This window comes from Oncorhynchus mykiss, chromosome 30 (genome assembly GCF_013265735.2).
Source record: "Oncorhynchus mykiss isolate Arlee chromosome 30, USDA_OmykA_1.1, whole genome shotgun sequence".
NCBI lineage: Eukaryota > Metazoa > Chordata > Actinopteri > Salmoniformes > Salmonidae > Oncorhynchus > Oncorhynchus mykiss.
In genome coordinates this window covers 36,835,869-37,124,226 of record NC_050570.1, presented here as the reverse complement: position 1 = coordinate 37,124,226, position 288,358 = coordinate 36,835,869, and the positions used below count along the sequence as shown (strand labels likewise).

The 288,358-nt window shown below is 43.3% G+C and overlaps 4 protein-coding genes across 6 annotated transcripts; 3 read left to right on the top strand and 1 right to left on the bottom strand.

The window, feature by feature from the left end:
- Positions 1-58,372: 58,372 nt before the first annotated feature.
- On the bottom strand, positions 58,373-61,334 carry LOC110521788 (CCN family member 1). Its single transcript, XM_021599654.2, has 5 exons — positions 61,060-61,334; positions 60,609-60,828; positions 59,879-60,223; positions 59,544-59,746; positions 58,373-59,404 (listed from the first exon to the last, which is right to left on the bottom strand). The coding sequence occupies exons 1-5, from the start codon at positions 61,105-61,107 to the stop codon at positions 59,021-59,023; spliced, it is 1,200 nt and encodes a 399-aa protein (XP_021455329.2). The 5' UTR covers positions 61,108-61,334; the 3' UTR covers positions 58,373-59,020.
- A 911-nt stretch (positions 61,335-62,245) lies between these two features.
- On the top strand, positions 62,246-184,694 carry LOC110521789 (N(G),N(G)-dimethylarginine dimethylaminohydrolase 1). Of its 2 annotated transcripts, none has more exons than XM_021599656.2 (6): positions 62,246-62,744; positions 148,993-149,092; positions 149,947-150,020; positions 159,728-159,847; positions 180,823-180,966; positions 183,200-184,694. In XM_021599656.2, the coding sequence occupies exons 1-6, from the start codon at positions 62,667-62,669 to the stop codon at positions 183,314-183,316; spliced, it is 633 nt and encodes a 210-aa protein (XP_021455331.1). In that variant the 5' UTR covers positions 62,246-62,666; the 3' UTR covers positions 183,317-184,694. The 2 variants fall into 2 exon arrangements, with proteins under 2 accessions (XP_021455331.1, XP_021455330.1); XM_021599655.2 differs by lacking the exon at positions 62,246-62,744 and adding an exon at positions 66,153-66,758.
- Positions 184,695-197,176: 12,482 nt separating this feature from the next.
- LOC110521787 (UPF0690 protein C1orf52 homolog) lies at positions 197,177-207,479 on the top strand. Its single transcript, XM_021599652.2, has 3 exons — positions 197,177-197,618; positions 204,716-204,929; positions 206,446-207,479. Exons 1-3 carry the CDS (start codon positions 197,310-197,312, stop codon positions 206,598-206,600), a joined length of 678 nt encoding a protein of 225 aa, XP_021455327.2. The 5' UTR covers positions 197,177-197,309; the 3' UTR covers positions 206,601-207,479.
- Positions 207,480-213,019: 5,540 nt separating this feature from the next.
- Positions 213,020-287,770, top strand: LOC110521786 (rho GTPase-activating protein SYDE2). Of its 2 annotated transcripts, none has more exons than XM_036968810.1 (7): positions 213,020-213,406; positions 241,931-242,671; positions 263,994-265,177; positions 268,102-268,228; positions 273,148-273,329; positions 273,721-273,952; positions 284,998-287,770. In XM_036968810.1, exons 1-7 carry the CDS (start codon positions 213,298-213,300, stop codon positions 285,750-285,752), a joined length of 3,330 nt encoding a protein of 1,109 aa, XP_036824705.1. In that variant the 5' UTR covers positions 213,020-213,297; the 3' UTR covers positions 285,753-287,770. The 2 variants fall into 2 exon arrangements, with proteins under 2 accessions (XP_036824705.1, XP_021455326.2); XM_021599651.2 differs by having other exon boundaries at positions 263,991-265,177.
- Positions 287,771-288,358: the final 588 nt, after the last annotated feature.

The window sequence follows — 288,358 nt, the reverse complement described above, 5'->3', positions numbered from 1 at the left end:
AAGCAAATAAAATATTTTCTCTTCACAGAATATCACATCAAATTTCAAGCCTACTGCCTAACCTAACAGTAGCGCAAAAGCTAAACAGTGATAAAACCATTTTAGGGGGGGGTTTCGGGGGGTTAATTTCATTTGTGGGGGTTTTCAAGTCCATGGGTGGTAGAAATGGGGGACGGTATCGTGGGGGGATATGATGCAGGAAATACTACGATGATGGGGGATTTATCAATAACTGGGGGCCAAACACAAGAGAAGGTTATACGCTAAATAAAAATAAACCACCTGGAAAGGGGGGGTCTGAGCTGGCAACCCTGAGGTACCAAAGTTACAATCTGATGCTGCGTTCAAGACAACTGAGAACTCGGGAAGAAAAAAAAGAAACATTTTGGACGGTCATCCAATTCGGAATGCCAAATCTGGAACTCTGGCCTCTTTCTAGAGCTCCAACTCTCCAACCTGAAGATCATTGACGTCAGGATTTACTTAGTATTTTTCACAGTTGTCTTGAATGCACCATAAGTCAGTCGAGTGAACTATTCCTTGTTATAACATCTTTGGTCTGACAGACACTAACATGATAAACAGAATGCTTTGCATGATGACAACAAACATGGTGCCACACATAGCTGGCAAATAGCTTAGCATTAGCTCATCATAATCAGTACAACATTCAAGTATTTTACACCCATCATATGTGTCCATTACAATCTATGCAATAATCGGAATGCATGATTTGTCACCAGTACCTGTAAACATTTAAGTACATTATGATCCATACATACATATGGTGTGCTACAGCAGAAACGACAACACGATTAACAGACAATAAGTCACTTACTTTGATAGGAATGCACACATGTCAAAAGTCCAATTTGTAAGACAAACAATCATGAAGGCAATGTGGGTGCCAGCCAGAAAATGTGCTGGGGGAAAAACATTTGTGCAAGGCCAGATCTGACTGAGATGCACAATGTCTTCATCCTTGATCTGGGGAAACACATAAGGTTGTGCTTGGGCTCACGTTGAAGAGAGAAGTTTGCCCACTCAGTAAAGGTAAATTGTCCGCAAGAGTGAAATGGGCTACTTCTTATGCGAATTAACAAGGAGGCGGAACAGACCTCAATTAGAACTGTTCTTCGAAAATAAAACTTGTTTGAAAATAATTTGAAATTGACAAGTTGAAACATAGCTTATTGATAATTAGCAGGCAACGTGCCTTGGTTTGAGGATAACTGTCCTGATGCATACAATCACATTTTGGAACATTGAGAACATTCTGACATCACGTGCATGAAAAAAACTTACTCAGGGGTGACGGGTAGAGATATTTGGAACTCTCGTGAAAAGGTTAAAGTAATGATGGACTGTCGTTTCTCTTTACTTATTTGAGCTGTTTTTGCCATAATATGGACATGGTCTTTTACCAAATAGGGCTATTCTGTATACCACCCCTACCTTGTTACAACACAACTGATTAGCTCATGAAGAAGGAAATAAATTCCACAAATGAACGTTTAACAAGGCACGAATGTTAATTGAAATGCATTCCAGGTGACTTCCTCATGAAGCTGTTTGAGAGAATGCCAAGAGTGTGCAAAACTGTCTTCAAGGAAAAGAGTGGCTACTTTGAAGAATCTCAAATATAAAATAGATTTGGATTTGTTTAACACTTTTTTGTTAACTACCTGATTCCATATGTGTAATTTCATAGCTTTGATGTCTTCACTATTATTCTACAATGTAGAAAATAGTAAATATAAAGAAAAACCTTTGAATATTCTAAAACCTTTGGCAAATACTGTATATAAAAAATTATAAAAACATGTTTTCACATTGTCATTATGGGGTATTTTGTGTAAATGGGTGTGAAAAAACTCTATATTTAATCAATTTTGAATTCAGGCTGTAACACAACAAAATGTGAAATAAGTCGAGGGGTATTAATACTTACTGAAGGCACTGTAAATCCATTTCAATCACACTTTGTAACAATGAAATGTGAAGAACTCCAAGGGGGGTGAATACTTATGATATTATTCAATTATACTGTATTATTCAATTATATTGCATCTATCAGCAGGGGGATAAGGCAAACATTATTATGATGGAGAGTCACATTATATATTTAAGCAATAAGGCCTCACGGGGTGTGGTATATGGCCAATATACCGAGGCTAAGGGATGTTCTTACAAACGAGTGCCTGGATACAGCTTTAGCCATGGTATGTTGGCAATATACCACAAACCCCCAAGGTACCTTATTGCTATTTTAAACTGGTTGCCAATGTAATTAGAGCAATAAAAATGTATGTTTTGTCATACCCGTGGTATACTGTACGGTCTGATGTACCGCAGCTTTCAGCAAGTCAGCATTCAGGGCCCGAACCACCCAAATTATACAATTATGCCATTAAAATGGAGTGGCTCAGGTAGGAGCCATAATGCTCTTCATCCCTACACTGACGGTGGACAATGACATGGCATCCCTTTCCATGTGATAGTTGATTTCAAGTCATCCTCACGTTGGTTGGAAAGAAGACTACGAAGTCTGGCATCGCAAGGAATCCCTCCATGTCAGTTATGTGGCATTGCTCTTTCTGGTAACTGGCATGATGGACATCAATTCCATAGAACTGTCTGGATTCTCAATTATATTGAAACACTTTCGTTTATTCAAAGAAGCTGCATTCCATCAATCTCCTCTTAGGTCGTTGGATCATTGCTGGTAAATAGAATACAGACAGAGACACTACGTCACGTTTGGCCCCCCGACACCTCCCAGCTGTGTGCTGCCTGCCTGCCTGCCTTCCCTGGCCTGGCCTGGCCAGTACAATGACACACACTGCTTGGACTAGGCTCACAGCACTGTGACTTAATAAGAGAGGAAGTGAGAGCTTTAACACTCATCCCCACAGTAGGAATGTTTTGAATATGTGACGGGTGAACGACATAATAAACACAATGTTCCATTTTCATTTGACTTCATTTTCGATTGCCGGCTTGACAGAAAAAGGCTAACAAAAGGAAGTGAGAATTCATTTTCAGGTGGACGAAATATAACATCTGTCGTTATTCTCCACAGTCCACAGTGTCCTTTTTTTTATTTGGACGTGACTGACTCGAGAAGAACAGGATTATAATGCAGTAATACAAAATACAATTGCATACTCCCGAGCTCCAGGGACATTATACTACTTCTACTCTCACCTATTTTCCTGTCCCTAATCCTTCATCTTTCAAACACTCTCTTCCATTACTCTCGCTCTCTCACTTCCCCTCACCCCCGTCTTTTTGTTTCAACCCATCTCTCATCCTATTTGATATACAGTCTGCCCTCTAACCTTCCATCCCAGCTCCAGTCATGTCAAGCAGGCTAGAGATCTTTGCTTAGTCTGGCTTGAAGTGGGGAGGTTTTACCTGACCAGGCCTCATTTGTTCCCAGTGTAGACTGTTTACAGCAGGCTCAGACAGCATGGCCTTCACCTGTAACTGAGAGAGGTCCCTCAGACGTTCTTCTAATGGGAGACGGAGTAAACAGTTATCTGTTTCTCTGTCAAAGTGCCAACTAGACCGCGATACAGGCAGCAAAATAAAATAAATTGGCCAATTTGGATAGGGCCAAATAGAAACATTTCAATCAGAAGAAATATAAAAAGCACATGAATGACTATGGTAGCAATTGAAAGAGAACACTTTGGATATTAGACCAAAGGTGAGGACACAACAGTTCACCTGACACAAGACTGATTCCAAACATTAACACTGTTGAGTTATGTGTATTTTACATTCACTGTACTTTTCGCAGCCTTTGTCAGAAAATACTCTGGATACATTCAGAAACATAATAAGAATATTCATGAACATTTTGGGGTAGGTGTAACATAAGAAAAAATTATTTCAAGTGTTTGAGTGAGAGGTCTAACTGGTGTTTTCAAGTGTCCACGCACCTATCCAAACTGCACAGTTCCTAAGTAATTTCAATGCACTTTTATGACTCAAGGAAAGAGCCTTCAAATATGAGGTGCGTTTTTGAGCTTTTAGCTTTGCCGTGACGAACTGAAGCAAGCACACATGTCGTTTTTTTTGTTTGGAACACACCCCTGCGTCCCCACCAACACATAATGAATGTTGTTTACGTAATGCACAAACGTTCCATCATAAATCTGGGTCAGGGTGGCATCATTTGAAAGCTTATTCTATTGCCAACATGACTAACCAAGTTATAAAATAAGCTCTTACAGTGTTACGATTTCACAAGGCTCTTCAAACAAACAGATTGCAATGTTGGTGCGCATAAAATGGAGTCATGAGTACATTCAAGTTCGTGTTCCGCTGCTTATTTTCTTCACAACATGACAAACAGGCTCATTCTGTTCGGGACAACCCAGGGTATGACTCATGTCATCTTTGTTGCTGTACATCAATCATAGTGATCACAAACGTAATATAATACTGTATATTACACCAGTTTTCAAATATGGAAATGCGAAGTGCACATGTTGCACTCACGGGTGTGTGGTTTGCTTGTATGACATTAAAGTGGCATTTATTATCATCCACAACGTCTCCTCTTTCAGAACACATCGACTCCTCGATTTACATCATTCTCCTCACTCAGACTGTAAAGGATAATTTCAATTGAAAGCTCCTTTTTGTTCAGGAGGGAGCTGGGAAGCTAACGTTAAAAGGGATACTTTGGGATTTTGGCAATGAGGCACATTTTATACTTCCGCAGAGTCAGATGAACTCGTGGATACCATTTTTATGTCTCTGCTTGCGGTTTGAAGGACGTTGCTAACTAGCACTAGCGCAATTGCTAACTAGCGTTCCTAACTATGACTTCAAGTGAGCAGATACCCATAGACTTTTGCGCTGACGCTAGTTAACGTTGGCTTGCAAAACAACCTTGGCTTGACTTCATCTGACTCTGGGGAAGTAGATAAAAGGGCCTCATTTCCAAAATCCCAAAGTATCCCTTTAAATGTGCCCAAATTAGATCACAGTTCTCCTATAAACTGTAGTGTCCATTCCATTGATATCCATTCATTGTGTCTTATCTGGTTACAGGATCCAAAATTAACATAGATTGTAATCTCTTCAAAATGGTTGTCAGAATCCTGTCATCAATCAGGCATTCTGTCCGTCCATGTGAACATTCGGATTCCCCCTTTACGCCAGCCTCGCCACTCGTGACAGATTTTTCTGGCATGTATGAAATTGATTGAATTGGTTTATGAACATGACATCACTTGCCTTGTAAATTCTTGCAAAGCTACGTAGTGAGAAAGCAGAGAGGAGAGGGGCCCAGCAGGGAATATTTTCACTCCCCCCGGTTTTGATAGCACCCAGTTGCCTCGCCCAGTGCTTGGCTTTCCGCCATTTCCACTTGGTCATGGAAAGAGAGAAAGTTGATCCTCTTCACTCATAGCCCACCGTGCCCTCCTAATTTGGAGGCACTTGTTCTTCTTTGCAAACAGCATCAGTATGACAGTGAGTCTCCCCATCCCACTCCTGAGATGGTCCTTAGCTAGTGATTCGTATCCCAGGAGACCTTCTTATCTTGCCACAGTCAGACCACTGACTGTTCTTTTTGATACAAAGTAAATAACACACACACTCAGACAGACACACCACCCTGCACGGTACCCTGCCCTGAATTTTAGTTACTGTCACTAGCCGGTCGACCACCCGGTTACTCTACCGTGCACCTTTTACTGAGTTACAGTTCATATAAGGAAATCAGTCATTTGAAATAAATTCATTAAGCCATAATCTATTGATTTCACATGACTGTGCAGGGGTGCAGCCAATCAGAATGAGTTTTTCCCCACAAAAAAAAGTTTTTACAGATAAATAATTATTGATTTGCAACACCTGTCAGGTGTTCGCTAACAGGGATATAAACAAATCTGTGCACAAAATTTGAGAGAAATAAGCTTTTTGTGCATGTGGATGTCTGCACACAATACCTCATAATGACAAAGCGAAAAACACATGTTTATAAATGTTTGCACATTTATAATAAACAAAAACAGAAATACCTTATTTACATAGGTATTCAGACCCTCGAAATTGAGCTCAGGTGCATCCTGTTTCCATTGATCATACTTGAGATCTTTCTACAACTTGATCAGAGTCCACCTGTGATATATTCAATTGATTGGACATGATTTGGAAAGGCACACACCTGTCTATATAAGGTCCCACAGTTGACAGTGCATGTCAGAGCAAAAACCAAGCCATGAGGTCAAATTAATTGTCTGTAGAATTCTGAGACAGGATTGTGTCTAGACACAGATCTGGGTAAAGGTACCAAAAGATTTCTGCAGCATTGAAAGTCCCCAAGAACACAGTGGCCTCCGTCATTCTTAAATGGAAGAAGTTTGGAACCACCAAGACTCTTCCTACAGGTGGCTGCTCGGCAAAACTGAGCAATCGCAGGAGAAGGGCCTTGGTCAGGGAGGTGACCAAGAACCCGATTGTCACTCTGACAGAGTTCCTCTGTGGAGATGGGAGAACCTTCCAGAAGAACAAGCATCTCTGCAGCACTCCACCAATCAGTCCTGTATGGTAGAGTGGTCAGATGGAAGCCACTCCTCAATAAAAGCCACAAGGCAGCTCGCTTGGAATTTGCCAAAAGGCACCTAAAAGACTTGAAGACTATGAGAAACAAGATTCTCTGGTCTGATGAAACCAAGATTGAACTCCTTGTCCTGAATGCCAAGCGTCACGTCTGGAGGAAACCTGGTACCAGCACTACGGTGAAACATGGTGGTGGCAGCATCATGCTGTGGGGTTATGTTTCAAAGGCAGGGACTGGGAGACTAGTCAGGATCAAGGGAAAGATAAACGGACCAAAGTACAGAGATATCCTTGATGAAAACCTGCTCCAGAGCTCCCAGGACCTCATACTGAAGCGAAGGTTAACCTTCCAACAGGACAATGACCCTAAGCACACAGCAAAGACAATGCAGGAGTGGCTTCGGGGGAAAGCCTCTGAATGTCTTGGAGTAGCCCCAGCCAGAGCCCGGACTTGAAACCAAAAATCTCTGGAGAGACCTGAAAATAGCTGTGCAGCAATGCTCACTATCCAAGTTGACAGAGCTTGAGAGTATCTGCAGAAAAGAAAGGGAGAAACTTCCCAAATACAGGTGTGCCAAGCTTGTAGCATCATACCCAAGAAGACTCGATTTTGTAATCGCTGCCAAAGGTGCTTCAACAAAGTACTGAGTAAAGGGTCTGAATTCTTACAGCACAAGTCAAAGGTTTGAACACAGCTACTCATTTAAAGGTTTTTCTTAATTTTTTACTATTTTATGCATTTTAGAATAATATTGAAGACATTAAAGCTATGAAATAACACATATGGAATCATGTAGTAACCAAAAAGGTGTTAAGAAAATCTAACTATTTTATATTTGAGATTCTTCAAAATAGCCACCATTTGCCTACATGACAGCTTTAAACACTCTTGGCATTTTCTCAACCAGTTACATTGACTGGAAGGCATTTCAATTAACAGGTGTGCCTTGTTAAAAGTACATTTGAGTTATTTCTTTCCTTAATGCGTTTGATCAGTTGTGTTGTGACAAGGTAGGGGTGGTATACAGAAGATAGCCCTTGTTAAAAGACCAATCCATATTATGGCAAGAACAGCTCAAATAAGAAAAGAGAAACGACAGTCCATCCTTACTTTAAGACACGAAGGTCAGTCAATACGGAAAATTTCAAGAACATTGAAAGTTTCTTCAAGTGCAGTCGCATAAACCATCAAGCGCTATGATGAAACTGGCTCTCATGAGGACCTCCACAGGAAAGGAAGACCCAGAGTTACCTCTGCTGCAGATAACAAGTTAATTCGAGTTACCAGCCTCAGAAATTGCATCCCAAAATAATGCTTCACAGAGTTCAAGTAACAGACACATCTCAACACCAACTGTTCAGAGGACACCATGTGAATCAGGTCTTCATGGTCGAATTGCTGCAAATAATCCAGTGAAATGCTTACTTTCAAGCCCATAACCAACAATGCAGTTTTAAGAAAAATAAGTCAGCAGCAGTAAAATAACAGTAGCGAGGCTATATACATGGGCTACCGGTACAGATTCAATGTGCGGGGGCACAGGTTAGTCGAGGTATTTGCGGTAATATGTACATGTAGGTAGAGGTAAAGTGACTATGCATAGATAATAAACAGAGAGTAGCCCAGCGCAAAAGAGGGAGTGGGTCGGTGTGGGACATTGCAAATAGTCTGGGTAGCCATTTGATTAGCTGTTCTGGAGTCTCATGGCTTGGGGGAAGAAGCTGTTAAGAAGCCTTTTGGACCTAGACTTGGCACTCAGATACTGCTTGCCGTGCGGTAGCAGAGAGAACCATCTATGGCTGGAGTCTTTGACAATTGATTGGGCCTTCCTCTGTTATACTGGGCCGTACGCACTACCCACTGTAGTTCCTTGTGGTCGGAGGCCGAGCAGTTGCCATACCAGGTAGTGATGCACCAGTCAGGATATTCTCTATTGTGTAGCTGTAGAACTTTTTGAGGATCTGAGGACCAAATCTTTTCATTCTCCTGAGGGTGAAAAGGCGTTGTAGTGCCCTCTTCACAACTGTATTGGTGTGTTCGGACCATGAGAGTTTGTTGGTGATGTAGACACCGAGGAACTTGAAGCTCCCAACCTACTCCACTACAGCCACATCGATGAGAATGGGGGCGTGCTCGGTCCTCCATTTCCTGTAGTCCACAATCATCTCCTTCGTCTTGATCACATTGAGGGAGAGGTTGTTATCCTGGCACCACATGGCCAGTTCTCTGACCTCCTCCCTATAGGCTGTCTCATCATTGCCGGTGATCAGGCCTACCACTGTTGTGTTGTCGGCAAACTTAATGATGGCGTTGGAGTTGTGCCTGGCCATGCAGTCATGAGTGAACAGGGGGTACAGGAGGGGACTGAGCACGCACCCCTGAGGGTACCCCGTGTTGAGGATCATCGTGGCAGATGTGTTGTTACCTACCCTTACCACCTGGGGGCGGCCCGTCAGGAAATCCAGGATCCAGTTGCAGAGGGAGGTGTTTAGTCCCAGGGTCCTTAGCTTAGTGACGAGCTTTGAGGGCACTATGGTGTTGAATGCTGAGCATTAGTCAATGAATAGCATTCTCACATAGGTGTTCATTTTGCCCAGGTGGAATAGGGCAGTGTTGAGTAGAATAGAGCTTGCATCATCTGTGGATCTGCTGGAGTGGTATGCAAATTATAGTGAGTCTAGGATTTCTGGGATAATGGTTTTGATGTGAGCCATGACTAGCCTTTCAAATCACTTCATGGCTACAGACGTGAGTGCTACTTGTTGGTAGTCATTTAGGCAGTTTTCCTTAGCGTTCTTGGAAACAGGGGCTATGGTGGTCTGCTTGAAACATGTTGGTATTACAGACTCAGTCAGCGACAGGTTGAAAATGTCAGTGAAGACACTTGCCAGTTGGTCAGCGCATGCTCGGAGCACACATCCTGGTAATCCATCTTGCCCTGCAGCCTTGTGATTGTTGACCTGTTTAAAGGTCTTACTCACATCAGCTACGGAGAACGTGATCACACAGTCGTCCGGAACAGCTGGTGCTCTCATGCATGCTTCAGTGTTGCTTGCCTAAATGTGAGCATTGAGGTAATTTAGCTCATCCGGTAGGCTCGTGTCACTGGGAAGCTTGCAGCTGTGCTTCCCTTTGTAGTCTGTAGTAGTTTGCAAGCCCTGCCACATCCAACAATCATCAGAGCCGGTGTAGTACAATTCAAATGTAGTCCTGTTTTGATGCTCTGCCTGTTTGATGGTTCGTCTGAGGGCATAGAGGGATTTCTTATAAGTCCCGCTCCTTGAAAGCGGCAGTTCTACCCTTTAGCTCAGTGAGGATGTTGATTGTAATCCATGGCTTCTGGTTGGGGTATGTACGTACGGTCACTGTGGGGACAACGTCCTTGATGCACTTATTGTCGAAGCCAGTGACGGATGTGGTGTACTTCTCAATGCCATGGGAAGAATCCCGGAACATATTCCAGTCTTTGCGAGCAAAACAGTCTTGTAGCTTAGCATCTGCATCATCTGACCCCTTCTTTATTGAGCGAGTCACTGGTGCTTCCTGCTTTAGTTCTTCCTTTTTAAGCAGGAATCAGGAGGATATAATTATGGTCGCCAAATGGAGGGCGAAGGGGAGCTTTGTACATGTCTCTGTGTGTGGAGTAAAGGTGGTCTTGAGTTTTTTCCCTCTGGTTGCACATTTAACATGCAGGATCTTCCTCTTTTTCAATTTTCCCCTAAAATGACATACCAAAATCTTAACTGCCTGTAATTCAAGACCTGAAGCAAGGATATGCATATTCTGGATACCATTTGAAAGGAAACACTTTGAAGTTTGTGGAAATGTGAAATTAATGTAGGAGAATGTAACACATTAGATCTGGCTAAAGATAATACAAAGATAAAAACAACCTTTAAAAAATGTATATTGTACAATCATTTTTGAAATGCAAGAGAAAGGCCGTATTGTATTATTCCAGCCCAGGCACAATTTAGATTTTGGCCACTAGATGGCAGCAGTGTATATGCAAAGTTTTAGACCGATCCAATAAACCATTGCATTTCTGTTCAAAATTGTACATCAAGACTGCCCACATGTGCCTAATTGGTTTATTAATAACTTGTCAAGTTCATAACTGTGCGCTCTCCTTAAACAATAGCCTGGTATTCTTTCACTGTAGCTACTGTAAATTGGACAGTGCAGTTAGATTAACAAGAATTTAAGCTTCCTGACAATATCAGATATGTCTATGTCCTGGGAAATGTTCTTGTTACTTACAAGGTCATGCTAACCACATTAACGCACATTAGCTCAACCATCCCGAGGGTGGGACACCGATCTGTAGAGATCCTTAAGAGGTTTTTAAATCCCTAGTCACTCGGAGCTTCGCCTCTGGATGAACATTTTCCTATTTGCTTATGGCCTTATACAGCTTATTGCGTGTGGTCTTAGTGCCAGCATCGGTTTGTGGTGGTAAATAGAAAAATATAGATGAAAACTAACTTGGTAAATAGTGTGGTCTACAGCTTATCATGAGATACTCTACCTCAGGCATGCAAAACCTTGAGACTTTGCTAATATTAGATTTTGTGCACCAGCTGTTGTTTACAAATAGACACAGACCTCCACCCCCTGTATAACTGGAGTCAGCTGTTCTATCTAGCTGATGCACTGAAAAACCCGCCAGCTGTATGTTATCCATGTCGTCGTTCAGCCACGACTGGGTGAAACATAAGATATTACAGTTTTTAATATCCTGTTGGAACGATATTCGTGATCAAAGCTTGTCCATTTTGTTATCCAATGATTGTACGTTGGCTAATAGGACTGATGGTTGAGGCAGATTACCCATTCCCCGTCGGATCCTTACAAGGCACACCGACCTACGTCCCCGATATCGCTGTCTGTTCTTCATGTGAATGCTGGGATTTAGTCCTTGTCGGTTGTGTCTGAAGAAAATCCTTCGCGTCCGACTCGTTAAAGAAGAAATCTTAATCGAGTACGAGGTGAGTAATCGCTGTCCTGATATCTTTTTGGTCATAATGTTTCTGCCACCCGCTCTTTTGTACAAAATAAGTTTGAAAAAAAACAAACAATAGCACAATTGGTTAGGACCACGTAAAACAGAAGCCATCTCCTCTAGCTCCTCCTCCCCTGAAAAGCATTCCAGGTGAATCTGGTTGAGAAAATGCCAAGAGTGTGCAAACCTGTCATCATGGCAAAGGGCGTCTACTTTGAAGAATCTAAAATATATTTAGATTTGTTTAATATTTTTCCGGTTACATCATGATTCCATACTGTATGTTTTACTTCATAGTTTTGAAGTCTTCATTATTATTCTACAATGTAGAAAATAGTACAAATAGTACAAAAACTCTTGAATGAGTGGGTGTGTCCAAACCTTTGACTGGTACTGTATATAGTACATAGACACACACACGCGCACACACACACACACACACACACACACACACAGTATTTATACTCCAGACTCCAACATTGCTCGTCCTAATATTTATATATTTCTTAATTCCATTAATATTATATATTGTTATGCATTGTTAGATATTATAGCGCTGTTGGTGTCAGCGGAACAGGTGAACCCAAGAGCAGACTCAACGAGAAGACTGGGATGAGGTAACCAAGGTATTTATTGAAACACGGGGGGAGGGGGGGGGGGGGGTTGAGTGCAGGCCAGGGGAAGCTCGGGCGGGCTCCCGGAAACCAGGTGCGGAGGCTGAGGCTGGAGCGAGAGGTGTTGGGACAGGGTAAGCAGGTCCGGAGGGGAATCCAAGGGAGCATAGAGTGGGGAATCCAGGACAGAGTAGCAGGACTGATGAGAAGTCGTACTGGAGACGGACCAGAGTCAGAGCGGGCAGAACTGTAGCGGAGAGGAAAACAGCGTCAGGCAAGGGAAACAGGCACAACAGGAACAAACGGCAAGAAACGTAGACTGACTGAGCAGAGATTACGATCTGCCAGTGTGGAAGTGGCAGGACTGAGTATTTGTAGAGGTCCTGATTATGGAACAGATTGCATCTGGTGGGGGTTTGCTTTGACTCCAGCACACCTGTCTCCACACACACACACACACACACACACACACACACACACACACACACACACACATTGTGTGAGTGGCGGCAGGTCAAGGAGGCACAGGATGAGCACTAGTTTTGTTGCCCGCTAGTCCAGTCAAGACACACTCTTTATTTTCTTCCCAAATGGCACCCTATTCCCTACATAGTGCACTACATTTGACCAGAGCCCTAAATGTCCCAATAGGGTACCATCTGGGACACAATCATCCAACCCCCTGCCCTGACTATTGGGGATAGTCAATCATTAAGACGTCCACAGTCTCACCAACCTACTGCCTGTTAACGACACACACACACAGTCACGTACACACACATGCAGGAAGATGTGGGAGGGAGGAGAGCAGAAAACGGGAAGGGTAAGAGAGGTGACGCAAACTTAAGAAATGTGCTCCTGTCAGCATTATGGTAGACGTCATCTAAGGTGCTTAGTGTGTTAATGAAAGATGTGTAACATTACCCTAGTGGCTAGCCCACCCTGCGACGCAGCACAGCTCTAGCTCAGAGTATAGTAGGGAGGGAAACAATAACAGAGGTGTGACTCTTACTTTCCCTATTAGCTAATCACCACCTCTCTCTCTCTCTCTCTCTCTCTCTGCCTTCCTGTACTATACTTATGCTAAAAACATGTCTCCTGTTCTACTGAGCAACTTACTTTATGTTCATATTCTTATCTTTTATAATTTCATATTGTCGTTGCATTGTCGAGAAGGAACCTGCAAGTAAGCATTTTGAGGGACGGTGTATACCATGTGTATCCTGTACATACGACTAAAGAATCTCCCCCCCCCCCCCCCCCCCCCCCCCCTTGTCAACAACCTAAATGGCCCTTGGTATGGGGCTTTATAATGGCCTCTCATTGCGTGCAGTGTTTTACGTTTTCTAAGTGTTTATAATCAACATTTATATCGTGCTCTTTTATTAGGACAGACATACTCTCTCGTGGCCAAGGTGGAAGGAATTACCTCATAACCTCAGCAAGGTACAGTTACATAACAGGGCCAGGGCTGGAGCAGTGCATAATAGTGAAGAGGGAACAAGCCATACATGTATTAAGGAGAGGGGGCCCAGGCTCCAAACAGGGGTCACATCCAATTGAAGGGCTCCCAAACAGGGGTCAGTGCATCCCAAGCATGACATGGCCTCCCTCCTCTGTGTAGAATAATAGTGATCTTCTGGGGATTCTAGATCCCTCGTATGGAAATTGTGTGATTACATGTTATGAAGTCATTCAGGTTCTGTGTGCTTTACACAAAGACTGGATGAATGCTAGCTGGCTAGTTTTACCTACTGTGTAGCACACGTATAGTACTCCTCCCTTGTTGTTTTGAGGAGAGGGCCCCCTGGGGTTGAAGGACAATGTATTTATTTATTATTGCATTAAAGGCACAATCAGTATTTCATTTTTCACTCGAACAGCAGCCCTGCAACTCTTTTGCTATAATATTTAGAGAAGGGCCTCGAAATGTTAACACTCCAAAATTCATATTTGTAGCTATGGATGCAAGGGAAGGCAGTCCATTAGATCAACAAGTACTGTAAGTATTGCAGATTGCACCTTTAAGTACTTGCAGGTATGCATAGAGCAATGGCTCCCTCCTGTAGGTCGCCTGGGGCCGGAGTTAGGCCTAGGTTTAAATGGATGGGATTTGTCCAGAACAGTACAACTCACAGTTGGCCACAGGGGCCATCCTTATCCTGTGTTGACTTTCTTACCAAATGTCTGCCTGAATATCAAGTATGAATCAAATAAATGGCTCCTCCTGTGCTAAACATAGCTGTGCAAACAGTAAACATCCTCTTACTGGAAGCGAGGTGGCCCGAGCATCAAGAGCCCGATTCACCTAACCCCTCGGATTGGGTGTTTATTTGTTTAATACTTTTTGGATATGTTTATTTATTTCTGATTCATTCCACTCATTTGGATCCAGAGGATTTCCTTCCCTCCTTCCCTCAGTCAGCTTGCTGCAGGGTAGAGTAGAGTAGAGACCCAAGGCCATGAAGCAGCTGGGCTGGCCAGCCTGAATAGGAGAAATTATGTTTAGTTTAAAATCACATACGCGGCGCTCTTAAATACCCTCTTATTGTGTTTCTCTCTGTTTAGCACATGCTTGTATTCAGTCACTTGGAGGTGCCATGGCAAATTCCTTGTATTGTTATTAATACGGCTTAACTAAAGGCCACAACCACAGACCAAACCGCAGTCTGGTAAAGCAGTCACATGCACATACAGTTGAAGTCGGAAGTTTACATACACCTTAGCCAAATACATTTAAACTCAGTTTTTCACAATTCCTGACATTTAATCCTAGTAAAGATTTGCTGTCTACGGTCAGTTAGGATAACCACTTTATTTTAAGAATGTGAAATGAAAGAATAATAGTAGAGAGTACGATTTATTTCTGCTTTTATTTCTTTCATCACATTCCCAGTGGGTCAGAAGTTTACATACACTCAATTAGTATTTGGTAGCATTGCCTTTAAATTGTTTAACTTTGGTCAAACGTTTCGGGTAGCCTTTCACAAGCTTCCCACAATAAGTTTGGTGAATTTTGGCCCATTCATCCTGACAGAGCTGGTGTAACTGAGTCAGGTTTGTAGGCATCCTTGCTAGCACACGCTTTTTCAGTTCTGCCCACAAATGTTCTATGGGATTGATTGTCAACAAGAAATTTGTGGAGTGGTTGAAAAATTATGACTCCAACCTAAGTGTATGTAAACTTCCAACTTTAACTGTAGCTGTGGTGTGCTGCATCCTCACTTCTAACTGTGAAGCTCTCTCCATGATTCATTGTCCATTTTCATCTAGCTTGCATAATAAGATAGCTGTTGTGGTTTTGATCCCATTTTTTTTCTGTCGGCTTACATAAGAATACCTGTTGTGAATGTTCACCTCTATGTGGTTTAGAGCCCCCACACCCTCTATAAATTAGAACAAAGGAATTCTCTCTGAAGTAACCCCTGAGCCTTATATTTGGCTCCGGTCCTGACCATATCTCACTTCTCTCACCCTTCTCCTTGGCCTAATGCTGCAGCTACCTACCCATTCTTCAGTAATAATAGGTAGCTGTTAGGGGAAAACAATGGAAACCCCCAGGAGACAGCATCCGTGTGGTATGGTGTGCTCGGCTCTGCTCTGCTCGTTGAGAAGAACACTATATACAGAACAGATGTGTGTGTGCTTGGCCCAGCCAGCAACCAGCGCTGTATTTCAGCAATGTCAATAGCTTAGTCTCCAGAGAAACCTCACTTTTCTGAGCCCAGGGAGATAGGAGTAGGTCTGCTGTGAGATAGACACTACTGCTTTGTTGGTAAACCACGGGTGGGTGAGCTTTCTTCCGGTGTTGATCGCTTTTAGGGAAACATGCATGTGTGAGAGTGAGTTTACAGATTTGCCAACTCACAGAGAGGAGTCTGAGCTGGAGCTCCTCCTTTGTTTCCTCTCTATTTATCTCTCTCTTTCTCTCTCTCTCTTTCTGTCTGTCTTTCTTTCTTCCTTTTCTTTCTGTTTCTGTCTCTTCCTGGCAGGAAATGCCAGGAGATATTGCTGTTGACTTGTGGGATTGTGTGAGATCCTCTGCCACCCCAGAAAGAGGAAGTTTTAGGAGTTTTTTTTGGAACCAACCTGAGGTACTGTAGTAAAAACCTTTTAAATGTCACGTTGCATCCCAGCACTTGGATTGGTTTGACATGTGGGTATATGTCTCAACCCTTGACTTTTTCCACATTTTGTTGTGTTACAGCCTGAATTTAAAATGGATGAAATTGAGATTTATTTTGTCACTTTGTCTACACACAACACCCCATAATGTCAAAGTGGAATTATGTTTTTTTTTGATTTTTTTTTACAAATTAATTAAAAATGAAAAGCTGAAATGTCTTCAGTCAATAAGTATTCAACCCCTTTGTTATGGCAAGCCTAAATAAGTTCAGGAGTAAACGTTTGCTTAATTAGTCACATAATAACTTGCATGGACTCACTCGTGTGCAATAATAGTGGTTAAGGTGATTTTTGAATGACCACCTCATCTCTGTACACCACACATACAATTATATTATACAATATACCGTCTGACTCTAAAACGCCAGTTGGGTTCTCAGTACATCACGCCGACAGGAACAAGCACCATTGTTATACTATCTTCCAGAATGCATTTAAGGCCCTCCCCCGCCCTCCATTCGGCAAATCGGACCACGAATCCATCTTGCTCCTCCCCTCCTATAGGCAGAAATTCAAGCGGGAAGCACCCATGTTAAGGACTATTCAACGCTGGTCTGACCAATCGGAATCCACGCTTCAAGATTGTTTTGATCACATGTGCTGGGATATGTTCAGAGTAGCTTCAGAAAATAATATCGACACATATGCCGATACGGGGAATGAGTTTATCAGGAAGTGCATAGGAGAAGCACCCACTGTGACTATTAAAACCGACATCAACCAGAAAACTTGGATAGATGGGAGCATTTGCCCAAAATTGAAGTGCGAACCACCACATTTAACCAGGGCAAGAAGACAGGGAATATGGAAAGATACAAACAGTGTAGTTACATCCGCAAGCAAGCAGGCTAAACATCGGTATAGGGACAAAGTTTAGTCCCAGTTCAACGGCTCAGACATGAGACGTATGTGGAAGGGTCTACAGACAATCACGGATTCTAAAATGAATATCAGCCACGTCACGGACACCGACATCTTGCTTCCGGACAGGCTGAACACCTTCTTCACTCGCTTTGAGGATAATACAGTGCCACCAACACGGCCCACTATCAAGGACTGTGGGCTCTCCTTCTCCGTGGCCGACGTAAGTAAGACATTTAAGTATGTTAACCCTCGCAAGGCTGCCGGCCCAGATTGTAACCCTAGCCACGTCCTCAGAGCATGCAGAGACCAGCTGGCTGGTGTGCTAACAGAAATATTCAATCTCTCCCTATCCCAGTATGTTGTCTCCACATCCTTCAAGATGGTCACCATTGTCCCTGTACCTAAGAAAGCAAAGGTAATTGAACTAAATGACTATTGCCCCATAGCACTCACCTTTGTCATCAATAAGTGCTTTGAGAGATTAGTCAAGGATGATATCACCTCCACCTTACCTGCCACCCTAGACCCACTTCAATTTGCTTACTGCCCCAATAGATCCACAGACGATGCAATCGTCACCACAACTAGATCCTGGACTTCCTGACGGGTCGCCCCCAGGTTGTGAAGGTAGGAAAACACACCACCTCTTCTCTGTTCCTCAATACAGCGACTCCACAAGGGTGCATGCTTAGCCCCCTCCTGTACTCCCTGTTCACCCATGACTGCATGGTCAAGCACACCTCCAACGCAATCATCAAGTTTGCTGATGACACAACAGTAGTAGGCTTGACTACCAACAACGATGAGACAGCCTACAGGGAGGAGGTGAGGGCTCTGGGAGTGTGGTGCCAGGAAAATAACCTCTCACTCAACGTCAACAAAGCTAAGGAGATGATCGTGAACTTCAGGAAAGGGCAGAGGGAGCACCCCCCTACCTATATGGGACCGCAGTGGAGCACGTGGAAAGCTTCAAGTTCCTCGGTATACACATCACTGACAAACTGAAATGGTCCATCCACACAGAGAGTGTGGTGAAAAGGCACAACAGGGGGCTAAAGAAATTGGCACCTAAAACCCTCACAAACTTTTACAGATGCACAATTGAGAGCATCCTGTCGGGCCGTATCACCGCCTGGTACAACAACTGCACCACCCACAACTGCAAAGCTCTCCAGAGGGTGGTGCGGTCTTCCCAACGCATTACCTTGAGCCAGCTTCCCGCCCTCCTGGACACCTACAGCACCCGATGTCATAGCAAGTATCATAGCAAATATCATCAAGGACATCAACCACCCGAGCCACTGCCTGTTCAGCTCGCTATCATCCAGAAGGCGAGGTCAGAACAGTTGCATCCAAGCTGGGACCGTGAGACTGAAAACAGCTTCTATCTCAAGGCCATCAGACAGCTAAACAGCCATCACTAGCACGTCAGCTGCCTATAGACATAGATTTGGTTATCACTGGCCACTTTTAGAAATGGATCACTAGGCACTTTAATAATCTTTCCGTATCTAGCATTACTCATCTCATATGTACAGTATAAACTGCACTCCACACTATTCTACGATATCTTAGTCACTTTTAAATTGTGCTTACATATTGCATCACCCATCTCATATGTATATACTGCATTGTATTCTATACTACACCACTGACTGTGAAACAGCCATCTCCAGTACATCAGAGGCTGCTGCCTATAGACATAGATTAGGAATCACTGGCCACTTTAAGGAAATGAAACACTAGCCATGTCTCCGTATCTTTCATTACTCATCTCATATGTGTAAACTGTACTCTATACTATTCTACGATATCTTAGTCACTTTAATTGTATGTAAATATTGCATCACCCTTCTCATATGTATATACTATATTCTATACTATGCCACCCTATCTTAGTCCAATGCCGCTCTAACATATACAGTATATGTTGTGAAACTGTTAGATATTACTTGTTAGATATTTGTCACGACCGTCGTATGAATAATTGGACCAAGGCGCAGCGTGAGTAGAGTTCCACATTTAAATGATAATTTAACTTCCAAAACAACAAAGATATAACGATCGTGAAATATGAAGCGCACATAGGCACTCACACAAAACAATATCCCACATCGCAGGTGGGAAAAAGGACACACTAAGTATGATCCCCAATTACAGGTAACGAAAATCAGCTGCCTCCAATCGGGAACCATACACACACACCAACATAGAAATATAATACCTAGAAACCCCCCTAGTCATGCCCTGACCTAAAACACCATAGAGAACCCCGAGGGCTCTCTATGGTCAGGGCGTGACAATATTCCTGCACTGTCAGATCTAGAATCACAAACATTTCGATACACCCGCAATAACATCTGCTAAGCACGTGTATGTGACCAATATTCGATTTTTGGGGTTTGATTTGATCTCTAGGGTCTCTCAGTGAATTTCGAACACAGATTCAACGACAAAGACCTGGTAGGTTTTCCAATGCCTTGGAAAGAAGGGCACCTATTGGTAGATGGGTAAAAATATTTTAAAAAGCAGACATTGAATATCCCGTTGACCATGGTGAAGTTATTGATTACACTTTGGATGGTGTATCAATACTCCCAGTCACTACGAAGATTAAGGCGCCCTTTCTAACTCAGTTGCCAGAAAGGAGGGAACTCACTTAGGGATTTCACCATGAAGGCCAATGGTGACTTTAAAACAGTTACAGAATTGAATGGCTGTGATAGGAGAAAACTGAGGATGGATCGATATTGTAGTTAGTCCACAATACTAACCTAACTGACAGTGAAACGAAGGAAGCCTGCACAGAATACAAATATTCCAAAACATGCATCCTGTTTGCAACAAAGCACTAAAGTAATTGTGGAAAAAAATGTGACAAAGCCATTAACTTTTTGCACTAAATACAAAGCAAATCCAATACAACACATTACTGAGTACGACTCCATATTTTCAAGTATAGTGGTGGCTGCATTATGTTATGGGTATGCTTGTAATTGTTAAGGACTGGGGAGTTTTTCAGGATAAAAAAATAAACGGAATGGAGATAAGCACAGAATCCTAGAGGTAAACCTGGTTCAGTCTGCTTTCTACCAGGATTAATTCACCTTTTAGGAAATTGAAAATCTATGGCAAGACCAGAAAATGGTTGTCTAGCAATGATCAACAACCGATATGACAGAGCTTGAATACTTTTTTAAACAATAATGTATAAATGTTCCACAATCCAGGTGTGGAAAGCTCTTAGAGATTCAAAGCTGTCATCTCTACCAAACGTGATTTTACAAAGTATCGACTCAGTGGTGTGAATACTTATGTAAATGAGATATTTCTGTATTTAATTGTAAATACATTTGCAAACATTTCTAAAAACGTTTTTTTTATCTTCATCATTATGGTGGTTGAGGGGAAAAAAGTATATTTAATACATTTTGAATTCAGGCTGTAACACAACAAAATGTAGAATAAGTGAAGGGGTATGAATACTTTCTGAATGCACTGTATACATTAGTTATATAATGTACTGTATATGTTGTTGGCGAATACAGAGTAAACTGGATGGGCTTCAAATGGTTGAGCGTCAATGCAAACCATGTCCCTCCTGAGGCCTGTTAACTGTTTAGCATGATGATTTATGACCATCTCTAACACATGACAGGATTACTCAGGCTCTACTGATGTAATCACAAAGAGAGAAAGAAACTAAGTGAGAGAGCGAGAAAGAGAGACTGAGTGAGAGCGAGAGAGAGAGGAGCTTCAAGGGCTACAGCAGTTTTTGTGAGAGATGTTATTGACTTTCTCCATGAGGATGGATGGGGATCAGCACTGTGGGGTTTTACTGTGCCAAGCCATGACTCCTATCCATCAACCCTCCTCCTTGAAAGACAGACCAAGCCACAGCCATGAAGTCATAGAAGGATTCTAGAACTTGAGCACTCTTGAGCAGATGGGATGTGGAGAGAGAATGTCAACAACGAACAGCGGCCATTTTTGTTTCTTTGAATGGGGGGCAGCTGGCTGCTATAGCTTCTGGTAGTGGCTGTGTTGTAAAACATGTTGTTTGTTTGTTTAGGTATCAAGAGCTGGAGGTGGCAAAGACCCCGAAGGACAATTTGAAGTTCAAACTGGTTCTCAAGGACCACTGCCAGGAATACTCACTGAAAGGACCGGGTAATAACAAGCCCACCAACTACACCTACAGTAGGCTGCAAGTAGGCAATCCAGCATCCAATGCATTTCCCTTAGAACAACCTCAAGGGTGTTGTTAATGAGGGATCAGAACTCATCCATCTTAACATTAACATGCCATCCCCAGTTAGTTCCAGGAGTTCCAAGCACCTAATGTCAGATGATGTCCTGGAGTCTCCTGGTGACTCCCCACTGCCCTTATTTCATTATGACAACAGAGGAAATGTGTATGTTCTGTGTAACATCAAACAGACCAACCCCCCAATACGTTCCACCTCTGTTAAACCGTGCAAAAAAAAAGGATCAAAGATGGTTGATGTAGGAACTGCTGCAATTATGGATGGGGGTTAGGGTTAAGGCAGAAAGGGAGAATGGACAGAACTTTGGTCCTCCTACTTAATCTGTTAATCCAAGACCCATTTTACAGTAGGCTTGTAAGCACTGATGCTGGAGAAGAGAAGCAGGTAGAACATTTAATAGGGAACAGACATCAAACAGGACAGAGACAACGTCAGAACCGGATAAGCAAAGACAAACAAACATTAATCCTGATGCAGGGAACAGAGCTTGGGTACAGACAGATATAGGGGAGGTAATGACACAGATGATTGAGTCCAGGTGAGTCCAATAATCGCTGATGCGCGTGACGGGGGAAAGCAGGTGAGAGTACTGATGGTGGCAGGAGTGTGTAATGTTGGGGAGCCTGGCGGGGGGGGGGGGGGGGGGGGGGAGCGGGAGCAGGCGTGACAAGGCTACGTCTTCAAGTACAGACTTCAAGTTGCTGTAGTACATGCCTGGAGATTCCAAAGTCAGGGACAGCGACAAAACAAAAACAAACAGGAAAGTAATTTTAAAAAACAGACCCCGTGGCCTCGATAACCCTATCGGACTATCTGAGACCCAGAACGGATGGAGTGTCTTGCTAAGCTGTTGCGCTGTAACACTACAACTACCACCGATAGTCTCTACAACACTGATAGAAAGGCCTGTAGGAAGTGATAAAGGGTAATCGGGCTGTGGCATTTTATCTGTCTTCGATAAGACCATGTTGCTAAACTGTTGCTCTGTTGTGTTAATCATAGGAACACTATCACTGATAAGTGTTGGAGAGTCATCACACCACTGAGAGAAAGGCCTGTAGGAAGTGATAACACACACACGCACACAAATCAGACCCTGTGGCGGAGTAGCTGATCTGCTGGCTTTAGCACGTCATGGAGGTCCTAACATCCCTCTGGCAGCTTGGTCTGTGGTCAGTGAATGACGGTCAGTCATAGTTCCTTTGCGGTTATGATATGTCCCACTTTAAGGCCAATGAAGACTTGGAGCGTTCTCGTTGTACATGCATTTACTTGGACATTTTGTGCACCGTCCTCAATCTGTGCAACACACAAGTCATCTCAGAGTTTCATCAGAGACACTTGGCCTGGTCTCGTAAGAGACACTTTGACTAATTAGACATGTCATAGACCCAACCTCAGTCAATGATATTTATGATGTATGCATTGGCAATAGTCTTGTGACATGTTCCAATCAATCTTCTGAAAATGTTTGCAGTGAAATGGGATCTTTTGGTGATTCCTGATCTAACACTTTTATGCCCCTGATTCCTCACCCCAAACATACGTCCACCCTACTTTATTGCGTAACTAATGGCCTGGCATACCGCCTCGCTCAACTAAGGCCTGCTAAGCCAAATGATGCCGTCAGCCTAGCCAGACCCTGCCTGTGCTAGTGCGTAAGAGTGTGTGTGCGTGTGTGTGTGTGTGTGTGTGTGTGTGCGTGTGTGCGCGTGCGTGCGTGCGTGCGTGTGCGTGCGTGCGTTTTTGTGTGTGTGTATTGTGCATGGTGAGACTGCATGTTGTGAGGCCGTGTGTGTATGCAGCATGGCAACTTATTCCACTAATTTTCCCACATCCTGTTAACGATTGCCGACCGCCAGCCTTTCGTTTCAGCGAAGGATGTGTCATCCCTTAGCAGTCCCACGAAAGAGGGGGCATGGTGGGGTTACGGCTAGAGGGAGGAGGGGAGAACGGAGGTCTCACAGCCCCAACTGGACTCTCCTGAGACTGACCCACCAAAGGCGAATAGAGACAAGCGAGAACCAGAGGAACTTGAGGTTGGAAACAGTGACGATGAAGATGAAGCTGATAAGACGGTCAAAGAGATTGTTGCCCATGGTGATGATGATAATGGGGATGATAATGGGGATGATGAGATGACAGTTGATGGTTTCCATGGTGACTGCCAGAGTGATGACAACCCAATCGATGGTAATAACCATGTTAAAGCCGATGCGAGTACTTGTATTGGCGATGCATTGATTGCTGCTACTGAAACAGTTGAGGTCAAAATGACTGTGGAGACCCAGAGAGAGGGAGTGAGCCAGAGCCTGCAGTCTGTTAATGTCTTGAGCCATTGCCCAGTCAATAATGATGAGCTCTCTGGTAAGATTCATATTAGTCATTGTGCAAATGATAATGACACTGAGGTTGATAGTCATGTCAATAACTATGACGACGAGCATGTTAAAAATATGACTGAAGAGTTGGAAGCAGAGGGAAAGTGAGTCTGGGAATACTTTATGTTTTCTTTAGATACTAAAATGTGATGCAGTTGGACCTACTAATAAAAACGTCTTTGTTGCATTACGTCCTCATACAGTAGAGGTCATTTCAACAGCCAGTATGATATTCATCTTCGAACAATGTTCATTCGTTTTTTTTTTGTCATCCATTTTTCATTTACAAATCATCTATTGAGATGCTTTCTTAAATAAATAAAAAGTAACATTGCGTTCTTATTGGACTGGGATATCACAGATGCCTTTTTGATTGCATGGTTGCTTCAAAGTCTGTGATGCGTTATAACAACCACTATAGTTGATTAGACTTGACTCCGTACGAGTGCTAGACCGTAACCCTCACCATACATACCCCGTTCAGATTCATCTGTTTCAAAGGAGCTTCTTTAAGTGGTAAACAAGGTTGAGCCTAATTCCAGGGTTTTCCTAGTTGTCTACATGCATCTTCTCCCAACAGAATATTCTTGTTCGTTATAAACACAACTAACTCATGAATGTATTTTCTACAGGAGATGTTAATGGCTATACTACCCTGGTGTTTCCAAATGCTGTGTGTGTGTCTGTGTGTTGTCATAACCTCCCGTTAACCCCTATGGATGGGGTGTCTTTGATGTTGGGGATGTGATGACACATTTTCCACCCCTCACACAGGGAGAGGCTGCAATGATCTCACGGCCCAGTGTGTTTCCCTCTCCCATGGAGCAGTACACAGGTCTCACACTCTATCCCTCTTCTCTCTCTCTCTCTCTCCCCCTCTGCCTCTTTCTCTCTCTCTTTCCTTGTGCTCTGACCTTCAATTCAAGTGGTCAAACTACACTGAACAATAATATTAACGCAACATGTAAAGTGTTGGTCCCGTGTTTCATGAGCTGAAATAAAAGATCCCAGACATTTTTCATACTCACAAAAAGCTTATTTCTCTCATTGTGTGCACAAATTTGTTTACATCCGTTTTAGTGAGCATTCATCCTTTGCTAAGATAATCCATCCACCTGACACGTGTGGCAAATCAAGAAGCTGATTAAACAGCATGATCATTACACAGGTGTACCTTGTGCTGGGGACAGTTTTGTCTCACAACACAATGCCACAGATGTTTTGAGGGAGTGTGCAATTGGCATGCTGACTGCAGGAATGTCCAGAAAATGTCATGTTAATTTCTCTACCATAAGCCTCCTCCAACATTGTTTTGGAGAATTTGGCAGTACTTTGAACTGGCCTCACAACTGCAGACCACATGCATGGCGTTGTGTGGGCCAGTGGTTTGCTGATGTCAACATTGTGAACAGAGTGCCCCATGGTGCCGGTGGGGTTATGGCATGGGCAGGCATAAGCTACGGACAACAAACACAATTGCATTTTATCAATGGCAATTTCAATGCACTGAGGTACCGTGACAAAATCCAGAGGCCCATTATCGTCTCCTTCTTCCACCGTCCTCACTTCATGTTTCAGCATGACAATGCACTGCTCCATGTCACAAGGATCTGTACACAATTCCTGGAAGCTGAAAATGTCTCAATTCGTCCATGGCCTGCATGGCCTGCATACTCACCAGACATGTCACTCATTGAGCATGATGCTCTGTATCGACGTCTACGACATCGTGTTCCAGTTCCCGCCAATATCCTGCAACTTCGCGCAGCCATTGAAGAGGATGGGGACAACATTCCACAGGCGATAATCAACAGCCTCATAAGCTCTATGTAAAGGAGATGTGTCGCGCTGTATGAGGCAAAGGGTGGTCACAACAGAAACAGTGCCTTGCGAAAGTATTCGGCCCCCTTGAACTTTGCGAACTTTTGCCACATTTCAGGCTTCAAACATAAAGATATAAAACTGTATTTTTTTGTGAAGAATCAACAACAAGTGGGACACAATCATGAGGTGGAACGACATTTATTGGATATTTCAAACTTTTTTAACAAATCAAAAACTGAAAAATTGGGCGTGCAAAATTATTCAGCCCCCTTAAGTTAATACTTTGTAGCGCCACCTTTTGCTGCGATTGCAGCTGTAAGTCGCTTGGGGTATGTCTATCAGTTTTGCACATCGAGAGACTGACATTTTTTCCCATTCCTCCTTGCAAAACAGCTCGAGCTCAGTGAGGTTGGATGGAGAGCATTTGTGAACAGCAGTTTTCAGTTCTTTCCACAGATTCTCGATTGGATTCAGGTCTGGACTTTGACTTGGCCATTCTAACACCTGGATATGTTTATTTTTGAACCATTCCATTGTAGATTTTGCTTTATGTTTTGGATCATTGTCTTGTTGGAAGACAAATCTCGGTCCCAGTCTCAGGTCTTTTGCAGACTCCATCAGGTTTTCTTCCAGAGTGGTCCTGTATTTGGCTCCATCCATCTTCCCATCAATTTTAACCATCTTCTCTGTCCCTGCTGAAGAAAAGCAGGCCCAAACCATGATGCTGCCACCACCATGTTTGACAGTGGGGATGGTGTGTTCAGCTGTGTTGCTTTTATGCCAAACATAACGTTTTGCATTGTTGCCAAAAAGTTAAATTTTGGTTTCATCTGACCAGAGCACCTTCTTCCACATGTTTGGTGTGTCTCCCAGGTGGCTTGTGGCAAACTTTAAACAACACTTTTTATGGATATCTTTAAGAAATGGCTTTCTTCTTGCCACTCTTCCATAAAGGCCAGATTTGTGCAATATACGACTGATTGTTGTCCTATGGACAGAGTCTCCCACCTCAGCTGTAGATCTCTGCAGTTCATTAAGAGTGATCATGGGCCTCTTGGCTGCATCTCTGATCAGTCTTCTCCTTGTATGAGCTGAAAGTTTAGAGGGACGGCCAGGTCTTGGTAGATTTGCAGTGGTCTGATACTCCTTCCATTTCAATATTATCGCTTGCACAGTGCTCCTTGGGATGTTTAAAGCTTGGGAAATCTTTTTGTATCCGGCTTTAAACTTCTTCACAACAGTATCTCGGACCTCCCTGGTGTGTTCCTTGTTCTTCATGATGCTCTCTGCGCTTTTAACGGACCTCTGAGACTATCACAGTGCAGGTGCATTTATACGGAGACTTGATTACACACAGGTGGATTGTATTTATCATCATTAGTCATTTAGGTCAACATTGGATCATTCAGAGATCCTCACTGAACTTCTGGAGAGTTTGCTGCACTGAAAGTAAAGGGGCTGAATAATTTTGCACGCCCAATTTTTCAGTTTTTGATTTGTTAAAAAAGTTTGAAATATCCAATAAATGTCGTTCCACTTCATGATTGTGTCCCACTTGTTGTTGATTCTTCACAAAAAAATACAGTTTTATATCTTTATGTTTGAAGCCTGAAATGTGGCAAAAGGTCGCAAAGATTTTGCGAATACTTTCGCAAGGCACTGTACTTACTGGTTTTCTGATCCACACCCCTACCTATATTTTAAGGTCTGTGACCAACATGCAGTCTGCATTCCCAGTCTGGTGAAATCCATAGATGTGGGCCTAATTAACTTATTTCCATTGACACAATTTGCAAATGTGTATGCTTGACGGATATATACAGTAGTAAGGTGGTCCTTTCCTGCAGTTCATTCACATGCAGTTAATTCGGAAAGTATTCAGACCCATTTATTTTTTCCACATTTTGTTACATTACATTACATTTTATAAAATTATTTTTTCATCAATCTACACACAATACCCCATAATGACAAACCAAAAATAGGCTTTTATACATTTTTGCAAATGTATTACATTTACAAACTGAAATTTCAGACACTTTACTTAGTACTTTGTTGAAGCATCTTTTGCAGTGACTACAGCCTATAGTCTTCTTGGGTATGACGCTACAATCTTGGCACACCTGTGTTTGGGGAGTTTCTCCCATTCTTCTCTGCAGATCCTCTCAAGCTCTGTCAGGTCGTATAGGGAGTGTCGCTGCACAGCTATTTTCAGATTTCTCCAGAGATGCTCAATCTGGGTCAAGTCCGGGCTCTGGCTGGACCACTCAAGGACATTCAGAGACTTGTCACGAAGCCACTACTGCATTGTCTTTGCTGTGTGCTTAGGGTTGTTGTCCTGTTGGAAGGTGAACCTTAGCCCCAGTCTGAGGTCCTGAGCACTCTGGAGCAGGTTTTTATCAAGGATCTCTCTGAACTTTGGTCCGTTCATCTTTCTCTCAACCCTGACTAGTCTCCCAGTCCCTATCACTGAAAAACATCACCAGAGCATGATGCCGCCACCAACATGCTTCACGGTAGGGAGGGTGCCAGGTTTCCTCCAGACATGACACTTGGCATTCAGGCCAAAGAGTTAAATATTGGTTTCATCAGACCAGAGAATCTTGTTTCTCATGGTCTGAGAGTCCTTCAGGTGCCTTTTGGCAAACTCCAAGCAGCTTTTATGTGCCTTTTACTGAGGAGTGGATTCCGTCTGACCACTCTATCATAAAGACCTGATTGGTGGAGTGCTGAAGAGATGGTTGTCCTTCTGGAATGTTCTCCCATCTCCACAGAGGAACTTTGGACCTCTGTCAGCGTGACCATCGGGTTCTTGGTCACCTCTCTAACCAAGTCCTTTCTCCCCCGATTGCTTTTTTTTTGCCAGGTGGCCAGATCTAGGAAGAGTCTTGGGGGTTCCAAACTTCTTCCATTTAAGAATGATGGAGGCCACTGTGTTCTTGGGGACCGTCAAAGCTGCAGAAATGTTTTGGTACCTTTACCTAGATCTGTGCCTTAACACAATCCTGTCTCAGACAATTCTTTCGACCTCATGGCCTGGTTTTTGCTCTGATATCCACTTTCAACTGTGGGACCTTATATATACAGGTGTGTGCCTTTACAAATCATGTCTAATCAATTGAATTTACCACAGGAAATCAAGTTGCATACATATCACAAGGATGATCAATGGAAAAAGCATGCACCTGAGCTCAATTTCGAATCTCGTGGCAAAGGGACTGAATACTTATGCAAATAAGGTATTTCTGTTTTTTATTTTTCATACATTTCCAAAAATGCATGAACCTGTTTTCGCTTTTGTCATTGTGGGGTATTGTGTGTAGGTTTATGCGGGTTTAGGATAAGGCTGTAACGTAACAAAATGTGGAAACAGTCAAGCGGTCTGAATAGTTTCCTAAGTTTCCACCAGTTTATTAGCTACACCCATCTAGTGCCGGTCAGACTCCCCTTTGCCTCCAGAACAGCCTGAATTATTTGGGGCATTCTACACGGTGATGGAAACTTTCCACAAGGATGTTGGTCCGTGCTGACACAAATTTCCTCACGCATTTTCTGCAGATTGGAAGCCGGTACATTAATGCTGCGAACAGCCCATTCCATCTCATCCGAAAGATGCTATATTGGGTTGAGGTCTGGGGATTGCGCAGGCCACTCAAGTAAACTGAACTTGCTGTCATGTTCCAGGCAATGTTTTTCCACTCCTCAATTGTCCACTGGAGCCGCTTCTTCTTGTTTTAGCTGATAGAAGTGAAACCTTGTGTGGTCGTCTGCTGCAATAGCCCATCCGTGACAAAGATCGATGAGTTGTGCGTTTCGAGTTTCCGTTCTGCACACCACTGTTGTACTGTGCAATGATGTCTGTTTGTGGCCCGCCTGTTAGATTGCATGATTCTTGCCATTCTCCTTCAACTTCTCTCATCAATGTGTTGTTTTTGCCCACAGGACTGCCGCTGACTGGATGTTTTTTGTTTGTCACACACTGTTGTGCGTGAAAAGCCCAGAAGGGCAGCTGTTTCTGAGATACTGGATCCGGTGTGCCTGGCACCAATGATCATACTATGCTGAAAGTCGCTTAGTTCACTCGTTTTGCCCATTCTTACGTTCAGTCGAACAGTAACTGAATGCCTCGATGCCTGTCTGCCTGCTTGACATAGCAAGCCACGGCCATGTGACTGACTGTCTGTAGGAGTGATCCATTTTCGTGAATGGGGTGGTGTACCTAATTAACCAGTGAGTGTATACACTGAGTATACCAAACATTAGGAACACCTTCCTAATACTAAGTTGCCATCAGAACAGCCTTATTTATTCCGGGCATGGACTCTACAAGGTGTCAAAAGCTGATTTTAAGTGGATTTAATAAGTGACATCAATAAAGGATCATAGCTTTCACCTGGTCAGTCTATTTCATGAAAAGAGCAGGTTCTTCATGTTTGGTATACTCAGTGTATATATAGAACCAAATCACTCAAAAACAAACTCAATAAGCCATTCTCAGCTTAACATTATGCCAAAGTCAATTTTAGGAGCTCTGGCTGTCACACAGCTACACTTATAGCTGTTTGTGTTCATCACATATTATACTTAAGCTTAAGTTGCATCATGTAGTTTTATGTGGTGTCCTGGAAGGGCGAAATGTAGTTTATAGAAACACTGCAGAGGCTAAGGGCCAGAGGCGGTCCAGTCCAGGATTCTGCTGTGTTAGTTAGCTTGAACCTCATTTACCAGCCAGCCATTACCATTAGTATCTGCCACATCAAGAGGTAGATTTTTTAGGGGTTGATCAGCTTTAATATTGCAGATAGATTGTAGCTTCCATCAATGTAATTGTCTGCATCATTTCCAATCACCCATATATATTTTTTAAGCATTGAGACAATTTAGACATTGATTGTGTATGTGTGTCATTGAAAGGGTGAATGGGCAAGACAAAATATTTTTACAAAATTCCAGTCGTATTTTATAAAAATACTAGGGTATCAGGTAAGGTAGAGGTGATATGATCCTTGACTAGTCTCTCAAAGCACTTCATGATGACAGAAGTGAGTGCTATGGGGCCATAGTCATTTAGTTCAGTTACCTTTGCTTTCTTGGGTACAGGAATAATGGTGGCCATCTTGAAGCATGTGGGGACAGCAGACTGGGACAAGGAGAGATTTAATATGTCCGTAAACACACCAGCCAGCTGGTCTGTGCATGCTCTGAGGACGCGGCTAGGGATGCCATCTGTACCGGCAGCCTTGCGAGGGTTAACACGCTTAAATGTCTTACTCACGTCGGCCACGGAGAAGGAGAGCCCACAGTCCTTGGTAGCGGTCCGCGTCGGTGGCACTGTGTTATCCTCAAAGCAGGTGAAGAACGTGTTTAGCTTGAAGCAAGATGCAAGATGTCGGTGTCCGCGACATGGCTCGTTTTCCTTCTGTAGACCGTGATCGTTTGTAGACCCTCCTACATACATCTCATGTCTGAGCCGTTGAATTGCATCTCCACTTTGTCTCTTTACCAACATTTTGCCTGTTTGATTGCCCTGTGGAGGGAATCACTACACTGTTTGTATCCGGCCATATTCCCAGTCATCTTGCCAATGTTTAATGTGGTGTTTTGCACTTTCAGTTTTGTGCGAATGCTGCCAAGTGTGAGATAATCCCATTGAGTTTGCAGAAAAAAGATTTTGGAATAAAAATAGGTATACATTGAAAGAGGTAAGAGAATTTAGGCAGGGTATTCATTTTAACCGAATAAATTCGACCAGCTAATGATAGGGGGTGTAGTGACCATCGTTTAACATTTTTCTCCACCAGAGTAAGGAGAGGAGTAGAATTAGCTTCAAAAGCTTCAAATGTGTCTGTGACATGTACCCCCAAGTATGTACATTTGTTGAGAACTACTCTGAAAGGCAATGTGGGTAATGGGTAATAATAAGTAGTAGTAGTAATAATGCCACATTTAAAGGGAAAAACTCACTCGTTCAGATTTGACTTGTAAACATAGACTAGGCCAAATGCATTAAGAACAGATCGCACAATGGGTAAGAATGCATCTGGGTTTGAGATATAGAGAAGCAAGTCATCAGTATAAAGTGAGACCCTTTGTTCGATGTCACCTCTGAACACTCCCATTTTATGTGGGTTGGATCTAAATGCAATTGCAAAGGGCTCAATGGTGATGGCAAAAATTAAGGGAGACAGTGCACACCCCTGTCTAGTGCCTCTGGAGAGAGGAAAATAGTCTGAGTGGGTGTTATTTGTTCTAACAGATGCATGTGGAGAAGTGTATAGTAACTTGATCCAAGCATTTCATTTTTTGCCAAAGCCACATTTTTCTAAGGTATGAAAAGGGTAGCCCCACTCCACTCTTTCAAAAGTCTTCCCAGCATCTAGCGTAATTAGAATCTCTGGGAACTCTCTCAACAAGCTTCACCTGGAAAGCTTTTCCAGCAGTCTTGAAGGACTTCCCACATATGCTGAGCACTTGTTGTCTACTTTTCCTTCACTCTGCGGTCCAAATCATCCCAATTCATCTCAATATTTTGTTATTGCACTCAACACTGCCCTTTCCCACCTGAACGAAAGGAACACTTATGTGAGAATACTATTAATTGACTACAGCTCAGGGTTCAACACCATAGTGCCCTCAAAACTCGTCACTAAGCTAAAGACCCTGGGACTAAACGCCTCCCTTTGCAACTGGAACCTAGACTTCCTGACGGGCTGCCTACAGGTGGTAAGGGTGGGTAACAACACATCTGCCGTGATGATCCTCAACACGGGAGCCCCTCAGGGCTGCATGCTCAGTCCTCTCTTGTACTCCATGTTCACTCATGACTGCATAGCCAGGCACGACTCCAACACTGTCATCAAGTTTGCAGATGACACAACAGTGGTAGGCCTGATCACCAACAATGATGAGACAGCCTGTTGGGAGGAGGCCAGAGACCGGGCCATGTGGTGCCAGGACAACAACTTCTCCCTCAACGTGATCAAGACAAAGGAGATGATTGTGGAATACAGAAAAGGAGGACCGAGCACGCCCCCATTCTCATTGACGGGGCTGCAGTGGAGCTGGTTGAGAACTTCAAGTTCCTTGGTGTCCACATCACCTACAACCTATCATGGTCCAAACACACTAAGTAAATCGTGAAGAGGGCACAACAAAGCCTATTCCCCCTCAGGAGACTGAAAATATTTGGCATGGGTCCTCAGATCCTCAACGGTTCTAAAGCTGCACCATTGAGAGCATCCTGACTAGTTGCATCACTACCTGGTATGTCAACTGCTCGGCCTCCGACTGGAAGGCACTACAGCGGGTAGGGGCTAAGCTTCCCGCCATCCAGGACCTCTATACCAGGCGGTGTCAGAGGAACTCCCAAAAAATTGTCAAAGACCCCAGCCACCCTAGTCATAGACTGTTCTCTCTGCTACCACACGGAAAGCGGTACCAGAGCGCCAAGTCTAGGTCCAAAAGGCTTCTTAACAGCTTCTTCCCTCAAGCCAAAAACCCCTAAACAACTAATCAAAGGGCTACCCAAACCTCTCTTTTATGCTGCTGCTATGCTCTGTTTATCATCTATGCATGGTCACTTTAACTCTACCTACATGTACATATTACCTCAATTACCTTGACTAACCGGTGCCCAGGACATTGACTCTGTACTGGTCCCCCTTTATATAGCATCGCTATTGTTATTTTTCTGCTGCTGTTGAATTATTTACTCTTATTTTAAATTGTTGTATTTCTTTTTACTTATCTACTTTTTATTTAACACATTTTTCTTCTTAACTTTGTAAAGCATTGTTGGTTAAGGACTTATAAAAGTAAGCATTTCACTTAGGAATGTCCTTGTTTTGAATGAAGAGCACATTTTTTGTCCATTACAATAACATTACATTGATCAGAAATACAGTGTGGACATTGTTAATGTTGTAAATGACTATTTAACTAGTCAGCCTATTCTTGTTCTGAGAAATGAAGGCTATTCCATGCAAGAAATTGCCAAGAAACTGAAGATCTCATACAACGCTGTGTACTACTCCCTTCACAGAACAGAGCAAACGGACTCTAACCAGAATAGAAAGAGGAGTGGGAGGCCCCAGTGCACAACTGAGCAAGAGGACAAGTACATTAGAGTGTCTAGTTTGAGAAACAGATGCCTTACAAGTCCTCAAATGGCAGCTTCATTAAATAGTACCCGCAAAACACCAGTCTTATTGTCAACAGTAAAGAGGTGATTCCGGGATGCTGGCCTTCTAGGCAGAGTTGCAAAGAAAAAGCCATATCTCAAACTGGCCAATAAAAAGAAAATATTAAGATGGGCAAAAGAACACAGAAACTGGACAGAGGAACTCTGCCTAGAAGGCCAGGATCCCGGAGTCGCCTCTTCACTGTTGACGTTGAGACTGGTGTTTTGCGGGTACTATTTAATGAAAATGTGCTTTTCTTTCAAAAACAAGGACATTTATAAGTGACCCCAAACTTTTGAACAGTAGTGTATTATATGAATATTACATGAATAAAGGCTTACTATTTCAGCCAACAATGAGGAAAATCTACATGTATTGCAAATAAAAAACAGGAGGCACTGTAGTAGGCTACATGTGGCGGGCCTTACCTATCAAACATTGCAATGCAGATAGGCTAAATATCCATCATGTTGCTCTGGTCAGTCTCGGGGAGGAGTTTCTTTCAAGTTCTTGTTGATTAAGTAAATTGCAGCGATCGGGTCGTTGAACTTGTGAAGAGCTCCGCTTGGTAGTGTGATCCTGAGCTTGGCTGGGAAGAAGAGGCCAAACTTTACTCCCGGACAGGTGTGCATTTCACTCCATATATTCTAGGTCAGAACCATCCAGAGTAGTGATGCTGGACGGGCAGGCAGGTGCGGGCAGCAATCGGTTGAAGAGCATGCACTTAGTTTTACTTGCATTTAAGAGCAGTTTGAGGGCACGGATGGAGTGTTTTTTGGCATTGAAGCTCGTCTGGAGGTTAGTTAACACAGTGTCCACAGAAGGGCCAGAAGTATACAGAATGGTGTCGTCTGCGTAGAGGTGTATCAGAGAATCACCAGCAGCAAGAGCGACATCATTGATGTATACAGAGAAGAGAGTCGGCCCGAGAATTTAACCCTGTTGCATCCCCATAGAGATTGCCAGAGGTAAAAGAGTAATGGAGCCTCCTTTGGGAGGGTCTCTTTTTTCATACATTTCTGGGATTTGTGGAACAGTGAAGAGTCAGATTATGTTTCGGAAATGAAGCGCAGCAATAGAAGTCAAGTTGTAGACTAGGCTAAGGTTTTAAATAACAGAAATATGACCGTTTGCTCAATTAGCGGCTGTGCTAGTTTGCTGACAAAAATCCGAGGCTTTGCTGCAGCCAACTTTAGCAATCTTCTATTCTGTAATTCACTGCCATTATTACTGTTATTACTGAAGAGCAACAAGACATGAAACTATATCAACAATACTTAGTAAAACGAAATACATTTAAAAAATAAATGAAACTGTGCTCTAAATTAAGTAAATTTGTCACAACTTGGCGGAGCTCCGGGAAATGTGTGTTACGTCATTCATGCCCCCGGAAATTCCCTTTAAAAGCCTTTTCAACGTTTGCTGTGTATACCAGGCTTGTTTTCCCATATTTTTCATAGTGTTCCATTATTTCCTGTACTTGTCTTATATTATTTCCGATGTATCATCTATGTAAAATTAATAATATCCGACAATACCTTTGAAATTCTATGCGCTATACATTTTGCTAGAATTTTTGCATCACAACAATGACATGTAAGGGGCCTTAAATTTTTTAAGTGGACTGGATCTTTATATTATCACATGGGTCTTGTTTCAGTGATAATGAAACCAGACCTTCTTGTTGAGTATCTGAAAATCAAAAATGTTTATAGGAGTGGTTAAAACATGCTAATAACAGTCCTCTTAGTACATTTAAAAAGGTTTGTTATACCTCGACTGGTTTGCCAACCAGCCCTGGAGTTTTCCCAGACTTAAAGGCTTTAATTGCATCAAGAAGTTCCTCCTCTGTAATTTGGCCTTCACATGAGTCTTTCTGTACAGCTGTTAATTTTACATTGTTGATAGAAAAATATCCCTACACTTAACTTTGGTTAGTGGAAATGGAGGAGACTGAATCATGGGTGACTCCATCTTTTATAACAAGTTTCAGTAAAAAAGAAATTGGTAGCATTTATATGTTGAAGATTAAAATATAATTTGGCACATTTTTCCCCATATTCCATCCAGTTAGCTTCATTTTTATAATATATTACTCTTGATCTTTCTTGAATAAGTTAAATTCATTTGAGTTGTTCCTTTAACTTATTCTTTGCCAAGGATTGTTTACTGGCTTCAGATGTGAAATGCTATGCCTATTTCTGCAGGGATACAGAGAGAGACATAAAATATAGCTGAGATTTCCTCAACCTCCAAGTTACCCACCAACAAGAATGTGCCCTCCACAGTTCAACACGGGCATTGTGGGTAACGTAGGAAGAGGCAAATAGATTTATGGGTAAGATGGAGAGCGTGCAGATACTGTTGCCCCCAAACGAGAATGTGTACAGCAGGGGGGGTTGTGGGTACCATTCAGCAGGGGGCATTGTGGTTAAGGTGGTTGATGGGGAGCATGTAGTAGAGGCTCTTATTTGATGAAGCTGCAGAGCCAAATTATTGACAGGATATTAGGAATGTTTGCCAATGCTGCAATTGGTTGGTAATGTTTGTAGAACAAGAGAGGGACTGTGTGCTGAATGTGTTGGTTTGGAAGTTCCAATTCACTTTTATGCCCTTTTGGTGATGTCCCAAATTGAACAGAGAATATCAGTGTTGTAACTGGTTGTCAACATTTTTGTGCCCTGCACACCCGCATAAAGCCGTTTGAGTTTTTAATAACACTTTATTTGAATGGTACCCAGTACATAATGTCTTCATAACACATTCATAATATTCATTCAACAACTGCTATTTTCTTGTGCCCTTCTGGTCTAGAGAAAGATATGATTATATCACAGCACATTCTCCACCAGCATCGCAATAGTGGGTCCCTACCAAACAACCATTGAGAAACTCTAGGAGAGCCATTTAAAAACCTTTAAACACATCTGTTATTCCAGTCCTGCGATAAACTGCCTCCCACTGGGTTATAGCAGCTGTGTCTTAATTTTCTATCTCAATAAAAAATATAAAAAATACACACGAAAGCGCCACTTTTGTTTCTGTTTGCTGTTAAAAGAAAATGTGCCTTTTTTAGTCTGTTGGGAAAGCGAGAGGCATTTGAAATAATTCCTCTGATCCAATTTCACTAAATTACCCCTGATATTTTTGAAGTTGGGTTTTGCAATTAATTAGGCTTGATTTGGTGGTTTGCTTTTAAACGACACTGCGTGCGTAATTGTTTGTTTATGAGAACAGCTTGTAGATCCAGCGACTCTGCTGTGGCATGGTTCCGTTTGGGGGAATGTTAGCAGAAGCACTGTGCATCTGTTGTGGCAGGTACTGAGGCACGCAAAGGCTCAGTGGAGGAGAGCACTGGTTTAGCTCCATAGCAATGTTGCATTGCGAGTGGAGTGTTGCTGCCTGGGTGTTTGAGGGAGACAGCTTGCCTTTAACAATGCTAGTAGGGGTGTAATACTCTTTTTACACTGCCATTCTGACCCCAAATACAGTGCATTCGGACCCCTTGACTTTTTCCACATTTTGTTACATTACAGCCTTATTCTAAAATTGATTAAATCAGTTTTTCCCCTCATCAATCTACACACAATACACCATAATGACAAAGAAAAAACAGGTTTTTAGAAATGCTTGCTAATTGATTAAAAATAAAAAACTGAAATATCACATTTACATAATTTACTCAGTTCTTTGTTGAAGCACCTTTGGCAGCGATTACAGACTCAAGTCTTCTTGGCTATGACGCTACAAGCTTGGCATACCTGTATTTGGGGAGTTTCTCCCATTCTTCTCTGCAGATCTTCTCAAGCTAAGTCAGGTTTGATAGGGGAGCATCGCTGCACAGCTATTTTCAGGCCTCTCCAGAGATGTTCGATCTGGTTCAAGTCTCGGCTCTGGCTGGGCTACTCAAGGACATTCAGTGACTTGTCCCGAAGCCACTCCTGTGTTGTCTTGGCTGTATGCTTAGCTTCGTTGTCCTGTTGTTCACCCCAGTCTGAGGTCCTGAGCGCTCTGGAACATGTTTTCATCAAGGATCTCTCTGTACTTTGCTCTGTTCATCTTTCCCTTGATCCTGACTAGTCTCCCAGTCCTTTCCGCTGAAAAACATCCTCACAACATGATGCTTTCTCCACCATGCTTCACCATAGCGATGGTGCCAGGTTTCCTCCAGATGTGACGCTTGGCATTCAGGCCAAAGAGTTAAATCTTGGTTTCATCAGACCAGAGAATCTTGTTTCTCATGGTCTGAGAGTCTTTAGGTGCTTTTTGGCAAACTCCAAGTGGGCCTTCATGTGCCTTTTACTGAGGAGTGGCTTCCGTCTGGCCAGTCTACCATAAAGGTTTGATTGATGGAGTGCTGCAGAGATGGTTGTCCATCTGAAAGGTTGTCCCATCTCCACAGAGGAACTCTAGAGCTCTGTCAGAGTGACCATCGGGTTCTTGGTCACCATCCTGATCAAGGCCCTTCTCCCCTAATTGCTCAGTTTGGTCGGGCGGCCAGTTCTAGGATGAGTCTTGGTGGTTCCAAACTTCTTCCATTTAAGAATTATGGAGGCCACTGTGTTCTTGGGAACCTTTAATGCAACAGAAATGGTTTTGTACCCTTCCCCAGATCTCTGCCTTTTCACAATCATGCCTCAGAGCTCTACGGACAATCCCTTCTACCTCATGGCTTGGTTTTTGCTCTGACATGCACTGTCAACTGTGGGACTTTTTTTTTTTAAATATATAAATTAGCAAACATTTCTTAAAACCTGTTTTTGCTCTTTCATTATGAGGTAGATTGATGAGGAGTATTTACATGCAATCCGTTTTAGAATACGACTGTAAAAAAATGTGGAAAAAGTCAAAGGGTCTGAATACTTTCAGAATGTATTGTATACTGTTCTATTTTCTTTTCATATGGTCCTTTTCAGTTTATAAAATGTGGTAGATGTACAACCAGACCAGCCTAGTACAGATCTACCCAGACCGGCTCAGCTCAAAAGTGTGAAAGTGCATAACTGAATGACAGCTCTGAACATCCTCATTTCTTTTTTCCTCTCCCCATTGTTTGTCTTCCCTTTGTAGAGTGGGTTGGTCTGTGTGAAGCGGATGTGTTTGGTGTTTGCTGCCTCATCTTTAACTTACAAGGTAAACAGACGTCAATGCCTCAAAACCAAATCAAATCAAACTTGATTTGTCACATGCACCGAATACAACAAGTGTATACTTTACAGTGAAATGTTTACTTACAAGCCCTTGACCAACAGTGCAGTTCAAGAAGAAGAAAACGTTTACCAAGTAGGCTAAAATGAAAAGTAATATGAATTGTTCACCAGAGCAAACACATTAGGGTTTAGTGGTTGTTTCAGTCGCCATGGATGCAGGTCTAAGTTACTGGCAAGGAGGTTTCCTTGGTTACTGGCAGGAAGCGTTTTGTTCCCATACTGTTGGGATGTGCTTGGTTCTGTCTTGTGTTACACTGCGATCTTTGACAGACTGAATTTGAATACACACAGTCTGTTTTCTCACTGTTTGTTCCCCTCCTGTCTGTCTCCACTCCACTCAGTTGCCATGGATAAGTCAGTTATTTTTAGAATAACTTGTGTGAGCTGCAGACCCTGTGAGAGCTGTGTTGACCATGTGTCTTCTCCAGTGTCTCAACCTAAGGAATACTAGTTTGGAACTTGGAAAAATGGATATGTTGCGGCAGACTTTGGCAGAGAGGTTCTGGTGAGCTGGACTAGAAAAACATTTCTTAAATGAAAGCAAATGGAACGAAATGGGGATAAACATACCTGAATATGTCAAATTTAAACTCTCATTTGCAACTGGTGGACTAATGATTACACCATAGATCAGTTAGATGCAGGTAAGAGTGTGCAAGGCAGTATTGAAAAATGTGCTCTTCTTGTGTGCACCTACGTTGTAAACTTTAATTCATAGGGTAGGTTGTAGCAACCACATGATGGGTACAAGGAACATTTGAGTATCATTTAGTAGCCTAAACCTATCGATGTTACATTGAGCTGGGTGAAAGGAATATGAATGACAGTCATCAAATATGATCATAATATTTTTTTTAATCATCCACTGATAACTATGCTTGTAACTCTTAAGGCCTGGGGAGTATTTCAGGATAAAAACTAAACAGAATTGAGTTAAGCACTGGCAAAATCCTAGAAAAAAACCTGGTTCAGTCTTGTTGGAAAAGCATTCCAGGTGAAGCTGGTTAAGAGAATGCCAAGCATGTGCAAAGCTGTCATCAAGGCAAAGGTGGCTACTTTGAAGAATCTCAAATATGAAATATATTTTGATTTGTTTGATACTTTTTGGGGATCTTTTTTTGGTTTCCATATGTGTTATTTCATAGTTTTGATGTCTTCACTATCATTCTACAATGTAGAAAATAGTACAAATAAAGAAAAACCCTTAGGTGTGTCCCAACGTTTGACTGGTGCTATATGTAAATTAGAAAAATACATTTTCTAATATTTCAAAAAACATGTTTTCACTTTGTCATTATGGGGTATTGTGTGTACATGGGTGAGAGGGAAAAAATCTATTTATTCCATTTTGAATTCAGGCCATAACACAACAAAATGTGGAATAGGCCAAGGGGAATTAATACTTTCTGAAGGCACTGCATAAGCGTGGACACGTTCAATGAGGGCACCAACCAGATACCCTGTATGCATAAATCATCAGATACATTTTTACATGATTTGGAAAATAACATAAACTTGGTTTTACCTGCATTAACTATCAGTTTCAGTTTAACAAAGGCTTTCTGCAGGGCTACAAAGGCAGATTGATGGGGGCAAGAGCATACACCACAGTGTCATCTGCATACAGGTAAAATATTTGTATTTTTTACAGATAAACCAATATTGTTAATGTAAATAGTGAAAAGCACGGGACCAAGAATCGATCCCTGTGGGACACCCCCTGTTCTCTCCAGAAAACGTGATGTGTTTTGTCCTTTAAATAACTTTCAAACCATTTACACTCAGCCTGGTCCGGACCAATTGATGAAAGCCTCTGAATAAGTATCAAATCAAGCTTTATTCATACAGCACGTTTCAGACATGGAATGCAACACAATGTGCTTTACAAGAAAAAACAAATCACAAAACAATGAAAATAAAAGTTTAAATATTTACTTCACAACAAACATAAGATGCAAAAACAAAGAATGACAAACTGAACAGCTAAAAAGCATCCTAAGGATGAGTGGTCCACATTGAGTGGTCCACAATGTTGAATGCTTTAGACAGGTCAATAAAAAGGGCTGCACAGTTTCTTCTTACCAAAACAATTAAGAACATCATTTAATACCAAAGAAGTAGCAGAGAAGTAGAAACACTGGTGTACATTTAGAATACATTTCGTAGTTAAAACATTATCTAAGTTTAGTATTTACCAAGGATTCTAGAATTTTTGCTAGGCAAGAGAGTTTAGAAATGGGCCGATCAATATTTAGGTCACACGGGTCACCACCTTTGTGATGGGGGAGTATATGGGCCACCGTCCAGCATGACGAGGCTAACTGGGGTACATATGTACAGCTGCGTTCCATACATGGTCAGAGCCCCGGGATGGAGGAGTTTCCGTTTGTGTGTGTGTGCATGTGCATGTGCGTACATGTGCAAGTGTGTGCGTGCGTGCATGCATTTTGGTGTGTTTTACATGTGTGCGTGCGTGCCTGTGTGTATCTGCATGAGTGTGTGTGTGTTTACTGTATTGCAGTAATCAGGGAGCCAGAGCCAACTGGCTAGCTGTGAGAGCCTGGACCCTGAGGTCACTGTTCCCACTCATTACCCAGCATGGAGAGGGAATGTTTGTTATAGATGGAACCTACGTCACTCTCACCCTCATGAATTCCATAAGGATCTCTTCAGAATTACACAGTTATATCTGTGACTACTGGCTCAGTTTAGGCCCACATTCGAGTTACAAATTCCAGAATCACCTTTTTTACAACCAATGGCATTCACAATTTGTCCCATCTTTGTGTCCAAAGTTTCCTTTTGTTAGATTCAGAATCTCCTGCATTTCAAAGCTGAAGGTGGAGTAAGAACTTGTCTCTCTCTCTGTCCAACATGGGTCAGAGACGCCTATTGGGTTCAGTACACAGACGTCAAAGCTGCCTCTCCCATCAATGCTCAACTTGTTTGAGGAAATAATCACAATCCAGTCCCCAGCATCCCAGTTGGGAGAGGCACAGCTAGAGAGGCCCAGAGTTTAATGTTCCTTAAGCCCTGCTCATCAGTTATTCTTCTGTTTTAAATGCAGTTGGGGGCTCTGATGGTGTGTGTTTTCAGGGGGACTTGCGTCATCACTGACATCTTTAGCCTGCATGCGGGTGGTGTTTGTGCGTGTGTGTGTGTGTGTTTGTGTTTGATACGTGTGTGCTTTCTGTGTGTGTGTGTGTGTGTGTGTGTGTGTGTGTGTGTGTGTGTGTGTGTGTGTGTGTGTGTGTGTGTGTGTGTGTGTGTGTGTGTGTGTGTGTGTGTGTGTGTTACTGTACTGAGTACTGTATGTCTTTCTAATTACTGGTTGTGACTGAGAAAGAGCGTCACTCACCCTCTTAGGATTTGGCACAGGGATGCCCTTGATATCACTGGCTCTACTGCTTGTTAGGGGTGTGGAATGGGATACAACATGGAAACTGTGTACAAGCCCTAGCAAAGATTTTTATAACTAAACCAAGATAGACCACAGCCTGTCATTTCTAATGGGAACACATTATGCTTAGTGTGAAGAACACTCAAGGGGGGGGCAGAGCCAAGCACGAGCTAGCGAGATCCTATTGGCGCGTTCTAGCATCATCAGCATATTTCCGTTCTGGAACGCCTACTCTGTAAAGTGTGCGTGTGCAATATCTAAATTTGCCTTTGCTCTCCTTCTAAACAACACCATGTTTTAAAATGGTTGCAAAGGTTAAAGTGTACAAACCTTAGTCCATTCTGTTCATAACAGATTCTAGTTTTGGGAACAGAAAACTGTATTGAGATCAAATTTTTTCATCGATGAGAAAATGTGCAGAATGTCGGCCAAAACCCATCCCGCTCCATCTTCTCCCACTGCCCGCCGATGGGTTTCCTCTCACTGCCATGTTTGGTAGTGAGTGGAAACGCCAAGCGGATGCTTATCATTTATACATCCAGTGAAATATCTGTCTCATTGTTCTATCTGTGGCATTAGCCTGGGTACCACAGGACTGATCATTTGGTTACTACTTATAGATTAAGCAAATTTTTTGGCATGACAATTACATTGAAATTCCCAGACAGTTTGCATCACCGTGCAATGCACAACACATCAAATGTTATGGCAGACGGCATCCCTAGCCGCGTCCTCAGAGCATGCACAGACCAGCTGGCTGGTGTGTTTACGGACATATTCAATCAATCCCTATCCCAGTCTGCTGTTCCCACATGCTTCAAGATGGCCACCATTGTTCCTGTTCCCAGGAAAGCTACGGTATTGAGATCAAATGTTTCATCGATGAGCAAATCTGCAGAATGTTGGCCAAAATCCATCTCGTTCCATCTTCTCCCACTGCCCGCCAGTGGGCTTCCTCTCATTAACATGTTTGGTAGTGAGTGGAAATGCCAAGCGGATGCTTCGGATGCTTCACATTTATACATCCAGTGAAATATCTGTCTCATTGTTCTATCTGATCATTTGGTTACATTTGGTTATTACAAATGTTTCATAGATGAGAGCATGTGCAGAATGTCGGCCAAAATCCATCTCATTCCATCTTCTCCCACTGCCCGCCAGTGGGCTTCCTCTCATTACCATGTTTGGTGAATGAACTAAATAACCATCGCCCCTGTCATGACGTTGGCTTGAGGGTAGGTTTATGACAGTCATAAATACCTCTTTCCCCCTTTTTCCTCTCTCTACCCTACTGATGTTACATTTGCAAACCCCTTTGGTTAACATAGAGATTCTGGGAACATCAGAAGGTGGGGGGAAATGAACTATATTCTGGTAATCCGACCAATTGAACAAATGCGGTGGTACTTAATGAATATGATGTCAGTTCGGTTGTCATCTGAGACATTCTCATCAATGATAAGATGACATAAACTCTACAGTGGAAAGTCTACACATCAGAGTTATCGGATTCACATGGAATTGTTGTTCAATTTAAATGTTTGAATATGAAATTATTTGTGATGGGATGAAATGTGATTTTCACTTCTAAAATGTGAGATTTGTGTTTTCATAAGGGTAGGGCTCTGCTCAATCAGTAGCCCGCCCCTGTGAAGGGACATGGGCTATAAAACTTTTCAAACACGCCCTCTTCTCCCTTCCTATATAAAGCCTTGACTACAATATAACCTCCTGTTCCAAGGATGTGAGGACGACGGTCCGATGTCAGAATGGTTCAGATAATATCTACAGAACGAAGCCAACATCAGCGTGAGCTTTGGTTGCGAATGGTATGAACTTTGAACTCTTATTCACTACAGAAGTGATACCTCCTAGTCGTTGAGTTAGCAACAGCAGCTGCAAACACAGGTTAGGAAGGTATCCCATCTACCACACAACGACGTTACTACAACGTATCCAATTTACCAACAGAGATATTCTTCAAAGGACTCGGTTGAGCAACCCGGCCTTCCATCTACCACCAACCTACCGAAGCGCAGCTCAGAGTAAATATTTATTGCATTTTCCTTTTCCAAATGGGCGGTAATTTAGAATGCATAACATACTATATTTACGATAGCACAGCTTCGCCCTTTGTTCCTCAGTCTTCCCGCTCTTTCACTCAAACCCAGACCCTTTTCTTTTGTGTAACCAGCTGTCATATCTGTTCCACCCGCTAGGGATGTTTTTCTTTATGACATCATTTGTAATCAAGTTGATTAATTATGTGTATGTGTAACTCTGTGTGATTAGTTAGGTATTTAGTAAATAAATAATTAAACCCAATTTTGTATTGCTGATTCAACTTGTTAGCCAGGGTCCATGCAGATAACCAAGAATTTACAACTTTCAGATGAGACTGGATTAAGGTAACGATTAATATTGACTGCTATTGATGTAAAATATTACTAGGTCTTTAAGAGTTTATTCGGAAGATAACAGCTCTATAAATATTATTTTGTGGTGCGCCAAATCTCTAGTTAATTACATTTACATGATTAGGTCAGTCAGTTAATATTAATTACAGAGAAATTATTTTATAGAATAGCATGTCATATCACTTAATCCGGCATAGCCAAAGACACGACACCCCGTAGCACTCACTTCTGTCATCATGAAGTGCTTTGAGAGACTAGTCAAGGAGCATATCAAATCAAATCAAATCAAATCAAATGTAGCCCTTCGTACATCAGCTGATATCTCAAAGTGCTGTACAGAAACCCAGCCTAAAACCCCAAACAGCAATGCAGGTGTAGAAGCACGGTGGCTAAGAAAAACTCCCTAGAAAGGCCAAAAGCTAGGAAGAAACCTAGAGAGGAACCAGGCTATGTGGGGTGCCCAGTCCTCTTCTGGCTGTGCCGGGTGGAGATTATAACAGAACATGGCCAAGATGTTCAAATGTTCATAAATGACCAGCATGGTCCAATAATAATAAGGCGGAACAGTTGAAACTGGAGCAGCAGCACGGCCAGGTGGACTGGGGACAGCAAGGTGTCATCATGTCAGGTAGTCCTGAGGCATGGTCCTAGGGCTCAGGTCCTCCGAGAGAGAGAAAGAAAGAGAGAATTAGAGAGAGCACACACCCCCGGACAGGGCCAAACAGGATGGATATAACCCCACCCACTTTGCCAAAGCACAGCCCCCACACCACTAGAGGGATATCTTCAACCACCAACTTACCATCCTGAGACAATATCACATCCACCATACCTGTTACCTTAGACCCACTCCAATTTGCTTACCACCCCAGTAGGTCCACAGACGATGCAATCGCCATCACACTGCACACTGCCCTATCCCATCTGGACAAGAGGAATAGGTCCACAGACGATGCAATCGCCATCACACATTCTATGTATGAATGCTGTTCATTGACTACAGCTCAGCATTCCATAACATAATACCCTCCAAACTCATCATTAACTTGAGACCCTGGGTCTCGACCTCGCCCTGTGCAACTGGGTCCTGGACTTCCTGATGGGCCGCCCCCAGGTGGTGAAGCGGGAAACAACATCTCCACTCTGCTGATCCTCAACCCAGGGGCCCAACAAGGGCGCGTTCTCAGCCCTCTCCTGTAATCCCTGTTCACCCACGACTGTGTGGCCATGCACGCCTCCAACTCAATCATCAAGTTTGCAGACGACACTACAGTGGTAGGCTTTATAACCAGCAACGACGAGAGCCTACAGGGAGGAGGTGAGGGTCCTCGGAGTGTGGTGTCAAGATAATTACCTTTCACTCAATGTCAGCAAAACAAAAGAGATGATTGTGGACTTCAGGAAACAGCAATGGGAGAATGACTCTATCCACATCGACGGGACAGCAGTGGAGAAGGTGGAAAGTTTTAAGTTCCTTGGTGTACATATCACCAACAAACTTAAATGGTCCACGCACACAGACAGTGTGGTGAAGAAGACTCCACAGCGCCTCTTCAAACTCAGGAGGCTGAAAAAATGTGGCTTGTCACCGCCTGGTACGTTAACTGCACCGCCCACATCCTCAGGGCTCTCCAGAAGGTGGTGAGGTCTGCACAACGCATCATCAGGGGTAAACTACCTGCCCTCCAGGACACCTACAACACCTGATGTCACAGGAAGGCAAGAATGATCATCAAGGACAATAACCACCCGAGCCGCTGCCTGTTCACCCCGCTTCTATCCAGAAGGCGAGGTCAGTACAGGTGCATCAAAGCTGGGACAGAGAGATTGAAAAAAAGCTTCTATTTCAAGGTCATCAGATTGTTAAACAGCCACCACTAGTACAGAGAGGTGGCTGCCTACCTACAGACTTGATATCATTGGCCACTTTAATAAATGGAACGTTAGTCACTATAATAATGTCACTTTAAGAATAGTTACATATCTCACATTACTCATCTCATATGTATATACTGTATCCTTCACTATCTATTATATACTATGTAATGCATATTAGCCGCTCTGTCACTGCTCATTTATACTTATATATTCTCATCCCATTCCTTTACTAGATTGTGTGTATTAGGTTTTGTTGTGGAATTTGTTAGACATTAGGTTTTGTTGTGGAATTGTTCGATATTAACTGTTAGATACTGCTGCACTGTTGGATCTAGAAGCATAAGCATTTCGCTTCACTCGCAATCTGCTAACCATGTGTATGTGACCAATCATATTTGATTTGATTTGATTTGGCAGTTATGTTTTAAGTTGAGATGACCTGATGAATATTTCATTAAATATCCTTCAATAATGTCCACATCGGGCCAGTGATGTACAGTATGTTTTTTGTACGGGCCAGCGTGAGTCAAGTATTGTGTTAACAATATAATAATAACTTAATATCACTGTAGACCAGTGTGAAGCATCTTGTATGTATGCACCCTGGAAGTCTCAATCGTGCGATCCCCTGACATTACAAAACACTTTACTTGCTTAAATCTCTTCATTCACAATGGGGCATGATGCTACAAAGACCTCCTCCTATAAAAGAGAGATCTTATCTCACTCAGTTCAGTCTGTCTCCATCTTATCCGGCGTCTACACACCTGGGCCCGGTTTCCCATTATTAAGCTCAATGGTTCTAACGATGAACTTAGGAATGGGCTAACGATGAACTTAAGATGCTTTTGGGAAAACCAGCCCAGAGACATTACAGCAGCTCATATTGGCTGAAGCCTCTCTCTCTCTTGTTCTTTCTCTCTACTATTTATTTTCCTCTCTCCCACTTTCTTTCCCTCCTCCCCCCATTACTCTCTCTTTCTGTTTTATTTCATAGCGCTCATTAAATGGCCCCGGGGCCCCATAAACGTTGTGTACATGCAAAAAATACGCCAAAACATGCGTGCGTCAGTTTTCCCGTAAAAAGTTTGCATTTATTAAAACTGAACTTGGGGGATATGATGACACCCTCATTCATAAAAAACATAATAACAAGATGCAGCCATTTGCCATTAGTGAGAAGAGCAAAAATCAATTATTTTTGGAATCTAAAATAATTAGACATAAGAATCTATTTCCTAATTATTTGATTTTCTTAACCATTACAGAATAAATGACTCACTTTTTCTGGCCATGATGGGGTTCATATTCCTGAAGGGCCACAGCACACCACACATGAAGGGCCACACCAGCACCCCACCCCACAGTCCCTCTCCCATTGGTCAACCAAAATCTTCACCACACTACTGACCAAAAGATGTGCCACCTTGGTGAGGAAAAGAAAACATGGAAGAGACAGACCAACGGACATCCCCAAGGCCCCTCTCTGGTCAACCTCTACACAAATGGCTTCCCAGAAACCGTCTCCCGAAAATTAAAATACGCTAATTATATTTGCCTGACAATGCAAGCTCCCAACTTCAACATCCTGGAGCAGACCCTAAACGAGGATACGGAACAACTGGAACAATACTGCAACACATGGTGACTCCAACCAAGCCCATTAAAAACTGTGTCCAGTATATACCACCTCCATAACGGCCAATGAAAAGCTCATCATCATCATAATGAACAACCACATGCTACTGCACCACCTCACCCCCACATCACAGCAAACCAGGCCAAAGACCCCTCAGAGACACCAATACTCCTTAGCCGGCCCACAAGAAGGGAATGGTCTACCGTATCAAAAGCTTTGGCCAAGTCAATAAAAATAGCAGCACAACATTGCTTAGAATCAAGGGCAATGGAGACATCATTTAGGACCTTTAAGGTTGCAGTGACACATCCATAACCTGAGCGGAAACCAGATAGCATACCAGAGAGAATACTATAGACATCAAGAAAGCCAGTCAGTTGATCATTGTCAAGGTTTTCCAATACTTTTGATAAAGAGGTCAAAATAGAACAGTTAGGATCAGCTTGATGTCTCCCTTTAAATAAAGGACGGACCGTGGCTGCCTTCTAAGTAATGGGAACCTCCCCAGAAAGGAGAGACAGGTTAAAAAGGTCAGAGATAGGCTTGGCGATAATAGGGGCAGCAACCATAAAACTTATTCGGGCTAAGGGGCAGTATTCAGAATTTTGGATGAATGAGGTGCCAAAGTAAACTGCCTGTTACTCAGGCCCAGAAACTAGGATATGCATGAAATTGGTAGTATTAGATAGAAAACACTCTAACGTTTCAAAAACAGACATTAAAATAATGTCTGTGAGTATAACAAAACTGATAAGGCAGGCGAAAACCCGAGGACAATCCATCCAGAATTTTTTTTCCCAGCTCACCACTGATTACAATAGCTGGGAATGGGAATATAAAAGGAAGACCTCCCAGATTGCAGTTCCTAGGGCTTCCACTAGATGTCAACCGTCTTTAGAAAGAGTTTCAGGCTTGTTTTTTGAAAAATTAGCTAGAATTTGTAGTTTTTCTAAGTGGCTCCCATTTTGGCTGTGGTGTTTGTAGCACGTTCCGGTGAGTGCGTGTACTTTGTTAGTTATCTCCGGTTATGGTCTTCGGTATTCTCCATCTTAAATTTGATCGTTTATTTACATAATAGAGTACCTGAGGATTGATTAGGAACGTTGTTGGACTTGTTTAGAAGAAGTTATTGGTAACTTACGGGATTCATTTAGTATGCATTTTGAACGAGGGAAACCGGTGGATTACTGAGTCAAGCGCGCCATTGAAATGTACTTTTTTGGGATATAAAGAAGGACTTTATCGAACAAAATGACCATTTGTTATGTAGCTGGGACCCTTGAGATTGCAACCAGATGAAGAAGGTCTTCAAAGGTAAGGGATTTATTTTATTGCTATTTCTGACTTTCATGACGCATCTGCTTGGTTGAAAAATGTATGTGTGCGGGACGCTGTCCTCAGATAATCGCATGGTGTGCTTTCGCTGTAAATCCTTTTTGAAATATGACAAAGCGGCTGGATAAACAAGAAGTTAAGCTTTTAAATGATGTATGACACTTGTATTTTCATGAATGTTTAATATTACGATTTCTGTCATTTGAATTTGGCGCTCTGCAATTTCACAGGATGTTGTCGAGGTGGTTCACTAGAGTCACGTCTAGCCCAAAGAGAAAGGGTCTAAACCATCTGACCCAGATGTTTTTTGAGGGTCAAGTTTCAGGAGCTCCTTTAGCACCTTTGTAGCGGAACAGGGGAAAAATAGGGGAAAGCATTGGGGATAGATGCATTAGAAGGGGTAGGAGATGAGGACGGGCAAGGAGGCATGGCTGAGTCAAATAGGAATCCTGACTTAATTAAGTGGTGATTAAAGAGCTCAGCCATGTGCTTCTTTTCAGTAACAACCACATCATCAACTTTAAGGGACATAGGCAGCGGTGAGGAGGAGGATTTATTCTGTTTAACTGTTTTCCAGAACTTCTTGGGGTTAGACCCACAGAGAGAGAACTGCTACTTAAAGTAACTACCTTTGGCCTTCCGGATAGCCTGAGTGCACTTATGTATCATTTGCCTGAACGAAAGCCAGTCAGCCTGAGTATGTGTGTGCCGAGCCTTTCGCCAAATGCAATACTCGAGGTGGAGTAACTCTGCAAGATCACAGTCGAACCAGGGGCTGAACCTGTTTTAAATTTTCTTTATGGGGGCGTGTTTGTTAACAATACTACTGAAAATGTCAAAAAAGAAGGTCCAAGCGTCTTCGACAGAGGGGATCAAGCTGATTCTATACCATTTTACCAGTTTACCAATTTTACCAGTTCATGAAGCAAGGCTTACTCATAAAAGTATTTTAGCAAGTGTCTATGACAAATCAGGACAGGTTGTTTCACTGAGCAGCCATTACAAACATAGGCTGTAAAACAATGATCAAGAAGGTCATTACAGAAAACAACAGACTGATACCTATCAGGATTATTTGTGAGGATAACATCAAGAAGAGTAGCCTTTTCTGGGTGATTGGAGTCATGCCTTGTGGGATTGGTAATAATCTGAGAAAGATTTAGGGAGTCCTATTGCTTGGTCAGGTGTCCCAGTTTAGGTCAACTAGCAGGGCAAATTCAGACTTGGTATAAGGGGCCAGGAGAGAGCTTAGGGCAGGTAGGGTACAGGCCGGTGCTAATGGAGGACGATAGCACCCAGTAACAGTCAACAAAGAGCTATTTGAAAGTTTAATACTTAAAACCAGCAAATCCAATTGTTTGGGGACAGATTTGGTGGAGACAACCAAGCACTGAAGGTGATCCTTGGTAAAGATTGCCACTGCCAAACCTTTGGAAGATCTGTCTTTGCCGAAAAAGGTTATAACCAGAAAGGTTAACATCAGTATTCAATACACTCATTCTTATCCACGTCTCAGTAACAACCAACACATCTGGATTGGAGCTGTGAACCCACACTTTCAATTGGTCCATTTTAGGTAATACATTTCTAGTGTTAATGTGCAGAAAACCCAGGCTTTTACGGGAGCAGAAATTAGGGAAGCAGATATCAAAGCACATGTCAGAATTGGGGCTAGCAACAGTAGATGGGCCAGGGTGTACATGCACAGATATCATCAACAGTAATACAATCAAGGCACGGCAGAGGACAGGGAGAGCTCTGCAGTGTTGATTTATGACATCTGTATGTGCATAAGATGGCAACAGATCATATTGTACAGCAATTTCATCAGGTAACGTGAATACAAAGCAGGCAAGGTTAGAATGGGAGGCCAAAAATCTGTAACAAATAGAGAGTTCCGAGTGTAGGAACAAACATAGTCTGTCCCACGGTTGGAGAAAGAAAGTTCGTAGTCAACAAAGCGTGCAGGAGTCATGAGGGAAATAGCAAAATAGCTAAATGCACAATAAATGTTTTATATATATAACGACTTGGGGCTAGCCATTGTAAGTTCAGAGTCACTGAACTTTGTTCAGAGGCGTCAACACCTCTCGCTTCACACGTCAGCGCTAATTGAAATTGTATCTCTTTGTCCTTTGTCAATAGCGCCTAATAAATTTAGGGCAGCAATGTTATTGAGAGCAGTAGCAATATATTTGCAGTTCTCCATGGCTAATGTTATATCTTTAAAAAAAACTGCAGTAGAAAGGATTATATAGAATTATCTAGGCATCACAGCGTATTTAAAATCAGAGGCAGGATATAGAAACACAGTTCTCGACTGATCAACCGACTACTGAACAACTAGTCATATTTTGCTTTGAAGTGTGGGCTGTAGCATTTAGCCTACTTTTGAATTGTATATTTAGTTTGAAAAATCACTGCAAAATATCAAAACATTCTGCCCACAGCTCTACGGAAATGTGATCAAATTTGTCATCGCACTTTCTCTTAGAAACTGCTGTAGCCTAATTAGTTCCAAATTACAAACGCACCAAGTCTGGAAGCAACAGAACCCCGAAGAGCTTCTACCCCCAAGTCATAAGACTGCTAAATAGTTCATGAAATAGCTTACCAGACTGTCTCCATTGACCCCCTTTGCACTAACTCTTTTGACTAATCACATACACTGCTACAATTGCTTATTATACAGTTGAAGTCGGAAGTTTACATACACTTAGATTGGAGTCATTAAAACTTTGTTTTTCAACCACACAAATTTCTTGTTAACAAACTCTATGTCACGGCTGGCTAGGTGTGTAGCGAGGAATCAGGCGCAGAGAGCAGAGAGGTCCCGGGGAAAAGTGCACTTTAATATGGCACCAAAATGAAATGCCCAACACGCAGGGCGCAAACACTGACCAACCCAAAACAACGGGTAACAAGGTTCAGAGCACGAACACCACCAACGATACAACGTGAACATCAAAATAATCCTGCACAACAAAGGGGCGGGTTCCATACGCTAAATAGGGAAGAAAATCACGCATACACAAAATAGGAACAGGTGTAACAAATGAGACAAAACTAACCGAAAAGAAAAAGGGATCGGTGGCGGCTAGTAGGCCGGTGACCGGACGACCGCCGAGCACCACCCGAACAGGCGGGGGAGCCAACTTCGGAAGGAGTCGTGACACTATAGTTTTGGCAAGCCGGTTAGGACGTCTACTTTGTGCAGGACACAAGTCATTTTTCCAACAATTGTTTACAGACAAATGATTTTACTCATAATTCACTGTATCACAATTCCAGTGGGTTAGAAGTTTACATACACTAAGTTGACTGTGCCTTTGAACAGCTTGGAAAATTCCAGAAAATGATGTCATGGCTTTAGAAGCTTTTGATAGGCTAATTGATGTCATTTGAGTCAATTGGAGGTGTACCTGTGGATGTATTTTAAGGCCTACCTTCAAACTCAGTGCCTCTTTGCTTGACATCATGGGAAAATCAAAAGAAACCAGCCAAGACCTCAGAAAAATAATTGTAGACCTCCACAAGTCTAGTTAATCCTTGGGAGCAATTTCCAAATACCTGAAGGTACCATGTTCTTCTGTACAAACAATAGTACGCAAGTAAACATCATGGGACCACACAGCAGTCATACCGCTCAGGAATGAGACGCATTCTGTATCCTAGAGATGAACATACTTTGGTACCAAAAGTGCAAATCAATTCCAGAACAACAGCAAAGGACCATGTGAAGAAGCTGGAGGAAACAGGTACAAACGCATCTATATCCACAGTAAAACGAGTCCCATATCGACATAAACTGAAAGGCCGCTCAGCAAGGAGGAAGCCACTGCTCCAAAAACACCATTAAAAAGCCAGACTACGATTTGCAACTGCATGTAGGGACAAAGATCCTAGTTTTTGGAGAAATGTCCTCTGGTCTGATGAAACAAAAATAGAACTGTTTGGCCATAATGACCATCGTTATGTTTGGTGGAAAAAGGGGAAGCTTGCAAGCCAAATAACACCATCCCAACCGTGAAGCACGAGGGTGGCAGCATCATATTGTGGTGTTGCTTTGTGCGGGAGGGACTGGTGCACTTCACAAAATAGATGGCAGGAAAAGTATCTCAAGACATCAGTCAGGAAGTTAAAGCTTGGTTGCAAATGAGTCTTCCCAATGGGCAATGAGCCCAAGCATACTTCCAAAGTTGTGGCAAAATGGCTTAAGGACAACAAAGTCAAGGTATTGGAGTGGCCATCACAAAGCCCTGACCCCAATCCTATAGATAATTTGTGGGCAGAACAGAAAAAGCGTGTGTGAGCAAGGAGACCTAAAAACCTGACTCAGTTACACCAGCTCTGTCAGGAGGAATGGGCCAAAATTCACCCAACTTGTTTTGTGAAGCTTGTGTTTTGTGAAGCATTTGACCCAAGTTAAACAATTTAAGGGCAATGCTGCCAAATACTAATTGAGTGTGTGTAAACTTCTGACCTACTGGGAATGTGATGAAAGAAATAAAAGCTGAAATAAATAATTCTCTCTACTATTATTCTGAAATTTCACATTCTTATAATAAAGTTGTGATCCTAACTGACCTAAGACAGAGACTTTTTGCTCTGATTAAATATCAGGAACTGTGAAAAACTGAGTTTAAATGTACTTGGTTAAGGTGTATGTAAACTTCCGACTTCAACTCTATGTAAATGGGATATTTTAGTTTTTTTATTTAATAAATTAGCTAAAATTTCTAAAACACAGTTTTTGCTTTGTCATTATGGCATATTTTGTGTCGATTTAAGAGGTGAAAAAAAACATTTAATCAATGTTAGAATAAGGCTTTAACCTTAAATCAAGAGGTCTGAATACTTTCCGAAGGCAATGTACAGTGGGGCAAAAAAGTATTTAGTCAGCCACCAATTGTGCAAGTTCTCCCACTTAAAAAGATGAGAGAGGCCTGTAATTTTCATCATAGGTACACTTAAACTATGACAGAAAATCACATTGTAGGATTTTTAATGAATTTATTTGCAAATTATGGTGGAAAATAAATATTTGGTCAATAACAAAAGTTTCTCAATACTTTGCTATATACCCTTTGTTGGCAATGACAGAGGTCAAACGTTTTCTGTAAGTCTTCACAAGGTTTTCACACACTGTTGATGGTATTTTGGCCCATTCCTACATGCAGATCTCCTCTAGAGCAGTGATGTTGTGGGGCTGTTGCTGGGCAACACAGACTTTCAACTCCCTCCAAAGATTTTCTATGGGGTTGCGATCTGGAGACTGGCCTAGCCAGTGGCTGACTAAATACTTTTTTGCCCCACTGTATATATACTGTACTTATCTAGCTCAATTACTTCGTACCCCTGCACATCGACTTGGTACTGGTACCCTGTGAGTACTTTGTGTATTGTGTATTGTGTTATTATCTTTCTATTATTTATTTAAATGTTTCTCTCTGCATTGTTGGGAAGGGCCCATGAGTAAGCACTCTTGGTCTACACCTGTTTACGAAGCATGTGACAAATACGTTATTGTCACCATAAAAGATTCATGTTTGTTAATACTCGCACATTTTTGCCCCTCCCCCAAAAATGATGGGCCTAATAGTACATTTTAACAGTAAACATGTATTACCTATTTGATGTGGCATGAACAAATCACTTAAAAAAGTAAGCTACCTGCACACATTCATCCACGGCAAAACAATTCCAGCATCCAAACAGTGTACTGTGCACCTGCCAGGCCACCATTTGACGACGGGAAGAGACATCTGCTACAAAACACCAAAAAGTCTAAAGACATTTGGTGATTGTCATTAGGGCAAGCCTGAATTAATTGATGTGTCTTGCTGACAAATTAACTTTTTAAAAACTTTTCTTAAACTTAAAAAAAAAAATGAAATGTCGAGACAGCTGAAAAGGTGCTGAAATACAGGACGCAAATTTAGCTGTGTCGGTCCTGAGCTCATCAGCACCATTTATAACGGGAAACATGCGTATGTACTGGCGTGCGCCAAGTTTATTGATCTCATTGTTTTTAGACGTAGGACCTACATATTCTTTTCAGAAGTGACGCACCGGATATTTTGTGTGAAAGTTACGCAGCGATTATAAATAAGGCCCCGGTGCCTCTCCAACTGGTGTCTCCAACTGGTGTGAGAACTTATGCAGGGAGCATTATCACGCTCCTGTGGCAGAGAGACAGAGGCATTTATATTGCTAATAAACCTGGCAACTTGTTAGGATTTTGTGTAACACACTCACTGCCTTGATGCAGTCAGGCATTACTGGTACATTGTCTCTCTCAATGTCAGACATGCCCATTATTGTTTGCCAGTAAAATCTCAGACTCGGACCGGTGCACACAGCATGCTGGTTATGTTCCCGCTATACTGCTACAGGCCACTAGATGGCCCTGTTCTAGAGGAAGTGGGTCTTTTTCTCAATTTGGTCTACTCAAAATGGCTTTTTAAAACTCTCTGTGCCTCTCGCCCTCGGGTTCCCTATAACAGTGGAAATTAACCTGAGGTTATAGACAAGAGGGCCGTAAAAGAGATGACATCAGTGCCTCGGCAGCTTCCAGAATGCTGTAATGCTGTAATGGCCAAGCTTCCCTCTCTCTCTATCCCTCGTTAGCTTCTGGGGCCGCACCACAGTACGTAGTGCCTAACGAAGCCTTCATGTTAATGTCTTTGTCATATAAACACACTTTGTGTTCAGGGGGTGAGGTAGTTAGCGATTGATGTAATTTCAAGTGTGCCTGACATGTGATGTGGTGTGGGGTTTGTGTGTCGGGGTGTAGGAGGATTTTAAGATGTTTTTTTGTGGTCTTTCGGTCACCTTTTCATTCCTGTCTGTCACAACAATGTATTCTCTGGGCCTAGTTTCTTGACACGGTGTTTCGATAAAGCTGACTCACAATGACTGGTGAATGGATGGAACCTCTCTACGGTGGCCGATTGTTGTACATTACTGAGGAATGGTATGGACGACTGAAAAGGACTGCTCACACAGTATTCTGGTGTCATTACTTAACAACCATCTGAGTTGCATTGTGTTAACAAGCATGCGACAACAGTGTGGTTGTTGTGCTCTTTCCAAACAAAACAGGGATTGAAATGATATTATCTTAAATTCAGGAGGGAAAAAATAGGGACGAAGGAGCAAAAAACAAAAACAGACTTCTTTTAAAAAGTGTTTTGACTAAATTAGACTGGGATAAATGGCCAAACACATCCTTTAAATAAGGTAAACCTCAAGATGCCTTGTGTAAAGCAGATATTTATGTAAAACATTCAGCAGCGGGCACAGTGTGTTCGGTATGCAGCCTAACCATAACCAAAGGGGATGTGCCCTGCACCCACTCTGCTCTACCTCCTATTAAAAGCACTTTCCACCAGCCTTGCAGGAAAGTAAAGTTCTGCATAGGTACCCTGCCATGGCGGTTCTGGTTAGATGGGTTTTCTGTGTCATGCATTGATATGATGCACTTTCTGTGGATTTGAGCGGGCACTTAGTGTTTGTTTATTTTTAGGGCTGCCTGCCTGACTTTAAGTGAACATGTTACTACTCTGAATCCAACATATTTTCCAACATCTGCCACCCATCAGGATGTCTGTCTGCTTTCTGATCCTCCGCTGCATTCCTGAGTCGTTCCCTTCCCTCTACCTGGATCAAACCCTCAACTCTGTGTGTGTCTGTATGCGTGTGCACTTGCACATGTGTTTATGTGTGTTCTTACGACCTGAGAACTTGCCCTTAAGCACTGGTCTGCTTACCCCAATTCAAACCATAGGTATTTGGTGACATCTGCAAACATCCACCTTCTCAGCAGCTGCAGAAGAGAGACTAATATTAGCCTCCACAGGTTATAACCTGATGTCTGCTTTCCTAAGGCTGGGAAGCTTTATCCCACCTGGCTTTATCAGACTATTTGCAGCAAGTTAGCAACCCCTTGCAGCTAGCCTAGTGGGGAGGGCCAAAGTTTCTATCCAACCACTACAAATGAGGTATATATTTAGTGTTATTCCCAATAGGATTAAGAGTGTATTCTAAGAGGGTACATTCTTTCTTTTATAGTATACTATGTGTAAAATACATTCATATTCACATAGTGTCCTTTGCATTGCTACTTCTAATCAATGCTCATTGGTACTACAGGCACTTAAGATTCTTGGCATTGCTCCGTGCTCATTGCTATGCTTGGATTGACTTTTTTTTGTTCGAATTAGTCAAGTGCGTGGCTTAGCCTGATCTGGTGAATGCAAGCTACCTTGGCTTACAGAGCTCTACAATGACATTCCAATTCACAAAACCTGGAAACGGTCTGCAAAACTCTGTTATATAAGAACAGATCAGCCCAGAACGATCACTCTGTTGGAGTCATTACAGTGATAATGTCCATGGTATCACTAATGGAGTTCCACCACTGTATATTGTGACTTTGTTTGACCTCTCTCTCTCTGTATAATATGATCCTACATGTATGTACTTGATGTACTGTTGTTCACTCATCCTAATGAAGATGTTCAGCTCAGTAACCTGATAGTTGTTGGTCACCCATCTTCGGTTTGATCAAAAAAGGAAACAAAGATGGTGTTTACATTTCATAAATAAATATGTTTTATTTTTTAACATATAAAATTAAATCATTTTTACAATTTATTCCAGTAAGACACATAATATCCAAATAAAGTAGCTACATTTTTTTGATAAATAATATTAATAACAATAATAAAAACATGAATTCATTTATTTCACGTTTCACTTTGTCTTTCTTGATAACGTTGGGAAGTTCGATAGCTGCCACAAAACATGAACATATATGCCCATGTCAGGAAGGAATGGAACCACAGTAACATGGTGTCTTGGTTCCTTCGGTTACGGGATCATGGTATACTAAATTAAGTTACGTATGTGCATATCCATACAACATCTATATACACACAAGTCAAACATTTTTTGGGGTCATGCCTGGTTGGTATGTATCGGTCGAAAATATAGACAGCGAATTGATTTAAACATACTAACGTTGTCATTTACACATGTTAATTTACATTTTGCTCCATAACGAAGCTACTATGATGCTCCAGTAGTATGAAGCGAATCTTGATTGAGAATGCTGATTTAGTCACAGCAGACAGTGCACTTCATAACGTCCTCATGATGTAAGCCCATAATTCCTTGGGAATCTAGTTACAACAGGAAGTTGATAGTTCATTGGCCGATTAAGTTGGACCCCTGCGTTTAGATGGACTGCCATTGGTCTGTCAATGTTGTTGTTTTGGGATCTCTCAGTGGTCGGTTCTCAGCCCAATCAGATTTGATTTGGTCTCTGAACTTGTGGATGTCGTTGAAGAGTCTGTAGAACGGGTAGGAGGCTTCGTTGGAATGAGAACAGTTGAAGGTGCACTTGCAGGACTCGATAATCATGACATTCTTGTTGAAGGTCTCTCCATCCTCGCAGCGGAACTTGATCCGGATGGTGCGGGTCTGCTGGGGACTGCAGCAGCGGCCGTCCACACAGGATCCACAGTACTTGGATCTGTACTTCTTCAGGCTGGAGCAGCCGGCATAGGTGAACTTCTGAGCTTGGGTAGACTTCTTGGTTCTGCTGCACTTCTTTCCCTTCTGTTAGGGGGAACAAGGGGAAAGAAACAGTCAGTCACGAGGTTCCATAAACAGGCTGAGCAGTGTTATTTAAAAGAAAGAAAAAATGATAGTATGCCATGTTTCAGTATATAGTATAGTCTTAGTGGCTTGCGCTTACCTTAAGACTGGAGTAAGGAGACTGGGTGCATGGTCGCACTTCACAGATGCGAGTCTCTTTGACCAGCTTGCACTCATTGTTGTTGTTGGTGACTCGGGTGGAGATGCCTGTGCCACAGGTCTTGGAGCACTGGGACCAAGGAGTGGTCTGGACAACACACTTCTGGCTCTCAAACATGTGGCTCTCAGGCTGGACTCTGAAAGCTGTAAGGAGAAAGATCAAACAAACATTACAAACTGTTCCGGGAATGGGCTTGAACATTTGAGTCAATGGAAAATGTTATTGTTGAAAGCTGAAATAAAAAAAATGGCTGCTGCTAGAAAGAAGCTGCTTACCAGGTAGAGACTTGAGTCCTCCCTTGACGATGGCGATGAGCTCATTCCTGTTGGTGAGGTCGCTCTCTGACTCGTCAGTCACGCTGTCTTTGCCAAACAGCTTGCCACTGATGTCAGTGTCTTTGCCGTCATCACACACCCACTCCTCGCAGCACTGGCCTGCCACCTTGACCAGCCTTGGGTTGGCACAGCCCAAGTTGGGCAGGGAGAGCTCCTGAGGGCACAGGGGGACGCAGCCCACAGCCCCATCGATGCATGTGCACTGGTGCTTGCAGTTAGGCTGGAAGCTCTCTCCGTTCTGGTAAATCCTGCTGTTGTACTCACAGGGTCTACCCTCTGACTTAGCTGAGGAGAAGAGAGTGGAAATTGCTGTTATTTCTCTGTTCAAAAGGCTATAGACATCACAAATCACAAGCTGGCTGATGCTGGCTGAGGGAGGCTTGGTTTAACTGTAAAAATTCCTCAGAATGTTCTAGGCTAGGGCTGCCTAAGGAGAGGAGCCACTGAGGGGGGGATCACTTTCTACTAGAGCAGGATGTTTGTACTTCTGAGTTTAGACTGAGGCACTGAGTTACATTCCTTAGAGTTGAAATCACATGGTCCTCTTTTTCTCTCACTCTTTCATCTTAACTCTATCCTATTACTTTAACAAGGTTACAAACTTTAAAACTAACATTATTCAGACCTAAGATCAGTTTACTGCATAGTAGGATTTGAATGAGACACCTACCACGGCAGATGCCACGCATAGCTCCGAAGCTGGCCCCAAAGTTGCACTCCAGCCCTTTGGTGTGGTCGCAAGGCTCGGTCAGACTGCAGTCCTCATTGAGTTGTCTCGCGCAGACCTTACAGCACCCGCAGCCATCCGCTACGAGGCTCACACCAGGTGCGCACCTGGTCATCTCCATCGGGCACTCGCATACCGAGGGGCAGGAGGAGGAGGAACTAACCTGCGTGGATAACCGAGCACGTTAATGATAGATACTTTGTAACCAACATCTTAAAAGAGTGACATCGTTAGGTTATATTTACATAGCTTATTTAGTTCGTTATTCAAACAGTGCGGAAATGATTTAGTAAGAGGCAATACGTTTACAAACCAGTGTTCTACAATGTTGTATTTCCCAGACAATAAAGACAAGAAACTTTCAACTGAAATATTTTATAGAAAAATAACTTACCACGTTGAAGGTTCCAATAAACATCACGACGATTGAGCAAATAAACATATTTGCCTTGTTCTCTTGTTCTATTCAATAATAAGATTTGTCTTCTTTTGCTATTCCTTTTCGATATATTGCTTTAAGTCTTTGCAAGTGTCTTTTTATCCTAAGTGTAGCAGTCAGTCGTCTCGTCTGTAGCGGTTTGGTTTGTTTTTTAGTATCTTTGGTTAGAGGCTTAGGAGTTGCTCTAGCTCTGGTTGCAAGTTGCAGTCTGCTGAAGCTAAGTACCCCCTGTCCTTTATACTGTAGTGAAAGCTGACGTCGTTGTTGGCTGACTGCTGAACTGTTCCAAAACTATGCCAGGAATGTTTCTTGGCGCGTTTTCCATCCAAGCTAAGCACCACCCTGTCTAACTTTTTTTTCTTAAATTACATTTTCCCTAGAACTGAACACATTTTCCCCTCGCTGTTTCCCTTCGATACTATCCTCCTTTATTCCTTTTTTATTTTCTTTATTGGTTTTCTCACAGCTTTTAGGTTATGGGCCGTAGGGTTAGGGTACATGTCACTTTTTTTTTTTATAGCAGTTTGGTCTGTTTGTTTCCATTCATTTGACTGCTGTTGTCATTATGGGTAACATGCTTATATACAAATATTATAATGATTTAAAAAATATTATAAAAATTATGATCATGTAACATTGTCGTTTTGATTTATTTTTCATCCTTTTGATGTAGGTGTTTTATTACGTGCTATAGATTTGTTAAATCTGTTATTATATTACAAACTATTTTGCTGTAATTTGTGCAACAGTTGCCAAAAACAGTTGCTATAAAAATATATTGTCATGCTGTCAGTGCTTCTCCTCATACGTTTATGATGAGAATCATTATGTAAGGGAAGGTCTTATTATAGCCCATATATCAATAGACTGCAATATTAAATGAAGGCTACTGTAACTGTACACAGTTTAGGAGAGCGAAGTCCCGGTATTCGGAGTTTCTTTGCGCGTCTGAGAGTGGGAGAAATAAAGTTTATGGTTTCTATTTTTGGCCCGCTCTCCCCTTTATTCCGTAGAACTAAACTATTCCAGATGCGAACCAGACTTCAGACGTAACAATATTGCCATATTTGGTATGGCAGAAGCCTACATTATTAACATATTTCTCCCCTTCTCTAGCCAACCACAAAGCATTCCTGACAGTTTAAAGAGTTTTTAAAATTCTTCATACAGGATATTCTTTAGCATTCCTACTTGGGTTAATTTACTTTTCACGCAATCTGCCCACCACGTTTGAAAACATAATCTACTACAGTGATCCAATTTTCTACATACGATGTTAGTTTGGGGAGAAAATACCCAACTAGTTTCTAGTCCTACTATTCTTCGGGTCTCAAATAAGTTACATTTTATAGAATTTAGAAATTCAACGATTAGAAGTCATTTCAAACCGGATTTGACCAAGAAAGCAAAGATTATAGAATGCTTGAAAAACATGCTTTTTTCCTGCCTAAATAATGTTAATAGACTGTTCACCGAAGGACGACATGACAATCCCCTATTTATAATAACCATAAACACAAGAACGGAAATATTCTTTGAGTAACTTTATACCTTAGACTTAAATGACGAGATACTTTGAGAGCGCTGAACAAATAACTAACGGAGAATGGTTTTCAAGACCACTGAGAAATCTCCCTCCGGTGAGTTTTTCTTACTTTACCTTTACTAATCCGTTTGTTTCAAAATGTATTGTATACGCCATTGCTTTATCACTTTGTTCATACTGTGCAAATATATTGAAGTATCTTAACTGATCCGTCATCCGTTGTAACCTTTCCATTTGATGTTGGAATTTGACAATCATTATTTCTGTACCGATTGATATTTAATAATTTGTATCTTGATGCGCGCTTGCTTTATTTTTTATTTTAATTTGTCCACATTTTCATAATTCCAGTTTAAGACACTAGATGGTGTAATGCTTTGGTTAACTTGCTTGACATTCCCTCTCGGCATAGATGTCAATTCAACGTCTATTCCACGTCGGTTCAGCGTCATTTCATTGAAATTAAGTGCAAACAACATTTATTCAACCAGTGTGTGCCCATTGGGTTGTAAACATTTCCCTCACTGTTGTGACTGTTTTCCTCATTTGTTTGAGTCGTTTTGATGTAGCCGAGGGCTATATAATTTGTCATTCATCTGAAATCTTGTGATTCTTCATCAATTAAACCAGACAAACAACTTTAAAGCTCATGAAATGACACTGGCATTATGTCACAGCTTGACAGTTGGCATCAACAAATGTCTGTTTGTTTTGAGTGTCAGATTCCCAATGGGGCACTGCCATGTGCCCATATGGATTTAGTTTATTTTGGTTGTTGGTGTGTGTGTGTATTGTATCTAGCCCCAAGTAATACTTATGTAATCCAAGTGATGGTGATAATGATGCTTGTTTCCCAAACATAAATGGACCCTTAATGTCAAATGTTTCCCATGCCATCCTGCCATTCCAATATCCATTATGACCTCATCAGTAAGTCTCTGTGTGGTGAGTTTGACCCCATGAGCTCAATAAGATGCTTTTCTGATTATGATTGTTCTGCTCTGCCAGCATATTGTTCTGATTCTTTCCTCTTTCCCTTACAAGGACACAGTGTATGTTATAGGAAACAGTGCTGTACACCATGGAACCATTGAATAACATCCCATAATGATATTAATCTTGTAATTACCCATTCAGGAAACATCGCCAGGGCGACCAGGGCTAGAAATGTGTATCCATGTAGTAATGGCAATGATGATATTTTCCATCCCCCTCTTCCCCGTCCCCCTTATGAATCACTGGATCCCAGTCTATTGTCCTAGAGAGACTAGTGTAAAACGGAACAAGACCAAATAGGATTGGCTGTTTATTGTAAGCCTGTTCAAACAAAGGATAACATGCAGTGGTTGTTGAAGCTTCCTCTCTATGTCAGCTCATAGAACTCTGGGACGGAAGCTCAGTGAGTTATGGGGTGTTCTTATGTACACACACTGTGCTTAGTCACAAGAGAGCCCTCTTCCATAATACTTGGGTCTTTCTATTCCTGGACCTGGTATGTCCTTTGTTTTACCTACAGCCCTAACAGATGTGTGTTATGAAGTCAGCGTGTTGTTGTTGTGTGTCCTAGCCTGCCAAAGGAATGACAGTCAGTGCATCTGAAGTAGGTGGATGGTGGAAGAACTCACTATGGTAGTCCAATCCATAATAGAGTGGAGAATGTCGGCCATTTTAGTATTCTCCTGCCCACTTTTTCTTTTTTTTTACAGGCGGGGCATAACGTTACTCCAAAACAACAGTCAGGCCATCTTGCACAAAAGCTGTCCATTTAAGACAGGGGGCAAGAGTTATAGGTGGGTGACTGCCCCTGTGCCCCATTTATACAAGGTAGGCTAAACACAGCGCTACTGTACTACTGTTGTGTCAAAGCAATGGGTAATTTGCATTAGATTCAGTTGAAAGACTTGCCGCCTTTGCCAGAACCTTATTGTTATTTGCCACTCAAAACGATATATTATCCCTGTGTTAGCAGGACTTTTTATTGATCTAGAGAGAGTAAAGGCTGGTATTGTTATTGAGGTTTAAATCAACCGCAGACCTGGTGTATGGGTTGTCTCTGTTTTCACAATTTTTTATGGTAGATCTCAGAGGCTGCGTCCCAAGTGGTACCTGATTCCCTTTATACCGGACTACTGTTGACCTGGGCCCATAGGGAAAAGGTGCCATTTAGGATAAACACAGATTCTCTGAATGTACCAGGTGTGCCAATGAGAGGTTTCCTTCAGTCTAACCCAAGCACTTAAGCATGGGAGCGAGAGATATTTTTCTAGGGCAGAATGTACCAGACAGAGTCAGACATACACAATGTGTAATGGAGAAAAAAATTGGAGGACTGAGGTTTTTTGACAGAGCAGGTAGTCCATCCAGGAGTGGAAAATGGAATGCGGGACTCCTGGAATGTTTGGACCAGTCAGGATAATTGAGTGTATCTGGAACAAGAAAATACAAACTTTGGTCCAGGGGTGTGGAAGAATGTGCTTTAGGAAGTCTGGAGAAACATTCCATTCAAAGCTGAGCCCAGAGGCTTCCTTAGATGGCACCACAGAGAATAGGAATTGGAATATCTTCCCTGCTTAGTCTGCACACTGAGCACAGTGCAGGATAAATACAATACACTCCTTCATTCAATGGCCATAAGAAGCTGAAGAACTCTTGACTCTCCTTTCCCATGACGCGGAAGACACATTTCAGTTGAACGCATTCAGTTGTACAACTGACTAGGTATCCCCTTTCCCTTTCCTTTCCCTTTCCATGGGTCTCTTATGACTATTACATTAAGAAGACCAATATTAGAGAAATTAAATGTGTGCTTTGTTCATATTTCAGTGGTGATGTGAAATCTGTTATTCCCATATACTTCGACAATAACATGCTGGTGTATGCTGACATTAGAAATGATTCTAAAATATGTGTTTTGTTCACTGTGAATATCTGGTATTCCCATTATTGCCATACACTTTGATTTGCTGGGGGACACTGTAGTCTGAACACAATTGGGCAGGTGTATCGAAGAGTGAATGGCTCAGAATAGCCACTGCACCTCCTTGTCCTTGGACTGTGTCAAAGAAGCGCCCTTTGTTCTGAGCTGGGGTCAGGGGAGAATGGGTTATTGTCAACCAGGGATATGAAATTATGTCAATAGTAGAGCACCGAGCAGAATCTTTCCATTTTTATTTTGCATTGGCATTGGAATCTGCTAAACTGGCAGGTATTGCAGTAACAAGCCAGAGATGACAGCGACCATTGTTCTCGAATCTTCAAAATACACTATGTTTAAGAATGTACAAATTCTAAAATAATTTGTATTTGAATGAAAAGACTGACAAACCCAGGTGGTTGTAAATATTAATAACGGTTTGATTACTGATTGTACACTCGCCTTGATTAACATTATTTTATGTCTAGACACTGTGGTGATTTTGTAACCCATTTGTTCCTCGATGGTAAAACGTTGTTACAAAGTAATAGAAAGTTGTTACAAAGTAACAGCCAGCGCGTCTGTGCTTGCGCTGTTTAAGAGCCACACTGTCACTTGTCCGGCTTTGCTGTGCGCTTCACTGGAAATTGCTACATTGGTACAAGTCGATGATTTGTTAGTGCACGTCATCAGACCGCTTGCTTGCTTGTTGCCTATTTGACCGAAGTGGAGCTGTCAGTTCAGTACATAAAAAAAGAAAGAAAAACAAAGAAAATCAAACAAACAAAGGTTAACCAACAGAAAGAGAACCGGCAGCATTCGCTCTCTCATACGTTTAGCATAGGCTACGGTTCGAGCTGTTTGTTTGAGCAATTTGAGGGTAACAACAGTTAACGGAACATGGCTGGTGTGATGACAGGTTTTGGTAACTTCACTCACGCCGTTGTACGAGCTATCCCCTCATCCCTTGCTAAAGAGGCACTGCGGATGAACGTTTTGGACGTGGACCTGGTGAAAGCTCAGCGGGAGCATGAGGTATATGTTGGGGTTCTGAAGCACAAACTCGGGCTGCAGGTGATAGAACTCCCCGCCGATGAGTCACTCCCGGACTGTGTGTTCGTCGAGGATGTCGCTGTGGTTTGCGGTGACACCGCTCTGATCACCAGACCCGGGGCAGAGAGCAGAAGGAAAGAGGTAAATAAAGTGTGTGTGTGTGTATATATAATATGTATATATTATAGAAAAATCATGTCTCAGTTGACCATTTCTTTATTTGGAGTATGGAGTTATACTGCTGTTGTCATCTTTGGTATTAATGTATCGTATATGTATAACTGTCAACGCCATATCGAGATTACAGCTACATTGTAACAGTAATAGGCTACAAAGGAAGGGATATGTGATTAGCCATCATCAGAACGCCAACGCCCTTGGAAAGATGATCAGATAATATGGTCACAGTCACATGAGGGCTAAGACACCACTGTCCAACTCAAATGTTATTGGTCACATAAGTACACATTTTTAGCAGATGTTATTGCGCGTGTAGCGAAATGCTTGTGTTCCTAGCTCCAACAGTGCAGTAGTATCTAACAATTCACAACAATACACACATATGTAAAAGTTAAAGAAAGGAATTAAGAAATATATACAGTACCAGTCAAAAGTTTGGACACACCTACTCATTCAAGGGTTTTCCTTTATTTGTACTATTCTCTACATTGTAGAATAATAGTGAAGACATCAACACTATGAAATAACACATATGGAACCATGTAGTAGCCAAAAAAGTGTTATATATTGTATATTTGAGTTTCTTCAAAGTAGCCATCCTTTGCCTTGATGATAGCTTTGCACACTCTTGGCATTCGCTCAACTAGCTTCATGAAGAATGCTTTTCCAATTGTCTTGAAGGAGTTCCCACAGATGCTGAGCACTTGTTGGCTGTTTTTCCGTCACTCTGTGGTCATACTCATTCCAAACCATCTCAACCAGGTTGAGGTCAGGTGATTGTGGAGGCCATGTCATCTGATGCAGCACTCCATCACTCTCCTTCTTGGTCAAATTGCCCTTACACAGCCTGGAGGTGTGTTTTGGGTCATTGTCCTGTTAAAAAAAAAATAAGTGATAGTCCCAATAAAGTAGTGAAAATAAAGAAAAACCCTTGAATGAGTACAGTAGGTGTGTCTAAACTTTTGACTGGTACTGTAAATATTAGGAATAGCGATGTCGGAGTGGCATTGATTCAGTAGAATAGAATAGAGTATATACATATGAGATGGGTGAAGCAGTAAAATTTGCCTCCTCATTCCTGGCAGAACTCGACATGAGTAGCCTATGTTAGCAATAACAAGAGTAGATGATGAGCATTGTTCTTTACATTACGTATATTGTCAAATGCAATGCTTTATAAAGACATTTTCTACCATAACCTTTGATTTGGTTAATACTGACAGCTGTCTAGTCAGATGTGAGCTGTCAAAAGATATTACATTGTAAACTGTGATTCCCTGTTTGCACAGAGTACTAGAGCACACACAGTAATGAGAAAGCATCTGCATCTCATCATCTGATCTGTCAAAATAGATGCTTTAATTGAAACAGCCATAATTCCCAGGCAGAGGGCTCTTGCATACAGAAAGAGCAGATTACTGCAATGCATGTCAGTCCATTGAAAGCAAAACATTATTTTTGTGGTATACTGTCCATATTACACCAATAAGTTATACTAACAGCAGGCTATGGACAGGGATATTTCTGCTGCCTGTTTACTTAATAGTGTACCCTAATAAAGGGGTCTGTGTGAATATAAACAGACTAAATGTATGCACATTATTTACAGTAGAAGTCGGAAGTTTGCATACACTTAGGTTGGAGTCATTAAAACTCGTTTTTCAACCACTCCACAAATTTCTTGTTAACAAACTATAGTTTTGGTAAGTCGGTTAGGACATCTACTTTGTGCATGACACAAGTAATGTTTCCAACAATTGTTTACAGACAGACTATTTCACTCTATCACAATTCCAGTGGGTCAGAGGTTGACATACACGAAGTTCACTGTGCCTTTAAACAGTTTGGAAAATTCCAGAAAATTATGTCATGGCTTTAGAAGCTTCTGATAGGCTAATTGACATAATTTGAGTCAATTGGAGGTGTACCTGTGGATGTATTTCAAGGCCTACCTTCAAACTCAGTACCTCTTTGCTTGACATCATGGGAAAATCAAAAGAAATCAGCCAAGACATCAGAAAAAAAGTGTAAACCTCCACACGTCTGGTTCATCCTTGGGAGCAATTTCCAAACGCCTGAAGGTACCACGTTCATCTGTACAAACAATAGTATGCGAGTATAAACACCATGGGACCACGCAGCCGTCATACCGCTCAAGAAGGAGACGCGTTCTGTCTCCTAGAGATGACCGTACTTTGGTACGAAAAGTGCAAATCAATCCCAGAACAACAGCAAAGGACCTTTTGAAGATGCTGGAGGAAACAGGTACAAAAGTATCTATATCCACAGTAAAACGAGTCCTATATTGACATAACCTGAAAGGTCAAACTGACCTGAGACAGGGAATTTTTACTAGGATTAAATGTCAGGAATTGTGAAAAACTGAGTTTAAATGTATTTGGCTAAGGTGTATGTAAACTTCTGACTTCAAATGTATGTGCACCCTGGGCTGTAGACTAAATGTGCTGTTCCCTGTCCTCTGTCTGTTGACTAAGGTTGCACATTTTGGGATATATTCAGAGGTAGAAACTTTTTGTGGGAATTAATGGGAATATATGGGAATGTTTTTTGCATTGGATATATTTACCATGTCATATGGAGGCATAAACGTAAACCTTTTACCTTATCATAAGTAGACATAATTGCAAATGATTAAATCCTTCCAATAGAAAAATAACTATTTAGTTACGAATTGAACTTTAATTAAATGAGTTGACTCTTCACATGGAATGATTTCACTGAACAACAAAAGAAAGGGAATATTGAATGATACCCAATGATCCATTGCATCTCCCAAAAATGTTTTCAACATCTGTAAAATGATAGTCTAGAAACTAGAGCTTTGGTTGTCTTCCTCTCAGGCTTCCATGTCTTCTCCCTGGACCTCCTCAATGTCCACCTCTTGAACATCAGACTCTGAGGCCTTATCTCCACTGTCACTTTCCAACCTTGCTGAGGATGGCTCGTTGTCAGGCTCAAAAAGCCTCAAATTTTGTTGCGTGCTTTGGTGTGTGTGTGTGTTCCCAAACAAGGACCAGTTGTGCTCTGGGCGGCTGATGTTGGTGGGATTTGGAGGACGACGGAGGCAACGGTGGAAAGAGCCTCAGATCCACCAAGTCCCTTCCACCAGGTGGCTGATGAGTTATTTTAGCACGACTGCCATATTGCATCTCCATCCAAAGCCCTTGCTTGGAAGTGTTCTTCGCCAGACTGCCAAGAACCTTGTCCTCATCCAGGCCAAGGTGGTGAGACACGGTAATGATGACACCATAGGACTTGTTGATCTCTGCACCAGACAGGATGCTCTTGCCAGCATACTTGGGGTCCAACATGTACACTGCGGCGTGTATGGGCTTCAGGCAGAAGTCTTCATGCTTTTTGATGTATTTCAGAATTGCAGTTTCCTCTGCTTGGAGCAGCAGTGAAGAGGGCAGGGCAGTACGGATTTCTTCTCTTAGATCTGCAAGCAGAGTCTGAACATCAGACAGGATGGCATTGTCTTCCTCAATCTGGGCAATGGCTACTGCTATAGGTTTCAGGAGTTTCAGGCTGCTTACCACGCTCTCCCAAAATACATAATACAGGATCCTCTTGATGGGGCTGTCCATATCGGCAGACTGTGATATTGCCATTTCTTGGAAAGAATCCTTTCCCTCCAGGAGACTGTCAAACATAATGACAACACCACCCCAACGCGTGTTGCTGGGCAGCTTCAATGTGGTGCTTTTATTCTTCTCACTTTCCTTGGTGAGGAAGATTGTTGCTATAACTTGATGACCCTTGGCTTTCTTATAGAGTGTATCCATTGTTTTCAGTGCCATGATGACCTTGAGGAGCAGATTAAATGCATGAGCAGCACAGCCAATTGGTGTGATGTGAGGGTAGGACTCCTCCACTTTAGACCAAGCAGGCTTCATGTTCGCAGCATTATCTGTCACCAGTGCAAATACCTTCTGTGGTCCAAGGTCATTGATGACTGCCTACAGCTCATCTACAATGTAGAGACCATTGTGTCTGTTGCCCCTTGTGTCTGTGCTCTTGTAGAATACTGGTTGAGGGGTGGAGATGATGTAGTTAATTATTCCTTGCCCACGAACATTCGACCACCCATCAGAGATGATTGCAATACAGTCTGCTTTCTCTATGATTTGCTTGATCTTCACTTGAACTCGGTTGAACTCTGCATCCAGCAAATGAGTAGATAAAGCATGTCTGGTTGGAGGGGTGTATGCTGGGAAAAGAACATTCAGAAATCTCTTCCAATACACATTGCCTGTGAGCATCAGAGGTGAACCAGTTGCATACACAGCTCGAGCAAGACATTCATCAGCATTTCTCTGACTACATACAGTATTTGCAAATGTACACAGCTTTTCCTTCCACATTACTGGAGTGAAATGTATCCATACATCAGATGGTGCCAGTGGCATTTTCCTGTAAAGATCAGATAAAAATGAGTAAAAAATAATAATAATACAATTCCACCTACAGATAGATAGTTAAGCAGTTATATTAAATAACTCCTTTGTAAAAATAAATGTTTTCAAATTAAACATGTATGGAAACAGGTGAATTAAAACTCCTCGGTTAGCAGGCTCAAGCAAGCTAAAACCCACAACTAGCAGAAATTGTTAACAAGTTAGAAATTATTTAAACACACTTTGCTGTAGGCTATTATTTTCTAGTTAACAAAAAATAATGTATGTCACATAAAATATATTCACCCCACCCAGTATTGTAATCAAAACTTACCTGAAAGTATGTAGTCTTTGGCTCAGACAGTGTAGTAGTGGAGCTCAATAGCATCTTATTAGTGTGCAAGATCTTGAGAATCACCTGTACATGTGATGGAAGAGTGCACTGCACATGTGATGGAACAATGCACTGTGCATGCAGAGGGTTGCAATTCCAATGAATTGGGGATAGTTTAACCAAAATATGCCACAAGACCTAGAATTGTCTTATGTGTATCCCACAAGAAAGGTTCACTGTTATAAGAACTTTTTTGGTGAATTTAAGTAAAATTTCCCAAATTCCAGGGCTTAATAACTTCCCATGGAAAATTTTCAGAAAAATCCCGGAGATTTACCGGAAAGTTTCCGACCCTTTGTAACCCTACTGGTGACAGTGTGTTTGAAGTATGGACGAGCTCTCTGAAAGCCCCTGTCATATCGTATCAGACTCACCTTCTGGGTGAGGGCTGCTAATGGACCCCGGCCATACCATTGGGAGAGGATATTGATCTGTAAACCTCCTGGGGTTCATAATGGCTCTCGACATACAGGAAATGTCAGCTGGACTGTTTTGGATCTGACTAAAGTGTGTCCATGCAGTGTAGTGTTTTACTGTATAAAATGGAAGAGGTACGGTTTACTTAGCGTTGTGATCATGTAACATTTAGCTTTCATAAAGCCTTTATGACCATGACATAAAGAGTCGTAATGACCTACCAAGTCTAAAGTATTAGAGTCGGGCAGAAGACCTGGGATCGATACTCGGTTGGTCACATTGGTGGATCAGAGAACTATGCTTGCGTGACGAGACCTGAAGACGGGTGTTAGCTCCCAGAGCTAATTGCTTAGGGTTTAGTTTCGTCTTGCCACCACCAAGACACACCCATCTGTCAGAACCTTGCCAGCAGCTGTTTCCCCCCATTCAATCACAACAAACAAACCTCCTGCAGGTTGAATTCAATAACTATAGGCAGAAATGCAGTAGAAAGCATTGAATAGGTCAGTAGCCTACAGAGTAATATGAGAAGAATGCAATTGCTAAATGTATGTAGATATTCTAAACTAAATGGTTTGATAACTTTAAAATGTAGTAACAGGTCCATGTAGAATTAACAATCCTTTACATTATACCAAAGAAGCAGTGATAAGCTAATATAACAATGTTCACCTTTCACCTTTCGTTGTCATTCCCTGCCGATACAGGTACTGTGCCTATCGGCATTTTGTCTGGTGGTAATGGGTAGAGGTGTGCCGAGTAGTCGGACACAACGAGTATCGTAATGGATATGGACAATTTTCTGGATATGATTATGATCCGAGTAGTTTTAAGTAATTATCTGTGATCTGGGGGGGGGGGGGGGGGGGGGGGGGGGGGGGGGGGGGGGGGGTGAATGTGGTTGCCAGCATGCACGCATCTTTCGCATGTCAGTCAGTCAAGTAAGGTTTTACGTGGTGTAAATCACTCAACTGGCTAGTTTACCAGTCTGTAAAAAGACGGGTGGGCTGTATGTTGATCCTGCTGCTCTGATTGGATAGAGTGAAGCTGTCCACTCGCTTCAGAATTTCACACAATCACCTTCACTTCGCTGTTTTGGTCTGGTCATTCAGACTGCTGCTGCCTACTGTTAGCCTCAATCAATGTGCATATTATCTAACAAGCGGGGTGAGGGTAAGGAAAACAAAACACTGACGCGCATTCTGATTGATAGCAAACTTGTCTGCCCATTGCAAGTTTGAAGACAGACACAGGTCAGACACACACACACCTCAACGGAACCTAATTAGCAGCTTGTTTGGTCTATAAACGTGCAGGGAGATAGGTATTTTGCCAACATCTACTTAGGCACGTTAAAACATTTACGTTTTTTCACGAGTATCATCCAATCCGACTATCAACTGGCTATTTACGGATATGATTTTGAATACAAGTATGGCCATGTTGGCACACCCCTAATCTATCTTGGCAAACATGTCAGAGATACTGGTTGGTCATGCACAAACACATACACACAGTGGGCAATGATTACATTATCAATGGTGGTTATGATTAGCATGGTGGAACCAACCTGATCACTGCTTCTTCACCTGCATTGCTTGCTGTTTGGGGTTTTAGGCTGGGTTTCTGTACAGCACTTTGAGATATCAGCTGATGTACGAAGGGCTATATAAAATAAATTTGATTGATTGATTGATCACTGCGTTCACCTTTCTATTTCACTTTTGTGTGCGTGTGTGTTATACGTTTTTCTTAAAGTTTCCGGGATGTGATGTGCATCACACTTTTATCAGTACACCAAGAAACTTTTGTTAGATCAAATAAACAATTCATGTTTATCTTGACTAAATTTGACACTCTCATTGCCCCCCCCCCCCCCCATACAAAACCTCAGGAGTCTTAACATGCTTCTCTACAGTCTTACATGTGGATTCTCTTCTTCTCTTTCCACTGACAAGCAAACAGGCTGTTTTCTCCATAATTGGCACAGCCGCTGTCTTCTCATCCCAGAGGTAAATGAGTCCAGCATCAGTAAAGAGCTTATATTATAGCCTATCGGTGTGTGTGTGTGTGTGTGTTTGTGTGTGTATGTCACCGTGAGCACAGAATTCAGTCTGGATTAACCATGCTTTATTGGCTGGGACATAGGGAAGAAAGCACAGTCCTCTGATCCCTCTTTGTATCCCAGATCCCAGCCCTCTTAGTTATTTGTGACTGCCACTGCCAATTTACTGGTTAGATGAACCAGGCTTCATATAAACACTGTTTGTGTGTATTGTTGTGAATTGTTTTTAGATACTACTGCACTTATAGATACTACTCCACTGTTGGAGCTAGGAACACAAGCATTTCGCTGCACCCGCAATAACATCTGCTAAATATGGGTATGTGACCAGTAACATTTGATTTGATTCAAACTTTTCACTGAAGCGCTAGTTCGCATTGGCTCACGAAACTACATCTAACGTCCTTCATACTGCACGCAGAGACATAAAAATGATATCCATGGGTCCATCTTAATTGCCAGAATCTATCAGTATCCCTTTAAGTGATCTTGTTTTTGTGACCCTTATAAGGCGCTTGGCTAATGCATTAATAAGTTATTCATAGCTATGGAAGGCAGTGGTAAATTGGAGTAGGCTTTGTTTATGAACAAATTAATCCTGGTCTCATGTAACCCAATGGTGGAAGCTCTAACTATGTTCTTCACTTTGGAGATTAGATATGCAAGATTACACTCGTTGACGGTTGACAGAATTTGTAATCAGGCTCATCCTTGTGAAGTCCAGAGGCTTCTTCCACAAAGAGAATGTAGTTGTTAAAGGGGAACGAAAAACTTGTTGTAAGAGCCCCTTAATATGTGGATAGAAACTATATTAGAAGATATTTTAGTTGTGTTATTGAATAGAAATGGTATATTGTTTATTATGGGAAATACAGTGCCTTGCAAAAGTATTCGGCCCCCTTGAACTTTGCAACCTTTTGCCACATTTCAGGCTTCAAACATAAAGATATAAAACTGTATTTTTTTGTGAAGAATCAACAACAAGTGGGACACAATCATGAAGTGGAACGACATTTATTGGATATTTCAAACTTTTTTAACAAATCAAAAACTGAAAAATTGGGCGTGCAAAATTATTCAGCGCAGCAAACTCTCTCCAGAAGTTCAGTGAGGATCTCTGAATGATCCAATGTTGACCTAAATGACTAATGATGATAAATACAATCCACCTGTGTGTAATCAAGTCTCCGTATAAATGCACCTGCACTGTGATAGTCTCAGAGGTCCAGTAAAAGCGCAGAGAGCATCATGAAGAACAAGGAACACACCAGGCAGGTCTGAGATACTGTTGTGAAGAAGTTTAAAGCCGGATTTGGATACAAAAAGATTTCCCAAGCTTTAAACATCCCAAGGAGCACTGTGCAAGCGATAATATTGAAATGGAAGGAGTATCAGACCACTGCAAATCTACCAAGACCTGGCCGTCCCTCTAAACTTTCAGCTCATACAAGGAGAAGACTGATCAGAGATGCAGCCAAGAGGCCCATGATCACTCTGGATGAACTGCAGAGATCTACAGCTGAGGTGGGAGACTCTGTCCATAGGACAACAATCAGTCGTATATTGCACAAATCTGGCCTTTATGGAAGAGTGGCAAGAAGAAAGCCATTTCTTAAAGATATCCATAAAAAGTGTTGTTTAAAGTTTGCCACAAGCCACCTGGGAGACACACCAAACATGTGGAAGAAGGTGCTCTGGTCAGATGAAACCAAAATTGAACTTTTTGGCAACAATGCAAAATGTTATGTTTGGCGTAAAAGCAACACAGCTCATCGCCCTGAACACACCATCCCCACTGTCAAACATGGTGGTGGCAGCATCATGGTTTGGGCCTGCTTTTCTTCAGCAGGGACAGGGAAGATGGTTAAAATTGATGGGAAGATGGATGGAGCCAAATACAGGACCATTCTAGAAGAAAACCTGTTGGAGTCTGCAAAAGACCTGAGACTGGGATGGAGATTTGTCTTCCAACAAGACAATGATCCAAAACATAAAGCAAAATCTACAATGGAATGGTTCAAAAATAAACATATCCAGGTGTTAGAATGGCCAAGTCAAAGTCCAGACCTGAATCCAATCGAGAATCTGTGGAAAGAACTGAAAACTGCTGTTCACAAATGCTCTCCATCCAACCTCACTGAGCTCGAGCTGTTTTGCAAGGAGGAATGGGAAAAAAATTCAGTCTCTCGATGTGCAAAACTGATAGAGACATACCCCAAGCGACTTACAGCTGTAATCGCAGCAAAAGGTAGCGCTACAAAGTATTAACTTAAGGGGGCTGAATAATTTTTGCACGCCCAATTTTTCAGTTGTTGATTTGTTAAAAAAGTTTGAAATATCCAATAAATGTCGTTCCACTTCATGATTGTGTCCCACTTGTTGATTCTTCACAAAAAAATACAGTTTTATATCTTTATGTTTGAAGCCTGAAATGTGGCAAAAGGTCGCAAAGTTCAAGGGGGCCGAATACTTTCGCAAGGCACTGTATGTATATGGGTCTTTCTTTAAACTAGGGTACCAGTAAAGATGTCCTACACTGGACAACTTGTTACAGCTGTTGATAAAAATCGAACATTTTATTTTATGCCATTACATTAAGATATAAGGGAGATCATAGCTATACTGAACACAAATCTAAACGCAACATGCAACAATTTCAGTGATTTTTAAGGAAATCAGTCAATTTAAATAAATACTTAGGCCCTAATCTATTGATTCCACATGACGGGGCAAGGGCGCAGTCATGGGTGGGCCTGGGAGGGCATAGACCCACTCACTTGGGAGCCAGGTGCACCCACTAGGAAGCCAAGCCCAATCAATCAGAATACGTTTTTCTCCACAAAGGGGCTTTATTACAGACAGAAATACTACTCAGTTTCATCAGGTGGCTGGTCTCAGACGATCCCGCAGGTGAAGAAGCCGGATGTGGAGGTCCTGGGCTGGCATGCTTACACATGGTCTGCGTTTGGGAGGCCAGTTGGTTAAATATAGCCAAATTCTGTAAAACTGGTCAGCAACCTTTTTTTGTGTGGAGTGCCAATTTACAATTTATCCTACCATTTCTAATGAGCTGCGTGCCAGCTATGATTTTCATATCTGCATTACAACTAATTGTGTCTATTGAATGTCTAATTGCCCACAAACTGACTGAAGAATTCCATGGCTCGCTAAACAGAGGTGCTGTCCATTAGCACCACGGAGCTCCACTATAAGCCTGCCTGTATCAGATGAGCTACGCCACACCAAGGCACTGTCCAAGATGTTAAATCCTGTGCGGTTTTTGCACCTTTTGAAATGCATCTATAGAAATGAAGTCGAAAGTTTACATACACTTAGGTTAGAGTCATTGAAACTCGTGTTTCAAACCACTCCACAAATTTCTTGTGAACAAATTATAGTTTTGGCAAGTCGGTTAGGACATCTACTTTGTGCATGACACAAGTAATCTTTCCAACAATTTTTTACAGACAGATTATTTCACTTATAATTCACTGTATCACAATTCCAGTGGGTCAGAGGTTTACATACACTAAGTTGACTTTGCCTTTGAATAGCTTGGAAAATTCCAGAAAATGATGTAATGGCTTTAGAAGCTTCTGGTAGGCTAATTGACATAATTTGAGTCAATTGGAGGTGTACCTGTGGATGTATTTCAAGGCCTACCTTCAAACTCAGTGCCTCTTTGCTTGACATCATGGGAAAATCAAAAGAAATCAGCCAAGACATCAGAAAAATAATTGTAGACCTCCACAAGTCTAGTCATCCTTGGGAGCAATTTCCAAACACCTGAAGGTACCACATTCATCTGTACAAACAATAGTGCGCAAGTATAAACACCATGGGACCACGCAGCCGTCCGGCCGCTCAAGAAGGAGACGCGTTCTGTCTCCTAGAGATGAACGTACTTTGGTGTGAAAAGTGCAAATCAATCCCAGAACAACAGCAAAGGACCTTGTAAAGACGCTGGAGGAAACAGATACAGGAGTATCTATATCCACAGTAAAAGTGAGTCCTATATCAACATAACCTGAAAGACCACTCAGCAAGGAAGAAGCACTGCTCCAAAACCGCCATAAAAATGCCAGACTACGGTTTGCAACTTCACATGGGGACAAAGATCATACTTTTTGGAGAAGTGTCCTCTGGTCTGATGAAACAAAAATAGGACTGTCATAATGACCATTGTTATGTTTGGAGGAAAAAGGGGGAGGCTTGCAAGCCGTAGAACACCATGAAGCACGGGGGGTGGCAGCATCATGTTGTGGGGGTGTTTTGCTGCAGGTTGCAAATGGGTGTTCCAAATGGATAATGACTCCAAGCATACTTACAAAGTTATGGCAAAATGGCTTAAAGGCAACAAAGTCAAGGTATTGGAGTGGCCATCACAAAGCCCTTACCTCAATCCCATATAAAATTTGTGGGCAGAACTAAAAAAGTATGTGCGAGTAAGGAGGCCTACAAACTTGACTCAGTTATACCAGCTCTGTCAGGAGGAATGGGCCAAAATTCACCCAAATTATTGTGGGAATCGTGTAGAAGGCTACCCAAAACGTTTGACCCAAGTTAAACAATTTAAAGGCAATGTTACCAAATACTAATTGAGTTATTGTAAACTTCTGACCTACTGGGAATGTGATTAAAATAAATACAAGCTGAAGTAAATAATTCTCTACTATTATTCTGACATTTCACATTCTTAAAATAAAGTTGTGATCCTGACTGAACTAAGACAGGGATTTTTTACTATGATTACATGTCAGGAATTGTGAATCTGAGTTTAAATGTATTTGGCTGAGGTGTATGTAAACTTCTGACTTCAACTGTAGATCTTTGTATTGTACTTCCTGATTTTCTCCGTTGTTTGTTTGAGTTTGTTTGGCAAGCATCCTTGATGATTGTAAGTAATTCCTTTTGATGTTATTCCTCTTATTCCATTGCATTATGTGTATTTGTCTGACATGCAGTTGTGGTCAGCAGTTTTAATACTATGGTCATTTGAATTTTGATGCCTGTATTTGTAACTTGATGGCCTGTAGTAGTGGCTTTATGTATATTTTTTTTCCGTAAAGCTGTCTAAATGTTGGTTTTTGTTCATGGTTTTGATTTATGGACAATATCCCTTGCATTTTATCAAGAATCAAGATTTCGTTGTGGTGCGACACTTTGCTGTTTTCAATTGCATTTATCAGCCATTTTGATTGTTTATATATGGAAATTTCATTAGAAACTTGAAAATATAATTTATACTTTGTTTATTATAATAATAATAATGTGTATATATTGCTCCTCCAAGTATTTTTGTGGAATAGCCCCATTTCAAAATAGGCTATAGAACTACAAAGGCCATGTCACGCCGTGACCATAGAGAGCCCTTGGGGTTCTCTATGATGCAATAGCGTGACTAGGGGGTGTTCCAGTCTTGAATTTATATGTTGGGGTAAGTTGTTCCCAATTGCAGGCAGCTGATGATCGTTGCCTCTAATTGGTTATCATACTTAGTGTGGTCCTTTTCCCACCTGCGTTTGTGGGATATGGTTTCGTTTTGGTTTAGTGCTATGTGCGCTACGAACTTCACTTTCGTTTATTCTTTGTTGTTTTTTTGAAGGTTCACTTTAATAAATATGTGGAACTCTACCTACGCTGCGCCTTGGTCCGCTCATTATGTATACGATGAACATGACAGGCCAAGTATTACATGTGATTACAAAATGACATTATTTATTGAAAAATACAAGGTTCAATAAAAAGACGACTGTTAGGCATACCAACAGCCCTAAATGTAACTGAACTCTGTATCTCCGTATCTGCTGCTGAGAATCGTAGCCTACTCACCCCCCCCCCCCCCCCCCCCCCCCCCCCCATCTTATTCCAAATCCCCTGCAACACACATACACTCACGTTTATTGGCATGAACATTACAAGGTTGTTTAATTTTGTATTGAAAATCTCTTCTTACCGATTTAGTGCGATCCTTCTCCCTGCCTTCCATTGCTGAGCTGCTTATTATCTGGGCTATATTTGGGGACTTTGAGCTACACACAGGCCTCCGAGTGGTCCGTTGTCAGCCGGCTGCGTGAGGGGCTCAGGATCAACTTCATGTGTAAAAAGATCTGTTCACATAGATACGGGGATCTAAATGCTGAAAGCATTGCACATGCAACCTTCTTCAGACTCTCTCAACAGTGGATAATGGAGGCCCCCTGACCTCTGTCCCTTCCAGGTCTTTGCGCAGCTCCGTGAATTTTGATGACCAAAGGGAGGATGCCTTGAGCTTGATCAGCTGCATTTCAAAGTCCTCGATATCCTTCCACTGAAACACAGACAGATCCATGTCGCTCTCCTCGAAGTTGTCTGGCTTGATCAAAAAATAAGGCCCATGTTGCTTGACAGAGAACTTGGACTTCAGCTCCAGCTTCAGTACCCACTCCCCGACGCACTGCAGGACGCCATCAAAGGGGACGAACCCAGGGATCAGGAGTGGACTGGTCAGGCCAGCTGAGGCACGTGAACTTGTCGAGTCAGCTTGGACGTGGGAACCTGACAGATCAGTTGAGGCAGGGGAGTCTGGCGATCCGGCTGAGGCATGAGAACCTGACCAGCCGGTGGAAGTAGGAGAGCCGGTGGAGGCATGAAAGCCCGACGATCCGGCTGAGACAGGGGTGTAACGGTTCCCGGACCCGACGTCATTACACCAACACTCCCTGATGCTTCCCTTAGGTGAGGTGTTATTCTGTAACGACTGCGCTGAGAGTCAGAAAGCAAGTACAGGGAGTGAGTGTTTTAATAAATAAACGAAACAATAAACACAACACACCGACATGAAAACAGAGTTAATAACACCTGACGAAAGAACCAAGGGGAGTGACAGATATATAGGGAAGATAATCAAGGAGATGATGGAGACCAGGTGAGTGTCATGAGGCGCGGGTGCGCGAGACGATGATGACAGGTGTGCGGGATAATCAGCAGCCTGATGACCTAGAGGCAGGAGAGGGGGTATATGTGACAGGTGACCTGTTATGTCAGTGAGAAACATCATTTTTACATGCCAATCCACATCCTCTAGCTCTTGGTAGTTTTGGCCCTTTTCAGACAGAAATGCTTTAACTGTATCCAAATACTCCACAAACCATTCCAAAACTTTCCTTCCACTTAACCACCTGACACTGCAGTGAAGGGGCAAGTCTTTGTGGATTTGTTCCATCTCTTCCAGCAGTGACCGAAACTGTCTGTGTGTCAAAGACGAGCGAGCAACAAGGAAATTCACGATTTTATCTACAGTAGTCATCACAGTATCCAAATTGGAATTTGAAATCTTGGAACACAGAATCCCTTGGTGAATGATACAGTGCAATTTAACCACGGGGTGGCCAATCTTATCTTCAATCAGCTTTGCCGATCCTTTATGTTTACCCATCATAGTGGGTGCACCGTCAGTTGTAATAGCGAATATGTTTTGAATGTCGACACCTCTCTCCTCAAAAGGATCCTTGAAGGCTTTTGCTACTTCGTCCCCTTTAGTAGTACCGTGCATGGGTTTTAGACAACGCAGCTCCTCGCATACCTACTCTGAGTCACAGTATCTTGCAACAACTGCCAGACGTGGAATGTCATTCACATCCACACTCTAATCAAGAGCCACACTAAACACGGGTTCAGCTTTTAACGCTACTGTTTGCTGCTCCTTTATATTTTCAACCATCTCAGCAAGAGGCCTTTCAACAGATCTGACAGACACAGGGATGTCTTTTATCTTTACGACGAGTGTGCATTCGTTAGGCAATCAATCAAACATAGCCTGTGAACTAATGAGGAAGCCCTTCTTGATATATTCCCCATCAGTAAATGTTTTTCCATGTTTAGCAATGCACTGCGCATCTTTAGCTCCTGATATTTTTGACTGCGTGTAGATTTGAAAACACACAGCTTTACTTTTCATACCTGGACACGGCCCTCTTGATTCCTTCAGCCTTGTCCGGCTCATTCTTGAAGTTTTTCTCATGTCTTGTTTCAAAATTATGCTATACACTTGATGTCCGACAAACAACAGTGAGCGCAAACAGCCCGGCCCTTCAGTAAAACAAATCCTTTGTCCAAGAGGCAATAAATGAGCGGACAGCTGCCATATTTTTCTTTGCCGATTACTTTTTGCGAACTGAGCTTTTTTTAAATAACACAAGAAGGCTTGCTAGCTGCAAGCCATGTGAAAACAAATCTTCAGTGCCGCCTTGGTTTTGAATGTGGCATGAGAGGCGAGGCCGGTTAACTTTTGCGGTTAAATTCCCAGATAAAAAATACAAGCTAAATGGGTTTTCATCGCATTTTCAATTCTACTGATGGTTTTGTATCAAAAAATGTTGCGGCATATAGCGAATGTGCCCACTCTGGTATTGGCATGTGCACTCCTCATTTACAGTGCAGGTATAGCCTACATGACTAGGGCCGGGACAATACCAGAAGCGCCTTTTTTTTCCCATGGCAAAAATAAAAACACGTAGTAGATCAAACTCTTGGGTCCTTTAAAAACCTGCTGTATATAAAATAGTGTTTGCTATACTTGGGAAATAAATACATGGGACACTCCATGATAACATAGTGTTTGTTTCCAACATTAGGGCTGTTTTCCTAAAGAAGTTATATCCTCTTCATGTTTTGCGTCCTTGCCACGCTACTAATGCTTATCGCGATACTGGTATCGTCCCGGCCCTATAGAGGAGATTATTACGAACAAAAGGGCAAGATTATTTTTATTTGTGAAACTTTAGCCAAACGTCGATCATCATGTCACCAGATTAAGACCCTCAATTTATCAGGAAAGGAACATCAAGCTCATCACCGTGCACTTTCACCACCCTGTGAAGTTCATCGTAACTTGTTTTATCTGTAGCCTAAGAAATTGCTTGCTTTCCTGAGTCTTATGGGAGGACCACACATGTCATTAGATTCCAAGTTTACTTCGATATGATGGTTATTATGTCAATATTTGCGCATAAAAACGTTTTTACCGCCATTTTTCGCATAATTGATTTTACAGACACAAAAAGATCCCATAATTCCTAGCGTATTTAGTTTTGACATTTTAAACCAGGCCGGTCATGAATTTTGCTTTATATCGACATGTACTTTATTCGCATCAAAAGGTTGGATGGCAACCTGGTTACAAACGCATAAAAAATGGTTGTGATCATGCAACATTAAGCAATTGGAACAAACCACAGGACATATTTATATTTAGGTCACCAATACCAGACCTCGGTCAAATCAATTTCTTGAAGTATGCTCGATTTAGCTCGGAGCATTTTGAAAGTATTTGACAGATACATTTGTCCTAGCAGGTGAAATAGGTTGGCTGCAGGAGGCTGCACCATACTTCACTCCAATGTTTCCTCTATCATGACACAAGGCGAGACCCAGATGCGGATGGTTGGAGTCTTACAATATGTATTAATCCAATAGGGTAAGGCAAGAGGATGGTCGTGGACAAGCAAAAGGGTCAAAACCAGTTCAGAGTCCAACAGGTACCAAAGGACAGGCGGAATCAAGGTCAGGGCAGGCAGGATGGGAAAGTACTCCAGAGTCAGGCAGGGGTCAAAACCGGGAAGACTATCAAAAAGAGAATAGCAAAAGGAGTACAGGAAAAACATACTGGTTGACTTGACTTGACATACAAGACGAACTGGCACTGAGACCGGAAACACAAGGATAAATACACTGGGGAGAATAAGCGACACCTGGAGGGGGTGGAGACAATCACAGGAACAGGTGAAACAGACCAGGGCGTGACATCCTCTCCCCATGCAGCACTTATCTGTCCATCTTGTCTGGTGCGGTTTCCTAACTGTGGGATTGACCTTAAATTGGTTTTGGCTATTGGTTACGCAATGGGAATAGTGTTTGATATGGATTCCCACTGACTCTTCTCTCACAGGGTTGCGTACCCTTGCGTGTCTGTCTGTGGATAGACCAGCTGACGTGTGTATGACAGGCCAAGGGGTGTGTTGGTTTAATAGAGTCCCCTCTCACAAAGGGTTTCTCTCGTTCTGTGCTCCTTGTGTTCTCAGCCACAGAAACGAAACATCACAAGCATGACAGTGATTCCCTTTAAAGCCTGTGTCATTAGTAAAGTTTGTTATGATTACTATGATGATGTCTGGAAAGTATAGTCCTCCATCAATAACTCAAAGTAAAGTTAGACTGCTATTATGACTACTTTTTCAGAAGGTCAATGTACTATAATCTCCACACAAGTGCACTTATCCTGAATTTGATGCCATGGAGTAAAAAAAGTGCAAAGCTCAACGGGGTGAGTTTGCAATAGTTTGCAATATATTTCATATCATCTGTGAACCACTATTCAATTGATATGAAGTGTCTGCATGGCTGGGCCCTGGCCAACACAGCCTCATTAAGAAGCCTGTCTGGACCATTAGCTCTGGCAATAGCAAATATTGAGATAGATTTTCTTGGTTGGGGACCTTACCGATCTATATTGATGGACGCTCTCAGTTAAGAGTACATCGAGATTGTGTTACTCATGTGGCTTCCAGACCTCAAGAAATAGTGTGAGCTGCATGCGTACTTGTGTGTGTGTGTGTGTGTGTGTGTGTGTGTGTGTGCGCGTGCGCACGACCAGGCAAGCATGCTTGTGTGTGATTGCCTATGTTTGTGTGTGAAGTTGAATCCTTCCGTGACATCAATGGCGTCCGCGTCAAAGGAGACGTCTTCCTTGACTTAAATTATATAAATATGCATATTTGTAAAAACAAATGAAGTGACCGTTCAGGGAGGCCACAATGGTCAGCCAGAGAGAGCAGAAATTAACTATCAGAAGAACGTCTCCACCCGTAATCAAACTCCAATCCATTATCACTATAATAGGCCATACCAAATAGATTAAAAAATGAATGGCGTGTGATGCGGCTGTTGGCAGTGTATCATTCAGAGAAACTCTTATCTCGAGTAGCACTCAGATAACTTCTCAATTTCCTGTCATAATGAGTTTATTGCCTCCTCTTATGAAAAGAAAGAAGACAAAACGAGTACAGACTCAATTACAGACTCAATTATTCAAACTTGGGATAGTTTCGGCTAAGTAGAGTTGCTTGGGTTTAGTTTTATTGTACCTACAGGTAACTCACAAAATAACGGAAACACCAACATAAAACGTCTTAATATTGCGTTGGTCCCCCACGAGCCAGAACCGCTTCAATGCAATCTTGACAACTATTTTAGTGTCTGGAACTCTAATGGAGGGATATGTCACCATTCTTCTTCGAGAAACTCCATAATTTGTTGTTTTGTTGATGGCGGTGGAACACGTTATCTCAGGCGCTGCTCTAGAATATCCCATAATTGTTCATTTGGGCTGAAATATGGTGATTGAGACAGCATTGGCATATGGTTTACATAATTTTCATGCTCATCAAACCATTCAGTGACCACATGTGCCCTGTGGATGGGGGCATTGCCCATTATTTGTATACATGACCCTAAGCATGATGGGACTTTAATGGCTGAATTACAGCACCTACTTTCGATATACTTTGTATCCCTAATTTGTCTTTCCATTGTTTTGGCAGTTACAGTGCCTTCGGGATGTATTCAAACCACTCAACTTTTTCCACATTTTGTTACGTTACAGCCTTATTCTAAAATAGATTAATAAAATCGTAAGCAATCTACATACAATACCCCAAAATGACAAAGAGAGAAAAAAAAACAGAAATACCTTATTTACGTAAGTATTCAGACTCTTTGCTATGAGACTTGAAATTGAGCTCAGGTGCATCCTGTTTCCATTGATCATCCTTGAGATGTTTCTACAACAAGATTGGAGACCACCTATGGTAAATTTAATTGATTGGACATGATTTGGGAAGGCACATACCTTTCCACAGTTGACAGTGCATGTCAGAGCAAAAACCAAGCCATGAGGGCAAAGGAATTGTCCATAGAGCTCCGAGAGGCACAAATCTGGGGAAGGGTACCAAAAAATGTATGCAGCATTGAAGATCCCCAAGAACATAGTGGCTTCCATCATTCTTAAATGGAAGAAGTTTGGAACCACCAAGACTCTTCCTAGAGCTGGCCGCCCGGCCAAACTGAGCAATCGGGGAAGAAGGTCCTTGGTCAAGGAGGTGACCAAGAACCCGATGGTCACTCTGACAGAGCTCCAGAGTTCCTCTGGTGGAGTGCTGCAGAGATGGTTCCACAATCAGGCCTTTATGGTAGAGTGGCCAGATGGAAGCCACTCTTCAGTAAAAGGCACATGACAGCCCGCTTGGAGTTTGCCAAAAGGCACCTAAAGACTCCCAGACTATGAGAAACAAGATTCTCTGATCTGATGAAACCAAGATTGAACTCTTTGGCCTGAATGCCAAGCGGCACGTCTGGAGGAAACTTGGCACCATCGCTATGGTGAAGCATGGTGGTGGCAGCATCATACTGTGGGGATGTTTTTCAGAAGCAGGGACTGGGAGACTAGTCAGGATCAAGGCAAAAATGAACGGAGCAAAGTATAGAGAGGTCCTTGATGAAAACCTGCTCCAGTGCACTCATGACCTCAGACTGGGGGAAGGTTCACCTTCCAACAGGACAACAACCGTAAGCCCACAGCCAAGACCACGCAATTGTGGCTTTGGGACAATTCTCTGAATGCCCTTGAGTGTCCCAGCCAGAGCCTGAACTTGACCCTGATCGAACATCTCTGGAGAGACCTGAAAATAGCTGTGCAATGATGCTCCCATCCAAGCTGACAGAGCTTGAGAGGATCTGCAGAGAACAATGTGAGAATCTCCCTAAATACAGGTGTGCCAAGCTTGTAGCACCATACCCAAGAAGACTCGAAGCTGTAATTGCTGCCAAAGGTGTAAAGCAGGGGTGTCAAAGTCAAATGGACGGAGGGCCAAATAAAAAAATCAGCTACAAGACGAGGGCCGGACTGTTCGAATGTTCATTGAAAAATTTTTAAATGACGCATATAGTCTAGTGAACCTAATTGAACCTACTGAAAACCTAACAAATATATTACAATATGATCAGATAAATAAAGCAATATTTCCTTATGGCTCTGTCAGTAATCTTTAATTTTCAACAGACACAAAAGACAAATTTCCTTTATATAAATATCCCCATAACATGAACATTAAATGAAAGAAACCGGTATTCAAGGCACCATCAGTAGACTATATTTTCTATTTTAGCAAAAGTGGGCTAAATTTACTTCAAAGAAAAAACAATAATAGCAATTTTCTATCATCCACTCAACTGAAATATTTTTAAAATATAATTGGATTGAAATACAAAAAAATAAAGTGCAAAAATCTATTAATCAAAAACAACACTTTGTTTAAGGAGAAGTAACATGCAGTGAAAACAAATATTACATTTTAACTTTTAAACTTGAACTGAGTAAAAACTCTAAATATGTGATTGCACAGTAATGTTCACTTGTTTGATACTTGGTGGTGTCCCATCTTTTCCACAAGTTCATCAATGTTCGGGGTAAGGCTCTGAGCTGAAGAAATCCTCAGAATTGAGTGGAGGTGTTCAGCAGTAAGTCGACTTCTGTGTGATGTTTTGTTCAGGTTCATCAAAGAAAACAGTTGTTCACACAGGTATGTGCTGCCAAACATAGACAACGTTTGAGCAGCCTGGATGCGCAGCTGGGGCATTGTGCCGGGGAGGAAACGGGCGAACTCCGCAGCACCCACTGCCGCATATTTTGCCCTCAGTGCATCATTGCATTGGAGGTCAATCAACTCCATTTGGAGGTTTGGTGGTGAGCTTTCCACGTCAACAGCAAATGGGTTACCGAGCAGTTCCAACCTGCTTTTTTGTGCTTCAAAGTCAGCAAATCGGCGTCGAAAGTCAGCGGCAAGCATACCTATTTTATCAGCCAACTGTGTGCTCGGGAACGCACTGGTAGAGAGCTTCTCTTTCATGGTCTGGCAGCTGGGAAAGTGGCTCAAATTTTCTTTCCGCATCTGCGTCTCCCACAGAGTCAGTTTGGTTTTAAATGCCTTCACTGTACTGTACATATCAGAGATGACACGATCCCGACCCTGCAGCTGCAAGTTTATTGCATTCAGATGACTCGTAATGTCACACAGAAAAGCCATTTCACACAGAAACATTTCGTCTCGGAGTTGTGTTGTGTCTTTCCCTTTGCTGTCCAAGAACAGACAAATCTCCTCACGAAGCTCGAAACATCTTTGAAGCACCTTTCCCTGGCTTAGCCATCGCACCTCTGTGTGATAAGGCAAATCACCATGCTCCGTTTCTAACTCCGTCAGAAATGCCTTGAACTGGCGGTGATTCAAACCTTTGGCTCTGATAAAGTTAACTGTGCGCGTGATGATGCTCATTACATGCTCCATTTTCAAGGCTTTACCGCACAACGCTTCCTGGTGTATGATACAATGATAAGCTGTCAGCTCACCTGTCGCGTTTTCCTCTTGCATCTTTTCCCGTATCTTCGCCACCAGTCCGCTCCTGTGTCCACACATCGCAGGTGCTCCGTCGGTTGTCAAACCCACGAGTTTTTCCCAAGGCAGCTCCATCTCATTTACACATCTTGACACCTCTTCATACAAATCATGCCCCGTAGTTGTGCCATGCATAGGACGTAAAGCCAAAAACTCCTCTGTCACGCTTAGGTTGGAGTCCACTCCGCGGATGAAAATTGACAACTGGGCAATGTCAGAAATGTCGGTGCTCTCATCCACAGCCAAGGAATATGCAATAAAATCTTTTCCCTTTTTCACAAGCTGCTCTTTTAGATTGATGGACAACTGGTCTACTCTCTCGGCAATGGTGTTTCTGCTCAGACTCACATTTAAAAAGAGTTGCCTTTTTTCTGGGCAAACTTCGTCACAAACTTTAATCATGCAGTTTTTGATGAAATCCCCCTCCGTAAATGGCCGGGCTGATTTAGCGATCTCTTCTGCCAAAATAAAACTGGCCTTGACAGCAGCCTGGCCTTGTGATTTGGCTTTTTTGAACAGAGCCTGTCGAGATTTGAGGCCTCGTTTTAATTCCTCTGCCTTTTGTAGCCTTTGTTCCATGTCCATATTCTTGTTTTTGTCCGCGTGTTTCGTTTCATAATGTCGTCTCAGATTATACTCTTTCAGTACCGCCACACTTTCTCCACACAGAAGACACACAGGTTTTCCAGCTACCTTCGTGAACATATACTCCGACTCCCACCTTGTTTGAAACCCCCGGTTCTCAGTATCCACCTTCCGTTTTGCCATTTTTGATGGGTATCTGAAAGTTAATTTTACTGTGATGCTGACGACTGCTGTGCCAATAAATATTGAAATGAAGCAGCCTACTGCTCGGTGCGTCACCTTTGCATTGTGGGAAATGTAGTATTGGTGCGTGTAAAAGATCTGCGGGCTGCCGGCTTGCTGCGGGCCGGTTCTAATAATAAATCAAGATCATCCCAGGGGCCGTAAAAAACCTTCTTGCGGGCCGGATGTGGCCCGCGGGCCTTGACTCTGACATATGTGGTGTAAAGGGTCTGTATGCTTCCTGTGTGTTAATGTGATATTTACATTTGAATTGTTCTCATAAATTTGCAAGAATTAAAAACAAAAAAATGTTCATTGTCATAATGGGGTATTGTGTGTAGATTGATGAGGGGGGAAAAAACAATTGAATCCATTTTAAAATAAGGCTGTAACTTAACAAAATGTAGAGAAAGTCCAGGGGTCTGAATACTTTCCAAATGCACTGTACCTGTATATCCTCCTTAATCTTCTCCCACATTGTCTTTCTCTTGCTTCTGTTATCTCTGTCTACCACTCCCTCTCTCTCTCTTTCCTTCGCTCTCTCTTTCTGCCTCTCTCCCCCTTCAATTATAGCTGTAGCATCAGGTAAATAGACCTCCCTCCCTACAGGCTTCTTAAAGAGTTTATCTGCTCCCCTGATGCGGTCTGTTGAGCCCTAGTCATCAATCACCTCCTCCACCCCAGCCAGAATACTGTGCTCTGATGATTCTGCTGCTGTCGCTCTGACAGTGAGGCCATGGCTAATCACATTAAAGGAGACAGAGGAGTCACCCCGCCTCACCTAGCCTAACCCCCACCTCTTCAATCTTTATCTGCCATTATTCTCATTGAGTCACTGAAGCGATCAGAGTTGATTTAAAATCCTATAAACACACTGCAGAGATGCTCTCTGGTCTGATTATGTGATGGCTGACCTCTCCTAGATGCTTGACTGGTGAAGTTGCTCCATTCATGACTGTTTACCTTTCCTTAATACAGCTCATCACTTAATACAGCTCATCACTTAATATGGCTCATCACTTAATACAGCTAATCATGTGTCATCATGACTCACTCTACTTGTTAGATTCACGGAGTAGTTGTTATGATGGGTTTTCATCTGTGATTAGTTTTAATGTCAAATGCACAAGTAGAGAGATGCCTTTCTTGCAAACGTAAAACCCAACATTGCAATAATCAATAACAATGTATTACTAGAAAAAACACATGAGAAATAAGAATAAATATGAAGAACACAATAAGTAAGTGTAATATATACAGGGTCAGTTCCAATACCATATTTGCAATGTGCAGGAATACTGGAGTGATGGAGGTGGATATGTATAAGGGTAAGGTGGCTAGGCAACAGGATATATAATAAACAGGGTAGCAGCAGCTTGTATGTGAGTGGGTGTGCGTGTGTGTAGAGTCAGTTTAAATGTACGTGCATGTTATATGTGAGTGAGCAGATGATGGAGTGAGTGTACTCACTGTGAGTGAGCAGATGATGGATTGAGTGTATAGGGCACTGTGAGTGAGCAGATGATGGAGTGAGTGCATAGGGCACTGTGAGTGTGCATAGAGAATGAAAAGGTTAATAAAGATACAATGTTAACTCAGATAGTCCATGTAGATTTTATGTTGTTGCTATGAATCAGTCTTAATGCTTGGGGATAGATGCCGTTCAAGAACCTGTTGGTGTCAGAGTTGATACACTGTGCAGAAGTAGAGAACATAGAAGTATGGCTTGAGTAGTTGGAGTCTTTAACGATTTTACTGGCCTTCCTTCCACACCGCCTGATATAGATGTCCTAGATGGCGGGGAGCACGGCCCCAGTGATTTACTGGGCTGTCTGCACCACCCTCTGTAGCAGCATGCAATCAAGGGCGGTGCTATTACCATACCAGGCAGTGATGCAGCTCGTCAAGCTGCTCTCAATGGTACAGCTGTTGCGCCTTCTTCACAACTGTGTGCATGTTTGGATCATAGTGATTTGGACACCGAGGAACTCGAAGCTCTCGGCCTGTTCGTTGCCAGTGCTTTTCATATACACCTAAAGTACCCTTAGCGCAAGGAGTATCTTTCAGATCTCCATCTCATAGTTCATAAATGGACACACCTGTGGGCCAAAACCAGACAGTGACCTTTTTAATAGCAGGTAATGTCCAGTTTAGTATTCAACTAAAAAGACCACAACATCCTCAGTCATAGCACAGTCATAATAACACTTACGTGGTACTTTAGGAACAGGATGGGTAGAGGAAGTCTGCTTTTTCTCCATAGACACAATATTTAGACCTGGTCCTAGAGACCTAATATTTAGGCTCAGGAGCTCTTTATAGTTTATCTATCCCACCCTGTCCTGCATTATTCCTGGCCATCCCTCACAGCACTTTTCACCCCGAGTCAGCCCCAGCTCCAACAGCCCCAGCTCCAGACGGCAGAGAGGCCCCTGTTTTGACTAGACAGGCTGCAGATGCGGATTCCCCGCCGCTCTACAGTTTTATAAGACTTCCTGTACGGAATCGACCTGGTTTCCTTCTGGAGGCCATGACATCCGTGTGTGAAGGGGGGGACGGGGGAGCAGCTTGAACCCAGCAACTACAGTATATATATGGGAGAAGCAGGGTCAAGTTGTCTTGGCTTCCCCAACTGACTGACACATTCCTAATCGTCTACACTGGTTGAGATTGGAGAAGGTCTGTCTGTTTTAGCCTTCTCTATTACTGTCTTTCTCTGCCACATTGTCTTGCTATATCATGTCTATCATCTCTGTCTTCTCTCTCTCTCTCCCCACCCTCTTGCTCTACCTCCCTATCTCCCCCCTCACCCTTCACACTGTCTTTTTTTAAGACCGACAGACAACACAGGGCCCTCTGTGTGTGTGTGTGTGTGTGTGTGTGTGTGTGTGTGTGTGTGTGTGTGTGTGTGTGTGTGATAGCCGTGGTGGTGGTGCACGTGTTGCATGCTTCTGCCAGCCGTGTGTCTGTCTGGGTTATGTAAAGAGTGCTATGTGAACAGACCAATCTCTTCTCAGACCAGCCCCTACTCTTCCCCCTGGGCTGGTAGACAGCTGCGGGACACTTTCGAACAGGAACCCTTCTCAGTCACAGGGTGACCGGGTCATGGTCAACTGTCACCGGGGGTGTGTGAACGTCTGGTCTGGCATGTCGGACTGAGGAGAGACACAGGAAGTCCTGCGGGGCTGGAAGAGGGCCAGGTTGGCAAAGCTGCATTCAAGTCACAGAGGGCCAGAGAGCGAGAGAGTGAGAGTGTGTTTCTGTCTGTGTGTGTGTGTAGGGCTGTGTAGATCTTCCTTCTGTGGTTTCTGTCTGTGCTCACAACTTTTCTCATACCAAATGTAGGCTAGGCCTAACCTTAACTGTCAACTGATGACCTGCCCATTTTTCATGCATGAATATTAATGCAGTTTTGTTTTCCTCTTGAGAGGACAGTACATTAGACACAACAAGGAAATTAATTTTAATGGTGTGCTTTTTGAAGTACATGGCATCCTGGGACACCCAGGCAGGGGCTGCACATGTAACCTCTGCTAACCCCACTCCCCTCCAGCCTGGCCCACTACCACCCTACCTCCCTGCACCCCCCCGAGAAGGAAACTTTGTACGTCTAGGGTAAAGTTGTATTCAATCATTAGCTGTGAGTTTGTATGCTTGCAGCGTGTTCTAACCAATTAAAAGATGACAGAATATAATTGATAGTGTTTGTGTGCAGTACTTATCAACAACTACTGAGGCAGAGATGCCTATACCGTATGCATTGCTAATACTCTTTAACTAAATCATTGTAATGAATTTGTGTTTATTGTGACATGATTGTTGTTGTCATCCATCAATGCTTTATTAGTGAGAATGTATGCTAATTACAACACATTTCTACCAGCTAAGAAGGACGTGTTCTCTCTGTGTCGGTGCTAAATCATTATGCTTTCGCTAAAAGATATGTTTCCAAATACACTAAAGTGCTGAGAGCACTCACTTCTGAATATACTTTCAAATTCCTTGTAAGAAGCGCTGTACTTTTACATGTCAATTTCTGTTGGGTTCTGCCCTTAAGCACTGAACAGCACATCCTCTCTGAGACAGCAGAACATATCATAAACTCTTCACCCCTTCACCCCCATTACTCACAGGGCTGAGTTTGGTGTTTACATGCCAACATTAAGCCAGTGTGAATTAGACCCTGAGGTTAACCCAACTGTGGAGCCCAGCACAGCACCTCCAACATCTGCTTCAGCACAGATCCGAGCTATAAATGGACTAGTTCTGAATGGGCCTCTAACTAAGCCTCCAGTACTATGCTGTGAGGTGCTGTGCCCAACAATGCCAGTCAGTATCACAGTAACCCTGCTAGAAATTTGAACATTCATATTCAAGCATTAGCATGTACATGCGTGTGTTCCTGCCTAAATGACTACCGACCCGTAGCACTCGAGTCTGTAGCCATGAAATGCTTTGAAAGGCTGGTCATGGCTCACAACAACACAATTATCTCAGAAATACTAGACCCCCTCCAATTTGCATACCGCACCAACAGATCCACAAAATATGCAATCTCTATTGCACTCCACACTGCCCTTTCACACCTGGACAAAAGGAACACCTATGTGAGAATGCTATTCATTGACTACAGCTCAGGGTTCAACACCATAGTGCCCTCAAAGCTCATCACTAAGCTAAGGATCCTGGGACTAAACACCTCCCTCTGCAACTGGATCCTGGACTTCCTGATGGGCCGCCCCCAGGTGGTAAGGGTAGGTAACAACACATCCGCCATGCTGTTCCTCAACACGGGGGCCCCTTAGAGGTGCGTGCTCAGTCCCCTCCTGTACTCCCTGTTCACTCATGACTGCACGGCCAGTCAACTCATGTACACCAACATCCTCACATACACACACTAGCAAAAGCTTGAAACCCTTTCCGCAACACAAATTCCAACACCATCATTAAGTTTGCTGATGACACAACAGTGATAGGCCTGATCACCGACAACCTATAGGGAGGAGGTCAGAGACCTGACTGTGTGGTGCAAGGACAACAACCTCTCCCTCAACGTGATCAAGACAAAGGAGATGATTGTGAACTTCGGGAAAAGGAGGACCGAGCACTCCCCCATTCTCATCGACGGGGCTGTAGTGGAGCGGTTGAGAGCTTCAAGTTCCTTGGCATCCACATCACCAACAAACTAACATGGTCCAAGCACACCAAGACAGTCATGAAGAGGGCATGACAAAACCTATTCCCCCTCAGGAGACTGAAAAGATTTGGCATGGGTCCTCAGATCCTCAAAAGGTTTTATAGCTGCACCATCGAGAGCATACTGACGGGTTGCATCACTGCCTGGTATGGCAACTACTCGGCCTCCGACCGCAAGGCACTACAGAGGGTAGTGCGTACGGCCCAGTACCTCACACGGCCTAGCTTCCTGCCATCCAGGACCTCTATTCCAGGCGGTGTCATAGGAAGTTGTCAAAGACTCCAGCCACCCTAGTCATAGACTGTTCCCAAGTGGTACTGTAGCGCCAAGTTTAGGTCCAAGAGGCTACTAAATAGCTTTTACCCCCATGCCATAAGACTCCTGAACAGCTATTTGCATTGCCCCCCCCCCCCCCCCCCCCCCCCCGGAACGCTGCTACTCTGTCATTATCTATGCATAGTCACTTTAATAACTCTACCTAATTGTACATATTACCTCAATTACCTTGACACCGGTACCCCCTGTATATAGCCTCACTATTGTTATTTACTGCTGCTCTTTAATCATTTGTTATTCTTATCTCTTGCTTTCTTTCGGTATTTTCTTAAAACAGCATAGTTGGTTAAGGGCTTGTAAGTAAGAATTTCACTGTAATTTGATTTGATACACACTACAGTGTGTGCTCTTATACACACTTAAACACACACAGACACACTTACGTAACACTTAAATATACTCTAAATTCCTCACGAAGTTACGCACATACACATTGGGTCATGTCACCATCAGTCATATTTTTGGATAGGCGCCTGAGAGGACAAGATAATGCAAGCCTCTGTAATGTAGAACGTTCCAGCTAGGGTTGCAAAGCTGCTGGTAATTTACCAAAGTTGGCAGAATCAAAAGGTGGTATTTAACAGAATCTATGGCAATCTATCCTGACTTTGGAAATGTATACTTGAATCGCTTAAAAACATATTCATTCATATTCATTCATATATAATATTCACTTCTAGTCGATAGAGGAAAAAAAGCATCAAATCAACAATGGCATTATTTTCAATTAACTCTGCAACTCTTCCAACTATTGACTTTTTTCAGAGCCGCCACCAGTTTGACGTCAAAACATTGACAACAAATACATATTTACATATAAAACATATATATTGAAAGGATATGTCATGCTGAAACCCTTATATTAAACACCAATGGTATTCACAAAATTGATGGTTTATATTTAGGATAATGTTTTACAGCTGTCGTTCTACTTTTTATTTTAAAACCATATTTTTCAATTATTTCATATATTTTACATGTGATAAGGCCACACAGAGGGCCACACAGAGGGCCAGAGATTATTACAGACACCTGTGATAATCTAAAGTAACCAAAAGGGCCACTAGATGTCTCAAGTTCAGAAAGTGGGGGGGACATGTCCCCATCCCCAGTGAAAGTTGCGCCCCTGGTTAGGACACACAGTGTCCACGGGACCAGACCCAGCCAATGCAAACCCCTGCCTGCCTGGCACTCGAGATTCAAGGCACCTCGCTAAACTAAGCCAACATTGAATCAAAAGTCTCTTGGCAGGAACAGAACACGAAGTGAATTGGCTCAATGAGCTGAGATGCCGCCTTAAGTTGTACTTCATCATCACTCTTTCTTTTTGTTGTGCCTTGTCTCGTTTGTGATTTATTGTGTATCGCTGTGGTGATTGATAGGCTTTGTAGTGTTAGGGAGTTTATAGTCTAACCAGGGGCCTGCAACCTTTTCTAGCTACTTCAAACATGTCACAAGTTACAATTTATTTTAAGCTTTCAAATAGGCAAATTCTTCCCTTCTCCTCTACCCTGCAACTCTTCCCCTGGTCCTTGGTGTCCAAGAGATGTGTTTTCAATATACCCTGTAAAATAATGGTTAATAAACAACTCTAAAGGGCCCCATTTTTTAAAATTATATTTAGTATTTTCCAGTTTTTTTTTCTTCTCTCAATATTACAATTATTCATAGAGACACAGTGAAAATTGGTGTTCTGAGTCCCATGTTAATGCTTAAATCACATCAGAAGACACATTTTGAGGTCTGGGAAAAAAACGACCTTTCAAAAAAACGTTGTGCATTTAGAAAGGAATGTGTGGTGTAGCTACGCTTCTGTTAGGCCGACCACTGCAGCACATGTCATGCCTTCTCACTGTGTTGGCCAATTTATCAGAGTAATGTAATAAAATGGGCAAAGCAGCATTTTGAAGCAGCAGTGTACTCTAGTTCTGTCATTTTTAAACCCACACAGCTTTAACGACCAGATTTATTTGATAGTTTCTTTCCTGGAATAAATGCACCTACCATGTTGCCTTCCCATTGAACGATAAAATTCTGGAATACACTGTAAGATTAAGGAATACACTGTAGCTCGCTGTTCTGTCCATCTGGTGAACCCTCATGGAAAGCTGAGGAGACAACAGTGGTTGTCAATACGTCTTAGCACTGTGCTCACGGACTTCATTGATTCCAATCTGAAGGTGCTCAGACATTGCTGGTCCGATGATGCTATGTTGTTGTGGCTCCTTGTTATGTCGTTGTTGAATGCTTTAGCAACAGGGTAGATATTTTTCAGTTGTTGTACGCATTTTTGTGTGCCTCGGTGCCGCATGGATTACCATGTGCATTTTCCTGTGTGTGTAGGTTTGCTGTATCTGCTAGATTCTCTGCAGGTCGTAGGATGACTGAGTGTGTCTCGGGCCGGGTGCCAGAATGTGCCCTGGGAGAGGTGCACAGGTGCAGTAGGCCAGGTTGTGGTGGGACAGTAGGGTAGTAGAGGGCCTGCCTGGCTCATAGGCTACATGAACACATACACACACACACACATGCACCCAAACGGGAACACTAGGATGGGTTGTAGAGGGCTGGTCAGTAGGGCAGGGGGTTAGCAAAGGATTCATGTGTCGCCACTGCCCGAGTGTCACAGTCGGGTATAACTTCGACAACTCAGTCTGTTCTCACGCTCGCCAGGGCCGACCATCCCACCAACACCTCTCTTCCTGTCTGCTCTGCTGAACACAAACAAACACAGGCTTCGAGTCGTGAGATCTCCTGTCATACAGTATATTGCATATTATAGAATCATTTTGGCTGGATATGTGTTGCCAGTGTGTCAGTACCACTAAACACAGTGTCAACAGTCAGCAGTGATTACTATCACAGTGACTATGAAGGTGAAGGGTCATGCTATGGTTACTGCGAGGGCTTGAACCACAGGCAGTCATAGGCAGCCCTAGTCGTGTGGTGTGGATGGATCTGGGACAGTATGTAGACACACTGAGGTGTGTCTCAGTTCCAGGTATTTGACTAGGATCATTCCCTAATCCCCCATGATACGATGTTAGTTCAGATGTTAGGAGTTAATGCTGTTATGCCATATGCTGCATAGCAGGGGGGTGTGTTTGGTTTGATGGGGTGATGGGGGGGCAGAGGGCAGAGAGGGGATGTGTTGATAAAAATGTGGGATTTGGAACGTAGCACGGGGTGAGTGCTGACTGTTATGTGACTAAGGATCTTGTGTAGCTGTGTTTATTTAATATTCCAGGGAATCGTTTATTAAAGAGGTGAATCTCTTTTCTAAACTAAATCAGATAAGGGGATGCTTGGGCCTCTGAAGTGCTTCAGATGAAGTGTTTTGTTGGCATGGCTCTTGGAAAAAAATACCTTAATGTTGTTGGGAAAAGTTTTTTGGAGTGAGTGTGTGTGGGGGGCCATGGATTCTCTGGTAGGTTGTGTTATCTTCCCGATAGGGCAGACCCATCCGTTTCACTCTATTTACTCGATAGCGCCGGTTTTGTTTGGTTCGCCTTACTGGAAAATATTAATGCATTTCACTGTTTCACACCGTGGCTGATCAGGCTCTATGTTGTTGATGCTGGGAGACTAACAGCGCTACTGGTGTTCCTTCCATCTGTCCGCAGAGTCAGAGTAGTCATCATCCTGGTTGCATCCCAAATGGCACCTATTCACTATTTAGTGCACTGAATAGGGTGTCATCTGAGCTGTAGACCGTCTCTGGAGGGGATTTGGGGGCCTCCAACCTCTTGTGTTTGGTAATGTGCCTGACCGGAAAGCATGAGGCAACATGAGCCACCTGTCTCCTTCTCCTTTCATCTGGCCCTGGTTAGAGCTGACAGTACCGTGCAGACCTGGGTTCAAATAGTATTTTAAATCATGTAGCTTCATTGAGCTTGCCTGTGGCTTAATGGAACCAATAGAAAAGTCACAAAAGTGCAAACCCAGCCCACATGGCACTATAAGCAGATTATAACAAACACAAAAATTATGTGAAAGATTTCAAATAGTAATTGAACCCAGGTATGGTTATTGCTGCCAGTAACGTGGCCCCTGTCTGTCAGACGGTCAGACTATGGAGCCATGGGGAAATTGGCCCTGAAAGGATGACAGCCTCCTCCGCGTCTTTAGCGCTCAGTGTAAACTAATCTAATTGCTCTGCGGCTCAGACCAACAATAAGAGCTCATCCGCCGGGACTGTTGCCAGGGGTCCAAGCAGCAGGAGACATATGCATGTTTGATAAGTCATCACCACGCCGGCAGTGCAGAATACAGATGTAACAGTATAAATTTAACCGCCCCCCTCGCCCATACCCGGGGGCGAATCAGGGACCTTCTGCACACACCTACGAAGCGTCGTTACCCATCGCTCCACAAAAGCCGCGGCCCTTGCAGAGCAAGGGGAACTACTACTTCAAGGTCTCAGAGCAGGTGACGTCACCGATTGAAACGCTATTTAGCGCACACTGCTAACTAAGCTAGCCATTTCACATCCGTTACACTCACCCCCCTTTTGACCTTCCTCCTTTTTCCACAGCAACCAGTAATCCGGGTCACGGCACCAATGTAACAGTATAAATTTAACCGTCCCCCTCGCCCATACCCGGGGGCGAACCAGGGACCTTCTGCACACACCTACGAAGCGTCATTACCCATCGCTCCACAAAAGCCGCGGCCCTTGCAGAGCAAGGTGAACTACTACTTCAAGGTCTCAGAGCTATTTAGCGCACACTGCTAACTAAGCTAGCCGTTTCACATCTGTTACACTGACACACTTTCACAAACGCACAGAGACACACACTTTTTTTACCTAACACACACACTTACTGTAGCTTACATAACCCACCACACACATTTCACCACACACATTTCCCCTCAGCAGGTGACTGTAGAGGGATGGATCTGTGTCATTAGTGCAGGGCAATCAGACTGTGTAGGGGGGGAAATCACCCACCCTGGGCTAGTCTCTCACTCTCACTGTTATAGCAGACTTGTCGGGGGATCAGGGGACGGCTAGGGTGGGTGTGTGCGATCTATGTCTGTGTGTGTGTGCGAGCTAGTGATGTGCAGTTTGTGAATGATTCGTCCTTTTTGAATGACTATTTTTACTGACTCAAGTCATGATTAGTTTTCGGAGTGACTTGTTCATTTTAGTTGTTCATTTGACCTGCTGGCCACAATGAGTCCTACGGCAGGATTGATACACGCTCAGCGGCTCCAGAGACGTGCTCTGACCAACAACAGTTGGTCATATATGCCCGCAGGAAAACAGATCACGCTGCAGACAGCAGAGAGAAGAGAAATACATGTTTAGAACTGATAATTCATCTCATGGTGCAAGAATGAATGCAATGAATTAATTATTGAATGTTATGCTGGATACAGCCTTATAGGACCTAAATATACACCGCCTTTGCTCAACAAACTCAAACTCGAGAGCGAATCGTTTGGGGGGCTGCAGTTCAAATCATTTTGTGCTTTTCACCATCACGGCAGTCAATCAATCAATCAAAATTATTTATAAAGCTCTTTTTACATCAGAAGATGTCACAAAGTGCTTATACAGAAATGCAGCCTAAAATCCCAAAGAGCAAGCAATGCAGACGTAGAAACATGGTGGCTAGGAAAAACTCCTATACTCATAGTGAGGAACCAGGCTCTGAGGGGTGGCCAGTCATCTTCTGGCTGTGCCAGTGGAGAGAGTACATGGCCATTAAGGCTAGATCAGGGGTCAAATAAAAATCACAGGGGTTATAGAGGGTACAACAGGTCAGCACCTCAAGAGTAAATGTCAGTTGGTTTATCATAGACAAGCATTCAGAGGTCGAGAGAGAGAGGTCGAGAAAAATAGTGCGAGAGAGAGAAGGGGGGCGGGGGTTGTCCAGGATAGGGTAGTACGTCCGGTGAACAGGTCAGGGTTCAATAGCCGCGGGCATAAACTGGATCAGCAGGGGGACAGCCAGGTGTTGTCAGGCCAGGTAGTCCTGAGGCATGGCCCTAGGGCTCAGGTCCTCCGGGAGGGGAGAGAGAGAGATGGGGGAATTAGTGGGAGCAGACTTAAGATCACACAGGACACCAGATAAGACAGGAGAAAAACACCAGATATGACCGATAACGTCAGTGACTCAACCCACTCAAATTGAGTATAGCGGGGGGGAAAGCCTGGCAACGACGTGATGCAGTCAAATGCAAGAGTCGTTCACAATTTAGTCCAGCTGCGCCCACAACTAGTCCTCATTTCAAATGTATCAAGGAATAATCATTTGTATGCCTAGCAATCAACAAAATGTATGTTGTTAAAAGCACCCTTTTACAAGTCTCAGTCACAAACGACAGCTCCAATAAGCCCCCTATGGTGAGCGACATGTGAACGAGAAGCTTGTAGGATCACCTAGCTTCCGGATGTGGGGACCCACATCAGGCGTTATTTTTTACGCTTGCTACTTTAGGCTCATTGTTAGCCGGTAGGGGGTCCTGCGTGCCCCCAATGGTGAACGACTCCGAGATGTGAACGAGAGGCTTGTAGAATCATGACTCTTTCACGTTTTCAGTTCATCGTTCGCCTGTAGGGGGTCCTGAGTCTGGGCATTGCTGACTCAAATGAACTAAATTAATCTAAATATTTGTTCTTTCCACTGAACGAGTCAAAAAGATCTGAGTCAGTAAAAAGATCAAAACGTCCCAGCACTAGTGCGAGCGCGGGGTGTGGGTGTGTGTGTGTGTGTGTGTGTGTGTGTGTGTGTGTGTGTGTGTGTGTGTGCTTGTGTTGGGTTTGTGTGCTTGTGTTGGGTTTGTGTGTGTGAGCACGGGGTGTGTGTGCTTGTGTTGGGTTTGTGTGTGCGCGTGCATGCGCCAGAGTGTGTGTCTGCGTGTTTCTATTTGAGTGTGTTTGTGTGATTGCTCAGGCGTGATTCCTCCTAGGAGAGCAGTGGGTCATATCACACTCTATGGACTCATCGCATTAGTGCTCTAGCGTGTTTACCAATCGCTCCGCAGAGAGTATCAGTCATATCACTCAACTGTACTCCTGTACTCCTGAGCCACAGAGCCAGGACAGATTTACATGACTAAACTGTGACTACGCTCTTCTGGAGACACCAGGGAGTCAGCTCACTGTAATGTGGATGCCTGAGCATGAGGATCAGTAGCTCTGATAGTGATGTTGACAAGCACGTGATAATGCCTCGATCTTCCCGGCGACATCCCCTTTGTGTGGCCATAATGCACCCTAAAAAAATCTTTGAGGCCAGTGGCCGTTATGCCCTTGGGCTGGATATAATAATTATAATTCCCTTTTCCTGTCTGCGTTCTCCAAAGCACCTCTGACTCACATGACTCTCTCAGATATATCAATTCTTGTTAACCAATGGCCGCCATGTGATCGATCGGGTCCTTCTCACAGGCTACAAGTGAAGATGGACACATCTGGGACGCAACTGTACGCGTCCTTATCGAATTCCGAGGCGCATATTGAAGATGTTGGAAGAACTGTACACATTCACTTTTTGTCAGCCAACAAGATGTGTAGGCCTAACAAACAGCAAAATCACTAGTCTATGTCAATCTACTATCCTCCATAGTACAAAAGGTGACATATTCTATTGGTCAACTTGACCTTCTGTGCGAGAAAGAAATACTCCAAACATAGTCTGCGACAGTTGTGGGGTGCGATAGATCCCAAATGAATACAACCACTAGCATAAAAAATAAAGTTTAAAAGCAATAAGTGCAACAATGCGCACACGGCAGTTGGCAATGTGTGCTAATGTTCCAAAATACAATCAATTAGCGCGAAAACACCATTCTCAAAAATAAGATTATGTATGTAATGCTTTTTTTAATATAGGTGCATTTTTAGGGTGAAACTGGTCTTCCCCGAACTTGAAACTCACGCGTTGCTCATGCATGCCAGTTAGGCTCTACGGTTGTAAGGCAGATTAATGTGCTTCATTTAAAGAAACTATTTGGTAACTTTAGTTGTGAGACAAACCTTTTCAAAACATAGGCTTCTATGGGCTAGAATACATGAAGTGTGTGACTATGATTTGAAAAAGTCGCAAAAAAAGGCATGCACTTTTTCTTGTCTTACTGTACACAAGCTGGGTATCATTCACAAGTGATAATATACAATGCATTCATAAAGTATTCAGACCCCTAGACTTTTCCCACATTTTGTTATGAGGATAAAGGTATATAATCAATCTACACACAATACCCCATAATGACAAAGCAAAACACGTTTTTTAGAACTTTTAGCAAATGTATTACAAATATTTAAAAAATACCTTATTTTACTGTACATAAGTATTCAAACCCTTTGCTATGATATTCGAAATTGAGCTCAGGTGCATCCTGTTTCCATTGATCATCCTTGAGATGTATCTACAACTTGATTGGAGTCCACCTGTGGCAAATTCAATTGATTGGCCATGATTTGGAAAGGCACACACCTGTCTATACAAGATCCCACAGTTGACAGTGCATGTCAGAGCAAAAACCAAGCCATGAGGTCGAAGGAATTGTCCATAAAGCTACGAGACAGGATTGTGTCGAGACACAGATCTGGCAAAAGGTACCAAAAAACACAGTGGGTCCCTAAGAAGGTCCACAAAAACACAGTGGACCCATCATTCTTAAATGGAAGAAGTTTGGAACCACCAAGACTATTCATGGAGCTGGGGGAGAAGGGCCTTGGTCAGAGAGGTGACCAAGAACCCCGATGGGTACTCTGACAGAGCTCCAGAGTTCCTCTGTGGAGATGGGAGAACCTTCCATAAGGACAATCATCTCTGCAGCACTCCACCAATCACGCCTTTATGGTAGAGTGGCCAGACATGACAGCCCGCCTGGAGTTTGCCAAAAGGCACCTAAAGGACTCTCAGACCATGAGAAACAAGATTCTCTAGTCTGATGAAACCAAGATTTAACACTTTGGCCTGAATGCCAAGCGTCACAACTGGAGGAAACCTGGCACCATGCCTACGGTGAAGCATGGTCGTGGTAGCATCATGCTGTGGGCATGTTTTTCAGCTGCAGGGACTGTGAGTCTAGTCAGGATCGAGGGAAAGATGAACGGAGCAAAGTACATAGAGATCCTTGATGAAAACCTGCTCCAGAGCGCTCGGGACCTCAGACTGGGGTGAAGGTTCACCTTCCAACAGGTCAACGACCCTAAGCACACAGCCAACAATGCAGGAGTGACTTCGGGACAAGCCTCTGAATGTCCGTGAGAGACCCAGCCAGAGCCCGGACTTAAACCTGATCAAAAATCTCTGGAGAGACCTGAAAATAGCTGCGCAGCGACACTCCTCATCCAACCTGACAGAGCTTGAGAGGATCTGCAGAGAAGAGTGGGAGAAACTCCCCAAATACAGGTGTGCCAAGCTTGTAGCGTCGTAGCCAAGAAAACTTGACGCTGTAATCGCTGCCCAAGGTGTTTCAACAATGTTCAGAGTAAAGGTTTTGAAGAGTTATGTAGATGTGATATTTCATTTTTTAAACATTTGCGTTGATGTCAGAGTGATTATAGGGACAATGGAGTGTTGAGTACCAGGCAGTTAGCACGTTTGGTAGGCTACTAATGACCGTCAGTAGCATCAGAACTTGGAGAATCATAGTTACCATGACTAAACGGTCACTTGGAATTTCACTGGGCTCATAACTTGTGACCGCTGGTGTGCCAGTAATACAGTCACCATAACAGCATAAAGAGTCATGTGAAATCCATAGATTAGGGCCTAATGCATTTATTTCAATTGACTGATTTCCTTATATGAACTGTAACTCAGTAGAAGTCGCATTTTTGTTTAGTATATATAAGAGCTAAGTTTATCAGAATAAGTCATTCTGACAGATGTTATGTCATGGAGCGTCTTGGAAAGTATAAGGCTGACTATCTGACTGTCTATCTCTCTGTCTGTCTCTCACATTGAGACGGGCACTGTCTGGCACTGCCCAAAGCAGAAGTCAGATAATAGTGTAATACAGTAAGTTATTTCTGCACATGCAGACACATGCTCAAGCATGGTGCTTTGCGGTTACAATGCCATGTCATTGTAAACAAGGGGCAGCAGGTAGCCTAGCGGTTAGAGCGTTGGTCACTAGTTCGAATCCCAGATCTGACCATGTAAAAAAAAACTGTTGATGTACCCTTGAGCAAAGCACGCAACCAAAATTGCTCCAGGGTCGCTGGTATATCTTTTTGTGGGGTTATACCTTTTTTGTCATTGTTGTTCTTCCCTCAAGTTGTCTGTTCGTCGTCAAAATCATCACCCCCAACTCCCCACCCTCACCCCGTCCATTGGTTGTGCCTGTTGGTCTGCCCTGTATAGAGCTTATGTAATGAAAATATGGGCAGAAAGACAAATTATACACAAAATGGCCTTTACTGGTTTTATCAACAGACCTATGAGCTTGCTGCCAGCTCTTAACAAACTGTTGGAAAAAAATGTTATTGGCTAAGAGTTGAGGAAAGACTGACTGTATTACTTCTTGTTTATATAAGAAACAATGTGTTGGACATTCCAGATTTTACACACAGCACTGACACACACACTTACCCCACCAGACATGCCACCAGGGGTCTTTTCACAGTCCCCAGGTCCAGAACAAATTCAAGGCAACGTACAGTATTATACAGAGCCATGAGTGCATGGAACTCCCTTCCATCTCATATAGCGCAAGTGAACAGCAAACCTGGTTTAAAAATACAAATGAAGCAGCACCTCACGGCACAACACCTCTCTCCCATGTGAACTGCTTGTTGCGTTTATGTACTGACATGCATGTGTAACTGATGGTCACTCACATACGCACACTACATGTTAATGTTTTTAAATCTATGTAAATTGTAAAGTATTTCTCCTGTAATGTCTTTTTCGTTTTGTGTCGAACCTCCGAAACGTGACAAAATGAAAGATTAACTCAATCCACTCTTTACTCTCTCAATGAATGTTTTTTTTTTTGTTGTTGTTGTCAGGATTAATGACGCTTTAAGAAAAATCCTTCCTCCTTTCATGCTCTGACAAACAGAGCAACACTGCCAACCACGCTTTAGTAGAGCCTGTCATACCCGACTCACGTTTTTCTGGGGGCAAACTAAGGATTAAAAATAGCCTTTACTAGAATAGATGTGTCACTTCCAAAGACTCTAAGCCGCCCGCCTTATTATCTAAAAGTCACAACTCATTATAATCTGATTGACCCGAAGGACAGTAACATCAAACTCACACTCGCTCTGTAAACTTTCGGGATGTGGCTAATGTGTTCATTCATACTCAAGAGTTGTCAAGTGTCTCATAATGATGGAATTAACAACTTTATTACTATACCATACTACAGGATGAGATCGACTTGACCGGGAATGTTCATTACCACCACATGTGCTACGACTCCTACTATGAACACTGACCAGCAAAAGTTTATTTGAGACTCGAGGAAAATAGATAAGGTTAAGCTTTGTGTATTTCCTTGAACTGTTTTCTGCTTTGCTCCCCAGTAGATGCTGATATATTGCCGCAGAGCGAGATTTATGGACGCAGTTCGTTGTGGCTCCTGACACTTTGACGTGTTGTATTAAACAAAGCCAGATACCTGTACAAGACTTCCATTACAGATTCTCAACAACCCTCTCGGCTCCAGGCCTCTGAGGAATGTTCTCTCGTTGTGTCAGGTTCCATTTAATCTACACAAGGACTTTAATTGTGTGTGTGCCGACTTACGGCCGTATTCATGAATACATAATGAACGCTGCCATGCATTGTGGTTCGCTCTATGTGTATAATAGAGGGTTGTAAATGAGCCCCTTATTTACCAAGGACCTAATGGTCCTTAGAGTGAGAGAGAGGAGGCGTAGAGTAGGCATCATCATTGCAGCAGGGCAGGAAATGTCTGGCACTGGCACGGTAATAACTTGGCTAGGCTGCACTTAAAGAGGTGTTACAGAAAACCTATTTGCTTTGTTGTCATAGGGCGTGGTCGTGTCCAAGACGAGATGCTTTTAATGTGCTTTGAGAGTGTGGTAACGATATAAGGCTGCCGTAAACATTGTAGATACCATTTCAAAGAATGTGAAACCTCTGAGACTTGACCTGGAAGTTGACCTCACCGCTGCTGTACTGCAGTAGGGAGCCAGCATTCATACTCCTCTAGGATTGGTGGGATAGCTGGGCGCTTGCGTTACAGAAACACTCCTACAATGCTGACCTTCTGTATAAACTTAGATAGGACCTGTTGCATTATGTCACCCCCTCACACACACATGGCCTGTGTATGGCGTCATACACTGTAAATGGTGCAACTCATGTTCCCGGAGACGTGTGTGTGAGTGTGAGTGTGAGTGTGTGTGTGTGTGTGTGTGTTCCCCTCAGATGTGACCGTATCCCCACCACTCCCCCAAACACTCCCCATTTACCTCCCACCCTGTCTGTGAGAAAGGCATAAAGATGACATCATTGCGTTGAAGCCTGAAACCTACATGCTACTTTGCTTCCCGGTCCAACTGCCTCTGCCATAACTCCCTCCATCAGACATAAACACAGCCAAGACAGGAAAACATAGCTGAACGGAAGACAGGCAGACAATAAAGGCCAGAGAAAGAGAGCTAGAGGGGCAGACAGACACAGGTATACTGAGAAATATAGTGGGACCGACAGATGGACAGATATAGCGTAATGCTGGTCAGAAGCTCCACAGAGTCTCTGTCAGGCCCCCTCTCTGGCAGTGCTGCTGCCCCAGTCAGAGCACTTGCTTTCCCCATCAGCCCTTCTCCGCGGTCCTCTCAGTGTGGAGCTCGCTGTTCCACAGCCCACTGACTTCAAACATGAGCTACTCCAGGAATGATAATGACAGAAACTTGCCTGGAAAAATATATTTATCATCCAAAATACACTGAGAGCATTGTGATTTACGACTGTTCTCTCCTACTGGTTTACCACCGTACCACTCTGATTGGCTGCATTCGGTGGTCACTGGGAGGAAGTGTTAAAATCTTGGTGGGGATTGGCAGGGAATTTTCCATTCCATCCCGCCCTCATGAGCAGAGCACACCTGTCCGAAGCCTGAGCCGAGCCCCGCCAGCCTTTCTCATTTCCCACAGTGCTCCACTACACTCTTACATTCCTGTCCTGTGACAGCATGTCTGGAATTCTAACTTATATTCATATGATGTTATATTTAATTTCCTAATATTTCTCTCTAATTAGTATTTTCAGAATGGTTTATGTGCCTGATACTATTATCCAGTTTTTCAATGGGCCTCAGTAGCTAGTAGCTACATCCCCTTTAAGATATCAACAGTACATCATCAGTAGCTACACATCCCCTTTAAGACATCAACAGTACATCATCAGTAGCTACACATCCCCTTTAAGACATCAACAGTACATCATCATCAGTAGCTACACATCCCCTTTAAGACATCAACAGTACATCATCAGCAGCTACACATCCCCTTTAAGACATCAACAGTACATCATCAGTAGCTACACATCCCCTTTAAGACATCAACAGTACATCATCAGTAGCTACACATCCCCTTTAAGACATCAACAGTACATCATCAGTAGCTACACATCCCCTTTAAGACATCAACAGTACATCATCAGTAGCTACACATCCCCTTTAAGACATCAACAGTACATCATCAGTAGCTACACATCCCCTTTAAGACATCAACAGTACATCATCAGTAGCTACACATCCCCTTTAAGACATCAACAGTACATCATCAGTAGCTACACATTCCCTTTAAGACATCATCATTGATTACTTCTAGCAGTGAGTTTTATAGCGCAATGTAGTTTGATCATGATTGTTTAGCCAGTCAATCAGGATGCTCTAGTTTATTGGTGTTAAAACATCCCAAGGCGCCTCTTGGCCTTTTATCAGCTGACCAGCAGTATGACATCAGTCCATCCCATTCCAGGCCTCACATCATCTTCATAGATGTGCCGCTCCGCACTCCAGAAAGAGACCCACAAACAGTCAGAATGTCACGCACTTCCGAGACAGAATATCGCCGGCATCCCGACCGTCCCAGGAATGTCCCCCCAGACCCCTTAGCCTCCTGCTTGGTCCCAGCTTGGGACATGACTCAACCCCCTACACTCATAACCCTCAAAGGGCACCCCCCCCCCCTTACCATAACACCCACTAGATGGATTGACCATGTGGAAAGGCAGAACAGGGTACCACTACCTGACCATGTAAGGAGTGCAATAACCACCAGAAGGTCTCCATCACTGAAAGATGAGGACATGAGGTGTAGATGATGGTTATTTACTAGTGACCACAAAACCCACAAAGGGCAAACAAAACTAAATCGATTTACGTGGTGAATGGGTGACCCTAGTACAGGTCCATGTAAGGAGAGGAGTGCCACCAAGTCTCCATCCCTGGGAGATGAGGTATAGATGACTGCTCAGATGGTTATTTACTGTTGACCACAAAACCACAACTGGGGTCAACCACTGACCCACATGTATTTTTAATGTGCCTCTTAGTCATGAGACCTGATATAGCGCCCTGTGTCTTGTTGCCATATCTGACCATCCATTACATACTATTCACCATTTGTTAGAATGGTTTGTTCACTATGTTGCATCATAAAAGCTTCATTCCCAACTACTAGTTTGGATGGAGTGTGTGAGAGAGAGTGTGTGAGAGAGAGTGTGTGAGAGTGTGAGAGAGAGAGAGTGTGAGAGAGAGTGTGAGAGTGTGTGTGAGAGAGTGTGTTTGAGTGCATTACATAGGTGCTTGTTTGCTTGAGTTTGTCCTTCCTTGGTAAGGAAAGTGCTATGTTCCCCTCCACAATTTTGAGGACAATGGGAATTGGGCCGTAACATATTCAATGTCTTGAGAGATCGTTTCTGACAGGGGATGGGCATTCTGCTTGCCACTCATTCCTCTTCTCGTCTCCTTTCTATTCAAACCAGTAGTTTCTACATTAATCTCCTATGTCCTATGAAATGGAAATATTTTCGATTATTGTTATGCATTCACGAATTGTGACGCTCAGGTAAGAGTTTTGTAATGGGAAAATGTTTCATTTGGAGAAGCTTTGAATCGTTACATACTCATTTCTGGTGATTCTTCCCTCATCTCTGGCAGAGAAATCCAAATTTTCCTTCAACTAACATTCAGCTCGGTGGTTCTTCCACGAGGGGAGTCGTCCAATCGTGTTCCTATGACATCATTGGGTGATAACAATGAGAGCGTTTACAGGGAAAATTCCTGAATGAAATCAGGCAAAAAAAAACAGAAAGTTAAAAGGGGATTAGAAATAGCTTCGCCATGATGTTTGAGTTGAGGAAGGAGAACCATGCTGTCTGTTTCTCTCCATTCCGTGGCCAGTGAGTGTGTCTACTGGAGAAGCACATTTGGTCCTGGTTTGTAAAGATTACAGCATTAGTGAGGAGAATTGGTCATGCTCTCTCTTCCCTATATGCTGCACTAATTTTGTGCTTAAATAACCACGTTTACGTCATGTGATTCTGGTTTCGGGGTTCTTTTCTCGAGTTTATTATGCAACTCCTCGTACCTTTTTGGTGTCAGTGGAGATGCGGAAAGGATAAGTGGAACAAAACACCCATGGTCATGACCCTTTCTATGATGTCATGGTAGTGGTTGAGAGCGGTTGATGTCAGCTGGTCGATATCTAACAGTCTCTGAGATTTACATCATGATGGTTTATTTTTATTTCACCTTTATTTAACCAGGTAGGCAAGTTGAGAACAAGTTCTCATTTACAATTGCGACCTGGCCAAGATAAAGCAAAGCAGTTCGACATGACCATACGCCCTTAGCATGTGAGCTAAGAATAGTCAGAAAGAACAGGCCATGACCATTGTCATGTAATCTAATCTGTTTGTGCCCGTGCTGTGACCTTTGTTTGGCTAGAGGTGACATCCAAACAAGACATTGGATTCCAAAAGTCCTCACATTGATAGTAAAAGAAGGAAGATTCTGACAAGTTGGGACATTTCGCCAATCGCCAAAAGGAAAAATGCTATTTTAGGCTTAGGTGTTAGGTTTAGGGTTAAGGTTAGGCTTTGTGGTTAAATGGGAATACGTTTTCGTCCAAGTGGGGCCGAAAACGTGTGTGTGGATAGTAAAACCAAGGTGTGTGTGTGTGTGTGTGTGTAACTCAAGATGAAGGAATTATTCTTATCGTTTGCCCCAGAGCTCTTCTACCGTGTGTTGATTAGATGGCCATGAGCCACTCTAGGATGTGCTGTACGGAGAGACCATCTCTTATCTTCGCCTCTTGTGAATGTGTGTGTTGTGTGTTATTTAATGTCAGTAGCAGAAGTGGACCGCTCCACAGAAGTTTCCTTGCCTGACGACTCACCCTGAATTTAATTCCGCTGCTCTATCAATACATACATTGTCTGAAACTGCCATCCTAGAAGTTGTTTGTGTGACTTCAAAATGAGGGGCGTCTTCTCATCGTGGAGAAGAAACGTCCGTTGGCCCGGGGCGATGTGGATGAGTAGCCAGGCAAATAGCTTCCTCTCCCAGTCCCCCTACATGGTAAAAAATAGAGACGATTCAGAGCAAAGGAAATGTCGGCCATTCCATGCTCAAATAGTAAGGCGCTGATTCATGTGACAGGCTTATTCATGTGTCAGTGTGTGTAGTACAAACACAGGTGCTCAGAGTTGAGCTTCCTATCAGGAAGCCGCACAGAGATGACATCACTGGGTTTTCTATAGAGCCATAATGGGTGGGATGGGGGGTGGGGGCAGCCAAAGAGTTCCTTCCTCCTTCAAAAGAACTGGAGCTTTTCTAACTTTTGTCTTTCTTTTTCTCAGCTGTAGATAATATACATTATTTCTCTCCTCGTCTACTCCTCTCCTCTTTACTCAGCATCACTTAACCTGCTGAGCCAGCCAGAGAACATGGCTGCTGAATTGTTGGAACTTGGGATGGTTGAGGAGATTCTAGAACACAAAACACAAACGACATCGGACATCTACCAGAGAGAGAGGTGGCCCTGCACAGGAAGTGAGTCTAATGCTTTAAAGAGCGATTTGAACGTCCCGATTTGGCCTTGTTTTGAAATATGGCCATTAAAAAAGTGCTAGCAGCCATGACTGAAGCCAAATTCTTTTGATTTTTTATTGTATTATTTCACCTTTTTTTAACCAGGTAGGCTGGTTGAGAACAAGTTCTCATTTGCAACTGCGACCTAAAGCATAGCAATTCGACACATACAACAACACAGAGTACACATGGAATAAACAAAACATAGTCAATAATACAGAAGAAAAAGAAAAAAGAAAACAAAAAGTCTATATACAGTGAGTGCAAATGAGGTAAGATAAGGGAGTTAAGGCAATCAATAGGCCATGGTGGCAAAGTAATTACAATATAGCAATTAAAACACTGGAATGGTAGATGTGCAGAAGATGAATGTGCAAGTAGAGATACTGGGGTGCAAAGGAGCAAGATAAATAAATAAATACAGTATGGGAATGAGGTAGGTAGATAGATGGGCTGTTTACAGATAGGCTATGTACAGGTGCAGTGATCTGTGAGCTGCTCTGACAGCTGGTGCTTAAAGCTAGTGAGGGAGAAATGAGTCTCCAGCTTCAGAGATTTTTGCAGTTCGTTCCAGTCATTGGCAGCAGAGAACTGGAAGGAAAGATGACCAAAGGAGGAATTGGCTTTGGGGGTGACCAGTGAGATATACCTGCTGGAGCGCGTGCTACGGGTGGGTGCTGCTATAGTGACCAGTGAGCTGAGATAAGACGGGGCTTTACCTAGCAGAGACCTGTAGATAACCTGTAGCCAGTGGGTTTGGCGACGAGTATGAAGCGAGGGCCAACCAACGAGAGCGTACAGGTCGCAATGGTGGGTTGTTTATGGGGCTTTGGTGACAAAACGGATGGCACTGTGATAGACTGCATCCAGTCATTGCGCAATCATGTGTAAAAACAGAGTTTTGACTGGTCACTATTTAAAAGAGGATCCCAGCTTTCTCATGCTGCTATTCCATGACATAGACTGACCAGTTGAATCCGGGTGAAAGCTATGATCCCTTATTGATGCCACTTGTTAAATCCACTTCAATCATTGTAGATGAAGGGGAGGAGACAGGTTAAAGAATCATTTTAAGCCTTGAAACAATTGAGACATAGATTGTGAATGTGAGCCACTCAGAGGGTGAATGGGCAAGACAAAATATTTAAGTGCCTCTGAACGGAGTATGGTAGTAGGTGCCAGGCTCTCCAGTTTGACTGGAATTATAATCAAGTTGAAGTTTACACGGAGGAAAATGGGGCAGGGCCATGCTTTTCCAATTTCAGCCAGGGGGAGGGTTTAGTCTTTTTTATTTAGTCCAGTGGAGGGTCATGCTTTTCCAATTTCAGCCAGGGGGAGGGTTTAGTCTTTTTTTATTTAGTCCAGTGGAGGGTCATGTAATTTGTTACCGATTTAAATGTCATAATGCTCAGTGTTTGAGAATTAATTACTTATTATATCTCGATGTGTGCCCGATGTTGGGTGAGCAATATCAGTGCACCTAGTGTGGTCTCAGTCAAGTGATCCATAGCCTATACGGCTATACGAAGAGCATGCTCAGAGACGCACCGGGCAAAGTTATATTTCTAAGAAAATGAACTTGAGTTTTTGTGCTACTGGGGTGGTGTATTTAAAACTAGGCTACACTACATTTTTATATTTAACGAGGCAAGTCAGTTAAGAACACATTTGTATTTACAATGACTGCCAGTGTGTTAACTGCCTTGTTCATGGGCAGAACTACAGATTTTTACCTTGTCAGCTCAGGGATGCAAATCAGCAACCTTTCAGTTACTGGCACAAAGCTCTAACCACTAGGCTACCTGCCTCCCCATATGCATTACATACTGCAATGGATAAGCTATCCCAATCATAAGCCCTGTCTATCCAATGGCTGTGCTCTGTACCGGTGGCACTTGAGGAGACAGGTCTAAATATATTAGTAAAATAAAAATATATATCTGTGCGGTGGACTAGGCCTACTGATGTCCTGTTCAATTTGAGAGGGAGAGTGTGAAGATGGGATGGAAGACCGGAGCTAAGCTTGCTACTGCTATAATTGATTTTAATAAAAATGTTTCGTTGTCCATAATGAAGCTATTTATTAGAGTTATTGACCTCACAATAAGTCATATTCAAGTAATTTACAAAATGTACATTACGATAATGTCTAATTAATTTAAACAGTCTTCATTTCAATTTGACTTTGGGCTACAAACAACAGGATGGTCTTTGTCTTAGAGCCTATTTCTTCCTATTCAAGAAATAAGAGGTGGCCTATCTGTTTGACAGATTAAATTATAGTCTACCAGCCATAGAGGTTATCAGCCAATTCCTTCAGTCACCATGCACTCCTTAAATATCTCAGTGTCAGTGAAAGGCTTGGTGTGTTAAATTAAAACCAGGGCTCGAATTGAGGGGGTATGTGAGGGTATTGTGGCTTTTGTTAAAGAAAATGGCTAAAAAACGTAGTTTAAGATTTTGAAAAAAAATGGGGTGGACCTGATTTATTAAAAGCGATCTGTAGCGACCACTGCAATGTTTTACGCTAGTAACAAGCTGTAAAATGCCGGGGAAAGACGTGACTGCGATGCACATGGGATTTATTTTGTTTGTCTCTATGACATTCAGAGGCTGCTCTACAACCTTCTATAGCCGAGGAGACAAACGATGTACTTTGCTTGGGAAGTAATATGTGATTCTGTCACTGTCAATTGACGTTCAACATTTCAACAGGCTGTTAAACAACATACTAACTTTAAATCAGTCATGAGCAAGCCAGGTAGCCTGAGAAGGAACTGAAATGTATTATTTTGGCTATATTTTTATTATTTCAAGGCTATACCTGCCATTTAGGAAATCAATTGTGAAGCATTTGTGACACTACAGGCTGGCAGGAGCGCTGAGCACTTCAACAACGCATGCGACAACAGGACTTCAACAACATTGCCATGTAATGCTTACAAAACGAAGAACAGTTTCCAAAACTGTTCTCTGCTATACACTTTATGTTTTAATTATTATTTGGGGTATTTGGTGGATCGTTCAGGGAGGGTCAGGTAAAAATATTTTACTGACGGGAGAGTCATCCATTTTCATTTCAGAGAGGTCAGATTTTCTCCAGGTATCCCTCATTATAAATTTTACCTTTGTTTAATCAGGAAGGGCTCATTGAGATGAAAATCTCTCTTTAATCCGGCCTAAAATAAAGAGCGGATTTGTTGTGATGGTGTACAATTTATTAGACTAAAATGTAGATGTATCAAAGGTCAGCACATTGACTTGTAGGCTATGCGTGGAAGCATAGCTTCTGAACGTGTTTGTAATATAACGGGCAATTACCATGGGACCGGCAGTTGTTTGCATGACGGTTACCTGCTGACAAATTTTCAGGACCACCACAGCTCTATGAGTGAGTACAGCGAGGTAAGCTAAGCTAGGCTTTGCTATGTTGAGAACAAAGTTGAGGACTTCTCTCCTCCTGACTGACTAGCCATCTTAAGATGGTCAGCTAATTCAGTTGCACATGTAGGCTAAAGCCTGCGCTGACCGTGTTTAGCCAAGCTGACAGCAGCTAAGCATAGCTTGGGGATAGCTGCAGCTGACTAGCCTATCTATCTGATATTTCTCTGTCATATCAGTTACGGCAAGAGCCTGGAATGTGTTTAATAACACACTCATTCTACAACACCTTGCTAAAAAAGTAGCTTGCAACTTAGTTTAAAATGTTCATTATATTTGCTGACAAAGCTCGCAAATGCTAGCTAGCTAGCCTAACTTGTCAATCCAGGTTAGTTATCAATATTTTGTCCAAGTTGAAATTAGTTGGCAAATTATTTATTTTTTTAACTAGGCAATTTAGTTAAGAACAAATTCTTATTTTCAATGACAGCCTAGGAACAGTGGGTTAACTGCCTTGTTCAGGGGCAGAATGGCAGATCTATACCTTGTCAGCTCGGGGATTCGAACTTTGCAACCTTTCAGTTACAAGTCCAATTCTCTAACCACTAGGTTACGCTGCCGCCCCAATGGTACAACACATTGCACATTAGTTTGATGCATTTAGCTAGCTACAGTATCAATAGTGTGCCTACCCTCGCCTCCAGTTGCAGAGGGAGGTGTTTAATCCCAGGGTCCTTAGCTTAATGATGAGTTTGTTGTAATGCATTTGAAGTTTGCAGCAACTTCATGGAAGACTATTTTCACTTCTATTTGCCGAGCGAAATGTGTGTGTTGCACCCATACAGTATGCAGACTTGACAACATTGTCCACAAACTCCACATGGCAGCTGGGGGCGGACCACAGCGTGTTGTCTCTGGGCAATTGGGCATCATTGGCAAAAGTGGGCATGTAAGTATTACATACCCAACTCTCAAGTAAATCGTGACGAACTCGATTACAAAACTCAGTTTTGGATGAGACTGACTTCATGATCAAAATTATCCTATTTACTCTTTACTTAATTTTGACACTAATTTTGACACACTTTGATAATATGATTCTGACTCATATCGATGCCACACAGGCCAATTTCTACGAGATAAATCATTTATTGCCTTCAGTTGCTCTTTAAAGATCTTCAACAACCAGCTGCTCTCTAAGCCACAGAGAGAGGAGTGGGTTTGGACGACTGAGCTCTAGAATTCTAGCAATGTTCCAGAACCCACCTGGAGATTATTTTGTGTGTGTGTGGCTGGATGGAATGGGAGGAAGGATGATGACTGGAATTGGATGCTAGGATGTCTACTGGTGTCTATGGCTTGTTGCCTTCGTCTGGGGTTAAGCCTTTCTAAACCAGTTGTGATTGGAGGGGTACCATTCCTGGAAGATAAAACAGCTTCACCAGCTGGTAAAGGTATGATGCCCGGAATCCACGCAAGTTCACCCCCCAGGCCATTCTCTCAGCCCTTATAAGGTAAAATCACAGGTCTGCCCGAGAGCAAGAGTGAATCTATTTTGCAGCATTGAGACGAACTGAGGTATTCATGGCTGGGAAAAGCTTGAAGTATGTAGAAGATGGTGTTTGTTTTCTCTGATTCCCTGTACATATCCTGGAATTCTGGACTGGCTGCTGGCATTATTCAAAAATACAGAATTGGAGCTATTTTTTTATCCAGTTCGGAGTCTTTGGTAAACGCATCAGCGAAGCCTAGCAAAATGTGTGTTTTCAGAGCTCGGTTATAAGCATAAACAACCCTCCATTTCTTTTGGCCCTCTTGCAGAAATCTGTGCCGATCCTTCCAAAGCTTAGCTGTGTCTGTGGGTGTTCTGGGCTTCTTTTTTGTTGTAATATCTATTTTTGTCCAGTAGGGTTGTGGTCAGTTCCATCTCAACTTCCATCAGTATAAGAATCCTCATTTGAAATAAGTGAGACTTTTCAAATCTGTATCGACTGAATTGAAATGTATTAAAACCCGGTCTGTTGTCCAGTGTTCTCTGCGTTTGTTCTCCTATGCACCATTTGTGTGCTCCCATCTCTGTGTGAGGTGTACGGTGTGTTCTGGAACTTCCCCACCTGGCCTGTCTGTGTGTGTTCTGACTTGGTCTGAAAGTGGGGGTTTCTTCACAGGAGGAATCCATATTTATGAACAGATTCACAACTATTTTTCTTAGGTTCTGCCACAAGAAATTATATAGAACTTTTAGAACACAAGGCTTGAAAAAAATGTGTGAATTTATCTAGGTGTTTATCTATGCCAACAGTGCGCAACAAATCCTCATTTATCATAGCCATATCAGATAACAAATCCTAATTGCTAAATTGCTCCATATATATTCAGTCAATAAAAAAAATGGTGTTATTTAAGGTTGATTTCAATCGGAATATCAACTGGTTATATTATTTTGTTGCAGTGGTGCCTCTTAGTAGAAGCCTATAGTTGTGCAATGGCATACATAGCCTTGTTTTGTTTATTTAGAAGACAAGACACTCTTATTTCCTGAGCCCTTATCACAGTCAAGACACACCTGTTTCATATTAGTTTGCAAACAATGTAAAATATATATAATTGAGTTAATAAAGCCGTATACAAACATGGTCTCTTTTTTGTTTTCTTGAGTAAGGCAGCTCCAAAATACAGGTCGTTCAGCCTAGCTCAGTGCTTTCTGTGGTGGTGGGGCGGGCCAGCAGATAATAGGAGCATTGCGCCTTGACTGGCTCAGTATTCTGTCACTCATGGGGACCTTGCGCACTCACCAAGCGTTCAGTCCTTATAAAGGGTAGACATCCAACATTTCAGCCCCTTGGGTCCTACCATAGAGTTATATTGCAAGTGCCCTTCCAATAAGGCTCAAGGTCATTGGCCACAGAAAGGACATCAAATCACTTTATGTACAGTTGCTTTGATTGGACTAATCATGTCAACATCTCCCTTTTCACAATCTTAGTTAGCAGTCATCATCATGAATCAAGTCTACTGGCAAATCCTTTTTAATCCTTGTCATATGAAGATACATAAAGAAGAGAAAATATAGTAAAACATATCGGTGCTCATTGTCCATTGGATATAAACATTACACAAGTTGGAAATCGCAAATCCAACAATGACTGGTTTGGAAGGAATCAGTGGCTAACTGTGAGTTCAAGACAACTGGGAACTCGGGAAAAACGAGCTACAACTGGTGAAATACGTTTTGAACAGTCATTCAACTCGGATTTTGTAAATCGGGCATCTTTCTCTTTGAGGACAAAACTTTCCTCTCCAAGCACATCACAATAACGCGAGTCCAAGAATGTATTGTGCTGCTTCATAAATTATGTAGGATGCCATAGAGATATGTATACTGTAGCTAAGAAATTAATACTAAGTGTATGTTGTGTAGTAAGCTGTTAGTAGCCCCTGTGCCTCACCCTAATAATTTGGTCTATTTTCACCAATGCGGTATTGTAAACAAATCGTTCGTGGCCGGTGTGTGCTTGTTTGCCTATACCCTGGTTTTAGAGAAATGTAACCATTGAATATTGTAAGAGCTTTCTTTGTCTGTTTATTTGCCCCCTTTATTTATGCTACGGTTCTGTAAGAACGGCCCACGTTCTGAATTATGTCGCTGTACAGTTCAAAAGTGCTGAACAAATAGTTTTATTGACCCTCGTCCGTCGTCGCTCGCTCATTAATGTCTTAATCGAAATTACAGATTGCCTCTTATCTGCTTGTTGTTCCCTTATGCCATAGTTTGTACATCTCAATTATCAGTAGAAACCACATTTATGCAAGTCAGCCATGACAGCTCTGTTTAAAAAAAGAAAAAAAAAGCAGTTAATGAGGCTGAATGAACTGTTTCGCTGCCAGACAAGGCTCTGCTGAAAGCCAGATCTGGCAGTGGTAAGGTGTTGAGACTGCTGTTTGGACTCTGCTGTTGGGACAGCTTTATGTAGGCCCTAACAGTTTGTGGGCACCGTTTGTCACCGTTATAGTGCAATTAATGTGTTGTGTTGTGTAGTGTCTTTGCTGGCATGCATCCCATATTTTATTTTTGTTGCCCCACCAAGATTTACATGGTAAAATGGCCACTGCATACAGACACAGCCTGGCTACATTGTAAACGCGAAGCGGCCATTGTGTGATCACATACGGGGCTCAGCCAGGACAGTTACTTTTGTAAGTGAGTGAAAACATTTGAACAATGTGATTTAACCGATTGATGTTCGGAACATAGATGGCAAAAATGCAGAATGGTGTTAAATGCCTGTAAACAGCTTGTAGAGAAAATGTATTATTATTATTATTACTACATATAATGGTGTAGTATTAGGCCTACTGTCATATGCCTGTGCTCATCGTGGTTCTTACAGGCAAAGGTAAATGACAAAAATGTGCTTGTGGTTCACACAGCTCAAATGATAGGTAACAGCAACCTGAGTGCATCAGGACAACAAATATAAAAAAATGCAGGTGCCTTTTCATTTTAAACGCCAGTGGTACAACTAGTGCTTTCTAACTGTACTGAACCAACACAGTGGTGGACGGGAGGGAAGCAAAACTTTCCTGTGGGCAAAACCATTCATCTTCAGGTGATGGTGGGGGGGGGGGGGGGGGGGGGGTTGCAAAATGCAAACTGTTAATTATTATATAATACATGCAATCCATTTTAATACAGACTAGCTCAAAACATGAATCATTGAAAATGACAAATTACCCAACAGATCGTGATACTTTTCTGGTAAATGTGGTAAGTACTTTTCTGTTTGGAATGTGGGGATGCAGCTGCTCCATTGCTCATGTGTCTATGTGTGGAGTGTGTGTGTGTGTGTGTGTGTGTGTGTGTGTGTGTGTGTGTGTGGCAGTTTGTGTGTGTGTGTGTGTGGCAGTGTGTGTGTGTGTGGCAGTGTGTGTGTGTGTGTGTGTGTGGCAGTGTGTGTGTGTGGCAGTGCATACCTCAGTTCCCTGTTGTGTAGTTAATCATGTCCAGGGATGGCCATTCAACCATTCAATCAACCCCTGGAGGACCCCCCCCCCCCCCCCTCTCTCTCGCTCTCTCTCACTCCAATAAGAAGAATGTAAGCTCTGTCTCTGAGACACGTGCATACACATACACACTGAGTGCTAGATTGGCCGAGCCTAAAGAATGCAATTGCACCATATTCCAGGAACAATCTATAATGCAGATGCCATATAATTGCTTTCTGCAGGACTGTAGGCATTGTGACAAGGGTGTCATCCAATCCTCAGGGTCTCATCCAATCCTCCTTTCCTCTTTCTCTCCTTCCATAATTCAAGTCGTTCTCAGATGTCAATTACGCCTCTGTGTTCTAGCTTTAACTCAATTATGTTTTATATCTCACTCAAAATGACTTAGCTGACCGACTTAGCATTGGCAAATGTTAGTGTTGGGACTACTAGGCTAGTGTGCCTCCACAGTGTGGACTGTTAGTTGTGTCTCTGCACTCTGGCCTGACCCGTACTGTCACTATTAGCCCCAGGCTAATAGTGACAGTCACAGCAGCTCCCTGACAGCTACAGAAGCGCAACACTGAGACTGTGTGTGTGCTTATGTATGTGTGTGTGTGTGTGTGTGTGTGTGTGTTTGGTGGCATGCATCCACACACACACTGGGATGCAAGCAGATGCGCTCAAACACAACACAGGTATGCACAATCGCCCATACACACACACACACGCTTGTATGCAAAAATACACTGAGTATACTAAACATTAAGACATTTCTATAACATAGACTGATCAGCTGAATCCAGGTGAAAGTTGTGATCCCTTATTGATGTCACCTGTTAAATCCACTTCAATCAGTGTAGATGAAGGTGACAGGTTGAATAATTAGTATTAAGCTTTGAGACAATTGAGACATATAATTGTATTGTATATACTGTATATATATTGTATATACAAGCACATGCACATGCATAATATAAGAACTTTTCCATGTTGAATCATAGGCCATATTTTCCTGTTGGCTTCTCTTATCCAATCAAGTCACACCTTTCAGAATTCTGAGAATCCCAGAAATTGGTTAGTTTATGAGCTTCTGAACATCTCTGTGTGTTATCAGATTGAGAACGGGCTTATGGAGAGGGGTGGGAGGGACTTTGAAATCTGATCCACTTTCATACTAGTGAAATGAAGGGAAAGAGCGACACTCTCCTTCTCCCTATAGGTTTTGCAATAAGAAGTCAGCTGGAGTCCCAACCCAAGGTGGGCGTTTTACTCTGAGAACACACTCAGCACAAACCAAGGCTCACCCACATGTACTTTAAGGTGACACTAATCTTTCCACAATGTAAACAATCGGGTTAAAATGGGATAAATGATACAGATTTCACACTTTCAGAGAATTCACACAATTACACTGCTGTTTGTTTTGTTCTAGTTCAAGTTTGAATGTAGATTGATCATTGTCTGATGGCCTCTTGCTGTAGCTAAACCCAACAGCAGTTCATTGTGTACAAAGTAAAAAACAAACAGGCCCACTAGGGTGTGTAACAGTAACAGTTGGTCCTGAGAAGACAGTTTTCTGGTCAGTTACTTATTTAAAATAGATTTAATTTGTTCTCCCACTTCCCTTCACATAAATCAAAGCAGCAAATGTCTGTAGGAGTGGAAACTATCACTCACTTAAAGCTACTATCTGGGATTTGCATTTCAAACCCAACGGCAGCCCCACCATTTAAACTGAGGGATAGGCTGGAGAAACTCGCTGTAAATATCACAGAGTGGGCATTTAAGTGTTTGGTTAACACAGGGTCACACGGGAAGCTAGAGCAGGAGAGGATCAGGGCGTAGTAGTGAGTAGTGGAGGGCAGTGTCAGTGTCATACTGACAACCCTATGTACTGTCAGAGCCAAGCCAGAGTTCCTGAGAGCTCCAGTTCCGGAACAAGAACCTTTAAATAACAACATATGGATTTTTTTTTTTCTAGGTCAGAATGCTGTGGAATGTCTGCCTGCAGTTAACAGAGGAAATATGGAATTACATGCAAGCCTTACATCACATAGCAAATTAGCAGACCCCTACTTTAACCCCCCCCCGTGCCAGTAAAGCACACATAATTAGAGCATGACACAGTCAGTCGCCCTCTTCGCTGCTCTGTTGTTTTTTCCCCTCCTATTCTTTCATCTCTTTTCCTCACTCTCTTTTTTTCATCTGTTCAAAATCCTCAGTATAACTCGAGGCTCTATTGTCTGTAATGTACTGTATGCTAATCGTTATAAAAATCTGCCAAGTTATTTCCTGAAAGAGGAGATGGGCCATTATACGGAGGAGGGCTGGCGAAAGGGGGGAACAGCGAGGCAGAGGAGGGGGACTGTTTTTTTGGATGGAGCTCAGGGTAGGGATGCTTGCTATTCCCTTAAGTGTCTGGAAAGTGTACGTTTCCATTACAGCCTGTCTCGTTTCGCTGCAGTGCATTGCGTTGGTTGTTTTTGCACTGAGGCCAGGGGGCACGATGGCAGAGGCAGGCCTGAGACCCTCTGTGGACAGGGCATGCAGCCCCAGGTAGGGTGAGGAGTGTCCCCCCAGGTGGTGGGCACACATGGGCTACATGTGGAGCTTCAAACGCATATCTGTTGGACGGGTTGGCTCTTCTGGCTGCTATCACAAAGAGACAGGATAAATCAGAAGCAGAGGCTGTGTGGGATTGGTTTGAGGCTGGCTGGCTGTAGAGATGGCTGACTGTAGAGGTGCCTGTTGTGTTATTGTTTAGTTTTTTTAGTCTGTGGCTGGGATGGTTTGTTTTGAGCAGACTGTGTAGTTGTAAGTGACTTTTTCACCTTTATTTAACCAGGTAGGCTAGTTGAGAACAAGTTCTCATTTGCAACTGCGACCTGGCCAAGATAAAGCAAAGCAGTGTGACGCAGACAACAACACAGAGTTACACATGGAGTAAACAATAAACAAGCCAATAACACAATAAACAAGTCAATGACACAGTAGAAAAAAGAAAGTCAATATACAGTGTGTGCAAAAGGCATGAGGAGGTAGGCAATAAATAGGCCATAGGAGCGAATAATTACAATTTAGCAGATTAACACTGGAGTGATAAATGAGCAGATGATGATGTGCAAGTAGAGATACTGGTGTGCAAAAGAGCAGAAAAGTAAATAAAATAAAAACAGTATGGGGATGAGGTAGGTAGATTGGGTGGGCTATTTACAGATGGACTATGTACAGCTGCAGCGATCGGTTAGCTGCTCAGATAGTTGATGTTTAAAGTTGGTGAGGGAAATAAAAGTCTCCAACTTCAGCTATTTTTGCAATTTGTTCCAGTCACTGGCAGCAGAGAACTGGAAGGAAAGTCAGCCAAACAAGGTGTTGGCTTTGGGGATGATCAGTGAAATATACCTGCTGGAACGTGTTCTACGGGTGGGTGTTGTTATCGTGACCAGTGAACTGAGATAAGACAGAGCTTTACCTAGCATAGACTTATAGATGACCTGGAGCCAGTGGGTTTGGCGACGAATATATAGCGAGGGCCAGCTGACTAGAGCTTACAGGTCGCAGTGGTGGGTGGTACAGTATAAGGTGATTTGGTAACAAAATGGCACTGTGATAGACTGCATCCAGACTTCAAGTGTTTACAATATGGTTGTATGTCTTTTCGATTTACTTTTTCAACATTTTCTGAGGATTCATTGCAGTGGGGTTTTAGCCTAGCTGCTTCAGCAGTTGTGACAGTTGTCACAGTTGTGATACACCAAAAGTCCTATAACCCAAGGAGAGGAACGTAACACATCGTTCCATTTCTCTTCAGCATGTATTTTTCTGTAACCACTAATCTACCCTGACATTAGCGCTGGGCCAGAAGATCATGATTTTGGGGACCCTGGCTGTTTCAATGAGTCATGCATGCAAAACACCCACCCAATCAAGATAAAGAACCTGGCCGTAGGTTGGTGAGAGGCCACCACACACACACGTACGCACGTACATATTGGCATATTTAATAGGAAACAACCTCCTCCAGTCCATTTTACAGCAGTATTAACATTACATTCTTAATCTATAAATAGATGGCTCACCGCACAATCCATCTTTTAAATACATATCATTAATCTTGTGTCTATAAACATAAATGTAACAACAAAATGGAACTGGTTTTACCTCATTTCAACCCAAAGATTAAGACTAAATGGGAAAGGATTGAATCCTTATTGGTATTGCCAGAGAGTTTTCTGAGGACAAATGGTGTCCTTGAACCGAGAGACTATTGATTTCGAGGAAGAATGGAGTGAGAATAGTGTCTGTGCACTGTAAAGAGATTTAGGAACTAGCTGACCCTAGTAAAGCCTAAAAACCTATAGTTAATGTCCAGTTCCTTCCAGTGTTTTTCCCTCCTCTCTACCTCCTCTTTTAGGTAGACCCTTACTGGTTTACATCAGCATCTGTCTGATCCCTTGTTTCATATTGCAGGAAAAAAAGAAACGCCTGGGAAAGCCCTTCATTAACATTTATGGGAAACACGGTCCTCTCGCTTTTTTCTATTCTCCCCTCCCTTTAAAATAATAAAAAAGCCCTTACTTTCTTTTAAAGGGTTCAAGCAGCAAATCTGGTGAAACCCTATTGTATTTGTTGACTTTCATTATTAATAAAGCGTCCAAGCCACAAAGGGGCTGGAACCCTATTGTAATTGTTAGGATTATTAGGATCCAAGCCCCCGAAGGGCATGGGTCCTCAGATCCTCAGAAGGTTCTACAGCTGGTTGCATCACTGCCTGGTATGGCAACTGCTCGGCCTCTGAGCCTCCAGCGGTACCGGAGCGCTGAATCTTGGTTCAAGAGGCTTCTAAACAGCGTCTACCCCCAATCCATAAGACTCCTGAACATCTAGTCAAATGGCTACCCAGACTATTTGCATTGCCCCTCCCTTCTCCACACCACTGCCACTCTCTGTTGCCATCTATGCATAGTCACTTTAATTTTTAATTCTACCTACATGTACAGACTACCTCAACTAACTGGTGCCCCCGCACATTGACTCTGTACCGGCACCCCCTGTATATATTATTGTTTTACTGCTGATCTTTAATTACTTGTTACTTTTATCTCTTATTCTTTTCTGTATTTTTTTAAACTGCACTGTTGGTTAGGGGCTCGTAAGTAAGCATTTCACTGTAAGGTAAGGTGTTGAATTCGGCGCATGTGACTAATAAAAGTTTATTAGATTTGAACTCTATAATTCCTAGGATTATTATTATTTTTCCGATCTTTGGAGAGCTATAACTCTTAAATGGTAAGACCTATAGAGACCCAACTTGATAGGCAAATACATTTGATTACACGTGGTACAACTCGGCCAAATGGTGGCCTTATAAACAACATTTTACTTCAAAAGGTCACCCCCGCCTCCTCGTTTGACCTAGATTCTCGGAATTTGGTACAGCGTTTCCTCTCAACCCAAGGAAAACATTTTCCTCTAGAACCTACGATGTCACCATGATGGATCATCTGAAATTTTGAAAATAGTGCATATTTTCCAACATTTTTAACAAGATCTCCTCAGCCACCGCTTAATTAATTCCTCCATTTATAGACCAAGCAGCTGTAAATTGAGTGAGGTTGGGCGTGACAATTCAAGTCTTTCAGACGCTCTTGGTGGAAAAGGAGCCCCCTGCTGGCTATGTATCTCAATACTCTCCAGAGTTTCCTGATGTGTGCACAACCCACATGGATTCAAAGTGTAAAATTGGTGTGAGTACCAGAAAGTAAGTCAAGAATGTAACCCTTTAGATCCACACCACAACTTTCTGAGAACCAGACCAAGGACCAGTGTATCAACACCAGAGCAATTTAGAGGAGAAATTAGGGTTAAGTGCCTTGCTCAAGGGCACATCAACATATTTTTCTTTACCAAGTCAGCTCTGGGATTCAAACCAGCAACCTTTCGTTTACTGTCCTAGCGCTCTAACCGCTAGGCTACCTGCCGCCAGTCTTGCTAATTTCAGGCCAGAGGGACAGTTAAAGCACATTTATTGCTTTTGTAGTCCAATAAAAACTGAATGATTCTGAACACTCCCAAGTCCCAACTTCGGCAGATAAGTTTCAAATTCGCGGAGAAATTTCTATCCACAAGCATAATCTAGCTAGGTAGGGAGGGCTCATGAGGACGACTGACTGAATTGACTGAACCGAATCTGTTTGGGCACCAGGCATGTCCGTAAAGCCTCCCCCTTGCCTTCAGGACCCATAAGGCTCGCCATAATGGATTTTCCGTCATTTTGAATTTTGAGAAAAACACATAAAATGCTACTCCTCTAGCACCGAAATAAATATCTACATGAAACTTGATACACTACATATACAAATGTATGTGGACACCACTTCAACTTAGTGGATTTGGCTATTTCACCCACACCCGTTGCTGACAGGTGTATAAAATCGAGCACACAGCCATGCAATCGCCATAGACAAAACATTGGCAGTAAAATGGCCCTACTGAAGAGTTAATTGACTTTCAACATGGCACCGTCATAGGATGCCACCTTTCCAACAAATAATTTCATCAAATTTCTGCTCTGCTAGCACTGCCCCTGTCAACTGTAAGTGCTGTTATTGTGAAGACAAAGTGGTAAGCCACACAAGCTCACAGAATGGGACTTGAATAAGTGCTGAAGCTCCTAAAAATTGCCTGTCCTTGGTTGCAACGCTCAATACAGAGTTCCAAAATGCCTCTGGTAGCAACTTCAGCGCAAGAACTGTTCGTCGGGAGCTTCATGAAATGGATGTCCACAGCCAAGCAGCCACACACAAGCCTAAGATCATCATGCGCAATGCCAAGCATCGGCTGGAGTGGTGTAAAGCTCGCCGCCATTGGTCTCTGGAGCAGTGGAAATGCATTCTCTGGCGTGAATCATGCTTCACCATCTGACAGTCCGACTGGAGAATGCTACTTGCCCCAATGCATAGTGCCAACTGTAAAGTTTGGTAGAGGAGGAATAATGATCTGGGGCTGTTTTTCATGGTTTGGGCTAAGCCCATTAGTTCCAGTGAAGGTAAATCTTAGCGCTACAGCATACCATGACATTCTAGACGATTCTGTGCTTCAAACTTTGTGGCAACAGTTTGGGACGGCCCTTTCCTGATTCAGCATGGTAATGCCCCAGTGGACAAAGCGATGTCCATACAAAAATGATTTGTCAAGATCGGTGTGGAAGAACTTGACTGGCATGCACAGAGCCCTGACCTCAACCCTATCGAACACCTTCGGGATGAATTGGTACGCCGATTGAGAGAGAGGCCTAATCGCCCAACATCAGTGCCCAACCTCACTAATGCTCTTGTGGCGGAATAGAAGTAAGTCCCTGAAGCAATGTTCCAACATTTAGTGGAATGCCTTCCCAGAAGAGTGGAGGCTGTTATAGAAGTAAAGGGGTGACCAACTCCATTAATGCCCATGATTTTGGAATGAGATGTCCACATTCTTTTGGTCATGTAATTTATATGGCATCTGTGGACCAAGGTTTCTCAAACCAATGCGCTCCAGCCTAGTATGTGAAACAACATGGCCACTACTGACCAATAAACATTCACGTGGGTGTATTCCATAAATGCATATAAATCACACGTATTTTCATTTTGTAACAATTTTGGGACACGTTTCAAACACTGAAGACTCAACATGCAAGCACAATCAGATCGACCACACGGTTGCTCTATAAGGTGCACATGTTTATATATTGTGATCTGTTTGAGTCAGAGTGATGAAATTTGGCACACATGCTCAGTAATATGAGTCTAGCTGACCTGTGGTTCAGTTTAGCCGCATGGTAGGGTTGTTGGACAGGAAACAACATTAATGCAAGCTCATCGGCTCATGGCGGCTATATTGTTTCAGCTAGTCTTGGAAAATATTGCGTTTAACGACATGGGTACAAGATGCTATATACCCAATTTGGTGTCAATCTGTCCAGCAGTTCTGGAGAAGATGTTTAAAGTAGTCAACATCATTGAAAATGGTCCAAAATAGTGTCAGAAGCATATTAAATAATCTGTTTGATTTTGAGTTCTGATATTTGGCAAAATTTGGTAAGGAGTACAGAAGTAGCTCATCCTAGGGGGATGTGTCCAATTCGTCCTGATGGTGGCAGAGTGGGCACACAACTTGAACCCCGGCATTGCTGCTTCTATACCTTATTTTTTAATGCATATGAGCCACTCCCATACGTCTGGGTTTACATGGCTGCCCTATTGCTGTTTTGGGAGATCCCTTCACAATGGGCAGTTAGTTTATACCCTGGCTGGTTGGCAGAAAACTCCCCTTTTTGCCTTTGGGAACGTGTCCATCACATTCTTTGGAAAGTCTGGGTGTTGCTGTGTGGTATGGTGTTCTCTTACTGCACACAGCTCTCTCGCTCTCTCTCGCTCTCTCTCTCGCTCTCTGTCCAAAACCATTTCATTGTTCTGGAGCAGAGAACAAATCGCTGGGAACACCTCAAAAATATAAATTAGTTGGAAAAAGAATGATTATAGAGTCTAGGAATGAGAAGAGTCACTACAATGCATAGATTATGGCCCCCATGTTATTTGATGTTGAATTTGGGATGTTCAGTACTTATGAACAGGATGATGATGGCCCTGCGTTGTCCGGGTTTGGCCGGGGTAGGCTGTCATTATAAATAAAAATGTGTTCTTAACCAACTTGCCTAGTTAATTAAATAAATATTTGGCCTTGTGTTTTAGGTTATTGTCCTGCCGAAAGGTGAATTTGTCTCCCAGCGTCTGTTAAAAAACAGACTGAACCAGGTTTTCCTCTAGGATTTTGCCTGTCTATTCTGTTTCTTTTTATCCCCCAAAAAACTATCTCGTCCTTGCCGATGAAAAGGATACCCATAGCAAGATGCAGCAACCACCATGCTTGAAAATATGAAGAGTGGTACTCAGTGATGTGTTGTGTTGGATTTGCCCCAAACATAACACTTTGTATTCAGGACATGAAGTTCGTTTCTTTGCCAGAGTTTTGCAGATTTACTTTAGTGCGTTATTGTAAACAGGATGCATGCTTTGGAATATTTTTTTCTCCACAGGCTTCCTTCTTTTCACTCTGTCATTGCAGTTAGTATTGTGGAGTAGCAACAATCTTGTTTATCCATCCTCAGTTTTCTCCCGTCACAGCCATTAAACTCTGTAACTGTTTTAATGTCACCATTGGCCTCATGGTGAAATCCCTGAGCGGCTTCCTTCCTCTCCGGGAACTGATTTATGAAGGACGCCTGTATCTTTGTAGTGACTGGGTGTATTAATTCACTATCCAAAGTGTAATTTATAACTTCGCCATGCTCAAAAGGATATTCAATGTCTGCTTTTTAAATGTTGTACCCATCAACCAATAGGTGCCTCTCTTTGTGAGGCATTGGAAAACCTCCCTGGTATTTGTGGTTGAATCTGTGTTTGAAATTCACTGCTCGACTGAGAGACCTTACAATTATCTGTATGTGTGGGGTACAGAGATGAGGTAGTCATTCAAAAATCATGTTAAACACTATTTTGCGTTGTTCGTAACTTGTTTTGTACATAATGCTGATTCAATCAATCCTAATCCCAGTCTGCTGTTCCCACATGGTTCAAGAGGGCCACCATTGTTCCTGTTCCCAAGAAAGCTAAGGTAACTGAGCTAAACGACTACATCATCATGAAGTGCTTTGAGAGACTAGTCAAGGACCATATCAACTCCACTCTACCTGACACCCTAGACCCACTCCAATTTGCTTACCGTCCAAATAGGTCCACAGATGATGCAATCTCAACCACACTGCCCTAACCCATCTGGACAAGAGGAATACCTATGTGAGAATGCTGTTCATCGACTACAGCTCAGCATTTAACACCATAGTACCCTCCAAACTCGTCATCAAGCTCGAGACTCTGGGTCTCGACCCCGCCCTGTGCAACTGGGTACTGGACTTCCTGACGGGCCGCCCCCAGGTGGTGACGGTAGGTAACAACATCTCCACCCCGCTGATCCTCAACACTGGGGCCCCACAAGGGTGCGTTCTGAGCCCTCTCCTGTACTCCCTGTTCACCCATGACTGCGTGGCCATGCACGCCTCCAACTCAACCAACAAGTTTGCGGACGACACTACAGTGGTAGGCTTGATTACCAACAACGACGAGACGGCCTACAGGGAGGAGGTGAGGGCCCTCGGAGTGTGGTGTCGGAAAAATTACCTCACACTCAACGTCAACAAAACTAAGGAGATGATTGTGGACTTCAGGAAACAGCAGAGGGAGCACCCCCCTATCTACATCGATGGGACAGTAGTGGAGAGGGTAGTATGTTTTTTAAGTTCCTCGGCGTACACATCACAGACAAACTGAATTGGTCCACCCACACAGACAGCATCATGAAGAAAGTGCATCAGCGCCTCTTCAACCTCAGGAGGCTGAAGAAATTCGGCTTGTCACCAAAAGCACTCACAGAACACTACAGATGAACAATCGAGAGCATCCTGTCGGGTTGTATCGCCGCCTGGGACGGCTACTGCTCCGCCCACAACGGGAATGCTCTCCAGAGGGTAGTGAGGTCTGCACAAAGCATCACCGGGGACAAACTACCTACCCTCCAGGACATCTACACCACCCGATGTCACAGGAAGGCCATAAAGATCATCAAGGACAACAACCACCCGAGCCACTGCCTGTTTACCCCGCTATCATCCAGAAGGTGAGGTCAGTACAGGTGCATCAAAGCAGGGGCCGAGAGACTGAAAAACAGCTTCTATCTCAAGGCCATCAGACTGTTAAACAGCCACCACTAACATTGAGTGGCTGCTGCCAACACACTGACTCAACTCCAGCCACTTTAATAATGGGAATTGATGGAAATTGATGTAAAATATATCACTAGCCACTTTAAACAATGCTACTTAATATAATGTTTACATACCCTACATTATTCATCTCATATGTATATACTGTACTCTATATCATCTACTGCATCTTGCCTATGCCGTTCTGTACCATCACTCATTAATATCTTTATGTACATATTCTTTATCCCTTTACACTTGTGTGTATAAGGTAGTAGTTCTGGAATTGTTAGGTTAGATTACTCGTTGGTTATTACTGCATTGTCGGAACTAGAAGCACAAGCATTTCGCTACACTCGCATTAACATCTGCTAACCATGTGTATGTGACAAATAACATTTGATTTGATTATTTGATTTGATGCTACCGTCTCTTATGAGAGCTTCTGGACATCAGACATCAGAACTGGGATTGCTCATCTCAAATTGGACAAGGAGTTCTTCCTCTATGAGTCGGACGTGAGGGACATATTGCAGACACCCAAATAGGCCCTGATCCCCGTGATTCACTGGAGAAGGAAACTGAGATTGAGGCAAAGGATCCAGGTGCCTTGCGAGGATCAGGCGACGAGTGGCTAATCTGCCCTTGCCTTCCATTCTGCTAGCTAACGTTTAATCTCTGGAAAATAAATGGGACGAACTGAAAGCACGTATATCCTATCAACCTTGACATTAAAAACTGCAAAAGCTTATGTTTCACAGAGTCGCGGCAGAACGATGACATTAAGAACATACAGCTGGCGGGTTATACACTCTATCGGCAAGACAGTTAAGCAGACTCTGGTAAGACACGGGGCAGGGGCCTATGCATTCATATAAACAACAGCTGGTGCAAGATATCTAAGGAAGTCTCAAAGTTTTGCTCGCCTGAGTTTGAGTATCTCATGATAAGCTGTAGATCACACTATATACCTTCTTTTTTTATGTATTCATTTCAACTTTATTTAACCAGGTAGGCCAGTTGAGAACAAGTCCTCATTTACAACTGCGACCTGGCCAAGATAAAGCAAAGCAGTGCTACAAAAACAACAACACAGAGTTGCACATAAACAACCGTACGTACAGTCAATAACACAATAGAAAAATCTGTGTACAGTGTGTGCAAATGTAGAAGAGTAGGGAGGTAAGGCAATCAATAGGCCATAGAGGTGAAATATTTCAAATTTAGCATTAACACTGGAGTGATAGATGTGCAGATGATGATATGCAAGTAGAAATACTGGGGTGCAAAAGAGCAAGAGGATAAGTAACAATATGGGGATGAGGTAGTTGGGTGTGCTATTTATAGATTGGCTGTGCACAGGTACAGTGATCGGTAAGCTGCTCTGACAGCTGATGCTTAAAGTTAGAGAGGGAGATGTAAGACTCCAGTTTCAGTGATTTTTGCAATTCGTTCCAGTCATTGTCAGCAGAGAAGGAAGTGGAAGGAAAGGCGGCCAAAGGAAGTGTTGACTTTGGGGATGACCAGTGAAATATACATGCTGGAGCGCGTGCTATGGGTGGGTGTTTCTATGGTGACCAGTGAGCTGAGATAAGGCGGGGCTTTACCTAGCAAAGACTTATAGATGATCTGGAGCCAGTGGGTTTGGCGACAAATATGTAGGGCCAGCCAACGAGAGCATACAGGTCGCTGTGGTGGGTAGTAATCGGGCTTTGGTGAAAAAACAGATGGCACTGTGATAGACTACATCCAGTTTGCTGATTAGAGTGTCGGAGGCTATTTTGTAAATGACATTGCCGAAGTTAAGGATCGGTAGGATAGTCAGTTTTACGAGGGTAAGTTTGACAGCATGAGGGAAGGAGGCTTTGTTGCTAAATTAATTTGGGATTGGAGATGCTTAATGTGAGTCTAGAAGGAGAGTTTACAGTCTAACCAGAGACCTAGGTATTTGTAGTTGTCAGAACCGTCCAGAGTAGTGATGCTAGTCGGGCTAGAGGGTGCGGGCAGCAAACGGTTGAAGAGCATGCACTTAGTTTTACTAGCATTTAAAAGCAGTTGGAGGCCACGGAAGGAGTATTTTATGGCATTGAAGCTTGTTTGGAGGTTTGTTAGTGCAGTGTCCATAGAAGGGCCAAATGCATACAGAATGGTGTCGTCTGCATAGAGGTGGATCAGAGAATCACCAGCAGCAAGAGCGACATCATTGAAATATACAGAGAAAAGAGTCGGCCCAAGAATTGAACCCTGTTGCATCCCCATAGAGACTGCGGTCCGGACAACAGGCCCCCCGATTTGACACACTGAACTCTATCTGAGAAGTAGTTGGTGAACCAGGCGAGGCAGTCATTTGAGAAGCAAAGGCTATTGAGTCTGCCGATAAGAATGCCTAGAGAGGTTTCATCTTTGTTTCATAGCTCTCTACATACCACCACAGAACAAAATTGGCACTAAAACCGCACTCAATGAGCTGTATTCCGCCATAAGCAAACAGGAATATGCTCATCCAGAGGCGGCGCTCCTGGTGGCTGTTGACTTTAATGCAGGGCAACTTATATCAGTTTTATTGAATTTCTATCAGCATTTTAAATGTGCAACCAGAGGGGAAAAAAATTGAGACTACGTTTATTCCACATACAGAGACGCGGACAACGCTCTCCCTCGCACTGCATTTGGAAAATCTGACCATAACTCTATCCTCCTGATAGAACCAGTAAAAGCTTACAAGAAAAAATTAAGGCAGTGAGCACTAGTGACTCGGTCTATAAAAAAGTGGTCTGATGAAGCAGATGCTAAACTACCGGACTGTTTTGTTAGCACAGACTGGAATATGTTACGGGATTCTTCCGATGGCATTGAGGAGTACATCACATCAGTCACTGGCTTTATCAATAAGTGCATCGAGGACATCGTCCCCACAGTGACATACCCCAACCAGAAGCCATGGATTACAGGCAACATTCAGAGCTAAAGGGCAGAGCTGCCACTTTTGAGGAGTGGGCCTCTAAACCGGAAGCTTATAAGAAATCTCTCTATGCCTTCTAAACCAACAAACAGGCAAAGCGTCAATACAAGATTGAGATCAAATCGTACCACACCAACTCCGACGCTCGTCGGATGTGGCAGGGCTTGCAAACTATTACAAAGCGAAGCACAACTGAGTGCTGCCCAGTGACACGAGCCTACCAGACGAGCTAAATAACTTATGTGCTCGTTTCGAGGCAAATAACACTGAAACATCAGCTGGTCCCGATGACTGTGTGATCACGCTCTCCGCAGCCGATGTGAGGTCAACATTCACAAGGCCGCTGGGCCAGACGGAATACCAGGACGTGTTCTCCGAGGATGCACTGGCCAACTGACAAGTGTCTTCACTGACATTTTCAACCTCTCCATGTCTGAGTCTGTAATACCAACATGTTTCAAGCAGACCACCATAGTCCCTGTGCCCAAGAACACTAAGGTAACCTGCCTAATTGACTACCGAGCCGAGCCAATCACATCTGTAGCCATGAAGTGCTTTGAAAGGCTGGTCATGGCTCACATCAACACCATTATCCCAGAAACCCTAGACCCACTCCAATTTGCATACCGCACCAACAGATCCACAAATGATGCAATCTCTATTGTACTCCACACTGCCCTTTCCCACTTGGACAAAAGGAACATCTATGTGAGAATGCTATTCATTAACTACAGCTCAGCATTCAACACCGTAGTGCTCTCAAAACCCATCACTAAACTAAGGACCCTGGGACTAAACACCTCCCTCTAACTGGATCCTGGACTTCCTGAAGGGCCGCCCCCAGGTGGTAAGTGTAGTTAACAACACATCCGCCAAGCTGATCCTCAACACGGAGGCCCCTCAGTGGTGCGTGCTCAGTCCCCTCCGGTACTCCCTGTTCACCCATGACTGCACGGCCAGGCACAACTCCAACACCATCATTAAGTTTGCTGATGACACAACAGTGGTAGGCCTGATCACCGACAATGATGAGGCAGCCTATAGGGAGGAGGTCAGAGAGCTGACTGTGTGGTGCAAGGACAACAACCTCTCCCTCAACGTGATCAAGACAAAGGAGATGATTGTGGACTACAGGAAAAGGAAGACCGAGCACGCCACCATTCTCATTGACGGGGCTGTAGTGGAGCAGGTTGAGAGCTTCAAGTTCCTTGGCGTCCACATCACCAACAAACTAACATGGTCCAAGCACAGAAAGACAGCGTTGAAGAGGGCACGACAAAACCTAATCCCCCTCAGGAGACTGAAAAGATTTGGAATGGGTCCTCAGATCCTCAAAAGGTTTTATAGCTGCACCATCAAGAGCATCCTGACGGGTTGCATCACTGCCTGGTATGGCAACTGCTCGGCCTCTGACCGCAAGGCACTACACTACAGAGGGTAGTGCATACGGCCCAGTACATCACCGGGGCCAAGCTTCCTGCCATCTAGGACCTCTATACCAGGCGGTGTCAGAGGAAGGCCCTAAAATTTGTCAAAGACTCCAGCCACACTAGTCATAGACTGTTCTCTTTACTACCCCCCTACGCTGCTGCTACTCTCTGTTATTATCTATTCATAGCCCCTTTAATAGCCCTACCAGCATGTACATAATTACCTCAATTACCTCGACAATGGTGTCCCCGCATATTGACACATTCTCTGAACCGGTACCCCCTGTATATAGCCCGCTATTGTTATTTACTGCTGCTCCTTAATTGTTTGTTTTTCTTATCGCTTACTTATTTTTTGTTGATATTTTCTTAAAACTGCATTGTTGGTTAAAGGCTTGGACCATCTCCTAAAGTTGATTCAGCTGTGGGATCGGGGCACCACAGCTTGCTCAGGAATGGCAGTAGGTAGGTGTGAGTGCATCTGTACGCACAATGAGGCAAAGACTTTTGGAGGATGGCCTGGTGTCAAGAAGGGCAACAAAGAAGCCAATTCTCTCCAGGAAAAATATCAGGGACAGACTGATATTCTGCAAAAGGTATAGGGATTGGACTGCTGAGGACTGGGGTAAAGTCATTTTCTCTGATGAGTCCCCTTTCCGATTGTTTGGGGCATCCGGAAAAAAGCTTGTCCGGAGAAGACAAGGTGAGCGCTACCATCAGTCCTGTGCCATGCCAACAGTAAAGCATCCTGAGACCATTCATGTGTGGGGTTGCTTCTCAGCCAAGGGAGTGGGCTCACTCACAATTTTGCCTAAGAACACAGCCATGAGAAGAATGGTACCAACACATTGTCCAACACAACCATCCAGGAATAGTTTGGTGATGAACAATGCCTTTTCCAGCATGATGGAGCACCTTGCCATAATGCAAAAGTGATAACTAAGTGGCTCGGGGAACAAAACATTGATATTTTGAGTCCATGGCCAGGAAACTCCCCAGACCCTAATCCCATTGAGAACTTGTGGTCAATCCTCAAGTGGCGTGTGGACAAACAAAAACCCACAAATTCTGACTAACTCCAAGCATTGATTATGCAAGAATGGGCTGCCATCAGTCAGGATGTGGCCCAGAAGTTAATTGACAGCATGCCAGGGCAGATTGCAGAGGTCTTGAAAAAGAAGGGTCAACACTGCAAATATTGACTCTGCATAAACTTCATGTAATTGTCAATAAAAGCCTTTCTCCAATTTCGTGGTATCCAATTGTTGTAGTAGCTACTATCTTGTCTCATTGCTACAACTCCCGTACGGGCTCGGGAGAGACGAAGGCTGAATGTCATGCGTCCTCCGATACACAACCCGTACTGCTTCTTAACACAGCGCGCATCCAACCCGGAAGCCAGCCGCACCAATGTGTCGGAGGCTACACCGTGCACCTGGCAACCTTGGCTAGCGCGCACTGCGCCCGGCCCGCCACAGGAGTCGCTGGTGCGCGCTGAGACAAGGAGATCCCTACCGACCAATCCCTCCCTAACCCGGACGACGCTAGGCCAATTGTGCTGGCGCTGTACCCCTTAACCACTGCGCCACCCGGGAGGACAGCCTTTGACACTTATGAAATGCTTGTAATTATACTTCAGTATTCCATAGTAACATCTGACAAAAATATCTAAAGACACTGAAGCAGCAAACTTTGTGAAAATTAATATTTGTGTCATTCTCAACTTTTGGCCATGACTGTACACTGTACAGACATTTCTTCTGAATTACTCATTATCAGTATCCTCTGGAGACCAGTGGTTCTTCTGACCTCCATGGACAGGGTCCCTCTCTTAGAGGCCCAGAGCAGGCTAACCCTGCATGGGCTGACCTCACCCTGTCCAGCCTCCCTCTTCCGGGCATTGGAGGATTAGAGATGAGATGGGGATTCCTTTAGTGATAGCATTAGTATCATCACCTCCTCACTCATGACTCGTCTCTCTCTCTATCTCCTTTCTCTATCTCTCTGCCTATTTTACCGCAGTCTAAACTACCTATCTCGTTTCTTCTGTCTCATCTCTGATTCTCTCAAAGCGTCAAACCAGATTTTTTCCATTACCCCCTCTGGAAGAGTCATCTGGGGTCACGCTCTGGGAGACATTCAGGGAAAGTATTTGCTTGGAGCTCTATGATTCAGTGTGTGTGTGCGTACATGTGTGTGGTGAGTGTTCATGAGCTTCACTGAACAATTTCCCTCTGTTTCCTCTAACTCTCGTCCAGACAAACTCTGCCTAACAGTGTCTTTTAGTTAGTCTAGAAGTCCCTTGCCAAACATTTTACAATCTTGATAGAAGCTTGTGGAGTTGTAGACACACACAACATGCTATATTGGGGGAGGGGGGGTTGGGTTGGAGGGTGAGTGTTTGGGATGGTGGATCCAGTCAGGTCAGTGTTTTAGTTATTCACTGCTCCACTAAAGATGTGGGTGGTCCTGTATACCTGGCCAGGTAGGCCAAAGGTGGTCTGGGAATAGGTTTTTCCCTCTATATTAGCCAGAGAAAGGGAGAGTAAAGTCACTATTCAACAAGTGTGGGAGGTGAGTTAGTGGGGCCACCTCTCGTTAAGCGCCTACACATTCGGGCAACCTATCTTCGTCCAGGCTTTTTACTTTATAGATCAAAGGACCTTCAAAGGCAATCATGTTCGAATTTATGTTCCCCTTTTGAAGTTAACTTCTGGCCTACATTGTTGTCGTTAAACCCATCTGGTCACAGAATGTATCATTGTGTCAGTACGATTTAACAGAGCCCTTGAAAGTGAATGCCAGCCGTTTGTCTTCTCTCTAAGGGCCTGTTGTATGATGGCGTGACTGACCGGCTGGGGGTACAGAGCTGTGTGTGCGTGTGTGCATGCTCCCTCACTGATGAACGGAATGTTATTTCTGATCAGGCAGAGGCGGCCAGGCAAGGGTCCACTGTAATCCTCCTAGGGGGTGTGTTTATTGTTTCACCTCCTGTGTTGGGGTAGAGGGGTGTGTGTGTGGGGGGGGGCAGATATATAGTCCCTGGTGGTCAGGGCAATACGTGGGGGGGATACAGAAGGGCAACCCATACCCCCCACTCTTACACCCACCTTCAACAAACCCTGTTGCCCTCTATATTTGTGGAGCCATCGCAGTGTGAGGTTGTGTGTGTGAGAGACACACAGCTACTACAAAAACATACACACGTATCTTTCTGGCTCTGCTGCTGATATAAGGAGGGAGATTGGAGGTTGGAAGGAGAAGCTTTATTTTCCCTGGAAAATGGAATGCTGGCCCTGGGCCGGCAATGCTGATACCTTTGTTTGTTGTAGTAGAGCTCTGTGTGTGTGGGTGTGTGTGTGTGTGTGGGGGGGGGTCTTGAATGAATTGAGGTGTCTTGAAAGAATTCTCTCTTATTCCACTCATTCCCATTCTCGTCTTTATGTATTTTTCTTGTTTTTCCATGTCCTCTAATCTGTCTCCCTTCCTGAGAGCATGCTGCCTAGAGCTCTGAAGATCATCTAGGGTTCCCCCCTGGCTTGTAGCTAGGCTACATAACAGAGTAGTGTCGGGAGTGAGTTTGTGTGCTGATTACAGTGCTAGATCTATACATCTCTAAAGTTCACATCCTATGAGGCTTCCCTTGTATACTGAAGCACACTAAGAATAAGATGCTGTTTTAAAAGATGCCATTCCACAGTTGCTGTGCCGAAGTTTCTTGAAACTCATCTTTCTAATGGATAGTGATAGTGCTTTTTACTATACAGTGCCTTGCGAAAGTATTCAGCCCCCTTGAACTTTGCGACCTTTTGCCACATTTCAGGCTTTAAACATAAAGATATAAAACTGTATTTTTTTGTGAAGAATCAACAACAAGTGGGACACAATCATGAAGTGGAACGACATTTATTGGATATTTCAAACTTTTTTAACAAATCAAAAACTGAAAAATTGGGCGTGCAAAATTATTCAGCCCCTTTACTTTCAGTGCAGCAAACTCTCTCCAGAAGTTCAGTGAGGATCTCTGAATGATCCAATGTTGACCTAAATGACTAATGATGATAAATACAATCCACCTGTGTGTAATCAAGTCTCTGTATAAATGCACCTGCACTGTGATAGTCTCAGAGGTCCGTTAAAAGCGCAGAGAGCATCATGAAGAACAAGGAACACACCAGACAGGTCCGAGATACTGTTGTGAAGAAGTTTAAAGCCGGATTTGGATACAAAAAGATTTCCCAAGCTTTAAACATCCCAAGGAGCACTGTGCAAGCGATAATATCGAAATGGAAGGAGTATCAGGCCACTGCAAATCTACCAAGACCTGGCCGTCCCTCTAAACTTTCAGCTCATACAAGGAGAAGACTGATCAGAGATGCAGCCAAGAGGCCCATGATCACTCTGGATGAACTGCAGAGATCTACAGCTGAGGTGGGAGACTCTGTCCATAGGACAACAATCAGTCGTATATTGCACAAATCTGGCCTTTATGGAAGAGTGGCAAGAAGAAAGCCATTTCTTAAAGATATCCATAAAAAGTGTAGTTTAAAGTTTGCCACAAGCCACCTGGGAGACACACCAAACATGTGGAAGAAGGTGCTCTGGTCAGATGAAACCAAAATTGAACTTTTTGGCAACAATGCAAGACGTTATGTTTGGCGTAAAAGCAACACAGCCCATCACCCTGAACATACCATCCCCACTGTCAAACATGGTGGTGGCAGCATCATGGTTTGGGCCTGCTTTTCCTCAGCAGGGACAGGGAAGATGGTTAAAATTGATGCGAAGATGGATGGAGCCAAATACAGGACCATTCTGGAAGAAAACCTGATGGAGTCTGCAAAAGACCTGAGACTGGGATGGAGATTTGTCTTCCAACAAGACAATGATCCAAAACATAAAGCAAAATCTACAATGGAATGGTTCAAAAATAAACATATCCAGGTGTTAGAATGGCCAAGTCAAAGTCCAGACCTGAATCCAATCGAGAATCTGTGGAAAGAACTGAAAACTGCTGTTCACAAATGCTCTCCATCCAACCTCACTGAGCTTGAGCTGTTTTGCAAGGAGGAATGGGAAAAAATGTCAGTCTCTCGATGTGCAAAACTGATAGAGACATACCCCAAGCGACTTACAGCTGTAATCGCAGCAAAAGGTGGCGCTACAAAGTATTAACTTAAGGGGGCTGAATAATTTTGCACGCCCAATTTTTCAGTTTTTGATTTGTTAAAAAAGTTTGAAATATCCAATACATGTCGTTCCACTTCATAATTGTGTCCCACTTGTTGTTGATTCTTCACAAAAAAATACAGTTTTATATGTTTATGTTTGAAGCCTGAAATGTGGCAAAAGGTCGCAAAGTTCAAGGGGGCCGAATACTTTCGCAAGGCACTGTAAGTATTTCTTAGTTTGTTAGAGTCAATTCTGACTCGATCCCAGTGTGGAAGGGTAGTTCACTCTTCCCGGAAAGGGAAGGGGTGTGAGTGAAGCACTTTGACAGAAAAAACACAGAAATGGAACATCCTTATTGTGATGACTTTAACAAAGCCAGTCTTCAACATGACACGTGTATCTAATGACAGTGACAGAGAAACAGCCTTTGAATGCCCGAGGTAGATACCTGAGCTGGTATGATTGGTGCCTTGATAAACCTGGAAACAAACTCTCCGTTTGGTATAATAGGTATAGGTCTAATGGTTTCCCCTCTTGCCTAACACCCCAGCGGGTTGGAGGGTTTGGTCCATGGTAACACCAAGGGACGGGACTGAAATGTACCCCCAGCAGGGTGAAGGAGGCTACCTGGGGGCTCACTCTGGCTCGCTAGGGTAACAGGGTGGAGGAACATAGATAGAGAGAGCCCTACCTTGCCAAGTCCCCTAAATGCTCTCTCTCCTCTCTCTCGCTCCCCTTTTTGTATCTCCCTGTAACTCTGAGCGTTTTCTATGTGAGTTTCCTTTTGCACAACAATCCACACTCAGACCATAATATGCCCCCCACCATGCCACACCCTGCTCTGCCATCTCAGCTTCTTAGTGAAGCCATAAATATGTCAGCCTCACAGGCTGTTTGGGGCATTTTTCTGCTCCAGCTCCGAATATCCTGGGAGTCCAAATGAAGTCGTTCTGGCAGCGGTTGGATCTAGTCTCCCTCCTAAAAGGCACCCTGTTCCCTATATAATGCATTACTTTTGAGCCCAAGGCTCTGAAAATTGGATGCTATTTGGGACAAAACCTCAGTCTGGCAGTGGTTGGATATAGGTCTCTGGCTCTAGCTAGCTTCCTCTCCTTTCCTCTGCTGCTGAGACAGGCGGCCACATCTCCCGTGGTTGTTGTTCTGCTCAGCTGTGAGGTTATTGATGATCTACTGTGGCTGCTTTACTTTGACCTACTGATCAAACGTTTATGTAATCCCTAAGCAGATAGTTGTGTGTTATGCAAAATAAAAGAGCGAGAGCGAGAGCGAGAGAGAGAGAGAGAGCGAGAGAGAGAGAGCGAGAAAGATGACTTGGTTACCATAGCCGCAGGTTTTTTCCAACGTATTGCCTTGGGATTTGTTTGGATACCGCCTGCCTGGCCTGGACAAGGCATTGAGAGTTTATTTTCATTAGACTGTTGCATAAATAGCATACTTTTTGTCACATTCCTGCTGTGAACTGGGTTATCGCACTGCCACAACATGTTAACAGAGGAATGGTGAAAAAACAACTCAGTTTTGCAACAACAAAGATAATTGACACAGTACTATGTGTGCATGTGGCGTGTGTGTTTGCAAGCATGTGCACATGCATTTAGGTTGTGTGAGAGAAAGTGAGAAAAAGAGCATCATCTCTCTCAAGGCAGCAGTCAGTCAGTGCCTGCATGCTCAGTGCTTTTCCTTGGCTTCCCGATTTACCTGCAACTTCCATTTTACTGAACTATTCATAAAATACTATTCCTGTTTAGTCATGTTAGGGGACGGTCCAGAGGAGCAGTGTATGTAATGGAGAATTAGAAACACTCTCCCTTATAGTATTTTATTAGGATCCCCATTAGCTGTTGCTAAAGCAGCAGCTACTCTTCCTGGGGTCTGCACAAAACAAAACATGACAAAATACAGAACATTAGACAAGAACAGCTCAAGGACTGAACTACAGTGCCTTGCGAAAGTATTCGGCCCCCTTGAACTTTGCGACCTTTTGCCACATTTCAGGCTTCAAACATAAAGATATAAAACTGTATTTTTTTGTGAAGAATCACCAACAAGTGGGACACAATCATGAAGTGGAACGACATTTATTGGATATTTCAAACTTTTTTAACAAATCAAAAACTGAAATATTGGGCGTGCAAAATTATTCAGCCCCCTTAAGTTAATACTTTGTAGCGCCACCTTTTGCTGCGATTACAGCTGTAAGTCGCTTGGGGTTTGTCTCTATCAGTTTTGCACATCGAGAGACTGACATTTTTTCCCATTCCTCCTTGCAAAACAGCTCGAGCTCAGTGAGGTTGGATGGAGAGCATTTGTGAACAGCAGTTTTCAGTTCTTTCCACAGATTCTCGATTGGATTCAGGTCTGGACTTTGACTTGGCCATTCTAACACCTGGATATGTTGATTTTTGAACCATTCCATTGTAGATTTTGCTTTATGTTTTGGATCATTGTCTTGTTGGAAGACAAATCTCCGTCCCAGTCTCAGGTCTTTTGCAGACTCCATCAGGTTTTCTTCCAGAATGGTCCTGTATTTGGCTCCATCCATCTTCCCATCAATTTGAACCATCTTCCCTGTCCCTGCTGAAGAAAAGCAGGCCCAAACCATGATGCTGCCACCACCATGTTTGACAGTGGGGATGGTGTGTTCAGCTGTGTTGCTTTTACGCCAAACATAACGTTTTGCATTGTTGCCAAAAAGTTCAATTTTGGTTTCATCTGACCAGAGCACCTTCTTCCACATGTTTGGTGTGTCTCCCAGGTGGCTTGTGGCAAACTTTAAACGACACTTTTTATGGATATCTTTAAGAAATGGCTTTCTTCTTGCCACTCTTCCATAAAGGCCAGATTTGTGCAATATACGACTGATTGTTGTCCTATGGACAGAGTCTCCCACCTCAGCTGTAGATCTCTGCAGTTCATCCAGAGTGATCATGGGCCTCTTGGCTGCATCTCTGATCAGTCTTCTCCTTGTATGAGCTGAAAGTTTAGAGGGACGGCCAGGTCTTGGTAGATTTGCAGTGGTCTGATACTCCTTCCATTTCAATATTATCGCTTGCACAGTGCTCCTTGGGATGTTTAAAGCTTGGGAAATCTTTTTGTATCCAAATCCGGCTTTAAACTTCTTCACAACAGTATCTCGGACCTGCCTGGTGTGTTCCTTGTTCTTCATGATGCTCTCTGCGCTTTTAACGGACCTCTGAGACTATCACAGTGCAGGTGCATTTATTCGAAAACTTGATTACACACAGGTGGATTGTATTTATCATCATTAGTCATTTAGGTCAACATTGGATCATTCAGAGATCCTCACTGAACTTCTGGAGAGAGTTTGCTGCACTGAAAGTAAAGGGGCTGAATAATTTTGCACGCCCAATTTTTCAGTTTTTGATTTGTTAAAAAAGTTTGAAATATCCAATAAATGTCGTTCCACTTCATGATTGTGTCCCACTTGTTGTTGATTCTTCACAAAAAAATACAGTTTTATATCTTTATGTTTGAAGCCTGAAATGTGGCAAAAGGTCGCAAAGTTCAAGGGGGCCGAATACTTTCGCAAGGCACTGTATATTCATTTAAAATAAGACTAATATAAAACCTGTGTGTGCGTGTATGCGCACACGTGAGTGGCAGGTTATGAATCTTTCCCTAGAGGTAGCTCCAGCTGGTCACTAGCTGGCATAGGCACAAAGTCATAAAACCCTAACCCATGATTTGAAACCTAACCTTAACCACACTGCTTACCCTAACTGAAGAAAAGGACTAGGGCTAGGACAGGCTTAGCTAGGCTCAGGACGGCCATCATGGTGCATCGGTCAGAATGTGAATCATTACACAGTTGAACACAGTAACGAACAGAGCACATAGGGGGAGGGCGTGGACGGAGGTTAAGAGTCGGGGCTTATAAAGCTTGTGGGTAGGATGTGTTGAGGCTTGTAAAGCCTTGGAGATAGGATATGGGAAACAAGGATGTGCAAGGAGGAAGGCAAAGCTCAACATCCCTCTGATGTTTCTAGACAGTTGGACGGCTTGGGTTTGTTTTGCCAGCCGGAAGGCATGGGGTTGGCATGCTGGCCACCAGGAGGTGTCTTGGAGGTTGCACAATTGCCACAGGAGAGGGACCTGTAGGGCGTGGCATGTTGGTTACTGGAGAGGAAAGTCCCGGAGGTGGCACGCTGACCACTGGAAAGGAAAGGCCCTGGGTTGGAGTTGGACTGGTGCCTCCCTGGATCCGAGCTGGAGGATGAGGCTTGGTAGGGTCTGGTGTGCTGGCCACAGGAGGGGAGCTTGGAGGGGCTGGCACACTGGCCACAAGAGGGGGGTTTGGAAGAACTATCGACGGAGGCTGTATTAGATAGGAGCTTGATGGGGGTGATGCCCGCTGTACCCGCTGCTCCAGCGTTCTCTTGTAGATTACTTTAAATGTCTCTTAGTATGCCTAGGAGGAGCTGGTACTGGAAGGGGGTGAAGATTTCTTTGTGCTTCTGGGTTCGGTGTGTGCGTTTTGAAGGCTTTTGGGGATGACTCCTGCACCTCCTTCTGGTAGGTTGTCTGGTTCCAAGGCAGCAGTCTTACCCGGCTCGAAGGACCATGAAGAAAAGGACTAGGGCGGAACAGTAAGCTAGGTTCCAGACTGTTTCTGCCACAACGGTGCATCGGTCATAACGTGAATCAGGATGTGGTGGTCTGGAAGAGAGATACAAAAATGAAACATTAGGAAAACAAAGAAATTAACATAAAGGTGCAGACATGTCAAGGTAGTGACTATGGGTATAAATAGACTTAACATATAACATCTATAAACTAAGGAGACTGCCAACACATAACTAGAACAAAGGGCCCATAGCATTTAGCATCATTAGAAAACTGAGGGCATGGCTATACAAATAAATAATAGGGCAAGTACTATATATTATTTAGGATTTACATTCTCCAAACAGTATAATAACAAAGGGCACTTACTTCATCATATAATGCAGGAGGAATGCTAGGGCAACCCAGTGGCATCACCAAAAGAATATCCTAGTGTGTAGGAAGGAGCATGCTGCATCAATAAGGAACTGAAAGGGGTGAAAAGGGCAGAGGAGAGATGATTTGGGAGTGTAAACAGGTGTGAAGGAAAGGGGTGTTGCCCAAGGTAATTGGAGACAGTTAGAAGACTGTAGGGGGTGGCATGACCATTCACAACACTAGCTTTAAATTAAGACCAAAAAGCAAATGTTTGTTTTCATGAATTGTTACGATATAGCCAATTTTGACTTTGCAGCTGGTGCATCTAGCGGAAATCGCTCAGTTCTGCCTACAGGGAAAGATTCATGACTATAAACGTCAACCTGCGTGCGAGTGTGTTACCCTCTAGGCCAAGTATGCAAATCCCAAGGTAACCACTCGGTGAGAATCACTGACCATAGCAAACCTCTCAGTCTTTTAAGGCTCCAAGTTACTCCTATCATCACTGAACAAAGACAGTCCAGTCGTCTCTCTAGTCCTTCCATGACGTCAAAGATGTACTAAATACCTGGAAAGATCTGATAACGTTATCCCGCTGGATGTTTTGTATACCTAATGAAGTTCAGTGTGTTTATTGAAATTCCTTCTCTGGGGTGCATAGCTTTGTCATTAGCCTTTTCCATTCTGATTGGCATTCCCATTCCATTCTTTAACTTTTCCTTCTCTGCATTAGTCTTATATGTTCATCCTCATCTATGCTATGGGATGTCCAGCCGAAGCTCCAACGATCATTGAACTTGACTTTTCCAACTCAATTGCCCAATGGCCATGGAATAAAAATGAAGCTATTTATTTCTGTATTCATGCTCCAACTATTAGTAGCCTAGTCCCAGATATGTTTGTGCTATCTTGCTTGACAGTGACCATAGGAGTTGGAAAGACAGCATAAACAGATCTGGGACCAGGGTACCTAGGACAGAACAGTCAAAACTCTGTCGTGAATTTCAAAAGGCCCTTCTCATTCAGGACCGAGTTTGGGAAACCTTGTACTAGCCTATATTTCCCCCTCCACCGCATGTATCTGCACACCCTCTGAGCTTTGTTGGACTTTAGGGAACCCCTCCACCAGTCCACCACCCACACACCTCTAGTCTGTATCTGTCATGCACTGAACACCCCCAATTGTATTTCCAGTCTGGGCTAATTTACTCATCCATGCAATGTAAATATCAAATCCAGAACTGTTTTGGGGGTCCAGGTGGTAAGAACGAGACGGACGGGCCCCAGAACTGTTCTCCACTCTATTTCTCACACACACACACACACACACCAGCGCCTGTCTGTATTCAGGGGTCGGTGCGTTTGACTCCCGGGCCCCTGAGGGCCCCAGTTGGCGTCCCTGGGACAGATCACCTTCTGTGAGGTCACGTCAGAGGAAATGCCTGAGGGGTGAAGTCAAGGGGGTTAGGGTTGTCTGTGTGTGCGTGCGTATCTGTGTGGTGCGTGCGTTTGTACTCCCTGGAGGCTGCAGCTGTGATGGCACAGGCAGAGGCTCCAGTCCTGTCACAGTGTGCCACATCGGGAGGCAGAGGGGAAGGAGAGGGGCAACCACAGTGGTGGAGGCTGGGCGGCTGTGGGGGAATGGTGGAGTAGCCCTGGGAGAAGGGAAGAGTAGTGAGAAGTAGAGGGAAATGGAGATGAAACTGAATAAAGGGGAAATCTTGACTTATTTGATTTGGTTCCTTACGCAATATGAGGCCAAAGACAAGTGGAAAGTAGATCTGAAATCTATTGTGGATCATTCAAAACAACTTGTGTACCCTTAGGGCAATTACTATGCATCTTAATTGGAGTGCTGAAGGTGTTGCACTGATAACCTTCTGAAGGAAAACATTTCTGTTCTAATTTCAATAGATATTTGGTCCAATTAAAACGGCTATTTTCCATGCTGTTTATTAGATAGACATTCAGTCGTGACTTCATAGTATCTACTTATGACCACTAATGAACTAGAGTACGATGTACCTATAGGTGAAAAGGAGACAATGTTCTTGGGAGCTGAAGAAAGAAGAGGGAGGAGAGAGAGAAGAAAGGGGAAAATGTGGATGAGATGCCTTTGGTGCTCTGTGAGATGCTGCAAAAGTGGTTGAGTTTGTGTGGAATGAGGTTGAGCCGTAGCAGATGAGGAACCAGCCGGTACAGCCTGGTCTGTGTGATGATTGTTTACACAGGTGCTGTTGTGTCTGAGAGCCAGAGCCACAAGATCATCCAAAATCACACTTAGAGTCCCTCTACAAAACAAACCCTCGCAGCCTTCCAAAAAAAAACAAAAAAAACATAGAACTTAAAGGGTAAAGGGTCTCATGTTCTACTATGTTTCATTGAGGATCCAAGGGAGGTCTTGGATTTGTGTGTGGATGTGTGTAATGCATAGAAAGTGTATTAATGCGTGTGTGGGAGAGTGAGAAAGAGTAAGTGTTTGTGTTATCTGTGTTGTGCTGTGCCGTGGCCCGCATGGCAGTCTCTACCTGGATGACTTCATGGCTTGGCCCGGGTGTCTGGTGTGAGGAGAAGCAGAAGCCTTCGATTAGCGAACAGCGAGGCTGAGGTCATGGTGAGATAGGGGCCTGTGGAAACACTGATGTTACACTAACATCACATTGGCCCCAGGCCCCGCGGCAGTCACAGCTCCCTGGGGACCCCCAAAACCCGGGACAGTCAAAATCAGAATAGGCGGACCTCAGACCAAGCTATACTGACCAAATCCAGTCCACCACCAAACAGCTGGTCCTCTTCTATGGAGACACACACAGGGGCAGCTGACCCCGAGAACGGGCCAGGAACTTTGACTTGGATGGATTGTTTTTTAATCCGCCAACCTTTTTTAGGTTAGTGTTGGTCTCTTCCTACCCCATTTCCACCACCGTGGCCATATAAAAAGTTTTACATACTTCCTCTGTTATGACATAACCTTGTGGCTCGCAGAGATGATGTCATGATGATCTCTTGGACAGACTGGTTTGGTTTACGTGATTCGGTACTCTACTCAGGAACCTGGCTGATGGTGGATCATGTGCCTTTTCGCTCGTGTTATGTAGAAATCATAATCATGATCATAATACCTTTCTCTGGACGCTGTTTATTAGGCTGTCCCAGGTATTCATTTCCATATATCATTGAGAGCTCTCCTATTGGTGTGTCATATGTGTGTGTACTATATCTCATTGCAATAAACGTCTTTCCAATGAATGCTTTGTGTGTGCATCTGTCCGTGACTGCACGCGCCTAGATATGCATTTGTGTATGTGCCTTAACCCTGTCTGTCTATGTGTGTTTTCTAGACGGAGGCCATGCGGCGAGCTCTGAAGGAGCTGGACCTAAACATCGTTGAGATGTCAGATGAGAACGCCACTCTGGACGGAGGAGACGTCCTCTTTACAGGTACACAACGTTCCACTAATCGCACACCATTAAAACCATGGGCATCACCATCCTCTTAGTTATCACTATGGAAACGGATACAGTATACAGGTATTCAGCAAAGCTAAACATGTATGACCACTTGATCATGCAAATGATATGACCCATCACCACAGGTGGTGAACAAACATTGTTCCCGAATAACTAATTCGGAATAGTCAAGTAGTTGAGGTGACTGAACTGAAATGGCGTACAAATTACAACTGACTGACTGTCATATCTTTCTATGTGACCTCACAAGAGTGTTTTTCCTTACAGCAGTCTGCCCCATTGCATGATTGAAAATGATTAGCTCAGATGGCAGTATTATACCCCCATCTCTCACACACACACACACACCCTATTTCATCACAATAGGAACCTTGTTCCACAACAGTCATCTCACAATGAACTAGCTGAGAGCATACTGTAGGTAGAGTGCTAGTGAGGTGAGGTCTTTATTATGGTCTACTCTGTACATTCTGTAACAGTTGTGCAGCTTTGCCTGTGATTGTTATGTGGGTCATGCTCTACACCATGCAGGGCTTGGAAAAAGCACTAGAACACTTAATTGAGTTTCTAGACGCTGGCTCTCTGTGGTACGTTCCTCCCATCTCCCATCCAGCTGAAATTGGTTTCACTTGGCAGGCAGGGCTAGGAACATTTCCTCTTGGCAACGTCGTCGCTAACGGCTCATTTATAAAAGCTCAACGGCTACGCCCATTCTCTCTGCAATGCTCTTGAGTGGCGACCCAAACAGGCCGTACTTTCTGTCTTTCTGTTCTATCTTTCTCTCCATCCATACTGACCACAGGTTGTTGTCTGTTTCTCCTCAGGTAGAGAGTTTTTTGTGGGGCTTTCCAAACGCACCAATCAGAAAGGAGCAGAGATCCTGGCCGATGTGTTCAAGGTGAGTGAGAACAGACTAGAGCAGTGCACCCTGGGAATATTCAGACTGACTTCCTGTGTCCTCAAGCCACCATTACTGCCCCCCTGAGGTAATCATGGTCTCATTCAGGGGCCTCAAGGGCCTCAAGGCATTTAAATACGCTATTGTCTCGGAAATTGATTAGATGGCAAACATGGTGTCTCAGGAATGTATGGCTAGGAGAAGAGGGTGATTCCAGTGGTTTCGGGAAAGAATGCCTTTTGCTGATTCATGGGGTCATTTCCTGGCGAGTTCAACACCCAACAGGAATTTGACCTTTCCTCGCTGCCCTGTTTCCGCTCCTGTCTGTGTCCAATTTAAATTCCACCATGGTATCTCTCTCAGCCTCTCACTGTTATTCATTATCCTTGATAAGTCAGGTATTGATGATGCGGCTCTTGGAAAACATACAAGGCTTTTTCCCCTCTACAGCTCCCATTGTTTTTCCTCCTTCCTTTATTACATTCAGGATAATTTTACAGCCTGTTCTGTTCAGGCCAGGATTATCCACATATGTGATTGGGGGGTTAAATATGTAAAGGACAGTCTCTTACCCTTGTTGAGTGAAGGACATGCGAGAGGAAGATCAAAGTGCATGGGGAGACATCTCTACCAGGCTATTGTCTTGTCTTCCATTCAAGATCATAACACTTAATACTGTATCTTCAGGCCAAAGGTATGTGGACACCTGCTAATTGAACATCTCATTCCAAAATCATGGGCAGTAATATGAATTAGTCCCCCATTAGTTAGGCTTTCCATTAGATGTTGGAACATTGCTGCAGGGACTTTCTTCTATTCAGCCACAAGAGCATCAGAGAGGTCTGGCACTGATGTTGGGTGATTAGGCCTGGCTCTCAGTCGGTGTGCCAATTCATCCCAAAGGTGTTTGATGGGGTTAAGGTCAGGGCTATGTGCAGCTAGTCAAGTTCTTCCACAAGGATCTCGACAAACCATTTCTTTATGGACCTCGCTTTGTGCTCTAGGGCATTATCATGCTGAAACAGGAAAGGGCCGTCGCAAACTGTTGCCACAAAGTTGGAAACACAGAATCCTCTAGAATGTCATTGTATGTGGTAGCGCTAAGATTTCCCTTCACTGGAACTAATGGGCCTAGCCCGAACCATGAAAAACAGCCTGAGTTAATTATTCCTCCTCCACCAAACTTTACAGTTGGCACTATGCATTGGGGCAGGTAGTGTTCTCCTGGCATCAGCCAAACCCAGATTCAATAGTCGGAATGCCAGATAGTGAACCGTGATTCATCACTACAGAGAACGCGTTTACACCACTCCAGCCGACGCTTGGCATTGTGCATGGTGATCTTAGGCTTGTGTGCAGCTGCTCGGCCATGGAAACCCATTTCATGAATCTCCCAATGAACAGTTCCTGTGTTGACGTTGCTTCCAGAGGCAATTTGGAACTCGGTATAGAGCGTTGCAACCTAGGACAGACAATTGTTACACGCTTCAGCACTTGGCTGTCTCGTTCTGTGAGCTTGTGTGGCCTACCACTTTGCGACTGAGCCGTTGTTGCTCCTAGACGTTTCAACTATAACAGCACTTACAGTTGAATGGGGCAGCGCTAGCAGAGCAGAAATTTGACAAACTGACTTGTTGGAAAGGTGGAATCCTATGACGGTGCCACGTTGAAAATCAATGCCACGTTGATAGTCAATTAACTCTTCAATAAGGCCATTCTACTGCCAATGTTTATCTATGGAGATTGCATTAATGTGTGCTTGATTTTATGCACCTGTCAGCAACGGGTGTGGCTGAAATCGCCGAAATCCACTAATTGACCTGGGGCTAGCGGGTATTTGCCATCTCCCTGTAAATTAATGAACATACAGTGCCTTGCGAAAGTATTCGGCCCCCTTGAACTTTGCGACCTTTTGCCACATTTCAGGCTTCAAACATAAAGATATAAAACTGTATTTTTTTGTGAAGAATCAACAACAAGTGGGACACAATCATGAAGTGTAACGACATTTATTGGTTATTTCAAACTTTTTTAACAAATCAAAAACTGAAAAATTGGGCGTGCAAAATTATTCAGCCCCCTTAAGTTAATACTTTGTAGCGCCACCTTTTGCTGTGATTACAGCTGTAAGTCGCTTGGGGTATGTCTCTATCAGTTTTGCACATCGAGAGACTGACATTTTTTCCCATTCCTCCTTGCAAAACAGCTCAAGCTCAGTGAGGTTGGATGGAGAGCATTTGTGAACAGCAGTTTTCAGTTCTTTCCACAGATTCTCGATTGGATTCAGGTCTGGACTTTGACTTGGCCATTCTAACACCTGGATATGTTTATTTTTGAACCATTCCATTGTAGATTTTGCTTTATGTTTTGGATCATTGTCTTGTTGGAAGACAAATCTCCGTCCCAGTCTCAGGTCTTTTGCAGACTCCATCAGGTTTTCTTCCAGAATGGTCCGGTATTTGGCTCCATCCATCTTCCCATCAATTTTAACCATCTTCCCTGTCCCTGCTGAAGAAAAGCAGGCCCAAACCATGATGCTGCCACCACCATGTTTGACAGTGTGTTCAGGGTGATGAGCTGTGTTGCTTTTACGCCAAACATAACGTTTTGCATTGTTGCCAAAAAGTTCAATTTTGGTTTCATCTGACCAGAGCACCTTCTTCCACATGTTTGGTGTGTCTCCCAGGTGGCTTGTGGCAAACTTTAAACGACACTTTTTATGGATATCATTAAGAAATGGCTTTATTCTTGCCACTCTTCCATAAAGGCCAGATTTGTGCAATATACGACTGATTGTTGTCCTATGGACAGAGTCTCCCACCTCAGCTGTAGATCTCTGCAGTTCATCCAGAGTGATCATGGGCCTCTTGGCTGCATCTCTGATCAGTCTTCTCCTTGTATGAGCTGAAAGTTTAGAGGGACGGCCAGGTCTTGGTAGATTTGCAGTGGTCTGATACTCCTTCCATTTCAATATTATCGCTTGCACAGTGCTCCTTGGGATGTTTAAAGATTGAGAAATCTTTTTGTATCCAAATCCGGCTTTAAACTTCTTCACAACAGTATCTCGGACCTGCCTGGTGTGTTCCTTGTTCTTCATGATGCTCTCTGCGCTTTTAACGGACCTCTGAGACTATCACAGTGCAGGTGCATTTATACGGAGACTTGATTACACACAGGTGGATTGTATTTATCATCATTAGTCATTTAGGTCAACATTGGATCATTCAGAGATCCTCACTGAACTTCTGGAGAGTTTGCTGCACTGAAAGTAAAGGGGCTGAATAATTTTGCACGCCCAATTTTTCAGTTTTTGATTTGTTAAAAATAGTTTGAAATATCCAATAAATGTCGTTCCACTTCATGATCGTGTCCCACTTGTTGTTGATTCTTCACAAAAAAATACAGTTTTATATCTTTATGTTTGAAGCCTGAAATGTGGCAAAAGGTCGCAAAGTTCAAGGGGGCCGAATACTTTCGCAAGGCACTGTATATTACAAGTAGGGCAGTTAACGTTGTAAGGAATCTTCACTCAAAACTTCTCTCTCTGCTGAACACAACTCTAGGATTGTCCATGGGATATGACGGGTTGTTATCTTGTGACTCACGATAAGCTCAGGGGAGGATATTTGCCTGCTGCTATATTTTCTGAGTCACTGTTTGGGCTAAACTGCCGCTTCATAAAGGAATGAGGACTGTATTGAACTGTGCTTATAATGTCAAAATACCCTCAAATGGGAAATATCCATTGCCAACTGGACAGAGGCGCTTTCCATTTCAGCACCACAGAGCTCCGCTATACCTGTCTCAATGAGTGGAGATGCAGGAGAAGCGCTGTCCATTCAGCGGTGCTGAATATGGGCGCGTCCTCATCGCCCTATTAAAACGTATGTGTTGAGTATCCCTTTGTACTTCCGGGTTTCACCATTTGTTTGGTCAAGTTTTCTTTTTTCAATGTTTTTGACTATAGAACCATGGCTGAACTAAACTTGACAAATAATTAATGGTTCCTCTGATATTCCTGTGTGGAAGTTGTAGCTCTATTTGAACTTCTCCCTCAAATGGTCAACTCCTGTGTCCTCTCTCTCACCTCCTTTTGAAAAAGGTCCAAGTTAATCGAGGAGAGTGAACATGGATGGGCGTTTTTCAAAGTATGCACGTTTTTCTCCTCTGACAAAACAAAAGCTGATTCAAAGGAGGTGTGGCAGATTTAAACACACTTCTGCGCTGGGATGCACATGAGTATCCTCGATGAAAAGGTGACTATCGAGGAGGGGAGGACACTCTTCCTTTTGCATACTAACGAATTGATGCACTCCTCTACTACTTATTGGTCTCCGGGCCATGGAGGAGAGAGGACAGTCTTTTGCCCAAACCCTATGATCTCGATCCCCCTCTACCTCTGCTAGCCCGTGGTCATGTTACGCTAGCCCTTTCTTAACCTTAGATAGCCCCTGGTTAAACCGTGCTAGCGCCACCTCAACCCCTAGCCCCAGGTCAAACTAAGCTATCTCTTCAACTGTTAGCCCTAGGTCAAGCTACACTAGCTCCACCTCAACCGCTAGCCCCAGGTCAAGCTACACAAGCTCCACTTCAACCGCTAGCCCCAGGTCAAGCTGTGCTAGCTCCACCTCAACAGCTAGCCCCAGGTCAAGCTGTGCTAGCTACACCTCAGCCAGCCCCAGGTCAAGCTATGCTAGCTCCACCTCAGCTAGCCCCAGGTCATGCTGTGCTAGCTCCACCTCAGCTAGCCCCAGGTCAAGCTACCCTAGCTCCACCTCAACCACTAGCCCCAGATCAAGCTGTGCTAGCTCCACCTCAACAGCTAGCGCCAGGTCAAGCTGTGCTAGCTCCACCTCAGCTAGCCCCAGGTCAAGCTACCCTAGCTCCACTTCAACCACTAGCCCCAGGTCAAGCTGTGCTAGCTCCACCTCAACAGCTAGCGCCAGGTCAAGCTGTGCTAGCTCCACCTCAGCTAGCCCCAGGTCAAGCTATGTTATCTCCACCTCAGCTAGCCCCAGGTCATGCTGTGCTAGCTCCACCTCAGCTAGCCCCAGGTCAAGCTACACTAGCTCCAGCACAATATCCTGATGGTGCCCATCCTTGGTATGCTCCAGGCATGGGGTTTGAGAACATATACCATGTACCCCCTGTCAGTATACCACCAGCTGCCGATGTGGTAAACCTGTTTATAGTTAGCATCAGCCCATGGGATACCAAATCCATCATTGCCAACCTTCAGAAGTGGAAGGAAAAGTGATTTTGCACATTCTGCCTTTCAGAATCTTCCTTTATTTACCTATAAACAATCAAGAAATCTATCAGTCATGTTGGTCAAATCAGAAGGAGCCCTCAGACTTCTAGCCCTCAGACTCCTAGGACCTATGAGATAAATGGCATGTATAATTTGCACTACTAAAGGAGTTAATTATATGTGTTCTTGCAATAAGATCTACACTGTGTACAATGGATGGATGTCCTTTGGGTGGTGGACCATTCAGATTGTTGGGTTAAATGTTGAAGACACATTTCGGTTGTATGCATTCAGTTGTGCAACTGACTAGGTATCCCCATTCCTGTTCCCTTTCTCATTCTTAATACACACGGGAAACTGTTGAGTGTGAAAAACCCATCAGTATTGCAGTTCTTGACACACTCAAACCGGTGCCCCTGGCACCTACTACCATATCCAGTTCAAAGGCACTTAAATATGTTGTCATGCCCATTCACCCTTTGAATGGCACACATGCACAATCCATGTCTCAAGGCTTAAAAGTCCTTCTTTAACCGGTCTCCTCCCCTTCATCTACACTGATTGAAGTGGATTTGATAAGTGACATCAATAAGGGATCATAGCTTTCACCTGGAACCACCTGGTCAGTCTATGTCATGGAAAGAGCAGGTGTTCCTAATGTGTTGTACACTCATTGAATATTGAAAAAACATTCCGCGCCTTAACAGTACACCTTGGAGAACATCAATCCACTATCAGACATCAAAATATCACCTCGCAAGTTGCGAGACATTTTATAGCACAAAGGCACTATAAATGAATGACTTGGTGTGGCGGTCGGAAAAAAGCTTATCCACCATGCAGAGGATATACAATTTTAAATTCCGTATCACCACACGGTTTAAACAAAGAACTAGATTTCACCTCCTTCCTGTAGGCCAAATTTAGACTCATACAAAAACACTGTCCATATCATATTTTGCATATAATTTATGAGTTATCCCCACATATTTATGAACAATCAAATGTCCTTTATGGTTAGCTATCTCATAAACCAGACACCTAAGGCAATTGATTCATGCCTGATACCCCCAGTAGCCCTTTGTGTCTGCTCCCATACCCTAACATTCTTTGTGATTGTTACTTGTCTATAGGTAGACCAGAGAGTCACGGTTATTATAGTAAACTAAAACTAATACGGAAACGAATCGTGAAAAAAAAACAATGAATTAAAAAACCTTCTCGAAAATCTAAAACTATACTGAAACTATTATCTTAGACCCTAAAACTAAATAAACATAAAAAACCCATCATGAATTATGTTCACTTTTAGTTTTTTTCCCTAAACTTTGGGCAGAAATCTAATGGGGTTGTCAATAGGATCGAATGGGGTTGTCAATAGGATCGAATGGGGTTGTCAATAGGATCGAATGGGGTTGTCAATAGGATCGAATGGGGTTGTCAATAGGATCAAATGGGGTTATCAATAGGATCTAATGGAGGAATCAATAGGAGCTAATGGGGTTATCAATAGAATCTAATGGGGTTATCAATAGGATTTTCAAACTTTTTGGGGGTGGGGGTTCAAGCTACTGAATCTGGTGGGTAAATGCAGCCAGGAGATAGCTGTAACGATATTCATAGGTGGAAGAAGGTGAAGAGGACCAAGGTGCAGCGTGGTACGTATTCATGGTAAATTTAATAAAGAAACTGAACACTAGAACAAACAAAAAAACAAAGCGGAAAAAACGAAACTGTTCTGTCTGGTGCAGACACACAAAGACAGAAAACAACTACCCACAACTCAAGGGCGAAAACAGGCTGCCTAAGTATGGTTCTCAATCAGAGACAACAATTGACAGCTGCCTCTGATTGGGAACCATACCAGGCCAAACATATAGAATTACAAACATAGAATGCCCACCCCAACTCACGCCCTTACCAACCTAAAACAGAGACATAAAAAAAGGAACTAAGGTCAGGACGTGACAATAGCGATGTTTCAAGTAGGGCTAGCTTTTGCATCACTATCACTAGCTATCACTAGCTACCAGTGAAAAAAAAATTGGGTAGGTAGCTAACTTGATTATTCTTACATATACTACATTTGTCATTTGAATAACGATTTAGCCTAGTTATTGTCAAAATGACAAAAACAGTAGGCCATTTCAGTCAACTAAATGCCCTTTCTTTTCAGTCATATTTTAGCCACATCACATTTGTATTGCCTCAGTAACCTACAGTAAACATCACTGACTTTCATGTGCACAAAAATACAGGAAACATCAACAAAGTGTCTTAATAGGGCGTTGGGCCAATACGAGCCAGAACAGCTTCAATGGACCTTTGCATAGATTCAGCATAGTGTCTAGAACTCACTTGGAAGGATGTGACACCATTATTTCACAAGAAATTCCATCATTTGGTGTTTTCTTGATGGAAAACTGGAGCAGGTGCCGCTCCAGAATCTCCCATAAGTGTTCAAATCGGGTTGAGATCTGGTGACTGAGACGGCCAAGGCATATGGTTTACATCATTTTCATGCTCATCAAACCATTCAGTGACCCATCGTGCCCTGTGGATGGGGGCATTGCCATCCTATGGGGGAATAGCCATGGTAGCCAAAATAATTGCCTGCCTAGCATTTTTATACATGACCCTAAGCATGATGGAATATTAATTGCTTAATTAACTCAGGAACCACACCTATGTGGAGCATCTGCTTTCAAAATACTTTGTATCACTAATTTACTCAAGCGTTTACATTATTTTAGCAGTTACCTGTACATAGCCTTGTACTACCAACATATTTTTCTGCATAACATCCTATCGCATGATTCTCTTCCGAACAACCAAACTGGCAGAAGAACACATTACACTGTATCAGATTTTTTTTAATAGCACACCCCTTGACAGGGCTCCAGATTAGAGTGAGCAACTTTTTCAGTTGGTGGCACCAGCCCATAATTTGGTCACACTATTTTGTTTTCCCGGTGAGACGCTATATATTTTTTATCATTCACTCTATAAAGTGCTTTAGACTGTATACTAGACTACTGAGATGGTAGGAAACCAAATAAATAAGTTGTTCATCTAACATGTTCAAGCAGGAATGCATTGTTCAAAATATTTTTGTGCAGCCTAATCCAGTGATTGTCATGAATTGTGAGTTGTCAATTGGGTGTTGTTCTATTTTACTGTTAAGATAGGGCTCCAGGAGGACAAGGAAGAGCTGGGAATGAGGAGGAAAGGACAATAGTGGAAGTGCATAAAGATGGCGGCCCCCATGCACTTACCACAAATGCCTCATTTGCTGTACTGTACATTGCTCTCCTTTACCTTGTGTGTAGTCAATAGCACAGTATACATGATCCCAATTCTAGTTCCAAGACGGCGACAATTTGAACCTAAAAAGTACTGATTTATTGGCACGTTGAAACATGTTGCACGTCGTAGTTGGATAGTGGTAAAACAAACATTCCGACTGTCAGGAAATGCTGTTCCTTCAGAGAGGATCGATTTGCTTTGATCTAGGCCTACTGTTAAAGTGGCACACCACTCTCCCTTTTACCTCATTTAACACCTCAATAGGTGGTCCAGGTAAGTCATGACACACTTAATGTGGACCAGGCCAGAGAAACAGGGGCAGATATGATGTGGCAGATATCGGTCGGATGACAAAGCGGAGTGAATTGACACTCCATACAACATGTCCATTCCTGCCTCAGTGAACCTGGGATTCCAACCCATGTCACAACACAACATACTCCAGATGCTAATTAATAGCCCACCAGAACCCCTGTTACCATGGGGTAGATATGGTATGACAGACCAAAGTAGGATGACATCACATCATCAGTCGCTCTCTGAGCAGTAGCAGTAGTCTGGTCTTCCAGAAACAAACCATGGAACAGAGAGCTCTAGACTAGAACTATAGCCATGGGGTAGATGAGACGGAACAGAGCAGGATGACACTCAACATCAACAGTCTCTGTCTGAGCAGCAGCCAGGCAGCCGTATAGGAGTGTCTGGCACGCGAGGCTAGAGAAAGACGCAGCTCCCTGTAAAAAAATAGCCTCTGCCAAGTCCCCAAAAAGTCCTCCTACTCCACATTTACTGAATTGGTTGAACAGTGCGGAAGAGAACCTCCCGACAGCTTCTTCTCGTCGAGACCAGTATATAGGGGATCTAATGTCAAGCGTTTAATTTACGCCTGCTAGTTTAGGTTTTTACAGACTGAGGGGAGGGGCCAGTGGCCTGGGGCTCTGGTGACCTCAGAATCTCAACCAACCAGTGGCCTGGGGCTTTAGGGACCTCATCTCTAAGACTCTCAAACAATGCCGGTTCTGTCTAGTCCAATGATGTTAGGGCTTGCATGTTTGCAGGACTATGCTGTGTAATCCAGTAGGTTTGTTGTGTGTTTGCAAGACTATGTCCACGGTCCCTGTAATGCAGTAGGGTTGTTGTGTGTTTGCAGGACTATGCCGTATCCACTGTCCCTGTCACTGATGGCCTACACCTGAAGAGCTTTTGCAGCATGGGAGGACCAGGCCTCATCGTGATTGGCACCAGCGAACCGGCTCAGAAAGCCCTGAAGGTATCAGTCACCATTGGGTCATGCAAGATAGGTCTATGTTCAGAGGACAGAGTTCTTACTTTCCTTTGCAGCATCTTGTAAATTATGTTTAGATTAATACATGTTTAATAGCGTTTGCAGAAAACATAACTGAAATAACTCCTATCTCATCCCAATAGATTTTCTTCAAGTTCAATTTGTGGTGGTCATTCTCATACAAGCAAAAAATTATTAAAACAGTACCGTGCTTAATTGCTTTCTCTTTTCAAGAGCTATTTCAAGTTACCCATAATCATAAGTCAATGTTTATAAGTCCAGGTAGCAGATAATGGACCCTATCAGCTTATGTAGTTGGTGCTGTATATTAACTAATGGGTTCTGACTTGAAACATTTTTGTCAGTTTACAATTTTACAATGTATGCTCGTCGTATTTCAAAAACACAAAGACCAGGCTCTGTCGTAACCGGCCGCGACCGGGAGCTCCATGGGGCGACACACAATTGGCCTAGCGTCGTCCGGGTTAGGGAGGGTTTGGCCGGTAGGGATATCCTTGTTTCATCGCGCACTAGTGACTTCTGTGGCGGGCTGGGTGCAGTGCACGCTGACCAGGTCGCTAGGTGTACGGTGTTTCCTCCGACACATTGGTGCGGATGGCTTCTGGGTTGGATGCGCGCTGTGTTAAGAAGCAGTGCGGCTTGGTTGGGTTGAGTTTCGGAGGGCGCATGGCTCTCGACCTTCGTCTCTCCCGAGCCCGTAAGGAAGTTGTAGCAATGAGACAAAACAGTAATTACGAACAATTGGATACCATGAAATTGGGGAGATTTATTTATATATTTTTTTATAAAAAAACACAAACACTGCTGGATTATCCCAGATGCCAAGATCAGTGGAGGAACATATTCCCTGTTGCCGACTGTACGTGGTAAACTGTAAGTGGCACTTCACTTTTTAATATGGAACATGGCTGAAATAATTTTTATACAATATTCACAAGACACAATTACAGTCTTTATGGAATAAAAATCTAATTTCAATTATATGTGGAAATCAATGACGTACAGTGACTTCAGAAAGTATTCACACCGCTTGACTTTTTCCACATTTTATTGTTACAGCCTGAATTTAAAATTGTATAAATCGCTGGCCCACATAATGTCAAAGTGGGATTGTGTTTTTTGAAGGAAAAAATCTAATTAAAAATGAAAAGCTGAAATGCCTTGAGTCAATAAGTAGTCAACCCCTTTGTTATGGCAAGCCTAAATAAGTTCAGGAGTAAACATTTGCTTAACAAGTCTCATTATACGTTGCATGGACTCACTCTGTATGCAATAACAGTGTTTAACATGATTTTTTTTTATGACTACCTCATCTATGTACCCCACACATACATACAATTATCTGTAAGGTTCTTTAGTCGAGTAGTGAGTTTTAAATACAGATTCAACCACAAAAACCTGGGAGGTTTTCCAATGCCTCGCACAGAAGGGCACCTAAATCAGATATTGAACATCCATTTGAGCATGGTGAATTTATTAATTATGGTGACATCAAAACAGTTAGAATTTAATGGCTGTGATAAGAGACAAGTGAAAATGGTTCAACAACTTTGTAGTTACTCCACAATACTAACCTAATTGACAGAGTGAAAATAATAAACATATTCCAAAACATGTATCCTGTTTGCAACAAGGCAATATTCAAGTAATACTGCAAAAAAATGTGGAAAAGCAAATAACATTTTGTCCTGAATACAAAGTGTTATGTTTGGGGAAAGCCCAATACAACACATTACTGAGAAATACTCTCCATATTTTCAAGCATAGTGGTGGTTGAATCATGTTATGGGTATGCATGTAATTGTTAAAAATGATTAAAAAAAAGAACAAGGAAAATCCTAGAGGAAAACCTGGTTCAGTCTGCTTTCCACCAGGCACTGGGAGATGAATTCACCTTTCAGCAGGACAATAACCTAAAACACACTTACCAAGAAGACAGTGAATGTTCCTGAGTGGCAGAGTTACAGTTTTGACTTAAATCTACTTGAAAATCTATGGCAAGACCTGAAAAAGGTTGTCTAGTAATGATCAACTACCAGGTGTGAAAAGCTCTTAGACTTACCTTGAAAGACTCGCAGCTGTAATCGCTGCCAAAGGTGCTTTTGCAATGTATTGACTCAGGGGTGTGAATACTTATGTAAATTAGATATTTCTGTAATTCATTTTCAATAAATTTGCAAAAATTTCTAAAAACATGTTTTCACTTTGTCATTATGGGATATTGTGTGTAGATTTTTGAATTCAGGCTGTAACAACAAACTGTGGAATAAGTTAAAGTGTATGAATGCTTTCTGAAGGCATTGTATATAATCCCTGGATAGCCTACGCTATGTCTTGGCCAATAAGAGCCTTTGAAGCCACCGAGCTGCCATTATCCTACTCCTCCTTTGATTAATGGAAGTGGATCAGGGAAAAACGATATCTCCACATTAAAATAGCCAATTTGTCAACAATGCCACAATGTGCGCCAGCCAGCACCAATTCGAGGGATGTGGGAAGACATTTCATATGCAAGTATCTAAAATTTTGTTTTTGGTCTATTTTGAGAGTCAGACTGCTCCTGACAGCTTCTGGTACTGTGTAACCATAGCAACACATGCATGCAAATGTCTGTGCATGCTAGCTAGCGACCCCTTAAAATTAGTGGAGTCGGATATTTCAGCATCACCCGTTGCTGACAGGAGTATGAAATCGAGCAGACAGCCATGCAATCTCCATAGGGAAACATTGGCAGTAGAGTGTCCTTAATGAAGAGCTCAGTGACTTTCAACGTGGCTATAGGATGCAACCTTTCCAACAAGTCAGTTTGTCAAATTTCTGCCCTGCTAGAGCTGTCCCAGGCAACTGTTCGTGCTTTTATTGTGAAGTGGAAACATCCAGGAGCAACAACAGCTCAGCCGCAAAGTGATAGGCCACACAAGCTCACAGAACGGGACCACCGAGGGCTGAAAAAAATGATCTGTCCTCGGGTGCAACACTCACTACCGAGTTCCAAACTGCCTCTGGAAGCAAAGTCCACAAGACCTGTTCGTCGGGAGCTTCATGAAATGGGTTTCCATTGCCGAGTATCCGCACACAAGCCTAAAATCACCATACGCATTGCCGAGTGTTGACTGTAGTGGTGTAAAGCTCACCGCCATTGGACTCATTCTCTGGAGTGATGAATCACTCTTCACCATCTGGCAGTCCGACAGACAAATCTGTTTTCGGCGGATGCCAGGAGAACGCTACCTGCCTGAATTCATAGTGCCAACTGTAAAAGTTTAGTGGAGGAGGAATAATGGTCTGGGGCTGTTTTTCATGGTTTGGGCTAGGCCCCTTAGTTCCGGTGAAGGGAAATCTTAGCGCTACAGCATACAATGAGATTCTAGATGATTCTGTGCTTCCAACTTTGTGGCAACAGTTTGGGGAAGGCCTTTTCCTTTCTCAGCATGACAATGCCCCAGTGCACAAAGCAAGGTCCATACAGAAATTGTTTGTTGAGATCGGTGTGGAAGAACTCGACTGGCATGCAAAGAGCAGTGACCTCAACCCCCCCATCGAACACATATTATAAAACAGCACATTTTTCTCTCTGCACCATGGCAAAATGTGTTGCAATGCAGTAAGTTGGTTGAATTTATAGATTATTTTTAATGCCCCGGGCCCTCAAATGCGGTCGTCTCGTCAAGCAGGTGTGTGTGCTCCATTGTCTGACGTGTCACATTCTGTTTCGTGTCTCTACCTCGTACTGTGTATTGACACAGAGTTGCGTGTCAGGCGTGTGTGTACACTACACGACAGTCTGTGATTTGGAGTGGTGTGTGCATGCCAGTGTCCTGCTTTGATAAACAGGGCCATCTGGCATCATTGAAGCATAAGATAAGAATTCTTCTGGGGACTCCTCAATATGCACAAGGACTTAATTAACTTGATGCTAAACACTTTAGATAATATTATTTGGCATTACACTCAATGGACAGTTTATTAGGTACACCCATCTAGTACTGGGTTGGAACCCCCTTTGCCTCCAGAGCAGTCTGAATTCATCGTGGCCAAATCCTGACTCTGCCATCAGCATGACGCAACAGGAACCAGCAAGGTATTCCACTCCTTAATTGTCCAGTGTTGGTGATCGCGTGCCCACTGGAGCCGCATCTTCTTGTTTTTAGCTGATAGGAGTGGAACCCGGTGTGATCATCTGCTGCAATATCCCATCTGTGACAAGGACTGATGAGTTGTACGTTCCGAGATGCCGTTCTGCACACCACTGTTTTACTGCGCCGCTATCGGCCTGCTTGGGGCCCCAGATAGCATTCTATCTGCATGCTAGCAGAATTGCAGGAAATTTGCTTTAAAACGGCAACATTTTCTCTCAGCCTCATGGCAAAATGTGTAGAATAGCAGAAAATGTGTTTTAAAACTGCTAAATGTTCTCAGCCTTGTGGCATAATGTGAGCCAAAGCATGATTTTTTTTTTTTTTCATGGCAAAAAGTATAGATTTGCAGGATATTTGCTTTTAAAACGGCTTCATTTAATCTTACCTAGCCTCTTGACAAAATGTGTAGAATAGCATTATAATACAGAAAATTATTATCTTTGTACCATGGCAAAATGTGTTGAAATACAGTAAGTTAGCTGACTCATTTTTTTTAAATGCCCCTGGGCCCCAAATGCGGTAGTCCCGCCAAGAAGGTGTATGTTCTCCCGTCTCTCCTGGATTTCAAAACGCGTCACATTCTGTTTGGTGTCTGTACCGTTTTCCCGTTTTTATGACACAGAGTTGCCTGCCAGGCGTGTTCACACTACACTTACCCCAAATCCTGACTCTGCCATCAGCATGACACGACAAGAAGCGACAAGGTTCCTCCACTCAAATCGAATTTTAGTTGTCACATACACATGGTTAGCAGATGTTAATGCGAGCGTAGCGACATGCTTGTGTTTCTGGTTCCGACAGTGCAGTAATGTCTAAAAAGTAATCGAACAAATTCACAACGACTACCTTATACAAACACAATGTAAGGGATGGAATCAAAATATGTACATATTTTTTATTTTTTATTTCACCTTTATTTAACCAGGTAGACTAGTTGAGAACAAGTTCTCATTTACAACTGCGACCTGGCCAAGATAAAAGCATAGCAATTCGACACATACAACGACACAGTTACACTTGGAATAAACAAAACATACAGTCAATAATACAGTAGAACAAAAGAAAACAAAAAGTCTATAATAATAAGGTAAGATAAGGGAGTTAAGGCAATAAATAAGCCATGGTGGCGAAGTAATTACAATATAGCAATTAAACACTGGAATGGTAAATGTGCAGAAGATGAATGTGTAAGTAGAGATGCTGGGGTCCAAAGGAGCAGGTGGCGATGTAACTACAATATAGCAATTAAACACTTGAATGGTAGATGTGCAGAAGATGAATGTGCAAGTAGAGATACTGGGGTCCAAAGGAGCAAGATAAATAAATAAATACTGTATGGGGATGAGGTAGGTAGATAGATGGGCTATGTACAGGTGCAGTGATCTGTGAGCTGCTCTGACAACTAGTGCTTAAAGCTAGTGAGGGAGATATGAGTCTCCAGCTTCAGAGATTTTTGCAGTTCGTTCCAGTCATTGGCAGCAGAGAACTGGAAGGAAAGACGACCAAAGGAGGAATTGGCTTTGGGGGTGACCAGTGAAATATACCTGCTGGAGCACGTGCTACGAGTGGGTACGGCTATGGTGACCAGTGAGCTGAGAGAAGGCAGGGCTTTACCTAGCAGAGACTTGTAGATAACCTGTAGCCAGTTGGTTTGGCGATGCGTATGAAGCGAGGGCCAGCCAATGAGAGCATACAGGTCGCAATGGTGGGTAGTGTATGGGGTTTTGGTGACAAAACGGATGGCACTGTGATAGACTGCATCCAGTTTGTTGAGTAGAGTGTTGTCATCTATAAAATAGCCTCCATCACCAAAGTTGAGGATCGGTAGGATGGTCAGTTTTACAAGGGTATGTTTGGCAGCATGAGTGAAGGATGCTTTGTTGCGATATAGAAAGCCAATTCTAGATTTAATTTTGGATTGGAGATGCTTAATGTGAGTCTGGAAGGAGAGTTTACAGTCTAACCAGACAGCTAGGTATTTGTAGTTGTCCACATATTCTAAGTCAAAGCCGTCCAGAGTAGTGACGCTGGACAGGCGAGCAGGTGCGGCAGTGATCGGTTGAATAGCATGCATTTAGTTTTCCCTGCGCTTAAGAGCAGTTGGAGGCCACGGAAGGAGAGTTGTATGGCATTGAAGCTCGTCTGGAGGTTAGTTAACACAGTGTCCAAAGAGGGGCCAGAAGTATACAGAATGGTGTCGTCTGCGTAGAGGTGTACCAGAGAATCACCAGCAGCAAGAGCAACATCATTGATGTATACAGAGAAGAGAGTTGGCCAGAGGATTGAACCCTGTGGCACCCCCATAGAGACAGCCAGAGGTCCGGACAACAGGCCCTCCGATTTGACAAACTGGACTCTATCAGAGAAGTAGTTAGCAAACCAGGCGAGGCAATCACCACATGCCAATAAGAATGTGGTGATTGACAGAGTCGAAAGCCTTGTCCAGGTCGATGAATACGGCTGCACAGTAATGTCTCTTATCAATGGCGGTTATGATCGTCGTTTAGGACCTTGAGCGTGGCTCATATAAATTGTCCAGTGTTGGTGATCGCGTGCCCACAGGAGACGCTTCATGTTTTTAGCTGATAGGAGTGGAACCCGTTGTGGTTGTCTGCTGCAATAGCCCATCCGTGACAAGGACTGATGAGTTATACGTTCCAAGCCTTTCTGCACACCGCTGTTGTACTACGTCGTTATTTGCATTGTTAGCTTGAGCGATTCTTGCCATTCTCCTTCGACGTCTCATTAACGAGCTGTTTTCGCCCACAGGACTGCCGCTGACTTGATGTATTTTGTTTGCCCCACCACTCTCAGTAAACCAAAGAAACTGTTGTGTGTGAAAAGCCCAGAAGGCCGTCTGTTTCTGAGATACTGGAACCGACAGTCATAGCACGCTCAAAGTCGCGTAGGTCACTCATTTTGCCCATTCTAACGTTCAATCGAACAGTAACCGAATGCCTCAATGCCTGTCTGCCTGCTTTATATAAGCAGGCCACGGCCACGTGACTCTCTGTCTGTAGGAGCGAACCATTTTTGTGAACGGGGTGGTGTACCTTATAAACTGGCCACTGAGTATATATGAACATTCTTCATAGGTGACGAGAATTAACAGATTTTAGCGACTCTCAAACATTGCCAAGCTGGCCGATTCTTTCTCACTCAAAATGTAGATGCCGAGGTTGTCTTCTCGTGGTGGGGCTCAACAAAACCAAAACCTGAAACATTTTGGCCCTTGATGGAACCCTGTCTCTTACAACAAAGAACACAGGCGTTAAAAGGAGGGAGAGGAGTCTGCAGGAGAGGGGAAGGGATGAATTTGGAGAAAGATATAGGCAGGAGGAGAGAGATGGGGGAGAGAGTTGGGATGGAGAGAGAAAGTTAGGTAGAGGCACAACTGCTCTGTGTAGCATGGGGATGGAGTGGGAGACGGGAGAATAGGGGGTGGAGGAGAGCAGGCTGCAGGGGAAGGGATGGAGGTGGAGAGAGGAAGAGGCAGGAGGAGAGATGGAAGGAGATGAGGTGGAGAGAAACACTGGAATATAATACATACTTGTACGTATGTCAAATAGGACCAATGTAAGCACCCACCTAATTATTTGTATTATTATAATATTGTTTCTTCATTTGTCTTCGATATTAATGGATTTGTCAGATGTTTTACTTAATTTTCCAGTTTTTAATAGTTCCACCTGGTAATAAATCACCACAATAAGAATAATGGAACTCCTAAACAATGTGTAAACAGTTCTTAATGAGTTTGCAAGTGAAAACGTTTTATTGATTTGGTCTTTGTATTGAATAGTATTTCAGGTGACACATTTGTTGCTCGAAGTAACTGCAGGCCATCTTGCCCACACCCTTGTACTGGGATCAAACTGGAGATCACATTGCTCTAACGTAACTCATCTGTGTCATGTAGAACAAACAGGGGAGGACACGTCATTGAGAGGAAGGCTTCTTCAGTCTAATGCAGAAACAGTACGATACAGACAGGAAAATGCATGCTTCACTACTTGGTCATTTTCTATCTCACAGGAGCTCCCATATACCCCCAAGCATTAAATCAAATCAAATCAAATGTATTTATATAGCCCGTCTTACATCAGCTGATATATCAAAGTGCTGTACAGAAACCCAGCCTAAAACCCCAAACAGCAAGCAATGCAGGTGTAGAAGCACAGTGGCTGGGATAAACTCCCTAGAAAGGCCAAAACCTAGGAAGAAACCTAGAGAGGAACCAGGCTATGAGGGGTGGCCAGTCCTCTTCTGGCTGTGCCAGGTGGAGATTACAACAGAACATGGCCAAGATTTTCAAATGTTCATAGATGACCAGCATGGTCAAATAATAATAATCACAGTAGTTGTCGAGGGTGCAACAAGTCAGCACCTCAGGAGTAAATGTCAGTTGCCTTTTCATAGCCGATCATTAACAGTATCTCTACCGCTCCTGCTGTCTCTAGAGAGTTGAAAACAGCAGGTCTGGGACAGGTAGCAGGTCCGGTGAACAGGTCAGGATTCCATAGCCGCAGGCAGAACAGTTGAAACTGGAGCAGCAGCATGGCCAGGTGGACTGGGAACAGTAAGGAGTCATCATGCCAGGTAGTCCTGAGGCATGGTCCTAGGGCTCACGTCCTCTGAGAGAGAGAAAGAAAGAGAGAAAGAGAGAATTAGAGAGAGCATACTTAAATTCGCACAGGACACCGGATAAGACAGGAGAAGTACTCCAGATATAACAGACTGACCCTTGCCCCCCGACACATAAACTAATGCAGCGTAAATACTGGAGGCTGAGACAGGAGGGGTCAGGAGACACTGTGGCCCCATCCGATGACAGGGCCAAACAGGCAGGATATAACCCCACCCACTTTGCCAAAGCACAGTGCCCACACCACTAGAGGGATATCTTCAACCACCAACTTACCATCCTGAGACAAGGCCGAGTATAGCCCACAAAGATCTCCGCCACGGCACAACCCGGGGGGGGCGTCAGTGATTCAACTCACTCAATTGACACACCCCTCCTAGAGTTGGCATGGAAGAGCACCAGTAAGCCAGTGGCTCAGCCCCTGTAATAGGGTTAAAGGCAGAAAATCCCAGTGGAGAGAGGGGAACCGGCCAGGCAGAGACAGCAAGGGCGGTTCGTTGCTCCAGAGCCTTTCCGTTCACCTTCACACTCCTCAATAATTTGACCCACTGAAGAGATGAGTCTTCAGTAAAGCCTTAATGGTTGAGACCGAGTCTGTGTCTCTCACATTCCATAGAAATGGAGTTCTATAGGAGAAAGCGCTGCCTCCAGCTGTTTGCTTAGAAATTCTAGGGACAATTAGGAGGCCTGCGTCTTGTGACTGTAGCGTACGTGTAGGTATGTACGGCAGAACCAAATCGGAAAGATAGGTAGGAGCAAGCCCATGTAATGCTGTGTAGGTTAGCAGTAAAACCTTGAAATCAGCCCTTGCCTTAACAGGAAGCCAGTAGGGAGGCTAGCACTGGAGTAATTTGATCAAATTTTGGGGTTCTAGTCAGGATTCTAGCAGCTGTATTTAGCACTAACTGAAGTTTATTTAGTGCTTTATCCGGGTAGCGGGAAAGTAGAGCATTGCAGTAGTCTAACCTAGAAGTAACAAAAGCATGGATTAATTTTTCTGCATCATTTTTGGACAGAAAGTTTCTGATTTTTGCAATGTTACGTTGATTGAAAAAGAGAGATCAGGGTCCAGAGTAACGCTGAGGTCCTTCACAGTTTTATTTGAGACGACTGTACAACCATCAAGATTAATTGTCAGATTCAACAGAAGATCTCTTTGTTTCTTGGGACCTAGAACAAGCATCTCTGTTTTGTCCGAGTTTAAAAATAAAAAGTTTGCAGCCATCCACTTCCTTATGTCTGAAACACAGGCTTCTAGCGAGGGCAATTTTGGGGCTTCACCATGTTTCATTGAAATGTACAGCTGTGTGTCATCCGCATAGCAGTGAAAGTTAACATTATGTTTTCGAATGACATCCCCAAGAGGTAAAATATATAGTGAAAACAATAGTGGTCCTAAAACGGAACCTTGAGGAACACCGATATTTACAGTTGATTTGTCAGAGGACAAAACCATTCACAGACACAAACTGAGATCTAAACCAGGCCAGAACTTGTCCGTGTAGAACAATTTGGGTTTCCAATCTCTCCAAAAGAATGTGGTGATCGATGGTATCAAAAGCAGAACTAAGGTCTATGAGCACAAGGATAGATGCAGAGCCTCGGTCTGGCACCATTAAAAGGTAATTTACCATCATCACAAGTGCAGTCTCAGGGCTATGATGGGGTCTAAAACCAGACTGAAGCATTTCATATACATTGTTTGTCTTCAAGAAGGCACTGAGGAATGGAAGATTCGATGTAGGCCGATAGTTTTTTATATTTTCTGGGTCACGGTTTGGCTTTTTCAAGAGAGGCTTTATTACTGCCACTTTTAGTGAGTTTGGTACACATCCGGTGGATAGAAAGCCGTTTATTATGTTCAACATAGGAGGGCCAAGCACAGGAAGCAGCTCTTTCAGTAGTTTAGTTGGAATAGGGTCCAGTATGCAGCTTGAAGGTTTAGAGGCCATGATTACTTTCATCATTGTGTCAAGAGATATAGTACTAAAACACTTGAGTGTCTCTCTTGATCCTAGGTCCTGGCAGAGTTGTGCAGACTCAGGACAACTGAGCTTTGGAGGAATACGCAGATTTAAAGAGGAGTCCGTAATTTGCTTTCTAATAATCATGATCTTTTCCTCAAAGAAGTTCATGAATTTATTACTGCTGAAGTGAAAGCCATCCTCTCCTGGGGAATGCTGCTTTTTAGTTAGCTTTGCGACAGTATCAAAAATACATTTTGGATTGTTCTTATTTTCCTCAATTAAGTTGGAAAAATAGGATGATACTGCACGGTACTGTCTTTCCAAGCTAGTCAGAAGACTTCCAGTTTGGTGTGGTGCCATTTCCATTCCGATTTTCTGGAAGCTTGCTTCAGAGCTCGGGTATTTTCTGTATACCAGGGAGCTAGTTTCTTATGACAAATGTTTTTTAGTTTTTAGGGGTGCAACTGCATCTAGGGTATTGCGCAAGGTTAAATTGAGTTCCTCAGTTAGGTGGTGAACTGATTTTTGTCCTCTGGCATCCTTGGGTAGGCAGAGGGTGTCTGGAAGGGCATCAAGGAATCTTTGGGTTGTCTGAAAATTTATAGCACGACTTTTGATGCTCCTTGTTTGGGGTCTGAGCAGAGTATTTGTTGCGATTGCAAACGTAATAAAATGGTGGTCCGATAGTCCAGGATTATGAGGAAAAACATTAAGATCCACAACATTTATTCCATGGGACAAAACTAGGTCCAGAGTATGACTGTGACAGTGAGTAGGTCCAGAGACATGTTGGACAAAATTATGGCTCCGTAGACCTTTTGGAGTGGGTCTGTGGACTTTTCCATGTGAATATTAAAATCACCAAAAATGTGAATATGATCTGTTATGACTACAAGGTCTTATAGGAATTCAGGGAACTCATTGAGGAACGCTGTATATGGCCCAGTAGCTATAAAAAGTGATTGAGTAGGCTGCATAGATTTCATGACTAGAAGCTCAAAAGATGAAAACGTAATTTTATTTTTTTTGTAAATTGAAATTTGCTATCATAAATGTTAGCAACACCTCCGCCTTTGCGGAATGCACGGGGGATATGGTCACTAGTGTAACCAGGAGGTAAGGCCTCATTTAACACAGTAAATTCATCAGGCTTAAGCCATGTTTCAGTCAGGCCAATCACATCAAGATTATGATCAGTGATTAGTTCATTGACTATAACTGCCTTTGAAGTGAGGGATCTAACATTAAGTAGCCCTATTCTGAGATGTGAGGTATCACGATCTCTTTCAATAATGGCAGGAATGGAGGAGGTCTTTATTCTAGTGAGATTGCTAAGGCGAACACCGCCATGTTTAGTTTTGCCCAACCTAGGTCGAGGCACAGACACGGTCTCAATGGGGATAGCTGAGCTGACTACACTGACTGTGCTAGTGGCAGACTCCACTAAGCTGGCAGGCTGGCTAACAGCCTGCTGCCTGGCCTGCACCCTATTTCATTGTGGAGCTAGAGGAGTTAGAGCCCTGTCTATGTTGATAGATAAGATGAGAGCACCCCTCCAGCTAGGATGGAGTCCGTCACTCCTCAGCAGGCCAGGCTTGGTCCTGTTTGTGGGTGAGTCCCAGAAAGAGGGCCAATTATCTACAAATTCTATCTTTTGGGAGGGGCAGAAAACAGATTTCAACCAGCGATTGAGTTGTGAGACTCTGCTGTAGAGCTCATCACTCCCCCTAACTGGGAGGGGGCCAGAGACAATTACTCGATGCCGACACATCTTTCTAGCTGATTTACACGCTGAAGCTATGTTGCCCTTGGTGACCTCTGACTGTTTCATCCTAACATCGTTGGTGCCGACGTGGATAACAATATTTCTATACTCTCTACACTCGCCAGTTTTAGCTTTAGCCAGCACCATCTTCAGATTAGCCTTAACGTCAGTAGCCCTGCCCCCTGGTAAACAGTGTATGATCGCTGGATGATTTGTTTTAAGTCTAATACTGCGGGTAGCGGAGTTGCCAATGACTAGGGTTTTCAATTTGTCAGACCTAATGGTGGGAAGCTTCGGCGTCTCAGACCCCGTAAAGGGAGGAGTAGAGACCAGAGAAGGCTCGGCCTCAGACTCCATCTCGCTGCTTAATGGGGAAAACCGGTTGAAAGTTTCTGTCGGGCTGAATGAGCGACACCGGATGAGCATTCCTACAGCATTTCCCTCCAGAAGCCATGAGAACGTTGTCCGGCTGTGGGGACGGTGCGAGGGGAGTCATACTAACGTTACTATCTGTAGTTACTGGTGGCACAGATGCTGTTTCATCCTTTCCTACACTGAAATTACCCTTGCCTAACGATTGCATCTGAAGCTGGGCTTGCAGCACAGCTATCCTCGCCATAAGGCGATCTTTCTCCTGTATATTATGAGTACAGCGACTGCAATTAGAAGGCATCATGTTAATGTTACTACTTAGCTTCGGCTGTTGGAGGTCCTGACGAACCATGTCCAGATAAAGCGTCCGGAGTGAAAAAGTTGAATGAAAAAAAAAGTTGAGTGAGGAAAAAACAAAAAAATATAAACGGTAATTAAAAAGTAAAAACCGTAAAGTTGTCAGGTAGCAAAGTAAGGTTGGCAACAAAACGCACAGCAACACGTTAACAAGTCTGCAAGTTGTGACCGGAAATGACGAACAAGACCCGTTTGTGCAAAACCCCTTCTACATACTTCAACCACAGACAGACTGACAGACAGACAGAATTCCATGTCCGTCTAAGTACTTATTTGTTCATGTGGATCCCCATTAGCTGTTACATTACTTTGGAAGGACCCGAGTTGGACCTATGCGAGGAATGTTTGGATCTTTGGGGATTTGCAGGGTTTTCATTGCCTTTTCCCAGGTATTCCCAACTTTAACTATGATTGGGATTGTAGTCATGAAAACCTAAGAAATCGTATCAAGTTTAAAGAGTGTTTATTTTACATTGACACTATTTATTTTTTTCTCTTTTCATTTTTGGCTCTGTCTCAATATACTGTAACTGTACAGCCCTGTGCTCCCTCCTCCCTCCCTCCCCCCTCTCCTTGCCCCTCTGTCAGGCATTCACAGCGCTGCGTAACACGCAAGACAGGTCATCACACGTGTTGACTCAACCCCCCCCACCTCACACGACAACAGGTCCCCCCTCTCTCTGCGGTATGATGCCTGCCTCTGACTCCAACTTCTACAAGCCTGCAGAAACCACATGTGAATGTGATCTCCCGCTGATAAATGTGTGTTCGTAGTTAATCTATAGTATAATCCATGTTATACACAGCTGAACCTCAATTATACAACTATTGTTTAAATGTTTAAAACGCTCACCACCTCATTACCAAAGACAGGGCTTCTGAATCAATGGGGCTAATCTAATGATAGTCCTTGAATAACCACTATAGGGATGCACACACACCCTGTAGGGAATACAGATCCTCTTCATAAAAGATGTGGAGCAAACACAAACACACTGACAGTGACATATTGCTACCTTTCATGGAGACTGTTGCAATAAATCTCTGCCTGTTCTTTTTTGAGGAACAGACACAAGGAATTCCCCGGCATCAAAGCAGGAGACTGGCATGCACACACCACTCCAAATCACAGACTGTAGGGACGGGGGGACGGGGGGGTTGAGTCACGAGCCTGGCACGCAACTCTGTGTCAATACACAGTACAGACAAGAAAACAGAATGTGATACATTTTGGAACCTCAGAGACAAGTGAGCACACACACCTGCTCGGTCGGACTACAGCACTTGGGGCCCCGGGGCACCAACCTGTTTTTTTTGTTCTTTATTTTGGAATTCTGCAAACCTACTGCATTTCAACCCATTTTGCCATGGTGCAGAGAGAATAATGTGCTGTTTTATAATGCTATTCTACACGTTTTGTCATGAGGTTAAGTAAGAGAAAATGGTGCAGTTTAAAAGGACATTTCCTGCAATTATACACTTTTTTGTCATGGAAGAAGAAGAAAAATGCTGTTTTATAGCTCATTTCATGCTTTTGTTCACACTTTGCCATAAGGCTGAGAGAACATTTTGCAGTTTTAAAGCAAATGTCCTGCAATTCTACACATTGCTATCATATGCTATCTGGAGGTCAGGCGCCCCGGGGCATGTGCCCTGCGAGCCTGTTCAGTATTCTGGCCCTGCACACCTGGGACAGACACACCTGAAAGTTGACAGCCAGGCTTTCTCAGTGGTAGAGTTCTTCCTCATCTGCCTTCTCAGTGAGACGTCACCCCCTACTGGCCCAGGGATGCAAAGTGTTGAAACACTAAATAAGTTGAGAGGAACTATCTACAGATTCTACATACTTCAACCACAGACAGACAGACAAAATTCCATGTCCAATTCCAAGTACTTATTTGTTCATGTGGATCCCCATTAGCTGTTACAATTGCATCAGCGACTCTTCCTGTGGCATACAATTATCCTTATCAATGAGATGTGTAAGGACTGTACATATGTTTATTCTCCAATGTTATCCTTAGCTCACTCAACATACTGAGGCAAACATATCCAAGTATTAGTTATTTACACTGGTAATGAATTATTACATACGGTGCAGGATCTTAATTTGTTCACTCTTTTGTTGCTGAGAATTTTTCCTGCAAATGCAAACTTGTAGTGTACTTGAGTTTTTAAAAGGCTTCTCAAGTTTGTAATTTCTGATTTGATTTGCCCTAATAACAAAAAATGAATGAATAAAAAATTAATTGAAATTAAAAAATATCGACCCTGACAAAAATGTACATTAATTATAATTCACATTTTCTGTTGCTGCAGGATTATCTTCCTGCTGTATAAAACTGGCTCAAATTAAGATCCTACTTCTGTAATAGTGATAGCTAACTAATACAGCACACTTTTAGTTGACACACACTGGAGCCCCATTAAGATTCCATTAGCTATTGTAGAGAAAAGCGAGAAGGGCCATTAGCATGAGTTAATGACATAATTTCTCACAGCATTGTAATTCCTGATTACCCCTCCCCCTTCCTCCAACAAGCAATTAGCTGTAGTTACAAAGGACTTTAATGAACGGCTGAGATCATAAGGTACACCTGATCCAACTTGTCAACTAATCATTAAGTCCTCAATGAGTTGAATCAGAGAGGAAGAGGCGACGTGAGAGGTTTTACTCAGTCCAAAATCTTTCCACGAAAATTAGCCCACAACGTTAGGAATTTGAGGTCAATGAGTGTTGAATTTGCTGCGTGAGGCTTATTAGATCGAATATAAGTTTTGTTATGGTTCGGTTGTGATGAATGCACTGACATAAGTGGACACACATGACATTTCGCCAACTTTGAAAAAATGACTTTATATCGGAGTTGTGCCTGTTGTCATAGAGCTAAACAGAGAACTCATCATGGATATAACTCGTTTTAGCGTGGCCATTGCCATTGAGTGCTTACACCATCTTACACCATTGGGCTCCCAAGTGGCACAGCGGTCTAATGCACTGCGTCTCAGTGCTAGAGGCGTCACTACAGACCAGGGGTGGGCAACTCCAGTCCTCGGGGGCCTGATTGGTGTCACACTTTTTCTCCATCCCTAGCAAACACAGCTGATTAATCAAATTGCATTCTAAACTGAATATCATGATTAGGTGAGTGTGAGTGTGTTAGATAGGGGCTGGGGCAAAACTGTGACACCAATCAGGCCCTATCGAGGACTGGAATTGCCCACCACCGCTACAGACCCAGGTTTGATCCCGGGCTGTATCACAACCGGCCGTGATCAGGAGTCCCATAGGGCGGCGCACAATTGGCCCAGCGTCGTCTGGGTTAGGTTAGAGGAGGATTTGGCCAGGGAAAGGCCGTCATTGTAAAAATGTAAATTTGTTCTTAACGGACTTGCCTAGATAAATGAAATGTTTAAAAAAAATGTAAGTAGTCAACTGGGTGGGGATTCCTGTGAGTTGGGAGCAATCAGCCAATGAAGAGGAAAAAAACAGACTACTTTAAAATTGAGATTTTCTCAATTGTGCTGCCCATGCTGTCGCAGATGCTATAATGGCACCGATACAAAGATGAGTCCTCTATCTCTATGGCCTGTTCACGTGTATCTGCTAGAATGGTCCCACCTGATCTCACCTCCTGCCTGCCTTTCATTTTGCCTTTGAGGACATGTATTTCCATTGTTAAAGCGGTCACTTGACTGTCTTGTCAGTATAATAGGCAATCTTTGGTGGAATCAGGTGAGTTTGTCTGGGGCTGCAACAAAAATGTGTGCTGTTGGGGGTACTTAAGGACTGGAGTTGGGAAATGCTGCTATAATGAACGCAAAAGGGCTTGTTGTGAATGCTATTGTAAAGAATGTAAATGGGTTGCTGTTGCTGTGAATGTAGCTGTAATGCACGTAAAGGGGTTGTTTTTGTGAATGTAGCTCAAATCTAATGATAATATCATTAGATATTATTACATGCCTGCTGGCTGGATTTCCTTGGTGAGCTTTTGTGAACGCACACCTAATTTTGAGTAGTGAAGTAGTGGTATAAGGTTGGCATGTTATTCACAGACCAAACTATGACTTTGTTACTAAAGCAGGCTATGACTGTATTACCATGTTACCATGTCTGGTCTGATACTGAGTCATGGTTCTGATACAGTATAGTTGACGGTACACCAAATGTGGCAGCCAGTGTTTGTGTGTGTGCATCTGTGTGTCCTTGCATGCATGTGTGTGTGTGTGTGTGTGCCTTGCATAGTCTGCAGTCATACTATGTTTAGCCCTCCCAAGTTGAGGACGTGTACCGGATGAATTCCATCATCTGATCGTACTCATAACAATTGTGGCTATCACTGCCAAGCCTCAGCCGTGAAGTCATCTCCACAAAATACTCCCTCTTACTTAAACTGAAGTGCTAATGCTCTCTCACGCACACTCTCCCTTTCCAGTGAACCAGGGTTCCAGGTTGACTTATGCTTAAAGTACTCACTGATTGGCCCATAACTGACCCCAGGCCCAGCTTTCTGCCCCAGCCCTATCCCCAAGCCCATACCCCCAGCCCTATACCCAGACACCAGCTTTATATCCCACACCCCAGCCTCAACCCCAGGCCTATACCCCAGACCCAGCCCTTTACACTACAAAATACTGGGTTGCAGGCATTGCTTCAATTAGTTGGGTTATTTTCTTTAAAAAGATAACTGTTGAGTTGTTGATTCTGGGTTATTGAGGCATGATCAGAAGACTTGGGGCATGGCTTTCAAATAGTTATTTTTGGCCACCTGTGAGAGTAAATGTATTTATGTTAGTCTGTTATGTTGTATTGTTAGCGCTGAACACTGATCGTTTTAAAGCTTTTATGAGGCTTACAGAAATGTGTGTTTCTTAAGACCCTATACAAATCCCAAAGTTGGGATACTTACCACTTCATTACAATATGCAATTAGTAATGTTCATATTATTCATATTTTATAATAATGAAATATGCCAACTTAAGGCACATTCAAAATTGCAGAGTACAATCTTAACATTTGATACAATACAACATATGAACAGGAATGACATTTACCCTTACGGGTGGCCAAAAATATCTATCTGAAAGCCACACCTCTATTAAGCCATGTCTCCTGAAAATAACCTAAGGATTACATTAAAAAGACCCAACTGCTGGGTTAACCCAGCATGAAAGTGAATAAAACCCATGTTTGTGTAATCCCAACCACACAACATGTTGGGTTATTCACACAACCCAACTGGCTGGATCAAGATAACCCAGCGTGTGTTCTGTCCAATATTTACCCAGCACTGGGTTACCAAATAACCCAAAAATTGGGTTGTTTTTAACCCGTAATGTTTTGGTGTACCCAGCCTCAGGTCAGAAGGAGCAGCTAACCCCCCCCATTCACACAGATGCCACCACTTGTGCCCCCGCATTCACCTTCTTGAAGAGACGCTGGCCTAAAGGGACAGGAATAAACATGGACCATAAGCCAATAACAGTCAGTTCTCTGGGAAGAAATGTGTGTCAAGGACCAATCCCAAATAATGACATCAACAGGTAGCCATTACAGTCTAAAAACCATTCCCCTGGTCCATTGGATAGCAACTGGTTTGTGAGTGTGTTTTTGAAAAGAGACATTGTAACAACTTAGTTTAATGGCTACACGGGTCAGGGAAAATTGTGTGAACTGTGAAAATTCCACATATTGTAAGTGTGCTGCAAGAATACTCTGTGTACTGGTGACTTTAGAGGAATGGCATCCCATATCCCTTCATTGACGTGACAGTAGCTTTTGTTATGTGTCTGTTTGTTGCTCGTAGGGTATTCCGTTACCTCCCAGTGAATATTTTGTTTAGCAAGATTGACTCTGCACATTCCGTCACACATTCAGCAGTTTTTCATATTAAACAGTACTTCGGGGGAATGTACATAGTCATTGTGAGAGAGGCACTGCTCACTGTAGAGATCGTTCATTGGTTGTAATCCAGTTCTGTTGTGCCCCATTTGTGTTACGTTAGAGAGCAAGACGCTCATCTGAAGGGGGTTTGTAAGCTTGACTGAGGTAGTAACAATTCCTACAGTATATGGGGAAGAGTTCAGTGAAGGGAAAATTGTGCCCAGGAGGACTGAAATGGGGAGTACTGGTTTAACATCAGTCAGTTGAGATTAGAAAGTAATTGGACAGCTCATCAGACAGTCCTCGTCCTGTTAGTGTAGCATTTCCTATAGACTGCCTTTCAGTGTGTCTCCTCTCCTCTAGCTGTGGTCTGCCATTATGTTCTATCGGCACCCAAAACCAGATCTCACGTGTTTTCTAGCCCGTCTGTCATGAGACTAGTCGTTATACCACATCTCCTCAGGCATTGGCTACTGCTCTGTGCCCTCTGACCCACACGATGGAGTGATGTCATTATGTGATAAAGAAACTGAGGACTTGCCTGAAGTCCAAAAATGATCCCTCATCAATGTCCGACTTGGATTTGAGAGGAGAGAAAATTATAACTATTATAAAACTGAGGGAAATACTGATCTGTTTGGCGTGAGTGTCATATAGTCTCTCACCTCTCTGACTCAGTCTTTCATGCCAGACCGCTAATCCTCCTGTGTGTGAAGAGAGCGCTCGCGGTCACGCACATGGACCGTGTTTCATTTAGGACTGCTGCGGTCACGCAACACGCCATACATAAGCCAAGGTGTTTATGGTCATTTTCTCACCCCGCCAGGCCGGGCGGAGCCGGCAACCGCCTTTCGGGAAGAGCAGATCTGGGAGATACAAACACATACCAGACACATGCACATTTCTCACACACACGCACACCGGCCAACCCCAGGGTAGAGGGGAATGTGTGAACAGGCCAAACCACAAAGCCCATTGTTCACGTCATGATCCACAGAGACAAATGGAGCATCGTGAGGGGTTTTGAGATTTATCATCATGGATCAACACCACAATCTCTCTTCTAACCCAAATTCTCCTCAAACACACACACACACACACACACACACACACACACACACACACACACCAGCTCAGACTCTCTCTCTGCATGATATAAAAAAGAGGTGCAGAGCAAAAGGGGCGAGAGGAAGAAGTCAGGGAAGAGGGGAAGGAGATGACAATTCCTTTTCAATGTTTACTTTTGCTCTCCCTCATCCTTTTCCTCCTCTAAGGTATCCACCGGTGTTCAGGTCGTAAACATTGGACACACACACACACACACACTCTCACACATCTGCTCTTCTCTGCATTCAGGTCATAGTGCTTGAACTAGTGCTGCTCCTTCTCCCCCAAGCCCCGACCCAGCAGATTACATAAATAACATGACATCTGCCATGAAAGAATGTCAGTCAGTCTGTCTGCCCGTCTGTGTTCTCCATTAAGGCCCAGCCACCCAGATAGTGGTTTGGAGGTTAGGACTGGAGCAGGCAAAAACAGCAGGGTCTGGTTCCTTTTTGCCCAGCCACAATATGATCCTTGCCCCTCCTCCTTCGACCATTCCCTTCAATGTTTGCCTGGAAAGGTATAAGCAGTGTAGGGGTAGCGCTCCCACCATATTCGTTACATATCTAGAAACATCAGAGAGCTATGGCCAAGAGGTTTAGGAGAGAATTTGGACTGGGCTTCTTTCCAATCTCACCGTGGCTCTGTGTGCCCCGCTCACAGCTTACCAGACATCTGTCTGTCTGTCTCCCTGTGTGTCTGTAGATCATGCAGCAGATGAGTGACCATCGCTACAACAAGCTGACGGTGCCTGATGACATTGCAGCCAACACCATCTACATGAACCTCCCCAGCAAAGGCCATGTACTGCTACACTGCACCCCAGAGGAGTTCCCAGAGAGTGCCAAAGTGAGCACACACACACACACTGTGCACTAGCACACACACACTGTGCACTAGCACACACATGCCAATCTCTGTGCTCCCCCAGTTATTAGCCACTGAATATTTATATTTGTCGTCTTGTATGCATATGTTTGTCGTAAATATCCCTGCACTTTGTCGTGACCCTTGGATGTCAGCTCGTATGGGAGCAGTGAATGACATGTTATTGTCTCTGTAGCTGTTAGAGACGGCTGAGGATGAGCCATGTCATTTAGACTCCTCATTGTCGCTACGCATTCCTGTGTCACTATGACAACCAACACCCTGCAATCTGCACAGACCTCAAATGTTCTCTGCGGTTAAAACCCAAACTTGAACATTTTATTTTTAGTACGAAGCATTTATTGAAATACGTCTCGTTGGATTTGGAACTGTTGTCCGATTTCCCAAGGCTTAATGTAATATGTGTCTTGAGGATTGGCTAAAGGGGAATTCAACCCGAAACATAAAACCAGAGTGTCTGCGTCAGTGTCCTGTATCAGGCCACTGTAGAGTGTATTCATATGGGTCTTGGATCGAAGCTTGGGGCGCTTTCTGCCTCTCTGCGCACCATCTGTGGGATGAAGAGTCATTAAATGTAGAGGTGTTGGAATCACAATCATCAGGGGTGTCGGAACACAGGGATACATTTCTGCGTGTCAGACTGTCAGACACAGTTCCATGTAATCTCTCGCAACCACCACTCTGGAAGAGCAGATCTGGGAGATACAAAAACAAGCTGTGCGCCCTCTCAGCCTGATTGAACTTAGCACATCTATATAACAGTAATCTAGACAGACAGACACCCCCCCCCCCTTCAGATAGAGAGAGAGGGAGGAAGAGAATGAGAGAGAGATTCGTCAACCCAATCAGACCGAACCCGCTCACTGCCTGCAAAGCCGCTCCGCTTTCTAACAGTATAAACATTAAACATTCTCACCCTAAAAATTCTGTCTCTGGCTATTTTTAGTAGCGTTACATAAAGGGGGGGGGGGGGGGGGGGGGGGGGCTGAGAAGAGAGATTGAAGTCGACTAGACAAAAGGTCTCAGCCATCCCCCACAGTGAAGTTCTCCTACCCCTTGTATAAATTTCAACCACAGTAATAACAACCCAGCTGGAAAGAACAGACTCACTGCCATAAAAACAGAAACACTTGAGTGAAAGAGAGCGAGAGAACAGATTTAGAAGAAAAAAAAGGAGTTAGGCGGAGAGGAGTTTGGATAAAGTGCATCGCCCCCCCCCCCCCCCCCCCCCCCCCCCCCTGACCTCGTGATCCCCCTCCAATGGTTGATGGGGTTTATCCCTGTTCTATGTATTGGTTGTAGGAAGGCCAGAGTAAGACCTGTTGATTCATGGCTGGAGGATTTGATAGGTCAGAGTTGGGTGGGTTGCTTGTTGCTCTTACGGTACTGCAAGCCCAGGCTTTTAGTATGACAGAAGGGGATTTTTTTTTTTTTACTTTTGTGTGTAATGTTTACTGTTAAAGGGCAATTCTGCCAGTCAACCTCATATTCATTGTCTCCAGCACCCAAACCAGTGTCTACATGTATGAAAACAGTATGATTCTATGATCTGTGGTTAAAAAGATAAGAAAGGTCCTAAGAAATGCTTCTGTGTGACATCACAGGGTAAAAAAAAGTGATTTTTAAACCCTGCAATGAGTTTCTAGCCAGAGGGAGGGTATTTCCTAGCTCCCATGTCACCGCAAATTTCATAGTGTTTGAAAATCACTGTTTTTAAAATGTTTAAACTTTTGATGAGGTCATCGTTTAGAACTTTTTTACTTTACATTTTTTTCTACAAAATGTAGAAATGAAAATAGTTTAAAAATGGTGGTGACCTTTTAATTATTTCTAAGTTGTTGTTTTTGGTTGTTGCTTTGGCAATGTTAACATGTGTTTCCCATGGAGAGAGGGAGAGAGAAAATATATATATATATATATTCTGGCTTGGAAGTGTCTTAGGAAAACAGTGGTCTTCTTCTGGAGGGGCTCCACAGGGTGACACATTGCGTTGAGGGTTTCTGGAGATGCTGTAATATTTCTCACTTAGTTTTTCTATCTTCAGAAGACTGAGAACTCGCTATACCTAAAATGGTCATTCTTAGATTTGCATCCCTCGTAAGTGCTTCCAAATCATTGTAAAATGAACAATGCCTGTAAACAATGTTACGGAAGGTGAAGACAGACATATTCCCTCTCTCACTCTCTTCCCTAGGTGTTTGAGAAGCTGAAGGACCACATGTTGATCCCAGTGTCGAACATGGAGAAGGTCAAGGTAGACGGAGCCCTCACCTGTTGCTCCGTTCTCATCAACAAGAAGGCCAAAGTCTGATCTGAGCATGCTCCGTTAGGGGTCTCTCAGGCAGAACTGGGTTCAAATACTATACTTGAAATCTTTCACATACTTTGATGTGCCAGGAGAGCGAGGTTTGCAATTTTGGAACTATACTATTGGGCCATTATTAAGCCAGGCAAGCTTAATCAAGCAGACAATGTATTTAACATGATTCTGAATAGTATTTAAACCCAGGTATGCTCTCAGGGCAGGGTCGGCCCACTACTGCCCCCTTGCCCGAAACAAGTCTGTTTCTGCTGTGTTACCCCTCGATAACAGAATGTTATCCAGGCTACCCACCCCCTCTGAAAGTGCTCATGTGTCAATCATTCCCTGTGCTTACTGGTCAATGTTTACAACCCTTTAAAACAACCACTTACAATAGAACACTGGAGAGGCCAAAAGGATGGTGTTTCATAGAAAAGTATTGTAAAAAAACAACTGTGGAGGATCTATATAATGTTACGGCATAGTGCAGTATGCATAGTGCAGGAGCCGGTTTATGAAGAATAAACTAAAAGCAAATCCGCCAAGATACATTTACAATCATCTGCTGATTGCGCTCTCAGTATTTAATTGTGGATTCAATTCATCATGATTCATAGTCATGCCATGTAACAAGTACAAGTTCTTATTGGGGGGGGGGGAAATGTATGAAATCCACCCAGTTATCTTAATAATCTGGAAATTGGCATAATGAGCTGTTCCTCTCTCTGCCATGGAGACCTGAGTGCTCTTACTACATTATTGTCTGTTCAAAAAGAAACGTATATGATTATTGAACAGGAATGTTGATTGACCCCTAGCTGTGATGATGGTGCTAGTTATTCCATCCAGCTGAACATAGGGTCAATTCCTCTTATTAAACTGTGATTTCTGACATCTAAAGCCAGGGTAGGAAACTAATTACAAAATGCACATGCAATTGTCATCAAAAAAGGCCTTTTAAAAACAGTCATAGGATGTTCATTTCCTACTACCCTGTCTTAACCTAAGCTGTGCCCACTTTATGAAGGACTGAGCACTACTTCCCTGCCGTGTATGACATGTTTGTAGTGACCAATACTTGTAATTTCTCGTTACACTATACATACTTATAACATGTCTCAATTTGCTGTGTGCCTCCATCTTAAGTGGCTTAATAACTACTGCTGTATAGTCTAGTCAAGAAGCCATTATAGGGGTTTCTTCAATGTTTTAAAGCCCTTTATTGTCCCTGTATTGACTACTGTATTCTACGGGTAACTGACAAAAATAAAGAAACACTTAAATGAGGGATACAAAGTATACTGAACACAAATATAAAAACACAACACGTAAAGTGTTGGTCCCATGTTTCATGAGCTGAAATAAAATGTCCCATAAATGTTCCATACTCACAAATTTGTTTATATCCCTGTTAGTGAGCATTTCTCCTTTGCCAAGAGAATTCATCCACCTGACAGGTGTGGTATATCAAGAAGATTAAACAGCATGATCATTACACAGGTGCACCTTGTGTTTATTAAACTGTGGGTTGCTACCATGTTGTTGTCATGTAGTGTTGCTACCATGCTGTGTTGTCATGTGTTGCTGCCATGCTATGTTGTCGTCTTAGGTCTCTCTTTATGTAGTGTTGTGTTGTCTCTCTTGTCGTGATGTGTGTTTTGTCCTATAGTTTTATTACATTTAATTTTTATTACATTTATCCCAACCCCCATCCCCGCAGGAGGCCTTTGGGTAGGCCGTAATTGCAAATAAGAATTTGTTCTTAACTAACTTGCCTAATTAAATAAAGATAAAAAATAAATAAAAGGCTACTCTAAAATGTGCAGTTTTGTCATACAACACAATGCCACATATGTCTTGTTTTGAGGGAGCGTGCAATTGGCATGCTGACTGCAGGAATGTCCACCAGAGCTGTTGCCAGAAAATTGAATATTCATTTCATATTCATAAGCTGCCTCCAACATTGTTTTAGAGAATTTGGCAGTACGTCCAACCGGCCTCACAACTGCAGACCATGTGTAACCATGCCAGCCAAGGACCTCCACATCCGTCTTCTTCACCTGTTGAAATGTCTGAGACCAGGCACCCGGACAGCTGATGAAACTGTGGGTTCGCGCAACTGAAGAATTTCTGCACGCTGTCAGAAATCGTCTCAGGGAAGCTCATCTGCGTGCTCGTCATCCTCGCCAGGGTCTGACTGGTTTTCTGATCCACGCCCCTACTTTTTTTAAAGGTATCTGTGACCAACAAATGCATATCTGTATTCCCAGTCATATGAAATCCATTGATTAGGGCCTAATTAATTTATTTACTTATTTCCTTATATTAACTGTAACTCAGTAAAATCTTTGAAATTGTTGCATTTCTATTTTTGAAAGCAGGTGCTTCTATACATGTGTGGTTCCTGAGTTAATTAAGCAGTTAACATCCCATCATGATTAGGGTCATGGATTAAAATGCCCAGTTGCCCATTATTTTGGCAACCATGGGTAGAAGAAAAGCTCTGACTTTGAAAGAGGGGTCTCAAAAGAGCAAAGGGGGTTTAAAGTGTATGTGTGTGTCTCAGTCACCAGCTCTGAACCCAATTGAAGACTTATGAGAAATTCTGGAGCTGGGCCTGAGACAGCGTTTTCCACCACCATCAATAAAACACCAAATTATGGAATATCTCATGGAAGAATGGTGTCACATCCCTCCAATAGAGTTCCAGACACTTGTCGCATCTATGCCAAGGAGCATTGAAGCTGTTCTGGCAGCTCGTGGTGGCCAAACCCCCTATTAAGACACAATGTTGGTTTTTCCTTTATTTTGGCAGTTACTTGTAAATTCTCTACTACTGGTACTTTTTTTCTTGCCATGCTCTCGCTGTATAAGAGCATGCTGGGTAATGTGAGCTCTGAGAAATCCAATAGGACTTATCGCCAACTGTCCCTCCAGCTGGAGAGATGATAATACACACTTGGGAGTGAATGACACTCCACCATCCACATCTGATCTAGCTATCCTCGGCGTATTTACATTGCATTCGACCTTGGTAGCCATCTGCAGTGGGGAGAACAAGTATTTGATACACTGCCGATTTTGCAGGTTTTCCTACTTACAAAGCATGAGGAGGTCTGTAATTCTTTATCATAGGTACACTTCAACTGTGAGAGACGGAATCTAAAACAAAAATCCAGAAAATCACATTGTATGATTTTTAAGTAATTCATTTGCATTTTATTGCATCTCCCGTTTGGCATCTCTTGTGATACGGTTCACAGTAGCACTGACTGATGTATTGACATGACAACTGCGTCAGAGTTTTGAATGACCCTTCCCCACCCTTTTGTTCCGGGCTGGCTGAAGACCAAGCTAGTCAAACACAGATGAAGGGGAAAGACATAAGTATCTTTGCCATATATGAAGTGTAAACGTTTAATTATATTTGCTGACAACCTACAGTCAAATGTTGGCACCAGTAGAGTAGCTATTTAAACCAAACACGCCTTCTCCAATGTTGGTTACAAGGCGGGCCTTATTTAAATTAGGTAAGAGAGTATCATGTTACCATTGGTGTATTCAAAAGTCACTCGCACATCTGCGCTATCTTTGTTGTAGACGCATGGTAACAATTGAATAAGATGAGAGAAAAAAAAGAAAGAAACCCGCAGACTGCTCTTGCTAGTATCACTGCTCTTTATTAATCTTTATGTATCGGCCTCAAGGCCTTCGTCAGTGTATTACAATTAGAGTTAGGGTGACGTCACTCTATCCCCTTAATAATGCCTCCTCCTCCCAAGTGTGTGACATTTTGGAGGGGGACCAGGAACTTTACATCAATGTCAAAGCAACAGTCATTTTTCATTCTTTGTTCATTTTTACTTTGATCTGCTTTCATCACATGTACCAAAAAACATGACTGACTGTTCGTGACCTTTAACAATCGATCGTACTATAGAGGATGGAAGATTGTGTTTTTGTTTGACTGCAGGGAAAGAATGACGCACCATGTTGAGGATGAATTAAGCCATTTCCTGTTGCCACAGTAAACAGAACCTCAACTATAAAGTCAGGATGGGTTGTGTGGCAGGACGGTTAGCTTGCTCAATTGCAGTCCACGGATGAGGCATGGTTATATGAGGGCTGTAGGTAATACTTTTCTATGGAAAAGTCGTTGTTCTCTATGTGACCAAGTTTTTACTGTAAAGAGTTAATTTCACATGGTCAGGTGTAGGCTTGCGTTCATCGGGAGCGTCTGTTGAACGATCCTATACCTGAATTTTGTTTCTAGTCTAGATTCAAAACTTAGTTTAAGCATTTGCACACATGTTAAACACTGACATATTGGTAACATTCAAGTTGAACCTTTTCTGCAAACTGAAAGCCACAAACTTTCCAAAAAAGGTGTAAAAAATCCAAGGTTGTGCTCAGTGCAACAATGCTTAGTTCATAACCATGATGAATCTAAACTTTTTATAAACCCCAAATTGACAGCCTGCACATTACATTTTGGGATTTTACATCTGGCCTGTACCTCTGTGATTCCACTCAGTACACAGTAACCTAAAGGTGAAAAGACAAATCTTAAGAGAAACTGTTAATAACCGTTCTGCCGATGTCACTCAATAGCACATTAACTCTATGTCAGGCTTCAAGTGAGGCCTACCTTTCTGCAAAGTAGTGGGGGATAGAGCTAAATCATCTGTTGTTCATTAGGGTTGTCTAGAGTTACTGGACAAGAAGTTAAGGTTACAGCTAGGGTTGAGCTGAGAAGGTTAGAGTTAAGGCCTCAACCTTAGAAATATTTATTAGTCGTATGTACAAGGGAGACATTACTTGCAGGTTCCTTCTCGACAATGCAACTTCAATCAAGTACAGTCTTAACGGAATGAACAACAAAAACAAGAAGCAATATGAATCTTTATTAAATAGTTTGGGGTATGGCCTCGTCTCCGAGGGAAGATCCTCTGAGCCAGATGAAGTGATGGCAGGTACCATCGAAACCCCCTCGCTGGGGTAAAGAAGTTCCAATGATGGGCCTTCAGGTTATTATAGCTTGTTGGGAGGTGGATGGTTGTCAAACTGTTGCTGAAAAACATCAAATGAGAGAACTAAGGTAAGTTGACATAAATACATCCCAAGATTTACGCCAATTGGTTGAGAGGGAGGAAGGGGATAATTGCCAAAGTGAGCCCATAGGTGAAATAGCAACCGTAAATCGGTGATGGACATTCCAGGAAAGAAGAGAAGGAACAAGAAGCTTTGCTGTTGATACGTTTGTATTCATTCCTACTAGGAAACAAAAGTCATGCTTACTGAATGAAGTTAAACAAGCATTCAGACCAGATTTCCTGACTGAACTTTCGTGAACTACATTACAATAAAAGATCAGAATACAAACAAAGTAAATGGCTCAGTAGAATAGAAAAACATTTTAGCATAAGTATAAAGGAAGGCACCATTTATAGTACAATATTTACTCAAGTATCAGAAAGGGGGTACTCTCCTGCAATTAAGTGAGTGAGTGAGTGAGTGAGTGAGTGAGTGAGTGCTAAGGAGCGGAGAGTCAGTGCAGGTGGTCAATCCAGTTTGAGTGTTCAGCAGTCTGATGGCTTGAAGATCCAAAGTCTCTGAGCCTGTTGGTATCAGACCTCATGCTCCGATACAGTCTGCCTGACAGTAAGGGAGCGAACAGCTCAGGAATGGGGTGTGTGGGATCCTTGACGCTGCTGTGAGACTTCCTCAGGCTCCGTTTCAAATAGATTTCATGAGATGGGTTGGAACACTGCCCTAGTGATGTACTGGACCGTCTTCACCACACGCTGGAGGGTCTTGTGGTTCTGGATGAGGCAATTCCCATGCCAGGATGTAATGCAAATGGTCTGGACTTTCTAGATCGTGCAGCGGTAGTATTTAGAAAGGACCCGGCATGGCATGCCTCCTTAGGAGGTAGAGGTGCTGTTGCACCCTCTTGAGAAGAGTGGTGGTGTTGTGGATCCATGTCAAGCCCTCGGTGATGTGGACGCTCTACTTTCCTTGTGACTGGGGACTCTAATACTGCAGTCCTCGTGGTGTAGATCGTGGCGTGTTCCCTCCTCTGCTTCCTGAATTCAACAATCAACTCCTTTGCTTTGCTGACGTTGAGGATGAGGTTGTGGTCTTGGCACCACAATACCTGTTCACTTAGCACCTCCTCCCTATAGGCTGACTCATTGTCATTGGTTATCAGGCCTACAACCATGGTGTCATTGGCAAACTTGAATGATGGAGTTGGTGTCAGGCAAACCACGCTGTCAATGGTGAACAAGGAGTACAGCAGAGGACTGAGGGCACACCCCTGGGGGGGGGCCTGTGGTAAGAGTCGGTGTGGAGGAAGTGTTTTTGACCATCCTCACAGCCTGTGGTCTGCCAGTCAGGGTGTCCAGAATCCAATTGCAGATTCAGGGCTCTGAGCTTGGTGTTGTGCTTGGAAGGAACAATGGTGTTGAACTCTGAACTGTAGTCAATGAACAGCATTCTCACATAGGTGTTCCTCTTGTCCAGATATTCCGTGTATCTGTTGGAGTGGTAGGAAAATTGGAGTCTTTCCAGTGTGCTTGGCATGCTGGCCTTGATGTGCGCCACGATCAGCCACTCAAAGCAGTTCATGATAGGGGTGAATGTGACGGAGCGATAGTCATTTGGGCATGTCACCTTGGTTTTCTTGGGCACTGGGACGACGCTGGTCTTCTTGAACCAAGTGGGGACTACAGCCTGGGACAGGTTGAAGATGTCCGAGAAGGCACCCTCCAGTTGCTCAGTGCACACTCCGAGGACACAGCCAGGGATGCAATCTGTGTTAAGCTTGTCTGGGAGGGAGGCTTCAGTCGGCACCAGACAGCTGGATTTGCCTTTGTAGTCTGTGATAGCCTGTAGTCCTTGCCACGTGTCACTATTAATTAAGTCGGCCCACCCCGACTACATTGCAGAAAGGTAGATCTTACTTGAAGCTACCCATCCTTTCACACAACCCATCGTTACCTTACAGGGATGGCCTGTGTTGACACATATTTATGTGTCAATATTCTGTCTGTGGAGGAAGGAGAGAGGGGGAGAAGGAGAAGTGGGGAGAGAGAGAGAGCAGAGAGGGAAAAAGAAAGAGCAGTAAGGAAGAAATAGAAAGCAGAGGGAGAAAGAAGAGATAGGGATAAGGAGGATGGGGGATAGAGACAGGCAAAGAGAAGGAGAGACTGTGAGAGGGGGGAATAGAGTCTGTCTAAGCCCCCCATTTACTGGAAAGTATTGACATAAGCATCAACTCTGTGACGCTCATCTTTTCAAATTGAACACAATGTATTGACATACACGTCAACCCTCCAACACTGATCTCTTCCCATTGACTGCAGTGTATTGACATAAACATCAAGTGGTTGACGCTCATCTTTTCCCATTGGCACCGCAAAGCCTGCTGGGAGTATGGCCAATTGACATAAATATCAGTTGACGAATAACTTCAAGCAAAAACGAGACAGTAGAATACAAATGGACTGCAGTTGTATTCTACTGCTGAACGTTAGAATAATCACCTCATCCCACCAAGGCTTTTGCATGTGATAATCTGAATTTTTGCCAAATATATTCGCCAAAAGACAAATCTATTCAAGGATTCATATTTTTTTCTATCAGTGATGACATTGCTGATAAACGTACGCCCCCCCCCCCTGCAAAATAATGTGCCGTTCCACATGACAACATTTTACACCAAGAGCCTAGATAAACCAAAGCCTTGGTTTCATGCATGTTAACATCAGAAGCCTACTACCTAAGTGTGTTTTATTCACTGCTTTAGCACACTCCGCCAACCATGGTGTTCTAGCCATGTCTGAATCCTGGCTTAGGAAGGCCATCGACATTTCTGAAATTTCCATCCCCAACTACAACATTTTCCGGCAAGATAGAACTGCCAAAGGGGGCAGAGTTGCAATCTACTGCAGAGATAGTCTGCAGACTTCTGTCATGCTATCCAGGTCTGTACCAAAACAGTTCGAGCTTCTACTTTTAAAAATCCACCTTTCCAAAAATAAGTCTCTCACTGTTGCCACATGTGATAGACCCCTCTCAGCCCCCAGCTGTGCCCTGGACACCATATGTGAATTGATTGCCCCCCATTTATCTTCAGAGTTTGGACTGTTAGGTGACTTAAACTGGGATATGCTTAACACCCCGACAGTCCTACAAACTAAGCTAGATGCCCCCAATCTCACACAAATTATCAACAAACCTTCAAGGTACAACCCTAAATCCGTAAACACGGGCACCCTCATAAATATCATCCTGACCAACCTGCCCTCTAAATACACCTCTGCTTCAACCAGGATCTCGGCGATCACTGTCTCATTGCCTACGTCCATAATGGGTCCACAGTCAAACGACCACCCCTCATCACTGTCAAACGCTCCTTAAAACACTTCAGCGAACAGGCCTTTCTAATCGACCTGGCCCGGGTATCCTGGAAGGATATTGACCTCATTCCGTCTGTAGAGGATTACTGGTTATTCTTTAAAAGTGCTTTCCTCACCATCTTAAATAAGCACGCCGCATTAAAAAAAATGGAACTAAGAACAGATATAGCCCTTGGTTCACTCCAGACTTGACTGCCCTTGACCAGCACAAAAACATCCTGTGGCGTACTGCAGTAGCATCGAATAGCCCCCACGATATGCAACTTTTCAGGGAAGTTAGGAACCAATATACACAGGCAGTTAGGAAAGAAAAGGCTAGCTTTTTCAAACAGAAATGTGCATCCTGTAGCACAAACTCCAAAATGTTCTGGGACACTATAATGTCCATGGAGAATAAGAGCACCTCATCCCAGCTGCCCACTGCACTGAGGCAAGGAAACACGGTCACCACCGATAAATCTGCGATAATCGAGAATTTCAATAAGCGTTTTTAAACGGCTGGCTATGCTTTCCACCTGGCTACCTCTGCACCCCCCCCCCCCCCCACAGCAGCTTGCCCAAGCCTCCCCCACTTCTCCTTCACCCAAATCCAGATAGCTGATGTTCTGAAAGAGCTGCAAAATCTGGACACCTACAAATCAGCTGGGCTAGACAATCTGGACCCTCTCTTTCTAAAATTATCCGCCACAATTGTTGCAACCCATATTACTAGCCTGTTCAACCTCTCTTTCGGATTGTCTGAGATCCCTAAAGATTGGAAAGCTGCCGCGGTCATCCCCCTCTTCAAAGGGGGAGACACTCTAGACCCAAACTGTTACAGACCTATATCTATCCTACCCAGCCTTTCTAAAGTCTTTGAAAGCCAAGTCAACAAATAGATCACCGATCATTTCGAATCCCACCGTACATTCTCTGCTATGCAATCTGGTTTCCGAGCTGGTCATAGGTGCATCTCAGCTACGCTCAAGGTCCTAAATGATATCAAAACCACCATCGATAAAAGACAGTACTGTCCAGCCGTCTTCATCGACCTGGCCAAGGCTTTCGACTCTGTCAATCACCGCATTCTAATTCGGCAGACTCAACAGCCTTGGTTTCACAAATGACTGCCTCCCCTGGTTCACCAACTACAATGAGGGCAAAAAAGTATTTGATCCTCTGCTGATTTTGTACATTTGCCCACTGACAAAGAAATTATCAGTCTATAAATTTAAATGGTAGGTTTATTTGAACAGTTAGAGACAGAATAACATTTTTAAAAATCCAGAAAAACACAAATGTTATATATTTATTTGCATTTTAATGAGGTAAATAAGTATTTGACCCCCTCTCAATCTGAAAGGTTACTGTCTCCCAGGTGTCTTTTATACAGGTAATGAGCTGAGATTAGGAGCCATTTTGACACAACTTTGGAAGTATGCTTGGGGTCATTGTCCATTTGGAAGACCCATTTGCGACCAAGCTTTAACTTCCTGACTGATGGGCTGGTGCGTGGGCTGGTGCGTGGAGGTGGCACTGGGTAGACCGGACAGTGCAGGTGCACTGGAGCTCTTGAGCACCGAGCCTGCCCAACCTTACCTGGTGGAATGCTCCCCATAGCCAGGCCAGTGCGGCGAGGTGGAATAGCCCGCACTGGGCTGTGCTGGCGAACCGGGGATACCATGCGTAAGGCTGGTGCCATGTACGCCGGCCCGAGGAGACGCACTGGAGACCAGATGCGTAGAGCCGGCTTCATGGCACCTTGCTCGATGCCCACTCTAGCCCGGCCGATACGAGGAGCTGGAATGTACCGCACTATGCACACGCACTGGGGAAACTGTGTGCTCCACTGCATAACACAGTGCATGCCCGGTCCCTCTCTCTCTCTCCGGTAAGCATGGGAAGTTGGCGCGGGTCTCCTACCTGCCTTCGCCACACTCCCTGTGTGCCCTCCCCAAGACATTTTTGGGGCTGCCTCTCGGGCTTCCAGCCACGCTGCCTCCTCATACCGCCGCCTCTCCGCTGTCGCTGCCTCCAGCTCAGCCTTGGGGCGGCGATATTCTCCAGCCTGTGCCCATGGTCCCTTACCGTCCAGAATCTCCTCCCATGTCCAGGAGTCCTATGTTTTTAGCAGCTGCTGCTGCTGCCGGTTACCACGCTGCTTGGTGCTTGGTTGGTGGGTGTTTCTGTAATGTTTGTCGTCTTCCTCTGATGAGGAGTAAGATAGATCGGACCAATTTGCAGCGTGGTAAGTGTCCATAATGATTTATTACGAAAACAACTGAACACTCGAACAAAACAAAAATAACGTGCATCAACGAAACAGTTCCGTGTGGTGACAAACACTGACTCGGAAAACAAACACCCACAACTCAAAAGTGAAACCCAGGCTACCTAAGTATGATTCTCATTCAGAGACAACTAACGACACCTGCCTCTGATTGAGAAACATACTAGGCTGAACTCAAAACCCCAACATAGAAAAACACACATAGACTGCCCACCCCAACTCACGCCCTGACCATACTAAATAAAGACAAAACAAAGAAAATAAAGGTCAGAACGTGACACATTTGCAACAACACAAATAATTAATCGTAATATTTAAAACTATATCAATATAAATATATATACAACAATAAGACTCATAAATATCAAGACATAAAGACAAATACAAACAAATATTAGTATGTAAATACAAATAAAAATGATAATCAAATTATTACACTATTGCTAACAAAAAACACACCAATAAAACTAAATTGCACAAATCCTATATCACACAAATACACAAATAGAATAACACACTTACAAAAAAGAGAACCTGATTATTACACTATTGTACTTCAAACAAGAAACACCTAAACTAAATTGCACAACTAATTGCATAGTATAGTACAAAGTTAGAGGTGCGCTATTTGATAGATTCCCCCGCTCCCCCTGGGGAGACCTGAGGTCAACCTACCCCCGCCCCCTCCCCATCTCGTACTTCTGAGTGGGAGACCTTCCCAGACTGCCTAGCTCACAATCTAGAATCAGGGTGCCAACTCCGACAAGGTTAATTGACCAGCAGTCCCACACGGTCACATTATATCATTGGCATTACGTGCATATGAGCGAAAGAAAACCGATTGTACAAATGTCACCATTCGGAATATTTAGTTATATATTTTTTTATTGAATACTTTATTTTATTTTTTATTTTTGTGCGGGCGCCCCATGCCACCCTTCGCAAAATGCCGCCCTGGGTGGCTGTCCATGTTGCCTATGCCTAAATCTTCCACTGCATAGAAGGGTAAAGAATTGTCCATGTTTTGATGGGCAACTCCATTCCTCAGGGGCCTGATTGGTGTCACACTTTATCCCCAGCCCCAGCTAACACACCTGACTCCAATAATCAACTAATCATGATCTTCAGTTTAGAATACAATTAGTTTAATCAACTGTTTGCTAGGGATGGTGGAAACATTTGACAATACTCCAGCCCCAAAGGACTGGAGTTGCCCATTTCTGTTTTAGATGTTTGGTTAGAGTGGTAGTCTAGCTCAGCCATAGTACTTTTACACTGCATCTTGATTTGAGCGTTTCATCTACTTTGTACAATAAACTTAACTCAAATTGAACTGTTGACTTCTTAGAGACATATGTACATGATATGGAGGTTGATATAGTAGACAGTGATTGGGCTGTACTAGCAGTCTCTTGCCTCGGTCACACATTCAAAAATAAGTGTTATATTGCTCCCTGGTGGTCGCATATTTGATAATTTAAATCGTTTTACAACTGGATGGCCTTGGAAGATGAACATGAGAACAAATTATTCAGAAAATATTTAGGTGTGTTTATTTTTAAAATCTTTGGGATTATGACCATGTGTTTTGCAAGTGCATGAGGTCTGAACATTTGCATAACATATAAATCACATTTAAATGTTTATTTTCCTAGACCATCATGAAAAGGGGCATGATGGAAGCCCTACAATATTACATTTTGCTAAATAGTGAGAACACTCGGGAGCAGGCAATGTTGAAAAGTAATCTTTTGTACTTTTCTTAAATGTCGTTTTTTGTAATTGACTAAAACGAGCAGACTGGAATATTAGGCTAGCCAAGACCAACAACATAAACAAACTATACAGTAGTGACTGGAGTTACAAACAGACTATGCTAAACCAGCTAAATGTCTTATGTGTGATACAATGTTTTACATACACGTACTGTAGCTCCCTGTAGTCGGCCTCCTTGGACATCGGGTCCTGACATCTCCCACTCTTCCACACCGAATAGCCTGAAGCCGCACAGGGCTCTTCTCTCAGGCTCCATTTCGCTATATTGGAGCATTGTGAACCATAGGTCGGGATTTTTGACCTGGTTACAAGTACATTGAACAACACAGCAGCTTTTCGGCATGTTTTGTTATTTCTGTATAACAAAAAAATCTGCAACTAAGTTGACTCTTTTGCAATGGGAAATCATTTTATTTCACCAATTTGTGGGCGTGGTCGAAAGGGAATGACATCATTTGACGTGAATATCGACTCACCTGAGATAAGAGACAAGTATAAAATGTACTCATTCAATCCATTGTTATGTTCACAATATACAATATAACATAACTATATTTAATAGATGGAGTCCTCTGTGTCAAGGGTCGGCAACAGGCGGCCCGCGGACCAAAACAGGCGGGCCAATGGGTGTCCGGATCTTGTTATGGTATCTCTGTGCATTCAAATTGCCATCAATAAAATGCAATTGTGTTTGTTGTCCTCAGTTTATGCCTGCCCATAGCATAATCCCCGGCCACCGTGGGGCACTCTGTTCACAACGTTGGCATTAGCAAACCGCTTGCCCACAAAACGCCATAATAAACGCCAAGCCGTCTGCCATCTGCCTGTTATAGTTGAAACCGGGATTCATACATGAAGAGCACACTTTCCAACGTGCCAGTGGCCATCGAAGGTGAGCATTTGCCCACTGAAGTCGGTTACGACGGCAAACTGCAGTCAGGTCAAGACCCTGGTGAGGATACTGAGCACTCAGATGAGCTTCCCTGTGACGGTTTCTGACAGTTTGTGCAGAAATTCCACGGTTGTGCAAACCCACAGTTTCATCAGTTGTCCGGGAGGCTGGTCTCAGACGATCCCGAGGGTGACGAAGCCAAATGTGGAGGTCCACAGCTGTCGTGGTTACACGTAGTCTGCGGTTTTGAGGCCGGTTGGACGTACTGCCAAATTCTCTAAAATGACATTGGTGGCGACTTATGGTAGAGAAATTAACATTCAATTATCTGGCAACAGTTCTGGTGGACATTCCTGTAATCGATTGATTATGGTAAATATACAATGTGGTTGTGCATTGAGCTTGAGGAAAATAACTGTTCACAAAGTTATGTTGAGTGTCTTGAAAAAGGGACTACTGCTCCTTTAAGAAAATAGTTTTACGACAACTTTTTAGGGTATTACAAATTTTACGGCAATAGTGATTCAAAATGGAGTAACCAGCAAAATCATCAAGGTTGCTTGCTAATTAGCTAGGGCATTATATTCCTAGCTCTAAAGTTAAATTCAACGTATTACTAGCTAATGTAATCATTTCATCAGTATGGTTGATAAGAAGAAACCAGACTCTTTCCATTACTTCATGAGTTACGATGATCTGAGTGACAGTAGCGATAGTAACAGCAGCGATTCTGATGAACAGGGCCAGAAGAAATCGAGAGGAAAGGGGGAGGACGATGCTACTGGAAGCGGCAACAAATCTCCCCAACACGGGACCAAGCGGGCGGTTAGTGGAGCTCCTCTACCCAAACCCGACGAGCTCTTCAAGTCGGTTGCCAAGCCATCCTTCCTGTACAACCCATTGAATAAACAGATAGATTGGGAGAGCCGCGCCGTGAAGGCTCCCGAAGAGGTACTGTAAAAATACGAAGCTAGCTAGCATTCCGTTGCTATGTAGCCAGCTAATTCCCACAGCGATACAACAATATAGCAGCTACTGCTAGTAGCTAACGTTAGTGTAGTGTTACATTAGCCAGTGAAACACCACTGTACTGTATTCTACCAGCTAGATAACGTTAGTTTTACAAGCAAGCTAAACTACAGTGTTGCCACAGGTTTAGAGAGAAAAAGTAATTATTTTTGTAGACACTCCGCCATGGTTCCTTGGACAAAGGCTGCTATGAGGAAAATGAATGGCGGTTTAGGATAAAAGCAGAAAATGTCTGTGGCAATCACAGGCTTTGATCTTATACGTTTTGTTCTGTGAGATAACCTTCATCAGCGAACGTCATTTTTTGTGATTTAAAAAAAATAATTTGTGGTAATAAAAAACAAATCACAAAAGTTTCATAATTCATAAAGGTCTCGTTAACTGACCTCTATTATCTCATATAACAAAACGTATACGACCTCCTAAGCCTGTATTAAGCTTAGACTTAATTTTCTGCGTTTATTCCCAAACCCTCTTTTTTGCCATAGGGATGTCTGAACAAACCAGAGTTAATTTATTTCCGTGTTTTAGGACTACAAGTTGGAGAGTTCTTCTTTGCTCTATTGGCGATCACACAATTTAATGTGCATTCTGCCACCTACAGTGCGGGATGGAAACAGGATTCCCACAAATGCAATTAAATACCAAAACTATCAAACTAACAGTAAATAAACTAAATCAAACTTTTTCTGTTAATAAAAAAAAACAGATCTCATCCCAACAAAGGCTCAAGGGGAACCTGGGAGGTCTGGTCTTCTGGCGCAAGTAACCCTCGCAAGTCTTCAGATTTAAAATCATTAAGTCCCAAAAACATTTCTTGGCGCTCCGGTACTGCTTGCCATGCGGAAGTAGAGAGAACAGTCTATGACTAGGGTGGCTTGGGTCTTTGACAATTTTTAGGGCTGTACAGTTTGTAACTGTGGCCATGAACGCCACAAAATCCACATTTTTAACACACAGGGTACCTTTTGACTTGCAGCTACGCTGTGGTGCATCACTTGTTTTCTCAATTCTTTTAATCTCCTCTACATAGGAGATTTGATTGACCGCTCTAACATTTGCCACCTCAATCTCCTTCACCCTTACAGGGCACTCCAGGAACTTGGGATCATGATCCCCACCACAATTGCAACACCGTCGTTCTTCTACACACCGTTCTTCAATATACTCTCTCCATCTGCACACACTATCCTTTACAATTCTTACACTGCAATGGTTTGGGGACGAAAGCTCTTACAGCGTATCTTACATAACAAAGCTTCACATGCGTAGGTATTTGCTCTTTATCAAAAAACAACAGGACTGACAGACTTTCTTATTTTTCTCCATTCACCCAGCGGGTCAGACGCCAGGCACCAACCACACCAGGAATTTTCTTCAGGGATTCAACCTGAACATCCGTCTTCACCCCTGAGATGACTCCTCTGACTGGTGCTCTACTCCGAAGTTCAAAACACACCACCTGTTGTCTGGATTCTCACTGCAACCTTCCTCTGTTCTTCGGAAATACAATTAATCCAAATAAGACCACTCCTGGTAACTATGACCGACTACTTTTCCGAGCGCATACTTCACCATTTTCGACACCTCAAACGAGTCTCCCACATATGCTTTCTTACTCAGCAAATGCATCCCAACAAGAAATGATTATCATTATCATTCATACAAGTATCCTCCACTCCAATTTTAGACACTTTCCTTTTTGTTCCAGTTTTTCGATACTACTGTTGTCCATTCAGAACATTCGCCTTCACCAACTTTGCTTGACGTGCTGCTTGATTCAACTCGTCAACTGGCAAGCTCTATTCCAGAGATTTTCAGGCTTTACTTGACTGCCAGCTCATCTGCTATAAAGGCTAGCAGATTGTAACGGCTAATGTGATGCTCCATTAGTGTTACAGGATAGGTGCTGTTTGGCGTAGCAGAGATTTTTCGACCAAGCTGAACTTGACGATACCATCTTTGTTCTCGATTCGGCCAAACATGTATCTTTTCTAATGTCGGTGTCCAGTTGCAGGTGGTTCGTTAGAATTTAGAAAATGCCCCGTTTATTAAAATAAATGTTTTACTCGATGAAGCAATCCAACAATGTGCATGCCTCCATTTGTGGACTAAGTGAAATGCTCTTCCCAACAATGCAAAGAAAAGATTATAGTAGAAAAGTAAAACACGTAATAATAAATACATCAGTACATACAAGGGGTACCAGTACAGAGTAGATGTGCAGGGGTAGGAGGTAATTGAAGTAGATTTGTACATTTAACTAGGAATAAAGTGACAGGTGGTAAATGGTAGTAACAATGTATGTGATGAGTTAAGGTCAAAGAAGATAGTTAAATAGTTAACCAAATAGCTACCCAGACTAACTATTTAGCAGTCTTATGACTTGGGGGTAGAAGCTTTTCAGGGTCTTGTTGGATCCAGTCTTCGCACATCTGTATTGCTTGCTGTGTGGTAGCAGAGAGGACTGTCTATGACTTGGGTGTCTGGAGTCTTTTACAATTGTTAGGGCCTTCCTCTGCCTGGTATAGAGGTATTGGATGGCAGAGGGTTCGACCCAGTGATATATAGGGCAGTATACACTACCCTCTGTACTGCCTTGCGGTCAGATGCCAAGCGGTTGCCATACCAAGTGGTGATGCAGCCAGCCAAGATGCTCTTAATGTTGCAGCTGTAGAACTTTTTGAGGATCTGATGGCCCATGCCAAATCTTTTCTGCTTCCTGAGGAGGGAAAGGTGTTGTCATGCCATTTTCATGACTGTGTTGGTGTGTTTGGACCTTGATAGATCCCTTAGTGATGTGGACACTGAGGAACTTGAAGCTCTTGACCCGCTCCACTACAGCCCCATCGATCTGAATAGATTAAACCACACCTTTGTTTCATCACAATACCGGATGGCAACCTCTGTCCGGTGAAGTCCACAAAGCATATTGCATGGAACAAACAGTTACATAACCTACAGTTACATAACCTGCAAGTAGTTTTTTTTCCTGACATTTTCAGACTACTAAATAACTATTGATTTAGAACCACAGTTAGCGCAAGTCGCAAAGAAAACAGGAGCTACCTCCACTATTCCATCACCATTTCAACTTGTAACATTTCAACATCATTAAATTACCTATGCTTATTAGTCTACAGTGACAACTAAAAGAAACAAAAAAAACAATTTAGTCCAATGAACTTAAGCTAAAGATGAGGTGGCTGTCCATGGTTCTGATTTGTGTGTTTGTGTGCGTTCTTGACTCTGTCATACAGTACAAGCTTTTAGTTTTTGCTTTCCTAAGATTCCTGGCTAAAATGCTTGCTCGCTAGCCTAATTTCCTTTCATGGGCCTGCATTATCTAGTTAACATTAGCCTTCTACATGTTGAATTTCCATCCTTTCAGTCCAGGTGCACAATGTTTGAATTTATGGTTGGAACAGAATTGCCGTTATAATCATTGGCCAGTATGGAGAATTAAGTAAAACCACAAGGCTAATTTAGGAAAGGGTCAATTTTAGCTAGCTAGCAACCGGAGGAACACAACAAGATGCAACAATTCAAGTTCTTTCTGTCAATTGCGTATTTCTCTTAATTCGATGTGATCGGAGTGAAGCCAAATCCAAACTGGCTTCCCTTGACACTTTTTTTGGTGTGCTAGGACTGGCTATTTTATACTGATTGGCTATTGGCTATTTTATACTTTTTATACAAGGGAGGCAAAATGCTCTCTGGCTTCCATTGCATTCAATGCTACGGGCAGCAACAATGTCATACTCTTTATGACCAGATAGCATCAGATAATGGCCTACGGAGACAGAGGGTTGCCGTTTCTCCGGTGAGATACATTCAGCCTCTTGCAAAGTGAAGGAAAATTATGAAAACGCAGACAAAATATATATATATATATATATATATATATATTTATTTATTTATTTATTTATTTATTTATTTTTTCTAGGTCAGTTTTTTGGGGGAAGCTTGGCATCCATGAATATATGCCACTGGAGCGCAATAGAGATTACGTCATCTGTGGATCTGTTAGGGCAAATGGGAGTGGGTCCAGGGTGTCTTGGATGATGGTGTTGATGTGAGCCTTGACCAACCTTTCAAAGCAATTCATGGCTACAGAGGTGAGTGCTACAGGGTTATAGTCATTTAAACAGGTTACTTTGGCGTTCTCAGGCGCAAGATCTTCTCTCATTGATCGAGACACTTTGGGGTGGACCCACCTGTCTCAATCAATGAGAGAAGATTTTAAATAGACAAGATGGCGGCGTACATATTGTTGGATTACTTCATGGAGCAAAACATTTTATTTTTTTAATAAAGGAGCATTTTCTATGTTCAAAAGAACCACCTGCAGCTGGAGCAGATCATTTTGATTTGACACAGACATTTTAGAAGATAAATGTTTGGCCAAGGGATCTTAACCTTTAATCGGTTTTAGATGCTGAAAATATATTTGACCGGTCATACTTTAGTGGGAATTAATTTTCTCGACTGTATTGTCATTAGTCGTCATGTATCTTATTTATCACACGCACAAAGCATACAGAAACTAGTTTGAGGATCGGAATAGCCTTTCACCTAAGAGCAGCTCCTCGAAAAGCTAGTACTAGAGTGAAATGTGTTTTTTATAAACCCAGTCATTGTGCAACAAATTCTAAATGCAGTCGCGTGTTAACCTCTTTTGATGACCACAATTTTAAAAATAGCTATTTTTATTTCTCAGTTTCAACTCGGAATTAAAGCGCGCCCGCCATTCGAGTGCATAAGCTATAGTCAACGGTAGGCAGGCTATCAGTTCGTCACCCACCACATTACCACGGTTGAGGCAGTATCATTCTTTGAAACCTGAACGTTTGACTTCAAATAATGAGGAATGTCTTACCTTGCTTCAAAGTAGCTTTGCAAAAATCCAACCGTAGAAATGTGGATTACTCATGCCAATTACCAGCATTTCTCTCCTATTCGTTTTCATATCAACTTTTTTTTATATCAACAAGCCAATGGCACAATCCTAGTCATATTAGCAGCACATCCTAGTTGTTGCTATTAGATTCAGCCTCTTTTTTTCTAAATTGCTGATAGTAATTTTAATCTCTGTCATATATGAAACCGCTCGTATTAAGTGCACTGTTTAGAACAGTGTTTTCCTGCGAATTGCATTTTGGTAAATGTTTGAAAAAGGAGGTTTGATGAGCTGCTTCATTACAGCAGTTGTGTGTTCAATAATAGGCTTTAGCCTTTTGAGCGTTAGACGATAGGCTTGCTATTGTTGCTTGTTTTCATTCAAATTAATCTCTTAATGAAAATGTCCATTCCTTGTATTACATGGATAGTATTTTCTGTTAGTCATGTCATTTGACAGTTTGGAAAATGTTCTGCTGTTTATTGCCCAGTTACTGAGTGTTGGTTAGTCAATTTGCACCCCTAGGTTGGCCAAATCGAGAACGATGATCGTATCGCCAAAAAGTGTTTTTGATGTTAGTGGTTGTATTAAGTTGGGATCTATCGCATCCCACAACTGTCCCAGACTGTTTGGAATATTTATTCCTCGCACAGAATGGAATAAGTCAACTTTTGTACTATGGATGATAGTAGATTGACAGGCTAGTGCTTTTGCTGTTTGTTAGGCCTACTCATCTTGTTGGCTGACGAAAAGTAAATGTGAACATTTCCAATATCTTCAGCATGCGCCTCGGAATTGGATAAGGTTGCACGCAGTTGCGTCCTCGACATGTGTCTTCACTTGTAGCCTGTGAGAAAGACCCAGTCACGTGATAAAGAGCCATGTGAGTGAGAGATGCTTCTGAATACACAGCACTCGGGAGAAGGGAATTCTAATTATTATATTGAGCCCAAGGGCACAACGGCTACTGGCCACAAAAGGCATGGATTGTTTTAGGGTACGTTATGGCCACACAAAGGGGATGCCACCGGGAAATTCAAGGCAATATCAAGTGCTTGTCAAATTGTGAATGAGAGACTGATGAAGTGTGTACAGCCTGCACAAAAAAAGCAGAGCTCATGCCTTTTCAAGCGACTTTTTTCAAATCATTAGTCGCATCATATAGCCTTACAATATATTAAAAATCAAACACATAGCCCAACATTTGTTGAACAACAAGTTACATTAACAACTCTAAATTAAGCATATAGGAGTACCTATTTCTTTGTTAACTGCTCGACACAGAATAGCCGCATGTGCGCACTCCCTCAAATCGTTTGGAGAAAATATCCTTTCTATTTTATTCAGCTTTGTTCAATTGAATTCTTCATTAAATAAAATAATGCCACGGAATTCTAATCAAATCTTTTCTGCTAATTGAACGAGTGTAGCCTACAGCCAAATGGCATAGCCAGATCAGGACCTAATTTCAGGACAACTCCGAGTATGGTGGTCTGTTCTTCTGAAATAGACAACATTTTCTTAATATCATGTTTATTTAGACCTGTCTAAAATAAATAATGGATGTATTGTGAAGATGTAGTCTATATTACATGGATTTATTAGACTTTTTAAAATGTAGATGTTCCAAAGGTCTCCATCAGTGGCTTGTAGGCCAGGAAGCCAGGAGATGCTAAATATTTGTTTATTAACAATCAATTACCGTGCAACCGGCAATTATTTGCTTGACAATCACCAGCTGATGAGATTTCGTGACCGCCACAGCCCTAGAACCGGCACGTCTGGCACAGATCATACAGCGCTCAGTCGCTTAGGTCACTCGCTTTGTCCATTCTAACATTCAATCAAACAGTAACTGAATGTCTCGATGCCTGTCTACCTGCATTATATAGCAGGCCACGTGATTCACTGTCTGTAGGCGCAAACTATTTTTGTGAATGAGGTTTACCTAATAAACTGGCCACTTAGTGTATATGTTTTGTCACATACACCGGATAGGTGTTGTATTATAACCCCATGCATTGTAAACCGTACCCTTAAGGCACCGATGAATAGGGGAACCCTTTTTGTTTTTTTTTCAGTAAAAGGGGAGTTGATTATGAGTATCTTTTGCCTGCAGCCTGCCAAGGAGTTCAAGATGTGGAAGACAAATGCGGTGCCCCCTCCTCAGAGTTACGCCACAGAAACGGAGAAGCCCAAGAAGGGAGCTCCCCCAGGTATGGACATGGCCATAAAGTGGTCCAACATCTACGAGGATAACGGAGAAGACGCTCCACAGCCTCACATGGGCAACGCTGTCTTCCTGCCCACAGAGGAACAGCTATCAGATTCAGGTAGGGGGAAACAATAACTGTATGACTGGCCTGCTTTAGTATAGGCAAAAATACTGATAACTAACCCAATATTTATCATTGGTGTTCTTTCAAATTGGAGCAAATGAAGAAAAATGGGCAGAAACGAGCAAGAACTAGCAAGATCCTATTGGTGCGTTTTATTATGTATTTGCATATTTCTGTTAGGGAGCGCCTACTGAACGACTACTGAAACACACTCACTCAGCATACCAGGTGATGCACACTCACTCACACAAAAGTCACTCATACGCACTCAAAGCCAATGCTGCTTTCCCATCTCGTAGAGACATTGAACCACTGGTCACTTCCTGTTTGGTCACTGTATCCCCGACCATAGCTTATTCTAATATTTCTACTACTCTAAATTGTATTTGGTTGTTTGGTTTATACACACCATTTATTTATATACTGGATTGTGAGTGTGCAAAGCTGTCATCAAGGCAAAGAAAGGGTGGCTACTTTGAAGATTCTCAAATATAAAATATATTTAGATTTTTCGGTTACTACATGATTCCATGTGTTATTTCATAGTTTTGTCTTCACTATTATTCTTCAATATAGAAAATAGAAAAAATAAAGGGAAAAAAAACTCTTGACTGTCTAGGTGTGTCAACTTTTGACTGGTGCTGTATGCATAATTACGTTTTGATACTGCTACAGTGCTATTTGGGTTGTTAATTGGATTCGTTCCCGCCATTCTTAATCTTGCTTTTTGTTGTATTTTTCGTACAATTGTAATTGTTTGACATCCGACTGCCTTGTTAGGAGCTAGTTAGTTCATTGCACTGCTATTTCACCTGCTAAACTGTGTATGCGACCCAATAAACTTACATTCGCCCTTGCACTCCTAAGCAATGCAATTTTTTTAAAAACTTTTAGAAAGGGTAAAGTAAATATTTAGCGGCAAAGTTCTAAACGGATGCTTCAGATTTATAGCCCCTGTGATTTGTCTGGGTTTCCCCTTTTTGTCTGTGGTATAGTTTCCATCTTATTTAGTACTACCCAAGGTACACTGTACAAGTTCATACAGCTGCTTGAGCCAGGGCCCAATGACTCGCAAACCGACATTACTGCTCGCTTGACAACGTACTAGCCAGTTGACAACGTACTAGCCAGTTGACAACGTACTAGCCAGTTGACAACGTACTAGCCAGTTGACAACGTACTAGCCAGTTGTGCCACTGAGAAGTTAGCAATTCTGTGACGCGAGTGGAGACATTTCAAACTGTGGAGTGAACTTACGCCACGCCACCATCTTTAACTCTGTTGTATCTGCTTATCTGCCTGGGTTCTATATCTATGCCTGCACATCTCTCAATGACTGTCATACAGAAAATAATGACTCTCTCTCCCGCTCTGATAAACAGTAACTTGATATTTATAGCAGGGGGGAAATCGGTGCTGGTTAGGCAAGACTTAAGCACAGTAGGTGGCTATGCAATCTCAGTTCATTTCTGAATTACAATTCTGACGTGCTGTTTTCTCCCTGTTGTAGACGAGGACGGAGACAAGGAATCCGTGTCAGCAAAAAAGAGGAGGGTAGAGAGCTTCCAACAGAAGGAGAAGAGGAAGCGGGATCTGGGCCAGGCCACCTCTGACAAGAGTTTCGTAGAGGAAGAGAAGAGGATTCTCAGGCAGAACGCGGACTGAGGCCTAGATCTGGTTGAAACCTGGGCTTTGATTTGGGTTTTGATCCAAAGTCTGGGTGCACTAACCCTCAGGGACTGTCCTACAGCTTTCCCCCTCAGACACCCTCACACTCCTCTCTCTTCTCCCGTGTCCAGCCCCTGGTTGTGTGAATGGTCCAGTGCTCCGTCTACCCAGTACACATGATATAGATGTTATTGTTATTGAAACATTTGAACTGTTATTTGTAATCCCTTGGTATATCTTTGACGCGCATATTATCCAGACACTAGTGGAAAACGCATTTGTTCCTGAGTTTGTGTGTCATTAAGGTATTGTCCAATGTTTTCGTTGTAAATAGACGACTACCTGACCTACATATGAACTGCTTTGGGGGAAATCAAAAATGGGTTCATTTGGATCATGGGTAGATTTTTTTTTTTTATGTGGCTTTTTATTTTTGAATGGCAAGACATGTGCGGTAAAGACATTGCGTTATTAGTGTGTCTGTTGGCGAGAACATTGATTGCGGTCAAGAAAGACTGCATTTGATAGACTGATTGAAACCAAGTGGATAACTTTTCATTTACATAAAATATCCACCTGATGGCGCCATTGGGCCACATTTGGTACACAACCTTTTCACTGGAGGGAAAGGCTCATTTGCAGTAGTAGTAACTTATGTTGCCGTGTCTTTTACTGCGTCTGTACAATATGTATACAGTTAACCACAGACTGACAGTTTTTAATGTCCGTTTTTTTGTAAATTCCCTTGTCACACACAACTGATGCAATAAAGGGAATGTTAATGACTTGTTGATTAGCTTTCATTCTTTAGCTTGACCAAAGAAGTCTACTGTACATTGACGCGAGCGCTAAATGGTCAATCAAGCATAAGTGTAATGAACAAAGCAAAATGTTGAGTGAGACACCAGGGGGGAGCAAGGTGATGTTCAAGGTGCCATATTGTGAAACGAGTGTGAAAAGAGTCACTTGGAACGTTTTACCACATGCTGTACTGGCAGTGTACTTCAGATAAGTAAAGGATGTTTCACGTGGCTGGAAACACCTGTGAAATGATTCCGTCTGTTCAACATTACTTTAACTCTTGTTCTGTTTTTAATTTTTAATTTCCTTAGCCCTCAAGTGCTTTATAGCTAGTCATTTCCAATTAAACTATATTATGCTGGTATGGACATACTGTTTATGAATAGATGGTTCCTATTATCATACATTGTTCATATTCCGCATTTCATTCTAAGGTTTAACATCACTTGGGTGTATTTTACATTTTGTAACCTGTTTTTTTGAGAATGTGACATGCATGAAATGTGCATTTCCTATTCTGAAATGTACAGTAGTCAATGGAGCAAATATAATGGGTGATTTAGCCCTAAGGGGAAAAAAAGATGTTTCCGCAATTCTTAACTGCAACTGTTCTGTGATCAGAGGAATTCCTGCCATATCGGTCATCGACCGCTAATCTGAAATACTGGTAAATATGCTTTTGATCATATTCCTGTTCCAGGTATGTGCCTGGCCTTCCCTGAAATGTGTACCAGATCCAGCTCTGGAGCAGGAGACTGATAAATCAACCATATTTGCGGTTGCTATAACTCTTCTCCCCTGACTCAGTGGATGATCAGCAAGGTAACATCCATCAAAGTTCAAGATAGTGAATGCCTCACACAAGACGTGGGTTTTGCAATGTAGCGTGGAAATTCACATGTACGACTGGGAGGAAGGAAAGAATGCCTGTCAGCAATGCATAAGCCAAATGCAGCCCATGACCGTCTCACTGGTGGGGAAGGCTAATTTGCTCTAGTGGTACAGTGCCTTCAGAAAGTAAGTATTACCTCTTGACTTATTCAGCAGTGTGAGGCATTGGACAAGTTTCCTGGTCTTCGTGGTTGAATCTGTCTTTGAAATTCACTGCTCAACTGAGGGACATTACAATTAGGGACATTACAGATAATTGAATGTGTGGGGTACAGAGAGGCCATTAAAAAAATTATGTTTAACAGTATTATTGCACACATAGTTAGTCACACAACTTATTATGTGTCTTTGTTAAGCACATTTTTACTCTTGGAACTTGTTTAGGGTTGCCATAACAAAGGGGTTGAATACTTATTGACTCGACATTTCAGCTTTAAATGTTTTATTAATAAGTAAAAATGTCCTAAAACAATTCAGACGCTCTTATCACACCATAGTGCCATCAGACTGTTTATACCAATGCAGGGTGAAAGGTGTCCACAAAATGGTGAACCACTATTAAAAATGGTATAGAAAATGGTATAGAAAATTATTTTGAAAAAACAAATTACAGCTCTTGAAAGTATCTTGTTACAAAATACATTGGAGTGTAGTTCAGCCCAATGTAATTAAATGTACTCCTAAGTAACTGAAATACTGCCAATCGGTCTACATAACATTTTCTTTCCAAATGATATACTGTCTATACACACCACCTACTTATACTCTGGATTCTGACACATGCTCAGCTCACTCTGATATATTTACTCTAGGTTGTTGATTGGACCCATTCTGTCATTTCTTGATTTATTGTTGAGATTTTTGTGATTATTTGTGTTCATATGGTACTTGCTAGACATTTTACTGCATTTTTGACGCTAATAACACAAGTATTTCCTTGCACCTGCTATAACACCTGCAAATCTGTGTATGCGACCTATGACCTTTTTGTTTTTCTTAATTCAGATGAATTCATCCATCACCAGTGAACTACTCCAAGTGTAGATTATTATTTTATTTTTTACAAGCGGGCATGACATGACACAGCATGCAACACGTTTACTGTAAGGTCAAGTATATGTCCCCTGTAAATGTCATGTATAAGTCAAACGTCCCATATTATATGCCTGATAAGTGAACAACTCCCAAGTGTAATGTTGTATCATATGATGACATGACATCCTGTACAGTCTGTTATGTGTCACATATCCAGTAAAGTCAAGCCCTGATGATGATGATGTCCTGGAAAAACAGAGTGCCCTCTGGGACGAGACCTCTTTAATCCACAGCTCTGGGTGTTGCTACCTTGCTCTTAAAAGTCCTTAACTACTCATTTCCAGTGAACCTATACCTTAGTGATATGGACATACTTTGTTAATGAAGACCTTGTTTGAATTCATACTCCTAGTTTTTTTTCCAAGTGCTAGTTGTGGTATCAAACCCAAATGATGATGGTATAATATAATTCCATGGCTCTGGCCACTGCTGTTATCTGCTGCTTTACTGTCCTGTGGTCTACATTTACAAAATGTCCAAAACCTGCAAACCTTGCCCATCTGACAACTCCAGACAGGCTAGCTAGAGCAAGCGCTCAAAGTATTTTGAACGATTTCTAATAGTATTTGAACCCAGGTCCGCTGGATGCTGAGAGGCAGGCCCTGTGTTGTCTCTTCTCACTCCCACTGCCAGCAGGGGCCATGGGCAGATGTTTTCTAGAAGCAAACAGTTGGTTTTAACACCACTGGCTGACCCATTCTGACAAACAGATGTTGCAGAGGAGATAACCCGGGATATCAGCTAGGGACAAATCCTTTCTTTAAATATGTCATTAAATGCTTCATGTAAAGCAACACGTTGATGTCCCAGCTGTACATTAAACACATGTTATCAAGATGTGTGTGTGTGTGTGTGTGAGGTAACAACATAATTATCATAATCATAAAATGTCTAAACACATAGTGGATCAGGGCCCAGGTTCCCAAAAAGCATCTTAAGGCTAAATTCATCGTTAGAACAATTGATTGTTCTAAAGATAATCTTAGCCTTAAGATGCTTTTTGGGAAACTGGGCCCAGGGCATTTTGGTGGTATTATAGAGGAAAGACTCTCTCTAGTGTGTGGACATGCCTGAAATGGAGCCACACCCCAGAGAGGGAGAGGAGAGGTTGTGGATGGATGGTGAACAGTAGCAGGGAGGGAGATAAGGAGACCTCTTGTGATGATAAAAATGTTATTGCCTGTCTGTTGATAAAGCCAAGCAGAGACAAAGGCAGAGCAGGGGGCCAACCCCAACCCACTGAGCCAGAGGGATAGCCTTCCTGGACAGCAGTAGGTTTATGGTTAGAGATGTGTTTCTCTACATCTCTGTCATCGTCATGTTTTGCCTGAAGAGGCTTAAGTGTCCGGAGAAGGTCAAGTAGCAAACACATGCACTGGACTGGAGGCTTAAAGATAACCCTGCCCTGGTCTAGCCTGGGAGGGCCGTGTGTTATCTTGATGCTTAACAGTGTGCACTACTTATACAGCTGTGTCGGGATTTGTAAGATTTCGGGGAAGATGTTGTGATTACAACATTTTGTTTGGCAGTGGTTGAAATACAGATGAATGTCTGTATATCAATGTATAAACAAATTCTAACTATTCACTTTAGGGACAATCAGGGCTGGTCTTAGCCTTTTGGGGTGCTAGGGCCATGGGGTGGGGAGAAAAATGTTGTTTTAAAACAAAGTTCCTGAAATTGTACACATTTTGTCATGACTGTTGCCATGTTAAAATATCTGTGTGAGAGTGACTAACAAAATCAATGGTGGCCCCCTGGAGGTCAGGGCCCCTGGGCACATGCCCTTCATGCCCGGTCGGTAATTCAGCCATGCTAAGCTAGCCAGCACATTTACCAATCTGAAACATTTTAGTGAGTGACATAACAAAAGGCTGAGGTCGTTAAGCGACTGCTTATGTTGCCTATGCCTGGAGCCGGACCTGGGGACAAGACCACAAACTCAGTTTCACTGCTATTTCCCCCAGACATTTTGAAGTTCGAATAGAACATTTAACACTGTGTTCTCAACTGAAAACAGTTTGTTTTGTGTTGTTTTCATGGTTTTCTCATCATTCCAAATGGTGAGAGGATACAGAGGAATGCATGTGAAAGGAATAGTGACTCTCTTGAGCATAAAGGAGGCCCTTTGCAATGCTGCAGCTCTGACAGTGGGATCCAGTCTAATTTATAACCTGAGAAAGGCTGCATGTCATGGCCATACATTTAGTTGCGGTGCGGATTGAAAAATGTGAAGGCCCATAAACCAGGCTGGGGGGAGAGACTGGGAACAATGGCCAGCCATCGGGACGAGAGCCCCAACAGCTGCAAAGCCCTCTGTCCACCACATTCTCTCTCTCACACACACACACACAGCCTACACACAAGCACACAACCACAGGTTTGTCTGAATAGGGTCCAGCCAAGCAGATGTTCTGCCCCTGCCATCCATCACAAAGAGTAAACTGAGTGATTGAAAAAAGAAACCAAACATCCTCTTCTTTTCCTGTTGTATCATGGAGCTTGCAGTGTACATTGCAATGTGCTCTTACATGTATAAGGCACTTGGAACAGGCTAGGATGCTCTCACTACTTGGCAACGTTGGTTGTTGGCCAACTGTAATGTTACTATGAGACTATCATTCTACTAGAGACCTTAAGGAATGTTGCTTTGCCATGTGACTTCACTCACTGTGTTATGCTTAAGGAAATAAAACTAGACTGCCCACGTTTTATAGGCTCATCTATGACAGCCAGGGGCGTCATGCATCCCAACAATCTGGGGGGGGGGGCACAAAGTACATGAGGATGATTGGAGAGGGGCTACTCCAAGTGCTGTCGGATTTGAACACTATAAAGGCTGTTCACTTAAAAAGGATTTCCCAGCAACACTATCTCATAGGTCTTATTCCAGAATAACAAAAAAAAGGGAATCATTTGTGTAATGACATTGTATCAGTGCATGAAGTAACATCAGTTTATCTTATTTTCCAAGAAAGTACAGAAAAAATGAATGCATAAGTAATCAGTAACCTGTTCCATCAACTGGTTTAGCTTAAGGGAGATACATGATAGTAATACTTAGTCTACTCACTCTGTCTACCATCTTTTGTTGTGATTTTATTGTCATGCTCAACTCATTAAAACAAATCTTGAGCATCTTGTAAATCTGTTCTGCAGACATGCACAGAAGTCATCAGGTTCACTGATGCCTTGTACTCCATATCCTCCGGGAAAATACGTGCACTCACAAGTCGGTAAAAACCAAGAAATTATATTGAGATTGACAAACATGTTGGTGATAAACACTTATATATTATAGCTATATGAGTTGTCTAGAGTTTGTGGATTGGCTTGGAAACCACATTTGAAACCGTTATTATATTATTAGTAGTAGTAGTAGTATAATTGTATTATGCACGACCAAGCCTATAGGACTTTGCATGATGCGTTTATTGATTCACTGGAATGTAACCAGTGGTTTACTAATCTGTCACATGTTACCTCTAGGATACAATGTCACACGTTGTGTCGTTTGGATACTATGTAGCCAAATTCACAACATATTCGGTGAAGTTGTGCAATGTAGCAGCCAGCTCAACATTTTGAACCCACTAGTTGCGCACGAGTTTGCGCAATGCGCTCCAATCACCGCCAGTAAAATATTCCAAATATTTTAACTGCAAGCACAGAGATGAGGGGACACAGATAGCGGAGTGCGGAGGGAGTGAAAAGCGAGAGGTGCAAGTGAGCTAACAAGCTAACTAGCTATAGACAGTGAAGGGGGCATATTAGATGTGACAGTGGAGAATGGAGAGGACTCCGTACGCTCGGCGAGTTTTGTCCACAGAAAGGGTACTCAAACTCGGTCTCTACCGACCAGGGGGCGTGTGCTGAAACTGGAGAAACACCGGGTGGAAAGTAAGGAATGGCTGATCCTCTGCGGAGGACTTTACTAGCAAAACTTCGGGGGAAGAAATCCAAGAATGGGACACCGGTTGGTGGATACGGAGCTGCAGCTAATGGGGGCAGAGAAGGTAAAGAAAAAGTTTCTCAAAACCCAAACGGACAAGCTCATCCAGTAGTAATGTTCGCAGAGTTGCATTGTGTGGCAGACAATATCATGAGAGGCAACGAGAGTTATGTGAATGGGATTGTAGAAAACAAGGTTGGATCAGTTTGGGAGCAGAGCACGGTAGGAGTTGTTAAGACTAGTGTGTTTCCCCAGCAGTACGAGGCTCCAGCTACCATGCACATAAACACTAGCCGGGGGCCGGGAGACAATCAGGGCAACGGGGGCTCGGGGTTTAGGGGTCGAGTTAATGAAGAACTATTGGGGGTCTCACTTCAAATAGCAACGCAGTACGGGGGACACGATGGGTACGAGATGGGCAGAATCCCTAACGGCTTCTTCTCGAGACAAGTACAACAAGAACAGATCGGGAAACCGCACGAACAGAGAAAACACTTTGGCCCCATTCTGCGACAGTACGGCGCAGGGGACTCCATAGGGTTCGGTGGCAGTAGTCCTAATTATAACATTATATACCACAGACGGCCTGGTGTTGTAGATCGAGAGGGAGTTAAGCTGACAGGTGGCCACTATCCTGCATCAAAGAGTAATGGGACAAATGTCTGCTTTGACGCATATCTAAAGACTCGAGTCAGCGACGGGCAGGCAGACTCCTGCCATCAAACTGTGTACAACTACAAGGCAGAGAACGCGCAGAGGTCAATCAATTATTTAAAAGGCAAGGCAAAATTGCATCCTGGCCACAACCAAATATTGGAAACAAACGTTACAACTAACTGGATGCAAATGTATCCGCTGGGTGCCCTATGTGGACATCATTCGACCAGTAGTTACACGGAGGAAAACATTGTTATTAGAGACATCGAGCGCTACCGGAGCTCGCCTGAATTTACCGGGGACAACATTAGGGTGACACATTTGCAGAGCCCCACATTCTTCCCCACTGAATTGGAGATATGCGACGTAAACGTGGCTTCCCATTTCATATGCGCTAGAGAGGGAACACTCCGAAACAACTCTATAGATAGCGAGGATGACGATTACTATGATAACGAAATTCTCCCCTTTTACATATCGGAGTCAGTAGGACCAAGTAACAGAAAGGGCTCTAATAAAGTAGGAAGCATAGAGTCGGGAATAGATATTCCAAAAGGACATGTCATCAGTGACAGTGTGCAGGAGACAGACAGACTACACAGCCAGTTGAAAGAGGCATATTACCTGCTTATAAACGCCATGCATGATATTAGTTTTGATGGTCAGGTCAGTGTCAATGGATTTAAAGATCAGAAGAGCATGTGCTCCTGGTCGTCCTTCAAGCACGTGGGCAGTGATGCTTTGTCGTCTGGAGAGTACAGTGCCCAACAGGTGTCTGACATGGACTCGCTCCCATTGTGCCTGCTGAGTGAAAATAATACTAATTTAATTTGCAAAAGCCTTGTAAACCTATCTGCTAGCAGGATTAGGCCCCCCTTACTGCGATCCACTAGTGACGGAACTATCAAACACTCCAGTGGTGTGCACAATGGGCCCTGTATCCAGGGCCTCGGTTCCCAAAGCCCTTTGGTTGTTGGGGCCTGTGAGGATGGGGATGGAGCAAATAGGCCGAAGGCTGTTGGAGCCTCTGATCCATTTGAGAAACAGACTAGCTACGATGGTGGCACGAGCAGCGACGGCCTGCTCCAAGACACCGGTGACAATGGCAAGTTAAATGAGAGTAGAGGCTCGGTCAACAGCCTTACCGGGTCATCCGACAATGCAGAACCCCAGCAGGGTGGTAACAACAATCGGGACAGAGAGATGAGCGGTTGGACTCTGGACCAGGGAGGCTCTGCCAAGGCCCACGGTGTCACCGTCAACAAGATGCAGGAGTGGATGCACAAAGGCCGCCTACTGTCATCTGAGATGAAGCAGCGCATCGCAGGGTCCACGCCCCAACCCCATGGTGCTCATGGTGGCCTGGATAGGGCACCACGGCCCAGACAGGGCCAGGTCAGCTCAGGGCCAGGTGGTTCTAAACCAGAAGCCCTGACGACCAGAGTTGACAGGGCTAAACCAGCCGCAGTGGTCTCATGCCAGGGCCAGGCAACACAGAATTCAGGTAGGAAGGCCTCTCCTGGGGTGGTGGTGGCCCCCCCAGTGGATTCACTCTCCCATCCAGGGAATCTCCCACCTGTTGTCCTCCTCAAACCTCCTTCACCCATATTAAACTACTTCGTCTGGTGGTGGTGGTCTCAATTTCCCCCCTCTGGATGCAAACCAAAGGGACGGAATGAATGCCTGTCTGACCGGCCTCTTTGCTTTCCTTAGTATGATTCTCTAAAGTCTAACTTGTGGCGGGTTCTGGTTCTTCTCCTTCACACACTAATTTACGATACATTTTAACACTGAATATCGCATCACAGGGTTATAGAGGTTCACGCTGTAATAGTAACAATAACCACTAACTCACTCTGTAGTCTCATGCCCTTGATAACGGTGATACTGGTGGTGGTGGTGGATATAGTTGAAGTCGGAAGTTTACATACACTTAGGTTGGAGTCATTAAAACTCATTTTTCAACCACTCCACAAATTTCTTGTTAACAAACTATAGGTTTGGCAAGTCGGTTAGGACATCTACTTTGTGTATGACACAAGTAATTTTTCCAACAATTGTTTACAGACAGATTATGTCACTTATAATTCACTGTATCACAATTCCAGTGGGTCAGAAGTTTACATACACTAAGCCTTTAAACAACTTGGAAAATTCCAGAAAATGTCATGGCTTTAGAAGCTTCTGATAGGCTAATTGACATAATTTGAGTCAATTGGAGGTGTACCTGTGGATATATTTCAAGGCCTACCTTCAAACTCAGTGCCTCTTTGCTTCACATTATGGGAAAATCAAAATAAATCAGCCAAGACATTAGAAAGAAAATTGTAGACCTCCACATGTCTAGTTCATCCTTGGGAGCAATTTCCAAACGCCTGAAGGTACCACGTTCATCTGTACAAACAATAGTATGCAAGTATAAACACCATGGGACCACGCAGCCGGCATACCGCACAGGAAGTAGACGCGTTCTGTCTCCTAGAGATGAACATACTTTGGTACGAAAAGTGCAAATCAATCCCAGAACAACAGCAATGGATCTTGTGAAGATACTGGAGGAAACAGGTACAAAAGTATCTATATCTACAGTAAAACGAGTCCTATATTGACATAACCTGAAAGGCCGCTCATAAAACCGCCATAAAAAAGCCAGACTACGATTTGCAACTGCACGTAGGGACAAATATCCTACTTTTTGGAGAAATGTCCTCAGGTCTGATGAAACAAAAATAAAACTGTTTGGCCATAATGACCATCGTTATGTTTGGTGGAAAAAGGGGGAGGCTTGCAAGCCGAAGAACACCATGCCAACTGTGAAGCACGGGGGTGGCAGAATTATGTTGTGGGGGTGCTTTGCTGCACGTCACAGAATAGATGGCATCATGAGGATGCAAAATGATGTGGATATATTGAAGAAACATCTCAAGACATCAGTTAAAGCTTGGTCGCAAATGGGTCTTCCAAATGGACAATGACCCCAAGCATACTTCCAAAGTTGTGGCAAAATGGCTTAAGGACAACACAGTCAAGGTATTGGAGTGGCCATCACAAAGCACTGATCTCAATACTATAGAAAATTTGTGGGCAGAACTGAAAAAGTGTGTGCAAGCAAGGAGGCCTACAAACCTGACTCTGTTACACCAGCTCTTTCAGGAGGAATGGGCCAAAAGTCACTGGCTACCTGAAACGTTTGACCCAAGTTAAACAATTTAAAAGGCAATGCTATCAAATACTAATTGAATGTATGTAAACTTCTGACCCACTGGGAATGTGATGAAAGATATTAAAGCTGAAATAAATCATTCTCTATGCTATTATTCTGACATTTCACATTCTTAAAATAAAGTGGTGATCCTAACTGACCTAAGACAGGGACATTTTTACTCTGATTATATGTCAGGAATTGTGAAAGACTGAGTTTAAATGTATTTGGCTAAGGTGTATGTAAACATCCGACTTCAACTGTATGTATAAAAAATGGCTCTTGAACAATAAATATAATAATGTGTATTAATGTTTAATGTTGCTTACCAGCAAAAATTGAGATGAAAACATTGTATAATAAACACAAATGGATATCCTGTTTTGATATTACCATGTTAGAAAACCTATCCCTGTCATGTCCGGTTCTTGTTCCATGGTGTGTGTGTGTGTGTGTGTGTGTGTGTGTGTGTGTGTGTGTGTGTGTGTGTGTGTGTGTGTGTGTGCGTGCGTGCGTGCGTGCGTGCGTGCGTGCGTGCGTGCGTGCGTGCGTGCGTGCGTGCGTGCGTGCGTGCGTGCGTGTGTGTGTGTGACTGTGGTGGGTTGAGAGTCTGGTCCAGGGTAAACCAATAGGGCGTTAGGCCACGTGCTGGGTGCTGTTGTTGACTCTCTCTGGTGCAGTGCTAGAAATAGTGTGATCTCCGGACTGCAGCGGAAAGGGCTCTCTGTTTGTCTTTAGAGACACATATTTCCCTCACAGTGTGCAACAGTGTGCGTTCACACGGCAGCAATATTTGTGACCTGTTGCCACAAGAAAAGGGCAACCAGTAAAGAAAAAACACCGTTAGAAAATATGAACCATATATATGTTTGTTTATCTTCCCTTTTCTACTTTTTTTTGTGCACATAATATGACATTTGAAATGTCTTTATTTCACTTTTGTGAGAGGGGGGGGGGGGTGAGAGAGGGGAGGGGTGCTGCTAACCTTCTACTCTCTCTTTTTCTACTCTCTCATGTCTGTATCTCTCCTCATCTTTCTCTCTTTTTTTCCATCTCTGTCACTCTATTCATCTTTTTATACTCTACTCTCTTCTGTCATCGTAGAGAAGTTCAATCACTTCTGAGCTTTTCCACTGTCCAACCATACATGTTGAAGTTGACAAACATGAGAAGAAAGAGAGGGGAGAGAGAGATACAGGCCTCTAGGCTATTTCTGCTGTGTACGAACTGGGATGTATAGAAAAGACTAGCTCAGGAACCTGGGAAGGGAAGGTGTCTCTCAATTCAATTCAAGGGCTTTATTGGCAGGGGAAACAAATGTTAACATTGCCAAAGCAAGTGAAGTAGATAATAAACAAAAGTGAAATAAACAATAAAAATTAACAGGGAACATTACACTCACAGAAGTTCCAAAAGAATCAAGACATTACAAATGTCATATTATGTCTATATACAGTGTTGTAATGATGTCCAAATAGTTCAAGTATAAAAGGGAAAATAAATAAACATAAATATGTATTTACAATGGTGTTTGTTCTTCACTGTTTGCCCTTTTCTTGTGGCAACAGGTCACAAATATTGCTGATGTGATGACACACTTGATGACACACTGTGGAATTTCACCCAGTAGATATGGGAGTTTATCAAAATTGGGTTTGTTTTCAAATTCTTGTGGATCTGTGTAATCTGAGGGAAATATGTGTCTCTAATATGGTCATACATTTGGCAGGAGGTTAGGAAGTGCAGCTCCGTTTCCACCTCATTCCTCCTCTCTCTGTAGGTTGTTGTTGGGGATGGGAAATAAGAAAGTGGGGGGATTGGGCTGTCATGCCCCCCCCCTCCTTACTACATAAGTTTACCCAACCCACATCTCCATGGTAACTTGCATTTTTAAAGGACCTGGGAGTGAATATTTAGAATGCCATTCATGTTGTTTAACATGTTTGCACCCTGTTACTCAATTCCTCAGTATGAATGAACAAAATGGGGAGTGATGAAGTATTTACCAAGGTCAGCCCTAGAGCTTATTCTACCCCTGTGGGTCTCTGTCTCTCTCTCTGTCTCTCTGTCTCTCTGTCTCTCTGTCTCTCTGTCTCTCTGTCTCTCTGTCTCTGTCTCTCTGTCTCTCTGTCTCTCACTCACTCCTTCACTCACTCCCTCCCTCCCTCACTCACTCACTCACTCACTCACTCACTCACTCACTCACTCACTCACTCACTCACTCACTCACTCACTCACTCACTCACTCACTCACTCACTCACTCACTCACTCACTTTAAAAAAGAAATACACAAACCTCTCAAAGCGTGACTCAATTGCTACCACCAAACTGTAAACTCTCCTTTTATAGGCTCTCTCTTAATTTATGTAGATGTTTATATGTGTCTGGGCTGACAGTAACAGCGATCCCTTTTAATCCCCCTCCTGGTTTTTTAAATTGGAAATTAGAATTCACTTTGAAGTCAGGAAAATCATTCATTTGATTTGGAGTGTAAATTATATTTTACTACAGTCGTTTTAAAGTCTAGTGTGAAAATCCTCTGCTGATTCATCACCTACACTGTACTTGCTATTCACAGTGATGTGAGTCTGAGTGTCTAGGGAAGTAGGTTACAATAGACTAGTGAGAAGTTGTCAGATGTCTTATCGTGTGTGTGTGTGTGCGTGCATATGTGCGTGTGTGTGTGTACGTACACGTGTGTGTGCATGCCATGCATGCATGTAAGCATGCGTGTGTGAAGTGAGACCAAGGTTATTGTATTAAACAAAAACTGAAACTAAAATAAAAACTACATCACACAGTAAAAACTACAACCCACACCGACCAACTTGCTGACTCGCGACTGGACCAAGCGAGAGCAGCTTGTGAAGTTGCCGGACCCGTTCGCAACCCACACCGACCAACTTGCTGACTCGCGACTGGACCAAGCGAGAGCAGCTTGTGAAGTTGCCGGACCCGTTCGCAACCCACACCGACCAACTTGCTGACTCGCGACTGGACCAAGCGAGAGCAGCTTGTGAAGTTGCTGGAGCCGTTCGCAACCCACACCGACCAACTTGCTGACTCGCGACTGGACCAAGCGAGAGCAGCTTGTGAAGTTGCCGGACCTGTTCGCAACCCACACCGACCAACTTGCTGACTCGCGACTGGGCCAAGCTAGAGCAGCTTGTGAAGTTGCTGGAGCCGTTCGCAACCCACACCGACCAACTTGCTGACTCGCGACTGGGCCAAGCGAGAGCAGCTTGTGAAGTTGCCGGAGCCGTTCGCAACCCACACCGACCAACTTGCTGACTCGCGACTGGGCCAAGCTAGAGCAGCTTGTGAAGTTGCCGGAGCCGTTCGCAACCCACACCGACCAACTTGCTGACTCGCGACTGGACCAAGCGAGAGTAGCTTGTGAAGTTGCCGGAGCCGTTCGCAACCCACACCGACCAACTTGCTGACTCGCGACTGGGCCAAGCTAGAGCAGCTTGTGAAGTTGCCGGAGCCGTTCGCAATCCACACTGAGCACCTTCAAACTGACAGCCACTTGCTGTCTGACGTAGTGCCATGCATTTTCAACCTTGAGTAACACTTGCAGTCAACCACTTTTGCAAAACAGTTGTCACGTGCTTTGTAAACCCCTGGTGTAGACTAATAGTGAAATGCTTCCTTAGCTTCCCAACAAAGCAGAGAGAAAAATAGAAAAAGAATAGAAAAAAATAACACAAGGAATAAATAAAATGAGTAATGATAACTTGGCCGTATACAGTGCATTCGGAAAGTATTCAGACTAGTGATGTGCCGATACCGATATCTGATATTTTCCTTGCCCCCAAAAATTATACCTATAACTGATATTTAACTTTTTAGCTGCCTTTTAAACGTTTAAGTACAGTTAAATAGTTAACACACACTCATGGACACAGTAGTCTAAGGCATTGCATTTCAGTGCAAGACGTGTCACTACAGTCCCTGGTTTGAATCCAGGCTCTATCACACCCGGCCGTGATTGGGCTCACGTATGGCGGCACACAATTGGCCCAGTGTCGTCCGGGTTTGGCCCGGGGTAGGCTGTCATTGTAAATAAGAATTTATTCTTATCTGACTTGCCTAGTTAAATAAAAGTTACACACACACCACACACTGACCAAAAAGTTATTTTGTTGACATGTACGTGTGTCCCCATTACCAGTAAAACATAATCAAAACCTATTTCTTTCACTTACTTGCTATGCTGTTTCATTGTTCATTTGTTCAGTCGTTTCATTCTCAACCAGCATTTCTATGGAACGCCGTTTGGGTCTTTGCGTGTCAAAAAAAGATACACGTCAAATAACACTATTTGATGTGTAAAATAACACTGTTTGATGAGTGTCAAATAACACTGTTTGAGTGTCAAATAACACTATTTGACGTGTCAAATAACACTGTTTGATGAGTGTCAAATAACACTGTTTGAGTGTCAAATAACACTATTTGATGTGTAAAATAACACTGTTTGATGAGTGTCAAATAACACTGTTTGAGTGTCAAATAACACTATTTGACGTGTCAAATAAGCTTGTTGACCAATCAGGACCCTAACATGACTGCACGTCACATAATAATTTAACACGTTCATATATTTTTTACGTAGTTATTACACATTGATTACACTATCACTCGTATTTCATATGTCACAACGATTCATCGATACGTATGCTATGATTCTGGTGAAGTTGTCTTGCGCACCTACAGTGCTGGTCAATAAAAAAAGCTAGCTAGCTCATGAATGAAAAAATATATATTCCCCAAAAACATAGCAAAACGACATAATCTGTTTCAGTAGCTATATAGTTAGCTAGCCACAATAAAGATTAGCCACAATAGTGGATTTTGCTGTTAGTCTTCAAAATCAAAGTATGTCTTTGACAGTGATGCAAATTAATACAAATAGTAGAATTGTGCCATAATTGAATAGATCATGCTAAACGAGGTCGGAATGTTGTTATATAAAATCAACAAAAGACAATCATTTGTTCACTTGACAAAAATCTGTTGAAATCACACTGAATGTATTATACTTTAGAATTACATTGGGGGCATACTTATTTCACTGTACAGCCTTACCTATGGATTGTGGATCAATGACATGGGGTATCAGTCTACGCAGTGACACCCAGAGAACATTAGCGCCGTAGCTCTTATTGCGGGACTCTGAAACAACTGTGAATTGAGCCACAATTATTGTCAATCTATGTGTATTAAACACTATTCCCGAGGAAAAACAACACTGCAAGGATATTTTGGGGTCTGATAACTCTGAGGAGGATGTTGGGAAAAAATATTTTAGGTATTGAGTAGACTGATACCCCATTGCATTAGGTAAAGCTGTACAGTGCAATAAAATGTCATTACACACAATAGGCTGACTGGGGAGGTGATTTCACACAGTCACAGTCCCGCGATAAGAGCTACAGCGCTAATATTTGCGTAAACTCTTCACAGTTGTGTTCTGTGGGTGACACCGAGTAGACTGATACCCCATTCCATTGCTTCCAATTCCAACCTTGTTTAACATTATCTAGTCTAAATATGGCATGATTCCACTAATTGTAACCTTCTGCATCACTTTCAAATAGGTACTTTTATTTTGAAGGCAAACTGCAAATTCCACTATTGTGCCATATCCTTATTGTTTCTAGCTTCACAACACATAACCTTAGTCCGGTCGAGCCTCACTAGCCAAATGAAGCTAGCTGGCTGCTTATAACGTTAGCTTTAGGCAACAGGGTAAGTAGCTGGCTAGCTATTTATTTTCATGAACTGAAGTTCAATTTCAAGAGGTGAACAACAAGTGGCTACCTAGCTAATACTTACTCACAAAAGGATTCCTAAATCATTGCTAAGAATAATAAAAATGACTGCAGTTTCCACTGGTCATTGTTTTCAGGCTGGTTGTATTGGTGCTAGCTAGGCACATCGGCGTTAAACTAGACATCGGGCTGATACGATGTTGTCATTTTTAGCTAATATTATCCGATTCCGATATGTTCACCAATATATCGTGCCATCCCTAATTCACATGACAGCCCACTTGGAGTTTGCCAAAATACAGTTAAAGGACTCTCAGACCATGAGAAACAAGATTCTCTGGTCTGATGAACTCAATATTGAACTCTTTGGCCGGAATGCTAAGTGTCACGTCTGGTGGGAACCTTGCACCATCCCTATGTTGAAGCATGGTGGTGGTGGGAGCATCATGCTGTGGGGATGTTTTTCAGTGGCAGGGACTGGGAGACTAGTCAGGATCGAGGGAAAGAAGAAAGTGTGCCAAGTACAGAGAGCTCCTTGATGAAAACCTGCTCCAGAGTGCTCAGGACATCAGACTGTGGTGAACGTTCACCTTCCAACAGAACAACAACACTAAGCACACAGCTACAACAATGCAGGAGTGGGTTCGGGACAAGTCTCTGAATGTCCTTGAGTGGCCCAGACAGTGCCTGGACTTGAACCTGATCGAACATCTCTGGAGAGACCTGAAAATAGCTGTGACGCAGCGACGCTCCCCATCCAACCTGACAGCTTGAGAGGATCTGCAGAGAAGAATGGGAGAAACGCCCCAAATACAGTTGTGTCAAGCTTCTAGCATCATACCCAAGAAGACTCGAGGCTGTAATTGCTGCCAAAGGTGATTCAACAAAGGACTGATTAAAGGGTCTGAATGCTTATGTAAATGTGATTTTTTTAAATATATTTTTTTTTAATACATTTGCAAAAATGTCTAAAAAAACGTTTTTGCTTTGTCATTATGCGCTATATTAGTTGTAGATTGATGAGTGGGGAAATAAACAATTTCATCACATTTAGAATAAGGCTGTAACCTAACAAAATGTGGGAAAAGTCAAGCGGTCTGAATACTTTCCTGAATGCACCGTATACCCATGCTAGCCAGCAGGGTAAAACACCCACCTGCTGTTTGAACTTTGAAAATTAGACTTTCTCTGTATCCCTGCCTCTCCTTTTCTCAGTTCCTGTCATGCCTCCGTCTGTGGCTCAGTCTGTTTCCCTCGTAATATTTGTCCGTGGTCACACTATATAACTTATAAGGTCGCAAAGGCTTCATAAACCCTTGACATAGATGTTTCACAAATAATAGATGTTTCACATACTTTATAAAGGTGACATATCTGGTCTTAAGCTGATGAGCTGATGCTTTGCAAAATGGTGGCATAGCCCTTTTGCCATAACACATAACCCAGGGTAAAGTGATCTCCCTTGCTCTTGTTAATCTATTAATGTGGCAATCAAAAAGAAAGGAAATATGTCATCTGATCCTCTTTACCTACTTCCCTCCACTGTTAAGTCATGTTGTTAAGACTGTCGCTCTCAGTGTCTGTATCACGCCAAGTCTTGTTACTGAGCTGCATGGTTTTCTCTCACAAACATACACAGCACCAGTTCCAGGTTACCAGGTACAATGCTTCCTCTTGTCTGCTGTTTGTGTAAGTGGATAGATTTATGGGATGCTGGTGATGCTAATGACAGATCAGGTGATGAATGAGGTAGAGGAGGCACCAGGGTGGCAGAGCCAGACATCTTAATGTAGAAGATGACTCGGCTATGAATCATACGATACTCTCCAAGTCAAAGTCAAGCACCAGCATCTTCATTTTCATCTGATGACTTAGTCAGGAAGCTATCTGTCTGTTGTGGGGTTTTTGTTGTTTAAGATTCCAAAGAAAAGGAAATAGCTGTATGATTGAATAGGCAGGAGAGAATTATTATTTTTTCTTGAATTCTATGTGAACAGGAGGGTGAAACTGTTTCCAATTCTCACACTTGCAACAGGGTGGCAGGGTCATGTGATTGCATGGAAGAGGACTAACTGACACACACACACACACACACACACACACACACACACACACACACACACACACACACACACACACCAGTGTGTTATTTAACCAGGCCATCTGTTACCCCTAAGGTCTTGAATGTTCATTGGGCAGGAAGGACACTCTCCGAGACACAGTGGTACAGCACTCACTCTGCGTGACTTTTAATTGGCCTGCACTGTGTGTCTGTCTGTCTGTTTGTATGTGTGTGTGTGGAGACCATGCTGGACACTGGTGGTGAAGGTCACCAGACTCTCACGCCAAATAGCAGCTCGGGTCGATTGAAGCCTCAGGATAACTACTGTTATCTTGGGGTCGGGTCAGGGTATACACACACACACAGACAGCGCACACACACCGTGCTGACACTCATACTGCGCTCACACGCTGGTGTTTGGGTTGACCCAGTTTAAATGTTTTTCACCATTTATTTAGTTCTCACACAGCTTACTGAGTTGATGGATGATAGGAGTAACTTTTCTAGAACATGCAGAAGTTATTTTTCAGTTGGCTCTTTCCTGCTTGAGTTTCCATGGCAAAGGTGTTGTCCTACAACCAGAGTATTTTTTATTGTATGTTGATACGAAGGGCATATGCGTTTACAGTGTGATGGTACAGTAGATAGTAGCAAAGGGAAGGAGTAGTGTTAGGGGAAGGTGGTGCCGTGCCGTGTGTGATGGAGGTCTAGGAGAAGGCTGTAAATCTAGAGGAGCTGTGGTCTGGAATGTTCTACGTGTTGGCGCACGATCCCTCTCTCTTAATGAAAGACCCCTTAAAGGAGACAGCTCTGCAGTGACCAGCTCAACTCACACTGGGCTGTAAGACTGCTGCCTCTAATTCAACTTGAGCTAAGACTTGGGCTGTTGCGGTTACCGTATTACTGCCACACCGGCAGTCATAACTCATGACCGCAGTCAAATTCTACTTGACCGCTGAGTCACGGTAATCTCCTCCTATTCGCTCTGTACACAAATGGCGCTGATGCGAGGGAAGTACCCAACTCGATAACGACCGCCAGCTCACTAATGGCCTGGTACTCAGCGCTCTTGTCCCTTCATTCTCATGATACAAATCCACTCGAAAATCAAACACTTATCATCAACTTATCGTTGGGCTACATTGTTTGACCTCACTGTGATGGATCAATTTCAAGAAAGAACAACAGCTTAAAACTGAGTGGAAAACGTAGTTGTTGTGGATCTTGTTTCAAAGCCAAGCAACGGAATAGACACCGCTGACACCGTTGAAAGGTGATGATTCATTAAAAGCGCTTAAAACGTCTCATGTAGAACATCTATAAATATATTGGAGCTTATGCATATGCATAGGCCTATATAAACTCAGCAAAAAAAAATAAACGTCCCTTTTTGCAGGACCCTGTCTTTCAAGATCATTTGTAAAAATCCAAATAACTTCACAGATCTTCATTGTAAAGGGTTTAAACACTGTTTCCCAATGCTTGGTCAATGAACCATAAACAATTCATGAACATGCAACCTGTGGAACGGTCGTTAAACACTAACAGCTTACTGACAGTAGGCAATTAAGGTCACAGTTATGAAAACTTAGGACACTAAAGAGGCTCTGAAAAACACCAAAAGAAAGATGCCCAGGGTCCCTGTTCATCTGCGCGAATGTGCCACCAGCCATACTGCTCGTTCTGTGCGTGATTTCCTGCAAGATAGGAATGTCAGTGTTCTGCCATGGCCAGCGAAGAGCCCGGATCTCAATCCATTTGAGCATGTCTGGGACCTGTTGGATCGGAGGGTGAGGGCTAGGGCCATTCCCCCAGAAAGGTCTGGGAACTTGCAGGTGCCTTGGTGGAAGAGTGGGGTAACATCTCACAGTAAAAACTGGCAAATCTGGTGCAGTCCATGAGGAGGAGATCAATCAATCAAATTTATTTTATATAGCCCTTCGTACATCAGCTGATATCTCAAAGTGCTGTACAGAAACCCAGCCTAAAACCCCAAACAGCAAGCAATGCAGGTGAAGAAGCACGGTGGCTAGGAAAAACTCCCTAGAAAGGCCAAAACCTAGGAAGAAACCTAGAGAGGAACCAGGCTATGTGGGGTGGCCAGTCCTCTTCTGGCTGTGCCGGGTGGAGATTATAACAAAACATGGTCAAGATGTTCAAATGTTCATAAATGACCAGCATGGTCGAATAATAATAAGGCAGAATAGTTGAAACTGGAGCAGCAGCACAGTCAGGTGGACTGGGGACAGCAAAGAGTCATCATGTCAGGTATTCCTGGGGCATGGTCCTAGGGCTCAGGTCCTCCGAGAGAGAGAAAGAAAGAGAGAATTAGAGAGAGCATATGTGGGATGGCCAGTCCTCTTCTGGCTGTGCCGGGTGGAGATTATAACAGAACATGGCCAAGATGTTCAAATGTTCATAAATGATCAGCATGGTTGAATAATAATAAGGCAGAACAGTTGAAACTGGAGCAGCAGCACAGCCAGGTGGACTGGGGACAGCAAGGAGTCATCATGTCAGGTAGTCCTGGGGCATGGTCCTAGGGCTCAGGTCCTCCGAGAGAGAGAAAGAGAGAAGGAGAGAATTAGAGAACGCACACTTAGATTCACACAGGACACCGAATAGGACAGGAGAAGTACTCCAGATATAACAAACTGACCCTAGCCCCCCGACACATAAACTACTGCAGCATAAATACTGGAGGCTGAGACAGGAGGGGTCAGGAGACACTGTGGCCCACTCCGAGGACACCCCCGGACAGGGCCAAACAGGAAGGATATAACCCCACCCACTTTGCCAAAGCACAGCCCCCACACCACTAGAGGGATATCTTCAACCACCAACATACCATCCTGAGACAAGGCTGAGTATAGCCCACAAAGACCTCCGCCACGGCACAACTTAAGGGGGGGGGGGGGGGGCGCCAACCCAGACAGGATGACCACATCAGTGACTCAACCCACTCAGGTGACGCACCCCCTCCAGGGACGGCATGAGAGAGCCCCAGTAAAGCCAGTGACTCAGCCCCTGTAATAGGGTTAGAGGCAGAGAATCCCAGTGGAAAGAGGGGAACCGGCCAGGCAGAGACAGCAAGGGTGGTTCGTTGCTCCAGAGCCTTTCCGTTCACCCTCCCACTCCTGGGCCAGACTACACTCAATCATATGACCCACTGAAGAGATGAGTCTTCAGTAGAGACTTAAAGGTTGAGACCGAGTTTGCGTCTCTGACATGGGTAGGCAGACCGTTCCATAAAAATGGAGCTCTATAGGAGAAAGCCCTGCCTCCAGCTGTTTGCTTAAAAATTCTAGGGACAATTAGGAGGCCTGCGTCTTGTGACCGTAGCGTACGTGTAGGTATGTACGGCAGGACCAAATCACAGAGATAGATAGGAGCAAGCCCATGTAATGCTTTGTAGGTTAGCAGTAAAACCTTGAAATCAGCCCTTGCTTTGACAGGAAGCCAGTGTAGAGAGGCTAGCACTGGAGTAATATGATCAAATTTTTTGGTTCTAGTCAGGATTCTAGCAGCCGTATTTAGCACTAACTGAAGTTTATTTAGTGCTTTATCCGGGTAGCCGGAGAGTAGAGCATTGCAGTAGTCTAACCTGAAAGTGACAAAAGCATGGATTAATTTTTCTGCATCATTTTTGGACAGAAAGTTCCTGATTTTTGCAATGTTACGTAGATGGAAAAAAGCTGTCCTTGAAATGGTCTTGATATGTTCTTCAAAAGAGAGATCAGGGTCCAGAGTAACGCCGAGGTCCTTCACAGTTTTATTTGAGACGACTGTACAACCATTAAGATTAATTGTCAGATTCAACAGAAGATCTCTTTGTTTCTTGGGACCTAGAACAAGCATCTCTGTTTTGTCCGAGTTTAAAAGTAGAAAGTTTGCAGCCATCCACTTCCTTATGTCTGAAACACATTCTTATAGCAAGGGCAATTTTGGGGCTTCACCATGTTTAATTGAAATGTACAGCTGTGTGTCATCCGCATAGCAGTGAAAGTTAACATTATGTTTTCGAATAACATCCCCAAGAGGTAAAATATATAGTGAAAACAATAGTGGTCCTAAAACGGAACCTTGAGGAACACCGAAATTTACAGTTGATTTGTCAGAGGACAGACCATTCACAGAGACAAACTGATATCTTTCCGACAGATAAGATCTAAACCAGGCCAGAACTTGTCCGTGTAGACCAATTTGGGTTTCCAATCTCTCCAAAAGAATGTGGTGATCGATGGTATCAAAAGCAGCACTAAGGTCTAGGAGCACGAGGACAGATGCAGAGCCTCGGTCCGATGCCATTAAAATGTCATTTACCACCTTCACAAGTGCCGTCTCAGTGCTATGATGGGGTCTAAAACCAGACTGAAGCATTTCGTATACATTGTTTGTCTTCAGGAAGGCAGTGAGTTGTTGCGCAACAGCCTTTTCTAAAATTTTTGAGAGGAATGGAAGATTCGACATAGGCCGATAGTTTTTTATATTTTCTGGGTCAAGGTTTGGCTTTTTCAAGAGAGGCTTTATTACTGCCACTTTTAGTGAGTTTGGTACACATCCGGTGGATAGAGAGCCGTTTATTATGTTCAACATAGGAGGGCCAAGCACAGGAAGCAGCTCTTTCAGTAGTTTAGTTGGAATAGGGTCCAGTATGCAGCTTGAAGGTTTAGAGGCCATGATTATTTTCATCATTGTGTCAAGAGATATAGTACTAAAACACTTGAGTGTCTCTCTTGATCCTAGGTCCTGGCAGAGTTGTGCAGACTCAGGACAACTGAGCTTTGAAGGAATACGCAGATTTAAGGAAGAGTCCGTAATTTGCTTTCTAATAATCATAATCTTTTCCTCAAAGAAGTTCATGAATTTATCACTGCTAAAGTGAAAGTCATCCTCTCTTGGGGAATGCTGCTTTTTAGTTAGCTTTGCGACAGTATCAAAAAGGAATTTCGGATTGTTCTTATTTTCCTCAATTAAGTTAGAAAAATAGGATGATCGAGCAGCAGTAAGGGCTCTTCGGTACTGCACAGTACTGTCTTTCCAAGCTAGTCGGAAGACTTCCAGTTTGGTGTGTCGCCATTTCCGTTCCAATTTTCTGGAAGCTTGCTTCAGAGCTCGGGTATTTTCTGTGTACCAGGGAGCTAGTTTCTTATGAGAAATGTTTTTAGTTTTTAGGGGTGCAACTGCATCTAGGGTATTGCGCAAGGTTAAGTTGAGTTCCTCAGTTAGGTGGTTAACTGATTTTTGTCCTCTGGCGTCCTTGGGTAGACAGAGGGAATCTGGAAGGACATCAAGGAATCTTTGTGTTGTCTGTGAATTTATAGCACGACTTTTGATGATCCTTGGTTGGGGTCTGAGCAGATTATTTGTTGCAATTGCAAACGTAATAAAATGGTGGTCCGATAGTCCAGGATTATGAGGAAAAACATTAAGATCCACAACATTTATTCCATGGGACAAAACTAGGTCCAGCGTATGACTGTGACAGTGAGTGGGTCCAGAGACATGTTGGACAAAACCCACTGAGTCGATGATGGCTCCGAAAGCCTTTTGGAGTGGGTCTGTGGACTTTTCCATGTGAATATTAAAGTCACCAAAGATTAGAATATTATCCGCTATGACTACAAGGTCCGATAGGAATTCAGGGAACTCAGTGAGGAACGCTGTATATGGCCCAGGAGGCCTGTAAACAGTAGCTATAAAAAGTGATTGAGTAGGCTGCATAGATTTCATGACTAGAAGCTCAAAAGACGAAAACGTCATTTTTTTTTTTGTAAATTGAAATTTGCTATCGTAAATGTTAGCAACACCTCCGCCTTTGCGGGATGCACGGGGGATATGGTCACTAGTGTAGCCAGGAGGTGAGGCCTCATTTAACACAGTAAATTCATCAGGCTTAAGCCATGTTTCAGTCAGGCCAATCACATCAAGATTATGATCAGTGATTAGTTCATTGACTATAATTGCCTTTGAAGTAAGGGATCTAACATTAAGTAGCCCTATTTTGAGATGTGAGGTATCATGATCTCTTTCAATAATGACAGGAATGGAGGTGGTCTTTATCCTAGTGAGATTGCTAAAGCGAACACCGCCATGTTTAGTTTTGCCCAACCTAGGTCGAGGCACAGACACGGTCTCAATGGGGATAGCTGAGCTGACTACACTGACTGTGCTAGTGGCAGACTCCACTATGCTGGCAGGCTGGCTAACAGCCTGCTGCCTGGCCTGCACCCTATTTCATTGTGGAGCTAGAGGAGTTAGAGCCCTGTCTATGTTGGTAGATAAAATGAGAGCACCCCTCCAGCTAGGATGGAGTCCGTCACTCCTCAGCAGGTCAGGCTTGGTCCTGTTTGTGGGTGAGTCCCAGAAAGAGGGCCAATTATCTACAAATTCTATCTTTTGGGAGGGGCAGAAAACAGTTTTCAACCAGCGATTGAGTTGTGAGACTCTGCTGTAGAGCTCATCACTCCCCCTAACTGGGAGGGGGCCAGAGACAATTACTCGATGCCGACACATCTTTCTAGCTGATTTACACGCAGAAGCTATGTTGCGCTTGGTGATCTCTGACTGTTTCATCCTAACATCGTTGGTGCCGACGTGGATAACAATATCTCTATACTCTCTACACTCGCCAGTTTTAGCTTTAGCCAGCACCATCTTCAGATTAGCCTTAACGTCGGTAGCCCTGCCCCCCGGTAAACAGTGTATGATCGCTGGATGATTCTCAAGTCTAATACTGCGGGTAATGGAGTCGCCAATGACTAGAGTTTTCAATTTGTCAGAGCTAATGGTGGGAAGCTTCGGCGTCTCAGACCCCGTAACGGGAGGAGTAGAGACCAGAGAAGACTCGGCCTCTGACTCCGACCCGCTGCTTAATGGGGAAAACCGGTTGAAAGTTTCTGTCGGCTGAATGAGCGACACCGGTTGAGCGTTCCTACAGCATTTCCTTCCAGAAACCGTGAGAAAGTTGTCCGGCTGCGGGGACTGTGCCAGGGGATTTATACTACTATCTGTACTTACTGGTGGCACAGACGCTGTTTCATCCTTTCCTACACTGAAATTACCCTTGCCTAGCGATTGCGTCTGAAGCTGGGCTTGTAGCACAGCTATCCTCGCCGTAAGGCGAGTACAGCGACTGCAATTAGAGGGCATCATGTTAATGTTACTACTTAGCTTCGGCTGTTGGAGGTCCTGACGAACCGTGTCCAGATAAAGCGTCCGGAGTGAAAAAGTTGAGTAGGAAAAAACAAAAATATAAACGGTAATTAAAAAGTAAAAACCGTAAATTTGTCAGGTAGCAAAACAAAAGGTAGCAAAAGGTAGCAAAAAGATGCACTGCAGTACTTAATGCAGCTGGTGGCCACACCAGATACTGCCTTTTGATTCTGACCCCCACCCCCCCCTTTGTTCAGGGACACATTATTACATTTCTGTTAGTCACATGTCTGTGGAACTTGTTCAGTTTGTGTCTCAGTTGTTGAATCTTGTTATGTTCATACAAATATTTACACATTAAGTTTACTGAAAATACACGCAGTTGACAGTGAGAGGAGTTTATGAGCCCAAGCCCCCAAAAAAGCCTGAATTAAAATAATGATTGTGCCATTGTACAATACATAACCTAATAGCCCACCGGATATTAAGCACAGCAACAAAAAAATTATTATGATGTCTTTGGTACAGACAGTGCCTTGCGAAAGTATTCAGCCCCCTTGAACTTTGCGACCTTTTGCCACATTTCAGGCTTCAAACATAAAGATATAAAACTGTATTTTTTTTGTGAAGAATCAACAACAAGTGGGACACAATCATGAAGTGGAACGACATTTATTGGATATTTCAAACTTTTTTAACAAATCAAAAACTGAAAGATTGGGCGTGCAAAATTATTCAGCCCCTTTACTTTCAGTGCAGCAAACTCTCTCCAGAAGTTCAGTGAGGATCTCTGAATGATCCAATGTTGACCTAAATGACTAATGATGATAAATACAATCCACCTGTGTGTAATCAAGTCTCCGTATAAATGCACCTGCACTGTGATAGTCTCAGAGGTCCGTTAAAAGCGCAGAGAGCATCATGAAGAACAAGGAACACACCAGGCAGGTCCGAGATACTGTTGTGAAGAAGTTTAAAGCCGGATTTGGATACAAAAAGATTTCCCAAGCTTTAAACATCCCAAGGAGCACTGTGCAAGCGATAATATTGAAATGGAAGGAGTATCAGACCACTGCAAATCTACCAAGACCTGGCCGTCCCTCTAAACTTTCAGCTCATACAAGGAGAAGACTGATCAGAGATGCAGCCAAGAGGCCCATGATCACTCTGGATGAACTGCAGAGATCTACAGCTGAGGTGGGAGACTCTGTCCATAGGACAACAATCAGTCGTATATTGCACAAATCTGGCCTTTATGGAAGAGTGGCAAAAAGAAAGCCATTTCTTAAAGATATCCATAAAAAGTGTTGTTTAAAGTTTGCCACAAGCCACCTGGGAGACACACCAAACATGTGGAAGAAGGTGCTCTGGTCAGATGAAACCAAAATTGAACTTTTTGGCCACAATGCAAAACGTTATGTTTGGCGTAAAAGCCACACAGCTGAACACACCATCCCCACTGTCAAACATGGTGGTGGCAGCATCATGGTTTGGGCCTGCTTTTCTTCAGCAGGGACAGGGAAGATGGTTAAAATTGATGGGAAGATGGATGGAGCCAAATACAGGACCATTCTGGAAGAAAACCTGATGGAGTCTGCAAAAGACCTGAGACTGGGACGGAGATTTGTCTTCCAACAAGACAATGATCCAAAACATAAAGCAAAATCTACAATGGAATGGTTCAAAAATAAACATATCCAGGTGTTAGAATGGCCAAGTCAAAGTCCAGACCTGAATCCAATCGAGAATCTGTGGAAAGAACTGAAAACTGCTGTTCACAAATGCTCTCCATCCAACCTCACTGAGCTCGAGCTGTTTTGCAAGGAGGAATGGGAAAAAATGTCAGTCTCTCGATGTGCAAAACTGATAGAGACATACCCCAAGTGACTTACAGCTGTAATCGCAGCAAAAGGTGGCGCTACAAAGTATTAACTTAAGGGGGCTGAATAATTTTGCACGCCTAATTTTTCAGTTTTTGATTTGTTAAAAAAGTTTGAAATATCCAATAAATGTCATTCCACTTCATGATTGTGTCCCACTTGTTGTTGATTCTTCACAAAAAAATAGTTTTATATCTTTATGTTTGAAGCCTGAAATGTGGCAAAAGGTCGCAAAGTTCAAGGGGTCCGAATACTTTCGCAAGGCACTGTAATTGCTCTATCCTATAGGCCACTGCAAATTTGGGGGATTTGTTATTATTTATATTTCACCCCATTTTTCTCCCCAATTGGTAGTTACTATGTTGTCTCACCCCTACAAATACCCAACGGTTTCAGGAGAGGCGAAGGTTGAGACTTGCATCCTCCAAATCATGACCTGCCAAGCAGCACTGTGCTGCTTCTTCACACACTGCTCACTTAACCTGGAAGCCAGCCTTGCCAATGTTTCGGAGAAAACACTGTTCGACTGACAACCGAGGTCAGCTTGCAGGCACCCGGCCCACCACAAGGAGTCGCTAGAGCGTGTTGAGCCAAGGAAAGCCACCCAGCCAAGCCCTACCCTAACCTGAACGACACTGGGACAATTGTGCACTGCCCTATGGGGCTCAACGGTCATGGCCGGATCGAACCCCAGGCTGTAGTGGCGCCTCAGTTCTGCGATGCAGTGCCTTAGACCACTGCTCCATTCGGGAGGAAGCTACTGCAAAATTAAGCTAACTCTAGTAATCACCTTTGACTGTGGACTGAATTAATATGCATACTGGATGGACTGGTTACCTTATTCAAACTTTATATCCATGAGCCTGGTCTATTTGAGCCAGCTGTCTATTTCCTTAATGCACACAGCTTTTGTCATTTCAACCCCAAAAATCTATGTGATGACATTTAATCAATGTGGAAAACTAATTGGATTTGCAAAAAGTCATCAACATAAGGGCATTTTAAACCGTCCATAAAGCATGGTGAAATGTTTTGTTGATTTCATGTTGAATTCACTTCAGTTGACAACTCAACCAAATGTAATTCAAAACTAGATGTTGAAATGACGTATTTGCCCAGTGGGATGCTATTCTGTTCTTCTGATATACATTTTCTTCATATCATAACGTTTCTTTAGACCTGCCTAAAATAAATAATGGATTCATTGTGATGGTGTATATAAAATGGATTTACAGTGCCTTGCAAAAGTATTCATCCCCCTTGGCATTTTTCCTGTTTTGTTGCATTACAACCTGTAATTTAAATGTATTTTTATTTGAATTTCATATAATGAACATACACAAACTAGTCCAAATTGGTGAAGTGAAATAAATAAAAAAAACTTATTTCAAAAACACAAACGGAAAAGTGGTGTGTGCATATGTATTCACCCCATTTGCTATGAAGCCCCTAAATAAGATATGGTGCAACCAATTACCTTAAGAAGTCACATAATTAGTTAAATAAAGTCCACCTGTGTGCAATCTAAGTGTCACATGATCTGTCACATGATCTCAGTATTTTTTTTATTTAATTTTTTATATATTTTTTTTATTATTATTATTTTTTTTTACATCTGTTCTGAAAGGCCACAGAGTCTGTAACACCACAAAGCAAAGGGGTGCCACCAAGCAAGTGGCACCATGAAGACCAAGGAGCTCTCCATACAGGTCAGGAACAAAGTTGAGGAGAAGTACACATCAGGGTTGGGTTATAAAAACAATATCTGAAACTTTGGACTTCATTAAATCCATAATTGAAAAAATGGAAAGAATATGGCACCACAACGGCAGTGGTGGAAAAAGTACCCAATTGTCATACTTGAGTAAAAGTATTTGTTTTAATTTATGGACAGCTAGGGGCACACTCCAACACAATTTATAAATGAAGCATTTGTGTTTAGTGAGTCCGATAGATCAGAGGCAATAGGGATGACCAGGGATGTTTTCTTGATAAGTGCATTCATTTGACAATCGTCCTGTCCTGCTAGCCATTCAAAATGTGGATGTATGGATGTAGGGATGTAGTTAAGTCAAAGTTGTCACATAGAAATACCCCCAAAAACAACAAGTAGAACTTTAAAGTATTTGTAATGAAGTACTTTACTCCACTGCCATGCGGTAGCAGAGAGCACAGTCTGTGGGTTGGTTGGGTGGCTGGAGTCTGAGTTATTCTTTAAGTCAAACAGTCGCAAAATGTGACTGTATGGTCGCAGTCTAGAATCCTGTTAATGAGAAAAACCTGTTCTATTTCACCTGATTTTAACATTCTGTCCTAAAGAGTACAACTTAATAAAAAAAAAAATTTTCCTGTCTCAAGGTTCAATTAAACAAAAACTATATTAAGTTCCTTAATAAAGTAACAGGTTGACTGTAACCGTGCCAAAAAAGAAGGGACATGTCTGAATTTTTACACTTTAGCAAGTCTTTATTCATATAAAACATTTAAATATCAGAGACACAAAATGCACTCATTTCGTGGAACTTTAGTCAGCACCTGCTAAATCTAACAGGACATCTCCTTTACTCAGCACCTGCTAAAGCTAACAGGCCAGTCCCTAAACTTAGCACAAGCTAAAGTAAACACACCATCCCTTCCAAGAGGACATGAGCTTAAGCTGAGCTAATACTAACACACTGCTGGCTCGCTCACTGTAAACAGATTCCTGGCGTGCTTCTTGCTTAGTTGTAGTAAATATAATGTGGCGAAGCACTTTCTAAGATTTTTGGTATCCTTGAAGTGTGCAGAGTCAGACTTTTTGAATTGAAGTGGTTCCCTATTTAATGTATGTGTGTTCCCGTATGGAGATAAGAGTGTATTATGAAGTAGGGCTGTCTGTTCATTTGATTGGTCGACATTTTTGGACATGTATTTTTCCATATATTGACACATCCTATGTGTTTTAATCAACTATATTCACTGAGTTTGTCTGATGCTTTAGGCACACATAATTAAGACACACAAATGACTTGAGGGTGTCTGACCAGCAATTGATTTGATTGTGCTGGGCCAGGCACAGACTTGCTGCGCTGTGTTTAAAAAATAAAGATAGCGAGTGACTGTGACTAGCACCCGTTGTCTCACTGCTGCAGCGATCACCACAGAACATCAAAGTGTTTATCAAATTGCTGACGTGGCAGATTCGGATGTGACAAAAATGAGAGATGTGGTGTTTTATGCTCGTGCACATAATTACATTACCCGACCTCCCCCAGAAAAACAAATCCTGTCTGAATAGGGCACAATAGTGCCTGACCTATAGCCAGGGCTGATCTTTGCCATTCTGCCGCCATAGGTGAGACCAAAAAATGTTGCCCCCGCAAAACTAGAATAGTCCCTGTAAGCAAGACGTCTAAAATACGTAATTTCCAGATGTTGAAGTTAGGTCCAGTTTAGCTTCTGGATGAAAGGTGAAATGGTATTTTCCATATGTTTTAAATATATATTGTCCAGGAAGCTGAAAAGGTATATTTTCCGAATGTTGAAAAATACGTATTTCCAGGTGTTGAAATCAGGCTTATTTTTGGTTCTGAATGAAAGTTGAAAAGAAGTCATTTATAGACGTCTATGTTTGGACCAAATCAAGTCTGGTCCAGACTGGACAAAATCTGAACCAAACATAAACATCTATGATGGTTCAGATTTAGTCTGGTCTGGACCAGCCGGACCGGACCAAAAATCCATGTCTGTGGACATTGAAATTAAGGCCTGTCTGGACCGCACCAAATCTGAACCAAACATAGACATTAATGATTAGTTCAGATTTGGTTGGACCAAAAAGTGATGTCTGTGGATGTGGAAATCAAGGCTGGTCCGGAACTGTACCAAAAATGATGTCTAAAAGGCATCGATGTCGGTCCATGCTTACTAAGGTGTAGCCTACGTCATTGCCTGAAGTTGAGTTTTTTTGTATGCGGTAAGCCTACCGTTTGTAAAACACCAAAAAACAACGTGCAGACAGGATAAAAAAAAAGACATCCAAAATAATTCTGCTCGTGCTTACTAGGGTGTAGCCCATCCATGTGGTAGGTCCACCTTTTGTAAAATATGCCATTGCATTGGCTTTGTTAGTCTTGATTCCTGTGACTAATCAATATGGCTATTTAAGCACTGAATATCAGCTACCCAACTTTATCAGGAGTTATTGCAAGCCTATTTGCAATGTGTTTACACAGTGGGAATGACAAAAATATTTTAGTTTGTCCAAAAATGTACGGATAGTTTTCATGTTTTCACTATTATTCTACAATGTAGAAAATAGTAAAAAATAAAGAAATCTGGCAATGAGTAGGTGTCTCCAAACTTTTGACTGATATATAATATATATTTATTTATTTTTTGCTACTGCTCGACTAAAGAAAACTCGGTCAATCAGCAGCCTATTGACCAAACAATCGACCATCGACTAAGTAGGGTCAGCCCTATTATGAAGTGGCTTCTATTCAAACCAGGGATGGGCAACTGTCGGCCCAGGGGCCGACCACCTTTTTTGTAGGCCTCAGTAGGGGGACTGAGAATCATAGGAATATTTTTTTCTCAGGAAGCATGACATTATTCAATAACTCCAAAAAACCATCTGTTTTGGTGAGAGGAACTTTACACTTTAAGGCTCGGTTGAAGGGATTTGGGTAGTGTAGATGGCAGCAATTATTCCAAAGTCAACAGTTGCTTTCTTTTAAGAGTTAATAAAATGCAGTCAGTCGATGTGAGAAGAGGAAACCCAAGCCTAAGTTCAGAGGTTTATTTGTATTTATTTTTAATTCAGGGAAGTTATCCCAGTGGAGCTCGAGTCTCTCACCATGAAGTCCACGCACGCACACAAACATACTCACAAAAGCATCTTAGTCTCAATCTAGAGAACTCAGAATAGCTAGCCAATTTACAGGCCACGTGATATCTGTTTTCTTAAAATCCTGATTGTACTGGTTAAAAAGAAATGGAAAGCAATTTATTCCGACACAGACGTGTCCACACACACACAAACACCCAACCCTGGACTCTACACTACCGTTCAAAAGTTTGGGGTCACTTAGAAATGTCCTTGTTTTTGAAAGGGAAGCAATTTTTTTCTCCACTAACATAACATAACATTGATCAGAAATACAGTGTAGATGTTGTTAATGTTGTAAATTACTATTGTGGCTGGAAATGGCTTTTATTTTTTCATGGAATATTTACATAGGGGTACAGAGGTCCATTATCAGCAACCATCACTCCCGTGTTCCAATGGCACATTGTGTTAGCTAATACAAGTTTTTATAATTGTAAAAGGCTAATTGATCATTAGAAAACCCTTATGCAATTGTTAGTACAGCTAAAAACTGCTGTTCTGATTAAAGAAGCAATAAAGCTGGCCACTAGTTGAGCATCTGGAGCATCAGCATTTGTGAGTTCGATTACAGGCCCAAAATGGCCAGAATCAAGTGACCCAAACTTTTGAACGGTAGTGTATGTCATTTTTGTTTTATACGTGAAATATTCTCGGCAGCCAGTCTGTTATTTGGTGGTTGTAGACTGGCTGACATGAAATCTGTTTCCTTAAGGAAACGAGAACTTGTCATTAGCGTGTCCTGTGAAGAGCTCATCTAGGCTGAGAGAGGAGAAGACTGCCATGCCATGTGCGTAGTAGCAGGATCCAGCCCACTCAGATCCAGCTGGTCGGTTTTTCTCTTTCTCTCCCAGCAGGCAGCATCTGCTCATCAGCCCATGGCTTGTCAACACTCCCAGCAGAAAAACAGGACCTGTCAGACAGACAATCTTTGCATGATTTGCAGGGTTAATTACTTTGTGACTTGTAAGAGTCTTTTTACTATCTGCTAGGTAAACTGTACACACAGAGCTGCAAAGCTGTAGAGACAACCCCTTCTCTTGTTGCATTGAATGGGGGATGTAACTCTCTGAACCCTTTGAGGAATATCAAGCCAGAAGCCACCACATCACCACCTTTTATCAGTTCCTATTTATGTTCGTATTGCCACTGGCTGTACTTACACTGAACAAAAATATAACGCAACATGTAAAGTGTTGGTCCCATGTTTCATGAGCTGAAATAAAGGATCCCAGTATTGTTTCATACACACAAAGCTTATTTCTCTCAAATTTGGTGCACAAACTTGTCTACATCCCTGTTGGTGACCATTTCTCCTTTGCCAAGATAATCCATCCACATGACAGGTGTGGCATATCAAGCGGCTGATTGAACACCTTGTGCTGGGGACAATAAAAGATCCCTCAAATGTTTGTCGCACAATACAATGCCACAGATGTCTCAAGTTTTGAGGAGGCATGCAATTGGCATGCTTACTGCAGGAATGTCCACCAGACCTATTGCCAGATAATTAAATGTTAATTTCTCTACCATAAGCCGCCTCCAAAGTCGTTTTTGAGGATTTGGCAGTACGTCCATCTGGCCTCACAACCGCATCACGTTTATGGTGTCGTGTGGGCAAGCGGTTTGCTGATGTCAACAATGTGAACTGAGTGCCCCATGGTGGCGGTGGGGTTATGGTATTGGCAGGCATAATCTATGAACAATAAACACAATTGTATTTTATTGATGGCAATTTGAATGCACAGAGATACCAAGAAGAGATCCTGAGGCTCATTGTTGTGCCATTCATCCGCTGCCATCACCTCATGTTTTAGCATGATAATGCATGGCCCCATGTCACAAGGATCTGTACACAATTAGTGGAAGTTGAAAATGTCCCAGTTCCTCCATGGCCTGCATACTCACCAGACATGTCACCCATTGAGTGTTTTTGGGTGCTCTGCCAGTTCCTGCCAATATCTAGCAACTTTCACACAGCCATTGACGAGGAGTGGGACATCATTCCACAGGCCACAATCAACAGCTTGATCAACTCTATGCGAAGGAGATGTGTTGTGCTGCATGAGGCAAATGGTGGTCACACCGGTATACTGACTAGTTTTCTGATTCACAACCTTTTCTTTTTTGGGGGGGTATCTGTGACCAACAGATGAACTGTAACTCGGTAAAATCTTAGAAATGGTTGTGTTTTATATAGTTGTTAAGTATATTTCAACTGCCCCAACCATGATTCTCATCCCTCCATCCCCTCCTCCTCTTGATCCCTCTCTCTTCTATTTTCACAGCTGTTTTTTTCGGATTTTCTTTCCGCTCTGTTTGAGCAGTGTAGAGTGTTTTGAGGCGCTCTCACTCTATTCCCGTCTCTCTTTGTAATCGCCTGTTCGGTTTGAGCTCGCACATTCCCCAAGCAGACATTTCCGAGATGGGAAGTCATTGGAGTGAAATGTGCCAGTGCGGTACAGGGCCTGTAGCGTAGTAATTAAAACATTTGTTTGGTCAAAATATACAACAGAAGAGGATATTGACAAAACACCCATTTCATTCTGACTGTCAGAAGTGAAATACAGCCGTGAGGAGAGATGGCGTGTTTGGTTTTCGAATAGTGTGTTTGTGGTTGAGTGTGAAAGAGAAAAGACACAATGTTATCCTCCCAAAGCAAATAGAATCATTTAATCAAATGTTGGGTTTAGGAAACAAGTGGGAGGCTATGATTCAACAGGTGGTGATAAGGGTTATAAAACAGCCTCCACAATTTCCACAGTGATAGTTGCCTGGATATCTCTTTGTGTGTTAGGGCTCCTGTATGAAGAGGCACAGGTAAGCAGATGGTTGCGTGAGATACTAGTGTTAGAATGCGTCCAAAATGGCACTATTTTCTCTACATAGTGCACTACTTTTGACCAGACAATAGGATGCCATTTCAGATGCAGCCTCAGTCTCTCCTGCTCTACAGTCTGACACGTCTCTCTCTCTCTCTCCTGCAGCTCTGATAGAAAATGACCACTCCTCCTTCTCCAACGGCCTTGATGTGGGCGGTGGCAAGGCTGTCGAGACGTCGCTATGGAGACCCCCGCTCAACACCATCACCGTCTCCAAGAAACGTAATTGGCTCCAGCAGAGCTCTGGGAGGCCGCGTCACGCCACGGACGAACCCCAGTACCTTCTGGGAGCAGAGGAATACAATGGACACGGAAATGCTCCACTCCCCCCTCTTAGCCCCTCCCCAGAGAACCTAAACCCTCCCGGGCCAACCCTATCTCACCCATTCCACCTACACCTGCCCCTCGTTAGAATGGGCCACGCCCGTGTGGCGCCTCGTTCCAGGTGTGTGGAACCGACTGAGGAGAATGATGCGGACGATGAGGGGGAGATCTGGTACAACCCCATCCCTGAGGATGAGGAACCAGAGCTGCATCACAGCCACAGACCCACTCCCACCCCCCAGGTCAGGCTGATGGTCCAGACACGGCCCCAGGGTCCTCACGTCCCCCAGACCCAGAGGAGGCCCAGCAGGGGAGAGGATGTTGGGGTCAGGCGGGCCCTGGAGGGATGCAGCCCTAACCTGGAGGGTGTGGGGGAGAGCATGGGTGGCGGAGGTGGAGAGCGGAGTCAGCAGGGGATTGCCATGCGTTGCATGGGGCCGTCTCTACATCTGCAAAGACAGATGCTGCTCGCGTGCAAACCTCAGGAGTGGCCAACCATTTCCAGCAGAGCCACAGCTACAGGTAAAGAACACGCTCTCTAGAATTCTAGGGCTACCTATTGTTTACACCCTCTTAAGCCAGCCCCACCCATATTTTTAAGGATTCAAATGTAACGTCATGTGCTAAACAGTGAGTAGTGTAGTAATAATTAAGACTAAAAGTGGTAGTAGATTACAATAAGGGAAAGTTCCAGGTGAACAGAAAGTTTCCAGATTAAAATATTTTATAAATATTACTTGTTATTGTTTTGGCCACTGCAGTTATCACAATTCAGGTCCACACGTCTTTCCAGAAACTCCGTAGTTGGTGAAGAAATGGTGCATGTAGTTGATGATTGCGCTGCTGCCTTTCCTGGATGACTATGCATTTATCATTAGCATTTTGACGTAGGTTCACGCCTTTATGTTGAAGAATGAGCGTAAATGACTACATTGCGTAAGTGGCCAGCTGAGGGCTCTCAGAGTGATTCTTGCGTAAAAGACAGAGGTAGTCATTTTTCCTCTCGCTCCTACTGAAAAGCCAATTGTCCCGGTTGATATATTATCGAATAGATATTTGAAAAACACCTTGAGGACTGATTATAAAAAACGTTTGCCATGTTTCTGTCGATATTATGGATATAATTTGGAGAAGAAAATTGCAGTTTTCGTGACCGTAATTTCCGGTGGATTTCTCAACATAACGTGACAAACAAACAGAGGTATTTTGGGTATAAAAATAATCTTTATGGAACGAAGAGACCATTTGCTGTCTAACTGGGAGTCTCGTCAGTGAAAACATCCGAAGATCAAAGATAAACGGTTCATTTGATTGCTATTCTGATTTTCGTGACCAAGCTTCCTGCTGCTAGCTGGACATAATGCTATGCTAGGCTATCGATACACTTACACAAACGATTGTCTTGCTTTGGCTGTAAAGCATAATTTCAAAATCTGAGACGACAGGGTGATTAACAAAAGGCTAAGCTGTGTTTCGCTGTATGTCACTTGTGATTTCATGAATATTCATATTTTCTAGTAAGATTATTTGGCCGTTGCGCTATGCTAATTAGTGTAGTTGATGACAATTCTCCCGGATCCGGGATGGGTAGTTCCAATTAATCAGTATAAAGGAGGAAATGTCACTTGTTGGGCAAAATCAAAGCTGTAATGCATCCTGATGTCTTTGTTTGCTGGTTCAGTAGGGGCCCCAGAGACAACTGCAGGTCTTGACAGGTGGTATTGCAGTCAACGACCATCTTCTAGTAGACAGACCACTCACTCTGAACAAGCAGGAGATGCTGCTCTTGCTTCCTCAGCTTGGCTGACTCGACAGTTTCTAGCAGATCTGAATACCTGATAGTTAAACCTCTGGCACTGCAAGCACAGGTCTGTACTGGGCTTAGTGCTTGAGATGTGGGGCAGCACTTTTCTCCACAGATTCCTGAAGGAAGAGACCCCACAACACATACCTCTGGTAATGCAATTGCATTATCCTCTGTGTAGTTGTTGAAGTTCACCACTTGCTACAAGGCCTCATGCCTCAGTTGTAATCAGTGCTTGCTTGGGCCAGCTCTCTTTTTGATGGGAGGCAGTAGACCATTCTCCTTGTATGACCGGTAAGAGGAGAGTCAGGCGTGTTCTACTGATGCTGAAAGACAAACTCCAGATACAAATATTTGAGCATTATTATACAATAGATGTGAAATGGCATTCTGAGATTGTGTATGAACCATGTTAGCTAGCAAGCCAGCCATCAAACTTCAGCTGGCTAGCTAACAGCAAGATTTAACTTGCAATGCAAACCGATTGTCATAGCTAGCTAAAGTAGGTTCAAACCACTAAAAAATGTCTTTACCTAAATCAGGGATTTCCTCATCGTCTGATTCATTTTCAGTCAGAGTCAGCATGGCACGATCGTCCTCCAGAAAGTCCATCACAACTTTTCCCTCTGACCTTTGTCGATAGCGCCTGATAAATTCAGGGCAGCGATGTTATTGAGAGCAGTAGCAACATATTTGCAGTTCTCCAGGGCTAACGTTATGTTTCAAAAAAATGCAGTAGAAAGGATGATCTACGCATAACGAGCAGCTCATTTTATAGACACATGCTACACCACAGATCAATCTGTACAAACTCATCTCTCGGCATGTCCAGCCCACTCATTATCTCAGCCAATGATGGCTAGCGGGAAGTTTGCTGTCTTTTTCTGTGGCTAAACCAACTACGCTCATAATTTAACAATTGTATTCGTATTTACAGATGGTATACACTTTTGTTAAGGCACATGAAAGTTCACTTGTTCGAGAAGGCATTTCTGCCAAAAAAAAAAAGATTTTGATAATATATTTTACGTTCAAATGTCTCTCCTGTGAAGTCGTGACTTACGACATACGCCTAGTTTCCTGAATCGGGCCACACATGTAGCTTAGACCCTATTTTACACAATCTGAGTTTGTGTTGTGCACACCATCGATTGAGACACAACATGCTCTTGATTACAGGGTGCATGTCATGTTTTGGCTGATACATTTATTAAAATGGGGGAAAAAAATACATTTCTACTTTCAAATGGTACCACAAGGATGGTTGGAGGTCCACACATAAGAGAATGTTGACTTGAATGGGAATATTGATTGTTTTAAATTATATTGTCAATCCTCCATAGGAAATCTTTTGAAATGAATCAATATAATTTATAGAAATGACCATGTAAGTTGACATTCAACGGTGAGTGGTCGGCAGCCATCTTTGTGGTAGTCATTAGAAGTTACAATTTCAATTCAACTTACATGTCAATGGTGTACCAGCTACATTGCAGTGGTCTGAAGGGATAGGTCCATTCTATTTTTATGATTAAAATGACACTGACCCTGTATTCAAGAGCATGTTGTGTCTCAACCGATGGCAGGAACAATACAAAAACCTCCGATATAGAGTATAAGCTACAAAGTTAGCAATTATGAAAAAAAATCTGAATTTACGCGTTTCCCGATCATATATGTTAAAGCAGGGGTTCCCAAACTTTTTGACCCACGACCCCATTTTGATATCTGAAAATTCTTGTGACCCCACCCATGTGAAATAAGGATGTACAGTACCAGTCAAAAGTTTGGACACACCTACTCATTCAAAGGTTTTTATTCATTTTGACTATTTTCTACATTGTAATAACACACATGGAATCATGTAGTAACCAAAAAAGCGTTAATCAAATCAAAATATATTTTAGATTCTTCAATGTAGCCACCCTTTGTCTTGATGACAACTTTGCACACTCTTGGCATTCCCTCAACTAGCTTCATGAGGTTGTCACCTGGAATGCTTTTCCGACATCCTTGATGGAGGGCTGAGCAATTGTTGGCTGCTTTTCCTTCCTTCATCAGACTAAAGATTTCCACCACTGCTTGTTTTTTTCTTATTATTGGTGTCGTTTAGTAGTGGTTTCTTTACAGCAATTTGACCATGAAGGCCTGATTCACACAGTCTCCTCTGAACAGTTGATGATGCTACTTGAACTCTGAAGCATTTATTTGGGCTGTAATTTCTGAGGCTGGTAACTCTAATGAACATCTTCTGCAGCAGAGGTAACTCTGGGTCTTCCTTTCCTGTGGTAGTCCTCATGAGAGGCAGTTTCATCATAGCACTTGATGTTTTTTGCGACTGCACTTGAAGAAACTTTCAAATGTATAAGAATTTTCCAGAGTGTCTGACTATGTCTTAAAGTAATGATGGACTGTCATTTCTACTTGCTTATTCGAGCTGTTCTTGCCTTAATATGGACTTGGTCTTTTACCAAATAGGGCTATCTTCTGTATGCCCCCATACTTTGTCACAACACAACTTATTGATTCAAACGCATTAAGAAGGGAATAAATTCCACAAATTAACTTTTAACAAGGCACACCTGTTAATCTCATGGAGCTGGTTGAGAGAATGCCAAGATTGTGCAAAGCTGTCAAGGCAAAGGGTGGCTACTTCGAATCTCATATTTGTTTAACACCTTGTTTTGGCCGGGGGGGGGGGTTGGTTTTCCCTCAGCCTACATCTCCAACGTTTACAAGACCATAGTCTTTGTGACATTCCTTCCAAAACAATGTGTTCTGAGGGGACATTCTCTCTGAACCTTTCTTTGTGAGAGTGAGTGACAACACAAGGCTTGACGGATGGATTGCAAATAGCTCGGCCAATAGGACAACAGCAAAATTCCGTCTCTCAGTGACACCACGTGCTGACCTTTTGGGGTGCTTCAGATTATCACAGTTGTCTGTAATGATTTCTGGCCCTCTGTGACCTTATCACATGTAAAATTTATGCAGTTATTAAAACAGAATTACAAAGCTGTAAAACATGATTGTAAATATGAGTTTCAGCATGATATAGATATGTGTGTGTGTCAAGCCTTGTGATGATTCCTTGCTGTCCCCAGTCCACCTGGTCGTGCTGCTGCTCCAGTTTCAACTGTTCTGCGGCTATGGAACCCTGACCTGTTTCCCAGACCTGTTTTCAACTCTCTAGAGACAGCAGGAGGGTAGAGATACTCTCAATGATCGGCTATGAAAAGCCAACTGACATTTACTCCTGAGGTGCTGACCTGTTGCACCCTCTACAACCACTGTGATTTATTATTATTTGACCCTGCTGATCATCTTTGAACATCTTGGCCATGTTCTGTAATAATCTCCACCTGGCACAGCCAGAAGAGGACTGGCCACCCCTCATAGCCTGGTTCCTCTCTAGGTTTCTTCCTAGGTTCTGGCCTTTTTGAGCCACCGTGCTTCTACACCTGTATTGCTTGCTGTTTAGGGATTTTCGGCTGCTTTTCTGTACAGCACTTTGTGACATCAGATGATGTAAGAAGGGCTTTATAACTACATTTGATTGATTGATAAATATGTAGTCTATGTTTTGGCGTCAAACTGGTGGCAGATGTGGGGAGGAAAATCTATAGGTGGAAGAGTTTTAGAGTTAATTGAAAATAAAGCCATTAATTAGGCTATTTTCTCTTGAACCAAATGGTCAACAAGACACAATAAGTTGCATGGACTCACTCTCTGTGCAATGATAGTGTTTATAAGTATTTTTGAATGACTACCTCACCTCTGTACACGCATACAAAAGACCAGGGAGGTTTCCAATGCCTCGTAAAGAAGGACACCTATTGGTAAATGGGTAAAAAAAAAAAAAAAAGTAGACATTGAATATCCCTTTGAGCATGGTGCAGTTATTAATTACTCTTTTGGTGGTGTATCAATACACCCTGTCAATAGAAAGGCACTGCCGTCTATCCTAACTCATTTGTCGGAGAGGAAGGAAACCGCCCAGTGATTTCACCATGAGGCCACTGGTGACTTTAAAACAGTTACACAGTTTAATGGCTGTGATAGAAGAAACCTGAGGATGGATGAACACTATTGTGGTTACGCCACAATACTAACCTAAATGACAAAGCGAAAAGAAGGAAGCCTGTACAGAATAAAAACATGCACCCTGTTTGCAACAAGGCACTCAATTTAAACTGCAAAAAACCTGTCAAAGCAATTAACTTTTAGTCCTGAATACAAAGTGTTATGTTTGGGGCAAATCTAATGTAACACATTACTGAGCACCACTCCTCATATTTTCAAGTATAGTGGAGCTGCATCATGTTATTGGTATTCCTGTAATAATGAAGGACTGGGGAGTTTTTCAGGATAAAAAGAAACAGAATGGAGCTAAGAACAGGCGAAATTCATGAGGAAAACCTGGTTCAGTCTGCTTTCCACCAGACACTGGGAGATTAATTCACCTTTCAGCAGGACAATAACCTAAAACACAAGGCCAAATCTACACTGGAGTTGCTTACCATGAAGACAGTGAATGTTCCTGAGTGGCCGAGTTACAGTTTTGACTTAAATCTGCTTAAATATATGACAAGAAGAAGATATATTTGTGTTTTATTTTTAATTAGTTGTTTACGACTGTTAAGAGGTTCTTACACTGACAGAGTATTTTGTTGATCGTTGATGAAAAATTACATTATTTTAATCCCACTTTGTAACACAGTAAAAAGTCAAGGGGTGTGAATACTTTATGAAGGCAATGTATGAATACATTTTTTAAAAGTTATTCAAGTGTAAATAAACAAAGTTACCATAGATTGCCATATATTTCCTGTTAATTGCCAAAATTACTGACGATTCCAGTAACTTTGGTAAATTACCGGTAGCTTTGCAACCCTAGCTCTGATTAACGTGGCCAGGTCTCTGTAAAGTGGTAAAGATACTCCCATAATCCTTTGGGATGTATCTGGAGCTGACTGCTCCATCTAAATGTGACACTAACAGAAGGGAGTGGCAGGGTGACAGGTTTTGTTTTGGGTTTGCAGGAGGACAATGCATCATACGTGTCCCTGATTTAAGCAGGGGGTGCTACTAGCTGGTTGGTGAGGGATGTGGGGAGGTTGAGGACGTAATTTAAAAAGACATGTCTAATGTGCTGTGTTCTTCGCCTCTTATCTGTGATTGACTGACTGGACTATTTGGTCATGTAATGTTTCCACTCCTCTCCCCGCAGGGAGTAATGGAGACCTGTCACTCAATCTACTACGGGTCGCAGGCTATGTAAACAGAGGAGCAGGGAAAGACAGGGGAGTGGAGTAGTAAGGTCACTGCTTTCAGTAATGCCAGATTCGTCCCCATGCAGCCTGTAAAAGAAGGCCTAGATTAGAATAAAATAGGGAGAGAGGAACCATGATGTCCTCCTCTTCCAGGTTTTTGTGATGCCTACATCCTTTCAAACTCATCTTCCTCCTCTTCTCCTATAAAGTCTCAATATCCCTTCTTCACTTTGTGCCAAACCTATGAAGAGGACAGAAGCTACTTTATTACAACTGGCTAAAAATGGATAACGCTTTGTATTGGCTCGAAATAATGTCTGTTGAATAATAATGTATTTGTGCACGTTAGATTAGAACACAAGACCCTTTATCTCTCCGTCTGTCCAGCTGGTTGGTTCGTTTTCCTAACCGGATACACCCTTAGACTCTTTGCTGAATGCTGTGTTTGTATAGAGGATAATGATTGATGGACTATAGAGCACATTTAGAGGCAAAGTGTTCCCTTAGCGCCTGGATGGGAATCTGGTAGTTGGACCGATGGGGTCATATGTGGTCAGCTCTATTTTTATGGTTGTTTTGATTGGATCAGTCAGCAAAAGTGCAGTACTGTAGTAAATTAATGATAATTTCATGAATTTTGAAAATCGACGAACACACACACAAATACACTTGTGCATGCACGTATGCACATGCACGCACACACACACACACACACTGTTACTGGAGATAGAGGAGGTGTGGGCTGAGATTAAATTCCTGTTGTAGTAGCTTCCTTAGCCTACATCGAGAGCAGGACAAGCTGCGTTGGCAGGTAGCCATGTTGCTGTGCAAATGAGACCAGGAAGAGACTGCCTGCATGCCTGGTTATTGTTGCACCCCAATTGGCACTTTGGTCAAAAGTAGTGCAATATATAGGGAAAACGGTGCCATTTCGGACGCAGTCTATGTTAGCAGGGGTTTGGTCACCATTGTAATGAAATGCCTTCGGGGTCCTGAAAGGAATCCAGCACTGAATGATTTAGAGCACAAGGAGAGCCACCAATAGAGTAGAATCTCTCGCTGCATCCCAAATGGCATCCTATTCCTTATACACAGATGTTGGATCTTAATTTGATCCTTCTTCTGTTGCTGAGAACTTTCATGCACAGCCGGAAATGGAAACGTGTGTGTTCAAGGTTTAAAAAGGCTTCTAAAGTTTGAAATTTCCATTTAAAAATGTCAGAATTGATTTGCCCTAATGGAAAATGTATCAACCCCTTCAAAAAATGTCCATTTAACTATAGCCCACATAGTAATTCACATTTTGCTGTAGGATTATTTTCCTGCTGTGGCAAACGATTATTTGTCCTGCAAACTATTATTTTCCAAATTGGAGTTACTCCAATTATTCTCTGCAGATCCTCTCAAGCCCTGTCAGGTTGGATGGGGAGCGTCGCTGCACAGCTATTTTCAGGTCTTTCCAGAGATGTTCGACCGGGTTCAAGTCCGGACTCTGGCTGAACCACTCAAGGACATTCAGAGACTTGTTACGAAGCCACTCCTGTGTCGTCTTGGCGGTGTGCTTAGGGTTGTTGTCCTATTGAAAGGTGAATTTCACCCCAGTCTGAGGTCCTGAGCGCTCTGGAGCAGGGTTTCATCAAGGATCTCTCTGCTCCATTCATCTTTGCCTTGATCCTGACTAGTCTCACACTCCCTGCCACTGAAAAATATCCCCACAGCATGATGCTGCTACCACCATGCTTCACCCTAGGGATGGTGCAAGGTTTCCTCCAGACGTGATGCTTGGCATTCATGCCAAAGAGTTTGTGATACAGTGAAATAATCTGTCTGTAAACAATTGTTGGAAAAATGACTTGTGTCATGCACACAGTAGATGCCCGGACCGACTTGCCTAAACTATAGTTTGTTAACAAGACATTTGTGGAGTGATTGAAAAACTAGTTTGAATGACTGAGCAAAAATATAAATGCAACATGTAAAGTGTTCCATATTTTATGAGCTGAAATAAAACATCTCAAATTTTCCAGACCCACAAAAAGCTTATTTCTCTAAAATGTTGTACACACATTTGTTTACATCCCTGTTAGTGTGCATTTCTCCTTTGCCAAGATAATCCATCCACATGACATGTGTGGCATATCAATAAGTTGATTTAACAGCATGATTGTCACGTGCGTGAATGAGGACCCAAAAGCGAATTAACAAACAGAGTTTCTTTAATGATGAACACACGTGGGCTCAGATGGACAGGTAGATTCCGACAGGACAAGGTTGCAGCAAACACGATGATAGTCTGGTTCAGGCATGAGACACACAAACAAGAATCCGACAAAGACAGGAGCAGAAACAGAGAGAGATATAGGGACCTAATCAGAGGGAAAAAGGGAACAGGTGGGAAAAGGGGTGAATGAGGTAGTCAGAGAAGACAAGGAACAGCTGGGGGAAAGAGGGACAGAAACGGTAACCTAGTACGACCAGCAGAGGGAGACAGGGTGAAAGGAAAGGACAGAAACAAGACACAACATGACAATACATGACAGTACCCCCCCACTCACCGAGCGCCTCCTGGCGCACTCGAGGAGGAAACCTGGCGGCAACGGAGGAAATCCTCGATCAGCGCACGGTCCAGCACGTCCCGAGAGGGAACCCAACTCCTCTCCTCAGGACCGTACCCCTCCCAATCTACGAGGTACTGGTGACCACGGCCCCGAGGACGCATGTCCAAAATCCTACGGACCCTGTAGATGGGTGCGCCCTCGACAAGGATGGGGGGGGGGGGGGGAAGACGAGCGGGGGCGCGAAGAACGGGCTTGATACAGGAGACATGGAAGACCGGGTGGACGCGACGAAGGTATCGCGGAAGAAGAAGTCGAACTGCGACAGGATTAATGACCCGAGAAATACGGAACGGACCAATGAACCGCGGGGTCAACTTGCGAGAAGCCGTCTTAAGGGGAAGGTTCTGAGTGGAGAGCCAAACTCTCTGACCGCGACAATATCTAGGACTCTTAGTTCTACGCTTATTAGCAGCCCTCACAGTCTGCGTCCTATAACGGCAAAGTGCAGACCTGACCCTCTTCCAGGTGCGCTCGCAACGTTGGACAAAAGCCTGAGCGGAGGGGACGCTGGACTCGGCGAACTGAGATGAGAACAGCGGAGGCTGATACCCGAGGCTACTCTGAAAAGGAGATAGCCCGGTCGCAGACGAAGGAAGCGAGTTGTGGGCGTATTCTGCCCAGGGGAGCTGTTCTGACCAAGACGCAGGGTTGCGAAAAGAAAGACTGCGTAAGATGCGACCAATAGTCTGATTGGCCCGTTCTGCTTGACCGTTAGACTGGGGGTGAAAGCCGGAAGAGAGACTGACGGAAGCCCCAATCAAACGGCAAAACTCCCTCCAAAATTGAGACGTGAATTGCGGACCTCTGTCCGAAACGACGTCTGACGGAAGGCCATGAATTCTGAAAACATTCTCGATGATGATTTGTGCCGTCTCTTTAGCAGAAGGAAGCTTAGCAAGGGGAATGAAATGAGCCGCCTTAGAGAACCTATCGACAACCGTAAGAATAACAGTCTTCCCCGCTGACGAAGGCAGTCCGGTGACAAAATCTAAGGCGATGTGAGACCACGGTCGAGAGGGAATGGGAAGCGGCCTGAGACGGCCGGCAGGAGGGGAGTTACCGGACTTAGTCTGCGCGCAGACCGAACAAGCAGCCACGAAACGACGCGTGTCATGCTCCCGGGTGGGCCACCAAAAACGCTGGCGAATGGAAGCAAGCGTACCCCGAACGCCAGGGTGGCCGGCTAACTTGGCAGAGTGAGCCCACTGAAGAACGGCCAGACGAGTAGGAACGGGAACGAAAAGAAGGTTCCTAGGACAAGCGCGCGGCGACGGAGTGTGAGTGAGCGCTTGCTTTACCTGCCTCTCAATTCCCCAGACAGTCAACCCGACAACACGCCCCTCAGGGAGAATCCCCTCGGGGTCAGTGGAGGCTACTGAAGAACTGAAGAGACGAGATAAAGCATCAGGCTTGGTGTTCTTAGAGCCCGGACGATAAGAAATCACGAACTCGAAACGAGCGAAAAACAGCGCCCAACGCGCCTGACGCGCATTAAGTCGTTTGGCAGAACGGATGTACTCAAGGTTCCTATGGTCAGTCCAAACGACAAAAGGAACGGTCGCCCCCTCCAACCACTGTCGCCATTCGCCTAGGGCTAACCGGATGGCGAGCAGTTCGCGGTTTCCCACATCATAGTTACGTTCCGACGGCGACAGGCGATGAGAAAAATACGCGCATGGGTGGACCTTGTCGTCAGAGAGGGAGCGCTGAGAAAGAATGGCTCCCACGCCCACCTCTGACGCGTCAACCTCGACAACGAACTGTCTAGAGACGTCAGGTGTAACAAGGATAGGAGCGGATGTAAAACGATTCTTGAGGAGATCAAAAGCTCCCTGGGCGGAAACGGACCACTTAAAGCACGTCTTGACAGAAGTAAGGGCTGTGAGAGGAGCTGCCACCTGACCGAAATTACGGATGAAACGACGATAGAAGTTCGCGAAGCCGAGAAAGCGCTGCAGCTCGACGCGTGACTTAGGGACGGGCCAATCAATGACAGCTTGGACCTTAGCGGGATCCATCTTAATGCCTTCAGCGGAAATAACAGAACCGAGAAATGTGACGGAGGAGGCATGAAAAGTGCACTTCTCAGCCTTCACAAAAAGACAATTCTCTAAAAGGCGCTGGAGGACACGTCAAACGTGCTGAACATGAATCTGGAGTGACGGTGAAAAAATCAGGATATCGTCAAGGTAAACGAAAACAAAGATGTTCAGCATGTCTCTCAGGACATCATTGACTAATGCCTGAAAGACAGCTGGAGCGTTAGCGAGGCCGAAAGGAAGAACCCGGTATTCAAAGTGCCCTAACGGAGTGTTAAACGCCGTCTTCCACTCGTCCCCCTCCCTGATGCGCACGAGATGGTAAGCGTTACGAAGGTCCAACTTAGTGAAAAACCTGGCTCCCTGCAGGATCTCGAAGGCTGAAGACATAAGAGGAAGCGGATAACGATTCTTCACTGTTATGTCATTCAGCCCTCGATAATCTATGCAGGGGCGCAGAGACCCGTCCTTCTTCTTGACAAAAAAAAACCCCGCTCCGGCGGGAGAGGAGGAGGGGACTATGGTACCGGCGTCAAGAGCTACAGACAAATAATCTTCGAGAGCCTTACGTTCGGGAGCCGACAGAGTGTATAGTCTACCCCGGGGGGGAGTGGTTCCCGGAAGGAGATCAATACTACAATCATACGACCGGTGTGGAGGAAGAGAGGTGGCCCTGGACCGACTGAACACCGTGCGCAGATCGTGATATTCCTCCGGCACCCCTGTCAAATCACCAGGCTCCTCCTGTGAAGAAGAGACAGAGGAAACAGGAGGGATAGCAAACATTAAACATTTCACATGACAAGAGACGTTCCAGGAGAGGATAGAATTACTAGACCAATTAATGGAAGGATTATGACAAACTAGCCAGGGATGGCCCAAAACAACAGGTGTAAAAGGTGAACGAAAAATTAAAAAAGAAATGGTTTCGCTATGATTACCAGAAACAGTGAGGGTTAAAGGTAGCGTCTCACGCTGAATCCTGGGGAGAGGACTACCATCCAGGGCGAACAAGGCCGTGGGCTCCCTTAACTGTCTGAGAGGAATGTCATGTTCCCGAGCCCAGGTCTCGTCCATAAAACAGCCCTCCGCCCCAGAGTCTATTAAGGCACTGCAGGAAGCTGACGAACCGGTCCAGCGTAGATGGACCGACAAGGTAGTGCAGGATCTTGAAGGAGAGACAGGAGTAGTAGCGCTCACCAGTAGCCCTCCGCTTACTGATGAGCTCTGGCTTTTACTGGACATGAAGTGACAAAATGACCAGCAGAACCGCAATAGAGACAGAGGCGGTTGGTGATTCTCCGTTCCCTCTCCTTAGTCGAGATGCGGATACCTCCCAGCTGCATAGGCTCAGCTCCCGAGCCGGCAGAGGAAGATGGTAGTGATGCGGAGAGGGGGGCAACGGAGAACGCGAGCTCCTTTCCACGAGCTCGGTGACGAAGATCAACCCGTCGCTCAATGCGAATAGCGAGTTCAATCAAGGAATCCACGCTGGAAGGAACCTCCCGGGAGAGAATCTCATCCTTTACCTCTGCGCGGAGACCCTCCAGAAAACGAGCGAGCAAAGCCGGCTCGTTCCAGCCACTGGAGGCAGCAAGAGTGCGAAACTCAATAGAGTAGTCTGTTATGGATCGATTACCTTGACATAGGGAAGACAGGGCCCTGGAAGCCTCCTCCCCAAAAACAGATCGATCAAAAACCCGTATCATCTCCTCCTTAAAGTCCTGATACTGGTTAGTACACTCAGCCCTTGCCTCCCAGATTGCCGTGCCCCACTCACGAGCCCGTCCAGTAAGGAGAGATATGACGTAGGCGACACGAGCAGTGCTCCTGGCGTAAGTGTTGGGCTGGAGAGAAAACACAATATCACACTGGGTGAGGAACAAGCGGCATTCAGTGGGCTCCCCAGAGTAACACGGCGGGTTATTGATTCTGGGCTCCGGAGATTCGAAAGCCCTGGAAGTGGCCGGTGGATCGAGGCGGAGATGGTGAACCTGTTCTGTGAGGTTGGAGACTTGGGTGGCCAGGGTCTCAACGGCATGTCGAGCAGCAGACAATTCCTGCTCGTGTCTGCCTAGCATCGCTCCCTGGATCTCGACGGCTGAGTGGAGAGGATCCGAAGTCGCTGGGTCCATTCTTGGTCGGATTCTTCTGTCACGTGCGTGAATGAGGACCCAAAAGCGAATTAACAAACAGAGTTTCTTTAATGATGAACACACGTGGGCTCAGATGGACAGGTAGATTCCGACAGGACAGGACAAGGTTGCAGCAAACACGATGATAGTCTGGTTCAGGCATGAGACACACAAACAAGAATCCGACAAAGACAGGAGCAGAAACAGAGAGAGATATAGGGACCTAATCAGAGGGAAAAAGGGAACAGGTGGGAAAAGGGGTGAATGAGGTAGTCAGAGAAGACAAGGAACAGCTGGGGTAAAGAGGGACAGAAACGGTAACCTAGTATGACCAGCAGAGGGAGACAGGGTGAAAGGAAAGGACAGAAACAAGACACAACATGACAATACATGACAATGATTATTACACAGGTGCTGTGCTGGGAACAATAAAAGGCCACTCTAAAATGTGCAGTTTTGTCATACAACACAATGCCACAGATGTCTCAAGGGAGTAGGCAATTTGCATAATGACTGCAGGAATGTCTACCAGAGCTGTTGCCAGAATATTAAATGTTAATTTATCTACCATAAGCCTCCTCCATCGTCATTTTAGGGAATTAGGCAGTATATCCAACCAGCCTCACAAATCTAGACCACATAGTGCTTTGTATTCAGGACATTAAGTTATTTTTTTTGCCATATTTTTGCAGTTCAGGACATAAAGTTAATTTCTTTCAGTTTTACTTTAGTGCCTTATTGCAAACAGGATGCATGTTTTGGAATATTTTTATTCTGTACAGGCTTCCTCCTTTTCATTCTGTCATTTAGGTTAGTATTGTGGAGTAACTATAATGTTGTTGATCCATCCTCAGTTTTCTCCTATCACAGCCAATGAACTCTGTAACGGTTTTAAAGTCACCATTGGCCTCATGGTGGTGGCTGAGCTGTTTCCCCTGAGCTGTTTCCACTTTGACATTATGGGGTATTGTGCGTAGGCCAGACACAAAATCTCCATTTAATCCATTTGAAATTTAGGCTGTAACACAAGAAAATGTGGAAAAAAGTCAAGGGTTATAAATACATATATATATTTTGATGGCAACGCGTAGAATTGCAGGAAATTTGCATTAAACTGTATCATGGTATCTCCACCACATGGCAAAATGTGTAGAAGTACAGGAAAAACTTTAAAACAGATTAATATTGTCACTGCGGCCAGGAGGAGGGCCTCTAAAATGTTAGGTTGGCGACTGCACCATTGGCCACACCCATGGCCACGCCCACCACCTAAGCACCATTTTTATTCCGGAAAAAAACCTGCACACACACACACACAGTCCTTCGAAAATAAACAGACCGTTCCCTCTCTTAGCAGCTGTCTGGGCCCAGAACATTGTTACAGGCAATCAAGCCAAGGGACATAAATTCCTGCTCTTTGTGAGAGGTGTCAGTGGCAGGCTGCCTGGGGTCGGCCTGGGGGTCACAGAGGGTACGGGGGCGAGGGGTATGGGGGGGGGGGGGGGGTGACACTGGTCACTCAGCTCCGGTTCCAGCGGGTGGAATGCAACCTGTCGCCCTTTGACCTTATGAACATGACCCCACGATGTTAAGTATCAAACAGTGCCCCTGAATATCAGGTAGAGGGTGTCGGTGTCTTTCCTTCTGTCTCTGCTGTTGCCAGAGGGTAAATGGCTACAGAAGAGAGCTGTGAGGGAACTATGGAAAACAGCACAGTAGTGATTTGTTTTTTAGGTAATATTATTATACTTGGTAAATGTTATATCCACCTGATTTGACCCGGTTGGCTGTTGTGGATGAGGGTTCTGTTTATACCATTAGATTTTGGATAATTGCCGAAGACATTTCCACATCATGTCCTAATCTGAAAACAGATTTCAAATAAGACAATGATTTTGAACAGACACTTAACACGTTTTTTTTCTTATGGGGGAATTATGAAACGGTTAGTTTTGGGTACGCAGTCTGATTGGTCAAACGTGCGTTTCAGTGTGAGTCGTGAGTTTGGCCAAACCTAAACCTCAATATCTGGGACATGGCCCAACTTTAGATGTTGTTTGGCACTTCTTCCAGAGGCTTTTCCCCACTCTCTGTGTTGGTGTTTGTTATTGTGATGAAGCACTAGCTGACAGGGAAGTATGTTCAGCAGCCAGAGGAAAAGGAAGGGAGCCTAAACATGGTTTATTATGGAATGTCAGAACACCCCCTTTCACTGGCCAGGCCTCTGAATCTCAGGACAAGGGGTGCTTTTGTCCCCCCCATACTCCATACCTCCTCCTTTGCACCTCTCCATGCATGCAGCAACCCACCCTGCACTATTCTTTCCCCCATGTTACCCCTTTTCTACAGCCTCTGACACCTCCTCTGGCCCCTCCTTGCCTCCTTCTTACCCCTCTGCCCATTCCCTGCCTCCCTCTTACCCCTCCTCTGCCCATTCCCTGCCTCCCTCTTAAGGCGTCCCATCCAAAACAGTTAGAAACATTCTGTGCATATGCCATTTTGTGCCGTTTTTTTTTCTCGTTTTGGTCTTCGGTAAGGTTTTTTTTGGCTGCACACTACATTTTTTCTCAAGGCAAGACGAATTTCGGAGCTAAAGTCTACGCCCTTTCGTCGGTCAACAGTAGGGGTTCTTCAATTAAATATTTATTGTCATTCAACAACAGATGACTCGTTTTCATGCACATTTTTTCACTTGAGAAATACTGCACCAAACATTTTAGTCCGATTGTCAAACACGTCAAAATGAATGACAGATTTCTTGAGTTACGGTATCTTAGATTAATTCAGACTATTTTGAGGAAGAGTATACAGGCCCACAGAGTCTCATGATGGACAAACAGTACTGTTGCTGCTTTGTCTCTTTTTTTCAAGTGAAGGTCTTTTAAGGGAGTATGGAGCACACTCGTTCGGTTCGCCTAACCGAGTTCAGCTAGGCGCCAGCCGAACCAAAGCATGCAAAGCTTTTATCCCTCACCAGAATAGCACAGCAGGCCTCTCTGAAAATAGAGCAGGGGATGTTGTCATCTTCTCTAAAAAATGTTACTCTCATCTCTCTTACTCTCTTTTACTCCTATTCCCTCTCTCTATATTGCTCTCCTACTTTATCTTGCCTCTTTTTCTCACCCTCTTTCTGACTCCCTCTCTCTCCCTCTGCTTTGCTCTCTTTCAGTGATTAGCCAATATAATGACTCCTTTGTCTCAGCACTGTGGAGGAACTTGCAGTTTGAAAACAGAAAAATGGAATGATGCACACGTGAGAACTGTAAAGAGAGAATCGGCACATTGTAGCCTGTTTTCAAGTGATTTAATGTCTTATTTTCAACTGTAAAAGATTTGTGCCCAGAAAGTAATGCAATGTTAAAGAAATTAAATCAAGTTTTTTGTTTTACCTGTACTAGTTATTGACTGTCTTCGGAGGCCATGAATGTAGATACTAGCACTGCAGTGCACCAAATCAAACACTGGTGAGTGTTTTAGGTTCTGTACAATATACTGTGCCTTCGGAAAGTATTCAGATACCTTGACTTTTTTCACATTTTGTTGCTTTACAGCTTTATTCTAAAATGTGTTAAATCGTTTTTTTCCATCATCAATCTATACACAATACCCTATAATGACAAAGCAAGAACAGGTTTTAGAAATGTTGCTAATTTATAAAAACTGAAATATCACATTTACATAAGTATTCAGACCCTTTACTCAGTACTTTGCGGAATCACATTTGGCAGCAATTACAGCATTGAGTCTTCTTGGATATGACGCTACAATCTTGGCATGTACTTCCAGCGCTGACAGAGATAGCCGCCTCGCTTAGAATTCCTAGGAAACTATGCAGTATTTTTTTTAATGTGTTATTTATTACATTTCTTTGTTATTTCTTACATTGGTACTCCAGGTAATCTTAGGTTTTATTACATACAGTCGGGAGGAACTATTGGATATAAGAGCAACGTCAACTCACCAACATTACGACCAGGAATATGACTTTCCCGAAGCAGATCCTCTGTTTGGCCTACCACCCAGGACAATGGATCGGATCCCAGCCGGTGACCCAAAAACAACGGCGCCGTAGAAGGGGCAGATGGAGCGGTCTTCTGGTCAGGCTCCGTAGACAGGCACATCGCGCCCGAGCATACTACTCGCCAATGTCCAGTCTCTTGACAACAAGGTAGACGAAATCCGAGCAAGGGTTGCCTTCCAGAGAGACATCAGAGATTGTAACGTTCTTTGTTTCACGGAAACATGGCTCACTCGAGACACGCTATCTATAGTGAGCAAAAATCCTAGAACCATACGGGGGGACCTAGTGAATGACCTGCAGAGAGCTGGGACAAAAGTAACAAAGCCTACCATCAGTAACACACTACGCCGCCAGGGACTCAAATCCTGCAGTGCCAGACGTGTCCCTCTGCTTAAGCCAGTACATGTCCAGGCCCGTCTGAAGTTTGCTAGAGAGCATTTGAATGATCCAGAAGAAGATTGGGAGAATGTAATATGGTCAGATGAAACCAAAATATAACTTTTTGGTAAAAACTTGTTGTGTTTGGAGGACAAAGAATGCTGAGTTGCATCCAAAGAACACCATACCTACTGTGAAATATGGGGGTGGAAACATCATGCTTTGGGGCTGTTTTTCTGCAAAGGGACCAGGACGACTGATCCGTGTAAAGGAAAGAATGATTGGGGCCATGTATCGTGAGATTTTGAGTGAAAACCTCCTTCCATCAGCAAGGGCATTGAAGATGAAACGTGGCTGGGTCTTTCAGCATGACAATGATCCCAAACACACCGCCCGCGCAACGAAGGAGTGGCTTCGTAAGAAGCATTTCAAGGTCCTGGAGTGGCCTAGCCAGTCTCCAGATCTCAACCCCATAGAAAATCTTTGGAGGGAGTTGAAAGTCCGTGTTGCCCAGCAACAGCCCCAAAACATCACTGCTCTAGAGGAGATCTGCATGGAGGAATGGGCCAAAATACCAGCAACAGTGTGTGAAAACCTTGTGAAGACTTACAGAAAACATTTGACCTCTGTCATTGCCAACAAAGGGTATATAACAAAGTATTGAGAAACTTTTGTTATTGACCAAATACTTATTTTCCACCATCATTTTCCACCATGTTACATGTTTTGGGCATCATCTCCCTTGAAGCTGAAGGGATTTTCCCTGTAGTGCGTGAAAAGGGAAAGGATTGAAAAGGGAAGAGGGTAATGAAGAAGGGAGTAAATCCTATTTAGAAAGCAAATGGAAAATCACTATTTTACATTTGAAAGGGCTCAAGCATCCGGTCCAGGAATGGGCAACTGCCGGCATGCGGCCCGCGACCCCACTTTTGAAGGACCTCCAATCAATCCCCCATAAAATGTTTAAACTCAGGGTCTGAACTTGTTGCGAGTTATAATAGTAGAATTGAATACACCACAGTCTGTAGTTTGATTGCTGCCAGACAAAAGATACCATGTGTGTTAATACGGTGGATTTGCGTTGCGTTCATTGCCACAGTTAGAAACTGTACAGCACAGGTCTCAAAAAAGTGGAAGAAACTAGACATTATTGTGGCTGCAGCAGAAAAGTTTTTGGGACTCAAGGAAAGACTTGCAAGGGGTACTGGTGCCAGAAGACCCGCCCTCCCAGGTTCCCCTTGAGCTCGTGTAGGGATCAGATCTGTTGTTTTATGTATTTATTTTTTGTACGTTTTTTTATACTTCCGTTTTTTTGGGAATCCTGATTCCATCTCGTATTGTTGGTGGCAGGATGCACGTTCAATTGTGTGATCGCCAATATACCATAGAAGAATAGTAGAATACACAAGGTACCATTTCGAAATGTGGTTGAGCATCAGCAGTTTTTCTCTTATATCAGTCAAAATGTTTAGATTGCTAAATTAGATTAGCAGCCAGCTATCTGAACTTGTTATCATGGTCAAATTACCGGCCGGGCTGCTCCCATTGATTTTGTAAGTCAGTCTCACTCAGAAATAATAATTAAAACTGTAAACATTTCTCTCCGCCCCATGGCAAAATGTGTAGAATTACAGCAAACTTGCTTCCAGGTTGCCTATCCCTGATCTACACTGTAGCTAGCCTGGCCTGAGGCTAGCCTGGCCTGACCCGCCACCGCGGATAGATTCCCACCAGGACCCTCCCCTATAGGTTCAGGTTTTGCGGGGGTACTGTCACGCCCTGATCTTAGAGAACCTTTTTATTTCAGGGTGTGATTTGGGTGGGCATTATGTTCTGTTTTCTATGTTTTTGTATTTCTATGTTTTGGCCGGGTATGGTTCTCAATCAGGGACAGCTGTCTATCGTTGTCTCTGATTGGGAATCATACCTAGGCAGCCTTTTCCCCTTTTGTCATTGTGGGAATTTGTCTTTGTTAGGGGTACTATAGCCCTTGTAAGCTTCACGGTCGTGTTTGTGGCGACATTTTAACAAGTAAAAGAATGTACGCTCACCACGCTGCGCTTTGGTCTTCCTTGAACGACGGCCGTGACAGCTTCTGTCTTGTCTCCGACTAACATTCCTGAATGTAAGTTCATATCCCTATTAGGCAAGTTATAGATGCATACCAGACATACAGTATCTATACCTAGAGTAACAGACTGCCTTCAGTAATGTTAGCCTTGCGCCGTGAAGCATTCCTCTTTGTGAAGCAGTTTGTTTCAGCCGTGGCTTGCGTGCACCTTTGCTAATAAGATCTGGCGTAATCTAATTTGAATTTCCCCAGCATTTAATTCAATTAAACACAACACTAGAATGAATTATTAGCTAAGGGCTGACCTATTTTTTTCAATGGTGAAGTTTGTCATGGTCTGACCTGGTATGCAAGTGGTTGCCAACAGTGTAATGCGATTGAATTTAGTCCCATATTAGTCTAATTTAAACCTGTGTCTAAATGTCAGACGTCTAATCTTTGCTCACAAAGTGAAAAGCTAAACACTGACTTACAGTTGAAGTCGAAGTTTACATACATCTAAACCAAATTCATTTTAACTCCGTTTTTCACAATTCCTGACATTTAATCCTAGTAAAAAATTGCCTGTTTTAGGTCAGTTAGGATCACTTTATTTTAAGAATGTGAAATGTCAGAATAATAGTAGAGTGATTTATTTCATAGGACTCGTTTTACTGTGGATATAGATACTTCTGTACCTGTTTCCTCCAGCTTCTTCACAAGGTCCTTTGTTGTTCTGGGATTGATTTGCACTTTTTTCACCAAAGTATGTTCATTTCTAGGAGAGTGAACACGCCTCCTTCCTGAGTGGTATGACGGCTGCATGGTCCCATGGTGTTTATACTTACGTACTATTGTTTGTACAGATGAACGTGGTACCTTCAGGCATTTGAAAACTAGACTTGTGGAGGTCTACCATTTTTTTCTGAGGTATTGGCTGATTTCTTTTGATTTTCCCCATGATGTAAAGCAAAGAAGCACTGAGTTGGAAGGTAGGCCTTAAATTACATCCCCAGGTACACCTCCAATTGACTGAAATGATGTCAATTAGCCTATCAGAAGCTTCTAAGCCATGACATCATTTTCTGGAATTTTCCAAGCTGTTTAAAGGCACAGTCAACTTAGTGTATGTAAACTTCTGACCCACTGGAATTGTGATACAGTGCATTATAAGTGAAATAATCTGTCTGTAAACAATTGTTGGAAAATTACTTGTATCATGCACAAAGTAGATGTCCTAACCGACTTGCCAAAACTATAGTTTGTTAACAAGATATTTGTGGAGTGGTTGAAAAATGAGTTCTATTGACTCCAACCTAAGTGTGTGTAAACTTCTGACCTCAACTGTATACAGTAAGTACATGGCAAAAAATTAATTTAAGAAATCTTTCCAGTGCCCTTCTTTAGTGCCACGAGGTTGAGTGTTATCTTGGTGTATTATCTTGGTAATCTATTATCTTGGTGTATTTTCATAGTTTAAAATGATGTCTACCGCTCTCTCTGTCCTGGTTGTTTCCCTGCAGCAGAAGCCCCTGACCTGGCCATCCCTGACTTCCCGCCGCCCTCAGGCCTCAACCCTGCCAAAAAGGGAAGCTCCCTCAACTGGTCATTCCCGGACAGGATCAAGTCTCCACGCACTGTCAGGAAACTCTCCATGAAGATGAAGAAGCTTCCAGAACTCAGCCGCAAGCTCAGCGTAAAAGGGACCCCTAGCAACAACAACAACAGCAGCTGCAACGGAGCCAGCGAGAGCAGCATCTTAAAGACCCAGTGTCCCAAAAACAATTACGGGTCAGAACCAGGCCCAGCTACTCCCAGGTTGTCCCCAAGGGGTGGGCAGGGGGCGGTGGCTAGCCATAATGTGATCTCGAGGTATCACCTGGACAGCAGTGTGTCGACGCAACAAAGCTACAGCAAGAAGAAGAGCAGCGGGACCTCCAAGTCGGCTAGCAAGGGGGGCTACCTCAGTGACGGGGACTCCCCAGAACTGGTGACCAAGTCTGGGAAGCACGGGTCCTCAGAGGCCAAGGGAGGCAATGGGAAGGAGAAAGACCCAGCCACTGGAGGAGGAGAGAGAACAGGAGCTGGAGGAGTAACAGGAGGAAGTGGCAGCCCCAGGCTGCACGGCACAGAACTAGACATTGACGCTTTCCGCCACTACGCCTTCACAGAACAGCCTAAGTGCACCCAATACATCTCGGGCCTGATGAGCCTGCACTTCTACGGCGCCGAGGACCTCAAGCCACCACGCTTCGACTCCCGAGACGTCTACTGTGCCATCCAGGTGGACTCGGTCAACAAGGCGCGCACTGCCCTGCTCACCTGTCGGACCACCTTCCTAGACATGGACCACACCTTCAACATCGAGCTGGAGAACGCCCAGCACCTGAAACTAGTGGTGTTCAGCTGGGACCCCACACCCAAGAAGAACCGGGTGTGCTGTTACGGCACAGTGGTGTTACCGGCACTCTTCAGGGTGACCAGGAGTCATCAGCTGGCGGTGAAGCTGGAGCCTCGAGGCCTGATCTACGTGAAGCTGAACCTGATGGAGCAGTGGCAGAACTCCCTGGATGGAGGCTACAATGGGGACCGGGAGCCACAGATGTTTGGGGTGGAGGCCTGGAGGGTGGTTGTGAGGGAAAACACAGGACTCATGCTGCCCCTGCTCATTGAGAAGTGCATCACGGAGATCGAGACGAGAGGCTGCCAGGTGAGTTCAGTTCACGGTGTTAATGTTTAATGTTTTTACAGCCTTTTATGTCCAACAATTAAAATTTGGCCCACGGGTCTTGGACTGTCAGAGAACCCTTATTTAGACCTTGGACTTTCTTAGTTAGCCAACTGCCGATTTTGGCAAGGAATATCCAGTACAGTGCTTTCATATTGCGACAGCCAGCAAGCTGAGTGAGTGGCCTGGTTACTCAGCATTCGGTGAGAGAGGAACATGTCCAGAGGCGAGTTCTGGATGATTCTGGTTGAGTGGCAGACATTAGACCATGCATCACATAACAGGCCTTCTTGTTTTCATGTTGCAAGTGGCCTTTTATGTGATACAGAAAGAGAGAGAGAGAGATGGAACAGAGCGAGACAGGCAGCAGACTCTCTAATTAGTCTCTCTCCTTTGGCACTGGTTTCTTCTAATTAGCTGAGATGCCACCCAGCAGTAAAAGTGTCTGGCTGCTGCCGTAGAAATTCCATCCATCTTAGGGAGGATGCAGGTGCCCTGAGTGGCTGGTCCTTGGTGGGCAACCTCCATCGGGCCATTCTCCAGGGCCTTTCTCCAGGCCTCTCCTACACTACATAACACAGCTCATCTATCAGTCCTCTGGCCGACTGCTCTACATGGGCTCGCCCTCAGTAGGGGATGGGGACTATATGGCTACCAGCAGTCTCATAGGTAGACCTTCCTTCAGGTTCTTATAGAGGACATTTATCAGTGTTACTCTGAAGGGGCTGTCTGGCCTAGACACTGAGCATGCCATGGGACTGTCCCTAACTGGGGTGGCTATGCATTTGGGCCAATCAGTGTTGTGCTAATGGTTTTAGCCACTGGCCAAGTTAATTTTCTTTGTACTAGTCCATTTATTTCTCTCTCCCCTTCTCACTCTCTCCATGCTCTCTCCATTTCTCTCTTGTTCTCTCCATTTCTCTCTCCTGTTCTCTTTCTCTGTTGTTTTAAAGAGACACACATATGTCAAAGACATAGTAGAGCTTATGTAAGGGGATATGACTATGTATCACTAGATGCAGTTTGGAGCCATCTTTACCCCGTGGTCCCCCAGGGGCCCATGCCGAGAGAGGTTAGGAGGGGATCTACACCAGATTACACAGGAATTTATAGGACTTGTCACTGAGGCAGGCAGAGAGAGCCAGACAAACAGCATAGCATGTCTTTAGAAATAATTATGTGTATCCCTAGATGGAGACTACTCTCGTTTCAGTGTCTCCACAAATGCATGGCCCGAGGGGCTCTGAAGCTTTTAAGGCACTTGGGGATGATTGTGGCTGTTCTGAAAAGACTGCAGATTGGTGTCACAGAAGCGAGTAATGTGTGTGGATGCTGTAATGCATGTTTTTTGTGTTTAGTAGAGTCAGATGCCTTTAAGAAAGTACAGTATCTCTACCAGACATATTGACAAAAATAGCCAGCTGAGATCAGAAGCTACGAGGGGTCAGAAGTCTGGAAATGGTGCAGGTGCAACCATCTTTTTTCAACCTGTGAAGTTCCACTCCCTACTGATTGGCTTAGTTAGGTGCAACCAGTGTCTCTGTGTGTGTGTGTATGCTCGCTCATTCAGGGTTCATTCAGAAAGTCCCTAACTCACCAGAGTAAACCATTCTGTTGTTTTTAATTAAGACGAGGACAGACCCTTATTTCCTGTGCGTGTGTACATGTGTATGTATGTTGCTCAGCAGTGCAGTAGATAAGGCCAAGGCCTCTTCACTAGCAGCTGTCACACCACCGCCTGCTGCTCTGCTCTCTCCTCTGAGCTTCTACTGACCCTAAACTAAAGGTAGAGCTTTCTCTCAATGGACTTGTTCATTGTGCCCAGTGACTTCTGTTTACTTTTGCACAAAGATAAATCCTTGCCTAATCTGCCCATTTTTCTCCCTCTCGTGTGAGGGAGTGAGGTTTAGAAATGCTAGACAGAACCGAGAGATCTCAGGCACGAACAGTGTGGCTAGTAGCCTGTATAGACATGTGGTTGGAGCCTGTAGGTCTGTAAAACCTATAGATATTGTGTCCAGCTTAGTGTTGTCACGATACCAGAATTCTGACTTCGATACCAGGTTCAGTATCAAGATAGTCGACACTGAAACATTACTCAATACCAAAACGATACTCGATACCGAAACGATACCACAGCAACTGATTAGCTAAAGTCACAGAAAAACCAGTGGGCTTTCTTTTTTTAAACATGAACCAATATGTTAATAACCGGTAGTACTAAAATAACAAGTAGAATATCTTCTATTTTCAATTTTTTTCAAAGAATAAAAAAGTTTTCCTTATGCAAAACCATATGAGACTCAGAGCATCCAAAATGACATAAAAAAACAACACTTTGAAACTCATTTCTGAAGCTTCTATATTGCAATATAGTCTACCCACCATAGAAACAACAATGGATTTTACACAGCATACTACGATTCCCAGAGAGCATTTCAACTCCCAGGGTGCAATGCTCCACCCATGGCTGATGGCTGGCTACTGATAGCAAGCCCAGACAAATGCAAAGTAGTCTAAATAAATTGCTGTCATGTCTAATTTATGAGTGCATTTCACTTTAATTTTGGGTTGTGGTGATATTATAATGCTCACATGAATGTCATGCTGATTATACACAAAACATTGCTCTAACACCTGCTCTTTCCATGACATAGACTAACCAGGTGAAAGCCATGGTCCCTTATTGATGTCACTTCTTAAATCCACTTCAATCAGTATAGATGAAGAGGAGGGACAGGTTAAATGAAAAATGTTCATCCTTGAACCAATTTAGACGGATTGTGTATGTGGGTGAATGGATGGTGAATGACCTGGTTATATTTGGGAAAATATTTAAGCCAGGTGTGTGTTTATGCAAGTTGTGTGTGTGTATGTATTCAACCTGCTTGTGTGTGTTTCTGCAGGTTGTGGGCCTCTACCGTCTGTGTGGCTCAGCAGCAGTAAAGAAGGAGCTGCGGGAGGCCTTTGAGAGGGACAGCCTAGGAGTGGAGCTCTGTGAAAACACCTACCCTGACATCAACGTCATCACGGGTAACATTACACTGCCAACCGCATCAGAGCCTCTGTCCCCTAACATATATTAAAACACTTGCTGTGTGTGTGACATACACACACACTTGTATGACACGTGTGTGTGTGTGCGTGTGTATGTGTGTGTGTGTGTGTGTGCGTTTTGTAGTAAAAGCATTCCAATCAGCATACCACCCGTATGTGAGTTTGCCTGAGGGGAGAGTCCTCACACGAACCAGCCAACCATCCAGGCCAACGTGCATTTAGGTCAATCCTTCATTCCTCTCTTCCAGGTTCAGACACACAACTCTGACCACCTCCGGAACACACACACATACACAGTTTTGCCATTATCTACACAAGAGGAGACAATAACCCAGTTTCACTCTGGTTAAAGTACTGTAATTCCTCACTGGTTTCTATCAGTGTCAGCGACAAACTGGGACAAACTATTTCATTTGCTAAATATTTGTATTTGTTCTGCCTGAACATGTGGGGACTTGCGTGACTGTCCAATTTTCCTCTTTCCCATGCAGAAGGATATTAATTAATGAATTAACCAACACCAGTTATCTGTTCACTTCTAGAGTCTTCCTGCCATGTCACCTTCAGTCAACCAATGAATACAGATTCCGGGAATAGACAGTTAAGAGAAAAAATACTTGCTCATGGATTTCTCCCACCGGAAAAAGAGGAAGACCATGGAAGCCCTCGGGCATTGTGGGTTTGGGAAGAGGCCCATATAGGAGTCCTCGTATGATGCCTGCTTTGATCTGAATGCATGGCTGAGCAAAGAACACAGTTAACAGTTGAGTGGGTAATTAAAAAAAGGGCCAACACTAGCGTGGATTGTTGGTTTTTGCTTGCTGCCTAAATTTGCTCTGCCGAGCATTCGGCTGTTGCAGATGGGCTGAGGAAGTGGCGTGAGGGAGAAAGAGAGGAAGGGTGGTTGTCCTGGGTTGGGCAGGGCTGGGTCAGGCTGGGCAGAGAGCGGTGGTAGATAGAGGGTATGGGGGTTGGTGGTTTGAGTGGAGTCAGGCCAGCCAGAGAGAGAGACAGAGAGGCTAGCTAATAAGCATGCCAAATGTATGAGCTAAGAGGAGTCGGTGAGGGCTGGCTTGTCACACGGCTAATTTAAAAGGCAGAGGTAGTAAAAAGGAAGACCAAGTCAAAGTTCAAGCCAGAGCTTGCAAAACATGTGCACTGCCTGGCCTTCCTTTGTTTCAAACCTTGATCCCAGACAAAGTTACCAACTTCAGCAAACAGCCTCATGGTTGTCATGCACTGAATACAGAACAGTAGCTGACATAAATTAATTGAATTTATTTTGCTAACTCTCTTTTTGTATCAGCAGATTTTCTGGGGTTAGATTTTCCTTGCACTTTCAGTTTCACCCCATAAAGTTTTTGCTATGTACAATCAGACATTTTTTTTGTAGGTTAACATGTAGTCAATAAACACATAGACAACGGGAGTCTGGACTTTGCAGATCTGTACTGTAATTGAATCAGAGTCTGTGTTAACAGCTGGGATGTGGCTTAAATCAGGGAGTGAGGTGGAGGGGGGCAGACACGCTCTCTCTCTCTTAGCCCCCTTTGACTAGGGGACAATTCCTCCTGGGCTGGGAGGCTTTGGCAGGACCCAGTGTCCACAGAGCCACCCTCCAGTCCCCCAGCCCCTTTAGACAGGAGCACAGATGGAGGGACAAGCTGGTCATTTTACTTTTAGTCACGGTTGTGTGTTTCAGTCCACCAGGCAGGCATCTGACTCTTCTGGTCCCGCTTGTAGAATCCGTAATGCTTAACCAAGGGAGGCAGTAAAGAGAGGCCTACTGGGTCAGTAACAGCATCTGCCATTTTGAAGTTCTTCTTGAAGTATAATTTATTTTTAGTGTATGTAACATAGCTAGGAGCCTATACAAGGATCCCTTGTGTTCACAGGTCTGATGGACCCAATACAGAATTTACGTAAAAATACTTAATAGATGTTGTCTTATATCAATTACAAGCAATATAGACAGCATACATGGTTAGTATGTGCCATTTACAGTGCCTTGCGAAAGTATTCGGCCCCCTTGAACTTTGTGACCTTTTGCCACATTTCAGGCTTCAAACATAAAGATATAAAACTGTATTTTTTTGTGAAGAATCAACAACAAGTGGGACACAATCATGAAGTGGAACGACATTTATTGGATATTTCAAACTTTTTTAACAAACAAAAACTGAAAAATTGGGCGTGCAAAATTATTCAGCCCCTTTACTTTCAGTGCAGCAAACTCTCTCCAGAAGTTCAGTGAGGATCTCTGAATGATCCAATGTTGACCTAAATGACTAATGATGATAAATACAATCCACCTGTGTGTAATCAAGTCTCCGTATAAATGCACCTGCACTGTGATAGTCTCAGAGGTCCGTCAAAAGCGCAGAGAGCATCATGAAGAACAAGGAACACACCAGGCAGGTCCGAGATACTGTTGTGAAGAAGTTTAAAGCCGGATTTGGATACAAAAAGATTTCCCAAGCTTTAAACATCCCAAGGAGCACTGTGCAAGCGATAATATTGAAATGGAAGGAGTATCAGACCACTGCAAATCTACCAAGACCTGGCCGTCCCTCTAAACTTTCAGCTCATACAAGGAGAAGACTGATCAGAGATGCAGCCAAGAGGCCCATGATCACTCTGGATGAACTGCAGAGATCTACAGCTGAGGTGGGAGACTCTGTCCATAGGACAACAATCAGTCGTATATTGCACAAATCTGGCCTTTATGGAAGAGTGGCAAGAAGAAAGCCATTTCTTAAAGATATCCATAAAAAGTGTTGTTTAAAGTTTGCCACAAGCCACCTGGGAGACACACCAAACATGTGGAAGAAGGTGCTCTGGTCAGATGAAACCAAAATTGAACTTTTTGGCAACAATGCAAAACGTTATGTTTGGCGTAAAAGCAACTCAGCTCATCACCATGAACACACCATCCCCACTGTCAAACATGGTGGTGGCAGCATGGTTTGGGCCTGCTTTTCTTCAGCAGGGACAGGGAAGATGATTAAAATTGATGGGAAGATGGATGGAGCCAAATACAGGACCATTCTGGAAGAAAACCTGATGGAGTCTGCAAAAGACCTGAGACTGGGACGGAGATTTGTCTTCCAACAAGACAATGATCCAAAACATAAAGCAAAATCTACAATGGAATGGTTCAAAAATAAACATATCCAGGTGTTAGAATGGCCAAGTCAAAGTCCAGACCTGAATCCAATCGAGAATCTGTGGAAAAAACTGAAAACTGCTGTTCACAAATGCTCTCCATCCAACCTCACTGAGCTCGAGCTGTTTTGCAAGGAGGAATGGGAAAAAATGTCAGTCTCTCGATGTGCAAAACTGATAGAGACATACCCCAAGCGCAGCAAAAGGTGGCGCTACAAAGTATTAACCTAAGGGGGCTGAATAATTTTGCACGCCCAATTTTTCAGTTTTTGATTTGTTAAAAAAGTTTGAAATATCCAATAAATGTCGTTCCACTTCATGATTGTGTCCCACTTGTTGTTGATTCTTCACAAAAAAAATACAGTTTTATATATTTATGTTTGAAGCCTGAAATGTGGCAAAAGGTCGCAAAGTTCAAGGGGGCCGAATACTTTCGCAAGGCACTGTATGTACATATAACTAGGAATAAAGTGACCGATAATAAACAGTAGCAGCAGCATATGTGATGAGTTTTAAAAAAGATAGTCCTTGCAGCCAATTGGTTAACTATTTAGCAGTCTTCTGGCTAGGGAGTAGAAGAACGCCCTCAAAGTTTGTTTAAAAAAAATATATATATGTATTTAGCAGTCTTATGTCTTGGGGGTAGAATAACATTCCCAGAACATTTCTTCTCAGAACGTAAACACAAAAAAAGTATACGTTCCCACAACTTCCAATGAACCAAAGGTGCTAGCTGGGTAGTTAGGCACTGAAAAAAAAAGAGAGAAGAAAAAAGGTATTGACAGCGTGTCAATTCTTTGAGGTGGACTGGAATATTTTCTTTCTGTATTTGTCTGTTATTTTTTTGTCCTCCCCCTTCATGAAAAGAAAAGGCAAGGGGCTTAGTGTATATAGACAGTGTGGGCTTCGTGTTTGTTCGTCTCTTTTGTCTGAGCCTGGGGAAGGCTGAATGTGGCTGGAGTTACAGGTGTGAATGCCCACGCCATCACAGACCCGAGCCCCCCCACCCTCTTCGCCTCACCACCACCTCTGACATTCTGAGGCTGCCATGTCATACCCAATTTCAATCAGAACAGAGCCCACCACAACAATGAGTCTTAAAAGCCTTGGCAGCCAGCAGAGTGTGTGCCAGGTCTGGCCTGCTGTATAAAAGAAGGGGAGAAGAAAACACTTAGCTTTTCTCAATAATGACTCTTCGTAAAGATAATATTTTTAGGGATTTGTCAGGTATTTTAAGCTGTCTTGTGAAGTAGTACATAAGAGGTATTTCACTTCATTGAGCCGTGTAAAAAAAAAAACGTATGAAACCCAGCTGATAAGGTCCACAGAGCACAAACAGACAGTGGTGTTGTTCATTGTGTCCTTTCTGGTGAAAATCTTTGCCGTCCTCTTACTGGCAGCTGTAATCTGGCAGCTGTAATCATTATCAGAGTTATGATCAGAGATAATTTTTCTGTTAACTCAATGAAGGGTTTCTCATGCTTTCTCTCTCTCTCCTCCCTTCCCCTACTTCTTCTCTCGCCATCTCCTCCCTCTCTCTCCCGCTCCCTCTCATTCACCCTTCTCTCTCTCTCTCTCTCTCTCTCTCTCTCTCTCTCTCTCTCTCTCTCTCTCTCTCTCTCTCTCTCTCTCTCTCTCTCTCTCTCTCTCTCTCTCTCTCTCCCGCTCCCTCTCATTCACCCTTCTCTCTCTCTCTCTCTCTCCTCTCTCTCTCCTCTCTCTCTCTCCAGGTGTTCTGAAGGACTACCTGCGTGAGTTGCCCTACCCCCTTATCACTAAGCACTTGTATGAGACTGTGTTGGACTCTATGGCTCAGAGACCTCTGCGTATCGGAGCAGGAGGATGTGAAAATGACCCGGCAGACACAGAACACACCGTTAGTCTCCTGGAGAACCTGCCAGAGGTGGAGAGGGTAAGGGACAGTTCCTCTTCAATCGATCAATGAAGTGTATTCATAAATCAACATTTGTCACAAAGTGCTTTTGCAGTTGCCTTTTTGGGTTCACAGTGCTCTTGGTTCTCTACATTCACCAAGTTCCTTCAGTAATGTTCATTAGTACTGTGCAGCGTTCACAGTACACAGTTTCAAACCCTCTTGATGTTAGGAAATAACAGTACCTGAGAGAAATAGCAATAGCATAAACAAAGATCCAATAAGCGACACATTTCGGTTGAATGCATTGTTGTGCAACTGACTAGGTATTTCCTTTCCCTTAGTGTGTTTGTGCTTCTAAAAGGAGCCGTGTCTTTGGTCAGTGTTAATCCGCCCTTACCCAGCATGTTTTCTGTCTCTGTTACTCCAGTTGACCCTGCGGAGGCTGCTGGACCACCTGAAGCTGGTGGCGTCATTCCATGAGGTCAACAAGATGACGTGTCAGAACCTGGCGGTATGCTTCGGCCCCGTGCTGCTCAGCCAACGCCAGGAGGCCAGCTGTCATAGCAACCGGGTCTTCATCGACTCGGAGGAGCTGGCCAGCGCCCTACACTTCAAGAAACATATCGAAGTGCTACACTACCTGCTGCAGCTATGGCCAGGTAACCTCCACCATGGAGATACACTACAATACTAGAGTGGCCTTTGAAATGAACCTTCATAACTCTAGAATGAGGTGATAATGGCAGCCATCTTGGTCAGGGATGCATTCTAAACCAGTATACTTCATGGTGTAGTACCATGCAGTACCACTGGATCTAGAGTCATTTACCATTGGATCTAGAGTCAAAAGGCCTATCTTTATTACTGGCTCATTACTCCTGCAGTGAATGTATCAGCCTTTTAAATCAGGCCGTTGAGTAGTGTGTCTACAGTACATGGGCATTCTGAATTACTAAAACAACAACTTAATAAACAAGTAATAACAGACTTAAGCATTCACCCAAAATCAGACAAGCCATTTCTTAGAAGGACACTATGTTCCCCCGGATGCTTTCTAGTGCAAATTGTTCCCAGCACTGTGCTGGGGTTCTGTTCCAAACATGACTTTAAAAGGCTGGGTTGGCACTTTAGCTGACACACGCACGCACACACACACACAGCAGATTCGCCACATCTGTTCGTTCATCATAGATTAAATGCTCCACAGAGTGCTTCATCATGACGGGAGGGCCAAAGCCTTACTGTAAACCAAGCTCAGTGGGCAGGGACGCTTCTATATAAATCACCGTCCAGAGAAAGTGTGCTTCTAAAATGGCACCCTATTCCTTATATAGTGCACTACTTTTGTCCAGAGCCCTATGGGAACTGGTCAAAAGAAGTGCACTGTAAAAGCGAATAGGGTGCAATTTGGGATGCATCTGAAGACATCCTGGACCAACTGTGGCTCTACTGTGGCTCTATGGTTGTTAATGTGTCTCTGTTCTGCTCTCAGCAGCTGTCTTCTTTGTGTGCACGGTGATACGAGAGACAGATGCACTGTTGAGTATAACTGGGATATGAAAGAAAGATGAGCGTAGGGTTGCTAAAGGGTTTGGTTGTCAAATCCTGTGCCGATGAATGTGCTGCCTCTAACGAGGATGGGGAAGAAAATACTATAAGACTATACAGTAACTGTCTGATCCCCTCAGATCTCTAACATTTTCTCTAACCAATTTAACTTCATAGTGTTGTGTACACAGTTGAAGTCTGAAGTTTACATACACCTAAGCCAAATACATTTAAACTCAGTTTTCACATTTCCTGACATTTAATCCTAGTAAGAATTCCCTGTCTCGCGTCAGTTAGGATCACCACTTTATTTTAAGAATGTGAAATGTCAGAATAATAGTAGAGAGACTGATTTATTTCAGCTTTTATTTATTTTGTCACATTCCCAGTGGGTCAGAAGTTTACATACACTCAATTAGTATTTGGTAGTATTGCCTTTAAATTGTTTAGTTTGGGTCAAACGTTTCAGGTAGCCTTCCACAAGCTTCCCACAATAAGTTAGGTGAATTTTGGCCCATTCCTCCTGACAAAGCTGGTGTAACTGAGTCAGGTTTGTAGGCATCCTTGCTCGCACAAGCTTTTTCAGTTCTGCCCACAAATGTTCTATAGAATTGAGGTCAGGGCTTTGTGATGGCCACTCCAATACCTTGACTTTGTTGTCCGTAGGCACTTTTGCCACAACTTTGGAAGTATGCTTGGGGTCATTGTCCATTTGGAAGACCCATTTGCGACCAAGCTTTAACTTCCTGACTGATGTCTTCAGATGTTGCTTCAATATATGCTCATAAATTTCCTCCTCATCATTGTGAAGTGCACCAGTCCCTCTGGCAGCAAAGCACCCCCACAACATGATGCTTCCACCCCCGTGCTTCATGGTAGTGATGGTGTTCTTCGGCTTGCAAGCCTCCCCCTTTTTCCTCCAAACATAATGGTCATTATAGCCAAACTGTTCTATTTTTGTTTCATCAGACCAGAGCACTTTTCTCCAAAAAGTACGATCTATGTCCCCATGTGCAGTTGCAAACCGTAGTCTGGCTTTTTTTATGGCGGTTTTGGAGCAGTGGCTTCTTCCTTGCTGAGCGACCTTTCAGGTTATGTCGATATAGTACTTGTTTTACTGTGGATATAGATATTTTCACACCAAAGTACATTCATTTCTAGGAGACAGAACGTGTCTCCTTCCTGAGCGGTATGACGGCTGCATGGTCCCATGGTGTATATACTTGCGTACTATTGTTTTTACAGATGAACGTGGTACCTTCAGGCATTTAGAAATTGCTCCCAAGGATGAACCAGACTTGTGGAGGTCTACAATTTCTAGGTATTGGCTGATTTCTTTTGATTTTCCCATGATGTCAAGCAAAGAGGCACTGAGTTTGAAGGTAGGCCTTGAAATACATCCATGACATAATTTTCAGGAATTTTCCAAGCTGTTTAAAGGCACAGCCAGCTTAGTGTATGTAAACTTCTGACCCACTGGAATTGTGATACAGTGAACTATAAGTGAAATGATCTGTCTGTAAACAATTGTTGGAAAAATTACTTGTGTCATGCACAAAGTAGATGTCCTAACCAACTTACCAAAACTATAGTTTGTTAACAAGATATTTGTGGAGTGGTTGAAAAATGAGTTTAATTGACTCCAACCTAAGTGTATGTAAAATTCCGACTTCAACTGTATACAGTGCCTTCAGAAAGTATTTACACCCCTTGACTTTTTTTTGTCACTGGCTTTACCCACAATACCTGATCATGTTAAAGTGGAACACAGCAAAATAATAAGAATAAGTCAAAGGGTATGAATACTTTCAGTGCTTACATGAAAGTCTTACATGAAACAAATTCTATACATGGAAAATATCCTTATTTAAAGATTGCAAACATGTTAGTGCTAGTTAGATATTCAGTCCAAGGAAACCATCTCAGATAATTTTGTACCTGAGAGAACAGACAGTTGTTGAATATTGTACCCATTCATTTGTCAGCTGCAAAGCCATACCATAGACCAGTTAAACTGGTACAACACTTCCACTCACGGGTTGCCAAAAATAACTAACTGAAAGCCACACCCCCAGTAATCAACACCTCTAATATAATGTACCTCTACCATAGACCAGTTACAACACTTCTACTCGCGGGTGGTCAAAAATAATAAATTGGAAGCCTCGCCAACACTAAGCCATGCCACCAATATAATTTCACAGTGTGCCTTGCCTCGAGCGAATTGTAGACTTACCCCCCATGAATGTAATTGTTAGTGACAGAGACATGGTTCCTGAATTCATACATTTTTGAACATGTGGCCTTCAAGTGAGTTCCTTGGCTAATATCATTATAATTCAACTCTTTATGATGATACATTACATATCTCATCACGCCTTATTTTGAGGCCTAGCATTACCCTAATACAGTGGCCTGAAACTCATGGTTTACAGGCCACGTCAGGCCTGTTAGTAGGGTTGCAAAATTCCAGTAACTTTCTCCAAATTCCCAGATTTTAATCTTCCATCTGGGATTTCTGGAAGCTTGTAAGACACATTATGCTTCTTTGCAAAGTGTAATTTTTGTTGGAATTGGAGTGTGGAAATCCAACTGTTGGAATTTCTATTCATCCGCAGCCTTATTTCATAATGACTGCCAGGATTAGGAACAATGTGCAGATGCTATCTAAGCCATTTAAACTGGAACAACCATTTCAGTAATGGGTGCCAAAATCTATCAAAATGATTGGATCAGTTTAGGAAATTGTATGTTATTTATCATTGTGTAGCATAATATTAATCAACCAATCACTCAATGTACATGCAAAAACACGAATATTAAAAACAATTTCAAAAAATCTACCTGTAGTAGAGCATGCTGGGTAAAAAGTTTTTGTTATCATACATTTTTAAAATGTAGTACTTCTGCGACTTCTCATTTAGTTTGGGTCAGTACCATATAAACATTTTAAGTAATAATTACTTTTCATTAACTTTGAGTTCAACATACTAGAAGTATCTGAGTAAAAAATACTTCTGCGTCAGTGTAGTTTCCATCCCTGGCTAGAGCCTAGAGGTGTGTCCTGAGTGAGTAACTCTAACCTTGACCAAACTGAAATTCAAGTCTTGGCTGGCTCGCAAATCTATGTTTACACACACGAACGCACACACAAACACACACACACATATATACCTCCTGTTCTTTATGCCCACTTCCTCAGCTCAGTGTGTAATGCGGCCAGTCTATAATTAAGGACATTCCAGTCCTAACCTTAGCCCATAGCTCTCCCAGCTTTAGTCTAATGTTTAAAAACCATTATAGGACATTTTCAGCTTCTTCACAAGGTCCACACCTTCCAATGCATTGTTGCATAGGCCTGGAGTGTGTGTCTGGGAGTGAATGTCTGGGAGAATGCTTTGCTTGGCCTCTGTACATGCTTTGTTTTGTGTTAATTTACTGTATGTGTGAACAGTGCCGATTTTAGCATGTCAATCTTGTGGGGCAAACAAATATATTTTTTAGATGCATGCCAGCAAAGCCACTACACAACACAAAACTAAACAATACATGAATTGCACTATGACGGTGACAAACGGTGCCCACAAATTGTTAGGGCCTACATAAAGCTTTCCCAACAGCAGTCCCAACACCTTACCACTGCTACACCTGGCTATCTGCTGAGCCTTGTCTGGCAGCGAAACAGTTAATTCAGCCTCATTTACTGCCTTTAAAAAAACATAGCTTATATGGCTGACTTGCTTAAACCAATGTGGTTTCTATTGACAATTGAGATGTACAAATTATGGCATAAGGGGACGAAGAGCTGATAATAGGCAATCCATCATTTCGTTTTAGACATAAATGAGCAAGCTAGGACAGACGTAGTCAATAAACAATGGGGAGAACAAGTATTTGATAACCTGCAAAATCGTCAGTGTTTCCTACTTACAAAGCATGAGGAGGTCTGTAATTTTTTTTATCATAGGTACACTTCAACTGTGAGAGACGGAATCTAAAACAAAAATCCAGAAAATCACGTATGATTTTTAAGTAATTCATTTGCTTTTTATTGCATGACATAAGTATTTGATACATCAGAAAAGCAGAACTTAATATTTGGTACAGAAACCTTTGTTTGCAATTAGAGATCATGCATTTCCTGTAGTTCTTGACCAGGTTTGCACACACTGCAGCAGGGATTTTGGGCCACTCCTCCAAACAGACCTTCTCCAGATCCTTCAGATTTCAGGGCTTTCAGCTCCCTCCAAAGATTTTCTATTGGGTTCAGGTCTGGAGACTGGCTAGGTCACTCCAGGACCTTTAGATGCTTCTTACGGAGCCACTCCTTAGTTGCCCTGGCTGTGTGTTTCGGATCATTGTCACGCTGGAAGACCCAGCCACGACCCATCTTCAATGCTCTTACTGAGGGAAGGAGGTTGTTGGCCAAGATCTCGCGATACATGGCGCCATCCATCCTCCCCTCAATACGGTGCAGTCGTCCTGTCCCCTTTGCAGAAAAGCATCCCCAAAGAATGATGTTTCCACCTCCATGCTTCACGGTTGGGATGGTGTTCTTGGTGTTATACTCATCCTTCTTCCTCCAAACATGGCGAGTGGAGTTTAGACCAAAAAGCTCTATTTTTGTCTCATCAGACCACATGACCTTCTCCCATTCCTCCTCTGGATCATCCAGATGGTCATTGGCAAACTTCAGACAGGCCTGGACATGTGCTGGCTTGAGCAGGGGGACCTTGCGTGCGCTGCAGGATTTTAATCCATGACGGCGTAGTGTGTTACTAATGGTTTTCTTTGACTGTGGTCCCAGCTCTCTTCAGGTCATTGACCAGGTCCTGCCGTGTAGTTCTGGGCTGATCCCTCACCTTCCTCATAATCATTGATGCCCCACGAGGTGAGATCTTCCATGGAGCCCCAGAACGAGGGTAATCTTGAACTTCTTCCATTTTCTAATAATTGCGCCAACAGTTGTTGCCTTCTCACCAAGCTGCTTGCCTATTGTCCTGTAGCCCATCCCAGTCTTGTGCAGGTCTACAATTTTATCGCTGATGTCCTTACACAGCTCTCTGGTCTTGGCCATTGTGGAGAGGTTGGAGTCTGTTTGATTGAGTGTGTGGACAGGTGTCTTTTATACAGGTAACAAGTTCAAATAGGTGCAGTTAATACAGATAATGAGTGAAGAACAGGAGGGCTTCTTAAAGAAAAACTAACAGGACTGTGAGAGCCGGAATTCTTACTGGTTGGTAGGTGATCAAATACTTATGTCATGAAATAAAATGCAAATGAATTACTTAAAAATCATACAATGTGAATTTCTGGATTTTATTTTAATTCTGCCTCTCACAGTTGAAGTGTACCTATGATAAGAATTACAGACCTCTACATGCTTTGTAAGTAGGAAAACCTGCAAAATCAGCAGGTTATCAAATACTTGTTCTCCCCACTGTAAGTATTTGTTCAGCACTTTTGAAATGTAATTCTGAACATGGGTCGTTCTTACAGTATTCTCCCTGTACACCAAGTCAGAACCATATGATAAATAAAGGGGGCGTATAAGCAGACAATGAAAGCCCTTATAGTATTTGATTACATTTCTCTAAAACAGGCGAGGCTACATGGGTACCACCAAGTCAGAACAGTATTCAAAATTAAGAGGGGGAAAAGGGACCAAATTATTAGGGTGAGGCACATGGGCTATTAACAACTTACTACACAACATACACTTAGTATTACTTTCTTAGCTACGGTATACATATCTCCCTGTCATACTATCCAGGTCTGTGCCAAAACGATTTGAGCTTCTACTTTTAAATATTCACCTTTCCAGAGACAAGTCTCTCACCGTTGCCACTTGCTATAGACCACCTTCTGCCCCCAGCTGTGCCCTGGACACCATATGTGAATTGATTCCCCCCCATCTATTGTCAGAGCTCATACTGTTAGGTGACCTAAACTGGGGCATGCTTAACATTGCGGCCGTCCTACATCTAAGCTAGATGCCATCAATCTCACACAAATTATCAATGAACCTACCAGGTACAACCCCAAATCCGTAAACACGGGCACCCTCATAGATATCATCCTAACCAACCTGCCCTCCAAATACCTCTGCTGTCTTCAACCAGGATCTCAGCGATCACTGCCTCATTGCCTGCATCCGTAATAGGTCTGCGGTCAAACGACCACCCCTCATCACTGTCAAACGCTCCCTAAAACTCTTCAGCAAGCAGTCCTTTCTAAACGACCTGGCCCGGGTATCCTGGAAGGATATTGACCTCATTCCGTCAATAGAGGATGCCTGGTTATTCTTTAAAAGTGCTTTCCTCACCATCTTAAATAAGCATGCCCATTCAAAAAATGTAGAACCAGGAACAGATATAGACCTTGCTTCACTCCAGACCTGACTGCCCTTGACCAGCACAAAAACATCCTTTGGTGTACTGCATTAGCATGGAATAGCCCCGCGATATGCAACTTTACAACGAAGTTAGAAAAGCAAAGGCTAGCTTTTTCAAACAGAAATTTGCATCCTGTAGAGCACCTGTAGAGCTCCTCCCAGCTAAGGTCTTCGAAAGCTAAGTTAACAAACGGATCACCAACCATTTAGATTCCCGCCGTACCTTCTCCGCTATGTAATCTGGTTTCCAAGCTGGTCATTGGTGCACCTCAGCCACGTTCAAGGTCCTGAACGATATCATAACCTCCATCGATAAGAGACATTACTGTGCAGCTGTATTCATCGACCTGGCAAAGGCTTTCGACTGTCAATCACCACATTCTTATCGGCAGACTCAACAGCCTTGGTTTCTCAAATGACTGCCTCGCCTGGCTCACCAACTACTTCTCTGATAGAGTTCAGTGTGTCAAATCGGAGGGCCTGATGTCCGGACCTCTGGGAGTCTCTATGGGGGTGCCACAGGGTTCAATTCTTGGGCTGACTCTTTTCTCTGTATACATCAATGATGTCGCTCTTGCTGCTGGTGATTTTCTGATACAACTCTACGCAGACGACACCAGTTTGTATACTTCTGGCCCTTATTTGGACACTGTGTTAACTAACCTCCAGATTAACTTCAATACCATACAACTCTCCTTCCGTGGCCTCCAACTGCTCTTAAATGCAAGTAAAACTAAGTGCATGCTCTTCAACCGATCGCTGCCCGCACCTGCCCGACCGTCCAGCATCACTACTCTGGACGGAACTGACTTAGAATATGTGGACAACTACAAATATCTAGGTGTCTGGTTAGATTGTAAACTCTACTTCCACTCACATTAAGCATCTCCAATCCAAAAATTAAATCTAGAATTGGCTTACTATTTCGCAACATAGCACCCTTCACTCATGCTGCCAAACATACCCTCGTAAAACTGACTATCCTAGCGATCCTTGACTTCGGTGATGTCATTTACAAAATAGCCTCCAACACTCTGCTCAGCAAATTGGATGCAGTCTATCACAGTGCCATCTGTTTTGTTACCAAAGCCCCATATACTACCCACCACTGCTCTCGTTGGCTGGCCCTCGCTTCATATTGGTCGCCAAACCCGCTGGCTCCAGGTCATCTATAAGTCTTTGCTAGGTAAAGCCCCGCCTTATCTCAGCTCACTGGTCACCATAGCAGCACCCACCTGCAGCATGTGCTCCAGCAGATATATTTCACTGTTCTCCCCCAAAGCCAATTCCTCCTTTGGCTGCCTTTCCTTCCAGTTCTCTGCTGCCAATGACTGGAACCAATTGCAAAAATCACTGAAACTGGAGACTCATATCTCCCCCTCTAACTTTAAGCACCAGCTGTCAGAGCAGCTCACAGATCACTGCACCTGTACATAGCCCATCTGTAAACTGCCCATCCAACTACCTCATCCCCATACTGTTATTTTTTCGCTCCTTTGCACCCCAGTATCTCTACAGGGGTATGATTTCCAACTTGTTGTGTAATGTTTATGTCTAATGGCCGATGAGCACCGATACGTTTTATTTATAATTTCTCTTAATTCTTCATCTTCATATGACAAGGATTAAAAACCATTTAGCAGTAGATTATCAACTTGATAAATGATGATGACTGCTAGCTTACAAGCTAAGATTTTGAAAGTATGATGTTGACATGATCAGTCCAATCAAAGCTACTGTAGACATAACGTGATTTGACATCATTTTACCTGTTGTCAATGACCTTGAGCCTTCTTGGATGAGCGCTTCTTATGTAACTCTATGGCAGCACCCAAAGGGCTTGAATTTTCAAGCTCTACCCTTAGATTTGGCGGTGAGGTAGTATCCCCATGAGTGACAGAACACTGAGCCAATCACGGTGCAACTAGAGAACATTACCCAATCATCGTGCAGCTAGAGAACGTTACCAACCCCTACGCTCCGTATTTTCCGCTGGCTGCCCCTCCACCACAGAAACCGGTAGGCTGAAACACCTGCATTTTGGAGCTGCCTTACTCAAGAAAGCAAAAAAAGAGACCAATTTTGTATGCAGCTTAATTAACTCAATGATTCTTTTTTTAAATTGCATTGCTTGCAAACTGATGTGACGTGTTAATTTCAAAATAACATGTGAAACAGACGCCACACCTTAGCTTAAAAGGTGGGGCTCAAAACAGGTTGACATGATCAGTCCAATCAAAGCTACTGTAGATATAACCTGATTTGACCTCATTTTATTTGTTGTCAATGACCTGCGCCACCTGCCCTGAATGACGGGTTGCCAGTGTGTGCGTGTGTGTGGGCTGATATGTGTATTACTGTATGTGATTGTCGGGCCTTGGAATTTGGTGTATTTCATGAGGAGGTGAAAATGTGCGTGTGACTCATTGGCTTTGGTGCATGCTGTGGTGTTTATTTTGTGGCCAGAGAGAGATCATTGGATATTTTTAACTGATCCCAGTACAGTGGGAGCAGCCCTGGATGTGGAAGTTTCCAGGAAGGTGTGTGGCAGGATGGGGTGGAGAGGAGTTCAGGGTTATTTCCTCAATGGGTTTGCAATGATTTAAAAGTATTATTCATACAGTATGATATCAGAACCAACGGTTGGCTCTACTGTACCACTGTGGGATTTGAGTACTTTACTTTCTTCCTCCTCCAGCATAAAGGAGATGTAAAAGTCAGGTCAAATGCAAAGGTGTTTTCCTGTAAACTGTCTGACTGACAGGTTGCTCTTGTTGCAGTGAGTGGACATTGTCTGTTTTACCTCTGAAATTTTTTTTTGTTTGTTTTTTGTTTTATTCCGCCACTGACTGTAGGAGGTATCTAAAGATGTACTGTCGGGACACAGTGTACTAGGTACACAGAGAGACCGACAGGAGGACAGGTAACTGGGAAGTGGTGGTTGGAGTGCTCAGTGTTCTTCTCATTAGATCAGACATGCTCATATCATGTGATCCCACCCTCCTCCTTCTTCACCCCAAAGCAGGGATGTGTGTTGAGTTAGATGTGATTTGTACCTAATATTTGAAGACTAAGTTAAAAAGTAGTAGAGTGTGTTGGAGTGGATTTAGCATGTCGGAAATACCACTTTTAGATCCTGAATTTAACTCCAGGAGGACCTTGTGTGTACAGTGTGCTTAAAACATTTCAATTGAGGGCCTCCCGAGTGGCGCAGTGGTCTAAGGCACTACATCGCAGTGCTAACTGTGCCACTAGAGATCCTGGTTCGAGCTCTGTCTCAGCTGGGCTCGACCTTGAGACCAATGGGGTGGCGCACAATTGGCCCAGCATCGTTAGGTGAGGGTTCGGCTGGCAGGGATGTTCTTGTCCCATTGAGCTCTAGCAACTCCTGTGACGGACCGAGCGCATGCACATTGACACGGTCGCCAGGTGTTTTCTCGGACACATTGGTGTGGCTGGCTTCTGGGTTAAGAAGCTTGGTTGGGTCGCGTTTCGGGGGACGCACGGCTCTCAACCTTCGCCTCTCCTGAGTCCGTATGGGAGTTGCAGCGATGAGACAAGACTGTAACTACCAATTGGATACCACGAAATTGGGGCGAAAAAGGGGTCATTCAGATTTATTTTTAAATAAACATTTTAAATAAGAATATTGGATTTGAGTAATTGGTTTACACCAACAATGCTTGAAGTGCATGTGCCATACACCAGGAATTGTCACTGACTGAATAGCTTCCTGTTTACTCTTTCTATCTCTCCTTCCAGTGATGGACCCACGTGACAAGACCTCGTCCCCCATCCCAGGGCCCCCCGGCCCAGCCGACCAGCTGGCCGTTCCCCCCCTGCGTCGGAGGAAGGAGCGCCCCCAGGTGCTGACCTTGAGCGATGCAGAGATGGCCGGGGTGCTGCGGCCCAGGCCGGGCCGTCTGGACAGCCCTAGCAACCGTTACGCCGGGGACTGGAGCCGCTGTGGACAGAGCTACTTCCCCCCTCCTCGGTCCTGGGAGGAAAATGACTATGCTGATGTTCCTTCTGAGGATATGGAGGTCACTGAAGAGGAACTAGAGGGGGTAGAGGACAAGGGACAGGAAGGAGGAGAGGAGCAGAGACAGGAATGGTTACTGGACAGGGGACAGGCAGAGCCAGCCACAGCCGAACAGGAGCCCTCATTACCCGAGGAGGTGATGGAAGGACCTGTAGAAGTGGAGAAAGAGGAGAGGGAAGCAGAGGAGAGGGAAGCAGAGGAGAGGGAAGCAGAGAGGAGAGTGGAGGAGCGTGATGGCTCCAGTGGTGGTCAGCCGTCAGACAACAGGGTGTGTGATGATGATGATGATGATAAGCGCATCCTGCCCCTCCACCTCCCCAAAGAGCACACATACCAGGCCTACATGAAGATCCAGGACATCAGCCCCGTGCTCAGCAACAAGGTCAACCTGCGAGACCTGCAGGAGAGCATCGACACGCTTATAGGCAACCTGGAGAGAGAACTCAACAAGAACAAGCTCAACGTCGGCTACTGACTCAACACACATACAGCTCAACAGGCTACTGACTCAAACGCGTGCCCCCAATTGGGGGGGGGGGGGGGGGGGGCTTAACTATTCTAGGAGCTCAAGACTCGAGTTGTTGGGGTTCAGGAATTGGCCCCAGGGTTGCCGTGGTGAATCCATGACGACACAGTGGCGTGTGCACCAACAGTATTGTGTGTTCCTGGTGTTTAGAACTCTGGTGTGTGATTGGCTGGACACCTCATTTAGCACCTACCCGCAATACATTCCGTGATGTTTCATTAATGTTTTGTTTTTGTTGACTATGTTCCTGTCCGGTTGTGTGTTTGTTTTTGCCTCTCTTCTTATTAGAAGAACCCATTGACCCCCAGGGGTGTAAACAGTGCCTTATTTGTGTGAAGGTTGGACTTTAAGGCAGGGGACAGCTTTTCTATTGAGGTACGATTATGATGTACAACAATGCACTTGTGAGGCAGGCTTTATTGTATAGAAGATGACGTTTAGGTACAGTATATGGTACACGCGGTATGGCTGGCTATGGACTGGGAGGAAAGCCACCAGCTAGCGGCTAGCCCACTGAACCCCCCCTCCTCCTGGGGCACGAGGACACCCCTGCTGGGCTCTGTCGAATGGGCAGATGGAGCCTGGGATAGACCCACAGACCCTATCATGTACAAAGTCACAGACATAGCTGCTTGAATACGATGGATATACACATATAAATGAGGAAATACGGGTGATAAGTGTCTCTCTACTTGCTAGAACATGCAGAGTAGCTAATCTGAAGCAAATTAAAGAGGGATAGAAAAATTGTTTTATGTATTTGAAAAAATAAGTGTATATGATGACATTGCTGTCTGTTTTTCTTTCATTACCTTCTCCCCAACCTCCTACGTGATCTAGAAACAGACAGTGATCACTTGCGGGTTTAAAGAGCAAAAGCCAAATGTGGTAAACTTATGTACTTATGTACTGCCTGAAGAACAGCAGTTCCCATGTTTCATAGAAACAGTTAGTTTGAAAAGGGCTACAGCGAGGGCTATGGGAGTCCGCTACCTAAATACATAGAAGCAAGTTTTCAGCAATCCAGGGATTCAGAATGACCAGTATTTAACAAATGTATATCAATGTTTTGAGTATATTTTTTACAGCTAATATAAATTTCCATACAGGCATATTTAAATGCTCTCCATTACCTTGTAGTATGGATCTATAGATAGTAACTGTCTCAGACTATATGTTGTGTTGCTTTGTTTCCTCCCCCATGCTATCTGTACACTTCTTAAAACGTGCTGGACTAATGGTACAATTTAAGCTGTAAAATAAATTAGATAGAAATATGTTCTTGCAGGATAAGAGATATTGCTATTTTTTTTTTTAGTTTTTTTTTTTTAATTGTACATATTTGCCATCTGTTTTTGTTCACAGGTTAGTCTGAGCTGTGTGTATATATGTGTTTTAAAAAGGTACTGGTGGGGATTGTTGCATGGTCAATAGCTTTATTACTGACATAAACAAGTATATTTCCCATCTCCCGAGATTACCATAAATGTGTACATACAGAGATTATTTAAAATGTGTTCCTATGCCACTTTGTCATCCATTTGGCAGCTGCTCATGCACACAGCCTAACAACAAGGTTGTTCAAACTGACATTAAATTCAAATAATAAAACATGGCAGTGCAGTCGTTTCTGATGGTGAAACTATCCAGTGTCAAGCTGTGGTTGTGTCCGAAATGACACCATATTCCCTACATAGGGCTTTGTTCAAAAGTAGTGCACTATAAGCCCTTACATAAGTATGTTTTTCTGGTTGAAATTCTGGTCTGGCACTGGTTCCTTACCTCCAGGCATGGATGGCGTCTGGACTGGAGGTTCAGTTTGAAAGGTTCAGCAGAGTGCCAGTAGAGTCTAACAGCTGTTTATCACTCACAGGTGACTAAGCTCGTCAAGCATCATCTCTGTCTCTTTTCTTCTTTGTACTGATCTTGAGAAATGTGTGGTCATATTAAATTATATATTTCATGTGTCTTTGAGTCTTTCTGGTTACAACATTTATTCCATTTGATTTCAATCTTCTGAATCTTCTGAGGCCAAATGATTGCCCTGTTGAGAGTAAAGTAAAACGTCCCAAGTGAAACAGTGAAGCGTTCCATTTCGAGATGCATGTGTCTGTTATACATAATTTTGCTATTCACTTTTGAGCATTTATTACAATGGCATAACACTAAAATAACAGTCAATTTTGGATCTTAGTTACTACTGTGTTTCTTCCGGAAATCCATTGTGATTTCGATGTTGAGTTCTGCAGGAATTGTGGTTAATCTATTTTCGCTAACAGTTGGAGCAAAGCAATAAATCACAAGAAAGAAGAGAAAAGTTCCTGGCTTCTTCCAAATGGTTTTGGGAATTGCCCTAGTACTCTGTGGGAATCTCCCGGTGCACGGCCCTGCTTCTGGGACATTCCCAAAAGACAGCCCTCATCTTAGTAGCCCTGTTAAGTGGCCCATCCCAAGTGGTAACATTACAATTATAGACACCTTCAGCTGTGAGTGAACAGAGAACTAGATGATCCAGAGGAATTTGAGCTGTAAATGGTTTTGTAACGTTTTTCGTG

Excerpts from the sequence above, each read along its gene's own strand:
- LOC110521788 (XM_021599654.2), bottom strand. The coding sequence starts at position 61,107 with ATGTTTATTTGCTCAATCGTCGTGATGTTTATTGGAACCTTCAACGTG. Across the intron at positions 60,829-61,059 it reads TTATTGGAACCTTCAACGTG|GTTAGTTCCTCCTCCTCCTG; the intron begins GTAAGTTATTTT and ends TTATCCACGCAG. Across the intron at positions 60,224-60,608 it reads TATGCGTGGCATCTGCCGTG|CTAAGTCAGAGGGTAGACCC; the intron begins GTAGGTGTCTCA and ends TCTTCTCCTCAG.
- LOC110521789 (XM_021599655.2), top strand. The coding sequence starts at position 66,465 with ATGGCTGGTGTGATGACAGGTTTTGGTAACTTCACTCACGCCGTTGTA. Across the intron at positions 66,759-148,992 it reads CAGAGAGCAGAAGGAAAGAG|ACGGAGGCCATGCGGCGAGC; the intron begins GTAAATAAAGTG and ends TGTGTTTTCTAG. Across the intron at positions 159,848-180,822 it reads CGGCTCAGAAAGCCCTGAAG|ATCATGCAGCAGATGAGTGA; the intron begins GTATCAGTCACC and ends GTGTGTCTGTAG.
- LOC110521787 (XM_021599652.2), top strand. The coding sequence starts at position 197,310 with ATGGTTGATAAGAAGAAACCAGACTCTTTCCATTACTTCATGAGTTAC. Across the intron at positions 197,619-204,715 it reads CCGTGAAGGCTCCCGAAGAG|CCTGCCAAGGAGTTCAAGAT; the intron begins GTACTGTAAAAA and ends TTTTGCCTGCAG. Across the intron at positions 204,930-206,445 it reads GGAACAGCTATCAGATTCAG|ACGAGGACGGAGACAAGGAA; the intron begins GTAGGGGGAAAC and ends TCCCTGTTGTAG.
- LOC110521786 (XM_021599651.2), top strand. The coding sequence starts at position 213,298 with ATGGCTGATCCTCTGCGGAGGACTTTACTAGCAAAACTTCGGGGGAAG. Across the intron at positions 265,178-268,101 it reads TCGAGACGAGAGGCTGCCAG|GTTGTGGGCCTCTACCGTCT; the intron begins GTGAGTTCAGTT and ends GTGTTTCTGCAG. Across the intron at positions 268,229-273,147 it reads TGACATCAACGTCATCACGG|GTGTTCTGAAGGACTACCTG; the intron begins GTAACATTACAC and ends CTCTCTCTCCAG.